This window comes from Falco peregrinus, chromosome 5 (genome assembly GCF_023634155.1).
Source record: "Falco peregrinus isolate bFalPer1 chromosome 5, bFalPer1.pri, whole genome shotgun sequence".
NCBI lineage: Eukaryota > Metazoa > Chordata > Aves > Falconiformes > Falconidae > Falco > Falco peregrinus.
Genome location: NC_073725.1, coordinates 22,774,554 through 23,029,094, shown reverse-complemented (window position 1 = coordinate 23,029,094; position 254,541 = coordinate 22,774,554). Strand labels below are relative to the sequence as shown.

At 41.7% G+C, this 254,541-nt stretch overlaps 1 protein-coding gene across 1 annotated transcript; it reads left to right on the top strand.

Annotated features, from left to right (window-relative positions):
• Positions 1-14,500: 14,500 nt before the first annotated feature.
• On the top strand, positions 14,501-244,934 carry ITGA9 (integrin subunit alpha 9). The gene is made up of 28 exons (XM_055804642.1): positions 14,501-14,886; positions 23,122-23,249; positions 24,533-24,639; positions 31,147-31,270; positions 39,196-39,263; positions 41,567-41,696; positions 43,249-43,334; positions 45,925-45,993; positions 49,229-49,366; positions 51,527-51,632; positions 53,079-53,173; positions 56,157-56,247; positions 56,798-56,843; positions 59,828-59,982; positions 66,879-67,039; positions 132,055-132,210; positions 145,209-145,285; positions 160,764-160,914; positions 185,299-185,385; positions 186,801-186,880; positions 190,158-190,247; positions 192,937-193,045; positions 195,756-195,863; positions 212,883-213,008; positions 213,600-213,719; positions 215,399-215,500; positions 224,172-224,291; positions 240,053-244,934. Exons 1-28 carry the CDS (start codon positions 14,714-14,716, stop codon positions 240,149-240,151), a joined length of 3,102 nt encoding a protein of 1,033 aa, XP_055660617.1. The 5' UTR covers positions 14,501-14,713; the 3' UTR covers positions 240,152-244,934.
• Positions 244,935-254,541: the final 9,607 nt, after the last annotated feature.

Below are 254,541 nucleotides of genomic sequence, written 5' to 3'. Positions count from 1 at the left end.
TACTTTGTCAAGCGTGACCTAAGTGCAGCAGAGCAAACTGGAATAATCTGTGTAATACTCATACAACATTGGATGGAGTAAGTATTTTTTTTTCCCTTAAGTGACCTAAAAAAGAATGCAAGGGGGGTTATAGAGTTAACTTTGATTCTTTATTTTAAGCTAAAATCAGATAACCACTCCCCAAATTCACTTTTTGAAAAAAATATTTTTTTTCTCTTCCATATATAACTCATAGGCAATCGCATAACTATTCCTTAACATAATGGGAAAGTGTGTTAAGTGCAAGAGTTTTGTCAGACTGAAATTTTAACTGCTGCTAGATTTTTTTTTAAAGAGAATATATAAATAAGACATTGTTTTAGAGTTTAAATAAAGGAAATTAGTTAGGGTGAGAGCAGGAAAATGAAAGCTTCACTTTGACTAGTGATTTTTGTTGTTGGAGTGTCATAGAATAATGCAAGTAGTGCCAGTGTGACTATAAACTAATACACTCCAGGCCACAAATATTTCTGATTATAAAATAGCCTTGTTTAGACACATGTAGCTAAAAGCCAAAGGCTGTGTCAACGTTTTGGCTGCCTTTTTAGCAAAGGTTGGAGGATCCCAAGCTTGTTCAGATCAGATTGTTACATTCTTTTGCAGCAGCATCTTTTATTTGGACTGTCTTATGTTGAACTTTCCCCTAGTCTGAGATGCAGTGTACATCGTATTTATCATTTTATGGACTCATACACACATGCATAGAAAAAAAGTGTGGATATAAAGATAAGACTTCAGATGTTTATCAAGCGTCCTCTAGTGTCCTAAGGATTAAACATTGTGAATTTAAATGAAAAATACCTGTATTATTTCAGTGTCTATGCTGATGTTTATTGGCAACATACTATGTCAAACATTTTATGAAACGTTATCTGTAAATCCATCCAACTTCCAGTTCTGCCATTTATGGTCCCTCTTTCTGTAAGCTATACTAAAATGTGTTTTCTCTCCTACATAGTATGTGGCATCTGGTTCTCTCCTCTAAAATAAGGATTCCAGATTCTCCGAAAAGTAGGGTGAATACTGAGATGATTGATTTCATTTTCTAAGTCTTGCATACAATCTTATTGTCCATCCATGTGTGCTACGGAAAATATTTATTTTTCCTCTATGGAGTTTGTTAAATAGAGAAATTTGGTTTTCATTTGCACATCAGGATGATCAAAAACTGGCAGCCTCTCCTCAGTGCGTGGAATATCCAGACGCAGCTATATAAGAATCCTCATGGCTGTTCCTAGACACTGGTCTTCAAAAGCATTGCTAGCGTGGAATTTTCAAACTCTTATTTGGTTGTGTATATTTATAATGTTGCAAACTAGAGATGCTAGAACAGAAGTAGGCATGAAGTTGCATGTTATTGCACATTGTGTCTATGATCTAGGAGATGCCACCTTTAATACTTTCTTCTCTCACAGGCTCCCGGTTACACCAGTTCTAGTCTTCCTTTGTTAACACTGAGTTCATTTCTCGGATGTGTTACAGTGATCTCGAAGGCATGTTGACTCCAAGTAACATGTCTCTAGAGATTTTTTTCAGTTGTAGAACCGTGACAGCTATTATGTCATGCAGTTGCCGCTTAATACCAGGTGACATTTCAGAGGAGCGGTGATTAAGCCCGCGGTAACACCGTGTTACCTGACGGCCCTGCGTGCACATCACGGTGCAGCAGCGGGCAGTGATGGAGGTACAGGTGCGGTGCAGACATCTGCTCTAACACTTGACTTGCCTCTCTTGGTTGCAGCTTCCAGAACAGCCCAGGTCCCGTCATCACCTGGGGGCCCTTGGGCAAAAGGACGAGGTGGTGGGTTTCTAATGAGGCGCCTTGCTGTGAGCAGATCCGCTTTGGTTTGGCAGGTACAGAGACCAAGGCCCGCGCGGCCCTGGGGGCTGAGCAGGACCAGGGTGTGGGGGGCACCCTGGGGGCTGATGTCAGAGCAGGTTGGCACACCTGCGGCACAGACATCTCTGCCTGCTGAGCTGTACCAGCCTCTCTTTGTGGCTGGAAGGCTTGAATTTCCAGCATTTCTGTAACCGTTTAACTTCACCGAAAGGAAAAGGGATGAATAGCAGAGTGTATGCTGTAATCTTTGCCACTGTTTATATTTTGGAAACTTCAGTGGTCCAAGAAAGTATTTAGCCTTCTTGTTTAGATCTGTGATTCCTACTTGTTATAGTGCTGATGTCTGCAAGAAAAATAGCTGTTGAATTTAGCTGCATTAAGCATCGTCCAGCTTTATTGGAGCAGGGGAAGCACTTAGACAGTTTCTAACTTGGTTGAGGCGGTAGTATATCTTTTGCAAATTAATCAAAATGATCAAACAAACAGCACGTACGAATTTAGAACAGGCTTCTCTCTGTGCAGCCAACATGACATGAGCTCTGTGGTTCCTGAACTGTAAGTTCCTGGTTCTGCCGAGTCCTGCCAGTCTTTCTCACTCAAGCCACAAGCTCTGGAGAAACAGCTGAAATGGGAAACTAAGAATGAGTATCTAAATGAGGAAAGAAGTAGGTACAGAGTAGTTATTTGAGATTTAAGGTTCATCATGGCAGATCAGATGAGAAGTATTAAATATATTTCTGGCTTTGTGCTGAAGTTGTGAGTTTACCACGTTGGCTGTGTCTCTGACCAACGCTGTGGCTGCTCTCGCAGCTGATCACCCATTGTGGGAGGGGGTAGAAGCCATCGGTTGTGAGCAGGCACAAGCTGCCCAGAAGCAGACCTCCCCACTGGCCATGAGATTGTGTGCTCCAAGACGTGAGAATTGCTGGAATGGAATATCCTGTGTTAATGTAACTGGATATTCTGGTTCACTTATGCATCTATATATATCTTTATGGATCCTACCAAATTATCGTCCTTGCTGATGCAGCAAATTTTTCTGGAAATGAACTGCAGGATTGAAAATGACAGGCTTTCCTTTATCCCTTAACAAAACGGGTGGTGCTTCCCTAGGCCTAGAAGTGAAAAAGCCCACTGGAGATGGTTTAAAAGCTTGAAATAGATAAATTGCAAACAATACAAAACCAAGACATAGCCAATGCAACAATTCTTACTGGTGTATGTTGTTGTGATGGCTGTCTAGGGCTTATAATATACAGAGTAGTGTGCCTTAAAAATAATGGAGGTTATTTCCCTTCCTCATAGCCTAGGCTAGGAGCAGAGCTATATGGTTCTTTTAGAATTTTAATAAGTGGCTAAAAAAAAAAAAAAAAAAAAGAAGAAAAAAAAAAGAGAGAGAAAAAAGAGAGAGGAGGAAAGAGGTGAAAGACTAGAGTCTTCCTTGTCTTTCTTTACAGTATTGAGAATAGTAATAGGCTGAGCTATCTTCAGAGAGCTAATGTTTTGCTTTTCACACTGAATTCCAGCTTTGACTTCCCTGAAAAGTGTTTACACATGGAAAGAGACTGTCCTCACCTTGAAGCCCTGCAGCCATGGCCAGTTATCTGCTCATTATTTAAAGCACAGCATGCTTCAGCCCCCAGATTCCAGTGCTGTTACTCACTGAATTCAAACCTGATCCAGCCACAAATTCAGTACAGGAGATGTCTGGCTTGGTTAAGTGTGGGGTTTTTCCCCCTCAGCTTCGGGTAGCACGTTCAGGAGGTGATGATTCTCAGGGTGTTACACAGTTTCAGGTGAAGCAGAGTGTCTCAGTATTTTACGCAGGTTCTGCCGTGGTGGGACCTCACTTCTAGAATGGACCAGGGAGAAGTTGCTATAAACACAGGGCGAGCAGGAGAGATCCCGGTTGCCTGTACTTTTCCTCAGGATGAGGATATCCCCATGCTACCTAAAAATACTGTGGAAGTTGTGCTGGTCTTACAGAACTCTCCTTGTTCAGCCAGTGCGTAAACACAAAACTGCTGTGCCAGTCCTGGGAATGGGGCCGTGCCTTTCTCTGTGGGCCTGTCTGACTGACAGCTGTAGGGGGTTTTAATGTTTTGGTTTGGGTTTTTTTTACTGTTACTTGCTTAACACAGTAATAGAAGAAGAGGGGAGAATGCACTCTTGGCAAGGCCAGCATGAAGAAGGCCTTACAAGGAGGCGCGTGGTTGCTGTGTAGCATTGCTGCACACGGCCGTGTGTAGGACCAGCTGTGTTCAGGCTTTCAAGCACGGGCAGATAATCCTGCCTTAAGTTACTCGTGGTGGTGCGAAACCACCTTTTAAAAAAACAAGTTTAGTGATTAGAGACAGCCTTTTTGCTTGGAGAGCTGGACTGAGCCTCGCGCCTCCTGGATGGGGGGCACGTGGATACCTCGATAAGCTGGCAGGGCGAGCCAGAAGTTCTGGCGGAGCCAGCAGCATCCTCTGGGCAGGAGCACTGCGTGGCACAGCGCTGCTGGGTGGCAGCAGTGTCACCTTGTACAGGTGGTCTGCTCAGCCCCTCTTCTATATGCTGCGATATTTTTTTAATTTTTTTTTTTTGGTATGTGCAATCGTTTCTGAAGTGTTTCAGTTTATTTGTCTTTGCTGTCCCTTGCCAGGGCTTGTGCATCAGGGTCTCTGTGGAAATAAGTTTTTAAAGAGGCAGAAGGTGGGGGTGACTTTCAGGGACAGCATGGGTCCTCTGCTTGTTTTATATAGGGTGGGAAGACTGAGCATAAGCGGCCAATGCATGAAGTCACTAGCTTATTTTTAGGTTCAGAATAACAGTGTGTATTTCTGGGAGGGATGCTGATTATAGGGAAGACGGAATTAATGTTTACTTTAGATAAACTCTTAATATTGACTCAAAATAGAAGTCAATTTATGTATTGTTATAGACATCCTTCAGCGGGATCCTGATGGTTTTCAAAAAGCCCTTTGTGGCTGCAGTAATGGCATACTATAGTTAGGGAATCAAATAAACACAGTGGACAAAAGGAGGTAAAAATAACTTCAGTTCATGCCCTTTTGACAAGGTGACAATTAAACTTGGCTTAATATCTCATGTCACTGCTGCTGTCAACTAATTGTGAGCATAGTTTGTTTAATGTATCGCACTGGGATGCCTGGACTAATTTATCATGTGTCAGGGAAGGCAAGGTAATTAAACATCTCACCTGATTTCATGCATGCTGTGACCGGTCCAACCAGCGTGGTCCCAGTTTTGTTGGTGATGTTGCTGAGGACAGGGGCATGGCTTGTTTTCACCTGGGACATGCAGCTCTGTAAGCACTCCCGAGGAGGGTAGGGAAGCATCACCTACTCTTTCATTTCTTTCCAAAGGTTCTGCTCTTCTCTGAAATCGGAGATGAGTTTGAGCTTGGACTATTCATTTCTTACAGAGGAGCCTCTACCAAAACCCCAGTCTCACAGCTTGGGCACTACAGTCACCGTCTCCATTCTGGAAGATATCCCAAGCCTTTTCTAGCATTGCTAGTGCCACCTGGTCAGTCCCCATCACCTGAGCGAGAGGGCTAAGAGTGTGCAACTTGGTTTTAATAGGGTGATGCTAGAAGTGACTCAGTAGAAATCAGCAGGTGAACCACGAAACTGTGTCACATCAACCTCCAAATCTGTAGTATTTTCTTGCTGGTCTGTGGGATGACAGGCTTGTTACTGCCAAATTCCTCCCAGAACCTCTCTTATACCAGGGCCAGTTGCTGAGGTGTGTGAATTATGTCGCTCATAAACAAGAGAGCCTGCTGTGTTATCACAACTGCTGTGTTTCTCTCTTCATGTTATTCGTAGCGAATACCACTCTGGGAATTGCAAATTCCTTGCCTTAATTCTGCTGATTTTAGTTGAATTACACCTGCAAAAAATTTTGTCCCCAGGGTGTGGGGGGTTTGAGGGGTTTGGAATGTTTTTTGATTTTTTTGTTGTTTGGGTTTTTTTAAAGTCGCTGGCATCAACACAGCATCTGTCTTGCTATCTGGATGCTCAAATTCAGTGTTTTTCACATTATTAAGCTGGATAACTCTGCTGCTTCTGGCATATCTCATGCCGATAACAAGTCCTATGTGGTCCCACAGTTTACTTTTCAGAACTACCGTGTATGTGCAGCACACCCCAAATAAAACCATAGTATAGTAGACAATTCAGAAATAACTGGGTCACAGAAGGGTCCTGTGTACCCCAGATTATTTTGTTAAGGGCTCAAGCTTGGAGTGCCCGTGCAAAAAGTGCCTTTTCTGTGTGGGGAGGACAGGTTTGGATCTCTCAAAGATGATAAATAGGTTATTGTTCACCTGAACTTTTCACACAAGGAGTGTATGATAGTTAACATGTGGAATAATAAACATTGAGTGGCTGGCTAATGGAAAGCAGATGTGCCAGGAATGCCAAGCAAAACGTTTGAAAGCTGCGGTATAAACTGGACCTTTTGACAGTGGCCAAAGCTTGCATGACCACCCCAATCTCAGACTAATAGATTTAGAAATGGAGGCTAACAAGGAAATTCGACACACCACTTTGATGTATAAATCAGTGAGATTTAGTATCCTGTAGGAAAATGGTGGATCACAGGATCCACCATGTGGCCAGTATTTTGTGACTTTCTCGTATCTAGCACAGATTTTTCCACTTGTGAATTTGGTTTTGGTGCAGTGAAATGAGATAAATGAGACAAAATCAACTTGCATTTGCCTTAAAAACTTCTAAACAGTCCAGATCCATTAAAGCTTCTGGTAGCCCTTCCCTGGGTTTTTGTGGTTTGGTCCAGGCTGTTGCAAAGGACCTCTATCCCTGGAGGTTCACTAAAAAGTGAAAACCAAATGGAGGAGAAAATGAACTGTCTCTCTATAATTATATACCTAATGTCTTTGTCTTGAGCTGTAATTTTATAGAAAAATAAGACACACAAATTTAATGGCACGTAAGTTGGTGTCATCTTTAAGTCTGGTTACTTCCACTTAGATTTAAAACGATTTCTGAAAATAGGGTAGGTCCTGGGTTATAATATTTGTGTTTGTTTTGCAGGTCTCATCATCAGCTAGTCCTTTGAGCATGGCCACAGTGCAGCTAGTAGGAAGGCTTAGCTCTCTGTGAAGCAGCAGTCTGTAAGCTGCTGTGATAGCGTTGCTGGAATACGAGCTGCAGCGTGTGCGGCGTGGCTTTTCCCGCCCTGGGGAACCGTAGACTCCAGCTGTGCTCAGCACTTGGAATGTGCAGGTTGAAATCAGTGGGATTTTTGCATGGGAGGTGATGCTTGCAGAATTCTGCTTACAGTTGATCCTTTTCACTGCGATGTTGCAGCACGTTGGTTCTCCTTATGAGACTGCCCCGTTGTCCTGAGGGTCCTCTAGGAGAAAGGGAAAGAGCTGTCGGTGTTTTGCAGCTCAGCTACAGACTGGGGATAGGGCTAAACTACTTAAAAAAACTGTGATAAGGATCCATTGTGTCTCTGTGTCAGATACCCAAATTCCTATCAGCCTTCGGCTGATATGGAAACTGCAGGTTTTGTGGCAGATCTAATCCCCTCCTGATGCTGGACAAAGAACAGTAATCAGTAGGGGGATTTCATTTATCATTTCTTTGATGTATTTCTCCAGGTAGCCCCAGAAGCCTCAGGGCTAGCAGTAAAGAGGTAGTCTTCTGGGAAAAAGAGCTTTTATGTGAAAAGTCACAATTTCAGCATTCACCTCCTTTCCTTATAATCACTGTGAGGTTACGATGAAGATTATGGAGAAAAGCTGAAGGCTGGGGCAAAGCCTTTTGAGAGCTAGCGACACATTTTGCTCCGGCTTGCACGATACATTCAACAGTCTCATCTGGTCTGGGTTTAAAACCCAGCCATGGGTGAGAGCTGGCTAGTTAGCCAAGAAACATCGTTAGACAAGACTGAGACAATGCCAGCAAGTGAGCGCAAGTAACAGCCTATCGACCTCCTCGAGTATGGGGATAACCACGAGTTACAGTTTAGGGCTATCACATTTTTGGTTGCATTTCAGTGGTTGTTTAGGAGGTACTGACAAAGGCTTGCCCTGGTGTAGTGCAGTTAGTATTTCTGGAGTTTCTCTGTAGTCACAGATGAGAGAGGGGTTTTGTCTTTTGACTGTTTCTGAAAGCCCAGCTCCAGATGCTCTGCATTGTCCACTGGTGGAGCTTCCCTTTCCCTTAACCATATCTCTTGTACCTTGATAACCTGTCCCCTTCCTCAAAGTGATCCTGATGGACATCTCTCAGTGGACATGAAGGAAACAGAATTTCTTCATCGTTTTGCTTAAAAGAGGCCTTGTGGGGCTGGTGCAGCTATGTTAGGGGTAACTGCCTGACTCACCTATGTGCTTTTGGAATATAGTGCCACAGGGCTTGGTTTTGGATCTACGCATTTTTATCCACTGGTCTTCCTTATAACATATATACATCAAAAGAAAAAGCACATAGAGGATTTGACTGCAGTATATTGCCAAATAAAGGTGTACCTCCTCTTGTTATGATCGTATTTTTGACCCATGGATCCCTGGGCTGTGGTAACGAGGTTCGATCAACTCAGAGTAAGTAAACATATGATCTCACCTTTGCCAGTGTGGAATAAAACTGGACAGTGACAGGCCTGGTAGTGAGACCAACGCGTGAGCCAAGAGCATTTCCAAAGAAGCCTCTGTGTGTTCGGTTTGCAACACGTGTGTGTACATTTTAAATATCTGGTATATGAGTATGTACAGCAAGGTTGTAATTCTAACCACATGCAAGCAAACATATGACAGCTGTCAGAAAGTATGAAAGACGCAAAACGTGGCAACTGCGTGCGGTTAGCAGTGTATCCGAAAGATAGCCTGAGTCCTGGCTCACCCTAAACACGTGCTTGGCTTCAGGTCTGCTGTTCAGGTCCTCTTAGGTCAATAAAGCACAAGCATGCACTCAGATTTAAGCGTGTACTTTATGAAGCACATAGCATAGCTGAATAGAGACTTCTTAGCAGGGGTCTTCTCCATGTCTATGAAAATGCAGAAATCTGGACGTACTAAAGAAAGGAAGAAAAAAAACCCAAACCCTTTATCAAATCAGAAAAACTTACCTGATGGATTTGTTTTCCTTTTTCCTTGGCTCAGATAAATTCCTTCAGTTACTGGTATACAGTGTATAATAAATGTTTTATAAATACATTTTACATTAAGTGATGCAATTTCATTTGGGCAAAAATTGACCATAAATCAGGCTGAAATATATCCCAACATTGAAAGCCAGGGCAAGTGTTTAAGTGCCATGTTAATGCATAGTTTTTAAGGGGGTAGCTCAGTGGTGAGGCTGGATCATGAAATAAACTGGATTGCTGCTGAAACAGTACGGTTTAAGAAAAGAAATCCCTTAAAGACAAAAAAAGGGACAATTGATTTTTGCATGTGAGGCTCTGAAAATTCTAGCCTTCCACTCTATTCTTTAGCTATCGTTATGAGAAGGTGATTTTTTATTAAATCATCAGTTTTTGTTTCACCTAGGTGTTGCATTGGCTCCATCTTCCATCCAGATAAAACTTTCTGGATTCTCAGTCTGTTTGGAAAACTTGCGGAGCGTTATGAGAAAGGTAAGAGACAGTGGCTGAAGAGGTGACAGCAGCAAATAACAGGACCAGCAAGAGAAAAAAAATTCTTTCTTCTCCATTTACTCCAGCTGGAGGACCAGCTACAGCCAAATGGAAGAACAGACTGGTAGGAATTAAATGCGTATGTTATGTGAGGAGATCAGCATAGGCACCTCGTTCAGTTTTCCAGTGGGAACTCAACCTGGACATGTTACCTAGTAAAAGTAATTCATCTTGCGTTTGATGCAAAAATTGAGGGTGACATCTCCTTAATGTAATGGGAGTAACGTAGGATGGTACAGTTTGTGCCATGACAATCACAGTCTAGATTTGCCAGGAAGTCTGGGTGCTGCGAGTGATTTGATGCCTGACAGGCTGAAATGGTACAAGCTGAAATGCAGGCGGCTCCTTTCAGTGTGACTGTAGTCGTTTTGGAAAGACAGATCTCTGTCCCTGCCAATCCATTTCCTACCTCATTCTCTGGTAGGCAAGTGAATGCAGGGAGCCCCTTCTTTATCCAAAATACGTGCCATTAATCATTTATATATATCTATATATATAAAATACTTTGGTCTTTTGTAGTTACTCCTTTTATGTACTTTTTACAAAGCAACAACCTTCTTTCTGACAGCTTCAGCAGTGATGAGGGCTTGCAAAGAAAGGAGGAAAGACAAGTCTTTTCTATTCACCTTACAGTGCACTGAAAGGTGGCAGTGCTTTTCTCTCCCCCTCATGGGGGAGGCAACCACAATCATCTTTTGCATGAAGCCACAGCGGGAGAGGAATTGAAGAGGATGCTCTTTACCTGGTAGGCAAGAAGAGCTACAAAAATATGTCTGGAAAACATCTCATCCGCTGAAGGACTAAAGAATTTCGATCTCCTGAGCTCCTTACAGCTGGGTCTGGAGGTGGATTAAACCACACAGCGTCTGTGGGAACTGACTAAAAAGAAATTGCAGCATTATCATCAAGACCTGATTTACAAACGCAGTCACAGATCTCCTTGTACAGAGAATGCACGTGGAAAATCAGCGAGTTTCACAGCTGCAATGGGAAAACCTTAACACAAATTCACTTAAAACCTCTTTGCTAAGCACGTAATGACATAAACTTGTGGATAACGATGGGGAGAGGCAGCAGCCTTTCTGCTAATGAGCTTATGGGATGACTTCCATCATTAGTACGTCCCTGCTGATGGATGCTGGGGTGGGAGAAGGGGATGTAGCCTCTCCTCAGCTGTGGCTGAGAGCGAGCGAGCAGGAGGGAGCTGGGAGCAGATTAGAGAAATCCACACCTGACCAGCTAGGATTCAAAAAAGATGGGCAAATAACCTTACAGCAACTGTACTTGTAAGTTGTGGGGGCATGTGGGAAGTCAGTGAAGGTGCAGAGTTACTTCTGGATATAGCTGGCTTAAAACAGACAGTAAAACCTCAACCACAATAATACCACGGGAATGCCACAGCACCACTCCGATACAAGTGCAAGGAAAGGCAAATGATTAGCATACCAAAAAGCAGTGTATTAACATTCAGTAATGTGTTGGTAAAAATAAAGAGAATGGTACTGAGTTCAATAGGTGCAGCACTGGAGAAAAATTTTATGTGTGTGTGGGTGTGTATATACTTATATATATGTGTATAAAACAAATAAAAAATCATGTGCAAAGCAGCATTTGGTGAGGAGAAGCCTCCAGGAGGGAAACTGCCTGTTAACACTCAGTCTGGATGAACCCAGTCTGTGCACAGCTGAGTCCGTACGCAGCGTGGGCAGGGGGGCATTTGTTTTACAGATCACAGAATGGTCGGGGCTGGAGGGGACCTCTGGAGACCACCTAGTCCAACCGCTTGCTCAAGCAGGGTCACATACAGCAGGCTGCACAGAGTCACGTCCAGGCGGGTTTTGGATGTCTCCAGAGAAGGAGACCCCACGGCCTCTCTGGGCAGCCTGTGCCAGGGCTCGGTCACCCTCAGAGCAAAGGAGTTCTTCCTCACATTGAGAAGGAATTCTTGCATTTCAGTTTGTGCCCGTTGCCCCTTGTCTTGTTGATGGGCACCACTGAACAGAGCCCGGCCTCATCCTCTTGACCTTAATGTAGTTGTAGACATTGATGAGATCCCCTCTTTCCACAGTCAGAACATTACTGTGTTGTTTGGGTTTTTTTGTTTTGTTTTGTTTTTTTTTTTTTTTTTTCCTGAGTGCTACAATTCAAGTTATTAATTAAAAAATGTTGTCAAGGGTGCTGTTTCACTGACGGTCCTTAATCTACAGATAACTTTTCTAGTTTAAAAACTAATCTGGAGACTGAGCCCTTCCAAAACTAAAGCAGGTTAAAGTCCACTTGAATGCTTAATTGATATAGGTGGGTATAAGCTACAAATTAGCCCTATGGTGCAGGTATGGAGCCTCCTTAGATGATGCAAACGTCAAGGTTCAAGCAGCAAGAGCAGGGATATAGAAACACAGATACAGCTCTTCGTAGTTTGAATGGTTCCTTCACAGAGGATTGGCATACCATTTAATGTATGTTTCTCAGCCCTGATTTTTGCCATCATATTCACTTAGCAGTACGTTATTACTATGCTTGTCATTGCAGTTGGATGCTTCCCATCGCTTCTGGAAATGGCACACCATGATTTTATGAGCTAAACCTATGCCATCAAGACAGGCAGTTTCTGTTTCTGCTCAGACTGACAAAATTCCCATCGGATTAAATGTTGTGAGATTACTTCAGTATTTGGATGCACAGTAAAAGAAAGAAATGGATGGAAGTGCGGTGTTCCTGGCCTTTCTCTGGATAGTCTTCCTTGCCAAGAATGGAGAGCTGAATTTTTTTATGGACTGACACAGTTCCTTATGTATCACTTCTAGTTGAAATAAGTCCTCCCGAGAGCGCCCTACGATGTGAGAGACAAGTGTTTCATTCACCTCATCCAGCCGCTTTGCTTCCCTCCTCCCTCTGGAGATAGATGAACCCGTCGCTCTCTCCAGCATGTCAGCCCACGTTTCCTTTAGCTTTGTCAGAGAGGTGTCTGAGCATCATTTGGTGCCTGGGTAATTAATTGAAAAGCCCCGTCACTTTCTGGTTTCAAAAGGCAGAGAATTTGGCTTGGTAGTGCTAATGGGATTGCATGTCATTTGTGGAATTTGCTTAATCATGGCGTATTGACTTTCTGCCTGAATCAGATTACTTTTATCCATGTTGATTGCACAGTTATAAAACCCCCGTGAAAATCTTTTCATTAAATGTTATAAATCTCCCTGTTAATATGATGTAAATGCCCTGTTGTTTTCACTTGGTGCTGTAATGAGAAAATCAGTCCTTTCAGTTTGATCATACACTAAAAGAGATACATATAAGGGATTTCTCCTCATTATTTGGTATTGATTTATACTGTGCCACTTAGATCTGAGACTGGAAAGTGGTCACTTCTGCATAACCCTGGACATACATGAAGAGAAGACTTGCACCACCCCAACCTTTTTACAAGACACTTTGAACAAGAGCTTTAAATAATTATACCAGTAGGCTTTATGCAGCTAGTATAAAATACCTTGATGACTGGAAGCCTCTCTTCCTCCCTTGATCTGTTTTCACCACAGAATTAGGTCGTTACTACTTCTGCGTTAAACTTGTCCCTGGAATATTCCTACACTAACGTCCACTTTCTGGCATCACGGTCAATGTCAAAAATGGCAGTTTCTAAACAGCAATGTGTCCATATGGCCCCAGGGTGCTTGCTCTGGGGGTGATGCTCAAGGATGTGCTTATAACAGTCTTTTGCTCGATGAGGATGCTCCCCTGCAGGAACAGGCTACGCTTTTGAAAGAGCCCCGTGGCTATCGTGAAACAGCTTGCCACAAAATTCCCTCCTCCCCAAATGTGCATCCTGGTGCCAACCCTTTGCAGAATACGACCAAGCTTTCACCGAGGGCCTTCCTGCACTGAAAGGCGATGCAACCTGCAGCAGCGTCTTCCTACGCCAGCTTCCAAACAGCCCCACCATCCCTCACTCTTCCCTGGGGTAACAAACTCCCCACCAACCATCACGTACCAACCGGTATGTGAGAAGTACCGGTCCTGGGGGCCTGTCCCCACAGGGGCCCGCCAGGAGCAGCAGTTCCCATAGTACCGGAGTTCTCGTGGCTCCCAGCGAGGGGAGAGCGTGGGATGAAGCAGCCCAAGCCAGGGCTAACAACAACGAATGCTCAACCCCCATTACCCCCGAAGGAGCATTTCTTCTCCAGGATCCTGGTGTTGACCCCTAAGAGGGATCTAAACACCATTTCTCATGAATCCTGAGTGCTAAAATTTATTGCTTTTTACTGAGCAACAGCGGGACAGGCTCTGGGGGCCCAAGGGGTTTGCAGCACATACCCACCGCCCGCTTCTCCTGCAGGGTGACATGGCACCCATGCCTCAGCCACCCGGCGGGGCTGTCGTCTTGCCTTTGCTCTGGCTCACCTTGCACCATGTCTTTGGGGTTGCTCTCAGATACTCTCATTATTAAAATGTTACGGAAATTATTTTCAGCTTGTACTCAGCGGCGAAGGTTGCCGCTTCTTTCCCAGTCCCGAAGGACTTCGGCCGGCAAGGCCAGGTCTCATTTCCCGCCCCCCCCCGAGCGCTTTCGCTCCCGCGGCCCCGGCAGCAGCGGCCGCACCGACCCCTCCACCGCCGCCCCCCGCCCCTCAGCGCCGTGCACGGGTCCCGCGGCCCCCTCCGCCCGCGGCCGCCCTCGCCCAGCAGTGCTGGTGCGCCGGGACGCGGGAGGCACAGGCGGGACCGGGAGGGGAGGTGGCAACACCGGGAGGAGGCCGGAGCTGGCGGGGGGCGCCGCGGGAGAGCAGGATGCGGGGGGGCGGCAGCGGGAGGGGCCGGGGAGGGGCGCGCCGTGGCCCCCGGCAGGGCCGCCTCTACCGGCGGGCGGCGGGCGCGGACCAAGGCCGCCAGGGGGCGCCGGCGCGGCGGGGCGGAGCGGGGCGGGCGGACGGGGCGCGCAGTCCCCGCGCGTCGCGGCGCGGGGCGCAGCGGAGCCGCGGCGGGGCCGGGCCGGGCCGGGCCGAGCCGAGCGGAGCCGAGCGGCGGGGCGGGCACAAAAGCGCCGCGCCCGGTCTCGCCGCCTGGGAGTCGGCGCCGGGGGCAGCGCGGGCGCGGCGGGCCGGGGCTCAGCGCTCAGCACTCAGCGGCGCCGGGACGGGCGGCTGCCCCGGGGCTCGCGGGATGCCGGTGGCCGCGGCGCGGCGCGGAGCGCGGGGGCTGTGGGCGCTGCTGTGGGTGGTGGCCCTGGCGCGTTGCTACAACGTGGACGTGGGTCGCCCGGTGGTGTTCCAGGGCCCGAACGGCTCCTTCTTCGGGTACTCGGTGCTGCAGCACTACCACGACAGTACGCGGTGGTGAGTAGCGCGGACCCTGCGCGCCCGGGCGCAGCGGCGCTGGCGCTGCCCGGGCATCCCCCGCCGCGCCTCCCCTCCCGCGGCGGGACCCGAGCTCCCTCGGTGGGGCGGGCAGCGAGGCCACCACGGCGCTTCCCCGCGCCGCTCCCCCGCGCCGCCCCCGCCCCGTCGTGCGGCCGCAGCCCGGTGCAACCCGGGGTCTCCAGCGCTGGGGCGGGGGTGCCGTCCCCGGGCTGGCAGCCGGCGCTCGGCAGCGTGAGCTCGCTGTGCCCGGGCGCCGGCGGTCCCGCGGCCGGTGGCTCGGCGCTTCCTCGCGGGGAGTGCCTGGCAGCTCATCCCCCGGTACGAGCGCACGGGGTGTGCGAGCTGACGGGCCGCGCCGTGCTGACGGGGAGCGGCCGGTCCCGCAGCAGCGGCCGGTCCGGGCAGGGGCAGCGCCCCGCGGGCTGCAGGGACCCTGCCTGCGGCGGCGGCCGCCCCCTCTGTGCCCGCGCTTGGCGGGAGCGGCCGCGGGGGAAATGGCTGTGTAACTAAAAAAAAAAATTAAAATAATAAAAGAAGAAATAAAAACAACGATAGGAAGTTTGTCTACATCTCAAAAAATTATGCAAACTGGCAAGCTGCTTGTTTTTCCCGTTGAGTGAAAAGAGCCTTGGAGCGTAGTTAGGCTCTCTCTTGTCTGGGTCAGAGGCTCTTTGTTAGGTTTAAACCGGATTTCTCTTAATTGGACCTAGTTGATGTCATCTGGTGCACTTCTAATGCAAGTAGGAGCCGCTGCTGCCAATAAACGTCCACAAAGCTTGTCTTTATCTCTTACACTTAGATATGACCCGATTAATCAGCTATTGATGTTGGAACTGTGGTGCACTGTGATATAAATAAATGTATTCGTGCTGGCGTCCAGTTCTTTAAAAATGACTTTCTTTCACACCCTTTAGTTTGCAAGTAGTTGTATGCTCTGCCTTTCTCCATAGCGGCTTTCATGGAGCATTCACTTCTAAGGACTTATCAGAAGACCTCATAGAGGAAAAGCGCTGCGGGAGAAGAAAAGCTCTCAGTTTAAAGCGGTGCTTATCTTGGGGCAGGAACCAGCAAAGGTTGCGAAGGCTGGATGTGACTTGTATGCAGCACAAACTGCTGGGCATTCACAGTGGTGTGACTGAAATGCTGATCTCGTGGGGTGTGGTGGAGTGAAAATGATACAATTTGTTGCTCCTTGCATAGGTGTCTGTCACTGGTCGGTACCAAGAATTCTCTTCAGATAGCACCTGTTGGCATGTTCTTTTTTGAAGGGGAGGTGGGCTTGGGAGGAGAGTCCCAGAGATACCCCACTTTGTTTGGAAACGATGCTGGACTAGCAGCGCTGGGCATCGGTCTGACAGCAGGTGTCTGCAAGAAGTCTCGTGATCAAAAGTAAAAACTCCAGTTATGCAAACTCCGGTTTTCTGAAAATGGAGCTTCTTCATGGAGCCTCAGCTACGGCACCCGGGGTGTGTGTGTGTCGAGAAATGTCTAAGATCACAAAGTGCTTTTAAAAAAGTAAATTGCTAGCCCTAACACCCAGAAGGGTTAACAGCAGCTTAATACAGTAAGCATCAGCACTGGCAAAAATGATGAGGGTGGGGATTTTTCCCACTGATGGGAAAGCTCCTCTTTTCAGCTGTGGAACTGGGGAGTTTGTTCTCATGGGTGCTTCAGAATACCGTGCCAGGAGAGGCTGGGATAACAAGTTTGGGGAATACATTTTTTACACTCTCCTTGATTCTAGTTTGCTATGTGCAGTTGTGCTTTTAATGTGTGCACATATCCTGAAGGTCAAGGGACAGTGATGAATATCTCTGGTCTTAAAAGGACATGCAGCTGCCTTCCAGTTTTCTGAAGATGCTCACCCCTGTACTAGATGGGTGTATTTTGAGTGCAGGCACGGGTGTTTTTGCATACTCCAACATAATATCCGTTTTATAGCGTCAATTTTAAGCTTTTAACTTCTGGAAAGCTTAAAAGATCTGGCCAAGCTTCCTTGGCATTCAGACCATCGAAGGGCTGAACCCTTGTCAGTGCCTTTAGCTATGCCCACTTCAGCTGGGCATAAATGCTTCCAGTATTATGTAGTACTACTTTAAAGCTATATTTATACTGTACAGAATCTTACACATCCCTTTGGAGCATAAAGTCTCGATGATTTCAAGTCTAAACTGATTACCAGTTGCAGGTTATTGAAATGCAAGGTATGATCCCAGTTTATTGGATGAGTGCAGAGGCAAATGCTTGGTAGAACTCCTTCCATTTTTCAGTTTTTGTCAGGTTTTTGTGTGTGAAGCTGTTGCATGCAAAGCTATAGAGCTATTTCTCTAACTGACTTGTAGAGTGACTGTGTGACTTTTTTTTTTTTTTTCTTTTCCCTTTCAGATGTGTTTTTCTGGGGAAAGGCTGAAGTCTGTTATATGGAATATGTAGCAAAAATGTTTTCTGTTCATCCCATTGTAGCATACAGCTCCTCTTAACAGTCATAGGGTTATTGTCTGGGTTTGTGTGTCAGTTTTCTTCTTAGATTTGTAGCTTTTATGTACCCAAAGAAGAGTTATGATTTCAGTTTTCTCATGTCTGGTTGGACTATGCGCTGCAGTAGGCAGTAGTTAACTTTAGGCAGTGATACTATGGACAATCATGGCTTGCCTGGTGAGCTGTGCACTATGTGAGCCTGAAAAAATGTGATTTATCACATCTGAGGCTGATAGGGTTCTGGTCTATCTAAAATTATTTAATGTGTTAATATGCTCTCAAGCATTTAAGTATCTTGTGATAGTTCAGGGCTTCTTGCTCTTGATTGAGGGCATGATACGTGGCTAATGTACCTCTGATCATGAGAGCTTCTTAAATGAAGTGTTATTGTCAGTAGCCTGTCCATGTGCTGGTGTGTGAATACATATTTGTTTGTATATATATATATATGTAGTCACTGATTTATATTAAAATGGTATCTGTAATGGCTAGGTCTTCAGTGTTTCAGCTGTTGGATTTCTAACCCGGCAAAGGCTTCTATCTACCATAGACCTGCAGGTTTTCAGTAACTGATTCAGGGTTTGGTGATTCTTGAGGATTTATATGAGCCAAATGTTCTGGCAGGAGGAAAGAAAGGGGAGGGTATTTGGTTTGAAATATTGCATCAGATTAATGTGAATAGTCAGGAGGCTACACGGTCCTTGACACAGAATAGTGGAATATGGGTGTTCAGCCTCCGCTGTGGCTGTAATATAGTGGCTTTATATATATAACCGTCACATAGTGGAGTAAGTTGGTGCCTCTGACCTTTCTGAAACAGTTAATTGCAACGATGCTTCTGTTTAGGAGTTGATTTTGCACATTTTTTTGGTCTCAAGAAAAGTTTGGCATCACAGATGTGCTGAGGTTATTGTATTTCTGACAATGTCTCCTTTTCCTTCCTTAAGCGGGTTTTATGGCTGTAAATCTCGAAAGATTTACTCAGTTCCTCATCATTGCCATTTTCAGCCGAGTAAGGAACCAGGTGGCTGCTTGCATTTGGAGCACAGACGAGCTGAAGTGCTTCTGTTCTCTGGATATAACTTTGAAGCCTGGAGTAAAGAGTCAAAAAAACAAGAAACAGCCCCAGACAGTTTAAAAAGAAACAAATGTCATTTTTTGCCCCAATTCAAAAATGTTAATAATATGACATTGCTGATGGCTCTCTTTTAAAATAAGATGTTACTTTATCTCTCTCCTTTCCCCTCCCTATGCCCCCTTCTTGCTGACACCCCCAAATCCCTCAGCAAGTCCAGGGTGACAACTTTATTCTTTCTGGCAACATGATCTGGCACGAAAAAGTAATGGAGGCAGTTTAGTTGCATGGTGTCCTGCTGTGAGTTTTGCAATGAGGAATGAGTCTGGTTTCTGTGCTGTGCTTTGTTCCTCTGGCCCTGCTCTTCACCGGGGTGCACTGCTGCTGGTGTAACGAAGGCTGTTCTGCATCTCTGGCTTGATGGATAGGTGTTGTTAGTGCGTGGTGTACTTGTGTGCAGCCAGAGGGAAGGTGCGGGAACAGACCAACTCTGTGGAGGCTGGGTGTTGTGTTAATGGTATTGTGTTGCATAAACAATGTAGTGATGCTCTGGGTGCTGCCACGATGTTTTGGGGAACCAGGGCTTGCTGTGGTTGATCACAAGTCATCCATCCCACTGCCCAAATAATAACCCTCCTGCTTCTTGCTCTGCACATAATGGGTGAACCACTCGGGTTTTTCTTTTGAGGGCTTAGCAAGTGACAGAGACCTTTCTGAAGGGAAGAAACTCAGCTGTGCTATGCTGGTGGTGCACCCTCCTCTGGTGCTGCTTTTGAAATCGGCTGTGGCATGCGAGGGTATTTAAAAGACTTTTTTTCTCTGCCACTTAACATTGCAGCGAGGTGAGGTACCTACACTCCCCAGTCCTTGAGCTGTGATTGCCTAATCACTGCTGGCATGCTGTAGGCTGATACTTAATGTACTTGGCATCTCTCCATGCCATTGGTCAGTTCGACACTTTTGTTCACTGTTCCTTCTGCTAAATGCAGCACTTAATTTCCAAATCTGTATGTCCCGAGGGTCAATCATCAGCAAAGTGATAGTTACTGTTCTGCAGGAAGTAATTTTAAGGAGGTGTGGATTTCCCTGTGGCCAAGAAAGCTTCTTGTCATCCATTAATATTGGCTGATGCCGCTCCTGCAGTGTGACGGTTTCTGGCCATGCAGCTGTGTAGTTGGCTCCATACAGATGAGGGCATTTGTCCTTCATCGTGCGAGTATGAATGCAAGAAGAGAAGGTTCAACAGCCTCTCTGCCTACTGCTCCTCATGTGGACTTAGACCCCAATACTTCGCTCACAGAGCTAGTGGGATATGGCCAATTCTTACAGATTTCTGTGCACATCAAGCAAAAGCAACCCTAAAGTGGCCCCAAACCCTGCTCCTACTACCTTCAGTTCCCTTCCGTAGAAAGTAATCTGTTTCTCTTGATGGGGTTTCCCCTTCAAGGCGTCTTCATGCAGTTACTCACAAATATCGTCGGGGCTTCCGGCAGAGTATCGTGGTTGTGGTGAGAACCTGCACTTATCAATAACCCCTTAGGAAGGCCCAGATTGTAAGCCTTTTGCCAAAAGGCTGGAGAACTGCTGTTGCTTACTTGCTGACAACCCAAGTGGTCCTATAGCAGCACTGGCAATCTGTCCCACAAAATTAGGCTGTTTTAAATGAGAGCTGGTTATACTAGTTGCAATATGTTGGAAGGTTGCCCAATCATAGCAAGAGGACAGGGTTGTACTTCTGCTGGCTGTTTATGTATCTTCTGTGTTTATGCCAGGCAAGACTCCATCCACAGCACTGAAACGTAAGAAGACTGTATTAGACTCTAAGGCTTTGTTTTGAAATGTATTTCTGTTTTGATACAGTACCAGAGAAAGACACCTTCTCTGGTTGCAGCTTGTTTCGTAGAAATTGCAAGAGGGTGTTTGAATATGTAGGGGAGATACAAAACAGGCAGTTTTTTTGCTTGATGAGTCCCAAAATATTTGGATGTAAACGAGCCTTCTATCCAGGTCTGTTGCAAAGCCTCATGACAGTTAAATAGGTGAGTTTCTTTCACAGTTAAGCTGTTATATGCAGAAAGAAATGAAAGAGTAAAGGACTCTTTTCTTGGCAAAGGAAATATTCCAGTCTCAAACCTTTGAATAAAACCAGAGTAAGTGGTATGTGGCAAATACCAGCTTGACCAACTGAAAAGCATGTAAAACGACAGAAAACTTCCCACTTCCCTGAAGGTAACTGTTTTGGGGGCCTGGTGAGCATAGGTCATGCCAGACGGAGCAGGAGATCTGCAAAATTTTTATCTGCTGGGGTCTAACTGCAAGAGTGAAAGAATAATACAAGATCCTGAGATGATATAGGGCGTGATGAAGGTGAAATACCAAATTAGAATGTATGGGCATTCAGGACAATCCAAAATAGATTTGGTTTTGGCACGTGTCACCAGTTGCCTTTACTGGCTGCTTCCTTCTGCTCAGTACACATGAAGAAACGGCAACAGACGTTTTCTTTTTGAAAGGTATTTTTGCACAAGACAGCAATATTATCTCTGCCAGTAGCCTACTCAAATCATTAATAATAATTTCTTCCCATTCAGCTTTTTAAAGAGAGCTGAAGAGTGTGTGTGATTTAGGCTCCTTCATCTCCATCTTGCATTCTACAGCTCAAGGTATATTGTGCGCTAATTGCTGAATCATACTTAACTTTTTTTAGGTTAGAGCAAAGCTGCTTTTAAGCTGGAGGTCGATGTGGCTTACGTTATCTTATTGTTGTAACAGGTCATGGAAACAGTTTCTTGCCATTTGCAACTTGAACCCGTAACTCTTTAAGCTAGTAATATCCCCCCTTATTTATTTTTGTTAGACCCTGTGAATGTTGATAAGTGAATGACATGCATTCATCGCCTGTGTAATTGAAATGATTGGCATTTGATTTTCTGCCCGCTGCTTGCCTAGTGGGATTTCCACTTGGAGCTATTATTTCAGACTCCTTTGCTCTCGCTCCCCGATGTGTGCAGGCTTTGTAGGTTTTAGCAACTTAAGTATTTTGGACATTAATTCCTCTCACTTGTGAAAACATGATGTGCGTTGTAGAGTGCAGCCCCATCAAACTTCTCCAAATGATACAGCTTAGCTCATGAAACTTTGGAGAAAATGGTCACTTAATGTAGGGGTTCCCCTTCTTTTTGTAAATATATTTCCAAGTGCCACAGGACAGTTTTGTTGCATCCCACATCCAGGGAAGTGTCTAGGGAGTGGAAATGTGCTGCTGTGTGTATAGACCTGACTCTGATGCAGGAGCAGCTCTTCCAGGTGGCTCATGGACATGTGTATGCCTTGTGCCTCTGCTCATTTGCGTTTGCTGAGATGGTGATGATGGGTGGTGGTTGGGGATGGAACTTTAAATGAGAGGATGAAGGACAAGTTGTTTAAAACAGGGAAAGCTTCCGTTTTAGAGCTGCTGCCGAGCTGTCCATCTGTGCCATGGGTGGGCTGTGCATGCAGACTAACTTGAGCAGTGTCTCCTTGGTCGGCTGCTGCACCCGGCTGGATCTGCACACCTGACTGCTGGAGGCTTAGCCTTTCGGAGGTGTTTGCCCTTAGTTCCAGCCCTGGGCTTAACTTCAGTGAGGATTTTGTTGCATGCAGCAGCTCTGCCCTGCCTCAGCAGTGCAAGGGCTTCAGCAGAACTGAAACTCAACTACCTGGTGCTCCCCACCATCCTCCCTGGGAGCTGCCTTGCTCCTGCTTAACCTTCCTCCTCATCCTTATGTGCCCAGATCCGGGCTCACAGTGAGGTGAGAAAGATTGTCCCTTTAATGAGGAGGCGGTAGAAGGGCTCCCTTAATACTTACGTTTCCACTGTAATTCTCCTAAGGGATGCTTTTGGAGGGCATATGAGCAGCTGCCAGCTTGCCAAACAGTTAACTGGATCATAACATAAGTGACTGAAAAGTGCTCGTCATCTTTCAAGAGTACCTTAAGGAACCCTATAGTCAGAGCTGTGCATTGGTGCTTCCCAGAGACCATAGCTCTTCTGTGGGATAAGTAGTCTAGGTAAAGTCTTTGCGGCCTTAGTGATAAATACTGGTTGATAGCAACCTGTTGTGGAAGAAATTTGCTCCTGTGCTGTTGGCTGGGGTTTTTTTACTGTTGTCTGTTGTTGTTTTTTTAAAGCTGTAATTACGCAAAGTGTTCTGAGAATGGGGTGCCCCAGCTCTCTAAACAAGCTTATTAATCTTTGGCTGGTTGGCAAGCACACTGATTTCATCCTCTCGTGGGTATGTGTATTAACTCTGGTGGGGTTTTGGACTGATAGGGATCTAGCTAAAACTGAGGAAAAATGGATGCAGCTGCTGTTGTCCATCCTAATACTTTCCTTAAGTGCTTTCGGGGGGTGAGGTGCGGGGATTGCTTTAAATGTGTTACAATCCTAATGGAAATTTAACTTGTTAAAGTATTTGTGGCTTCGTTGGGGAAAAATGCCTTTATTGTGTGTGGTGGTTTCAGTTGGTGTAAAACTATGACATTGGTTCAAGGTTGCTGAAAAAAAGTCCTTTTGCCAAGGAAGCTCTGGCAATGTGAACCTTGCTGCTGTTTGTTTTATTATTATTTTTTCTTTTCTCCTGAAATTAATCATTTGTTACTTTGCTTTTGGTTTCCAGGGTCTTGGTTGGTGCTCCCAAGGCAGAATCTAAATACAGCACCTCTGTTCAGTCCCCAGGAGCGGTGTTTAAATGTCGAGTCCACACCAACCCTGACAGAAGATGCACAGAGCTGGATATGGGGCGAGGTGGGTAGTTACGATGTTTTGGAGGGAGAAGGGGGGGGAACCAAAAAGACCCAACCCAAATGGCTAGCAATCCTCCTGCCAGCTTCAACAAGGCCCCAAGACGTTGAGAGGGATTTGTCAGCCTTTCCTGATGGATTTCGAGCACCGGTAGCAAAGGTGTCATATTCTCTTCAGCATTACAAAATGTCACCTCACCTGGTGCGGGTGTCCTCCCAGTTCACTCTGCCCACACTGCTCACTCTGTCCAGTGACTAACCAGGCAAAGGTGGATTTTTCCCTGCTTGCCCTAACCTGCTGTCTTTTCTCCGCCTGCTTCAGTATGACTTTGCAGCATGTTGGAGGCTGTGTGAGTGGTTGGGAGTGCTGCTGCCTATCCCAGGCAGTGCTGAAGTAAGGGGGTGTGGGATGATCCCGCACAGTGGGGTGGTGGGCCTGTGATGGGTGGCGTTACTGGCAACGAGGTGATCTGTGGGCTCCCTCATAAGGCAGCAAATCATTCCTTGGGTTTGCTGTTTGTGCTAAAGGAAATAAGTTTCTCGGTGAGAGCTGTGCTTGTACGCTCTTGCACGTGGTCAGGACTGACTTTGGTTTCTCTGACGTACTGTCTGAGACAGGGGAAGATGGAGTCCTAAAGTAAAACTGTGATCTAAAACCTTGCGCTGGATTCTGATGGAGAAAATGGAAGCCTTTCAATATTTTGCTTTTCTTGATGAAGCGTGTGTTACTGCTTTCTTAGCCTATAGGAAAGGCATGTTAGTGTTCATCTTTTCATGACTGAGTCAAGCAGAATTTATTTCTATGAAGCTTACATGTTTTAAAACAATGTTTTGGCCAAGTTTGATTTTTCCTGCTATTGTAATGTAAACTGCCTCTCATTAATTTGTGAATACTGCCCGACAGGACTAAAGATTTAGACCTCAATTTTTTTTTAAGTGCCCAAGATCCCACTTTCCAGAGGGCTTTGATTGCATTCTGCAGGCAATCCCACATCTCTCCCATTGACTTCAGTTAGGCTGTTGATTCAAGTAGAGCTATGGACATGCTGTAACAGCTGCTGGTTGTTTGGGACAGGGTCTGTCCTCTGCTGTGTATCTGTTTGGTGCCTGGTAAGACTGAGAGCATCGCCCCAATTAATGCATACAAGAACTAATCAGGATGAAAGGGAAGAGAAAAGCACTGTCAGGCAGATGTTTGACGGGCAATCACTTTTCTTGTAGGGGTTCTTTGGTGGGTACTTAAAACTCATACCTCCTTGCTTTGCTGCCTTTTCCCTCTTTCTGTAGGCAATTCTCGGGGCACACTCTGTGGAAAGACCTGCAGAGAAGACAGAGATGATGAATGGATGGGTGTGAGCCTGGCTAGACAGCCAAAAGCTGGTGGAAGTGTGCTGGTAAGCCCACTCTTTTCTTTGATCTCACTAAAACTGTTGCTGCTGTCTGACTCTCATGCTAAACACGTCACGATTAATGTGTTCAGCAGTGACTGACGGAGTCCAGCTTTACAGGCAGCAGATTCTGTAGTCCCTTGCTTCAAGTGGAAGGAAAAGTGAGCCCCAGCCAGAAAGTTTTATTTGTAGCGGGAGGACTTCAAAGCTGTCACACCTGACTTGTGTCACCCAAGGGCTTTCTCCTAAATCTGACGGATTAAATCTTTGAACCAAATAAATGGAACTTTGTCTGGGAGGTACCTGCTAGTTTGCTCTTATTGTCGTTTGCCTGTGTTTTTGTAGGGAGTATGTACACATCCATTTTCCCTGAGTGTATGTGTTGCGTGTCAGAACTTAGAATGAAAAATGTAAGATGAGTCTTTGTGGCAATATTTTTTCTTTATGTATATGAATTTTCCATTAATGAGGCAGAAGAGTTGCGAGTAGAGATGACTTTGTTGTGTGTGGGTGGCCCTGTTGTCTTGCCATGCACATAGACAGGTCAAGGAGAGCAGATGTGATCCTTAGGATGTGGAATTTATCTTTGCAAAACAAAATTTCCTGTGTTGGAAAAAAAATAATTATCAAGAGAGCTGGGCAAAAACCTCTCTAAAATACATGGGTATATTATGATCAATAGTTGTCTGTGTTTACATCCACAGTTGGGTCAGATGGTCTACTCCAGTGAGCCTGTCTGCAGGAATGTTAATTGAAACACACACACAAAAAAATTGCAACACAAGTTGTGCGTAGTATATGTGGCAGGCAAATTTCAAGCTCATGTCGGGGTAACCCTGACAACAATCTAATTCTGAACACTACTGTTTAGGAGTTGGAAACTCGCAGTACAGCCCCATCTTTCCAATGAGAGAGGGGATTGCCCTGGTACGTGGCATCAAACTGTCACAAAGCTGCTACTGATGTAGATCTCGTACAATGGTTACTGTGCCCATGGCCTCTGTAAGGCAAGTGGACTAAGCTGTTTCACTCAAAGGTGTTTTTTTTGACATATGCTTAGAGTCCAAACACTTATCGCCCCAAGTCATAGCACACCAGTTTCCCCATGGGGGAGCAGGATGTTTTGATACCTTTCTGCAGTAGTACTGTGGTATTTTACCTGATCGTCTTTTTCGGTGTACAGCTTACCAGGGCTATAGGGGCTAGCCGATACTTTGCTTTTCTTGGGTGTTTAAAATGTGTTCAGCACTAGAGGAGGAGAGGAAAAAGTGGGGCATAAATAAAATACACTGTAAACATGTACAGCAGAGCACAAAATTACAGCATTCGTGCCAGTGTAACCAATTCACATTTTCAAGGGATGTCTTGATCTGTCTGTGTGTTCAAAGTCCTGTGTGACAGTGAGGAGCAGCTTGAACAGATCAGGGTAACACTGAGATACAGTATCCTCTCCATTTTCCAGTCATCAGGCTGAACTAGACCAGTTCTCGTACCATTTTCAGAAGCTAGCACATGCGCCTTTTTTAGGCAATGGCGAAACATTTTGGTAGAAGTGGTATCTAAAGAATAATGATTTTGTGTATTTTGGTTCGAAGGAGAATGGGTAGCACTTGATGCTTGGGTGTCGTCTCCATAGGCAGAGGCAGCAAAGGAAGGGAAAGCTGGTGGGATAAAAAGCAGGGCAACTACCAAGACTGGGGTTCACTGGCTGAGGGGAGGCTACAAGGGTGTAGCAGGCTGTGAGGGCTTAGATTGGGACTGAGGGGATAGAAAAATATCAGACATAAAGCAAGTTAAAAGCAAAATGCAGCTAAAATAAAATGCATAGCTGGCAGTGTGCTTATTCTGATGCAGTTTAGGCTGGTAAAATGTCTCCACGCTGATTTAAGGCAGTCCTAAAGCAGCCCTCTGACAAGATTGTGCTGTCCTCTCCAAGTAAATCATGTTGGGATGCTAAGGATGTTTAAATATCTAATTCTCATTTATATTTATCCCCTAAGCACTCAGTCTGAAACTACTAATTATACATCTGTGCACATCTGTGTGTAGACAGAGCCTTTCCATCCTTCATGGATGGAGAATACCTGGCTGTTTCAGGGCATTGTTACTTTCTGGTTTAAGATAAGTTTTTGATGAAAAAGATTAATGACTTTCCCATAAACAGATGGTTTTTAATACACATGTTCTTCTAATTTTAAAGATTGGGATTTCTTTAAAATGTGGCTCTTCTTGGAAGCCCCTGTGAGAAACTGGTGTTCTGAGAAGACCTCTGAATGTGTGTTTGTGGCCCTATCTGCCAATTGTTAGTGTTTTAACAAAAGTACTAGCTAACTCTCGAGCGATTCCCTATAGTTAGGAGTGTGTGCAGACTTTATTGTCAGGCATTACAGCTCTGCTGCATTTCTTGCAGGGATTCCTTTAAGTCAGAGTGGTATCTTTGTGGTCAATAGCCCTGGATGAACTTTTTTTGTTGCTTTTGCATAAATACAAGTAGTTGCTTTTTAAACGCATGTGAAATATTTATGCTCTTGACATCCTGTATTAGAGGAATTAGTCTCATAGCTTAACTGTGGATTGTGCAAAGAAGTTGTTGCTTTTGCTTTTGAAACTGCTTAGTGGCTTAAATTTCTGTCTTATCAGCCTTCCTCAACTGCCCGATAAGAGTACCGGCTTCAGTGGAAAGGGGTGGTAGGGAAGGTGAGGAGTGTGCGGGGGGCTTTAGCTGGTGTTTGGTACCAAATGGATTGTGTTTGAGTCCATATTGTGCCAGGATGTTACTGAAGCACAGTTTTACATTTGTGTGACAGACTAAATAGAAAAGCATCAAACAATGAGGATTTAAACAAATGAAGTAGTAAGATTAGCTAAAAAAAGCTCTGGGTTTGCAGAGCTGGCTTCCTGTCCTTGGGTGTGCTATCAGTCAATCTTTGCATAAATCTCTGTGCTGCAATAATACAGCTGAGATTGCCAGCTCTTTCCAAACTGAAATGGCAAAAGTCCTCCTTCTACTTTTGCTGGGAGAGGAACTGGGTGCAGAACATTATGATTTGGAGATAAGCCACATGCTTCAGTTTTGCTCTTCCTAAATACCTGCCACGCCTGCTGTTACTCTGTTTATAATCAAGTGCTGCTATTTTTCATTTTAAGTAGTTGACTTACTGGCACATTTAGTGATTGTGTGTATGTCGGTAAAACACCCCATCGCTGCAGCAAAGCCAAAGTCCTCCTAGGGAAGAGCAAACCAGAAGTGGTCTGACAGCGGCAGGTTCATAGAGTCCCTCGTTTGGACTCTGATTTTAAGAGTCAGCAGAGGGCTCTGTGAGGACCGTGCATTCAGGTGAGTCACTCGGCCTCTGAAGTGAAGCCTGAGTGTTTTTGTGTTGCTTTTCCTATGGTGCAGAGCTCATGGCTGGCATTCAATACCGAAGAGAGCAAAGTGGTTGCAGTTCTGAAATGGCCTATTCATTATATTACAGTAATGCAGTGTCTGCCATCAATAAGAGAGCTCCATGTGCTTTGCTTAGAAGCATTTTATTTTGCTGCAAGAGTTTACATCCTTTCTTCCCTGTTCTGTGGCAGAGCCAGAGTCTGTGTCCCAGCAGCAGCTGCTGAGCACCAAATTGTACTGATGGTGTACACAGGGTATGCATGTATACACTATGGTCTGCATGTAAAGAAAGGCGTATAAGCTGTCAATTGTTTGCAGTCACTTTAAGGGGAAAAAAAAAAAACCCAAACCAACCAAAGAAAAACCCTCTCCACAGCATCTAAGTTCGGGTGACTCATCTCTGTTCCCCAGACCTGCTCAGACGTGTGCCATTGGAGAAGGAAGGTTGTAGCCACTTTTGGTAGCACATCACCTTGCCTCAGCAACACTGAATAATGCAGGGACCACATACTGTAATCCAGCTCAGCATTTTTGGGAAGGCAGGAGAACAAAAAGCAGCTGTGGACAAGCTTTGTCATGGCAGGGAGACAAATGTGCTGGTTGCCTGGCTGCAGAAAAGTGTTTTGGAGAGGAAGAGGAGCTGCTGAACTCTGGTCCATTGGGAAAATGTCAAAATCCACAGCTGTGGTATGGGGGAGTCTGGGGAAGCCCCTGCTGAGATTACAGAGGTGGAGCTCATCTCTTGGAGCTGCAGTTATGAGCTGTCTGCAGACTCAGGCAGTCAGTGGTGAACTGCAGTGTGCCTGAACACATGGCATGCTGAGGTATAGAAAAGTGATCATTAAAAAAAACCCCAAAACCAAACCTTAACAGCTTAGGTAAGTATGCCCAGAAGTGTTAAACTGAGCCCACAGCCTGCAGCTGATTTTGAACATACTTCTTATGCGGCAGCTCCTTCTTTTTTTTTTTTTTTTTTTTTTTTCTCCTTAGTGTTCTGTCTTTCTTGACCTCCTGTGCCTCACTCCTGAGCAAAGCCTCCTGCTTGTGATGAAATGCTGCTGCTTTCCCCGACTCTGTCATTTGTGCTCCTCTGGGAGAGATTAGCAGGTTAATTTATGTGAGTCCCTTGCAGTTTCTGAGATATAAAATGTCGAGGAATTTACAGTATCACAATCCTTTATTTATCTTTACATAATTTTAAAAAATACTCTTGGTCTGTTTCCGTTTGAGTCTATATCCGGAGTTGGGGTTGACTTGATTGTCACTTTAATGGTATGTGTCTTTATGATACTGTCTTTAAAAGGGCTGTGCATGTGTATATTTATGCTCGCAGCACAGATCCATCAGGAGAGAAACTATTTTCCTGGTTACTCTGAAAATGAGTGTTTCATGTGCTGTTTTTTTGGGGTTTTTTTGCTGTTGAATTTTAGATAGGTGATGCATGGGGATTAAAATCCTCACCGGGCTTCCTTAAAGCCCGTAAGGGAGTCCGCAAAGCTGCTCTTGCAGGACTCCTCACATGCATTTGGCTGTTGAGCAGAGTGCCATCAGAAGCATCCTTCATGTCATGGGTGGCAGCCTGTGACACACAGTGTGGTGCAGAGCTTTCCACAGCCCCCGGAGCCCCCATTATCCCTTTGCAATAGCTATCTTCAGGATACGTGCTTCTCCTTTGAGTACTGGAAGTTAGGAAAGCAATAAATACAGAACTCCAAATGCAGCGCTGCGAACAGCAGAGCAGGCTTGTGCACAACTGGTTTTGTTCTGTTTCAGTTAAATAATAAAAATTCAGTGTTATTACCCTTTTATGTCTCTCTGGGGTTAAGTATGTGGGAAGGGGCCTGTGTTGATTGCTGGATTGAATTTTGAGCTTCCCAGTGGTTGATACGCTTCCCAGGTCCTTTACTGGGCAGGTTACATGACTGTGCCTGTCTTACGGGTATATTTTTTAATGATGTTGAGATGCTCCCACGGGCAGCTCTGAGATGCTGCGGCAGAAAAGTAGGGTAGCACAAAGGGAAGGAAGACAGAAGGTGTCTTGTCTGAGGAGGATTAGGTCGAATGTGGGTATTGTGACGGGGGCTGACACAAAGTTTCCAGGAGAAGCTGGAAGTACGTGGAGAAGATTTGTAGCATAGAGGCCGCTCTGTTCACACGGGACCAAGCCTGAAATGATATGAATTGACACATCTACACTGACTTCAGTGACTTAGACCAGCTGGAGCTACGGCCCGGCATGTGCTCAAGTTCAAAGCCTTTGCTGTTTCACATTTCATTTCTTTTTATTCCAATTAACCCCTGAGCATCAGGCAATTTGTGGCTTGTCTAGCAGCAATGCAGTGTTAATTTTTGTAGCAAGTGGGTTCTGAGGACTTGTATGTGGGACTGTGTATGGCGGTTGTAGGGAGCAAGTGTCCTGGTAACACTGGTTTGCCTCTGGTTTTGCAGAGTGATCTTATTCTTCACTACAAAGAGAAAGGTACCCTGATCTCTGCAGATCATCTGCACTTTGACTGATGTTGCCACTGTTGTGACAAAACCTCTGGCATTTGCACTTAAATTTGTTACCAGTAAATGAGGCCTAGCTCTTCTGTCACCAGAAACAAGGCTGCCCTTCCCAGAAAGACAAGCCTTTGACTCGCACGGGCATTTTCTGGCGGGATGATCTTCTAATACGGTCTTAGTAACCATCTGAGTCTAAGCATCCATTCCGATCTTCTTACGTGTATTCTTAATGTCTTTTTTCCTTGTTTCCCCCCCTTTTCTGGCTTGGCTGAGTTCTGTTAGTGTATCTTTAGTTAGAAAAGCTTCATGGGCCATAAGGATTCATACACAGTGAGAGATCTTGAAATCTCTAGCATGGGCTCTGTCCTGCTCTGAGACCTGTTGCTTTCCTAGTCATGCACATGTGAAAGCTGAGATCTGAGCTGCCAGGTCAGGCAGCATCCTGAGTTGCAGAAGATAACAGTGAGAAGACACTTTATCTAGAAAGAGTGGGACATGAGGATGTTGTGGGGTTGTGGGGGGAAGGTGATGCTGAGAGGTCCTGGTCATGCATGCTGTGCCTTGGTCAGAGGCTGTCCCGTGTCTCTGGATCAATAATGTACGTGATCTGATCTGTTTAGGCATGTGCACATCGCTGGAAAAACATCTACTATGAGACAGAGTACATCCTGCCCCACGGCTTCTGCAACATCATTCCCCCCAACCTGCAGCCCAACGGGAGGAAGCTCTTGCCCTGTTATGAAGGTAAGGAGTGTGGGGGCTGGGAGTGGGGCTTACCTGCCTTGCTGTGCTATCATTTTACAGCTGTTGTGTTTTCCCTTTATTTCCAAAACCATCCACAGCAACCATCACTGCTGGTTTTGTTTTGTTTTGTTTGTTTGTTGTTTTTTTTTTTTAACATACAGCTGCCTTGCAGCCCAGCTGGTGTGGTGGCTGGCTTTGAGATGAAGTTGGGAGAGTAGCACAATGACTGGATGAGTCCTGTGACTCGCTGTGCGTGGTCACACTTCTAATTTTAACGTCAGCATTTTAATTTTTTAGCGCTTTGGTGCATATGAGACTCTTGTGTCGTGTTTCCTTTCCTAAAGACTTCAGAGGACAGTGTCTGCTCAGCCAACAGCAATTAAGTAAACCAGAGGCATGAGTGTGGTGTTAGGAAGAAGATAGGATGTCTCCTAAGATTTCTTGGCCTTCAGAGAAAGGTTTCGGGGGAAAGCACCTTCTTGGTTTTTCTTGCCTGTCCTGGGCATCTTCTCTCCCCTCTTGCCTGTAGGAGCTTGAAGAAGCGTGGGAGTTCAGAAGTCAAGATGCAGCAGAGTTTGTTGTAGGCAAGAACTCTGATTTTATTTATTAATTCCCCCGCCCCGGTCCAAAGATGGCAGCAGCCAGCACTATGCCAGTTGGTGACATTACTAAGTGGGAGAGGGATAAGGCAGTGGATGTCCAAGCAAGTTTCCCTGATGCTGGCAAGCAGCCGCATCCCATCTTGGCAGCCTGTAAAGCCAGCTCTGTGACAGAACTTTGTCTGCTCCATGCCCGCTCTTTCTCCTGAGGTGGCTTCTCCCCTCCCTCTGGACTTTGCTCTGGGACCTGCCACTGCAAACTCATACATCTTGAGATGGCCCAAACTCATGCACTGAGCATTTCCCAGCCTTGAAATTGGTCATTATTTGAAATGTGAGGGGGATTGAGTCAATTGACCCAGCCACGCCAGCTGCTCTGCAGCAGAATACAAGTAAACTATGTAAGCCTTCCTGTTGTGAGCACCGTCCTATTGTATTTGCCCATTATTATTTTTTTTTCTTTTGCATTTGTCAGCAAAGCCAGGATAAGACCTCACACTGAGGTAGTGTACGGCAAATCATCCAGTATTAACTTTATGGTCAATTAGCATGCGTGGGGAAGCTGCTGGGGCTCCCTGTGTCACTGCTCCTGTGCCACCTTAAAAGCAGCTTGCTTGAAGTTGTGGCAAGGAGGTGGTTTCTGGAAGAGATGAGCCACTTGTGTTTTTCTGTGCGTCATGTCTTCAGAGTAAAACTGCTGCTAATCTGACAGGATATTTGCCAGGAATTGCTAGAAAATAGAAATGTGTGGGCCTAGTACACGCAGAGCAGCCAGTGGAAAGTTGGCAGGGTGGTGCAGTACGATGTTGGCTTAATTTCACTCCATGCTAGAGTGAAAATTGGAGGTTTGGGACTGATTTTCTCCCCTCCCCCCCCCCCCCCCCCCCCCCCCCCCCAACATGAAATAACAAACTATCATGAGGAGTGGCTGCATTTGTGTACTCCTGGATCTTTTAGGTTTCGATAAAAGAAGCTCAAAGAGATAGATGTGGTACTTCATGCAGAGGGGTTTGGTGTTTGAGGTGTGCTGTGAAATAAGATTGCAGTCATCCTTGTAACTAGTTTCCTTCACTTTCTGGAATCAGCAGAAGAAATTCTCCTCCGCTGACCCTGGGGACAGCCCAAAGGGGAGAAGCGTCTGGTAGGGGTAATAAACACGATGTGTAATGCAGCTGAAGTGCTGTTACGCAGAAAGCCTCTGCGGCCATCGCCGGGCAGCTGCCAGAGCCATGGCTGCAAACCCTGCACTGGGGAGCACGCCTTCAGCTGCCGAGGTCCTGGTGTCTCAGCCTTACCTGGGACTTGCCATGCATGAATGGGTGCAGGCGGTTACATGCTCGTTTCCAGAAGCCCCCTCGTTAACACAGCTAAGTTGACAAGCCCCATGAGAGGCTCATGTGGCCGCATGGTCCCCAAGCAGAGCTGACCTTCACCAAACTGGCAAAAGGTGCAGCCCAGCTGAGTGCACATCAGTCCCCAACCATTTCTGTGTGTGTGTGCGTCTTGAGACAGATTATTCGCTTGTGTAACAAAAGTCTTGTGCCAGAAGCGGAGAGGAGTCTGACCTTGGAACAGACATACTTAATGCATACGGTATGTTTTCTGTCCGCATAAAGCAGGATTAATAATTAAAGACAAAGGAGGAAATGGAAATTTCCTGACTGGATGGTAGTGGTGCAACAACATAGTAGTCTCAATCCATCTTATTCTTGTCCGGCTTCCCTGAAAGGGCTGACAGAAGTCTGGAAGCGATTGAGAGCTAATGAGAACAGCAGCAAGCCTAACAGTTAAATGCAATCTCTCTGAGTAGGAGCTAATCTGGTATAGATGAACTGGATGTCCTTTGTGGTATAGCTGGTGTATGGAGCCACAGCCTTCCAGGCAGTGCTTTCACTTGGTTATTTTTCTTGTAGTTTTAATGGCCTTCTAAAAAAAGGGGAGCTGTCTCTTCATTCCCCCCATGCATTCAGTTTGCAAAGCAGAAGGGTGGCGGTGTCTACTGTGAGAAGCAGCCCAGCTGATAGGGAGAGCTGGGATGATTTCCTACTCCTCTGCTGCGGTAGGAATTGTTGGTGGAGGTGGGGAAGACTGATGGACCCTTTGGTTAGTAAATAAGGGGAACAGCACATGCTCACGTGCCTTGCCTCCAAAGGGATAAACAAACTTTCCTACAGGGTCCAGACCACATCTGTTTTTTTGCAAGCCATCAAAACATCCCTGCTTTGTGGTGCAAACCCAATACCACAATGCTAGGTCAGAAGATTACTACTGTTTCTTCCTAGAGTAGTAAAGCACTGTAAGATGGGAAGGAAGAGGCTTCCAGTGCAAATTATAGTTTACCGTAACTAGTCACTTTGCTTCCATCTGTGAAGATGGTAGATACAGGATTTTATTGCACTCTGGTGCTTATGCTATGTTGTGGCATTGATACTTGCTTAGAGACTTTTAGAGACACTTGCTCAGAGGGGAAGTTGAGGAACATTAGCTTTTAGAATCATCACACATCACAGCTTATCCATTTTGTTTGTATATAGTTTTATCCAGTTACTTCTTCCTCAGCCTTACCTCTCTTATAACCTGGAGATCATCATGGCTACAAACTGCTACCATCCTCTCTTTTTTTTTTTTTTTTTCTTTACGTATATATTCATGGCACATCTTCAGTGTCAGAGAGGCGAGGCAGTCACCTCTTCCAGACTCAGCCACATCTTACTGCTTTGCTGTCAGCTGTTGCTGCAGCAGTTAGTTTAGTGGCTTGCAGCCTGTGTAATCAGGGGTGCACAGCAGTCTGCGGGCAGATGAGAAAGTACAATAAAGAAGTGTAAAAACAAAGGCTCTGTTCATGACAGCAGTTATTGCCTGGAGCTACATGGAAACTACCAAACCCACTCTATGCAATATCTAAACTTAATGCAAATGTTGCTATTCAGGTGTGCAAAAGCTGTGAGCTGACACAGTGACTACACAGTTTCCTGCTGGCTGATTGTTTCACTGCATTGATGGATGGCTGGCACTGTTGTACGAGTGACAGGTGTCACTGCTGTGCACCGAAGTGGAGGGGAGGTAGAAGCAATCTTGGTTTTCATGCCTCTTTGGCTCACCTGGTGCTTGGGAGAAGCAGATCAGCTCTAGGGAAGAGGCAGAAGCCTGTAGTGCTGGGACATGACTGTCCCAGATGGGGGGCTGTGATCATGGTTGCATGGGTGGAAAGGAGCCCTGCTTGGCATGGGGGGGGGGGGAATGTACTGCTTCAGATGGAAGTTAGGTGGGCTGATGGGGAGGGATGGTTCTGTGCTGAAAGGGTTATGCTGGAAATCCAGGAGCCTAGTGTCTTGTCTGGACTGGGCTGTTGGCTCCCTGGAGAACTGTATCTGTCTGGGTGCCCCCACACCGTGGTGCTGACCTCTCCTCTGTGTCAGTGGAGCTTTAAATGCTTGAATAGCCTTCATGTCTGGGACGTTTGGGTCTCTGTGCTTCTGTTTCCTCTTGCAAAATGTCACTAAAGCTGTTTTCCCTTTCAGAGGTGTTAGGGAAAGAGGTTAATCTCTGTGTGATGTTCTCAGAGCTCATAATGATAGCGTGGAGGCTTGATACCTGTAGGGAGGAAGGATGGTCATTGTTTTGCATCAATACTGCATGCTATACCTCATTACTGTAATGAATCCATTTATTCTTCTTCTGTAAGCTGTATTCTTTTTCCTGAGAAGTATTGTCAGGTATTTATTCAAGTCAAAATGTTTTGATGTCTTTTCTTAAGTTCACAGAAGCACCGCGTATATCCAAACTCTGCATTTACTTGAAATGCTGCGATCCATCTATCCACTGTTTAAAACCAAAGCATAACTAGTTATTTAAGTGAAATGTAGGGCCATTAGTTTGACAGATAGTACTGGCAATGTAAGTGACTTTAAAAACACTGAACTTCACATAAAGCCATGAACAATGTTTTTGGAAGTATGAGCTTCAGTGAGCGTACCGACTCAGTTTACTGTGCAACTATTATCGTGCAAATCTTTGCCATTCCTTATGCATTGCAGTTAATAGTAATTCTGTTCATTTAAAGAATGATTTGGTTTTTTTGTTGTTTGGCAATGAAAACAATGATGTGTTTCTGTTCTTTTTCTAATACATTTATTGCTGTGTTGTGTCCTCTGATATTGGGACTTTTGTTTCAAGTTACTCTGAGATCTGAATTTGGTCTCTCTTTTCTTTTTCTTTTTTTTAATTTATTTTTAAAGTAGGCAAATTTAATATTGTAATGAAACAATGCTGTGAATTCAATAAGCTTTTTGACTTGATTGGAGAAACAGTTTAATTTTTGTGCACATATTGCTTTATCAGAAGAAAATCCTGTTTATCTTAAGTAACATAGCAATTTTGCACATTATTTAAACACAACCACGTGAAGCTACGGATTCAATAACTGCCTTGTTCCATTGCTGAAGCTGCCACCATTCCTTCTGCCCTTCTACGGTTTTGCATGCCCTTGTTTTTAGTTTGCAGCTGAATTCAGGGGCCAGCTGGTGCGAGGGGGACTGCTCGTGGTCATGGGCACTGTGGGAGGGGGTCTCTCTGGCGGCTGGGGTTACTATGTCTATGGCAAAGCACTGATGGCTGGGGAAGCCGCCATTATGTTTGAGGCTCTTGTGTGTTGCCTGTTTATAAAAGAAGAAAAGGAGACATTTGAAAATCCAAAATCAGAAACAAACTTGATTTGCCATCCATCCCGCACTGAGGCATTCCCTGCCGTTATGGCGTCATTGGCCTGACCTAAATCCTTCAGTGTGTGAGTTAAATGTCCTATGGCAGTTTCCCTCTTTCATTTTAAAGCCAATTGAGCTGGTTTTGTTTTGAAGGAGGCACTTAAAGAAACAGTGAGCCAAATGTAATGCAATTTTATAGGGAAGTATGACATTTTATATCCATCAGATTGTCGATGGGGTCCACTTGCCGTGGTTGATTAAGGGCCTTACACAAAGCGCCGTCAAGGCTTGCTCTCAAAACAAAAATATTCTTAAGAAATCCTCTGCCTTGTACCCCGGGTGATGGGTGGGCTTATTTGGCTTTTAAGAGGCCATGTCATCACCTGGGTGGTGAGTAAGACCTAGCCAGGGCCACAGCCTCTGGTGCCCAAGGGGATGGTGGGCGCTGTGGTCTTGTGGTGGCTGGGGGCCTGGAGGCCATGGCAGCTATGGCTCTGTGGCAGGCTGGGCACAGCTCTTGTTTGCCCTCCATAAAAATAAATAAATAAATGTGCGGTGAAGTGGGATTTCAGAAGGCAGTCTCTAAAGCCTTGAGCTCGGCATTACCAAAGCCTCCTGCCAAGCACAGCAGGTGAGGCAGAATGGTGCTTCCAGACCTCTGGGGCCACAATGGCTAGTGTTTGTTTTGAGTTACAGTAGGTCTAGTGCAGTGCAAAACCGGGAAAAGGCAAAGTCTGTTCGCAGTTCAGTACATTGTGTAAAGGGAAAACCTTGGCTGGGAGTGAAAGCCTCTGAATGGGATGGATGTGGAACTTGCGTTTTGTCCTGTACAAAGATGGGAACCCAGCCATAGCGATGGCAGGGCCTTTAGGCCGTGCACGGCATTATTTGTCAGGAAATGCCAGAAGGAGAAACCTCATCTCCTCAGCCCTCTGAATAAAAAAATGTTCATATCAATAAACAGATATTTTTTTTCCCCAGGCGAGAAGCGCCTATTTCTATGTATGTAGAAAACTAGTGATTCGGAGTCCTAGCACTTTCTGAATAGATATGAGCAAATACAGTCTTCATTTCTCAGTGGAATTGTTGTCATGCATTCCCACTAGGAATGTAGGACATTTGTGTGTGTGAGACCAAGTGTGCTTCTGGCCCTCCTGGTCTGCTGGGACACACATCTGTTTTGATAGGACCCTGCCTCAGCCAAGGGTGTTAGGTATTTTGCCTGTAATTTGTGGATCAAGTTACTGTTATGCAGGATCTCCAATTAAACCTCTCCCTGTGCAACTGGTGTGACTTCAGCACATTCCTTAAAATCTGAGCATCTTTATGATGCTGGGAAGAGGCTATATATAATATATAAAGGGGGAATGAGTGTGTGTATGTGTGTGTATGTATGTGTGTGGATATATATACACAGACAATATTTTGAAAAAATTATGAGAGAAGGCAGCAGTTTATAATTAATTCCTCTTAATCTTCAATAAGATAAAATGCAACTGAAAAGGAACTTGCTTGGTTCCAAAGAGGCAATTGCTTATTGATTTCATTAAAATTTTTATCATTTAGCAATGAGATAATGGTGCTTATGGAAAAAAAAAATTCAAATCACAATTATCAGGCTATATGGTGAATGTTTTTGGAGCCTGAATGACTCTAATATGCAGGAAGTGGCAATATGCTGAAGCTGGGCACTCATTAGTATGGTAAATATTTGAAAATAATGCTCTAGAAAAAACCTGCAAAGGTTCTGATCCAGCTTTTAAGTTTCAAATGCTATTGAACTGAAAACATTTGGATTAAAGCATGGTGGAAAGTTATTTTCTTAGTCCCCTGCCCTCAACTTAATGTATTTCTAAAAATATTTTTTCTTCTTTTGCAAAAAGATAAAGTAAAAAAAGTAAAAATTCCTCAGGTTTGATAGAGGAAACAATTGCTACATAAAATACAGAAACAAAAACTGTAGTGATGCTGGTTGGGTCCCCTGTGGACTGGGAGCTCTGAGCAGGTGGCCATTAAAAGCAGCAGACTTGAGCATCGCTTAAATGAGACACTTGTCTGATCACTCAGAAATGCAGCGGCCTCTCCTCACTCACTACCTCCCTCCTGGGGCTGGTGTCCTGAAGCATCTATTTACCAGCAGTGTTTATGGGGGCTTGGGTGACTGTCATTGTAGGGGAAAAAATCACTTCATTTCTCTGAGGTAGCGATGGGCCTGAGAATTAAACCTTTTAGTGCAAGGTCAGTGGCATGTAGGCATGTGCCTCTCCTTTTTCTCCTCCCTTTCCAGCTGTGCTCATCTGGCTGCCAGAGGTGGAAGCCTGTTCTTACGCACCTTTACTGGGGTGATGCTGCTGCTGTTACCATGTAACTGTGATGCTGCTTGTTTAGTGTCTCCCTAGGCAGCACACTGGCTGTCCCCCCACTTTCAGGTCCCTTACTTTACCCCACAGTGTGGGTGAGGGTGCCATGGTGCACAGTGGTGCCAGGCATTGTTAAAACTCAGGAGCCCTGCATGCTGGTATCTCTGCAGGCTCTGTGTGTAGTGGTGCAGAGGGCTCAGGGGGGAGAGTGTATGCTGTGCCAGGGATGACCATGGTTTGTTTTCTTCCATTCTCCCATCCAGAGTACAAGAAGAAGTATGGGGAGGAGCACGGCTCATGCCAGGCAGGGATTGCGGGCTTCTTCACCGAGGTGAGTAGGGGCGCACACACAGAGAACTGATGGGGATGTTGAGTGGCTCTTCTGCTACATGCCCCAGGAGTGGAGCCCCGAGCACAGCTTGGAGAGTGGGCTGGGTGCTGGAGATGGTCCCTTCCTGCCAGCAGACACCCTCCGGCCTTGTCTGGCCTCCAGGGAACCTGCATTTTTCACACCTGTTCAGTAGTTCATATGTAAGTGTATGTGCCTCTCAAGGTCTGTGGACAAGAATAAATGAATTGACTCTGGGAAGCATCCTCAAGGAATGTTTTTATTGTGTACATCCCAAAAATTTTGCATAAAGGTATTTCTGTGTCTAACATTAACTTGTTAAGTGATGATATAAGACAGTCCTCCCTGAACAGTTTTGTTTATGTATGTGTAATGTGGGTATATGTATATATGTGACTATGTATATGCACATATATGTACGTAAGCTAAACACTTTTTTTTTTCAGTTCTTTATTGCAAAAAGATGGAGAAAAAGTAGTGTGGTAAAAATATGTGCTCCAGAGCTGTTTTGAATATTGGGCCATATTCTTTCCTGGACAGAAGTCTATCAGCCATGTTTTATTTATGTCAAAGATGAATTTGTTCCCTTATGTATGTAATGTTTTTTGTAACGTTTTAGGGTTGGGGTTTTTCTGTTTTTTTTTTTTTTTGTTTGTTTGTTTTGTTTTGGTTTTTTAAGGAAAAATAAAAGCTATTTCAGCATCAGGCTCCTTATTACTGTCATGTCAAGTATATACTCACTTTTCTAATTCTGCAGAATTTATTGTCCAGGCTGATATAAGCAGAATAAAGGTGTCCTCTCTGAAATGGCAGAAGGTGATTTCTGAGTAAACTGGGATGGCAGGCAACGTTGCCACAGTGGCACCGTCTGATAACTGGATGTTCAGCCAGCAGCAGCTGTTTCCTGGCTCGTCTGCTCTCTCCAGCCTGTTTGTGTTCCCATGCTTTAAATCCTTCTTTGCTACCCTAGTTCAAAAGATATCTTTGAACTTTCATTGCTTTAGCCTGATGGCAGCTCACTGAGCAGGAAACGTAGATAAATGACTTTTTGGGTCAAACAGGCAAGCCCCTACCGTATATTCAGCACGGCTGATGGTAGTTGTTCCTGCCGGTAAATGATCCTTTGACCTCAAGGGCATGGCCCCTCCCAAGGAAAAAAATCTGTTGCCAAGTATGTCCTGCTCTTTGGTTGGGTTTGCAGTCCTGTCCCCATAGTCTTACTAGGAAAATCCCTTGTTTAACATCTGCCCCTGACTGGAACTAGTCACCCGAAGGGATCTCAGACATAGGAACATTTTCCCACAAGGATGGAGTCCACCCATGGCTTTGCATTGGACAGAAATGTGAGGCAAAGCAGCTGTCCTTGTGTCTCCTTCAGGGATGAAGAATTTACCTTAATGCTTAATGCTTCCCAGGCTTAATTTGGTCCCTTGCTGGCAGTATTTAAAACTACATCCAGGAGTAAGGTTTTTCTGCAAGGATGCTAGATATTCTGGGGCAATGTTTTCTCAGTCTCTCTTGCGTGCAAATGTACCTTGGATTTTGATTAAAAAACATTATCCATGAGCATCTGCCTTTGGGTGCTGGATCAAACTTTGCCTGATTTCTAGTCTTTTTAAATCCTGCATCATGCTGGATGTCTGTAATGAACTATAGCCAGGTTGTCTCTTGCAGAGTGTATCTGATGACAGAGAAGGCAAAATGTTCCAACCACAGCATAACACACGTGCTGATTGTTGAGTGTATGGCAGCTCTTTAGCTTCATAGGCGTAAAATCAAAGTCCTTTGTGCTGTATCCTTCATGATTAGTTGGTATAGCATGTCAGCCAGCATAGTGACATGGTCTGTAGCTGAGTGGTGGGTCTGGGTGGGCTGGGGCATTTCTGTCACTTGGTTGAAGGTCTTCTGTCTTCTGGAGGATGGTTGGGAAAGGCAGCAGGTGGAGAGAGATTTTTGGGAAGACTCTGTTAGTGGGGATATGTTTGATGGTTAGTAAGGCTGAGGAAAGTCTTCTACTGAAGTGGTAGAACAGCTGATTAGAAGTGGGCCATGAACGGGCAGACCATATATCTCTAGGATGTGTGCAGTGACCTCTGTGCTTGGAAAGGATACTTTCTACATGCACGCAGAATGGAGATCGCTACAGATGGAATTATAATTGGTGTTCTAAGTTAGTATTCTGTCCCTTCTCCATTACTGTGTAATGCATGAATTTTTGTGCAGTTTTGATTTTTTTTTTTCTTCCTTATTTTTCCCACCACACCCTTCTGTTTTTCCTGTTGTAGGAGTTGGTCATCATGGGAGCACCGGGATCTTATTATTGGACAGGAACTGTCAAAGTACTGAATCTCACTGACAACACATATTTCAAGCTGAATGATGATGCTGTGATAGCCAGGCGGTACACGTACCTCGGTAAGCAGTTCTCTGGTGCTCACTGTGAGAATGGATCAGTGCAACAACGTATTCAAGGCTTTGATGCTATAAAGGTGATACTGATTTTTTGGGGTCATGTATTTTTATGAAAAACATAAAAGGAAGAATGTCTGAATTAAAGAGTTACTTACTTGGAAAAAATATAAGCAAATAATATTCCATTTTTGTTTGCTTGTTTTTTAAAAAAACTTTGCTGTGATTTTTTTGATTAATATAGAAAATGCAGTTCAACTGAAAAGCAGGTTGGATGGTAGTGGGCCTCCTACATTCCTGCCTTTGCCCTGTGACAAAAAAGTTATTTGTCATTGTTTAGACTGCATGTCTGATTAGATCTGTCTTTAAAATGTGTACAACAAATAATTACAGAATGCATATTGCAGATACAAATTTACTTCACCAAAACCAGCACCATATAATTGAGTCATTGGCAACAGAAGGAGCTTGTGAAAGGATTTGCTGTAGGTTTGAGTACGTCTTCAGTTTGGTTTTACTTGCTCTAAAACCAGCTAACGTCCCTAAAATACTTAATTTAAAGGCTTCCACCTAATCCCCAGTGCCTGACTGCTGAGACCTAGGAGGCATTTCAGTCAGTAGTTTGATATTGTTTGACTAAAGACTCACACTGACCTCTCATTTTCTCCTTAACCTTTAGTCTTTAAAAAAATACCACTTAGAAGATACGGCTTGGTGATAGCTAAAGAAGTGTATATATACATATTTGAGGACATAAATAGGATTTGCCACTGATAGACCTGAATTATAGTGTTTACCCTGTAGACAGGAGCCTCATAATTTACAGCAGAAGAGCAAGGCAAGTACAAGACAGCCTTAGAAGGAAAGTACTCATCTTTAGTCATTATATATCATTTTAATATATCAAATAAGACTGAATCTTTGATCTCCTTCTTTCAAATACACTCTTTCTTTCTTTGATCTATCCTCCCATATTTCTTCTTGCCTAAATAAAAATCTTTTTAGGCCATTAACTTCTCTGACCTCTTTGCCTACTGTCCTCCACTCTCCCTGTTGACCGAAAAGGCATGTAATTTTCCAAGCCATCCTCAGCAGTGATTTTAGCCAAAGGAGGACACTTGGGTCTGGTCGATGTGGGACTGTTGCTCTTTGATGTGAACCTTTCTCTGTGGTGATGCGGTTTCTTTGGTCTCTGCGTGTGTGCTTGTTCCTGTTTTACTGCTTCCCTTTCTGGACTCATGGTTACCAAACTACTCCTTGTACCTGCTTTGTGTGTTCCATGCCCAGCTCCACACACACCTTTCTTCTTCAGCTTTTCGAAGAGTACTGGAGGGCGTACTGTCACTTCCCATTGCTGTGAACTTTTGAGCAGAATATTGGTGCATCCCAAGCAGAATGGTTGTTGAACGCTGCCAATATGCAGCCCAGGAGGAGCAGTGAAACCCAATGAGCGTGATCCAGCTGGCTGACCTGTTTCTCAGGCTCTTTCCTTTCATGATTATTTATTTATTTATTTATTTTTATTCTCCTCACCTACCCCACCCCATCTCCCGCTCAGGATATGCGGTGACAGCAGGTCATTTCTCTCAGCCGACTACCACGGATGTTGTTGGAGGAGCTCCCCAGGATGGAGGCATCGGAAAGGTGCGGCTTTTGTGAAACAATAATGTGGTCAGATGCAACGGGGCAAAAAAAGTAATACTGATGCGGTTGCCACATATCTTGGGAAGCCAAGAGATTTTTGCCTACAAGGTAGTTTTGGAGTACTGAGCAGGGGAGAGGTGAGGTAGTTTGATGAAGTAATCAAATTTTCTTGACCTGTCCCTCCTGGTGCCTCACATCCCTCACCCCCCTCTTTCCTCTCTCTCCCACTCAATCCTTACAATAGTTATTTTAGCAAGACATAGGCAACATTTCTCTCACACTGCTTTTGTTTAGCATTTGTAACATATAATTATCACTTCAACCTTGCCTGGAAATGAAAAAATCTTGGAAAAGAGAGTTTGGCTTCTGCTTGTTTTCTTCATACATTTGACTATTTCGGTATTTACTTCAGGGTAGCATCTCTAATAGCATGAAAAGCCATTTACTAGGTGATTGATGTCCCTCTTAAAACTTAATAATACTTTGATGTTTAGTGGATTAGAATCTGTGTTGCTACCAGCTGTACTTAGAAATCTTGGTGATAGGCTCTTGAAAAGGAGAAAAAGAAAAAAAAAAAAAGTTTTCCTGTAGGTATACATATATTTGATGTCCCAAGATGTAAGAAAGTGAGTGGCTAGTTGGAAATGGCTGGTGAGTTAGGTGTGCCTGGTGTTCCTGTACCAAGTACCCGGCTGCTATCTGGGGAACCCCGTTGAGGGTGAGCACTGTGACCCTTATACACTTCTGAACCAAAGGTGGAGAAGTGGGAACTGGAAGAAGGAGGGAAGGCTTGTAATGGATCTGCTTTTGTCCCTCTTTTTTTCAAAATCCAGTCCTCTGGGGACCTGCTACCACTGTGTGCTTGAGCAGAGTTGTCCTGCAGCCGCCTTCCATCTTCCATGCTCCATAGGGACATGAATTGTAGCTGAGTCATACCAAGAAGGAGTGAGAGGTCTCCACTACCAGGAACACTATCCCTTGGCTTAGGAAGATTATTTTTGGTGGTAACCATGTCCCAGGGGATAGCAGTGCAAGTGGGAAAAATGGAATAAAAGTAGAGGATGAACGTGGCACATACACCTGATCTGGCATGACTAGGACACATGGAGTAGCAATGCAGTTGCTACTGAGAGGATATGTGCGTGGAAAAGATGTAGTCTCCTTTACCCAGGTGCTCTGTTAGGGCTGCTCTAATGCACCTTCCTTCCAGCCTGTTTTCTGTGTGGAACACATTTAATTTCTGTAAAAGGAGAGGGGAAAACCAGCTGCTAACATGAGTTCCATGAGAAAGCAGCTGGCCCTGCAGTTTAAAGACTGGTGCTCTAGTTACAAAAGCTCGTATTACTCTCCCTTGGCATGGGTTGTGGGTAGCAGAAACCCATGGCAAAGAGGCAGTAAGAGGTGTTGAGTACAGGACATTATGCTGAGCAGTCCTGTTGTGCTTTCCACACTCTCTAATAAGCTAATACTTTCCACTTCCCTGATAGAGAGTGATCAGCATTGTCACACCCTTTTACTGAAGGTAAAGCCAAGATTCTTAATGAAACTGAGTAATTTCTCCAAAGTCACCAAAAGTGTCATTAGTTAAGACTGATTTTGGAGCTGTGACACCTGGTTCTCGCTGCTAAACATGTCACTGCAAAACCTAGGCAGCCCTTTATACCTGGGGCAAGTGTCCACAGTGAATCTGTGCTGTGTTTTCAGCTGAAAACAGCTTTGAACTCTGTCTTACCACCTAGTAATAGCTCGCCCCATATTCAACGATATCAAGTGCTTGGCTCTGCCACCTGGCCTTGGAAGTAACGGATCCTCTGTCCTGTAAACTGCGTGAGCGCTTGCTAGGAGGGAGCCTGTCAGATGCTGGAAGATTGTAAAGGCTGACTGAGCCAGCCTTTCTGTTGAAGGGAGTCGCTTTCTACAAGCCGTGAATTTTAGATCTCAAATTGTGGTACAAGATCTGTTACTGAACTCATGTCAATACTTTTATCCCCAAGAGTTCCAGGTTAAACAGTTTCTGCTGTGCAAATGAGCAACGAGTGGACTGTTTGAATAGTTTTCTGATTTACAGATTGTTTCAGACAGAAACAGTGCAAGTGCCTTGGGTGGTCCAACTGGGATTTCTGCTCTGACCTTTGCTAAAGCATCGTGAAATTTGTAGTGCAGTACGTGCAGGCACGTGTCCTTGAGAAGGGAAGGCTGGATAAGGGAAGGGGAGCAGGGTTATGCCTTTTCAGCTTTTTCCCCTGCTCATTTCCAGGCAGTCTCCAGATGTCACTTGTTTGAGGATTGGAAAGTTGCTTTACTAGTTGCTTTTAAATACCCACATGTGCACATACACACATGCGCACTAAAAAAGTAGATGACAAGTTACTGTTCAAGCATTTCTTATGATAAGAGGCCTGTGATTCATCAGGGGAATGCGTAACTCTGTTTTGTCTTTTAAAAGAAGGCTGAGCAGTAAAGTGGTCATGAAATTGGATCTTGACACACCATGATCATGATATAGATATTATTTGGAAAGCACCAATGCCATGCCATTATGCGCTTTGTAATTAGTATTTGTTAACTTTTTTCTTTTTTCACATTTCAGGTTTATATTTTCAGAACAGACAGACGATCAGGCTCTCTAATAAAGATTTTTCAGGCTTCAGGAAAAAAGGTGAGCTTTTACATATGTGTGTTTTCTTTTAAGTAGAGAAGGTAGAAATAATGGCAGGGTCATCTCAGAGCATCATTTACATTCCACTGCTTCATGAGTTGTCAAGCAAATTCTGTTTCTTCTTATCCTCCCAGAAAAGCTAAACCTGTTGTGCAGACCAGCTGTACACCCTTTCTCCTGTAGCAGTCATGACTGCAATGTCTGCTCAATGCCCATGTGACTGAAATTAAAGCTCTTGTTGAAAATTGTTCTAGTCGTTTTCTTTAGCCTTACGCAACTGTAGCAGTGTGTTCTGAGCTGTGGGACTTGGGGTGCCAGGTGAGCCTAGATGCAGAGATTTCCTCTTAGTAGATGTTACTGGGAGATGTGGGTAGCCTGGAGCTTAGTTTAATACACAAAGCCCCAGTCTGTTTTTCTGTGTCCTGCTGTGACAGCGGGATATATTAGTTATGCTGTTTTCTGAAGGAACAGCTTAATTGCCTCAAGAGATGATGATTTCCCCTTTCCCACCATGAATCAGTTCTGCATTTTGCTGTTAGGACTGTTGTCTCAGAGATGAACTACTTTCCTCCCCCCACCCCCTCAATGAAATTTAGTGAATGCTAGTGAGATCCAGCTTCCCCCTGTGTGGTGCTGTGTTTGAATGGTGAACAGCTTGTATTCTTCGCTGTGGGCTTGCTGGAGGTGTGTTACAGGGGCAATGAAGTGGACAGTATGTCTAACTATAGGTTAATAGCAAAACAGCGTCTTTGGGAATAATACAGTGAAGAAATGATACCCCTTACCTGGGGTTGCCTGTCTTCTCCTGGAAGGAGAGGAAATACAGAAGAAAAAGGTTACTGGGGGCTTCTGGCTCTAAGAAAACCTGTCATCCTCAGAAGGATCTAAAGTGTTTGGCTGTATTATCAAGTTCAGAGTGTTAGCATATTTTGTTATTTTTCCCCAACAAAACACAGTTGCAATCTTTAAAAATGTGCCTGAAGCAGGGAAAAACTGCAAGGACGTATACCTACAAGGATGCTGTGGCTTGTATTTTAGGGTCTCTCTAAAATTTGTCTTTCTCTGCTCTAGCAGAATTGCAGACAGCTTGAAAGGAAAATACCTCCCAGTTCATCCAGGGCATCTCCTGTGTTTGATTGCTTCCTGTTCATTTCTTTCCCTGTTGAGTTTTAAGTGTCCCTAAGGATGTGCTCCTGGAGAACTATTCCTCAACCTAATAAACAGAGCTATCAGGAAGTTTCCCGGTCTCAGCCAAAAACTTTCCTTTTTCAATTTAATTGTGTTAGTCTTATATGTAACTTAACTAATCAAGTATTTACATCCTTCAAGTAGTTCTAGGCTGTCCTTTCCTCCTTCTGCGTGAGCATCTCTCCTACAAATTCTCTAGAATCCTAATGAGAATTTTATTCTAAAGTGAAGGCTGTCCTAAATCATGCTTTCTTTTGGGATTGAAATACAACCAGACATGCTCAGCAATAAGCGCTGCCTGGAAATGATCTCTCACAAAATGCTGTGTCTTTCCCAGTGGTGTGAAAGTTCATTGCTCTGACATTCTTGTTAGACAGATGTTAAAAGCAGGCCAGTTTCTTCCTTCCCTTTTTTTATTGCTGGAGGGTGAACTAGGAAATCAAATGCAGACAAGAGAACAGAAAATGCAGTGCCTTGGTACAAATGTTAAGTGCACAAACTTCAGGTTCTCACAGCACCGTGAACTCACCCATGCTTCAGACATACCATGTTGCAGTTAAGTAAATAACAATCTTTCCCTGAAAACTGCCTGAATACATAGTGAAATGCTTCTCATAACTTTCGCTCCTTACCCATGAGAAATTTGTTTTAAAGCCTTAGTGGATTAAAAAAACCCAAAAAACAACAACAAATAAAAAATCCACAAGGGAACTGAAGCTACAAAATAACTGGAATCAAATGATGTTTGAGGTCTGACCTTAAACCCACACAAACACAAAAATCTGAATTACAAACTGAAACTCTATCCTTAAGTCACCCCAGTATATATATTTAGCAGCTTTTAAATCTTAAGGACTGAACAGAACAGAGTTGCTGCTGCCCATCTCCTAGCATGCCCAGTAGCTCTGGCTCGTGCATCTAAACTTACCAGGCCTGGAAGGCGGTGGGTCAGAGATCCACAATGAGGAATGTAAAAGCATGCAAGAAATGTGATTCATTCTTTTTAACCTAAATAATTATTTCGGTAACCTCAATTTTTCCTGCTACGTAAACAGCTTTCAGTTTCAAATAAGAAGCGGTATCTTTCCAATTTTCCTGTGGAAGCTGCTTTTAATTTTGAGACTATGGTTTGTACTTACTCTCAAAGTGTATGCCTTGTAGTACCTTAGCAGAAGTGAATGAAATAAGGGTGGAATAACACTCTTGCTTTTGGTTTCCTCTTTGTGTTTGAATGTGTTTTCAAATTCGTAATGTGAATGCTGGCTGGGAAATTGTTAGCATTTACTGTTAACCCATATAAAAAAATATGTAATGAAATTTATTTCTTAAATTTAAGCAATTAACTTTTATCAAGTAATAACAACTGGAGATTGAAAGTGGCTTAAGTTTTTTTGTGTGTCAACTGGAAAGCTTTTATTGGAAGTCTTTTTGTGTCACCTTACCTGCCTGTACATGAGAGGAAAGGCTATGATCAAACCCCATAACTGGTACCGCTATTTGAAGGTGACGGATACAAACAGATACAAACAGAGCAGGGGAAGATAGTCCACAATAGAGGTAATTTTAGATGCCTCTTTTCATGGGTACCCTACCCCTCGCCTATTTTTCTTTTTTCTTTTCTTTATTTGTTTAAGGTATTCCCAGAAGATCTGTGGTACCCAACTTCAAGTCTCTTTAGGAAGTCTGGCACTGGGCATGAATAATCACTAGCCAGGTCTTAGTTTGGGAAACTTATTTCACATATTCCTGGTTTTAAGCTTTTGACAAGTGAAAGCTAGTCTAAGCAATCTCTTTAAGTGTCTCACTTAAGCATGGCCCAGGATATAAGTTTTATTCTGTTGGTAAAACAACCAAGCTGATGCAGTGTTACAGTGAAGTGTTTAATTCCTGCCAGATTATCCCCTAAGCTTTCTCTGTAGGACTACTTGTGAATGATAAAGCAGCAAGTCATCAATTTAAAAAAAAAAAAAAAAAAGAAAGCCTAAATGATTTCCTCCTGTGTGTGGGCAGATACTGAATGCTTTGTTGTGACTCGGCTTGGTTACAGATGGGCTCTTACTTTGGCTCCTCCTTATGTGCAGTTGATCTGAACTCTGACGGGTTGTCAGACCTGCTGGTCGGAGCACCTATGTTTTCTGAGATCAGAGATGAGGGTCAAGTCACAGTCTATATCAACAGAGGAAACGTGAGTATGTACAGGAGATGACTTGGTAAGGGATGAGGGTGTGGGTCTGGGCAGGGTAACGCTAATGTCTTTCCAGCACTGCCTGGTGAAACTTGATGTCTCAAATAGTTGGGCTCTGGAGGTCTCTGGCAGAGGATGAAGTCACGGAAAACTCATCTGGTATCGTGGTTTCCCATATGCCAGCCCACATTTATCACAGAGCTGTGAATCTTTCGAGGAGGTCTGGGCAAGTTTCTGGTTTTGTGTTGAAACTTGGTGGTATTTGTGGCTTTACATGAATTTGATGCCAAACCCAAGTAAGACTCAGCAGCTTTGACTGAGTTTCCTTTGTGTTTTGGGTGGTCATTAGGACCTACAAATTAGAACACAAATGTCTGGGGATTTAGGAGACCTTGTGGAGAAAAATCAGAGATTGAATTCGTGTTATATTTACATTATCCCCCACAGATCGACTTCAGGGGAAGTTCCTATCAGCTGGAACTGTTGAATTTCACATGACCCAACAACAGTGTTGGAGAAGTCTGAACTTACTTGCATGGGCAAAACAAGATCATTCTCATGTTGTATTTATAGGAAAACAATGGGGTCTTACATCTTATTAAATATTTAATAATTGTTCATGTCCCAAACCTGCTGTCTCAAAGAAGTTGTTATGGACTAAAATGAAACTTGTTGGTTTCATCAGTATCTTGTGAACTTTGATGTATGGAGTTTGTTTATGCTGGACTTAACATTCACCACAAGTCTGACAGGCAGCATTTGGGAGACTTCAGAATTGCTTTTCGTGTAATTTTATTTTCTGTTATCACTTCTCCTTTAAAGGAGCTTTACTGTTTCAGTTTGATCCGCAGGCTCTCCCAGTTCTTATACTGAAGTGTTGCTGCTGGGCCCTCAGGCCAAGCAAATAGCCCACATTTCCTGCTCACAGTGAGAGTGTGTATAAGTTATTTATCTTTTTTAATAAAACAGCCAAGAAGCTAGCAGGAGTTTCTTATGCTCCTGCAGCAAGAATTACTTACAGCAGCAATGGTTTGCAGGACTGTGGGTTTCATTTTGGGACTTGGACATTTCAAACTGTTTCATACTGCAAGCACCATTGCTTAAGAAGTCATTGCAGCCGATCAGAGCAAACTGCATTGTAATACAAGCATGCATAGTCATACTAGATTTAATACACTTATATTTTGCCCTTCCCTGTGAGGACTGCAAAGAAAGGAGTTGCACATACAGGCCTGCCTGTCTCCTCTCTGTTGTGTTTCAATTTCATTATGTGGGATTTTCTTAAAGTCAGCAACTCCCTGCAGCCAAGAAAAAGATTTTATTACATGTTCCAGAGGGCAGTTTACTCTCATTCACAAAGGAAGCAAAACCAAACCAAAACAACCCTTGAGGTGGGTACAAAGTTGGATTGCATAACTAAATGTTGTTTTCTTGTGGAAATGTTCCTTTCCCCTTGAGGGAAGACTGCAAGAAACTAAAGCTTATGTATCTGACCAGAAACTGGGTGGTCAAGAAATACCAGATCCATATAAGGCTTCTCATGGCATAGGAGTACAAAGCTACTTTATTCTGAACTTTCCTCTGAATGTTTATTTCATTGAATCTCTTTTCTTATTCTTAATTTCAGAAGGCTTTGGGGGGACTTTGCTTTAATCCCTCTGTCCAATACTTAAAGAGTTTTCAAATCCAATTGCCCAAATGTTCTTTGCTTAGGGGAGAATTCTCCTCAACTCATTGGAGTTTAGCTGAATAAGCCTGGACTGAGGATTTCACTCCTCAGATGTAATCTGCCAGCAGAACAAACTCTGGGCTGTTACGTTTTAGGCATCTGGAAACCTTCATGAGCTCACCAAGCCCTATGACTGCTTTTAGTTACATCATTGGGTTATCATTTAGTTAAATTAGCATTTTAGTTGTATCACTCGTGTGCTTCTTCACCCCCCTGCCCCACCTCCCTTAAAACAAAAAGACAGAAGGTTAAACATCCGAATAAATACTATTTCTAGCACCCAGGTGATCCATGTGTAGTGAGGGTGAGAGCTAGGCTGCAGCTCTGCCCCAGCTGCTTCCCACAGTGCATGGGCACGTCCCGTGGGAAAGCTCACCTCATCCAGGGCTTGCACCGTTTCCCTGACACTGTTTTTATTTCCTGCTTGCTAGGGAGTGCTGGAAGAGCAGCTTGTCCTGGACGGTGACAGCGCCTACAACGCACACTTTGGGGAGAGCATGGCTGCCCTTGGTGACATTGATGATGATGGCTTCCCAGGTTGGTGTGCTTTCTTCCTGGGATGTTTCTTTGGAAATGCCAGCAGGACTGGCAGCACTGCCAGTCTGCTTGCATGGCTGGGTGCTATGTGGCATCTATTGCTCCTCCAAACCCTGGACTTGCACAAAGGTTATATGTGCTTGTGTAGGATTTGTCTGCAAAAGTCTTTTGTAACTGATTGTCCTTGACGTGGGTTTAGTTCATGTCCTTGCAGCTTGCACCCCAATCTCATTAACACTGCATTGCTTTCCTTGCCTGTTGCATTTTCTTCTTCCCTGTATGGTTTATAAAAGGCTTTAGATACCCACAACCTAAACAAAACTTATGTCTGACTTCTTTCTTCTTTCCCATTTCCTTATGTCTTCAAGCCTTTCCAGTTTTGTTGACCTAATCACGTTTCTTAGCATGATGTGTAATTTAGAAGTAGCTTCTCAGTCTTGATAGCATGTACTCTATTAATAATTTCTCTCTTTGCTTTATTCTGTCTCTGCTCCTTTTGAAGGCTACTTGGTGTGAGGCCCGATGCTGTGATAGCAATAGGTGAGAGCAAAGTGTTGACGCTGGCACCTTTCTGCCCTGATTTCTGGCAGTGCAGATTAAGGACTTCCAAACAAAGGATGACTTACTCTGTGTGCCTGAATTGATTTTTTCCAGCCCACTCAGGGCATGGTAGCCCATTAAGCCTAATCCAAATGTTGCAGATTGCCCTCACAGATGGTAGGCATGCTCTTGCTCTGCACCTGGACATGCATTTTTGTGTTCTTGCTGCTTCTTGTGGGTCGACTGTGATGGAGAGAGAGCAGAGTGTGTTGAATCAGTCCGTGGCTATGAAGCCATTGGGAAGAGTTTAATGTTAGCAGCTGTGTAGTCACTAGATCCGACGAAGAGAGGAGAATGGGAGGTGGGAGCACTCTTTCTGCAGGAGTTTGCAGTTAAATGGGATCAAATGTAATTTGAAAGTGCACCCTCAGCAGCCTTTTTTTCTTCCTGCCTATCCATTTGATATACCCAGCCTCATTCTGGAGCCTTGGATTTTCAAGCAAACTTAATATAATACTACAATAAATGTTTTGCCAATGCTGTCTTGGTTCACAAAGCTGGTGTTGCCCTGGGTTGGAGATTTTGATATGAAAGGATTCTAAAATAACTTTTTGATCATGGTTGCTAGTTAATAAACACATTTTCATAACAAGCACATTTCTAATTAGGCACAGCAGAGCCACATGCATGTGCAAATTCGTATACATTTGTGGTTTTTTTTTAAGTTTATCTTAACATGAGTTCTTCCTTAAATCAAACAGTTCCTCCTAGCCAGGTTCACGTGAGCTGCTGATCATCTTTGTCATGGGGAGTTATTTTCCTATGGATAGCTGGCTTCTAAAATTGGGAGAAATTTGGATTAATGGAATGAATTATGAAATGTTTATAATCTGTACTGTTCTACAGATGTTGCCATTGGAGCACCTAAGGAGGATAACTACATAGGAGCAGTGTACATCTACCATGGGGATGCCAATGGTATTGTACCTCAGTACTCTATGGTATGTGACGTTGTTGTTTATGATACCTATCTGAAGTCGCTTTCCCAGGGCCTGCAGAAATAAACCATACTTAGGGGTCCCTTTATGGGTAGCTTTGTCATAGCTCTACATTCTTTTCTCAGTCCTGTGTGAAGGTGGCTTCTCCTGATGTTTTTCAATATCTATGCTTGTAGGGTAAAGTTATGTTAGTCAGAAGATATTTTTCGCTATCTTTTGTTATAGCTATCAGCTGTAGCTTCCTTCTTGAAGCAAATAAAGTCTTAGGGTTTGACTGTCAGTTTCTAGAAATAATACTGCCGCAGAGAAGAAGTTAAAACATGGAGACGTTGAGCATACAAATTATGGAGAGCCCAGTGGGGAGTTAGGAGGCTGCATTTTCTTCCTGCAGAAGCAGGCTTAGTGAGAAGGAAGAGGTAGTCAGTTTTCTTTTGTGCCCTGCAGAAGCCTCTTTACCCATCTTGTTGGCCTCCTCCTTGCGATGTGACAATGTATCACAAGGCCGTTCTTGGGTGCCATTCCCCTAACCGTTACTGTGAAGTGAAGTCTCAGCTGGGATATGCTATAGCATCTTGTGCAGAGATGACACAGTGCAATTTAGCTGCTGTAGCCAGGCGGTAGAGAAGATTAATTTTGTGCTCATGCTGCCCAACATGTGTCCCCTGGTTTCTGTCTAGCATGTTTCTTTTTTTCAGGGAGCCTGAATATTCCCTCCTTCCGTGTGTTTGAAGTTCTGGTTGTTTTGTTTTGTTTCTGGGTGGGATCCTTCATGGTAAATCATTTTAAGCAGAATTAAAGAGTTTAGTGGTTATATTGGAGACTCTTCTAACAGTCCATAGAAGTTTAGTCCTTCTTCCTTTGACCGTGTATATGCCATGTGCTGCTTTTTAGAAAAAAAAAAAGATGTTGAATGACTTTCTGGATATTTCTGAAATGCATTACTGTGTGGCATGTGGAGGTTTCTGCCCATTTCTTGCTGTTCTTCTCTGGCTGTTGGAAAACCTGGAGATTTCCAATTCTTGCTGAAAAGGGTCAGATTTTTATCTTTTTTTCGTCATTCATGGGAAAATTTTACAGTTTTGAATGAGGCTAGATCAGCAGGTGGGAAGTGAAACGTCCGGCTTGCAATCTCTCCCTCCCCACTGGACCAAGGCCAGCAGACATAGTGTTTGCCTCTCTGCTTGGTCAGTGGGACAAAGCCCAGCTTGAGAAGGTGGCAGAGTACTGTGGTCATTGACTCTTGATACCATTCCTTTTATTGTCCCCTGACCTGAGGCAGCTGAGGGGGCACCACTTACGGGCAGTGTCTCGGTGCCATTTCCCAGTGTGTGCTGCAGGGCACCAGGCACACCACCAGTTCATCTCCCATGTGCAATCAAAAAAGCTGTGTAACAATCCAGCTCTTTACCTGCCTGCCCTGGAGTTGAACCCAGAGGTGAAAGACGTTTTGTATCTTATTACTATACTCCTGAGCCATCTTAATGCCTTGGATTTCCTTTTTTAAATAAGCTGAGAGGTGAAGGGGGACTGCAGGGTATATGTTTTCACCCTTTTCACTTTGTGTCCCCTCCTTCATCATTTAAATTGCTGATCAATGTTGTTCCCTCACGTCCCTTCAGCAGCTTTAGTGGTGGCTTTGAGCAGGAGCAGCTTAATTGGCCTTGTGGCCTGCTGTTTTCATTCACGGCACTTAAAAGCAGAGCAGCATTATACCTCTGCCTTCTAGGCCATAATAGCCTGCAGATGTCCACTGGGATGTCTGCAGGTGGGATTTACCACCCTGACTGGGACCCCCCAAAAATGTGAATGTATCGAGTGTAATGTGGGGAGGAAGTTACTTCCAGTTGTCTTAATCTTATCTGCCCACAAGTAGGAAAAGGACATCTGTACACGGTGAAGCACTGGCTTCCCTTTTAACTGGTTGTCAGGACTGCAGGATATCTTTCTTCCCCTCAACTTGCCTTTTTTTTCCCCATGAATTTCCTGTCTGACCTTTTGTCCAATATTATGTCCTTTTATGGGAGGGCCAGGAAAAGCTGGTTGCATGTCACAAGCTGTGGAGCACCACCAACAGCCTCAAAATTACTTCATGGGATAGGTTTCCTCTGTCTGTAACTTCTGCAGTCAGATGTCGGTTTGAGTTCAGGTCTTCCACTGGTGGCCCAGCATAATGAATGAGAGCTGGGATACATCTGATTGCCTTCTTAGAAAATGAGATTTTGATATATTAATTTGCTTCAGACAAAGGTGTTTGCAATTCAAAACGTTTAGATAATGTTTTTGTTTTAGTAATTAAGAAAAAAAAAAGAAGCTATGTTAGAAGTTAATTAATCTTTGAGTTGGGGAGGCAGAAATGAGATGCAGCTTCCAAACTGACACAAAATACTGCATAATAGCTGATGGAAACCAGAATTTCCAAGTGGGATGAAAATTAATCATTTTGATTTTGAGTATGCTGGCAAACTCTGTGCAAAGGAATGGCTGTGCAGGATTTTCTGTTTCAATTAATCATTAATTTTGTGAAGATGCCATTAAAACTTTTATTTACAGAAATAAAGGTAATGCAGAGAAAAAAAAAAAAGTGAGAAAATCTCTAGGGTGCAGTTAAATTTCCTCCCCGCCCCTCCCGCAAGAAATCTGTTTGATGTGTTCTTTATTTTGCTTGGGTCTGCATGAGGGTTGTAATGCAGGTGTGTTTTTTACTCCCAGTCAACACTGGCCTCCTCCTAGCCCAGAGCAGAAGGGCTTCCTGCAGTCAACAGCCTTCCTGCTCAGGGCTGCGTGGGTGCAGTGTGAGCCTGCAGATGTGCGGCACTTCCAGCCCATGGAAAAGAGCCCCGGTGACCATGAAAATAGGGCTTGAAGGTTTTGGAGGGTTTGTGGTTTTGGGTTGTGGTTGGGTTTTTTTGTTTGTTTGGGGTTTTTTACTTTATTGAAGGATGCTTTGTGTTACTGACTGATTTCTCTCCTGTGTTTTCTGCTGCAGAAGCTGTCTGGGCAAACAATAAACCCGATGCTGCGCATGTTTGGCCAGTCCATATCAGGGGGAGTTGATATGGATAGCAATGGTTATCCAGGTATGTCTGCTGCTCTGGCAGTGAGAGTACTAGGGAAATGCGACCACAAGATAGAAAAGAGCAGAGGTGATCATTTTCAGGTTGCTGGTTCCTACCATTGTGGGAAGCCAATGAAGCTGAGCATTTTCTTCCCTTTTCCCTTTGTTATTTGAAGCTCTTGGTAAGAATTTGAGCTGATTGCTTAATTCAGGTGTTTGGGGAGTCATGATGAAGGACCAAGATATTAAAGTAGAAAATTTCAGTATCTGGCCAAGGTTGTAAGTTTCTTGGAAGCTACTCAGTCATGATGACAATGTTTTAAAAAATAATGTAGACAATAATATAATAGTAATAATCAAAATCAAACAGTGAAGTAGAAGTGAAGTAAAATCACAGATCTAATTCTCCAGTTATAATACTTATGACATAATTATATTTGAAGGGACCAACTGGCTGATTTAAGTCAGAAAAATGCTTTTTTTAGATATATGCTCAGTAATTTAGCAACTGTTTTGAGCCAACTGCATTCTGTGCCTCCTTTGTAACTGCCTCGATATTATAAAAATTTCAGATATGACTGTTGGAGCCTTCTTGTCAGACAATGTGGTACTTCTGAGGTGAGATGAACATCTTTTTCATCTGCTGTTGTCTTCTCTTTGTCTGTTTTCTGTTTATATCTTTTGTGGTCTGAGTCCTCCACCACTCCAGTTTTCTCCCTAAGTTACTGTGGTCAGAAGCAGCAAGCTGGATTACTTTTTAAGTAGAACCTTAGACACGGATGATGTCAAGTAATGTACAACCTAATTTAAACAGCATAGCAAGGGATGGCAATACATAGGACTCCCAAGACTATGAAGAAAACGAAGGGTTAGAGCCAGAAGGAGATGTGTTGCATCTCAGTGCCTCTTTAGAAAGGTTGCTCTGAATTTATAAGCAGGCTTTTTTATTGTTCATACATTTACATAAAGTAAATAAAATATGATTTAAGGGAATGCAGTTGAGTAAAAAGCCAGCTGTATATGATGCCAGGAGTAATTTTGCAAGTTATAATGGGATGCAGAATGAAATGGGAATCTTCAGGGAAATGAAATACAGGGACATTTTCAATGCACACAGGATTTGGGGTGCTGTTTCGGGTATATGAGTTAAGCGCAATTGCTTGTTTCATCTGATGGAGAGAGGTGTGACAGTTTGGTTCACCAGATTATGCAAGTGGAGAGTTAGAGTAGGAGCAGGCTTGAGATACGCAGACCTGGGGAAGAGAACAGGAAGTTTGTATTATGCCAGTAGCGCTGTTGTTACACTTGTTAATATTTAATGGAAAAATCCTGTCAATACCTAGATGTCACTAGGGACTCCTTTATCTCATTGGAAGACACAGGGGTGTGGTGAGACGGGCAAGACAAATGCTGGAGCTGCAGAATGGATGTGCCAGCCTGCTTTCTGTTCAAGGCAGGAAAAACTTGGCTCTGTTTCCATTTGAAACTGTGAAACAAAACAAAAACAAAAAGGAGGGAGTGGAAGAAGTGCTCTTGATGATCAGTGTGGCAGGTGGTCAAGTCTTCTGAAGAGTTTTCTCTTCCTTCATCGTGCACAGCCAGTTGCTGCTTCTGTGAAAAGGTGTGCCATGCCCCAGATGGGATCTTGCAACCCTGTATCTCTGAAACTACTAGAAAGAAAACTGTGCATTTTTCTCTGGCATTACTGTTACTTGGGGGGTGGGGGTGGAATCTGAAAGGCTTGCTGTGATGTTTAAAACAACATGCATCACAACAGCATGGTGACCTCTGTCCACGTGTTCAGTCATGCTTGTGCATTTCAGAGGAAATTAACACATTACCAACTGACTTTGTGGGCAGCCTGATTAATTGCTGCTACTGGCGATTTACAGTGTGTCCTTCTTGCTGTTTAGACTCAGATTAGGATAAAGAAATAAGTTTTGGGGTTTTTTCCTCACCCTTACCCTTCCAGAAGCCTTTGTGAAGTCCTTTAGCCAAAACCAACACATGTTTTGCCAAGTGACATTAAAGGCTTTGGTGGAAGCCGCGGTGACTTGGGGTGGATCGTTGTTGTATTGCTCGTGTGTGTGTATGGCCATTTGACAGATGCATTGGGTGTTTTTTTTCCCAGTGAATAACCAAGTGAGCTAATGTTAAGGAAAAATCACACAGTGCAACATGGCTGGAGAAGTATTGTTTTTTTAGATCAGTTATAGCATTTACTCTTTTACGTCTCCCCAAGCATTTGGAAAGAGGTTTTTTTGAAGGTGTGAAATGATCCAAGGAAGCTCACTCTCTTTCCTCCTTTTCTTCTCCCCCTTCCCCCGCCTCTATATATATTTCTAGAGTTAGTATTTATCTTCGTCCTCCATCTGAAAATGTGAACTTGCACTGTTATTTCAGCTTGTGGTAAAATAGTCTAAGCAGCTGTCTTACAGATTGATGTGAATCTTGTTCCACTCAATATGAATTAGGTGTAACCATAGCCCCCACTCTCTTCTCCCCCCTCTCCCCTGCCTCCGAATAAAGTGGCTTGTGGAGTGAGAGTCCTGAAGTGGTTTACTTGCATGGTCTGGCTTTGCATGGCTGCCGGGACTACGTTAGAAGTGAATCTGCTGGTTGCTGCACATTTTTTTTTAATACTGGAGTTGGTTTTGGAAGAACATGTTCATGTTGAACATGTGCAGAATTGAAACCACGAAGAATAACACTCGGTGAATTTTTGAGATGAAGTCTTGTGCTGGGGATGGCTCAGGAGAGCCTGGGTTTCTGGGCTGGTTTTCTGCACCAAGCTGGTGGGGCTTCCATGTTGTATGACGGAGGAGACCCACCTGGGCTCTGATGGCTCTTGGCTTGCTCTGTGATTCTGGCCAAGATGGTCTTCAGCTGGGAATAATTGTAGCAATGACCTGGTGGTGGAATTGCAAGGGTAGAAAGCTTTTGTTCACAGTGCACCAGGTGAACAGAGTTCAGCAGCAGGAAAACAGTATTCAATCCTTACCACTTGCCAGGAGGGAATCAGCCAAATGTTCCCTCCTCCAGAAAACATGAATTTGGTGGGTTTTGTCGCCCTTGTACTGCCAGAAAAATTGTATATGGATCCATCTCCTACCCGTGTGCTCCCTCATTGACTTTCAGGCCACCAATTTGACTGTAGACCATTCTCTGAAAACCTAAGGTCTCCACTTGTCTCCACTTACCTGTTCCTGGTCATCTAGACTGCTTAGCAAGCAGTCTCACTTGCATGAGCATGTTGTCCTTGGTTGCCATTGTGCTACTTTTGTAATCCTCTTCAGTCATCAGGAAGGCTTTATGCAACTTTTGCTGGAGAGTATTATCACTATTATCATCTGTTAAGTTTCCCCAGATGCCTGCCTGCAGTCTGTATCTGAGCACTGAACTTCAAGCTGACATTTTGGTTTTTATTCAGACACTAGTAGTACTTGCCAGCTAGGTCAAGTGCTAATTTATCTTACATTTGAAATGCACTCTCTTATTTTTCATGTCTGCTTGAAATCATGTGGTTTACGGAATTTATTTTCCTTTGGTTGAGAACTTCCCTCTGAATGATCACTCAATTCCACTTCTCTGTTGATCTCCAGATCCAGGCCTGTCATTACCATGGACATCTCCATTTTCCTGCCTGTATCCATCAATATCACAGCTCCTCAGTGCCATGATGGCTTGCAGCCAGTGAACTGCCTCAATGTCACAGCATGCTTTCGCTTCAGTGGCAAGCGTGTTCCTGGAGAAATAGGTAAGGTGTCTGCACCATCCCTGGGCATGCTAGCAGGTTGACCTGGAGTTGAGGGCTCCCTTTGGAGTCAGTTACAGAGCTTTTATGTAAAATAAGTTGTTTTGAGGTGAGCTGGGCTATACAATTCCAGAAAGTTGGAGGCTCCCTGAGAAATTTCTTAGGCATGCTTTTACCTTCTGGTGAAGCTGATTTAACACTAGGGCAGTTTCTTCCTCAGGGAAAGGAGGGAAATGTGTCCTTGGGCTTACTGTGAGGATAGAGAACACAGAAGCAATTGGTGTGTTATAAGTTCAATATTCCCTGTTTACCTCTTGATAATGCATTTTTGTATTCATACCCTCTCTCAATGTTATCAGAAAGCAGCTGTGATTTGCTCCAGATTAACAGGTTTTGAAACTCTACAAGGAGCTCTTGAAACAGAGCTCTATAAATCTGAATACCTACCAGACACGAGCGAATCCTTTTCTGTACATCAGTTTACTTGTCTGGAAAATTATTATAAACAGCCCAGTATTTTACTGATGTCAAAATATCTTCCAGGTTAGTCTCTGTAAAACACATGGAGTTTCTTGGATGAATGGAATTGTGTAAAGGCTTGCACAATTACACACCTTAGGTCTTGGCTGCGTTGAAATAACACTGAAGTCTTTTACATCCCAGTGTTTAGAAGTCTTAGGGTATTGCCTGAAGCGGTGTGGGATAGATACAGTGTTTCTAAATATTGTAAAGTCTGGGTTTATTTAATTCAGCCACGGTATTTTACTTTCACCATGCTTTAGGAATGGCAGAGGACTTGTAGTGTGCTGCTTAAGGAAGATACCTCAGTCTAACTGTGCTGCATTTTTTCAGTGGATCTGATGAGGAGCTCAGGGAAGCAGTGCCTCTTCCTGCTTTGTGCCCCAGCCTTTCTGAGCCGCTAATTGAAAGAGTAAGAGTTGCATCTCTGCATCCCCTTAGGCAGAGCCTGCTGCAGTATTTGGATTTTAAATGAGTCTGAGAAGGTGGCAGCTTCTTGTTACTTCTCCTGCCATTCACATGGAGTGAGAACTACAAACTGTTTATTGAAGTTGCTCTCTGCAGTTTGTCACTTTGTCACCTGAACAGCTCAAAAGAGTGGAGTTACTAAATTTAAGGTTCCTCTGGATTTTAACATATTGGTGCAATTGAGACTTCAGTTGCTTTTTGCACTTTTTCCTTGCCTGTAAATGATGACTCTCAGCAGACAAATACGTGCTTTGATAGAGTAGTTTTTGTACTGCCTGGTACTCTGTCCATTAAGAAAACACTTATCTCTGAGTGCTCCAGGGGTGTTAATTCCTTTCTGAAAATTACCTAATAGATTTTCTGAATAACTAGGTTTTCTTATGTTCCTGGGAGTACTGCTTAAAATGCGTCCTTTGCTTTAATTTCATGTCTCTGGAGCTGTGGCTAAGAGGTGAGCTGCCTTTTTTTCCCCCAGTCTAAATATGTGTTCCCCTTGTTTGCAAAAGACCTATCTTCCTGTTCATCATATCTTGTAAGAGCCAATTGAATTCCCCTGTGTTGTGATACAAACTGTACTCCCAATGATTTATTGTGGTGAAAGCACATGTGCATCTTCTTTGGCAAGTAACATCTATGTCATTACAAGGAATTTTTTGACTATTAAGTGAATGATTATAAAACTTCCAACCATTGTCCTTTTATACAATGCTTCTAGCAAAATGATTTGTCTTGAAAAAACTGCAGCCAGAACTATCTGACTGTATAAAACTCCTTGGGGATATGATTTGGATAAAATACCTCAAATAAGCTTTCAGTTTGTAGTCTAACAATCAGGTCAGGCCATTTTAATTATGTTGCAGTTGAAGAGTGTCAATTAACAAAGGGTGGAACAATTCATGGAAATACTGCAGTGGTTCCTCTCCTGTGTGGTTAAATGTGCGGAGAAAAAAAAAAAAAAGAATATCCCTGTAAATGCATAATTGTCCAGTTCGGATTCTGAAAGGCCGTAACACCTCTGAAAGGAGATATTAAAATGCTGTGTCAAAGGTTTGTGGCTAAAAGTGCTGGGGATCATCTCATCTCTGGATGTCTGGGGGCAATCTGCTAAGTCAGGTAGGGAGAACACAGTGCTCACTGGAAACACTGCTCCCCTAAGGCTTGTCAGTATGGGCACTCAAGGCTGCTGCTTACTGGTGAAAAGCTGGGTGTTGCTCTTGCTTTTGGGCAGCTGAAGTTGGTCACCTACTACATAATGTTTAGAAAGCCAAGCGGAACGTACAGGCAGCATTCTTCTGTGCAAATGTTTATCTTCAATGCTTATTTGAATGTGTGGTTATTTTGTTAACTGGCATGTGAAGGGAAGTTGTCTTAATCTAGCACTGCTGCACACTTCCATATAAGCATATATACCTCCCCTACTGTCCTTTTCTTTTCTTTTCCTTCCGCTCCCCGCCCCCCCCCCCCCCCCCCCCCAATTCTTCTAGTGGTAGTTGCAATACTGCTGGTCATGTAACAGCTATTTGAGGATCTGTGTTCATAGATACTGTTTGATACTGCCAAAGACAGTGTAATTCCCATCCCTTTTGTGGATACTCTTTGCAGACTATGGTCTTCAGAAGTATGAATTTATTGCTGAAGGGTTTTCATCTGAACAAAGAGCCATGCCCAAGTGAAGCATGCACTCTGCACTGTGTGCCAGGCATTGTCTGACCCTTCACTCTGCCTCAGCGCTTGCTGGAAAGCTGAGCATCTAGTCATAAACCCACCAACAGAGACAGCCTCTGGTACGTCTTGGATGTGTGAGAAATATGGTATTTTAAGTTTTCACCCTTTCATCTCAGAATCTTACTCAAGCTGTTCCTCCCTCACTTGAGGGGCCATTGCTTTGTCTCCTCTGAGGTCTCTGTATCTGCAGGGAGGGCAGGGATGAGGGAAAGGCCTTTCCTAACCTGGATGAGCAAGCTTCAGCCTGTTCAGACCATGCACTCCTGGGTGACTAGGACAAGAAAACAGAGGCTGCTGGCATCTCTGCATCAGGCGCTGCTTCTGCATTCATCCCTGCAGGAGAATGGAAGTAAACTTGCACTCACTGTCTGGATAATTTCCCCTACAATAATAATAACAATAATAATGGTGCCAGGATGAGAAATAGGTGAATTTTAGTGGCTATGAAATGAAGGGGTTGGGGCATTTGGCTAGAGTTAGATGCACTAGATACTGCTTCAGAGTTTCTCCTGTGCTCTTCACTTGAGATGTGCATCACTTGTGTGTTGATCTGTGTCTAGGGTAGTCCTCATGTCCCAAATACTGTTGCCTGGAAGACTGGTGTGAGATTTAGTGTGGGATGGCAGGTTGTTTGATATTTTCACTGTGGTTGAATATGTTTCTAGGACTGGAGAAACATGTTGGATCCAAAACTTGACCAAAGTGGACACTCCTCTTCTTATGTGTAGGCTGCTGTAGTCTGGTGCAGGAGTATTATTTCTGTCTGTCTCTAGTGTTTCTAGTCTGCTTGGATGCAGGCCTGTGTCAGGGCTGCTGCCCTCTGAACGGCTCAGAAGCAGGGATGCTGTAGGGAGCTGTTGTTCAGTGTATAGAACAGCAAGGATGGTTCCCTACTTAGTAGGGACGACACTATAAGGGAGTATTTGAAGCAAGGGGAAAAGCAAAGCTTTTTGGAAGAGGGTGGGGAGAATGTCCTATGTTTTCATTTGCTAGGGCAATTTTTTTTAATACTTTAATTACCTAATGATTTTCTCAGCAAGCAAAGTTCGTGAATCATTTTCTCATCATTACTGGTAGAGACCACAAAGAAACACATTCCTCTTCCAATGGCTTTTTCTTATTATTCAGTAAGTTCTTCATCTTCTCCTTGTGGTGCCTCCCCTCCCGCCTGCGAATCAGCACTGTAGCTAGTAGTTTAACTAGCACTTATGGATGTACTTATTCCTGCTGGGCATTTTGCCGTCTGCTTTTTGTGTGCTGTAGCATCATCTGAGTGGGTGATGAAGAGATGTGCCGGGTGGCTCAGGGTGTGTAACCCTTCCATTAGCACAGCCAGCTGTGATTCCTGTTTTAGCTCACTGAAATCGCTGCCCTGTTTCAATCCCTCCTCACTTCTGTCTACTTCAGGGCTGCCTTTAGTAGGGGCATGACTTGCGTCATGTGTATGTGTGTGACACTTAGGGTGAAAATCCATTCTAAAATGCCTGCTGCCATTTACTTGGTGCATCTGTTACTGCTGGAGTAACTTGCTTGGTCTGCTGGCTGATGGTCCTTTTTACAGGTATGACCAAAAATTTCTCAGAGATCGCTGTTATGGAAGCTTTTAGGCATTTAACTTTAGTGATGGAAGAGGAATAATTAGAAGAATCAAGCTATTCATCTGAGCTCATCAAATCCATGCCAGAGTTTTGTTTTGACCACGTGAAATTGGGTGGTCAGATCCCCAGAAACATTTCTAACCAGAGATGCTTAAAGCTGCTAGACAAATATTTGAAGGCATTACCTGGAAGAGTTAATTTGCTAGCGAAAACTTGCTTCTCAGTCTCCTACTGGAGTGCACAGGAGGAACTGACACCAGCAGTAGTGCTAAGTTTGGACAGTTATCTCCCCACCCTGGTTGCTTTTTGGAAGCAATGAAGCTGGGGAGGGGAAAAAAAACCCCAACACCTCCTTACTCATGATATTTCAGTTTTTCCACTGATGTGACATCATTGGATATAACATAGAAACAAGTTGTCAAAATAAAGGGGAGGCAGGGGGAGGATGGGAACTATGCTGCTTGATTGAAAACATCCACTGCTGTTTCGGAGAAATGGTAGCTGGGATCGCTTTTCTTGGAGGCCTAGGCCTCGGGTTGGGATGTGTCTCTGCGCCTGCAGCGAGGAATTGTTCAGTGTCAGTCCTATGTTGTGCTTCCTTCAGAGAGCCTCCGAACCTGGCCAGGCAACCCTGCAAGCTTTCCAAAGCTCTCCAGACCTGCCTTCCTTTGGTGCTCCTCCTTTGAAGAGGGCTGTGTCTCCCCACGGGACTCTTTGCCTCTGCCTACGCAGGGCCTGGTTTTGCTAACGGGTTTGCTTGTCTTTATTCTTGGGACACGGGTGCAGATCTTGGCATGCGTGTGTGCATGTGAGGTCTTGAAAGCAGAAGGGAAACAATTGGGGATGGGTGTGGGGTGTGCACACTTTAAAAAACTAAAAAAAAGTTAAGAAAGAGACTGCTGGGATTTTAAACAGGCTGAACCCTGTGTTTCCTGTTTAGGCGGTGCTCTTCAGTGGGACTGAGCACACACTACTTCAGTGAGAGTTTTTGGTGCTGAGCTTGTCAGAGTTTGAAACACTTTCAAGGCGTTATTCTTTTAAGCAAATTATTCTGCCAAAAGCAAGGGAAAAAAAGAGTTCAGGTGGAGCCCTGTGGTGGTAGTGAGGCTGATTCCTCAGCTGTGGCTTTTGTTACTACCTAGGGTATGTCTCTGGTTGCTTTGTGTGAACTTGTGAGTAAGCTTTTCGTCAGAATATGACGCACAGCAAATGGAAGTGAGGTCAGTTTAAATTACGTGAATTATGAATGTTCACCAAGATTTTTGCACCAAGTTTTATGATACCGTTAAATAAATGCTTCAACGTAGTGAAATTTTAGTGGAGAAATGATTGAAGGTGATAGCATTGACAGCACTGTTAATTTAGAGAGATTAGGATTTTCATCGATTTAAAACAGTCCACCACCACAAAACCAAATAAAAACACAACAAAATCCAGCAAAGATCCCTTGCTGAAATTTGGTATTGGAGACCCTGATTGAGGAATATGTTACATTTACATTGATTGTTTATAAAATTCTGGCTTCAAAAAGTTTGCTTTTATGGGGAGTATATTATCTGGCATCAGTGTTTAGAGCCTGTAAATAAAAGCCAAAGCAATAATTTGGCAAGCACCTTACAATATGTAAGGAATCAACACAGGAGCTGGTGCTGACTGGTATTTATCAACTAATTAAGCCATTTATATTGAGCCAGTCTCATGGTATTCCCTTTATTGCCCTGATAACAGCTGAAATCAATGCAGGCTGTGGTCTGTGATGGGTGAAAGGACCTCAATGCCAGCATTTTCCCTCTCTGTAGAATGCAGCAGAACAAGCATTGATGCTTCTATTGTAGTTTCATTGCTCCTGTTGTATTTACCAAAAGGAAAGTTGTAGTCAGCTTGGATTACTCAGTTGCTGTACGACTATTTCAGGTAACAAATAAGTTTTCTTTTGGGCACAAGATACATGCAGTCACAAACCAACCGATTGTATTAAGCTTCTTATCCTGTAGAACAGCAGGAAACAGGATTTACAGAGATACAGCTTGTTAGTTTGTGGGAATGTCTTCTATGAACTGCTAGGGGTGTGTAACATCGAAGAGGGGGATACCGAGTACAAGGCAGCTACCTCTAGTTAAGATCTAAATGCTAAGATGACTGCAAATCAACAGAAGTAATCATCAGGAAGTGTCACATCCTGGCTGACATTTGCATGGTTTGTGCTTTTCTAGAAGGAAAACGAAGCTTGAGGCTGCAGCTGCTGCTTGTGTTGTGGTTTTGCTTTTTCTGTTAGCAATGTAGTTTAAGCATCTTTTGTTTCTTAAGTGTGTGTGTCTAGCTGTATTTTTATGCATCATTTCCTATGGGAAAGGATGGGCTGGGGAATGGTTGGGGAAAGTAGCAACACAAAACCTGGGAGTTCGTTAGTAATTGGATTTGGGTTTGTACAGCCACAGGAAACTTAAGTGATTGATTGAGGGCTTGCAAGGGTTGACCTTTCTTCAAGCACATATGCCCTGGGGGCAACAGGATCCATTGATACGTGGTTAGAAAATAACTATTGTTCGCTGACATCCTTTGTTTTCTTCTTCTTCCTTTTTAAAACAGGTTTGAATTATAACTTGACAGCTGATGTGGCAAAGAAGGAAAAGAGCCAGCAACCCAGAGTTTATTTTGTGACTTCTGGAGAGACAGTGGGGCAGATTACAGAGAAGTTACAACTGTCATACATGCAGGAAAAGTGTGAACATTACCTAGCATATGTCAAGGTCAGTTCATTCCTGTCCTTCCTTATGTTGGCCTCTCTGCATTTCCACTCTTTTATCTATTTATTTATTCAACCAATTATAGTGGTGCTGCTTGACTTCGGACATTCTTTGTTTCCTTGACAGTTAGATGAAGTTTTTTGGGTGGAAGCTCAGAACTTTTTGCTTGATGTAATTTGCCTGTCTGAGGACCACTGGGTCTTCAAGACCTGGTGCCAGGAATATATATTTTATTTACTTTTGATCAGGTGCATTTGCAGGGGAGTTCGTTCTTCTTCTGGCTTGGTTTGTTGCTACACTTATTATATTCAAAATAAGGAGGCAAATTTTTGTTTTGGCAGGAACAGTAGGTTTAATGCTTAATTTTGTGTAAGGTCTGACTGCACGAGGGGCTGGAGATGCAATCTGCATGGGAGTGACAGGATAGCATGGAGTCTGTCCTGAAGCAGCTGGGCTCTTGGGTTTGAGGAGCACCCTGGGTTACATCTGGGCTTGAAAACAGCAGTGGCATAGCTTAATTTCACATGTGTCTATGGGATAGAGAGAATGCTTTCCAGACATGCTGGCGCATGGAAAGGGTCTGTTCTTCCTGTGACAAACTCTTTGTCCAGGGTCTGCTAGGACTGTAGTATCTTTGCTTGGCAGCAGTTGTTGAGGAAATTTCACCCAGGTACCATTGTGCTTGCAAAGTAAGCACAACAGTTTCCTTTTCAGCTAAGATATGTACAGAATAGATTTAAAAATTATTTAAACCACCTGTCTTACAAGCACTAATCTGTATCCCCAGACTAGTGGGAAGTATGGCTGTGTGGTGAGTTGATTATTGTCCTTACTGAAGGACATAGTCTCATAGATGAATGTGGCTGGAATTCAACGGCTATCACTTGGCACTGTCTTGTTTTGAGAATCCAGCAGGTCCAGACATCCCAAAATGTATAAACTTTTCCAGGAAGCTTCTTTGTACCTAAAAACTGTGAGAGCAGGAGATACAATTAATCCTTTGTCTTTATCAATGTTTTGTGCATGGCTGTTGAGAGAAAATAAAATAAATACAGGGACCACCAAGGAGGAAATACTGTCCTGTTAGGTTGTGTGGATCTCTGGGAAGCCACTAAGTATCTTTCATTGTTTTTTGTTTCTAGAACAACCTTTGCTTTCTGCTGTGGAAAAGCTCATTAAACAAAATGTAGACCCATGAGATTACCATTATTTAGAAAATATGGCTGTGAGTTTACTAATTCTGGTCTTTCTCAAGTGAGCACACTGGTTAGGCTTTAATGTATTGAGTTTGGATGAAAAGGAGCCATATGCATTTCTATCTTAACCTAATAATAATTTCTTTCCCACTAGCCATGTTATAGGTTTTGGGTACTACACAGAATTCATTAAAGAACTACATATGCCCAGGAAACTACTTAATTTATTGTAGCATTTCTAGCTGATGTTGGGAGTGTGAAGGTAGTAACTATAATTTCCTGGGAAATTTTATTTTTGTAAGCAAGAGAAATTTTTGTTTAAAAACACCAACAGCTTAAAGCAAACCAGCTGCTTAACAAACAAAGCTTCTGGCTTTCTATATGATACAAGCAGCTATTTTTCACAGTTGGAACAATAGCAGGAAGTGTCATTTGTTTGCGTAAGGGAGATCGCAAAGTAGTGAAGAAAGATAATCCCTGTGCTTTTGTGAGAAAGGTGATACGATCCATGAGTCTACCTAACATTAGAAACATCAAAGAGACCTCTGCAGATTCTGGAGGAGTGGAAATGGGGTCATGATCTTTCACTGCTATCCTCAGGTAACAGCTAGTAAAACAAAAACAAAACCCCTGAAAAACAAAAAACCTCCCCAACCTCCAACAGGAAATCTCCTTGATCACATAGTTTTGTGTTGCAATGGGTGATAAAAGATGTGGCCTTAAAATATATTAAGTATTTCACTTAAGCGTTCCTTTTATTTACTGTATGCCTGTTTCGTTCACCACCATGGCAAATTGTTTGCATTGCATCCTAATCTATTCACTTTATTATTGTTCGTTTGAAACCCTGGTGACAAATAGGTTTATACGGTAACATGTGGATGTCAGTTCTGGACTGCCTGTGGTCAAGGATAGAGAAGCTGTTTGGACTTGTGCATGACCTCGTGCTAGCCTGACAAACCCTACTGGGTAAACAAGGTGTCCAGTCCACATGGCACCCAGCAGAGCTCCGTAGGTGACAGTAGTTAAATGAAAGCCTGTGCCAGGCCTTGCTTGGGTGATGTTGTCTTACCAACATGTAGTTCTGGCATGCTGGGAGGCATAAACCTGAAGGACTGAGAAAAGTTGTGAAAAAACTAGACCTATACAACCTTGCTGTAATTTCTTTTGACACATTTGATCTCAAGAGACCCCAGTGAAATGGAGACCTAAAAGAGTTGCAGTCTGCAAATAAACTGACAGGGACACTCATTACATTGTTTTGTGTTGATAAGTGTCAGTGTTTTGAGCATGACTCCTTACCTATTTGTGATTCCCTCTCAGGACAGGAGCTACTGTTCTTACTGCTGCTACTAAATTTGAGTATCAATGCCTGGCTTTCCTTATAACTGCGACTGAGATAAGTGGATTCCAGGAGGTTTGTAGGATATGTGTAGCTCAGAACTTGATCTTGTACAAGGCAGGCTACCAAATTACAGCTCGAGTTGCTAAAATTATGGTTGTTCATGAGGAAAACATGTTTTTCTGGTTGAGAACAGGGAATGAAATGGAAATGCTTGGGGACTTCAGAGTGCTTTCAGTTTGGTTTTGTAGCGAGCATGGGGAGGTAAAGGAGAGATGCAGTTTCCTGCCTTTACCCCCCCCCCCCCCCCCCCTTCATTGGCACCTGTTTGATGATTTCTCGTTAAGAAACTTTAATTCTTTAGTATACATAGACAGTAATTCCAATAAGTGCCTCAGGTGTCATCTACAAAAGCTCCATCTGTTTTAAATTAAACAACCTTTGGAGGTTTGACTGGTATGTTCAGTAGAAAATGGACAGCTGGTGCAAGTGGCTGTTAATCGAGAAGCTGGGGAGCGTGGCTGGTTTTCTCCTGTCAGCACATAGCTGATCCCTGCGGTCTCTCAGGAGGTGCTTTGCTGCTGGACAGTTCCTCCTCTGCTGTCTGGGGATGATGGTGCTGCCGCTACAGATCTTCTCTCCTTCAACAGTGATAAAACTATGAGCAGCAGATAAAACATGTTATATGGTAGCTTTCTTCAGTTTTGCTGGAGGAAAATGAGGTGGAGGTTTAGATGACTAGCATTTTTTGTTGGATGTTTGGGTTTTTTCTGAAGGGATTCGTTTTTTGGTAGAGGGAATGGCAAACATAAACGCCAGTAAATGGAATGTGGTACTAAAAGAAGAAGCAGAGGTTGCAGAAGTGGGTAGAAGCAGAAAAGATAAAGAAAATAAAGGGTTTGGAGGCTTTACAAGTGTCTCCTTACTCTTAATAACTCGGCCTGCAGCTGAAATAGAGTTTTCTCTTGGGAACTGCACGCGTTTGATGGTGCTCAGAATTGAGATGTGTGTTTTATTACGTGGTGCGATCAGGGCCTGGACTCTGAGGAAACATTGTTTCCCTTTTCCAATAACTGCCCTGGTTATTTCCTGCTTACGTGGGCTTCCCTAATATTTAGTATAGATTTATCTGTGGATAGAATGAGACAATTTGATGCAGATGGCAAAGCACATCGTGCCTGTAGATTTATGTGGGGCCAAATCTCATCTTCCTTGATATATCACAAAGATGTAATGGTGATGATGGTGAACGCCCTTCATAAGATTCCTGCATTTGTTGAAGAAGTATGGTCTGGTTTCTTACCCCACCGTGGGCCAGCCAGCTGGGCTGCCTGTTGCTACCAGTCACCGCTGTCTATGTGCGGAGTGTAATAGCTTCAAACATCATCAGCAGTCCTGGCACACGATTAAACCAGACACAGCATTTATATTTTCCAGAGATCTTTATCGTGATGACTGTCTGGTTGTTTTAAGCAGTCTCATGTTGCTCATTGTATTAACTCTTAATGGATCCGGCTGTAGTTCAAGGAGATAACAGGGCTGAGAAGCAACAGAGGAGCAGTGATACCAAGGGCTTTTCATAATGGCGTGTAGGTGAGGAGCTCGTACTGTGTTTGTACAGGCAGGTTTGGAATAAAATGTTGCCTTTTCAACAGAAATTGCACAGCTGTGTTTTGTTTGCTACTGAATTCTGTAGCCAAAAATTCACATTTTTATAAGTATGTTTCTGGCTTTTGTCTGCCATGCATCACTGTTACCTCAGGTCTCTAAAGATACCTTGGGCTGCTGATCTCTTACAACTTCATCTCTAGTCCTTGCCAGTTTTAGTCACTGTCTGTGGCTGTGATTGTTTCTCCTTCTGTAGCTGTTTGATCTCATCACAGGGGGACACATATATTAAAGTATTTTAATTCATAGTAATCTGGCTTTTTTCTAGAATCTGGGTAGCAAAGCATTCAGTCTCACAGTCAGGTGTGATATAGAGATGGTATCACCTTCACCATTTGCAAGAAATCACTTTATTCTGAAAGTTGTTTGCCTGTGAATTAGCATCTCTGTGTGGCTGGTGGTGTTACAGGATAAGAGACATACATACATATGAGACACATAGCCAGGGACACTTGAGCTTATTTTGAAGGTTGGTAGGTTTTTTGGTTGTTTTGTGTTTTGGTTTTTGGGGTTTTGTTTGTTTTGATATTTTTTTTAATGGAATTGGCTTCTCCCATACTGTCAATGCTGATCTTTTTAGAGAGCTGGGGGGGCGGGTTTAGCAGAGCTTGATCACTTACATCTAGCGAGGCCTTTCCTGGGGCACTGATGCTGTGAGGGGATGAGTCATGTGTTGGATGTGGATGGTAACCACTGCTTTGTGGAGAAAGAAGTGAAAACCAGACCCTTGGCAAGTGCAGCTCCCCTCAGCAGTGACCCAACTGTCTTGCACACCTCTCCCTTTAAGAGAAGAAGAGAGGAGCAGGTCAGGGGATGACACTTGAAGCTGACGACTGCTTTCACAGCAGCAACAAGTATGAAAACTTAGTCATGATTATTTAGGATTTCACAGAGTCTGGACCACTAGGCAGGTGAAGGGAGCACTGACCTGTTCCAGCCTGCAGCAGGAAGTTTATCGTCGCTGCAAGACAAAAGCTGCTGTGTAGTTTTGCCAGGAATGATGACTGCAGTGACATTCAGTGCTAAGACCAAGAGCAGAGTTGATATCATTGGGTTTGTTACTTTTTGTTGGTTTATGTAACTTTCTTTTTGCCCTTTTGCCAAGCTGACTGGAGAAACTGTTAGGCTGAGTCAGATGCAGTCACAGCATATGTTCAGCTTTAAAGGGCTGTGGAATAGGTGGGAAGATCATGAAGCACAGGCATTTATTTACTGAGGCATGTTTTCCAGAACAATTCTGTTCCAAGACTGCAAAGTGTGCTCTCATAATCTATTAGCACAGCCTGCATCCCCTCCAGCAGAGCGAAATAAATATAGTATTTTCTGTTGCCTTACTTTGCAAAGTAATCAACCCTCTCCGTTCGGATACATTCTGGCCAGCACTGTGTAGACCTGATGTCTCACCTTGAAAAATAAACCAGGGAGAAGAGAAGCTGCACTTTTTCCCTGAGTAGCTCATATGGGCAAGGGAAGAACCATTGTTACCTGCATAAGTCTGGGTTCCTTTTCATTGCCTCTAAAATACAGGGATGTAGACATGCCAGAAAGAGTATTAGGAGTTGGTGGGAAGACTGACATCTTTGAGCTAGGCATTAACTGTATTAAGATTTAAATACTGTTAATGACCGTGGAGTTGTCTTTGGCTTTTCCAAAGGTTTTTGCAAGGTTCACTGAAACCAAGTAAGATTGTCTTTCAAGGGTGAGCTTATACTCAAGTTCAAAATTGTGCTGCGCTCAAAATTGTTCTGTGCAATGTGGCCAAAAGGAAGCTGCCAAATATGCCTGGCACTAGTATCCTTTCAGAGGGGACCCATGCTGCAAGTAGTTAAGTGCTGTAAAATCTCTTAGGGCTGGCAGCACAGATACATGGGAAAGCGAATCGTTGCAGATACTGTGTTGGGGCTTTTTGTTGGGCAGTGTAGTTAGTAGGGCTGTTTGATAGCCCAAAGGGTCTTGTGTTCTGAGGCCAGCGGGAGGTTTTCAGTTGTGAGATGAAGGCAGAGGTTTTGCCCAGATGCCCTCCTCTGCCCATCTTCCCAGGTTTTTAATGAAATCACTTTTTTTTTTTTTCTCCTCACACTGGTAGGTGACATAACTGGGTGGCAAATATCTCCTCCTTTCTGGTTGGAGAGTATCTTTGAGTGTTTTCTGCTCTGTATGAAGCTTGTCCATTATAAAAAACCAAACAAACAGCCAACACCCATCCCCTTTCAAGTTTAGTGAGGTAACTAATTTTACTTTAGTTCACTGTTGCTCATTGACTTTTGCCAGCATGTATGAAAAAGACCAAGTATGTTGTTTATGCCCCAGACAGAAACTTAGTTGCTGTGGTGGAGCTGCTCTCAGACAAAGTGCCTGGTTAATCACATTCATGAATCCAAGTAGAGATTTTATGGTCCCCAAATGAAATAAATATAATCTTGAATGAGGGTCAGTCAGCAGACTTACAGCACAGGATCTGCTAAAATTCTGCTTTGCCTGCCTTGTATTTCTTTTTACTTGTGTTTTTTAAACTGTAGTGTTCCATGTTAAACCCTAATGGGATGCAAATCTTTAATCTTGAGCAAGCCCTTTGATAACTTGACCCTTTGATATATTCTGTAATGGGAAAGAAATATGATTTATTTTTCAAGGACAGTCTCAAAAATACATTTTTCTTAAGTTTTAACAGAGTTGAGAATTATTTCTATTACATGTACAAATCTAAATGAAGTTTGACGCTTCACTGCTGCTCTTAGACATACAGTAGCAGGCATATGCCTGGCTTTACTGTCTGCCACTGATGTGTTTCTGTGTGATACTGTAGTTCCTCAAAAAGATTCATTTGCAGATTAAACCTTCTGGAGACTCAGGAGGGGCAGATTTAGGTCTGGATGGAGCATGGCTCTTTTAGGGAGGAGGATACCAGAGCCTACAGTTTGGAGAGGCCATCCATGGGGCTGTTGTTTGAGAGGAGTCATCACGTTTGCCAGTGATGGCACTTTTAGGAAGTGAATGACCAAACAGAGATAAAAGAGGTGCTGCACTCTGTGCTAGGAAAAGTAATTTCAAAAGGCAGGTAATAGTGGACAGGAATATTTTTGCTTTCTCTGGCACTCCTGGTTAACCAAAGAGCTTTTTTTCTCAGGTGGAAAGAAACAGCGAAGAAGGCAACACTACCATTTTAGGCACTTTCTAAGCTTGTTTTTTTGTACAGTCACATAAACTAAACACATGATGGCAAATTGTCCTGTAGAAGTTTATTAGTACTTCTTTGGGACAATTTTACACCTAGGGGGAATACGCTTAATGCTAGAGTATTGCTGCAGAAAATTACAATAGGGAACAGCTTGTTTGTCTTAGTGGTTTTCCTGTTTATAACACGTGGAGGAATATCAGTCTGTGCGGTAATCTCGGTCACACACATGTACACAATCAGCTTATCCTGTCCAAACTGGGAAGTGCCTAAAATTATCACCCTTTCATTTTTCTATCCTTAGGAAGGAATGAGCAGGGCACTTCATTCAGGAATCATTGGAGGCAACTTCCAACAGAAAACTCCTCTCTAGGCTAAAAAGAAAACAATTAATTTTGCTGGCTGTGGCTTCTGGGTATGTTCCAAACTAGAACCTCCTCATAGTCAGAACAGACTCAAGTCTCCTGGAAGACTCTTAACAGATGCTGTATTTGGTTTGGGTGGCAACACATAATGCTAATCCAGTGCCTTAATTCATACCAAAAGTGCCTGACAATATGTTTGAAGAAATGTGGGAGTAATAGGTTGCAGGCATAGAACTCCTTTGGCAGAAAATGCTTTTTCTCCTTTTCTCCCCTACTGCATAACTTCAGTTGTGGAATTGAATTAATCTTGAACTCCTGAGGTCCAGAAACAATTGAGGAAAGGTGCATACCCTGTGCCATTACCTTCACCCCCATATGCCCACCTTTATTTCTGTACAATGGGGTAGTTACAGATGGTATGGTTGTGCTGGTGATCAAAAGTTACATCCCTGCTCATAGGCTTCCACTTTGTTGCATAACTTTAATTATTGATTCTCCATGTAGAGCTCCGTGACCTCTCCTGGAGTCCCAGTTATTTTAGGGAATGTTTAATATTCTGTCCCTGGAACCTGCATGTTGTTCTGTGCTAGCTGTGCTCCTCTGGAGGTTTGAAATAGGTAGTTATCCAGACGTTCAAATTGTTTTCCACTTGCCCACCATGTCTTTGACCTGATGGCATATGCTTAAACTTGTTTCCTTATTTTATATACCAGATGTTCTCATGGATTGGATGCATTAGGCAAACTAGCTTGTGCTGCTTTGCTTTGGTGTGTCATGATTTTACAATGGCCTTTTCTTCCATCAAATGTTTGTGGTCACAGTGCTGGCTTTCAGGGGTCATTTTTGCTTTGAAAATAGGATCAGTTTTGAAAATAAGCATACCTCTGAAAGCTATCCTCAAAGCAGTGAAGCGGTCACATTTTAGAAATACGTGCAATCTAGTTTTGAAGGGTTTGTTTCTTATGTTGGCATCCTTTGGTTGGCTTGTGATGTAATGTGCCATTTGTTTTCATGTAGTGTTAAAATTTGTATTGTTGCATGTGAATTACACAACTTTAAAAGAAAAATTTTCAGAAGGGGATACTGTAAAGGCTGCATAGAACATAATTAATTGATTGATTCCCAAGCAAAAAGTAACTGTGACTGCACCAGAGAGGTTTCTCTGATCAAGCTCCACCAAGAAGGTAATGTAGCAACTTGAGTGTTTCACAGAAAATTTCACCAGAGGATCTTCTAGTCTGCCTTTATTGTCAAGTTATTGACCACTTTCCCCGCCAAAGTTGCACCTACTGGTGTTCATGATTTCTCATACGTATCACAAGCAGTTTCTTGTAAATAAAGTCCTTGAAATAATTTGTGAATGTTTATCTTCTCCGTGAAAACCTGAAAAATATTTAATAATGAACAGCTTTTGCATGCTTTTTATGCAAGTTGGTTTATTTTATTGTCATTTCATTGTCATCTTATTGTTCTAGCTATTTTTAATCTCCATTTATGCATAGGTTTTAAAGCACTGAATTACTCTGTGATGTGTGAATGTGCCTGATAGCATAAGGGTAGGACTGGGAGATAGCCTGACTTTAATAACAAATAATAATGAAAAGGAAGAGAATCATGCAATAGTTTACATTGCCTTTTTTTGTCCTGTGAGAAGACCCAGGTCTGGTGTTAAAATTCTAGACTGAAATGTGAAGAGTTAGCTGTAAATCTAAGGGAATTTAATGTGAGAGTAAAGTAAATTTACTACTTCCTCCTTTTGGCACACACACTGCATCACTTAAGACTTCCTTAGAAGACAAAATAAGTTAAAAATACAACTGGTTAAACTTGTCATGACTTAGTAATTTTCATCCTATTAGCAGACACACAGCTTCTCATTTGGCAAGACTGACTAAAGGGAACTAGCATTAATGTAACTTTGGTGAGAAGAGTGTAAAAATAGAAACAACTAAGACTGTAAGTTAAAAAGAGGGTGTATGTCTTACATAAATTCATACCTTTTTTCACATATTTTTTACTTGCTAGGATATGGAAAGCACCAAGTGAAATGTACTGTTAGCCATGAAAAAGTAGTTTTGGTGATGTCCAAGTGTATAGGGACAGGTCTGATGGAAAGGCTTTTAAAATCCCTTCGTTGTAAGAGACTAAGCTCTATCACTCTGCATGCAAATTTGTCTGGCATGCTCCTATTCTGGGAGCTAGAAAGGATATGAAAACTGAAAAGCCAGAAATTTCATTGTGCTCCAAGGAGTGAAAAAAAACAAAACAAAGGTGTTGAAATACACGTAAAGTTTTTACCCTCTTGCATCTCCACTTTTCCCAGGAGACAGGCAGTGGATGATGGATGCTTTGAGAACTGACTGGAAAGCTGAGGTTATCTGTAAGATAGGCTGGATGTTTTTGGGAAGTGTTGAGGTTTTCAGTCCTTAAATAATAGTTAAAAAATACAACATGGCAAGCGTTCCTGCAAGTGCAGAAACAGCAACAGTTTTGAAGCAGCACAATGAGTAAACTTTTTTTTTTTTTCCTTTGGTCGTCAGGCTCTGCTCTGTCCTTCAGGTACAAAGTATTTGAGACCAGAGTGAAAAATCATAAAACGGAACAGTTTTTGTTGGTGTTTTCTCGTAAGGATTTTCTTTTTTTCAGAGAGAACAGGTGGCCTCATGCAACTGTTATAGCTATAAACTGCTCCTTTAAAATCATTGAGCAGATCACTGAGTGGTTCTGAATCACTCTTCTGGTAATGTGCCACACAAGGGCTACCATTGCTTCATGCCCTCATAAAATATAAAAGCCTGACAAATTCACATGGTAACCAACCCGATTTTGTATGAAAAATATTACCCCTGTGAAACCGAGTGAGTCCAGTTCCTATTTGTGGTGCATGACCCTCCAGCCCAGAAGCAGCTTGCCCCGGGAAGGCTGCTGGTCTGCCCCCATTCAGTGAGCTCTGCAGTTCATGGTGAAGGGAAGGCTTGAGCCCTCCAGCTGTAACTGGCAACCCATGAGCTCCCTGTGAGTTGGATATGTCAGTGGGGCCCTCACACGTGAGCATTCAACCCATACCCTGCTCAGTTGCAGGAAGGGAGCTGGAGGAAGCAGTTTCCATTTCCTTGTGTTGCCCATGCAATCAGTTCCATGAAAGCTGCCCCGTCCACTCTTGAATTGCAGTGGCAAAAATCATGAGCTGGCTTTGAGAGTCTGAGCCCTGGAGCACAGCCAGGTTTGGGAAGCCGGTCCAGAGTTGGTGTCAAGACAACACAAGCACTGCAACACTGGCAATAGAAGTAAATGTCAAAAACTACCCCAGGCTTGTAAGGGGTGGGGATCTCTCCTGGAGACCAGAGCAGACCGTACTGTCATTAAGACAGCATTTGCAAAGCCTTTCCTGAACTCAGTAAATATTTCTAGTGTGAGGGAATGAGTGAGTATTTAAGCTGATTGGGACGGTGCTTCCATGTCTGGTATTTCCATTCCTACTAAATGCACTGGGGCAGGTTGTGCTGCCTGTATCTCTGTTTGACCAATGCATACGTAGTCAACCGTGGCAAAATGCATCCCTGAAATACTGCGTGAAACTGTGTGGTGACACCGTAGCCATAAATATTATCCAAAGCACTGTTTTTTATTTGTCCCTTCCAAGAACCGAGACAAATGCCAGGATTTATTTTTAAACTTTAGATAAGCGACTTAAATATTTGTGATGGCTCATTTTTCTTTCCTTACTGTTTTTGGGGACAGTCTTAATTTTGCCTTACATTGTTTCTGTTGGTCTTTTTTGATGTTGGTTCTCTCCACTTCTGTAAGAAAATGACCTCACGTCCTGTGTTGATTGAAGGAAGGCTGGTGGGTTCAACACAAGGTTGCTTGCTTCAGGGAATGAGCAGAACGTATTTTCAGGGCTTCTGCCATGTCCCTCTCCTACCCACCAAGACAGCTATTTAAAAATGTAGTGTTTCTGACTGAACAATCTGTATGTAGCTTACCTTTGGTGTTAACACTGTCTTTTTCACCTTGAAAGGAATACTGAGTGCAGCTCTGGAGAGCTGCATGGTAGGCACACAGCTTAACGCCTAATACTTGTGTATTATTGCTATTAATCTGTTACTCTTGTAAGCATTTATCTGATGTCCGTTCTTAATTCTTTAATACAGTGGTTCTTACATCATCAGCCTTGAAAATGTTGCCAAGGCAATAAAGGTAAAATGCTGCTTAGTAAGGTTCTGTAGATCTCTTCCTACTGCTTTTCTGCCTACCAGTACCGTTTGGGAGCCACTGCTCCCGCCTGTGCCAGAGGCACAGAAACAGCCGTGATTCATCATTGACTTCATCCCACAAAGTCAATGGGATTAGTAAATTACAGCAACATATCTGCCTTCTGTGATGATGCCTCCTAAGACCTATATGTCTCTTTAGTGACTGCTTGCATTGATGTAGGATTTTGGACTGCATGCTGTAGGGATCAGGGACAACCTGTAGAGGAATTATAGAGGACTGTACGAAAAGTTAATTTGTAAAAAGTTTGTGAAATGTTAAAACGAAAAAGAAAAAAAAAAAGAGGGAATTATAGAGGACTGTATGAAAAGTTTATTTGTAAAAAGGATGTGATGGTTGGTAAAAACATGAAGTATGAAATGTTAAAAAGGAAAAAAAAAAGGGGGAATTGTAGAGGAATTATAGAAGACTGTATGAAAAAATGTATTTGTAAAAAGGTTGTAATGATTGTTAAAAACATAAGGTATGAAATGTTAAGAAAAAAAGGGGGAATTGTAAAAGAAGGAAGCTGGGTTAATTATCATTGATAATATACAGCTGGGGGCTGGCTTCAGTGGCGGTGGGTTGGCTGATGTAGATAAGGTGCAGCTGTGGCTGGTTCTGTTAAGAGGCTGGGCAGCCAAGGAAGAGGGGGTAGCTGAGGAAGAAGCAGGAGAGGAGAGAGTGGGCTCTGCATGAGACAAAGAGAAGGCAGCAGAGGGATTGTATGAAGAGTATGCTGGTATGAGATGGTAAAAGACCTTGTTGCAGCTTGATAGTTTGGAGAGTGCTGCAACAACAACCTTGGTACAGACCTTTTTATAAGCAGCAGCAGTGTTCATGGCTATAAACAAGCAGGGAGACTGTCACTGTGATGGATGGGGAACTTGTAAGGTTTGGATGTTTGAGGGGTTGTTTCCTTAAAATAGACATCCCCAAAATAATCCAAGAAAGTATATATAAGCTGTCTAAATCTTTTGAGAAAGCAAAGTTTAGGGCGGAGGTCCCGTGAGAAAAAGTTTTCCTCTCTTACACTTCCCACTTCTGGCTAGTCTGTAGATGCTTTGTAGGGCTGTTTCTGGGAACATATGTACTCTCATCCTTCTAGTTCCAGTCGGAACCAGAAAGAAAAGTGGAAAAATAATTATCTCATTAAGAAAAAATAAATCCAAAGCTTGAAAAGGCTCATGTAAAGCTTTGTTATGTTTTATTTTTGATATAGCTGTAGTCCTCACCTTCTGAACAGTGCAGTATTCTGCTTGTGGCTGAGAAGCAGAAAATAAAAGAAGTAGATATGAAGAAGTTAAAAACATCAGCGATGTATATATTTAGAGATGTGTATCTCATATACTTCTAATGTCAATATGCAAGGAGTATTTAAATGAGTTTAGGATATGATGATGTGTTTCTAGTTGTCATACTTCTCTCATCTTCCTCTTCAGCCTGGATGTTTTTCTCCCCAAATCCTCTGTGTGTAGTTTTGGAGAACTTAGAGATCTGTGTTACACATGATGCAGAGGGAAATCTAATCAGTCGGGTAAATGCTTATGCTTTGCAATGTATTTTGCAAAGGACTTGTTACAAAATATAATAGATTGATACCTGGGAATCCTCTTCACAACAAAATGGGTGTTGTTTACCATGGTGGGTTTCTTACTACTGAATTTCTTCTCATTCTGCTGAATGCATTCCTCCAGTGCTAGCCTGGATGAAAGGTGTAGGCCATGAGATGAGCATTGTGTAGCAGTTTTCCTTTGCCAACATCTCAGCGTTATCCAAAAAGAGCTTGATTTATGATCCTTGGAAAGCATGGCATGTAGGTTAGTGTAGACTGCCAAGAAGCGTACTGCCAAACTTAGACTCCACCTAGGAGCTCATTGCTCTATGTTGGACCTACAGCTGACTCTAGGCTTTGGCAGCGGAATTTAGTGTAGCTCTATTGCAAACTGCTGCTTCTGTTTTAAAATCTTCTTGTCAGCTCACAACTGTCAAAACTGTGCATCTGTAACTACAGGTTGCAGAGTTTCAGGTGAGTGTGCAAATTTGCTTAATGGGAATGTAATTGGTAATAACATAGTTAAGGAGAGGTATGATCAGGTTTTGCTAATTTGTATACTACTTGCAATTTTGAAGAGAACTTACAGCTTTATTCTCACCATTTGATCTGCACTCCACACTCAGGAAATTTTGAGGTGTTCCAAGAAGTTATTTTTGTGGATGCATGCTACTGAATTTGGGTCTGAAAGGCAGGACTACATCAAGCTGTGGGCTGCAAATTATCTTACATGTACAGTAAACACGTTTTGACCCACTAGATTGCTCCACTTGATAGATGGATGAAACTAACTAAAAATATGCAAGGTTATTTCATTCCCTTAGGAAAGGCGTTTGGTTCATAAGGTGTCTATGCAAAAAATCTTTATTTTTACTTTACCACTAACTTATTAATATTGTGAATAATATTGCTACTTTTTAATATGCATTTTCAGCTTATCCTTCATTTTATACAGGCCATACGTTTCTGAGTAATAAGCTGGAATAAACTCCACTCATTTGCATAACTAAGCCTTCTGCTGTTCCCCTTTTGCCTTGGAGCAGTCTTGTTCATATGGAGAGGAGTGATGCTGATTTTTATGTTAATTATATTTACAGAAACCACCCCTAATCAAAATTTGAAAAAGAAAGTTTGTTTAGAAGGAAGTTTAAAAGACATCTTCTCTAGGAAAAGAAAACCAGTAAGGGTATATTATAGTAGTGTCCAAAAATTCCTAACAAGACATGAACTTTTACTGTGCTAGTCATGAACAAAAAACATGTTTAGGAACAGTCCTTTACCGTTTGGATGTGATAGTCTGTCAGGACTGTTCTTACCCTCTTTGCTTGAGAATCACCACTGGGTAATCCAAGGAAGGAGAAGGCACTGAAGGGAATAACAGATGGCTGCAACTCTTGCATACAACATGCTATATTCCATACTTATCTTGGATAGACCTCTTTTGAGCCTGGGTTTTACAAATGTAATTTGAACATGTAAAGGGATAAATATCCTTGATTTTTACCAGCCAGTGGTTGGGGAACTGGCATTAAGCCATTCCCCCTAGAAGTTTTTACCACCACATGCAACAAGAGTGTACCAGGCCCTTTCCTATGAAGGCAGTGGTGAGCAAGAAGGTGAGCCTGGCATTGGGAGTCAGCACTACCCTTCAGTGGGAGGGCAGCTGTAGAGTTCACCGCACAACCTGTTGTAGCTAGATAATATGTTTGGATGAATTTTGTTTAATCGGTTAAGTCTATACCTATTGCTGATTGAAACTTTGTTACTTTCTGTATGTTCTTATTTGTGACTTTAAAAAAAGTACATTGATGTTTTAATGCTGCATTTGAAAATGGATCTTTTCAGTTGAGAGTCTTCAGGTTTTGGTGAAGCACTGAAAACAGGTGCAATTTTCCTTTTCTGTGTACAATAAAGTGGTTTTTTTCCCCATGTAATCTCTTTCCCATACAGTGCAAAGGGACTAAGCTATGATGCTGAGCATATTTCATTCCAGATCAGTCATTAAAGTTTCTTACCTCATAGCACGTTAGGCCCCCTAGAAGAAATAAGTGATTCTACTTGCAGGAGAAGGTAGTGTGACTTAAAATATTTTTGTGGAGTCTGTCTGGAACAAGATGCGTGAGTGGTCACCTGAGAGAAAAAGTGACAGCAGTGCTGGCACAAAGGAGGCTGACATGCATAACTGGGTGATACTCATCTCATCACATGTTCTGTGTCCATAGCTATTCACCTTTGGTTGCCCTTACAATTAATGGTAAGGAATAAGCATTTTTAGGGCATGATTCTCTTGGCCTGCTCCACATGTGTGTTTTAGGGCAAGACAAGTCATACTCCCTTGACTAGTTCTCCACTGGCTTGTAAGAAAGCCAAGGGCAACTTGTTGGAGGTAAACATCTGTATTCCAGATGTCAACATTTAGCCAAATGAATCCCACTCAATTCAGTCTAGTGTTGTCTGACATTATTTGCAAGTTAAGAAGGGAAAATGCCCAGTTGGTAACAATGCACTGATCTGTTTCCAATGTTCTATTTATTATTAAGTGAATCAGATTGAATTTTAGCCAAAGGACTGGAACAGAGAAGTGGTACAGTCAAAAAACCCACTTTCTACCCTTCCCACCCCACAGTCAAATAACAAGAAAAAAATCAGGCTTTGCAGCTATAAATCTGAACTCAACGTGGACATACAAGGTCTAGTTGACTGAAAAGAAATTAAAGCATAGTGTAACTGCTGTCCTGTGTTCCTGTCTCTTCTGTCTGGTGGCTGTGGTCTAAAAGAGATAGGAGTCTTTTATACATCCAAATCCTACTAATTTGCTTTGGCTTCACTGAAATGCAGTGTGATGGCTATCCATAATCAGCAAATTTGTATTCCTGTGTTACACCTTGCTGCTGTAATGGCAACCAGTGTTTGTGGGAACTCTTCACAGCCTTTCTATTGGTAGTTGTAGTAGTAGTTGGATCAGAGCCCCAGTGAACAACCCAACAGCTGTGAAAGATGTTAGTTACATGATTTTAAATAGTTTATATTACGCTCACTGAAGAGCTTAGTGGTAGCATTGTTATGGTCTACTACTTTATGTTTGAAATGCCTGTAAAGTTACCTTGTGTTTGAAACCAGCCGTATTTTACACCTCATCTTTTGAAAATTGAGTGGGCATAAGGGTAAAATCAGCTTTGCTGGATGTGAGATGTACATGAATGCAATAGTACAGTGCTCTTACAGTTTTTGTCATCACTTAGGAGTTTGGAGAACAGATTGTGGAGCATAGAAGGCAGATGGTGTGGCATGGCAGTGTTAATCCAAGGGGCTAGCTGAGGCTTGTGTTTGGACTCTGCCAGGATAAGGTGCCATCAGCTTTTTCTTCTTAGCAGTGTCCACAGCTGTATTAAATAGTTTTGCAAATAAACCTTTAGGAGTGCAGGCACAATAAATTTGGGCATTACTTCTGCTCTAAGCATTCAGAGATGCTTCCAGCTTGGTGTGGAAAGGAATAAATATCTTTTATTTTTCTGTGAAAATATTATTCCCTCTTGGATAGGAATAAAATCTTTTGTGTTGGTGGTTTGTTTTTTTTTTTTCCCCTCTGGTTGGTTGGTTGGGTTTTTTTTGGGGGGAAAGGGTGGTGATGTATTGTGAGGCTTAACCAAGAGGTGAAAACATGCACAAGGTGTTTTGGATTTTTATAACGGATACATAATGTGGCATTGAGAGCTAATTGAATAGATTTATTCTTTTGTCTCTGTTGCTGTGTGATTAGACATTTCTCTAGAAAGTTGCATGACACTTTCTTGGCCCCCCAAGAAATAAGGTATTGATGAAACGTCTGTTCTCATGTTCCAGTTGAGTTGAGATTTTATGTCAAGATTTTGCTGACTCACTTGCTTTATAGGATTTACTACTAAGAGCTTTTTCAGATCTCCCTCCGGTCATGGGAAAATAGAAAAAACAGTTAAAATGTGAATGAGCATTACTGAGTAAAGCCATAAGGAAGTTCTTCTCTCCCCTCGTTTTGTTGTCGTTGGTTTTTTTTGGGTTTTTTTGTTTGTTTTTTTTTAGTTTTGGTTGGATCTAAAATGCTTTAGGTTGTTTTTACTGCCTGATAATTAACTAGATTCATGACAAAATAGATGGTAAAAAAATTATTTAATCCATCCCTGAACAGTTCACAACGTAGTTTTAGATGTGCTGTTAGAAAGAGATAGGAACAAGGTGAGCAGCAGCATCCCTCTGGCAGACTGAACTCTTAACTAGTTTCAAAGAGAGGTTCCTGGAGTGGGAGAAACAGTGATATGACCTTTATTTACTGTGGTAGGAAGTTACTGTCTGTACAGAAGCATGCAGTAGGGGCTTGGAGGGTGCCTAGCTGACCTGCTGTGTAGATGAAAATAAATAAATTAAATTATGTTCATGAAAAATATTAGTTCCTTGTGGAAACTTTAGCAGTCATCCCCTTTATTGTTTTTCTTCATGGAAATCTACAGTTTTCCATGGAAAGTAAACATCTTTGCAAAAAATCCACAGGTTTTCCCTGGAAAGCTTTTACTTATCCTCTTGTTGAATCATTGTCAACTCCTTTGTTGAGCTGAAATAAGTAACTATTGAAACTGTACGTAAGACCAAAGTAATATTGGTAGTACATGTGAAGCTAAAAGATCATGGGGCTTGTCTTGTAAAAGCTGCTGTATTGAGGTGTACAGTGTACTGAAGTCAATGGAGAGAGCTGTGCTAATCTGAAATGGCTTTTGCTGAGTACTGTGACAAAGTGGTGGTGTTTGGTGGTGAGGATGAAGGTGTTGGGGATAGTAATGAGAAATTATTGCCTTTCTATAGCAAAAAAAACCCAAACCCAAAACCTTTTGCTGAGAAATTGCATTTTTGCTTCAGCAGATGTACTTCAGCCTCTTTCTCCAGTTTTGTTGCCCTGTAAACGAAGGACGGGGTTGGCTTTGCTATGGGAATAGGCAGGGAGAGGACAGAAGAATGCTCGAGGGGAGACCTGGAGAGAAGGAGTTCTTGGTGTCAGTGGGCAAGCAAAACAATAAATAAGCTGCAGTAGTGACTTCTGGTGTAGGCAAGTATGTTCCTACAACTATGGCTACCATCCCATGTGGCCTGGTCCAAACTAGAGCGCTGCAACAGCCTGGATTTTAGATTATTGACAGTATAAGCAGGGACCAATCTACTGCCTTAGTGGTTACCAATGTGCCAGTGATGAGCACCATCTCTGAGGACCCAGGCACTTGCAGCACTGCACTGGTGCTGCCCTGTCAAGCTCCTTTCCCCCTTCCCAAGAGAGAGCATCCCCTGCCTGTGGGGCCCCTGGTAGAGGGTTCATGCAGTGGCCATGAATCACAGACCTGGCACTTCCATCATTGGTAGCAGATGTGAAAATGACTCCTGGGAAGGTTCACTTGACTTTGGCTGACTTCAATCTGTCCTGTTTGCTCAACTTCCTAAATGCCTGGTAAGGAAGTTGTTAAAACATGCACTCTGTGTCTTTCCTTCCCAATAGTGTTCGTCTTAAAAGCCTTAGAAATGCAGAGAGAAAGAGACAGTTTCTCTTGTTCTGTGCCAGCTTCTTTCAAGGTTAGGCTGCCATGATAAAAATAAATACCTTTCTGCTGGTCAAACACTGCTTTCAGTGGAAAATGATGGCACTTTAAATTTTTATTTCTATAACCCTTTGGCTTCTATAATGAAACTTAAAACTTCCTTCATGTCTTTGGCTGCTGCTTTTGCTGAATTAGTATCATGTTTCCTGCCTTAAATGAACAGCGAGAAAAACTTCAAAGGAAACAAGCAGACAGGCGAGAAACGTGTCAGCAGTCAAGAAAAGTCAAGCAGTTTTCCTGCTTAGCTAAAGGACTCTTTAGTCTGCAGGGCCTCCGCTGCAGGGATTAGGTAGCAGGGACTGAGGATGAAGTGGAGCTGGTAAGGGAACGTGTCCATTTTTCCCAGTAGCAGTTTGTGTTTAAACAAAGTGTACTCTCTGTTTATATGGCCATGACCACACATGTGACAGATCTAATTTGCCACCTTGTGAATGGAAAAGTTAATCTCAGTAAGGTGGTTTGTTTTTCAGTTAGTCTACAAAAAAGTAACGTTAAGGAGAGGCTGAGCTGCCTTCACAGTATGCTGGATTAAAAAGTCTAAATTTGTGTCTAGCACAAAAACTTTCAGAGTTTATTTTCACTGTTTCTTTTCTATACTAAACACTGCTTCTTTCAACATAAGAGCAATTCCTTCTTCTTTCTTAGCCCTGGCAATCTTTTTAGCTTTTCCTTTTAGAGATCACTTTGCTTCATCTTCACTCATCAGTGTGATTAAGTTTTAGGATCTTGATCCTTGGTTGCATTGCAAAGAGGAGGTTCATTTCTTAAGGGACCCTCACTGCTGCTGCTTGGCATGCTATTCCTGTAACACACTTCAGAAGGGAGAGTTAGTTCAGGTTGTTGTGATTATTTCCTGTAAACCTGGAAAAACTACTTCTAGTTACTGGTGGGATGAACTTCAGTTCAGCACCTCGATGTTAGTAACCCCCAAACTTTCTGAATTACATGTAGTTACTCAACTTCACCTTAAAACAACTGATTTTGCATCATCCAGGATGTCTCCATTCCTACTGATGAATTTATCTTCACTGCATCCTTGCTGACATCAATGAGGACTTGTAGCCTCTGTCTGCAGGTGGAGGAAACTGAGACTCGAGGTCTTTTTGCTCTCCCTGCTGGCTGTGTGGCCAGCTAGTGTGACATGTCAGGCAGGGATGTGCTAGCTGAGAGGAGCAAACATAATGCCAGGCTTGATCAGGTACTAGCAGCTTCTGACAAAGCAGGGAGCTCGCTGGCATCTCCTGGTTCCTGCCTGAAGGGCCTTCTCACTTGCTGCCTGTGGGAATGCATCTCTGTTCCTAATCCTAATGGTTGCCCAGAAAACCTGCCAGAATTAACACTTCTAGGTATTTCCATAGAGGCCAGGAAATGCCAGACCTGTGTACAGAGAAGTGGGGAGAAGCATTTCAGCAAGTTAGAGATGCTTGTGTGGGAGTTGGGTCCTAATCATCACAACAAGTTCCCCTCCTGCCGCTGGGCTTTGGCCTTATTCCAGGGTTTCAGCTCACATCTTGGAGATGTTGGGTTTTTTTCCCCTTTGATAGACTTAGGAGTGCATCTCAGAATAAGATGGAATAAAATAGTTCATGGGCCATGGCATGTTGCCATGTAAATGAATGGTGGGTTTTAATAGTTTTCTTAGAAAATAAAAAGAAAATAGTGGATACTTTTTAAAAACAACAAAAACAAAACCCCCAAACTAAATAAAGCCTTATAGTGTAAGCAAGTGCCTGATGTGATGTTTCTTGCTGGTAAAATTTTGTAGCCCTCATCTGATCTGTAAACCAGGCATGGCAAATGCTGCTGCTGCAGAAAGCTGCCTTGGGGCTATTGAGTAGGACTCGTAGGGGAGAAGGAATGTTACTGAAGATGCTGCTCATGCCTATGCTCTCCAAGATCTGTTTCAGGGATGCCCCCCTTTTCCTGGGCTGGGTGGCACAGGGTGTCCCTCACCACATGGTTCATTCCTGGTGACCCTAGGGTGGTTTGGCCACCCTTGTTCACTGCAGTGAGGTGCTGTGTGGTTGCTGGTTCAGCAACTGTCCTGCAAGAGCCGTGCTTCTGCTCACCCAAATCCATCTGGCCTGCACATCACTGAGTGTGTCCCAGGAGGTTGCCAAGGGGCTCGTGCAGCTGTGGTTCTTCCACCTTCTCCCTCCTCCTCTCCTTCCAGTCTGAGGGCATTCCACTGGTACGGGGTCTGGGGTTTGCAATGCTGCTGTGCAGTCTTGTAGGAAGGGGCAGTGGGGGGTGAGCTGCCAGCAGCAGGTTCAGTGGGGCAGGTTCCCACTGGCAGTCAAGACCCACATGTGTGAAAACTGGTGACAAGAAAGCACACGCATCAATTTTTTAGGCCAGTACTCACAGGATGGGAAGCTAGGGGACGGTGATAGTCAAAAAAAATGCTGACAGTCCCCCGGAACCATAGAATAATCCAAGCGTTCTAGCATAGGATTAAAATGTAATGAAGAATTTGGTAATTTAAACAAATTACCTGAAGGCACTGGAGTGCTGTTGCTGCAATACGAGCTCTCCGCTGCTTTTGCATATGACCTTGCTGAAGGGAGCACAACTGTACATGCAAGTAAGGTGAGGAAACCTCCTTCTGGGGCTTCTAACCAATGTTTTTGTGTGAAGATTTATAGCTGTGTAATACACATTCCTCCGGATTAGCATGATGATATTTTAGGTATCAGGGCTGCATCAGTAAGTGTGTGAAGAAAACCTTGACAGGGCTGAAAGCTGAGATAAACTCTCACGTTTGCAGCCATAGCACTGGCAGTCACACAGCTTTGTGTTCAGTGGTACCCATGGCACGAGGCAGCTTATAAAAGGCAAAATTGTCCCTGAAGGCTTCTGATGGTATTTCCCTGACCCCCAAGGGAAAGAAAACAGCAGTTAATAAAGCAATGTAGTGGGTTGCATTGGCTGTAGCCAGCTGATTCTACCTACCAGTATCACCCAGGATATGAAAAGGACATTGTAGGGAATCTGGCCTCTATAAGACTCAAAAAAGACCACATATGATTGTATTTTGACTCTTAGGAGGTAGGATAGAAGCTTTCGGTTTGGGGTTCCCTGCATGTGTTAGGTGACGCTTTCCTTGCCATAGGCTTTGTCTTCCTCTACTTTCTATTGCAGGTCTGTTTCTGTGCTGTTTTCTCACAGCCCTTCTTTTTGTTCCCTTTTTTCTCCACAAGAGCCAGAACAGATCTGGTCTTTGATGTTTTTATGGCACTGCTGCTTTCCCACAGTGTGTGGCTGCTGTGTCTGCTCTGACACCAGTCCTCCTAGGCAGCAGCTTAGAAAATGTCTTGTTTTAATGACTGAATGAACTCGCACTCTGTCCTATGATTTTTGACATTCATTAACCATTTTATGCCACCATGTGTAATATTGCAGAACAATAGTTTTATGTCCCATTATCTAGGAGCACAGTCCTGATAGTGTTATCTAACAAAGACTTCCATGTAATCAGAAGCACTTCCCTTTATGTCGAAGCTTTGCTTTACATGGCTTTCTTGAAATCACAGACTGCTATCGTGCAATAATATATATAAAGCTATGTGAAGTCATCTGTCACTCGTAGAATTAGCTAGCAGGTCAGCTCAGGAAACTTTACAAATCACTTCAGTGTGTTTCTTAAAGAGATGAGCACAGTAATGTGCTCTGCTATTTTCAGTTGCTACCCTCATTTACTTACCTTTTTTTTTCTTCAGTTGAATTTCATGCTTTTGGCAGAGGGGCTTCTTTTCTTGTTTGTGTTAGGACAGCATCATTCTCTTCTACTGTAAATGAGATTCTGTATCCTGTGGTGTCCAGTTTCTGCACTTCCCAGAAAAAAATATAAAGATTCCTCTTTTTTTCTGGACATATTTGAAATATGAAACGTTTACTTTTTTAAAAATCTATTTTGTTCTACAAGAATTCCTAAGAGCCTAGGGTACTGAAATAAAAAGAAATAATGAGAAATGCAAGATCAGAAAGTAGATAATCTCCTTTTGTTCCACTGCTCCTCATTTGTTGTGTTTCAGATACAGTAATTATAGTGTGCCCTATTGCCATATAACACTAGCAGAGATAATTTTTAGTCAGTGTTCCAGACAAAAGTGAAAACTGCCTCAAAATTCTCTATTTGTGTAGTACCTGGTGAAGAAAAATGCCACTCAAAAAAAAAAAAAAGTTATCCATTGCATGTGCGTAGGCAGAGCTACAATTTTACTTAATGATCTAATCCTGGCAATGTGTTGTCTGTCTGTACGTCTGTCTCCTGAACCACCAGTGGCAGAGAATGCAGTTGCATTCTCAGTTCTTCGTTTTCATCAGATTGCTTCATCAGGGTCAAAAGTATTTCAGGAATTTAATCACACAGCATGTTTTCCAGAGGATCCCATGGGCGTACGGCATGTGGAGTTATATGCCATTGTACTCCAACACAGTGTAAACAGGATTACTTGAGACCCTGGCCAAGCACCTCTTCAGCCAGTCTTTCACTAACATAACATTTTCAATAAATATTTCCTTGTTTTTGAAGTCAGTGCAGGTCATTCCTTTTACGAGGCAGGTATCTGAGTTTAGTTTCAAGCTGCAGACACTGGTTCTTGTTGTTATGCTTAATGTTGGCTTTAGACTTACAGGTGTCAATTTGGGGGTGCATTCTAGTCATACTGAAAAAAGAGAGGGTTTTCTGCATCAGAAGATAAAGGGACACACAAGGATGCTCTAGCTGCATAGCAGTAGCACAACTATAGCTTCAGCTTCTTGTCATTTAGAAATAGATGATGGATGAAGAATCTGTTCTAAAGAAAACATGTTAATTGTTCTAGTTGCTTAAGAAAGATTTCAGTCGTGCTGCCATGTATGTGGGTTGAAAGGAAGGTTTGACTTGGATGAATTTCTGAAAGAGGAAGATGCACAGGAAATGTGAATGCTGAGATGTGTGGGAGGAGCAGTGAAGCAGTGAGCTGTCTGCTTAAAAGCTGAGAGGGCTGCTCTGTCAGGTCACGGCAGTGTTGGTGTAAACTGTTCGTGGGAGATGACACAAGTGCAGGCAGTGACATGGGGATCAGCCTGCATCATTTCACAGAGCAGACCTGCTTCCAGATGTCAGCAATGTGATGTGATCCTTCCCCCCAAGGATTTTTGTGGGAACCTGAACTTTACTTTAGGTAGGGGTCAAGTTCCAAGAAAATTTCAGGGAAGTAGCCAGGCTGTTGCTTCCCCTTAGGACTTAGGCTACAACAGCAGAGTCAAAATGAGCGTAAATGGGGAATTCTGCACGACAATCAATGGACAAGGTTGTGTTTCTGCTAGGGACTTATTTCACAGTTGGTTTCTGCAGGTGGTTTTTGGTGTGATCGGGTCAAACTTAAGTGAGTCTGTCTATGCTGTGCTGTAATGTTTTTATGTGCTAGGGATACCATGAATGAATAGTTTCAGTATTTTCATATCTATAACTTAGTGGTTGTCTACATGTGCAGGTAATATGTTGAAGACTCCAGAGCGCTTCCTTTTCTAGAAATGACTTTGGGTCTTTAATTCTCTTTCTGTGTTCTAAAAAAGCCCTTTAATTTTCCTGGGGTGTTGAGTGGGCTCTCTGAGGAGCTTACCCATCCGTTGCCTTATTTTTGAGGCATGGAATTTTCAAAAGGCTTCAAAGATGTCAATTGCGTGCATGGTGTTTGCTCAGTGTTAGTATAGATTTGATCAGAAACAGTACAGATGATGTGTCTGAAGTAATTTCTGAAAATGGTGCTGTGCTCTTTCACTGAAAATGCCTATTCATCAAGGAAATTAATTTTGTCTTTTCAGGAAGGAGAGCTCTGGGAAATGTGGAACTCCTGGGTTGGTTGGTTGGTTGCTGAATAAGAAATAGACTGAAAAGAAAAGCTCTCCAGAACATACTAAACTCCTGGTCATATCTCAAAGTGTGGAAGAAAAAAAGACTTTCTGGATGAAATACCCAAACTTAAATTCATTGCTTCATCTAACCCAAAGAAGCTGCACTTGCTTCTCATAAATCTTTTATTGTGTTGGGCTACAATGGATATTTACTGTAGATTTGCAAGTCTTGAGTCAGTACATTCATACCCAGGAGCCATGTTGTATGGATTTATTTTTACTAGGGTTTCCAGTGCTTTTCTTGAGTGATGTGATCCACAGCCCTAGAAATTAATCCTTCTGTGGCAGAGATCGTGAAGCTAAGGATTATTGTGAAGGTTGTAAGCTCTGTCATATATAAAAATACCAAGTAGTACAGAAAACCTTGCAAGAATTACATGAAATTAGGTCTGAACTAAAACTTCCCCTAGTGTGGATGTTTGAGGCAGGACTGCTTTCCCTCTGTCCAGAGCCAGACTGGTAATGCACTCTTCACTGGTGAAGCTTTGGCCTGCTCTTCAGCTAGAAGACTGTATTAGCCAGTTTCTAGAAGAAAAATGGGGAGCCAGTGACTGATTCACTAACACACCACAGAATTAACTGGTTCATGTTAGATAAAAGCATCTGTGCTTTTCATATCTAACAGAATCTCAACACTTAATTCAAGTGTCTTTTTTCAGGTTACAGCCTTGCATGCCGCAGGAGATGGGTCTGCTTGAAATGTTTGCAGTGCTACCCACCTTCTTCTCTTGAATGGTACCCAACAACATACATTATTTCTCTAAAGTGGCTGTTACCCTAGCTTTATCAAAATTAGATTTCATGTGCTCCAGCTACCTTTTCCCATTCTCGATATGTTTCTAAATTTCTCCATGGTCTTTTCTATTTTGGCTAAACAATAATTTGCCATCACTTGCCACTTCATTGCTTGCTTATTTTTCCCAGTCATTTAAAATTGCATTAAACAGTGGTCCTCACTCTTTGAATGCCAGACCACACTCTCAACCTCTTGCTATGCCTCTTCTGTTAAAGGTTTAACATGATAAAATTCTGGCATGAATCATCCAGGGAAGGAAAATGTTCATGGAACAGACAATGCCTGGAGTGTGGACCTGAAGTTCGTAGAAATTGAATCACATCACTAGGAATTTGCCCTCATTAACCTGTGCCCGCCCGCCCCCCCCCCCCCCCCCCCCCAAAAAAAAAAAAACCAAACCCCAACCTTAAAAAAAACCAACCTAAAAGCAAGCTAAAAAGGCAAGAGGTGCAGGTAAAGCCTTAAGTTTTAAGCTTGATTTTTTTTTTAATTTTTTTTACACAAAGAAGTTACTTTATTAAAAGGAAATGGTGAAATAATCACCTTTTTCTCCTCTCAGACATGTTTCATGCTTTATAAATGACTTTGGAAGCACTGAAATGTCATCACTGAACACCTAAAGGTAGGAAGTGTCTGTTCATCTCCATGCTTTGGGTGAATTCAGTCTGGTCTGGTTCTTTTTCTTGTGTTCATGGGTCCCACCATGGGCCCCCCATGAGACAGGCAGTAATGTTCCAAGTTTCCCCTGTTTGACAAACGCAATGCTAAACATGCCTGGGTAGTTACTATCTCTAGCAAAGAAATCCTGGCGTTTGGTCTCCAAGGCATGCCTGCCTACCATTTGAACTGAAGGGATCATTTTATTAGCTGCTACCATCAGCAGTCACCATCTCCTTTGTGAACCAGCCAGCCACTAGCCAGTGTATGACAAGCACTCCTGACCACCCAGTTTGTTGTTTAAATAATCCAGAGAGTTTTTTTAAAAAAGGCAACCCAGGCTCTTGCACCACCACCGCCACCACCAAACTTGGCATGTCCTAGAGAGCTTTGTTTGGAGCTGTTCTTGTTTCCCTAAGAGGGAATAATGTTGTATGTTTGAAGTCCTGGGCTGGGAGTTCAGTAATCTGAGTTGAATTCTCATCTGTAAAGCAGTGATCTGGTGTGAAGCTGGAAAGGCACTTACAATTTTTCTTTCAATTACTGATCTTTGCATTGCCCTCCTCTCTTGCCCTTGAGTCGTCATGCCTGTTTGCTCCACAGGCTTTTTGCACTTTGAGGACAGTCTGTAACTCGCTTGCAGTTCCTATGGTAACCATTTGTTTTATGCATTTGTGTATTACTGGAACATTAATTCTCTGAATCCTGCTCAGAATTCAGTGTGGTTCTCCTAAACAAATTAATTTGTGGTTTGTTTTTTTTCTTTTTCCTTTCCACTCTTGTTTTTCTTACTTTTTTTTTTTTCTTTCCTCCCCCACTCCCTTTGGGTGTTTTGGCAAAGCCAAATCTCAGTGTCATACACTGTGGTACAGAGAGCTTTGGTGAAAATGTGCAGATTGGTTGCTCACGACCGCCAGTGGTGTTGTAAGAGATGGAGCACTCCAGGGTCAGGGGCCAAGGCAATAGATCACAGAGATGCTTTTAAGTTGGAGGCATTGATTGTTTGCTTTAAAATTCTTCTCATCTTCCACGCATTTTGTGTGTGTGCACGTATCTGCCAGCTGGGCTACATCAGTCTCATTCTGTAAATATCTTTTTCATAGTGCTTTCAATTGTGTTCTCTATTTGGGACCTTCTGTTAGGCTGCTCCACTCTATTTTAGTGCTTTGTACAGCCACAGCTTAAACCTTGTATGCCTATTAGAAATATCTGTTAATGTTTCTCAACAAAAGCAGAATAAGCTGTTATTTGGCCTGTTGATAGCAAAGAATTGCACTAAGGGGCTTAAGCTATAACACCTCAAGCTGTGACCTTGCTAGATCTCCTAAGTAAAAGACAGCCTAGCAAGCTGGGAAATGGCATAGGAAGACTTGAAGACTGAAAAGCTGTAGCAAAGTGTGTCTGGGGCTTTGGGTTTTGGCCTGCCTTCCTCTGACTTAGCAATGAGCCAGTTGCCCAGTATGATAGTGCTCTGCTTTTATTTCACATAGACCAAAAAAATTTTAGGCTTAGTTTATCCTTCCTACTTAAGACTGTTGTAAAGCAAGGGCCTCATTGTTGCAGTCTGGCTGTGTTGCTAAATGAGGTAGGCAGATTCCTCCACGAGGCAGGTGACTTTGTGTCTTGGTGACCAGAGAGAGTGTAAAAGAACAAACACCTAAGCGTCTAGTCATGAGTCTCAACTGACGCTGTTGACCTTAGAGTATTCCAAGCCTACTTTTCAGGAGATATCAGCAGCACAGGAGTTGATGGAGCCAATATTTCATTTGCTCCTCTTTGCTTCCAGCATCTGGTACTAGCTTAGCCCCAGAGAAGAACCAGGGGAGATAAAGATGTTTTGGTTATAAGATGGACCTGGGAGCAGTGTATTTCACAGCTTTTTCTCTGAATCCCTCTCAGAAACCTGGAGAATGTGTTTTGAGAAACTCAGATCTCCTAACTCAGTATGGCAGAAGGCCTCTGGTTGAGATTGAGTTCCTTGTGGATGCCAAAAACTTACCTGGGTTCAAAAAGTGATCACTTGAATCCATGGCATAATACTTAAAAGATAAATGCAGAAATACTTCCCTGGGCTCAGGGATCCTTTACATAGTGCTGGAGGCTGAGACAGTGTGTCGGGGGTGGTGGTGTATCATTGTGTGCTTGGCCTTCGCTTATTCTTGTCTGATGGGATTTGCAATTGGCCATGGCTGGGAATAGGCACAGACTGAGACAGGCCTCTGGTCTTACCCAGTACTGTTACCCCATATTCCTATCCTTGTGAATATTTTAAGTTAATTATAGTTGAAATACCAGGGTCACAGAGATCTTTAAACAGGGTTTTAATGCATTTAACATGTCTGCTGGTTCTTCGGTTGGCCGACAGCCATTTTTCAGTAAGCAGCTGCATAAGTAGTGTCTTCATCCAAGGCTGCACTCAGTGTTTTACAGTGACAGGTAGAAAGATACAGAAAACCTGTGCCTGTAGGCACATTACAGGCAGGATAACCTGCAGATGTGCAGCAGGGGCTGAGCTGGGAGGAGGGACAGAGATGAAGTCTGTACTATAACCTGAGGAAGGAACAAAAGAGCTTTTTACAGCCAAAGGAGTAATTGTCAAAGGGATGTGAGACACGGAGGTCCATGAGTTGAAGTCAGAGGGCTGTTTGAAAGGGCATTTCCTCTTACTGTAGTTGACCCTCCCAGTTTTCTATAAATGTCTCATTTAATAAAAAGATGATGGTGGCAAACCATTCTGCAGTGTTCCTTTGCAGGTGTGTATTAGTTCCCAGGGACCATGAGGGAGGAGGGAAAGGTTCTAAACTGACCGTATTGTTGAACAATCCTAGTTTTTATCACTGCTTTTAAGAAATCAGGTTTTTGCACCGCTTCCTGTTCCCATATCAGCTGGAACTGCTTTTACTAACCAAGTAGGAAGCAAATATTTAATTAGGTTGTGAGTGATGTGAAAGCGAAGCTGGTTTGAAAGCCCTTCTCCCTCTTCTACCTCTTGTTTAATATTTTCTTTTTTCTCCAAGTTACCGTTGCAGAGGCTGAGGATGAATAGCTTGGCAATTGCCAAAAGAATGAGAAAATATGTAAGCTATTCTCTGGTTTTATATTTAGTTTTAAAAATAGTGGCTGTGTTTGTGCCTGGTCAACGGGTTCCTTGACAAGGCAAACACATTCTTTTCTATTGCTGGATCTAAAAGAAATCCTGTGACTTAACAAAAGGGGAAAGAAAGGCTCCCAAAGAGAGGTTGAAGCAGCTTTGGAAGCCTTTTGTGGTGTAGTATTTGGCATCTTAAAAATAAGGGGAAAACCTGAACTCCAGGGGAAATGACTGAGCTGGGGAAGATTGTGTGATTTCAGATATTATTAAACCCTGGCAGATGCATTGTGTGATGGGCCAGGCAGCTGAGAAGTGCTGTAGAAGATCTGATTTTTATATGGGATAGCAAAGAGCAGCTAAAGCTGATGGATATGTTCATCTAATTCTCAGAAGGCAAAAAACAGTGACAACTGGCAATGCTCAAACATCTGAGTGTGTTTGGTCCCTTCTTGGATTGCACCAAAATTATTAATGTTCTCCTTTCCTGGTATACACAGAAACTCTGATGACTGTATCTGAGGGATTCAGACTGCTTAGGTTGTTTCCATCTGTGGAATCCCAAGAGCTTCTGTGCAGGCTCCTTGGCCCATGTACCTCACAATCTATTAATCTGAAATTTTATAGTTCTACCTTGGAATAAGTTAAGGAGGCATTTCCCCTCGACTCAGGGACAAGTGTGCCTGACAGCAGGTGAAGAACATTAGTTTCATTCTCCATGGTCACTTTGAAGAGCAGGGGTGAATGAGCAAAGAGGAATGGTGAATCTTCCACAGATTATTTCAAGAGGTACAGTGCCAGAGGGGAGGAAGACCATGAGATCTTAGTAGTTTTGTACCGTGGTGTTGTCACTGTTGTATCCTTTCATGCCTCAGAAATTGCACTTTCCAAAACAGATGTGTCCTACCCAATGATGGTATCTGCTGTTCCTAAATGCTACATAGGATTTGAGTCCTAAGGGACTGTGAACTGATTTCTTCATAGCCATATATAAAGTATAGGGTCTGAAACAAGGGGTTGCTTCAAAAAGAAGCAGCTAGCATTTAGCAGGCTTGGAAGAGCCATGGCTGGGAGCAGAAAGGATGCCAGAGCAACATGAATAGGCAGAGATGGAGACTGGCTAGGTTTTGGACAGCCCATTAGGGCCGATTCAGGAGCTGAGAGGAAGCACCCTATGGCTTTAATGAAGACTTTCGTTTTCTGATTCATTTGCGAAGTAGTACTTATATGTCATTTCCTTATCTGGTGAATGCCGGTTAATTAGAGGCTATGTGAATGCTAAATGAGTTTTGGCTCAGCCTGACACTGGAAAAGGGGGAGGTAAAGGAGAAAGAAAACTGAAAAAGAGAACAAAGGTTGAACAGAAGTGTTCTTGACAAAACTGTCCATGGAAAATAACCAAAAAAATGAAACAACTCGGACATTTACAAGTCAAATATTTCATTATGGTAAAAGCAATGGATGTTTCTTTTCCTTGTTAGAAATGGTTTTTACAGAAGGGAAGTAGTAGAAACAAAGAATTAAACTTCAAAAGCATTTACAAACCTATTGAGAATAGAGGTAGGTGGTGGGCTGGTGGTCACAGCTGCTAACCAAGACAGTGAGTAGGATATTCATTCTGGGTATGAAACGAATGTTAGCCTCTCTCTGCCTGAGGAGAAGCAGCAGCCTAGGTGAGAAACAGAAAGATCTGTAGAAGATGAGGCCCTGAAATGAGGATTTCCAGATAGCAAAGCTGTGGCAGAAAAATGTCGGTCAATTCTTTCCATTTAAGCTCCTTTACAAAATGCTTAGAAGGCTTCTTATGTGATTCTTTCATTATGGTAGACAAATGAGGTGAGTTGTCTCCAGCCAAAATGGCAGTGGAAGAGGCTGTGTGACAAACTAATGCAGTAAATAATTGTCTTTGCATTTCCAGGACCAGCTGGTTTTCACTCAAAAGTTCTGAGCGAACTTGAATAAGAAATAACAAACTATCAACTGCAGTTCTTAAGTTGCCACTTAATATGCTTTTTGGTATCAGAACAATGGCAAATGTGATACAAATTTAACAGACTTCATGGAGACTAAATACTGTTCATGTTCCCTATGTACCAGCGAAACTGACAAAAAGTTTAAAAAGAGTAGAATTATTACATCTGTAACTGGTATGATGGAATGAGGAAAAATCAATGTGATTTTCATAGGAGGTTATCCATTTCTCACAAATCTGTTTGCATTCAGTAGAAAGGATCAGTGAAGATACCATCCTGAATATTGTGTAAATTAATTTCTGAAAAGGTAGCCTAGTAGAAATGAAGCCCTCAAGAAGAAAGGACCTGTTGTGGATTAGGAGCTGATTGAAGAGTGGGAGTAAATAGTCTGGTTTTGTAGTCAAAAGTATTATCAGGGTGTCATGGAGAACTGTTTGGCCTGTTCTTCATAAGTGATATAGAAAAGGGATGAATGGTGAGATGATAAACTCTGCTGATGATACAGTAGTATTCAGTGTAAAAAAAAAAAGAATAAAAATTGCCAATGATATGGTAGTATTCAGGGTAGAAGAAAACTAAAGGGTGTTATTCCAGATTTGCAGAAAGGTTTTGCGCTGAATGGGCTTTAAAATGGCTGATTAAATTTCCAGTAACGTACATGGCATAAGCCAGCTCTAAATACACACAATTATAGGGTTTAAACTAGTTATTACAATTCAATATAGAAATGTTGAAATCATGGATAGGTCTTTGAAAACATCATCTCGAGTGGCATCCAAAAAGTCCATTCTTGATCAGAATTTATTAGGAGAGAAGCAGAGTGCCAAACTGAAAATTCGTTTATGTTCAGGATATCTCTGTGGTGCATGCATATGCTGGGGGCTGTCACCTTGCTCCTCTTTCAGAAAAGGGTATGATAAAGCTAGAAAGAAGTGTGGAGGAATAAAGATAGTTAGAGTGAGATGACTTCAGAAGGTGATTCAGCAAAATCAAGGAAGAAAAGTCATGAAGGGTTAATAGCAAAATTTTCAGGTAAAAAATAGTGTCTGAACTTGGGAATATCTAGCAGGAGTAGTTGTATTCCGTCTTCTCTCAGCTCTTGTAGTCTGCCCCTCAGTGTTGTTTGTATACGCCATACCTGCTGGTTCATTTGATCCCGTACAGCTAGTCTGGGCTCTTAGCTGAAGCTACATTTTCTCGCTGCCCGTGGGAGGACCCTCACCACAAGGCTGGCTCTGTGCTGTTTTGATCTGGGCTTCACAGTCCAGTGATGCTATTCTACTTCCTATCAAGTGCTGTAATATTTGGGGAGAAAAGTAAGCATATGACCAAAACTTGATGGTTAAATGATTAACTTGGTGGTGTGCCCTGAATCAGGCTGAGAGTGGGTATAAACTTTTCTTGCTCAAATTGCTCTTGTCCTGCATCAGAAATAGGGGTTCTTCGTGGGAGAGAAGGATGGGGAGCCAGTTTGAGATTTCTCTTAGCAGTTTTGGCTGGAGAAAAAAAAAAGCATTCCTCTTGGATTTGTATCAAGATGGTGAGAACCTTTTTCACCCTTTTTACACTAGGGTCCGTGTGCAACTTGGTGCATGCTGGCTTGAGGAAGAGAGCTTGTAGTCAGTCTGACCCCCTCACAGGCAGTTTGGAGGGTCTGTGCTTTTCATTCAAGCAAAGCACTGTCACAGGAAAGGTTTTGAAGTCGTGCCTTGGGATGGACTGATCCCTGGGAGGCTACAGAGCACTGCAGTGTTGATTGCTTTGTAAACCTGGTGGGGAGGAAGAAAAAATCCATGCCAGTACTTGTGGGTGTCCCCTCTAATTTCTGTAGAGGGTAATTAGCTACCACTCTTGATCACAGGAAAGAGTTCCTACTTTGTAACTAAGACTCCATTGCTTCTCAGAGGTTTTCATACTTGTTTATTCATCTAGTCTTCTCTTGTGAAGCCTGTCACACCCCAAACCAAACCAACACCACCAACAAAAGCCTGGTAACATACTTGTAAAGATTGATACAAAATGAACCAGTAAACTGAACTGGCATAAAGCCATGTTTTGTTTACCAAAAAAACCCCAGTGTGCATGTGAAAAGGAAAAGTGGGTCTGTGAGTGAAGACTCAAGCTCTATTCCAACAGTCTGTTGACACTGCAGGGATGAAATATGGTTGTTTATATTATTCAGCAGGGGATTTCAGAGTAGATTCTTTGCTTTTATCTGCAGGGGGTAGGAAGTGCTCAGGCCCTCGCTTGAGGTAGTTATAAATATTAACTTTTAAAACCAGTGTTGAAACTCTACAGAAACCTATAGAGACAGACAGCAGAACTCATTGATACAGATGTTTTTGGGAACTGGCAGAGCTGTCTACAGAAGAAAGGAAAAAGATGAAGCCTGAAGACATCGTTACTTATCTGTAGTGTCAATTGCAAAGCAAATGAGACTCCCAGGGTGCTGCTTTGCTCTCATTCTTTAATTCAGGTCTGTCATGTTAGGTTGACTCCTACATCTGATCATGGCAGGAAAAAATAACCTTAACATTGAATTAAACTCTGATATGTGGGTTTTCACTGCTGTCAATATAGCTACTTTCATATTTGCTAATCTCTAGAGGCATTGAAGTCAGGAAAATACTATTGGAGAGTGGGAACGCAGCACGCTGAGGGCTGGGTTGCAAATAGACTGTGTATTTCACTTCTGTATCAGGATGTACTGCAGGATTCAATGTCAGGGTAAAGAGAACCAGATATTTGCATCATTATGAGATAACGTAATAACTATGTTTGACTGAAAGGAACAAAGTTTTAATGGCTGAACAAATCCTCTGGCGGCGCAGCTTTTTCCATTCCAAACACTTCCCCCCCCCCCCCCCCCCTCAAACTGTGAGGAAATTTTGTGACGCTGCTTGTAAAAAGTAACACCGGTAAGCTGACATTATTTAGGGGACAGAAGGTCATGCCAGCTGCTCTTCAGAGAGTGCAACAGATGTTCCTTCCTAAAAAGGACATGCTGTACTCTTTCTCCAGTGTTCTGGTGTCTCCAAAATACTGTATATCAAGTGCAGCAGCTTTTGCGCAGAAGTCTTGGCATTAGGTATTTATAGTTACTCCTACACATGATGATTCAGCCCCTCTTTTACACAAAAGAACACAGTTGGTTAAAGCCTACCAAAAATTGTCAAGTGGGAAAAAAATGGATCATGCCCCTGGGGTTTTACTGCTGTATGTTTTGATTCGGTAATGAAGTCCTGTGGTGGTTTTGGTGCTTTGGTGGTTCTCAGCAGAAGCAAACAAAAGGAGGAGGAAGATACACTCCTTTAATGACTTGGCTACTAGAAATGCCCAAACCTGATGTAAAGACTTGCTGGGCTGATTTTAGGCTGCTACTGGTTAACCTCCACTGCTTCTATGAATTGTCGTAAGCCCGCTGGGGAAAGAAAGATGCTGCAAATGTAGACAATAAAACATGCTCCATTTAACTTCAGTTTTGCATTTAAACTGACATTATAGGTGGCTAGTTCCCTTCCTACCATCCCGGGATTCCACCTGCTGTGTTACATGATGCATTTTTACCCATTTACTTTGATGAATGAAGTATCAACATGTGTTTTAGCTGAAGGTTGATTAGTTTGGTGCTCAGTACCTATTTGGCCAGCCACCAAACAGGGTGATGCTGGGGAATTGCAAGGCTACTGAGCAAAAAGAGCAGTCACTTCCATGTTGCTGCCCTACACTTTCTCTGACCTTTGGGAACTTGCTGTTCACAGTCCAAAGCAAGTAACATCCAGCTGCTAATACTTTGATTTACTGGAAGTTGGAGATAATAGGGATGTAGTCTTCCTTGTGCCAAGAATTTTAAAATGTCAAATTTTTGCTTAACAGACCAAGTGTCAATACGAGAGGATGATGGAACGGGATTCTGGACACATTATGAAATGAAACAAGTCGGGTTTCATCTGCTAATTATTGAGTTAATATGCTTTCTTTCTTTTCTCTCCCTCTTTTTATTTTTTAATTTAAACAGTACTACAAGGGCTACACAGTCCTATCACAGCATTCGGTCACTTAACTTGTATGCTTGTACAACTCCTTTCCTGAGACTAAAGTCAGATGCCAGTGCTCTGGAGGATGCAGATGCAACATGAAGTCCCTTTCTCACCTGAGGTTCAGTTCAAGCACAGATTTTGTAACTCAAAGGCACTGTGAATTAGCAAATTAAAGAACTGCAGCAAGAATTAAGCATTACAAAACTGAATAGTCCATAGTCCCCAGTCATGTCAACGAGAGTCAACTACATGCAGTCATTTCTGTATTTGACTATAGAAAGTTCACAGAGTGTACTGGAGCTCATTGATTTTCATGAGACTTTAGGTTACACTGAGACAAATCTTAACTGCTACTTCTGCTACTGTGCTTTTCACCATTTAACTACTTATTTAGATGAAATAAACTGGAGAAGTCGGTGGGAGATGGACGACTTACAGAATGGCAAATATTTAATACAATTAAAATAATTATTTCATGGTTTTTTGGCAGAAAAAGAGGATGTTTGTAGCTATGGTATTTCCTAAACCTCGCTGTCGTCACCAGAATCTACTCAGAAATTAGTCTCAAAGGCAACAATATCAGAGATGAGTTCCTTAGGAAACCTGTAATCTTTCCGATGTGTGTCGTCTTAATCTGAAATGTTTTCTGTTTTTTTGTATTAAAAAACCCCAACCCACAACACGTCCTGTAGATACACTGTTTCTGCTCATGTTACCAACAGTGCTGATCATCTGGTGAAAGTCCCGTGTTTCTTTCTTAGGATCTAATGTCCCATTGTAACTCTAATTTTGAAATGGTTTCCCTTATTTAGTAACCATTCTGTTTTTCTTGCTGCTTTTAATCTCTGTGGGTTTTCCTGCATTCTATAACAGCACTCAAATCTCGTGCCAATGTTGCATCATTCACTGTGCAGCTGAGTCTGAAAGTAGCATCATCAGACTTTTTCAGTTTCTTTTTTAATGGGAGCTGTAGTGGTTCTGAAAACTCTGTCTGGGAAATCTTGCAAGATGAAATCCTCTAGTACAGCTCGAGCTCTGGAAGTGCAAGGTCTCCTTCAGTGCTCCGCTGCTCTGTCTCATCATTGCACACCCTGTCTGCAGCTACTTCGGTAACTACATTTAAGATTTGCACCTTGAACCCTGACAGCTGTAAATCAGGAATATGTCCTAATTAACCTCTTCCCCTCCTCCACAGGGTTGCTGTGAAGTGACAACACATTGCACAGGGAAAAAAAAACAAACCCAAAAAACAACCCTCATATCTTATTTCCCACCTCCTGAAACAGCCTGCACCTGGGTTTCAGTAAGTCAGCTGCACTGGTGGCCGTGCCATTGGTACACAGGGGCTTGGCTTCAGCCCAAGAGCAAGACAGTTTTTCTACTGGTCAGATGTCGCCTGTGAAGCGTGCAAGTGCTCAATTCATAGCAGCGTTATGTGGTGTTCACCCGAACGCCGTGTTTCTATTGGTGCACTTTGCTCTGGCCTAGTGGTTTTTTTTTTTTTGTGATATGAATCAAATGATGTGTGATTACCCTGGAGACTATTTAGTGTTTCTGTGAGCCTCATGGGAAACAATAGCCTCATGCTTTGTTTTTAGCTCAGGTGTTTTCCTCTTGTTAACAAACAGGATGGCCGTGGGAATTTAGGCTGAAAAATGTTTTGCTTTGCATTTTTACGTATTTTTCATCAGGGTGCCTAGTAGACATAGAATCATAGAATCATTTAGGTTTGGAAAGACCATCAAGTCCAACCATTAACCCAGGACGGCCGAGTCCACCACTAAGTCATGCCTGTAAACAGCACATCTGCGTGTTATTTAAACACTTCCAGAGATGGTGATTCCACTACCAGGGCAGCTTGTTCCAATGCTTGTCCACCCTTTCAGTGAAGAAAATTTTCCTAATACCTAATAAAAGTCTCCCCTGGCACAGCCTGAGGCCATTTCCTCTTGTCCTGTTACCGACCCTCACCTGCCTATGGCCTCCTTTCAGGTAGTTGTAGAGGGCAATAACGTTCCCCCTGAGGCTTTTTTTTTTTTTTTTTTTAGCCTCCCCCCCCCCCCCCAAACAACCACAGTTCCCTCAGCCACCTGTCAAACTACAGCCTGTAGTTTCCTGGATCCTCCTTTCTGCCCTTCTTGGTAGATTGGTGTCACATCTGCTAACCTCCAGTCTTCTGGGACCTCCCCAGTTAGCCAGGACTGTTGATAAATGATTGAGAGTGGCTTGGTGAGCACTTCTGCCAGCTCCCTCAGTACCTTCAGGTGGATCCCATCTGGCCCCACAGACTTGTGCGTGACCAAGTGGAGTGTCAGGTTACTAACAGTTTCCTCCTGGACTATAGGGACTTCATTCTGCTCCTTGTCCCTGTCTTCCAGCTCAGAGGACTGAGTACCCTGAGGGTAACTGGTCTTGCTATTAAAGACTGAGGCAAAGAAGGAATTGAGTACCTCAGCCTTTTCCTTATCCTCTGTGGCAATGTTCCTCTCAGCATCCAATAAAGAACGCAGATAGTTGTTGGTCCTCCTTTTGTTTCTAAGGTATTTGTAAAAATACTTTTTGTTATCATTTATGGCAGTGGCCAGCCTGAGTTTTAGCTGGGCTTTCACATTTCTATTAATTAATCAGTCTCAGGAAAGTTCCTGAAAGATAGGTGAATAGTATTATCTCTGTTTTACAGGTGGAGAGGTGAGTTAGTGAGACAAAATAATTTACTCAAAACCACTAAGGAAGGAAGGAAGCGTCAAGATCCTAGGATTAAAACTGTAGCTTTGGTTCAGTTTTGGGTAAGGTTCAACAGGAGCAATAGGACCAGGTCAGACAGTAAACAGGGGGACCTTGTCCATGTCGTGCCCTGTGCAAGCTGCACCCAAGCACTGAGGTCCCCAGTGGTCAGTTCATCAGAGATAATTTGTGTTGGAATTAGTTATATTTATGTAATTGAAATTTTGTTAGTTGGATGTAGTGGAATTTCTTTGTTGCAGGAGCTCTCTGTTCAGCAATTATTTGAGCTGTTTAGATGTGGCCAAGAGGCTACATAAACCTCCAGAATTGTGCAGATCTTTTGAGGGAAGTAATTTCTGACCTCTTTTTTCAGTTTTCCTATTCTTTACTAGACTGCTGAAGAAATCAGAGTCTAAGTTTGAAAGCAAAACCAGGCAAGAAGAGAACACGGTGACATATTTCGCTCAGACTTGAAAGCTTCCTCTGCATGCATTTCTCCTTGATGTAGTTGCCTCCAGTCAGTAAATTTTGGTAGGTTTTGGTAAAGAAAGGTATTTCTTCTTCATGCATGATACCTTTGATATTTTGAAACTTGGTTCTGTTCCAGTTTGGAATGAAAATGGCAAGTGTTGCTGGAGAAGGATGGGGACTACAACGGTGTATCATCCTCTTGGCATCTGCTGTCTTGCAACTCAAAGTTCCCAGCCTTAAGGTGGTTTGCATACCTGGAAATCAGCATATAAATGTTTATGGATTCAAGCACAGGACTTAGTTTTTATGGCCAGTGCTATTGAACTAAGCATCACTGGGAAGTTCTCTGCTGGCTGCTGTGGTTCAGTCACCTGTGGCACCATGTTGTAGCATAGTTCCTGGCATAGTTTTGGACCAAACTACCCTTTTCCAGTGATTCCTGGGCAGACTTTGGGAGCTGGCATGTGCCACATATGGCTTCAAGTGCTTTGCGTGTGTGAGGCTCGGAGGGAAGAGAGTTGCCAGATGTGTTTGCTTGTCATCTTATCAGAGTCCTCCCAGGGGCCTGCTCAGGCTCTGGAGTTAGAGCAGGGTTGAATTTGACCTATTAAGGATTTTTAAAGGGTTTAAAAGCTCTTCTTCTGTTACTGATTTTTCTTAAAAATAGCTCCTTCAGTGATCTAGGCTCATTCGGAAGTCATTTTTATTTTTTTTTTTTAAACTAGGCATCAAATGAAGAACAAGTCATTACGTTATCTCTGTTGGTGACTTAGCCCCAGAGGAGCTGTCATGTCAGCTTGTGGGGCATTTCACACTGGGGAAAGCATTAGCAGGCACTCTGCCATCTTATTTTCTCTGTCAAACTCCCCCAAAACCATACTATGATTCCCCAGTGGCAGCTCAAGACAGCTACAGGAGCCTTGGGGCACTGATTCTGTTATTGTGCCCTTGCTGTTAAAAGGAAAGAGGAGAAGGGAAAGCAGAAACAGGGTGTGTTTCCTGCAGCAAAACCCTGATGCTTTAATGGCGCTGTAGCTTGCCCCACCTGGTCCTGGAGCACCTGCAGCCATGGTGTGTGCTGGCCTCGGGTGCAGAGAATTTAGAGAGATGTTTATCAGTGGAGGGATTTGCTTTGCATTTGACAGGCTGGTGAAGGCAAGTAGTGTGGCTGGGGTGGTTTGCAAGGGCACCCACTGGGATTCATGTGGGAATCTGAAGGCCCATGGCATCCCATGCTGATTTTCTTTCTGTCCCCTATTCCTCCAGTGAAGGAAAACTCTCTACCCCTCTCAGGGGAGCTCATTTTCCATGTCCAGCTGCATTTGGGTTCTTTATTTATAATACTGAAGGTGAGGCTGGTCATTAAAGCAGCAGCATTTCCCAAGGTGTGTTTTTCCATTCAGAGGAGGCTCTCTGGAGCTACTCCAGATCACATGTGAAAGCCTTTTTTCCATTTTAGTGAACCTGTTTTTCCACAAGCAGTTCCATGCAGCCCTTGTCCCCGTGTGGAGCTGCGCCCAGAAAGGAGGCACTGCGTTGTTCCCAACACAGCCCTGGTGACAGCGAGGTCCCCTTCACATGCTGATGTGGCATGTGAAACCCCTCTTCTGCAGTGTCTTAAAGCCACCTCCGTCCCACGGGGCTGCACTTGGAGTTAATTTAAACCTCCAGGTGGTTTAATAATCCTCAGGGGACATATAGGTAGTGGCTAGTCCCCAGAGACCTGGCAGAAATTAGGGATTAATAAAGTACAGATACCACTCTTTATCCTTGACCGGGAAATGAGTCCCTGGAACGTTTTGGGTCTGTGCATTTTGAGGCTTTCAGAGTGGAAGAAGGCGATGACCCTTTGATAATTTTTGAGGGGAAGTACAGCAGCAGAAAGTGCTGATTCAAGCATGTTCCCTGCCTTGTAGTGTGTCCTCCTTTGATTTGGATGGGTTTAATGAGAGAATATATGGGGGTTTGGTCAATAAATTGAGATTTCTGCATCCCTTCTAGAAGCTGGCTGTGGCGAGACTATACCCAGGAATGTTCTTGGAGAATTTAAAAAAATAAATTGGAGGAATGTAAACATATAAATCCTTTCGTCAGCTTTGCAGGTGGTTCTTTTCCACTCAGAAACATCCAGAGGTCCCTCAAATTGCAAAACTGCAGCTACATAGTTGTCAGTAACTTGGTTTAAAGCTCCTTTACCTACTGCTACAGAGTTATACTCTTGGGATGATGATCTTTTCCAAATCCTACTGATTATTCCTGTTTATTTTATTCTGAATGTTCTTTGCTTTTTCTGCACATCTAAGGAACTCTTTTCTTACTTTAAAAATATGTCTTTGCATGTTCACATTTTTTATTTTAAGTTGCCTATACCTTTGAATTGTAAATAAACTACCTTTCTTTTTAAGGCAGTTTAAGCAAACAGACAGATCAAGAAGCTTAAATTTCATTTTGTATTATTACTATGTAGTTCTTCTGAAAGGCATTACTTGGAATAGTTTGAAAGACCCAGTTGCCTTTATAAAGCAGGGACCACTTCTTATGAATGCCATGCCAAGGAGGGGAATGTTGCTCTCGAGGGTTTCATATTATCAGGTTGAAGGGAACGTGACAGGTTGTAGTTTGTACTTTGTCATGGGGCACTTTCTGTAACACAGTGAGATGTATATATGAGCAACATCTGACCTGGCCTTGTTAAACCCTCAGTACTAAAGCAGTCTTTCTGTGCCAACACTAGAGGAATCCAGAAACTTTCCCAAACCCAAGCCCTTTGTGTGTCCTGTCTTTCTGATGACTTTGAGAGCAGTCTTTATGTTACTTAGATCGATCAGCATGGGGTGGTTGAGCGACTTTTTGGTGGGTAACATTGTGCTTTAAACACAAGCTTTGGTGGCAAGCAGGGTGGCTTACAAAAAATGAAACTGGTGTCCCATCATGGTCAGCTTGGCACAAACAAAAAAGGAAGTGTTTTTTTTCTTACTCTGCTGTGTAAGATTATTGCAAGGCAGTTGTCGCTTTTGGGACAAGAATAGTCAAATGTGTGAGACAGACATGTGTATAGCTTAAAAAAGCAGGAACTTTCTGGTAATAATGGGGTAATTCTGTTTAAATGGATTTGCATGAGGAAGAGATATAAAGAAACTCTAATACTATACTACTTTTTGTGAAGAGAGCTTTTTTCCTACCGACTTAGTTTGGGTAAAAATGGGCTTGGTTTGATATAAGAAAAAGCTGCTTTAATAGAAATGTACATTTTCTCATCTTTTGGACCTCTAGAAGGAGGAATTTTACAGTCTAGTAAAGCTATGTAAACTCAGCGATTGCAAGTGATCAGTCAGTTGTTCTGCCAATAAGCACTAATGCTTTTCCATGTGAAATTCTTCTGTGCATTTCTGTAACTCCTTAAATACACTTTAAAAATGCTTATCCATTATAACGTTTATATTTGGATTAGAATTTTTTCTCTGTTTATCAGAAATGGAAGCTGAGTCAAGTCATATGCGGTGAATGGTGTTTGCAAGTGAGAAGAAAATTGTAATGTAGGAAAGTTGAGATATTATGCCTAAAAGGTACAGGGAGTAAGGAGTGACTGAGGTTTCCAGGAAAGAGCAAGTTATATGCAGACATTGACGTGGCCTTGAGAAAAGACACTATGTAGAAGTGGAAAACATAGGCTTTTTATAAAGTTACATAAATAACCAGAAGTTTAAAGATCAGAAAAAAGATCAGTTTTTGAAGCTGTGGACATTTCATGCTACAACATTAGAAAGCGTATTTTTTGTCTGTCTGTTTGCTTATGTGGGAAGATACAGTCTAGAACAAAAGGGTGGTTTTTTGGCTCTCCAACAGTGGTTGGTGAGGTTGTTTTTATCACCTTATGGTGAAAGTATTTTTCTGTTTGGCATAGTGATTTCCATGGGAAACGGTTGTGAATTGTTCCCTCATTTTTATTTCCACTTTTTTCCCCTCAAATTCAGAATTAATTATTTCTAGAGTTGGGGTTTTTTGTGGTTTTTTTTTTTAATTTTATAAGTCCTTTCAAACTTTTCTGTAAGCAATCACAAAGAGTTTTGAAAATTTATTTTTGTCATCAAAAGAACTCATAACTTTTCCCCCCAGTTTAGCAGAAAATTTTCTGAACCTTGAATATAACTGCTTTTATTGTTCTATCAGAAGAGAAAGAGAAGCAGTCTCTGGATTCCTGCTGATCTGTAATTACGGCCATAATCTCTGGTAGCCTTTTATTTCAAAAAAATCGGTTTAAAAATGGAAAAGAGAAGATATGGAAGCAAGCAACACAGACTTTATGTTTAAGTAGCTGGCTGATAATGAAGAGGTCAACCAGTTTTCTGCAGTAATATTTTGAAGTTCAAGTGACCGAAAATAGCACTGTTTATTTGTAAATGTGAACAAAATGATAACCTGTACTTTGCAACTTTTTCAAAATGGATGCTTGGACACGGTATGAAGTGATATATGGATTTATTTTTTTACAAAGGTTTATTTGTTGGCTAATCCAGCAATTTATGTCAAATAAAGGAAAAATAAAACAAATTCCCTTTTTATAGAATTTTTAGTTTAGAAAAAAACCCAAACACACACAATCACAAACCCTCTAACCAGCTGCAGAAGATACATGAAGAGCAACTAAGGTGGCACTTTTAAAAAATGTGGTTAAGTAAGTATGATCACATTAATATTTCTGTATGACTGCCATTTTGACAGCTGGGAATACTCAGAGCTCATAAACTGAGTCAGTGCTATTCAAATTTAAAACACTACCTGATCTTGCAACAGTGCTGAATTTTGGGCAAATAGTTGATCTTACTTGTTTTAGCTGCAAGCAGAAGCATGAGGCCCTTACCTGAATTGTCTGCTTCAGCTGAGCATATCCCATACCCTCTGATCCCTCTCAGCATATAGTATGGAAGCTGAAACAGGTCCTTTTGGAAACTGGGAAGTTATAGACACGGATAAAATGTTTAAAGCAGAGATTTATGGATTGCTAGTGTATCCCCTCACCCTAAGGAGGACTGGAACCACATCAAGTTATTCTCAGGAATTTTCTTTGGGCTGTATTTATTGTGCTGAAGATCAACAATGAACTCTTAGAAAAAAGAAGGAAAAAAAAAAGCAGATCAATGTAAAGCCAATAGCCAAAGAGAGCAAAATTTCGTTTCATTTCCAAAGATTTGACTTTTAACTTGATTGCTGGGTTTTTCTAGAACATGGTGGAGGTCTGGGAGGTCAGGTTGGTTGTGTACACCCTTCAGCCTGCATTTTTCAGTGAGGGCGTCCCCTTGCAGCTGTGGTTGGCCTGACTGACTTGGATGGAATTCTCGTGCCTGCTTCTTCTCTGTTCCATTAGCTTGCAACATTCTTCTGATGTATGTAAATTAATAGCTACTCTGTGGCCATAAGAATATAAGCCGTTATGGAGCCTATTGCAGTATTGGGAGTTGTTGTGTGTTTAGTTGTTTTTTTGTTGTTGTTGTTTTGTTGTTTTTTTTTAAGATCATTGATTTTTTAACTAGGAAGAAGAAAGATTAAATTTAGGTAATGTTCCAGATGATTTACAAATATTCTCTAATTGCATTATGTTGCAAAAATAGAGAAGCTTGGATCCCAGCAGAGATCATTAATATGGCTTTCATGTGTCTTCATGACCCCACCCTTCACTACTTTGATTAAACAGCAGGAAAGGAAAGAAAACCTCCCTCATAGCTTCCCAAAACAATTGCAGTACTTCTGTTCCTTTTGCTTTAGTTTGGCTTGCAAAAATTACAGCCTTGGCTTCATAGAAACTGCTATAATTACAGCTGCAAAAGGATTTCAATTATAGCACCCTTTTTTCACACTATCATACCTTTTTGGTAGACTGCTTTTTGGGGAATGACATATTCCGTGTGGCGTGGCTGTGAGAAAAGAAACGGGACTTTCTCTACTTGCCCTTGGGTTCGGGCAAAGTTGGAAAAATACACACTTGAACCATTTTGGTTTTTCATCTTTTTAATGTCTACACAGACAGCTTGCTGGCTAAAGCTAAGAGCCAAGTACCCAGCGCTACGTCAGTGGGTCTGACTGAGAAGTAGAGACAGTGTACAATGATGCACATGAGCCTTTATTTGGCCTCTGGTACATTTTTTTAAGGGGTCCTTTTGTCTGATTTTCTTTGTTGGGTTTTTTGTGTGTGGTTTTCGGGTTTTGTGTTGTGGTTTTTTTTTTTTATTTGGTTGGTTTGTTGGTTTGGGGGGGGGGGGGAGGCGCGGGGTGTAGCTTTGTAGCTCTCATTGAGCAACTAAGATTGTGAAGTGCCAGTAGATGGTTATTGAGGAGACTGAGGTCTTTAAACTGACTCAGTAAGACTGGGAATTGACAGTGAGATTAGTGAAAAGTAGCACACATTCTGCTTGGACTAAAAGGTGAATCTGGAGATACAAACCTGTCGTCCTCCAGAGTGGCTTGACGATGTCGTGACTCCCAGTGCATGCAGTGTTGCTCACAGCACACAGACAATGTGAAGATGCTGGTTTCGTGCATGCATTACCTGGTGAACATACTTCTTCCAATTGTTTACAACTTTGGAAGCCTAACAAAATGTTAATCTGAGGGGTTTTTTTGCCTGAGTTACTTCAGGCACTGCCAGGGAAGGATAGTGGGGCAGATACACTTTGTAACTACAACAAAAGCAGAACAAGGCAATTATCAAGAGTTGTTCTTAGAAGCAGAATCCCATTTGTGTATTTGCTTTTTCCTCATGTGTGCTTTCCCATGAAGTGGAGGTGAGTTGCAAGATTCAGGAAACCTATGGCTAGACAAAAAAAAATGGAGTCATTATTCATGCAACTGGAATTAGCTGGGATAATCTGTGTTTCATTTGCAGGTCAAGTACCTGGACTGTAGCTCTGTTTCTGCCCTTGCACCATCACATGCTGTGCCCTCTGTTCTGCAGGGCTGTGAGCTAGATCGTCAAAATGAACTGCCTCTGAAAAGACTTTTTAAGGAGAAGGCAGCTGAGCCCAATCTAAAGCCTGGCTGTGCGAAGAGCCATGCCAGCACAGCCAGGAGAGTGGCCCTGCAGATATAAGGCGTAGCCTGATGTTACAGCCAGATGTTATATAGCATGGAAGTACAGCTGCTGTGATTGGGGGTGTATGAATGGTCTGGACAGTGCTCAGTCAGTCTGCAGCAGGGTTCCACATGGGGGGCTCTGGGGCTGCTTTTTAAGTTTGTTGAGAAAAATGCTTTTGCTTTTTATGCTGGGTTTTTCACACACACTGCCTCCACTCATCCTCTCTCCAAAAGTATTTCCTTCTTCTATTGGGCTTTGTATTTGTTTGTTATCTGGCTAGCCAGATATTTGTATTGTGATATTAAAAAGAGGTGGTTTTAGGAAAGCAAGAGTATACTTTGTACTTAGTTCAGTTCAGAGACTGGTGATCTATTTTTGATTGGTTTATGTCCTGCTTCTGGTGGGGGTGGTGGGATGGAGAAGGCTGAATAGGTGAATTTTCCAGCAAGAAGACGGCTAGAAAGTAAGGAGAGTTAAAAACAGCACCAGGAGTTTTTAGGAATAACTTCCAAAGGGGGAATGCATAGCATCTCCCTTTTTTGGTTTAAAGGATACACAGTGTATATCTGAGAGCTTCGTATATAAACGACTTCTGACAGCGTTGTTGTAAATGGCTGTGGAGATGTTCTTCAGCCTGACTAAAGGCCAAGGGCTTTCAGTAAGTAAGAAGCGCCCCAGAAGGTTTATAAAGCAAAAATGTCATTTGTCTGCCTTTCCCACGGCTGTCTCTGTGCCTCTTTCCTTTCCATGGCACAGCTTGTCAAGGCCTCCTGACACCCACTTTCCTTGGGTGAGCTTTGCAAGATCTAAGCTGATGAACAAAGAGTGGGTTGAGGAACTATGGGATGGATTGGCCCAGCCCTCACGCTGCTCTTAAAAGCATACATGTGTTCTTACCCCCAAAAAAGTATATGAGGTACAATTTTGCCACCTTGAAATCATTGGGTATTGTGGCAGCATTTTGAGTGGTAGTGATGATGTAAAGATGAGTCTCCAGTAAGGTCTAGGTTGTACCCAATCCTGAGCAGTGTGGTCTGAGGGCCTGGGAATGGGCTCACTGCAGGCAGTGACGGGGAAGCACTGGAAGGCCAGAAGTCTACTCTAAGCAGGCTGAAAGAGCCTGGTGGCAAGCAGTGCCATGGAGAGGAGCTTGGGAATGGTTTATTGCTCTATGTTACTGCTGTATTCAGAGAAGTGGGACTTTGCATATACTCTTCAAGTGAAAACAGAAGCTTCTGACTGCATCTTCAGTCTCTGCTCCTAACAGACATGGAACAGATAGTTTATTTTTGGTGTATTAGTTAGAAGTCTGTCCAGTCTTCAATGTCACCTACTAAGGTATTCTCTTTCCATCCCATCCTTTTCAAATGGTCTGTATTTTTTGATTGTCATGCATTTGGGGGTCTGTTTGTTAATGTACTGTTTACTCTCAGTAGGGATTGCTCAATCATTTCCTAAGTAATACCTTACATTCAAACCATGTATTATGTCTGTTTTGAGAGAAAGGTGATTTTAAGTGTTCGTGGGATTTGTGTGTGTGTGTGTGTGTAAGAAGCAAGCCTAAAGGGGCTAAGCTTGAAGTTTGAACATGATTGATAATTGAGTAGAGGTCTTCCAGAAACTTTCAAGTGTCATGTTTTTGTAATAAATGCTTAGTATGTTACAGTACAGTGTAAAAGACAGTGAAGAGATGCAGAATATGTTACCGTTCTACCAAATGGAAACAAAAATTGGCCTGTTTTGAACTGCTGCACTTTTTATAGCTTGTTCTGTTCGCTCAAGACTTGGTGGGAGCCCATGATACTACCCAGGATTTTTCAGTGTGGGGAAATGATCAGACCAAGGGCGGATTTTCAAAACTATGGGTGCAAACTGCATCTGCACTCTCATAAGAATAAAATAATAGCTATATGCACGGTCAGTTGGGAGGGTAATCGTTTGATTTGTGTCAAGCTGCACGCTCATTTACCCAGAGGTCCAAAGAGAATGCAAATGGGCAGGTACCATTTAGGTAGTGATTTTCAGAGAAAACTGTTTTTGACTAGTGATTTAGCTGTGTTTGACTGTGACAGTACTGCTTTGAAGGTTGTGATCAGAGACATCCATATGAGAACCCTTGGTTGCTGGAGTCATTATTTGAGGTGTTTAGTAAATTTCTATCCATCAAATTGGAAAGTATAAAAATGTTTTCTTAGACCAAGTGCTTTAAAAATAACTATTAAAGGTGAAAGGGAGTGAAGGATGTGTGAGTTTTTCGTTGTGGCATGTCACAAATGTGTTTCAGGAATGCCCAGCTGCAGTGGGACAGTGGTGTTCACCTGCACTTCACCTTTGGGGCAGCGGTTTCATCAGGTGTGCAGGTTTTCACTACTTTCTTTGCCTTTTTTTCCAGTAGAAATCATTTCTGGACTTACTGCATTGAGTAACCCAGATTTTGTGTGAAAAGGACAGTTTTCCCGTCTGGGTTTCCAGGGAAGGAGATTAACGAACCTTTATAACTGTTATTTTGAATCCGAAGGTAGTCATGGCCTCTCCTGGGTAGCCAATTTTCATTTTAAATTCCATTTACGCTAGCCAAGAAAGTAAACTGGCAAACCTTCAGTCTTTATATAATTTCATCTTTGCAAAACATTATGTGGTTTTTGTAGTATACAAAGAATACCACACTTATCTAAATTACTATTTCCTAAAGTATTAAGGTTTAACAACATTGTGTATCTGTCTTGCCCAAGGATTTGAACCTTTTAGTAAAATGTTTCATCCATCTACAACAAGCTGGGGAATTGCTGGCAGCGAACTCTTGTTACTTTAAGATCCTCAGGAGGATTTGTAATATATTTTTATGTTGTTTTGGGTTTTTTGTTTATTTTTTTAAATGCCCTTTCCAAGGAAAAGATGTGGTTCTTAATTTGGTCAGCTCTAAAGGTAGACCTTAGAGATTATATGTGCTGCAGACCAGCAGTTAAAGGAGTGGAAAAGTCAATTGAGGCTATTTCTACATAACGGAAAGGGTTTTCCTCTTGGACGCCTTGGAAAAAATTGCTGGAGGTGGATACCTACTACCATAATATGAGCTTTATTTTTCCCTTTTTGTTTCTTCTTTAAATGTCATATGCTGAGAGAAGCCTCTTCTTTACTGATGATCAGTGGTAAAAACGGGTTTCTCTGGAAAGAGAATTCCACCCACTTTAAACAAAAAGAAAACCTAAAAATCATTCCATATTTTTAACAAAAAAGAGCTAAGTAAGCCTTTTCTTTTCATCCTGTCACTTGTGATGTCTCATTTTATTCTTTCTTGCCTGACTGAGGCCTTTTTAAAAGGAATCAGATCACTTGTGGGCGGCCATAAATCACTTCTGACATCTAGGTTTAAACACCTACTGTGTTGCACGGAGCTTTTTACAGGGCATTTTTCCATTCTTAGTAGAAAGTTTTGTGCCTGTTGAGCTGTACTATACCAGTAAGTCTAGGGTATAAAATTGCCTTCATGATGTTATTTGTGGGTGTTTTAGTGATTTCAGATTACAGAAATTTCAAGCTCTCACACTTGAAATCAATTTGGATAGTGAGGAAGCTGAGAGTAGTTGTTTGGACACATACATTTTTCCTTACAGAGAAAAGGAAGAGGTGCAGTGCGTTTTTAGGGAGTTTTTTTAACTCATGTCCCTTCCTGTGTTGTTCTTTAAGATGAAAAAACATTTCTGACCTACTGCCTGGCTACTCCATGGAATCCATAAGTGGGGCAATCGGTGTTTGCGATACTGCAGCTGTACCTTGTCCCCTCAGAATTTATGTGGGCGTCTTTTCCTCTGTGATTATAGCCTCTTCAGAATAAGATTGTGATGCATTAATGAAATGAATCCTAGCAATAATATTAGCCCATCATTTGATGATGGTAATAAAACTGTTCATGCACAAAGGCAGAAGTATGCCTTTTGTAAAGGAGAAGGAGAATGCACTCATATTTCAGCAAGTTTATGCTGTGCTTTTAATGCATTTGTAAATATGGACAATGTCAAATACTGTTTACCAGAAATAAACACATTAAAGTAGTCTGGAAACTTAAGAGTCCCAAAGACCGGGTGAGGAACTCTCTGACTCCATATTGTTAATTTTTCCTAATACTTGCAATACAAGGGAATTTCCAGCAAGCATTAGGTGTTTTGAAGTGTCAATATACCAAAGAAGGATAGGAAAGCTGATAGGGCTGTAGATTGACACAATTGTACAAGCAGTATAATGAAAATGCAAGTATGTCATGATGGCTCAAGAAATTAAAGGAACAAAAAATACAGTTTGATTAAATAAATAAATAAAAACAACAAAGTCATCCCCCCCTCCCCCCCAAGTAACAAAATAATGAGGTTGCTCAGTTAAGGTGTTTGTAAAGATGTAATAGAGGTTTAGGGGATTGCAATTTTACTTTGCATTTTAGGTACTATGATAAAAAAAAAAAAGAAAGAAAAAAGGATTGTACAAAATCTGTATATATAAAAGTTAATACTTGTAGAGGAAAAGAAGGTCACCAGGAACAGTCAACATGGGTTCACCAAGGGGAAGTCATGCCTGACCAACCTGATAGCCTTCTGTGATGGAATGACTGGCTGGGTAGATGAGGGGAGAGCAGTGGATGTTGTCTACCCTGACCTCAGCAAGGCTTTTGACGCTGTCTCACCTCACGCCCTCATATGTGGACTCAGGAGGTGTGGACGAGCTGAGCGGACAGCGAGGTGGGCTGAGAACTGGCTGATGGCAGAGCTCAGAGGGCTGTGACCCGCGGCGCAGAGCCCAGCTGGAGGCCTGCGGCTCGCGGTGCTCCCCAGGGCTCGGTGCCGGCTCGGTCCTGGTCAGCTCATCCACCGGTGACCTGGATGCAGGGACAGAGGCACCTCAGCAGGTTTGCCGGTGGTACAGACCGGGAGCAGCGGCTGCTGCCCCAGGGGCTGCGCTGCCGCTCAGCGAGGCCTGGGCAGGCCGGAGAGCTGGGCAGAGGGACCTCATGGAGCCCAACAGAGGCCCGTGCCGGGTCCTGCGCCAGGGAGGAACAAGCCCCGCACCAGCACGGGCTGGGGCTGACCCGCTGGGGGGCAGCTCTGCGGGGAAGGGCCCGGGGGGGCCGGGGGGCGGCAAGTTGCCCGTGGGCCAGCAGTGTGCCCTGTGGCCAGGAAGGCGGGTGGGACCCTGGGGTGCCTCAGGAGGAGCGTGGCCAGCAGGGCGAGGGAGGGGATCCTGCCCCTCTGCTCGGCCCTGGTGAGGCACGTCTGGGGTGCTGGGCCCAGTGCTGGGCTCCCCGGTTTGAGAGAGACGGGGAACTGCTGGGGAGGGCCCAGCGGAGGCTACGAAGAGATGAGGGGCTGGAGCATCTCCCCTGTGAGGAAGGGCTGAGGGAGCTGGGGCTGTTCAGCCCGGGGAAGGGAAGGCTGGGAGCGGATCTTATCGGTGTCTGCAAATGTCCTAAGGGCGGGTGCCAGGGGGCCGGGGCCGGGCTCTGTTCGGTGGTGCCAGCCACAGGGCAAGGGGCAACGGGCACAAACTGCAGCACAGGCAGTTCCGTCTGAACGTGAGGGAAACCCTCTGTGCCTTGAGGGTGACCGAGCCCTGGCACAGGCTGCCCAGAGAGGCCGTGGGGTCTCCTTCTCTGGAGACATCCAAAACCCGCCTGGACGTGACTCTGCAACCTGCTCTGGGAGAACCTGCCTTAGCAGGGGTTGGACTAGATGGTCTCCAGAGGCCCCTTCTATCCCCAACCATTCTGTGACAGCATAGCAATCTAAAAGGGAGTTGTCAGTGTAGTGTTATTAAGTGGGGTTACTTCTAGCAACATTCTTCAGGGCTCAATAGAAAGGTTAAAATTGATATATAGTCATTAAACATCTGAAAATAAGTACAAAATTATTTCTGCATTTTGCAGATAACACAAAAATACTGGGTTAAAAGGAGAGGACAGGGATTTTTTTTTTTTTTTATAAAGTGCTTTGGATTAGCTACAAAGTTGAGCCACTCAGGCAAAGTTTATTTTAGGCTAGCTAAGTGTGAGGTCATACATCCAGGAACGAAGAATGTGAGTTCCACCTACAAAAGGGAAAGGGGCTTGTCTCCTGGAAAGTGGGGTCCTTGAGAAGGATTTCAGGGTCATAGCATACTGACAATTTCATGTGACTTCCCAGCAGGACGGTTGGCAAAAATGAGTAATGAGTTTTTTGGGTATACAAACAGAGAGAATGGTACCTTGGAGCGATTCTTCTTTATAGATCACTTCTTTGGCCAGGGCTAGAGCTGTGTGTTCACTGATGAGATACTTTCTGTTTAGATGATGTTGTAAACAACTATAAAACCTGTTCGTGTCCAAGGGAAAGCCTTAGAAATCTGAACTAGTCACAGTGTTTGTTTGAGTGAAGGCTGAGGCACCTAAGAAAGTGTTTGTAGTCTAGCAGAGAAAGGTGTGACAAAAACCTGTGACTGAGAGGTGATGCCACTTTCACTTAAAGAAGCCAGACCCAGGACTTTTTAAGTTCAAGAGGAATTACTATAGGACCTAACTATATGCATGTCTGGAAAATATGCTGTAACTAAACAAATGATTTCATATAGTGGAAGGTTAACAAATGAAATGTAATGTCTGGGATATACAAGTAGGCAGACTAAATGATACAGCCTATTACTGCCTCTTAGGTTCATTTATTTTTACAAAAAGCAGAATTTCAAGGACCATCATTAGTATCTCAGTGTTTGTTTCTAAGAGTTTCCTGTTGATAAAATAGGGACAAATTATAACAAAGCAATATCAGTTTCTCTGTACTGGATTTTTGAAGCATTACCAAAGCAGAGAGATAGGACAAAAATCCCACAGCCAGTGGGATTAAAAAAGAGCAGGATGTAGTTTATGTCTGGGATTGAAGACGCAATTTCTGAACAAGAAATACAGAAATTAAGGTAAAGGTAAAAATATTATAACTTGTCAGTGCCAGTGGGTATGTATTTAATACGTTCACAGCATAGTTCTGTGAATATAACATGCTGCTGGTAAATGTCCAAGTGTAGGCAAAGCCATGCAATATGAGTTAGTGCTTGAGCTGGCAGTGCTGGGAGTTGATACACGCTTCTGGCCTGTGACTGTTTTGTGAAGGAGCATCTCCGTGTCTTGAATCTGACTGCTGAAGCTTCCTACACAACTATTTTCCTTCTGTTTTCTGTAGCTATCATAAGCATTTAGAGGTGGCTGGTGGTGATTTAGTATGCCCTGCTTGTAGGGTCAGAGCTTTGCCATCCTGCCCTGTGGCTTTGGTTTCCCTTTATTCTCCATGTCCCCTTTGCTTTGTCTTTCCCAAGCTCCGAGTGCTATGCTTCTAATGCACTTGCAGCTCTCTCCAAGTACTCTCTGGCCTCCACAGTTGTTCCTTGCACTGCCTGATGTTTTTCCTCCGACATGCTTACTGTTCTCTGATCTGTTCTTACTTCAGCATTGCATTGTAGCCAAATTGGAAATGAACAGAGCCTGGAAAATATGCTCCAAAAGTTCATGCAGCAAGAAAACTTAAGGCTTCACCCCTTAAAATGAAACAACCTCAGCTTTGACCTAGTTTCATAGCTAGGGCGAGCATATATATTGCTGTTGGTGCTGTGCACTGTAACAAAGCTGCTTCCAAGCTTGGTGCTGCCGAGCATGCAGCCTTTGAAAGCTGAGTTAACCAAAGGCAGTGCTGCCATGCTATGTATTCCCAAACTGGAGGGCAGTGAAGAGCTCTCGTTCCCTTTGGAGCTGGAAACAAGGGTCAAAGGGATACATACCTCTTTGGCTGCTGCTGATGAAAGTTTATGCTTGAGACCTGGGTAGATACCTTTCTCCACAGTATTTGCTCTTGTTTTTTAATGGGTTGCTGTTTGTGGAGGAGGTAATTTTGTATCATAACCCTTTAGAAAAAGTGTACATTGTGCTCGGGGTACCATGCAAATGATAGAGGGAAAGTAGTGGTTATTTCTGGGACATCCAAGGAGAGTAGCCAAGCAAAAAGAGGGATTGTGGAACAGATGAATTTCATGATAATGTTAGTGCTAAGTGTGTTGTCATGTATTGTTGAGATTAATTTGAAGTTCCTTTCTACAGTGAAAAAGTAGAATTAGCAGGTGAAGCCACTGAGCCTCCAGCAGTTTGAATGTTGTTGAAATATAGCACAAGCTATTTCTGCTCCTTGGGTGCTGGTGGCTATTACCTGCAGACACTCTCAGGCATACTGTGAGCTGTTTGCAGATGAAGTGGTTGGGAAGTCAGACACAATTGCTTTTTGGAATCTAAAGTAGTTTTGCTGCCTGACAGAGACATTTCACCCTCTCTCCATTCTGGTATTTGTGTAGACTTGCATCTTGGCCTAATGTGCTGTACACAAAATGAAATAAAAAATAATAAAAAAAAATCAGCTCTGGAGGTGAGTCTGGCTGGCTTTGCCTCTGTTAGGTAAGAGAAGGATGCTTCTGTTCAGAAGAATAATCTAGACACATCAAGATTATTTTACAGCTCTACTATACAAGATAATATCTAGTGCAGACAAACTTGTCTTTTTATGATTTTTTTATTATATCTTCCCAAAAACAGAATTTAAAATAAAGCCAATCCCAAGTACCACCCCCGCCCTTATTACTCCCACTGGCTATAATCTCTTTCAGACCTCTCCCCAAAGATTTGTGTGTATTTAGCTAGCAAAGTCTGCAGTTGAGTAAGGGCTAACTCTGCCCTTTCCCAGCTTTGCTGGCATCTCTTGTCTTGCCCCAAGTCACAGCATATTTCGGTTATCCAGTTAGAGTCACTGCATATCATCTAGAGCAGTTTTCTGCATAGGCCATAAATTTCTGTTGCCACCAGTGTTACATGTTGCGGAAGTGAAAGACAGGACTTTGAGGAAGTGCTGCTGTTAGGATAGTCATTCTTGTCCAGGTGGACACTGTATAAAACAATCAAATGTAGGCTGTAGATGTGTAAAGTAGCAATACCTGCACTTAATTGCATTTGGTTAAAACCTTATTACGGTAAATGCAGTATTGCCATTGTAAAGGGCCAGTTTTTCCATTCTCCGTGAAAGCACCTCCAGCTTCAGAGTAGAGCTCTCTGCTTTGATCTGGGGAACTGTATGGCTTGCACTTATTTGTGGAAACATTTGCCTTGTTTGTTTTTAAAGCCAGCGGAACTTGAAGGGAAAGTTTTGTTTTTTCTTGGTTCCCCTGAGAAACACTCGTTCATCCTGCTCCCGTCCATGGGTTTAAACAATCGTCCTTTGTTGTCATACAATATCCTCTAGCCCAGCCATCTCTGAGAGCCGGGTAGCTGTATCCGCTGATGTGGTTGCTGAGTGGGAGCCTCTACCTCTACCATGGAGTGAAACCAGGGGGAAAGCCTTATCCTTGCTGAAATGAATGATGAGCTTTCCATTCAGTAATTTCAGAGGTGAATGGGCTAAAATGACCGTGATGTTCCTGAAATATGTTCTGATTCCTTTCTCATATTCCTTTTGGTTTTGTGTTGAGTATGAGCAGAAACTGGGAGCCTGAAGGGAAGAGGGTGTTAGCAAAATGGTGTTTGAATGATTAAAGGAGAATGGAAAAGGAGGAGAAAAGTGGTGGGCAGGGAGAAGGCATGGAGGCAGGGTGTTACTGAGGTGGTCTTGAGCCTGCTGATATTAGGTACATACAGGATGGGAGAGCTAGAGGCTAATGAAATGTCCTTGGAGTCATCCATAATGCTTGTGCTATGTAATAGATAAGTTTCCTTTGACTCTTTTCCTCAACATTATATGGTTAGTAATATTAATTCCTGTTAATTAGGTTGTTACAGAGTAACGAATGGGGATTTGTCATCCTTATAAAGATTTCATTGTTTCCAAAACAATATGGTTCCCTCACCTGCTTCAGTTACCACAGCTCATGTGTGTGCAGAAGCCATAGCACAGGCGAGTGAAGAGGTCGAACTGTGGGTCCTGCTTTCAGAAGGTTTCTGGCAGATACCTAGCATGTGCAACTTGAATTGATATTAAACATACAAGTGGACATCACAGAGGAGCTCTGTTCACATTTTTAAATTCATGTGGCAAAGTAGACAATGATAACATTTCGTTTAGCCGTATTGATTTGACGTCCTGCTCTCAAGACCGTTAGAACCTACCTCCTCCATTTAATAGTGGAAGAATAGACTTGTGTCACGTTATTGCAGCACTCATCCCAGGCCCCTATTGTGGATCTATTCATTCTCCTGTGACTGAATGAAGGATTTATATTTTTGTGCATAGCGGATTTTTTTTTTTTTAAGTAAACTTGTTCTAATCTCAATAATATGTCAATAAGAGTAAATGAACACCATTCTCTTGCACACAGCCTTTCTCTCTGAAGCAGGCAGGCTATGTGTTGCTTTCTTTGCAGGACTTCCAAGCACCGTTTCTATCAGCTCTATTCAACTGAATTAAAATACTGTCAGTAAAAATGTCAATGATAACCTTCTTTCATCTCATTCTATTCTCTTCTACTGAGGAAGATTCTGCTTACTTTCAATCCTGACACAGTGCTACTATATTTTTCCTTTAGCTGTTCTTTGTAGGATACTGGGCTTAAGTAGAACTTTCTCTGTTCCATACATGTGTTTCTTATAAAGTTGTATCAATGGAATGCTTTTTGTCACAATGGCATTGAAAGGATCATAACTGCATATTGTCAGGCCTTTAATTCTAGTCACCTAAAAAGAAGAATCCATCAAAATATTTTCTCCACTGCTATTGTGATGCTTCATAGCTGTCCAGGCTTTCTGTCTTCTGCCCTGACTCTTCTAGCAGATATTCAGTCACACTGACCATTTGAGATACCAGGGTTAAAAACTGAGGGGACATTTGGACATCTGCCAGTTAGTACAGACCAATGCTGTTCTCAAACAAATCCACTGCAAGTCTAGGGAATGCAGCAGGATAATCTCATTCAGGCCATAGATGTTTGACCTACTGATAATAAGGTGACCTGCTAGATGTGAGATAGACATACTTTATAACAGTGTGAGATAAAACGTGCTCTAGGAGCCCGATCCCAGAAGGGGTGTGGATCCTGTCTCAATTCACATAAACCTGTTAGATGCTCTTGAGAAGTGACAGGCATCTCCAAGTGGGAGCTGGCATTTAATCAGCTGCTTTGTGGGCTGGTCAGTGGGAAACACTGAGGAGAGGAACAGGTCCTGTATCTTAGCCCTCCCTATAGCTCCTGTGTCCTCTACAGAGATTTTGGGAGAAGCCTTTTGATTACTTCACTGTTGCCTTTTGGGATGCACTTGGAAAGGTGCTCCTGCTGTTTGGTTATTTTTTTGGTGGTTTTATTCAGAAGGAGGAAGAAATTCTATCTGGACAGCAAGGGAATGAGGGAAGGATGGCTGCTGTCTCTTATAGAGCAGCTCAGGGGTTTACTCTGTGTAGAAGCAGGCTGAGCTCAGGCACAGTGCCATGGAGAATCCCACAACCAGGAGCTGTCAGCTGCAGGACAGCACTGTGCTTCCAGTCTGAGCTGCGACACCCAGCAAAAGGAGTATAGGACCAGCAAGAAGGGTTTCTGACCACCTCATTGGGCTGTGGTTTTGGGAAGGGGATGGGGTGGTTGGTCCTTAACCTCAGTCCCTGGTTCTGAGGGCAGCTTGTGTGAGATTTTGCACTGGAAGTTTGTTGGATGACACATACATGCAGCTGGTTTTATCTTTTGCTAGATGTATACACGAAGAAAGTGAGAGATGAGCAAGCAAATACAGTGTATGAGTGCTAAAGTTAACTGTGATGTTTTGACCAAACACTGCTCCCCCAGGTCCATGGACATGTTGAACTTTTAGCAGACTTGTTATCATATATGATGATCCAGCAGCCAAAGGTCTTAAACACATCCTCTAAGAGCTTCATACACAGAAACCCCTGTGTTCAGCTTCTGCATCAGAGTGGGAGGGAAATGCTGTATAAAGGGAAACAGGTAGTTGAATTAACTCATATTCTGGGCCCAGTGCATTTTAAGACACTATTGAAGGAAATGTCTTTAAAGCTTGGTTTAGATAAAATCTTGTATCAGCAGAATACAAAATGTGGTAAATCCAGTGGAAAAGACAAGTATATGATAGGGTTACATATGTGCAGGAAGAGTCTGGATTTAATTATTGTCTCTATCTGCATATAATTCCCTGCTGAAATAGATCATATTTGCAGAAAGAGAGTAAAATAAGTAAATGTTTGAATTGTTACCCTATTCTTCCTTCTTTTGGGTTCTCTTTGTTCACCAAAGTTCAGGTCTTCATTTCACAAATGCCTATCGGCTGCTGAACTTCCTAATTATCTGTATTTCTGTAGTGTCAGTATTGCAGGTATCCAGTCATATGTTTCAGAGATTGGCTGCATCTGGCCTGGTACCAGGAAAAAGTTGGGCATCTGAGCCCAGCGGAGCTATTTTCTTCATAGCAGAGTGACACTATTTCAGATAGTTGAGGAATTTCCCTTATTTTTCATCTAAAAAAACCCAACAAAAGACTGAAAATTAACTATAAAAGAGAGAAAGGGAATGCGTGACAAAAACATAACTGAAACATTTGGTCCAATAAAAGACCTGAAATTCAAATGTATAGATAATCTGTGAAACTATATTGTCATAATGCATGTTAGTACAGAGCTGGAAAGTCAAGGTCTGAGCTCACTAATACATAATTGTTGCATTTGGGTGGCGTGTAGTGACTCTTCTTGCTGATTATCATGAAAGGATTACCAGTAATATATTGCTAAGCCTTTTGTAACCTTTGACGTGGAATATTTACGCTATTGATTGCAATCTCTCCCTTGCCGACATGAGTAATACCTTTATCATTCCCCAGCTGATAGCAGGAAGCCAGGTGCACGGGGGGGGGGGGGGGGGGGGGGGGGGGGGGGGGGGCGGTGTGTTGTGGTGAGCACTTATTTAAACTCAGAGTGCAACTGTACCCAGCTGGGGTTTGGACTCACAGCTCTTCCCCTCGCTGTCTCACGGTGTCCTCTCAATACATGCAGGCTCCTGGGTGCCTGGTGTTTTATTTAATACCAGATTCCCTCAAGATTTGTGGGTTTTTTTTTTTCTCTCCCACAACATTTTTCCAGTTATCAGTGTTTGTGAAGAGGGGTTGCTGACCTGATGGAAACAGTTGTGTGCTGGAGTACACATTTAAGAATCCTGTTCTTTCAAATGCCACTCTAAATAACACTGGAGGGTATGACACCCTGCAAATCCTTTGCTCTTTTTTCCCTCCCTTCTCTAAACTTTGGGATTCTTCAGAAGCCTTCTAATGTTTGAAGTTTAGCAACAAAGGCTATTTGCCTACTTGTTGAATTGTAGCTGTCACAAGATCTTAAAAGAAAACAGAAGCATGTATTATTGAAACATCAGGCCTCTGATTGCCTTCATATGCTATTAATTTGACAAAAATTTCACCAGTAATATGAAAATGAGCTTTTACCAACCAAGTAAGCGTCTAGTTTTGCCTTTTCTCTGGAAAAGAGTTTTCAGTTGGGTTTCTTCCCCCTTAACTACAGTAACATCTTTAACAAAATATAAAATTATATATATATTTTATATATATATATATGTAGATAGATAGATAGATAGATAAAACCCCAAACACCAAACCCAGCTTGTGTGTGGAATAGAAACTAGATCTTTTCTAGACAATTTTGGCATAAGCATGTTTTGTCTGCCTTTGTAGTGGGGAGATACCAATGCTCAAGTTGCGCCAATCTGAAATAAATTGTTACAAGTCGTAGAATATCTTCATCAAAGTAAATGCAGGACAGGGGAAAGCTCTCATGACAGAAATCGTTTTTTCTTTTGCACAGGATTAGTAGAAGGTTGAAAGTATTAACTTGCACTGGGAATTGGCTCCAAGGGATCTAAACTTGCACTCAGTAAGTGTGGCAAGGAAGTTAAAGTTAAGTCACTCCTTACTCATTTTCAGGTACAAGAATAACATGTATGCATTTGCCTGAAATGAATGGAAATCTGTCTTTCAGTTTAAAGCCAATTTGTCTAATTGATGTTGTCATTGAATTGCATGGCACTTAAGCCTTGTGTCCTGAATGACTCGTGGTTTAGAGAGGGAGGCTGAGATAATAGGAGAAGGTAATTAATTTTAAAGTCAAGCACTGTCATCATATTGATTCATAAAACCACAATGTATGTTTATTAAGACGTACAGCTGATATTCCATTTGATAAATTGTGGAAGTAGTGGCTTTTGGCTCTGAAGGCTGGTGGACACTTGAGTCATTTTTGATATCCCTCAACAGGGAACTGTTTATCTCTTGCACCTGAGTTGAGGACTTATGTGATAGCGACCTGTGAGCTGATTAAAGTGTTATGCTGGATTAGCATTAGCATGCTGGCTTTTATTTGTTTTACAGCATTAATATGTTACCTATTAAATCTGGATTGTCAATTTATTTTGTGTGTTTTAAGGCTGTAAAAATTCCTATAGTCTATTATTAGTGCTTGTTTAAACTTGAAATAAATATGTTTAGACTAAAAGTTTCAAAGTGTTTGAAAAGCCAGGTTCTTGAATTTGTTCTTAGTCATCAAACTAAACAGAGCTTGGTTCTCAGAAGTACTGAAAAGCTGTGCTGAATTCAGTAAAAGCTCTGGAATCTATGCATGGGTTGATGTCCTCAGGATCAAGTTAGAGGGAGAAGGAAGAAGGCCCAACAGATCAGAGAAAGAGGAGAGAAACTCCAGAAGGACATGAACAAGGACGAAAGCAAGGGGCAACCGTAGAAGTCACACCAACAGTTATGTGTATTTCAACATCACTTGGTGCTGTTGAAAATGACTTCATATTCATTGCTTTAAAGGATCACATTTCATCCTTTATTTCTGCAGGACTCTTGCTGTAGATTGTGGGGATTATTTACATCTCAATTTATTTCTCAGCCCATTGGCCGTAATTAAAAATGGAATTTGGCACTCTCCGGAGCCCCTGCTGGAGACTTTCACCTTGCAGAAGAAAGGGAATTAGATGTGATGATTTATTGGGCTTATGTACAGTCCCCTGACTGTACTGTGGCACTGAGCTGAAAGAAAGCTGAAATGATATCCAGCCCTCTCTGGCAACCACTCACACCATGAGCAGAGTAAATCCTATCCCTTGACTAAAACCCTGTCTTGTTCCATCCAAATTTGCCTGAGTTTTTGATGTGTGTGGGCTCTTGGTAGCACAAAGTTAAGGTTGGAGAAGAGTGGCTGCCCGCCAAGGCAGTGTGTCTTTAGGATGTTGGAATCTGTGCCTGTGTTTGTATTGTCACAATATGCCTTGGGCTGAGCCTGTGAAAAGTGCAGAAAATGATTTCTTACAGTCATCGCACTCCATCATCAAGAGGGAATTGGAAATGATGTTCAAAATCACAGCTCTGACGTTTGATTGCTGCTCCGTGATTACTTTTCAGATTTTTAGGACTTTTTGGTACTAAAGCCAAACAGAAATGCAGTCATAAATCTGACAGAGGCTCTGCCTGCTTGCTTTCTTCTCCCCTGCTAAGCCAGAAAACAAAAAGGAAGAAATATGTGGCCATGCACAGCTTCTACGACAGCACTTAAAAAAATGTATATTGCTTTGAGGTGATTGTTCTGGGAGAGGAGATGGCAAGCCTGCTCTTTTTTAGGGTGAGCTTTCAGGACCACGGTGTCTTTTGAAACAACTCCAAGCATCTTATTGCTTTCTTAGGTCTGAAGTGTGCACTTTTTTGGACTCAGAGTTCTTTGTCTTTGCTAGATACTAGTGAGGGATCATCCTGTAATACCTTTGATAAAACCCCTGCTTGTTCATACCAAAGGACCTTTTTCTTCAGCTCAGAGTGATGTCATGCAATGTGCCTCACAGGGCAAGATAAAATATTCTGATGAAAGGATACAGCTGGCTAGGGCTGTTTCCACTGCAGAAAGGTATACTGGCAGAGGGGTATTTTACTGGGACTGAAGTGTATTGGTTTCTGCAGAAGCCTTATTGCAAAAGTTTCATATGTCTAGAATGAAATCTGGTCTGAGAAAGAGAGAAGGGAAAATTCCCACCACCCTAAAGAAATTGTTTGTAAGAACCAGAAAATTACATGGGATAGCTGACAGCTTGCGGGAAACCCAGCTTCAGGTCCCTGGTGTAATTCAGACACAGTGAAAACTTACAGCAGTTTAGTGACAACCAGTCTGTACAGACTGGATATTTATTGCTATTACTCACTAAACCCTTGTTACACAGTTATTTCTGTTGATAATATGAACTCCTTGGATATTACACTTGTTTTAATGTCCTCCAGACATTTTTTCCATTAATGAAGCTGTGCTGTCCATGTGCTATGATTTGCCAAGGATGTTTTCATGATGCAGAAGTGTCTTTAACTTCCGACACTTCCTCAGCATAGCAGCATCATGGTGAAAAATGGTGAATACACGTAAAAGCTGCTTGTGGAAATTATTTCCCATGGCAAATTCATTAGGGCAATGTAACTGATGTGAAAATCAACACATACAGTTTCCTTGAAAGATTTTTCAGTCTGTCTCAAACCTGATTATAATTGCATCTTTTGACTTACTTTTAGAAGTCAGTAATACTTAAAGCAACCTGTGGGTTGTGTCATCTGTATATCATTCAGCCTCTGAAAACTGTACATTTGGGTAGACTGAAAGAGAAAGAAACTGGCTGTATTTGTCAACCTAAAATAGTACTTCTTCAGATTGTGTTTGGGCAATTATTCATCATTCTTTTTATGTGCTCACATCCCAGACAGTCTGTGGTGTACCTGTGAGGCAGAACTGTCTTATCTCTGCCTTACTGAGGACAGATCCCACAGATTGTTGCCTTTGTGTTTGTAGGATTGTGAGCAGAAGGGACTGAACATGTGGCAAAATTAATAACTGGGTAGCATTCATACTTTCATCCTTAATTAAAGACAAGTGGGTATGTGAAATATATTTCCCCAGGGCTGTGGTGAGGGAATATCCACACATGTAATTAATCTAGCTGCTGGAACTCACAATTTCACCACTAAAATGAAGCAGAAAGAGACACCAGCAAACAGTATGGGCTCACTCCGACATTCATTGAAGTCAATGGGAAACTTGTCTTTTGACTTCAAAGGGCATTGAACTGAATCCTGCAAGATCATATTAAAATGCTTAGAAGTCATTAAGCATTTATTCTTGCCATACTGCAGTAATAGAGCTAGAAAAACTATAGGTGGATTTTAATTTAACCCACACCCTACATTTTTAATTGTTCCATGTTTACACAGTTGGTTGCATACAGTTGGATTAGGTGGTGATTTGCCCGATGAGTTATTGTGTTTGACTGTTGCTGCATGGCATGCTTTCTTAGTCTTGTTTCTCTGTGTATGTAGTCTAGTATGCTGATACAATCCTCGCTTAAGTTAATACACGTGATTTTCTATGACAGCAAAGCTAGCAGCTTCTATGAGTTGTAGTATTGTTATTCAGTAATCTCAGTATGGTACAACTCCTAGCTGATGGTGGGACTGTGGAAGGGGCTAAAAAGTGCCAGTGTCTCTTCTGCCAAGGGGATTAGCAGTGCCCCAGAGCATGCATAGCCCTTTTTATGGGATAGGGGAGAGGTCATAGGGCTGCCATCATCACCACCACTATGTCTGCTGTGGATCAGTGTCCCTTACCAAGACAGCACAAACCACTCCAAGCAATGCACGGTCTAAACTTCAGGTGCTCTGGGCTGCTCCTGGGCATGGGGGGGCTAGCAGGCTTTGGTAACAGGGGAGGGAATTCTGGGGCTGGCTGGAGGCTTCAAGGTGCAGGAGGGTAAATGTCATTCAACCTGGTCTCTGCTTTTATTCGTCTGGCTAACCAGTGATTTGGGAATTTGGTTAGTCACTAATCTTCAGTCTACTTCAGAGGTCTGTGGCCAGTCAACGTATTAGGGAGAGCAAATGGTTGCCTTGAAACAGATCAGACAAGGTGGTCAGAAAGCCAGCTTGTGCCCAGGTTTTCCACATCTGAAAGATGCAATTTAAATTGCATTGCATCTCAATTACTTGTTGTGGTTGGCAGGCTGTGTTCAGAGAAGCCCACTGACTGATGCAAGGTGAAGTTGAGAGTTGGCCCATCTGAAGATTTGTGGTGCTTGCTTATGGTATTTATTTATTGCTTCCATTTCATCTGTGCTGAATTCATGCCAAGTTTTTAAGTAGCTAAAATTTAAGAGGATTGTTTGCCTATGAAAAAGTAGAAAATTTGCCACTTCTGTTTTCTGGTAAATTGGATTTTGGAAGTCAGGACTCAACAGCGTATGATGAGCATTTTGTCCTCACACAGTAAACTGGATTTAGATGTTGCATATTGTGACAAATGGTAGGAGTTTTGTGGCTTAGGCTCAACAAAAGGCAATCCTTTCGTGCCATCAGATGAATAATGTGGCACTATTTAATACATCTGCTATGATGCCTAGAATACAGCAAATAAACTGAAAAACTTTCTTCCTTTACTTACTGGAAATGTTACTGTGCTGAGGGTCAGGGGAGCTCTGAGTTTTGGTTTCAGAACCGTGCTGGAAGATGGCTTTGCTTGGTTTATAGCCACATTGGTATCTTTACCCGTCCATTCAGTTCATTGATATTGCAAAACAATGAGGCAAGATGGATTATTTTTTTTCTTTTTAATAAGTGAAGCACACTGGAGGTGATGTCAATTGAAGTCTAGGATTTAGAAACCCCAGAGATGAAGATGATTTACTTTTTGCTTCCACATTGTGCAGGACTAATGGAAACACTTCCTATATTTTTTTTTGTTTTTTTTAAAAAATGTCTTGGTTTCATTGAAAAATACTTGATTTATGGGTGTTCTAAATATGCTATTACTTTTGTGGAACCAAGAGTAGGTCCTAAAAGAATAACTATTTTTTTTTTACTTTTTTTTATTCTTCTGCCTTGTTTTGGTATAATGTGCTTATTCCTGTTTGGCATGGAGAAGAATAAAGGAAGTAGAGAAGCCGCCTTCTTGTCTGCAGTGTTGATTATAAAAATCTGCTTTAGTTGTATGTATAATTGTTGTATGTATAATTCTGCTTGCCTTTATGCATAGGTGCAATGTCTGTTTGCTTTCTTTTACAGAAAAGAGTCAAAGATGTCATATCTCCAATTGTATTTGAAGCTGCGTACAGCCTTGGGGCACATGTGATAGAAAGAAGAAAAGAGGACAAGGAACTACCTGCTCTTAAGCCCATTCTCCGCTGGAAGAAAGGACAAAAGATAGCACAAAGGAATCAGGTCAGATTTGGACTATGTTATTTCCCTAGAAGGCCTGTGGCTGAACCGATAGTGGAAGTGGATGTAAAAGAGGCTTGCCAAGCTCCGGGTCGTTTGCACCCAGACGCCTTTTTGCACAATCCCTGCTGTTGCTGATGTAAATGCTTCTCCGTGATGTAGTAAAGACTTGTGCTGACAAGGTTGGGCAGCGCAGGCTGAGGTTGCTTTCATGTTTCAGGGTGGGTGTTTGTGCTGGGAAGAAGGAGACTGAATAAGGGAAGGGGTGAGAAGGGTCCTGCTCTGGCTGGTTCTTCCCTTTCTGTAGGAGGTTCTTGTGAAAAGCTTGGCCCTGGCCCTCTTTCCAGGTTGAGACTTCATTAGTGCCAGAAGGACAGGGCTGGCTCCAGGAGGGGACATAGGAATTTGCCCCTCTGTGTGAGAGCAGAATGGTGGACAGAATAAAGAAAAATTTGCCTGGCCTAGCTGCCCTGGAGGGCTCCTCACATCCAGTCATGTGGCAAGGGAAACCTGCTCCTGCTGTTAGGGGCAGGACATGCCATGCTAAAATAGGGTGGGTTTGTTTCAGAGAAAGTAAAGTGTAGGTGCAGCAGTGCACTTATGAGGATCCTACTTTGTTCCACTGCAGTGCAGAAAAGCCTTTTTTCTTAATTTTGCTGAGAGCAAGAGAGTTCCCTTAATGTTTGAAATACTTCTCGTTTAGAGAGTAGAGACCCTCCTGCCCCCTTCTTCCATATTGTTCTCTAAGGAATTGAAATGTATTGGATTATTCTGCCTTTCTTGTTTGTCTGTCTTGACCTCACTAGTATCTTTAGAAAATGCTGGTCAATTTTGGCACGTTTTGACAGGAGTGATCAAGGCAGTGCTCATGAAGGCATTAAACACCTTCAGGGTTCATGAAGCAGGAAGTCATGTTGAAGAAAGAGACCCTGTTAGTGACCTTTTGAAAGACTCCAGTTTGAGCGCAGTCCTTGTTAGGTGCAGGACACTCTGCCCAGGAAGGAGCCTGCAGGACAATTCAACCTCTCGCTGGGCTAGCACTGGCACATCCAACCATGAATCTCCAGGCTCCCCAAGGAAATCAAACTTCTTCTGTAGCTTGTAAAACTTCTTGTGTGTCAGAATTATAGGATAATTTAGCCTGGAAGGGACCTTTGTAGTTCCAGTTCCTTGCTCAAAGCAGAGCCGGCTTAAAAGTTAGATCAAGTTGCTCACAGTTACATCCAGTCAAGTTTATTTTCCAAAGCATACTTACAGAGTTACGAGCTGGCATTGCTTGTGAATAGGAAACTTTTTTTAAAAAAACAACTCTGAAATCCAGTCTGTCTGGATTTTGAGGCTTTTAGCAGTGAATTGTTAGATCTGGTTTTTAACCCTGGGAAGTTCACGTCTATTAAGATATGCTTGCATCATCATCTCACATTACTTTCTGGTGCTGCTCATAAGGATATGTTATGTTGTGTTGAAATTACAGGTTCCTGAATATTACTATAAAAAAAAAAAAAAAAAAGTAGTAACGAAAATGCTTAAAGAGATTTGCTTTGTCATATACCCAAGTGTTCTGAACTGTATTTGGCTGTAATCCTTGTGCTTAGAGACACATTCAAGCATGCTTTATTTTTATAAATGTATGAATGAAAGATGAATCTAAGAATGACATTTTTATGAAGAGGGATTGTGTGGCTGTTATGTATCTGAATGCTGTATTATTGCAGTGATATGATGGGAATTCATGGAGAATTCCTATCGTTTCATTGTGGAGCAGTGTGCTGAAAACCTAAGTGTTACATGGACGAAACTGCTTGGATGCTTTACCACTGGGTTTAAACTCAAAAGGTCACATCTTGCCCTGCAGGCATAGTCTCAGATCAATATTAAAATACCTAAATGCTGAGATTATAGAGCTGAAACAAAAATACTTTGGGAATTTCCCCGACTTGTTTTCTTGTGTAATTTGGATGATAGGGAGTCAGTTTAACAATCCCTTTCCATTTGCTTTCCAGATGTTGTTCGCTTAGCTTTGTCAGAAAAGGATTTTGACATGGGGTGTGCCAGCAAGTGTGCTTTCAGCTGAGGAAGTGGGAAGAGCTTCAGAGTTAGTGTGACAGTCATGGTGACAAAGCCCTGACAGCGTAGCCTCGAGGTGTGGTGGCGGAGTCCTCAAAGACTGATTTCATGGGAAAATCAGGGCACAGTGTTCTCTTTCAGGCTTCTGGTTATGTCAGAAGTAGAAATTGTTTTAAAAGGCCAAGAGGAATAGTAGGAACCAAAGTTGATATAATGAAGGATTAACAGTTTCAAATGATCTAATGGTTATGGAGGGACCTTACAATTTTGGAAGTCCAACTAAAGACAGGTTCAGTAGGCTTTGTTTTCAGAAGACACAGCACAGGTGAGGGCAGGTGGATAAGCTTAGTGTTAGCTCTGAAGTCTTTAAATACAGCTAGCTGTGTGTAGTTTTCAAAAGCCCTAGATCCTATTGATCCAGTAAGAAAAGGCCTTTTGAAATCAGAAATGTTGCATCGGTTGTTTCAAGGCACCATTAAGATACTGTTAAGAGATTGACACTTTTCTTAAAAGCCCAGGTGGCTGGTTTTTGTGAATGAATGCAGGAGAAGCAGCTGGAAGTAGTGAATAGCTGAAGAAATGGGAGGGAACCATGACTGGGCAGGAAAGTGGGAGACTTCTATCTCTCAAAATCCAACTGCAGGTCTACTAGACTTACTTGAAAAGCCAGTCATCTCGCAAATGTGGGCTTTATAGTCACCTCGGTATGATTTTTATTTAAGCTAAAGTGATGTTAAAGCTGAAGTGATCAATTTCACTGGGATTTCAGTTTGTTTTTCATGAACCAGATGTTCCCTGCATACACGCATGACTTCCCAACAAGAGTGTACAGCCCTATGGCTCACAAACAAGGAGGTAGGAAAGCCACTGAGAGGCTTCTTGACCTGAAAATTGAAGATTGTATTGAGCATATGAAGTTCTTCATGGTGCTTTGCTCTAATCATTAAGGAAGCTTGGAAATAATGTTCATGGATACCCACCACCAGAAGTGACATCCCTCTAATGACATAATTGCAGAAAAGGATTTTGTTGGATATTCGTCCTTTAAATCAGTATTATGTTCCATGTGAGCAGTCAGATCTTGTACTAATAATTTAAACCAAAACAGAGCTATAGTAGTAAAGCAGCACATGGATATGGGACACGATTGAAAATGCTTTTATTTATTGGTCACCTTTATTTTAACAGTATGCAGCTTTTACTGTAAGTCAGTTCAAAATACCTGTATTTAAGAATAAAACAAAAGAAAACCAAACATTGACTGTTCAGTGAAGGAGCCTGCTTCTATTCCTAAATGAAGTGTGCTTGAAACAATCCAATATGATAAATAATTTGAATGCCTGATTGATTTGAAGAAGAGGACATTAACTGACATTTCCAAAAGAAAAAGCATGCAGTTTTGAGAATTCATGTGTTCATGTGTTGTCCATTTTTTGTAAGCAAAGATCCTCTGATACTTCAAAATGAAGTAATAATGTAATTAAACTGGCCTGAGGGACTATTTAGCCCAGGATACAGTAACAGTTGATTTCTCAGGGACTTAATTATTTTCTTGGTTCTTGTATATGCTTACCAGAAACAATGGTTGCTATAGCTTGTTGTGGGTTTTTTTTTGTTTGTGGGGTTTTTTTTTGTCTGTAGCAAAAGCAAATACTTAAGGGTTGTGTGTACGTGTCTATTGATAGATGTCTCTGCCACTTGTACTATTGTTGGGTGGAGACTGATTGTGCCGAGAAGGTTACAGTTTCCAAGTTGTAAGTGGCTAACGGGCTCAGTTTTATTCAAACAGAAAATCTCTGATGGGTCAATACTGGGGCAGGGTGGTGCAAGGAAAGATTCTGCTTTTTGAGTGTGTATTATGGACTTTAAAACTTACCACCCTAAGGATGACTTTCCATTAGCTTCTTTGTGTCCTCCCAAATCCAGTTGCTACTTCTATCCACTGGAAAAAACTAGTAAGTCTTCTTACTTCAGGGAAATTAATGTGTATTTAGAACTTGGTTTGGCTTAGTACGTTGTAAGTGATTTGTACTATAACATTTATTTTTGTATACCCATTGTATAAATACTTGTCAACCAAGAAGGAGAAAGATCTGCCAAATACAGTGGGGATTTGTTCCTAGTAGTGTCCAGTAATGTATCTTAGAGTTCAAAATGTGGTATGCTAGATTTCTGCCTGTTCTAAATACTGTAATAAAATCACCTGCTGTTATGTGGATGGAGACACCATTTTTAATAGGAAAATATTCTCAGTAGATTTAATTGCGTCAGTGTCTTCAGGACTTCGTGAATGGGCTGCCACAAAACTGCTTGTAAGTTATAAGAAGAGACAGAAAATGTTTAGGACGTTCTGTTCCCAGCTGTGCCATTGACTTGCAGTGAGAATTTGGGTACAGTGCTGTACTTCTGGGTGACTGAGGCTGCAAGTCTCTAAGATAACCTTCACCTTTTTAAAGCAGAGGACTTTTTTTTTTGGAAATACTTGTGTTTGAAAAGCTGGTTAAGTATTTGCACATAAATTAGGTTAGTTAGCAGGTATGAGAAAGTATAGGAGGATTTTTATGGAGCTGAATTATGAATACCTTTGCTGATTTTTGGTTTGCTACACAAATAATAGCATGCTCTATTTTAAAGCACACACACTGCTGATCTCATACTGAAGACAAGGCAATGACAGATCTGGACAGGCTGAAATGTAGTGTCCATACAGACAGCGTGGTCCAGGTTTGTCAGTCATGTCTTCTCCAGAGCAGAGATCCCAGTGTGCTTGCTTGAGTCAGGTCATGTCCCTGCCAGTAAATTGAGCTGTGCCTGGGGCACTTATAGGCATTGGAGTGACATTTTTATGCTGACATTTATAAGCTGATGGAATGGCTCTTGGCACAGTTTTAGCCTGTGCCAACTACTGCAAAGCATTCCCATGCATGGGTCAGGAGTTAGGATGCTCCTGTCTTGGAGGCCAGGACAGTTTACTGGTACAGCTGAAGCCTCAGTACTTTAGCATGCCTTCAGTAGCTGGATAGGTGGAAAGTTTGAAAATTAGTTTACTTAAACCAAGGCACATGGGAAGTCTTGGGGAGACTGCAGGAGTCGGCTTAATTACCATGTTCTAGATGAAATGTCTTGCCACTAAACTCTTTCCTCCTTGGGCAGGGCAGACTCCCAAACTTTTCTGTATTTATTCTTGCAGAGATCCACTGTGTGCCACTCTTCCTGCTTAACCACCATTGTTTTCCCTTTGGTAGGAGTGGGATTGCTGACAGTGATTTCCACTCCTCCCTTTGGTGGTGTCTGTCTTTTGTTTGATCAGTCAGTGCTGAACTGGCAGTGACTGGCTGCTGTTCATTCCAGGAAATCTGGAAAGGACCCACCCTGAGCATGTACATTTGTCTCCTTTTTTCCTTATTCCCCCCCCCCCCCCCCTTTTTTTTTTTTCTTTAATGGCAATAAAGAGGAAAAATTTACAAGTCTGGAAGAGATTTAGAACTGAACAAGAACAGCAGGTGTCCAGACGTATTGTACCTCTGAAATGTTTATATTTAGCAAACTTACTGAAGTAAGAATGAGTGGAAATCAGTGCCTCTGGTATGCATGCTTCTATATGCTCATTCTTAAGCAATGACAGGCTTGACCAGTAATTTTCCAACTTGTTCATATTCCTGTTTAACAGAGAGGAAAAACAACATAACTGAGAATGTGTAAGACATGGTTTAGTCCCCAAGTTTAGATCTCATGAGCTTCCTAAGAAACAATAGCCAATATCATATACTAACATACACATGAATACACATACATAGATAGACCTACATGTCTCTGCATATGTGCTAGCGCAGGGTCAGACTACAGTGTAATCCTTTCTTAGGTGGTAGGACGTGAATTAATTTAATTTATGGGTGGTTCAAATAAATAGGTAGAGAAAGGAGAGATGATCAGATAAACATCTGCAAGCTGAACTCTAACTTAAAGTCCTACTGGGTAGTTTCTGTGGTTCAGCATACCAGCTTGCAATTTCCAAACTACTCTGTGGATGGAGAATTGTAATTGTAAGAAAGAGGGAGTTCCTGCTTACATGTGGAGCTATAAAAGAAAATTGTCATGTTCTTAAAAAGCCAGAGAGACAGGTGACAGACTTCAGGAAGCCAGGCTCCATTAGCTCTCTTCATATATTTTCAGCAGTTATGTGAACGATCAGTAAAGCTTAATTGGAATAGCTAATATCTTGAAAGGAGATAATATGACAATATTAGTTCATTCAGTTCAGAGTACCTCAGAGCCAGAAAAATCCTTGTCAGTTCAGAGCAGCATCCATAAATACAAAACCACTGAAGTGCAGGTGGATTATAGAAAAGGACTTTCACATATCCTTGTGGGTCTAAATGAACTAAAGGTAGACATAAATTGCATACCTGATGATTTGAAGACTTCTTTTTTTGCATTTTCAGCTGACAAAACAGCTGCCACATTTGCTTTTCATTTGTTGTTGTTATGCTTTTATACTTTTAATTACGCAGTTGTGTGATGAGTAACAAAGGTTTTGACTCCTGTTTTAAAATGTCTAAGTATGAAAGCATCCTGAGTGAAAAAGATACATCTCACACAGTTCCACTTTTAATAGTAGAAATAAGGAGGTTTAGAGTAGAAAATGTTCTCAGATATCATTAAAGAACCCTCCTGAGATGACGTAATTGAGTTATTCTGTAGTCATACCACGTAAATGGAAGACCATTTAAGACAAGACAGGAAAATATATTGAGAAAAGTGTTGCAGAAATCCATCCTATAATGGTATGTGGAGATGGGACAATTAACCCAATAGATCTTTCCCGTCTATTGTTCCATGAATTTATAAGGTCTGAAGTCTTGTAAAATGAGAACACTATTTGGATGATTTAAACTGTTAATGATTTAAAAAAGAAAAAATTGCCTCAGCTTGAAAAATGAGTGAGTCAGACTAGAAATCTAATAAAGCTCTGAAAAGCTGGGGGTGTATTTCTATTGCCACCAATTGTAATTCTTCATCCCAAAGGAATATGAGGACAAAAGATGGCATTGTTAAATCCACTCACTGCTGTGAGAAGTAACTCATACATATGTTTAATAATTTATGCTTGCCTTCATAGCTAACAGGTTTCATGCCTGATCTTTTCTGAACAGCTGATTTCATTTGGGAGTTCCTGTTGCTCTTACATGAGCGTCCTCTCTCCTTTTTAGCTTGGTGCTCCAGCCCAGCTTTTAACATTTAATGGAAAGCAGGATGCAGCTGGAATAGAGGAGAAATGATTGCATTTGGCCTTAGATGGCTTGACAAGTGGCAACATGCTAGTCATGAGCCATGGGCCCAGAGCCTTCTGCTCAAGAGAGTGGATGAATTCCCCTGTAGCCTTCCCCAGCTGGAAAAGTCTGACTTAAATGCTTGCACCCTTACTAGTGTAGTAAAGTATTATTTGCCAGTTTCTGTTTTCTTAACACTAATGCACTACAAGTGAGCATCTGTTTTCTTTGCATGAAGATATGGTCTCATGAAGTCTGCACTGAGTTGAGGGAGCTTACTTGCTAACCTTGGTCCTCCACACCACGCAGTACCAGCATGGCTCTTTGGTTTCGTAGTAGGATTCTGTTGAATGCTTATTGCTCCCCTGTTATTCCTGCCTTCATCATGTGTTTGCTCCACTACTCGCTAGGGGTATTGTGGAAATCATGTGTTTGCATTTGAGCCAGCACATCTGATGAAATCCTGTGAAGAGTTTTCCACAATATTGATTAATTTTCTAGTGGGAATTTAAATCATTCTGTGCCTGGCTCAGCAGGAGATACGAACGGACCATTTCCATGGGTAGTATAGTGAAGCATAGGATATCTGGGGAGAGTCAGTTACTGTTTCTGTGCTCAGTAGATCTGTAGGTAATAGCTTTATTTTGCAGGCAACTTGAAAAATTTCAAGACAAAATAAATGCAGTTCTAACATTAGGCTCCTATCTATATTTAGGCATATTAAAATCTGAGTTACTGATTTGAAAAGCTATAAAACAGGAAATATTTCCTAGAAAAGGCAGCGAGACTTGCTTACAGCTCAGTACTTTTGAAAATCAGATTGCATATCCTGGTCCCTAAATAAGGACCCAGAACCCGGATTTCCAACAGATAACATGGTAGTAGCCATATAGCATCAAGATCTAAAAAATAAAGAATTATTAGATTAACAAGCCCCATTATCCTGCATCCTTCAAATAGAATTGCTGTTGTGTTACTGTCATGATCTAATTGCTAAGTCATCCCTGCACATACCATAGGGTATGGTGACAATTTACTGGAAATCGGTGGAGAGGCTGGAATACTGTATTCTTAACCCAGATTATTTTGCCTAGCCTGCGTTATCCTACTGAAGTACATGGCACAGTTTATGAAGTTAAAGGAATTTATCCTAAGTTACCAAAGGCCAGCTCTGCCACCTTTTAAGAGGTGTTATGTGAACCTTTTGGAGAGTGATGTGTGAGGAAGTAAAGGCCTGATCTGGAGTGAATCACTATTCTCTTACCCAGACCATAAAATGACATGTTTTTAAGGGTTCTTTTGAAAAGCCCATTTCTGCCGCATCTCTTCAAGCATTGTCCTTCAGCTGTCATTTTCCCTTTTCTGTGAAAGGATAGGCACTGCTCTTACTGGAGCTCAGTACTAGCAACCTCTCAAAACTCTTGATTGTGCATTTTGGCTACAACCTGAAATTTCCATGTGCTTCCTTGATTTTAGAAGGCTGAATGTCTTAATACTTTTTTTCTTCTTCTTTGTTTATTGGATGATTTTCAGTATTTTCTGTGGGCAGGAGTGCCATAAACACAGGGGTTTTTTTTGTTTTCTGTTTCCTGTTCTCTTCCCTACTCCCAGAAACATAGGTGTGTTTAATTTTAGATAGCCATTGGAAGAAAGTGAAGCAATTTACTGAGCTGGGTTTGAAATCCCAGATCACCTTCCTCTGAGAAGACAGCTCTGACCATTAGGCTGAAGCCAGGCTCCTTCTTGCTTGTTTTACCTCCTAGAAGCACTTCTTAGCAGTCCACCTTCAGCAGGAAGGAAAAGGACAATATTTTCACACCTAATACCCAGCAGCTTTGTGCTTAGGATGCAGTACGTAGGGATTCATCCTCCTCCTACTTCCTGGGGAAGAGGACTGTATGTTTACCCCTGGGCTTTACCACAAAATGTGAAATTTAATCCACTGTCTCTCTTCAAGAGGCAGAGTGGACACAATGGTACTTGCTTTGAGGCCCTGATCCGAGTGTCTGCCTAGACACAGCCCCTTCTTATCAGCAGGCTCTAGGTCTTTCCTTATAGTACATTTAATTGTGTACAGATGTGTATATTCACTCTTTATAATGAGTATATCTTAATGTAGGCTTTATGACCTACCCTCTGAAGAACATGGGCAACATCTGTCTCTGTTAACCTTTCAGGATGTATCTGCCACATTCCTTGACCTCCCAAGAAGCATCATCTTTTCTACTTAGAAAAGCTGCCATGCAGAGTTTGAGAAAACTGTGCTTGTCCAGGAAGTTTGACCACCTGGTAGGAACTGCTGTGGAACAATTCCCCATAGCTGCTGGGTTCTGTGCAGCAGGGGAGAGCGCAGAGAGGAATTCATGGAAACACTGGATTTGCTCTGTGCCTTGCTGTAGATCTGATGATAGCAGGAAGTCTGACAGAGTCGCTTTGCATATAATTTAGGTTAGCTTTGTTACTAGAGCACACTTTTACTGTAAAAATGCATTGGGATTATCCTGTCCCTGCTACCGAGCACACAAACACCTATTTCTCTCCTGGAAATGCTGGACGGAAGTGTGGTGGCTTTGAGATAAGAGCTGCTGCTGTCTTTCTCATCCAGGACAATTTTTGCCCCTTCCCTCCCTCCCCCTGAAATTTTTCTTGTATGTATTTCTTACATAAAGAAGCTTCCTGGCCATCTCTGATACACATATTCAAAGCTGTGAGGTACTTGGTATAATATAAGTGGAATCCAGTAAGAGTCCATTGGACTTTAGTAAAAATGCTGTTCAGAATTGCTCCTTTTCACTTTGGATAACAGTAATGGCAAAAATTATGAGATGTTTCCACAGTGCAATGAATTTGTTTTGTCCTGTTTCCCTTTTTCCAGTTCTGGATAATACATACAACCCACTGGTTACCTTGTTCAACACTTTTAATATGTAAAGAGCTCTATAGATCTCTATAACAGGTATTGTAAAGCTGAAGCCACTTTTAAGATTGCTTAGAGTTAAAATTAGTGATTATGTTGTAGTAGGGCCTGTGCACATCTCAGGAACGGACTCTTGCTCTAACAACAGGCAGTATTGAGTTAGGTAGTTATCAACTATTTGGGTAGGCCCAAAGAAACTACAGCCCAAGTAGACCAAGTAAGGACACAGTAACAGAGTATGTTATGATGTTATGAACATAACAAATGTTGTGATGACTTAAAGCATGTTTACTCCTTAAAGTTTTAGGAGGGATTTGAACAGGCAAGAATTAGTCAACTGGAAAGGCAGAAGCAGCAACAGTCTGGGGATGGGGGACGCTCAAGATAGTAAATGGACGAAGTAGACTGTGAGAAGCTACAGGGTTGAGGCTGTAGCAGGCAGAAAGGGGGATGGAGCAGAGTCATGGAAACATGTATCCAGACTGGGGAAATAGTGGAAAATAGCTAAATAATCCATAGATGTCATTAGCCTGTGATGGAAGCGGGCTGCTGAACCAGCTGCAGCTGCATTGATGAGTCCTAGCATCTGGCTGAACTGGGAATCCTTTCTCCCCCCAAACCTGAACTGGTTTAAGATCCTCCACAGAAGCAAACGGTTCACTCCTACACAGTTATGGATCTGGGGACTCATTATCCTTATTTCTGTCTCCCGTCCCAGTACTGTGTAGGAACTTGTGTTTCTGTGACATAATGAAATACTCCCAGTATGTTTCAAAATAGCCTGCTGTCTAGTGCATGATATGTTGGAAGAGATACGTGCCCAGTAGTTTTAGAAAATGAGGTATTTGTTCATTCTTTGTGAAGAACCGCGACTATAGATTTAGTAATAAAATTCCAGGAATATTAGGTAGGTAGTTAAATGTACTTACAGTACTTTATTCTTTGAAACATGCAGGTCATATCTTTGATCACTCTGTTTGCTTTGCCAAGATTTCTGCGGTGGAAATAGGGAAACTTTCAGGCAACAATATTTTTATAGTTTATTTTTCTTTCTCTTCTGAAGGTCAAACAGTCTTTCCTATATATAGCTACTATGGTGGTTGAGGATAAGTTCTGAGGACATTTGATACTATACCTCAGAAATGTGCTGTGTGTTGAGACTGATACCTTGTGCCTGTTCCTGTCTCAGGGCTATTCTTGTTCTTTGGTGTGGTAATCTTAAGGAAGAAGGGTAAGTTTAGCCCTTGTGTTTAAATCCTCAAAAATTTCCACTTTTGAGATTCTGAGAAAGCAAAAATTGGGAAAGTGAAAGGGCAAAGTAAATAGCCCCAAATGAACTGATCATCTCCAATCTTTTTTCTTTTTGCAACTCAGTACCATTTACAGCATAGTTTGATATCTGCTAGTCCAACACCAATGGACTTCATAAAGGTCCAGTCCTTTTTGGAGAGCACCGAGCTGCTTCCTTAGCCAGTAATCTTTCTGGAGAGACAAGGACTAGAAATCTCGATGCCCTCTGGGCTTAAGGTTCAAAGTCTTTCTCCAGTCCTGGTACAGTTGGGCAAAGCTCTTAAAAAAAAATGTATTAATTCTGTATATTCTTTTACTGATTCCCCCCCACCCCCAAGTCTCTCCAATGCTCTCTGACAGTTATGTGTGTCCTGCATGGATTTGCTTTGTCTTAGCATTTATGATCAAAATATATTTGCTTTGGTAATAACAGTAAGGAAGCCAAGTGTGTAGAAAGGAACCTTCGTATTAAAGGAAGAGAACAGTGGATTGTCAGGTTTCCTAGCTGAACAGTGTTGGCAACCCTATAATTTGGTAAGTTGAAGAGCATTACAACTCAGAAAGAATGAATCCTTCAGCCTGAAAAGTCTATGTTCAGAAAGGTATTGATCTCTGTTCTTAAGAGCAGGAGAAAGTAACTATCATCTTGATGATATTTGGGTTTCTTGGATGCCAGGAACGTGTTCCTGTCCCCTTCTTTCACTCACTGGTAGCTGCCTTGTTTAGCCATGACAAACTACTGCAGAGATTATCATAGGCTCATAAACTTCTTATGTATTCCCCTTCTTTTTGTTGCTTAAATAGCACGCCCGAGTCTAGTGGCATGTCGTTCTTTCTCACAGTTCTTATCTTTATCAATCTGTTAAATTTCCTAAGTGATAGTCTTTACCAGAGTTCAGAAGATTGACAGTGCTTCCATTATTTGAGGGCATCGCTGGAACATAACAGTCTGTAATTTTCTGTTGCTTGCAGGATGGCAGAAATGTTTCCTACCATACATAAAATCTAAAAAAAACCCCCAAATTCCTTATCTTTAATATAGGCTAGTGAAGACGTTTGGTGCATAATTTCCTTACTTGCACGTCTTAGGACTGAAAATAGTTTCATAAATAGTTTATTTTCTGTTTCATTTTCATGCATATGCATTGGGAAGAGAAATAAGAGTGCCAGAAATATTGTGCGTGCAGTAATCCTTGTCAGATGAGAAGTGGGAATGGATTGAAGAGAACCTCTGAGAGAGTCTGATTTTGGTGAAACTTCTTGTTCACTTAGAAGAGAATAAAAATGGTTCTGATAAAGATGAAATTTGCCTGCCTTGGAATTTCTTTAACACTGACACCATATAGTCCTGTATCACAGATTTTGGTAGGGTTTTATTTCATCCAAGCATATTCTTTCTTTGAATTTTGATCTTACTCTTTTCATGCTGTAACAGTTCTTTTCTCTGTTTTTCGCAGACTGTTTTTGAGAGGAACTGTCAATCTGATGACTGTGCTGCTGATTTGAAACTTCAGGGTAAATTATTGCTGTCTAGGTGAGTAGGTGAACTTTGTTGTTGTTCTTTCTTTCATGCTAGTATGTCATTCATTTTATGTAAAATGGCACTGAAAAATCAACATATAAACACAGACGTTTTATATCCAGACTAGAAGGATGATGACAGTGATACCTTCTTTAGTGCAGAAAAGTCTTGACATGTACACAGAATCTGAACTCTTGTGGTGGTGGGTTCTGTGCACATACCGGGTAAGACACCTTCCCAATCACAACAGACAAAACTGGAGGGTAAAAAAACCAGCACAGCAGAGAGGGACAGGGAAAGTAAAGATGCACACCCTAATCAAGTACTAATGTGGACCATGGGATTTTTCAAAGGTGATAAAATACTGTTTGTGGCATGGTAGGAAGTAAAACTGCCTGCAGAAAAGCTATTTTGTTAAGAAAAAATGTCACATGGAAGATTTAAGAAAACCCTCAGAACATGGCAAACTATCTTTTTCAGTTTCTGAACTTGTACTTTTCTAACTCTCCTGAAATACTGCTCTCCTTTGTCAGAATCTTCTTGTTAGCAGCTTGGGGAGGGGTGTCTGATTTCACTTTCTTCTGGGATAATAAACCTCATCAAACAGACCAGAGGTGAAGTTTGTGTTCTGTCCGTTGTGACTGGTGATCCTAGGAAAACGCCTATTGTTTTGCCAGGATGTAGTTATTCAATTTTGGGATAAATCAGGCTAAAGGTGAATTTTACACATCACTTCTGTTTCCTTTTTTTCCAGCATTTTTAGCACATTTTTAGAGATGGAAGTGCTGATGCGAGTTATTTAATTGTGTGCCAGAGGCTCTGCTGTTTGATGGCGACACTTTCTGTGAAATGCTTTGCTTTCAGGTCAGGAAGGAGAGGGGAAAAGACTTCCCTGCTTTGGGGGTGGGGGGAAGGAAGAAGTTGTAGTCGGGAGATACACACACATTTTATGTATGTCTACAGCATGCTGTAACCGAACTTGGAGGCAAAACTGAACCAGAGTCAAGTCTGAGAAGTTATGGACTTCTCCAGACACGACTAAAGTCCACAGGAATGTTTTGAGGGATTGGCTGGGAGCAGGGTTGGGTCTCAGGTTGCAGAGTCCGAGTTTTGACTGCAGTTAGTCTGGATTTTTGACCTTGCACTTGATCTTTGTGGTGAGCAAAATCTGTTGAAAGCTGGCAACATGTCTGTGTGGACTAGGGAAGCTAGTGAGAGATTGTGTCCAGCAATTGAGGAATAATCAATAAAAAGCAAGGGACAAGTCCTAAAACCTTGTCAGTAAGTATATAGTAATCATAGCAGTAAGAGCTGTATTTGTGATTGGAGCGTTATACTGTTTATTTTTACAGCTCTTATTTATGTTATCTTGGCAGTTTAAAAGCCACAAAGTGAAAAAAGCTTTGGATATTCAAATACAGTTTCTACCTTTGTATAACAAGGTGTTGAACAAATGCTTTTGAATTTTCTTTATCCAGTGACACCCTGAAGTCCTGTTTGAAATAGACAGGATGTCATCAAATCCATGAGTCTGCACAGAATGGGTTTTCTTTAGCTAAAGGGCTGTGTAAGCTTCAGTTATTAAGAAATGTAACACAACAGATATCTCTAAAGAAAACAGATTTTTTTAATTATTGTTACTGTTATAGTTGTGTGTAGCAGTACAAAAAAATGCTAGGGATTCTGATTTTAGAAAAGTGCCAGTCTTGAAGAATATGGTAATTTTTCCATCCCAGTGTGTTTTGCTAAAGAATCCTATCAGCATTTTTCCATGTTATTGCTATTTATGCTAAGTCTGTGTACAAAGCAGGTTTTTTTTTTTGTAGGAAGAACAAAAAAGGTAACTTGTTTATTAGTATCTGCACTAAACAATTGACTTCATTGTTAGCAAGGTTATGGCAATGCCTTTGTCTAAATAATTATGTCTGACTAAATTTGGTGGACTTACTGGAAAGAATGCAATTAATGACACACTGGTACATTGGCTTGAAATAAACAGGATGTTTATGGGAAAGCAGCAGTAAGTGCTGTCTGTTGCATCTGCTTCAGCTCTTTGAAGATGCCACTGGACATGTGGATAGGGTGACCTGGTTAAGATGATCTATTGGGGCTTGCAAAACTGCATTTTAAAATAACTTTTATTATTTCTCACCAAAAGTTTACAAAGTAAGTAACTTGCACAGGTCTATTACCACCTAATTAAAAGGTAGTCAACAGAGAGAAGGTGTAAATAGTTTGTTTTCCTGGTGGAGAAGACTCCACAAGTGCTTGTGCTGGGGCCAGTGGTATTCAGCATATTTCATAAATGATCAGGGAAATAATCTGCCAGAAAGGTGATAAAGTTTGCTAATCATACGAAACTATTCAGAGAAACTAAAAGAACAAACAAGGAAGTATGTTTTCATGAAGCATGTGATTAATCTGTGGATTTTACTGTTGGAGATGTTTAAATGCTGAGTTTACATGGTAGAGAAGTGGCAAATAAGAATGCTGGAAGCTGTGGAAATATATCAGCAAATTAACACTCTGTGCTTGCCTTGTTCTTCATAGGCCACTTGCTGTTAGACATAGTTGGATACAGGGCCTCTGCTAGATGGACTGACTTGGTCCGGCTGTCTTATAGACTTTTCATGAATCTGTAGCATGTTAGAACCAAAAGCTGTGCAGAGAGCTGTATATTGTAAGGTATCGTTTTGTCCATTGCTATATAATATGCTCTCAAATGTGTGCTGGTTAAAGCATATATGTGCATAGGAAGTTAGCTCAGATTACATTATCATCAAGAGAATTGCTTGTTGAGGTCATGCTTACGAGCTCAGGAGCTGCACAGCTACTCTGATACAGAGTTCGCCTGGGATGTGTTTGAATCACTAGAATTATTACCTAGTTAAAAGATTGCACCCAGCTTTGAAGAGGCCAAGCTGGCATACCAAATTACTAATAGGAAAACCAGCCCATGCTGGCAAGAACTAACCAGCTCTGCTCTGAGTTTGCTATTCTTGGGATCCACCTCCTCCTCTGAAAAGTTCTTCATCTGCCCTCAAATTGGGAGCACTTGCATGTTGATAAGAAATAGCCTGGGACGCTAACAGTCTAAGTAATGACCTAATGCGTGGCTGTTTATCCAAAGTGCTCAAGCCAAGCAAATCTGCATGTGTATGTTAAAAACTTCACTGCTGTTCTGTCCAGACATGATGGGGTTTGCCTCATTATCTCCTGTTGTCGAGGTGGTGCTGCATGTGGTTATGGCGCTGCTGGGCAAGCTGAAACTTTCCACTGTGAAGTTGGAGGAGATGGCAGGGTAGAGCTACTTGAAAGTGGGTGATGATAAAAAACATTATAGCCTTCTAACTATATCTGGAAGCTTTTGCCAAGATTTGGGAGGGTGAAGGTGGGATGTGGTGGTGATTCCTGTATTCTGGTTTTTTTGAATACTTCTATTATAGTGAAAGGTGTTCTTGAAGGCTTGGGCTGAAGACCAGGGTAACATGCTGTACTGGAGTGAGGAAGAGTTAGAATGTATTTATATTTGTTTTCAGTTAGCAGATGAATCCCTTTAAGGCTCGTCCACCTTTGTTAGCATCGGTTTGCATGTAAAGCCATCCCAACTTCCTGAAGGGGTTGTGGGATGAAGGAGACAAGCTCTTTCTGCTTGTGGCAGATGGTAGGAGGGGCAAGAGTCATGCACCAGAGACTAGGAAAAACCTTCTTGTGCAGGCAATTTGTGCTGGGTGGCAATGAGGTGTGCAGAGATGGTGTGCTCTGTCATCCTGAGTTTCAGGACTTTGCTAGATAAGGTCCCTACTGACCTCATCTGTTGCTGGCAATAGTCCGGTGTTGAGGAGGATGAGGATGGATTGTATGGCCTCTAGAAATCTCTTCCAACCAACTTTTTTGCTGTTTTCTGCCTTGTCTTGACATAAATTCTCTCTGTAACCTGAGCAAAGTGGTCTTAATAAAAACCAGCTCTCTGTCAACACAAAACCACCTGCCTAGGATGGTTATGGGCATCTTCCAGTGCTGCAGCTGGAAACCTGCCGGTGGGACTCCTTGCCTCTTGCAGATACCACTTCTGCCAGCGAGAACATGCAGCATCATGAGAGGGGACAGTAATATCAAAGGCTGGACCTGGAAGAGCAAACTGTGGGGCTTTAACTTCCTACAGCAGACAATACGAGATGTAGTGCATGTAGAAACAGCTACAGTGGTGTGTGCTAGCATTGCTACAAATGGTCCTTTTAGTGATTGGCTGTACTTACTTGTTTGAATATGAATGATGTTAGCCTAAAACTACAGATGGCAACTTAAGAGTAAGGAAAAAGGACCATGGAGTCTGCTGTGGACTTGGTGAAGGCAGTGTTGGGAGAAACTGAAGGAGCAGGAAAGAGTCTTTTCATCTTTCCATTTATGACTCTTCAAATCCATTTTTCTTAAAGAATAAACATGAGGTTTTGGCAGCACAGAGCAGAGATACTACTCATTGCCTCCCCTTCAAAGAGTTTCCAGTGTTAAATCTTGCAGCTGTCATAGGAGATAGCAAAATCTGTCCCTGTTCATGCAGTAATGCCCTGTGTTGGGGGTGGAGAGGGAGCAGGGCGATTTCTGAAGGATGAGACCTAGAAGTATCTTAGTGTAAAGAAATTATTTATTGCATACAGGTAACTTTAATGGCACAAACTGAAAGAGAAATAGGAATAGAATATTTTGCAATAAACATTTTTATGGCCATAGCTTTGGGACAGCAATAGGAAACCAGTTTTCCTTTCCAGCAATCCAGTACTGAAAATCAAAATGCAATTAAAGAGTGTTCTGTTAGCTATTATTTTCAAATATTGTTTAATATTAAAAATGTAAATATATTTATTACGCGCCATGCTTGACTTCAGTACCTCACTCTGTTTTCTCAGCACAGCAAATGTCTTTTCCATCAGGCTTCTGTAGCAAATAGCACATTTTTATTGAGCCTCTCTGCAGCTACTTGTTTAGAAGCTGAACTGCATCTGTTTCCTCAAGATGTGCTGGGAGAAACTGAAGTAGGTGTTCTGTAAAAGATGAGACCTCCCTAGCCTTTAAAATCTACTAATCCATTCCTCTGGTATTTTATATGAGAGAAAAGCACTCTGGCCTTTTAAGAAGAACCAGTAACTGCCGAGGGAGCAGGGTTGACAGGAATACACATCATGTCTGACATACCAAGGCAGTTTTCAGGTCCTGAGCTGACGACTGTCTGCTGACTGGCACTCTGCAAAGGCAACAGCAGTTATCAAGCCATGTTAAGGCTGTGATGGGAACCAAGTGAAAACCCTGGATTAGACGTTTGAGTAACAGTGGTGGTGTTTGAAAAAACAGACTTTCTTCCAGCTATAATAAACAAGCCAGCTAAAAAGACTAGAGGAGAATGGGTGGTGGCTTCGCTGTGAGATGCAGCTAGGAAGGAAATCCTGTATGGCTGTGTAAATATACTGACAGCCCATGTGTCACGAGGAATAGAGCAGCTTTACCAAAAACAAACAGTACAAGAAGAAAGATGATGTTGCTGCATGTCATGTAGCTGCTGTATTCCAGCACGAGCTGTGTGCATGGTATTTAGATCAGGTTGTAAGCACAGACTATGAGCCCCCTTGGATAGAAAATGCTGTAATAAATATTGCTATTCCTGAGAAAGGTTCCAGGAGGAAGTCTGTCTTCCATATATTTATGTGACATGAGATTACCCTTCATCTGTCATTAGAAACAGAATTACTCACCCATTGGAGTGCTTCTGAGTGTATGTTTGGCTGTTTAGAATAAGCAGCTTGCTTTTTATTTTTTGGTTTAGAGCATCCACCATTCATTAGACTCAAATTTATGTTGTTCCCCTACAGACTGGCTGGGGTTCCCCTATATACTGCTGAAAATTGTTTATTTTGGACATGTGAAATTGGAAGCAAAAGTTGTAGAAAGTGAAAGAGGTGACAGGTGCATTTTGCAGAATTTTTCAAGTTTTTTTCAAATTGTGAGGGGGTTTTGTGCTGGAGACAATGCTTTCAAAAGTTCTTTTGTGAAACAAGATTTTTGAGAAATGCCCTTTTCCAGCTGAAAGGTCAAGTTTGTGACTTGGGATGTTTCTGGTTCTGTTGCTCCCTCTGGAAGTAGCCAGAGAATGCACAAAACCCCAGTCTGTCAGAATTTCATTGAATTTGAAATGTTTCCCTTTCAATGAAATGGTAATTTATGAAGAAAAAGTATTTTCCAGTATTTTCTGGTCAGCTCTTCAGAAGGTGGTTGCTTTTTTGTCCTCCAGTTCCTTCTGTGACTTACTGAAGGATTGACGTGTTTTTGTATTTGATAGGCAGGTAAATGATTTGATGTGTTGTTTTGGTATGTAATCTCAAAGTACTGAACCCAGACCTCACTGAAAAGACTGGGGAGTGTGTGCACCACCTCCCTGTGCCTGCCCCCTGCCCCAGCCCTTGAGCTTACAACTGAAGTTCATAGGCATACAATTTGTATTAGTGGTGAATGAATAATTTCACAGAGGTGACTAGCTGTACAGCTGCAAAACTGGTGTTTTTGCAAATACTGTGTATAGATGCAAGGATGGATATGCTCATGGACCTATTAAAGGTGGTCCTAAAGGACCTATTCAGTGGAAGGACTCCCTCTGGTTCACTGGGCACATCATCACACTTTAGGCACCTGGATTTGAAAAATGAACCTCAGCAGTTTCGTGTTGACTTGTCAAATTATTACAGAACCTGAGCTGAAGGAATCCAGAAATCATAGATAAAAACATGTGTTATGACAGCTTTGTCCAATATGCTTTTCACTAGCACAAGATGTAATGGCACAGAACATAGGTTAGTGCAATAACAGTGCAGAAAGTTAGTGCCATCTGAAGAAAGAAGCAATAACATAACATTTTGATCAGGAAAGTTCAAAACTTTTTGAGTGTATCTCATTAATATGGTAGTATTTTATATTAAAAAAATTAATAAAGGTTTTCACTGATCATAGGCTTTTGCAAACCTATGGAGAAAAGCTGCAAGCCTGTGGTTTAATGTGGGAAGCAAAGCTGTTTCATAAACTTGACCAGGCTCACGCCTCAGTGCTTATCTTCCTTTGATCACATAACAGGGATTTGTTTCCAGAGCGGCCTCATGTTTCATGGCATGCCCATTGAGGTTTTATGCCCCTGAAGTCCATCTTAAAAAAACAGTCATGATGAGGAAAAACAATATCCTTCCATTTGGAGCTTAATTACACGCTCTGATAATATCAGTTTTTCCCTTCCTCTTCATTCATAGCAGATGAAGAATTTATCTTCACTTATTTTATCTTTCATTGAACAGACGCTTCTTTCAAAACTATTTTTGACATTCTGTTTACCCTAGACATGCTATCCTAAATAGCTGAGCTGCTCAGATGGAGCTAATTTTCAGCTTTACCAAAAACAATCAAAGAAAAATGAGCAAATGCTATGGTTTAGCATTTCTAGTGCTAGGAAAGTGGTCTTGAGCTTTCAGTCAAGACTTTGTGTGTATAAAGCTGTGTACACCAACATGGATATTCCCAGCCCCCAAGACACCAATACGGAGCCATGACTGAACTGACTGCCGTCATGTGCTGCCCACTAGTTACTTGGTCATACCCCAGTGCTGTCCTAACTCATGATCTTTTACACTACCAAAGGAGTTATTTCCAGGGAGAAAAGAATGACAAAATATTGGGGAAAATGGATATGAGTGATTGCTTTTTTTTCCTCAAAAACCAAGTTTCACACTGTGATTTAAGTGATTTCATAAATCATTATGTAGTTTAATGTTATTTCAAAGTAACGTGCTGTACTGTAAAGAGTGCAATGGAAAAAATGCTTATACCATTTCATGTATATTAGTACATCTGTAATTCTGTTTAGAATTTAAGTTTTTTGGTGAATCCAAGAAGCAGAATTCTGATTTCTAATTTATATTTACTTTTATTTATCTTTTACCTATAGACAATTGTTATTAATGTATTGGATACTGTGTTTATTGAATAATGTGTTTACTAGGCACATGGAAAACTTTGTTGTAGCTCATGCAGGATTGGATTTGCTGTTTCCTGAAAGGATTGCCCAGCACAGCCCACAATTAATCAGGATGTAGTACAAGTTGCAGTGGGAGCATTGTCTCAGGAATGAGTGAATGTTTTCCCTTGTTGAGGGTGAATGGGGATAAAGGAATGGCAGCTTGGTTTCCATCTGGTTAGTTGCGCACATAGCTTCATAAATCCCTCCCAAAATAAATAAGTCCAGTTTGATAGCAGTGGGCAGTCCTGTTCCTTTTCAATGTACAGTGATTAAACCCATATGGATGATGATAGAGTCATCAAGTGATGAGTGGTAACAAACCTCAGTAGTCCACATCTCATACAAGAATACAGATTCCCAATCTCTATTTTCTAGTAACAGGACACTGATGATCAGTCAGGGATGCTGTACAAGCCAGTCTTACAAGACTTTTTTAATACTGGGGGGGTTTTTTTGTAAGAATCACTTTACAGTATCTGCTGGAGTAGGATTTTACGATTTGTTGTTTGTTCGTTTTTGTTGGGGTTTTTTTGTTTGGTTTTTTTTTTTAACTAGACCCTAAAGAGATGTTATTTCATATAATTTGAATTCATTGCCGAACTAATGTATAACCTGGCCCTTCTTGTGAACATCTCAACATCAGTATTTTATGGACTTAAGATAGTTCAAGTTGCCATGTTGTTTTTTGCTCTAGCAACCAAAGGATAAAGCTAATAAAACAAAAGCTTTACCTTGGGCAGCACTGTCATATAAGCTGCTTCCAGAGGTGGAAGTTTTTGGTACTGTACAGACCACAATGAGAAGCAGATGCACAGTTATGTATTTTCAGAACAATTCTTGGCTGATGCATACGTGCATGTGTACATACATTCATATACACATACTCTTTTGTGATGCAGCTACGTTAACTTTTTCTGTAGTATGTCCTTTTGCTCCTGCAAAACAAATTTCCTAAAGTAAGAAACCTGCACTGTTTCTAACATTTCATCTCTGATTAACTGCCTTTTTATTGACCTCTGAAAGTGATTACTGGATAGGGCACTGGTCTTTTTCTCCCTCATTGATGCTCAGCTGAGTATGCTTTTTAAATTACATATTGCACCCCAGCATCCCAGGAATGGGCAATTGATAGTTATCTTTATTAATTTAGTAATTTAGTTATCTTTATTAATATTAATTAATGTAGGAGATCTGTTTCTGAAGGCACAATTTCTATGGTAAATACATGGTTTACATGATAACTTAGTTAATTATCTAATTCCTAGAATTCATCCTCAAATTTCAGGGCCAGATCTGTGGTCAACAATCACCTGTTTAAATAAAGCTCTTCAAGTATTTTAACAAACAGGGAAAACATTTATCTTTTGCATTTCTTTCTGCCACTAGTAACTAGTTTTTGTTTGTGTTTGAACCTTAGGATGCTATCTTACATACATACGCAAGGATAACTTTGTCCTGGGGGCACAGTACCACTGATTTCAAGTATGTTGCTTGTGGTGATAAAAGATGTTGGTTTGTATGTGTGTCTGCAAGGGTGAAAGATTAGATTAGAGCTTCTGTAGATGTTGTGCCTCATCTTGGTTTTGTGTGACAGTTTCATAAACCAGGGTAACTCCATTCAAAGCAAAAGCTGTTCCCTGGAGTAAACGCTGTGTGAAAACAGAGACGGCTCTTTCCCCATTGATTCTTCGGTTCTGTTTATAAAGGATTGTGAACATCTGGGTACAATAGGAATTAGTGATATTAATAAAAGGCACCAGATTTCTTTAGGTTGATAAGATAAGGGATACTTTTTATGTGAATGTTGTGCCCGGCTCTGTCCTTTTTACTTAAAATTTTGAAGACAGAGATAGCTGGGAGTTTTATCTGTTGTGTTGTTACGGGGGATTTCTGTGGAGAAACTATATTTGGGGGAAAGGGGACGATTTCCAGAGTAGTTCTGAATAGATGGTAACTAGCTGTAACTAGAAATCGGTCTGTTCTTTCAATACCATAAAAAAAGAACAAAAAGTGTTTCCTAGTGTGCTCCCCACCACCAATTATTTACTACTCAAATGCATTAATTTTTAAAATTGAAGCTTAGGAAAGGTAGAAAAAGTAATGCTCGGTGCCGTATTCCTGAATTACAATATATATGGGTATTGAAGTGCTAGAGATGGCAGCTGTGCTCCAGAAGGGTGCCAACACAAGCAGTTCCACCTCCTCGGCCCTGGGCTCACCACAGTAAGCGCTTCTTTTGTATGGGATATTTGGTCCCTTCCTATGGGGAAACGTTGGCACATTGTTACTTAGTCTTCACAGGGAGGAATATTGGCATGATATTACTTCCAAACTGTTCTCTGCTGACACAGAACCTCAGCTGGCCATGCTGCAAATTCTCTATGTTTTTCCCATCTCCTCATGTTATCTGGTACTCAGAGCACACTAGAAAGTTTCTGCTTGAGAAATAGAAATAGGAAATCTCATTAATGAAATGATCTGATGGGCTCAGGGCTAGTTTACCGTGGCTGGCTTAGTGCATCTCACATAGACTGCGGTCATCAACTTCATGAGGTCTCTTAGCACCTTTGCTAATGTAGGTTTCAGTGCGAGAGGGGGGAGGCAGCAGCTTAGCTAATGCAGAGTAAGCCATGACATCTTGAGTATTCTCCTGAGTCCTTAGTCTAGATTGGCTGTGAACTTTGCAGAGAGAATTCACCTTGGATGCACATGCGATGGCAAAGCAGTGTAACCAAGCAGGGTAAAATCCAATAGCTTTTCTCCCTGTGGAGTTATCTAAAATTTTTACTCTGTTTGGATTTGTTTATGGGGCTGCTACCTCTCAGTTTTGCACGGAGACATCAAATGAATTCCCGGAAGATAGCTGAGGTTTCAGCTTTTCGTTGGCCCTTAAGGTTTAAGTATTTGCAGAACTCCTCCTAAGATTCAACTGACCCTAAAGCCTGTGATCAAAACCCAACAGAAGAAAGGTGTTCAGGGTTGATGTAAAGAGTCTGTGGAGACAAAATTAATATTCAGGCATCATAATAACTGGAAAGACCAACTGCAGTGCTGGTTGGTGAAGGTAGAAATCTGTTTGGATCTGTCACAGGACCAGTGTTGTTGACTCCTCACACATTTTACTAGTTTAAAAGCAAAAGGTGGGACTCTTTGTTTAATCTGATGGAAATGGAGGGCAGATGGGACTTCAGGTTTTTTAAGCATTTTTACCACTTGCAATCTAACTGACCCCAGCTGTAACTTCCACCGTCCATCAAGCAAGAGTGGTGATTCATCCATGTAGGTGCTGATTTGCTGTAAGGAAAGAAAGGCTCCTAATATAAAAGGGAAAGTCAGTGACCCAGACTAACAGGGTAAATGTGACCTCGTCACATTCCTTGCCCTATGTGTGATCTGTGCAGGCTGAGAGGAAGTGCTAAATGCTTTTTCAGTTTTTTTTAAAAATTCTCTCTAGTGCAGGAAATAGAGAAACATGTCCCTGCGTACCTTTTGGAATGCAGATTATGTCTCCCCTGACCCACGTTAATAAAAACACCAGTATCTTGGGGGGGTGGGGGGGGGGTGGGAAATGAAAATTGCAGATCTTTTCACTTTGCCTTTCCCAGCTCGTCTTTCTTCCCTCACTGACCTGCACTGCACTGACCTGCAATGATGTGGTGCAGGCATTAACAAAGAACGTTAAAGCATGCAAAAAAGATGATACTTGTTTTATCCTGGAATTTAGTTTCCTTTTCTTAATCACTTAAGAGGAAAATGTTCAATCTTTCTACTTAAATTTGATGTGTAGTACCATGGCCAGTGAACTCAAAACGATGGCAGAAATTTGGAGCCTGATTTTCAGAATTGCTTGTTACCTGCAAGTCTGGGTTACGTGCATGAAAGCTGCAGGTATTTAGCACTTCTGAATGTCAAACTTCTTTCCCTTTCCATGCAAACTTTGACAGCTTGACATCCTTCATATGCCTGAACATACGTGTATATAAATGTGATTGCCCATATTTAACGTATGTATACATCTACAGCCTATCCAGAACTTTTCTTCAGTTCATTGTTTGTGTGTAGAGCTGGATGTAATGAGATAGTGGTGTTCTGTCCAATTAAGTTGTTATATCTTCATATTTTTCCTTTCTTTCTTTTTTGAGCCTGTTTTTATTTTTAACCTCCCTTCTGTGATGTGAGCAAGGTTGCAAGGGCCATGGTGAGGATGCTGGTGGCTTTATAGTTCTCATCCAACAAAATATAAACTGAAAACCATTGCTTGATTACGTTTCTTAAATTGTTTGACATATCTTGTTGAGTTGAAAGAGTGGCTTTAGTTTGTTTTCTTGTTTCTGGTGGTTGACAACCATTCTTTAGTTGACATATTTTGACTTGGCAGCTAGGCTACTTAATGCGCAGCAGGTGCTGGAGAAGGATGGCACCAGGCTGGCAGCAGAGCTCCTCCAGCACCACAGCGGGCTGTCCACACCCCATGACGTTATTCTTTTAAGCAGCAAACAGGGCCTGGGAGCTCCCCTGTGAACAGGGGGATTCCTAATCCTCCTTTTACTACAAGTGAACCTGATTCATTCCAGATGTACACAGATTTAATGACTCTGAAAGCTGCTCTCTTAAAATGGGACTTAGAGGACCATCTCATATAGCCTTTCAGAGGAAGAACTGAACTCATCTTCTACCCTAAAATCAGTGAGGTTTTCCAGAGTTTATTAGTGTGTGAATTTTGTGTAGGAGCAATTACAGCGTGCCCTTAGAAAATGGATTTTCTTTCTCTGCTGAGGATGTTGTTATAACCATCATATTGGTATGATGCACTTTTAACAGAGGAGTTATACCTTTAGAAAGGAGTAACACAACCAGATGGTGTTGGTTTTGACATTATTTTTTGTGGGTTTAGCTTTAAATAGGATTTCATTCCGAGTATTTTTTATTATTCAGTGGAGAGTATTCTCAGTTGTCTTTCTGTTAAATTTCAAAGTGCTGATACCACCAGTTCAGAGAGGATTCTATAGTGTGCATTGCATTTAGTATCAACTCTGCATAAGATAAACAACTTGTAATACTTATTTGCTTACTGAAGTGATACTTCCAGATTTTGCTAAAGGTTTTGATAAATGCTGATTCAAGCTCTGAAGTAATTGCAAGAAGTGAGATTATAAAATTCATGAGAAATAATTCACAGTAATAAATGGTTGTTTTATTTCTATGTTTCCAAATATGCACTTCTGATTATTAGAAAATCCCAGCAGATTGTTTAGCATCTTCATAATTTTCCTGCTTTTTAACAGTAAATGTTGAAGTTGAGGCCAAAAGGTGAATGCTTCTGAGTACTCTCATATAGTTGTGCCATTAATTTGGTATATGAGGAGCAACAACTTAAATTATTTGGACCTCTCAAACTAGTTTTGCAGTCGATCATGCACTGTATATGCTTTTGCAAATGTTTATTTGCACTGATAGTTGCCTATAAGAATAAACTATAATGTTTAAAAAGCAAAGTGTACAATTATTGGTAGAATTGCTTGGTGTCTGCAGTTGATTGTAAGCGTGAGAAAGCAGGCACGTTTCCTGGAGACTTACATCTGTCTCATAGGAAGCTGTCATTGAAATGTAAGCCATAATTTTGGGCTTAATAAATGAAGATAATCATAAATGAAGTACAGGAAACAAATATGCTATACTGTCTGCATTACATGGAAAAGTTACACTCACAATCCACAGGCAACAGCTCTAAAGCCTGAATCTAGACCATCTTCCTCCAGGCTTCTCACTCACCAGAGCCCCTGGCTGCTTTGGTATGTACCTCCAGGAACCCACGCCTAGAAACTTCTTGGCAAACACAGGGAGCCAGAGCCCAGCAAGCTCTGCCTTTGGAGGTCTCTTATGGCTGTGCTTGGCAGAAGATGCTGAAGGGTTTATAAGCACCGCATTCTCAGAAACACCAATTTTATGCAGATGCTCTGGCTGCAGTACCATGAACAAGGCTGGCAGAGGAGGGCTGGCAGCAATGGAGGGGCAGGCTGCTTTTAAACACAGCTCACATCCTGCACCCCAGCCGTTTTCAGAGAGCTGCTGATATGCAGAGTAGCAGCATGTGCCAATGGGTATCCCCAGCACAACCGTTCCTTCATAGAAACTGAGTGAATGAAAGGTGGTTTGGTCAGCTACTGATTTCTCCATGCCGTTGCATGCTCCTACATGCACATGTGTTGTGCAGCAGCGTCTGGCAGGGTGGGTGGTGTTGAGGGTATGTTTCCTCAGAGGTGGTTCCTCCTTACTTTCAGGCTGGCTGTCCCCTAGAGGAAATAATTGAGAGCCTCTCCCTGCTGTGTGCTGGAAGTCTCTGCTCTTTTCTAACCAGCTACTCAGTGTTTTCTCTGTGACAGTCTCTGTTTTTCTGGCATGTATGAATGGTCTTGGATTCCAGTTATGATAACTATAGCCAATTTGATATTTGGGCTATTTTTGCATATTTTTATACTTAGACCTGGTGTATTTCATATTATCTTTTACTTTAGTTTTAGTTCCTAGACCTGCAGATATGTGCACTGGTATTGTATTTTCTTGTGATTTATCTTTAGCCTTGATTCCTAATTGTTAGCTTATCTTCTGGAGAGCCCAGTGTGATTAAATATCAAATAATAAATGTGTGTGTATGAATGTATATTTATATTTGCCTCTGTGTGTGCAAGTCTGTTTACTTATAATCTGTTAAATAAACAGACAAAAAATCTGTGTATTTATTATCTGTGATGCCATATTACAGTAGTGTATTGATTCATGATATATGGCTGTTACTGTAATTCAGCCAATCTCTTAGTATTCCACTTGTAGAAGATGACTCCGTCGTGTTAGGACCAGCATAAACACCTGAAGAAAGATTAGTCACATTCGGTGGACATTTGTTGTAATTTCCATACATTTTTCCTCTTATACCAGTTTCTTGATTTTATTTGACCCTCTTTTCAGTTTCTTCTATCCATAGCATAACTGTCAGAAGATTTTTTTTTTTAAGTTACTAGAATGTTCAAAATAAGTTTAAATTATTGAGAGACAAACTGAAATGCCTCGTGTATTTGAATGTGGGCATAATATCTTGCACTTGCTGCATTTCCCCAGTCCAATTACTTTGCAGACTTCTACATTCTCTTCTTCTTTTATTCTCACGAGAACTGTAGTAACAATAAGTCACGTGAAGTTTTTCCACATGAGGATCATAGGGTTTCCTTACAGTGACAAAAGGCAGTGTCAGAACCAGGACTCAGGAGCAGCTCGTTCCCAGTATGGCCCACCCACACCATGCATTGGCCATATAACACATTCCTGAATTACCAATTGCCAAGCTCTTGAGCAGTTGAGTTCTAACACATCCGTAGGAGGAGAGGAGGCCTAGAGTGTAAAAGTTGCCCAGAGTTAAACCAGTGTAATTGTTTCTGCTTACAGTGTTGATGACAAAACTGCCTACCTGGCCCTGGGAGCAGTGAGGAACATCTCACTCAACATTTCCATCTCGAATGTTGGGGATGATGCCTATGACACCAATGTTTTCTTCAATTTTTCTGGGGAGCTCTTCTTCATCAAAATGTGGCAAAAGGTAAGAAAGACCAATCTTGCTGTGAGCAAGTCTCTTAACTTTCAGCCAATTTAATGGCAAGATTTAGGGACAGAGGGTGGCCTGGTCCACACTGTGGAGACATTTGGAAGTTATTTCTGCTTCTGCTGGGCTTGAATTTCTTCCAGGCTCTTTACTGAGTTTTTTTCTTTTGTGGGTTTGATCTGTGTAAATTACAGTCTTTGTGTTTCTGTAGAAGACACAACACTGTTATTTGGGGTACAGTAATGAAAAAGAAAGACTGTTTGGTTGAGGTGTTAAGAGGTAGAGGGAGGCTGATTTGGAAATCGGTAGGGTACCAAATGGCACTGAAATACAAAAGATGCCTCTAGTTTGAGTGGTGCCACACTGTACGCAGCAGTCCTGGTCACCTCCTGGCCTGGGCTCCTAGGTTTTCTCCTTGTTGAAACCAAGATACAGGGCTGTTCTTTGCTCACATCCTGGTGCAAGTTTGGGTTGTGGCCATGGCACATCGTTAAATCCAAGAGCCTGGAAGTGCTTTTAATTTCACTCACATGGAGTCAGCTGAATATTTTGAATTTTAGTCTCTTTACATTTAGATTGAATACTCTGATGTTTTCATTAGTATGAGTTAATTCAGAGATAAAGTTGTTGAAATACAAACACTGAATTGAGCTTTTTGCAAACTGATGGCTGCAAAAGCTGTTTGAGTGTGAATAATATGAAAATAATTGTGCAAAATGGGAACTGTGCAATTATAACAACATTTGGTCTGTCTGTTCCTGCTTTTCACAGTCGGTTGTCTCTCTGCTGGAGCTTTGGAAGCCATAAGAGTGATATTAAAAACAGTAGTACAAGTGTTGTGAAGTATGGGATTGACTCGGTCCATTGAACCAGTGACATTTGGCCATTATTTGTCATGGTTTATGACAGATTTCAGTTATAATAAACCTCTTAAATTAAGTCATTACATAATAAACCAAAATACGGTAATTTCTTATACATGTTAATTCTTTTAGTGTTCAGTTTTGGCTATTATGTTTAATACGGTTGCAAGCCTCAGAAAGTTGACTGTATTATAAGCTTCATTTTCAGACGTTATGTGCTGCAAGTGTGCAGTTTATCAAGAGGAAAAAAGCAGGGGATAAAAGAGACATGCCTTATGTCAATGTGCAACTTCTCCTTCATGGAAGTTTTATGTGAAGACTTTCAGGGTCTGGCCCAGCTCCCATTGAAGTCAGTGGGAGGGTTTCCATTCCTTTGCACTGGAAAAGAAACAAAGCTTGATGCATGTTCTTCTAAAAGGTTGTAGTGGGTTTTACACATATGGATTAATTGGATCACCAGTTGCCTTTGTTGTTGTTGTTGGCCAACACTGTGAGGGAACAAGCTGAAGGTGATGTGCAGTGATTCTGTTTCCCTTGGTATTTTACCTTGAGTCTGGGTCTACAGCAGACTTGAAACATCTGTGCTGAATGCCGCCTAGAAGGAGCAGTTTCTGGAAGCAGATGACATTGTTGTAAGGTTATCTCACTACTGAAGGTGTCTTCTGCTAATAGAAGTTAGCTTTTCTTTTTTTAAAAAGTACAGCACACAGCAAGGAAGCATGTAGGCTTCCTTCTTCCTCACGTCTTGCAAACAGGACCAGGGTATAGTCTGCTATTATTCCGGCTGTTCCACTCTTTTTGTGATTAACTCGATAGGATTTGGTTTTTTTCTGATAATTATTTTATTAACTTTTGAAAACCGAGTCACAGGGTTGTGCTGGGCTATTTTACTTCCTTTTAGTTAGCTTTTGCTTTAGGACAAACCAATATATTGTTGGCTACACCATTTGTCCAGTTGGGAAACTGGATTGTGACCTCATAGCCTCAATTAGTGTTACCCTAAGCTCTTTGAACAATTTTTATTTTATTTTTTTTTGTAAAGTCTCACAGCCTCCATGTTTCATAACCTACTCCCGTCCCTTGACATCCATGCATAATATGTACTGTGCACGTACTTTAAATGGATTTTGTTCCTGGTTGAACATTGCCCAAGCAAAAATCCAGAATGTAAAGCCAGGATTGAAAATGACGACTCCTAAGATTTCCCTTCGTGGAGCAATTTTGGAATCAGAAGAGCTTCTTGTTGTGGGAAACTTTCAGCAACTGCCTTTTAATGAATAATGCTAACATGGAAGAGAACAGTCTCTTCCATGTGGTTGCTTGATCCTTTTGCTGTAAGGTGACTCCGAGAACAATGATCATGTGTTGAGCTTTTGTAACCTGTCTCTGGAGTCCTTTCAAGACACCGTGAGTCCCCTCTGTGTTTTTCCTGTGTCCCCACTGGGGACATTTCTAGCAGATTCAGTGTGGTTTTGTTTCTTTCTACAGAGTGGTTACAACGAGACCTGACAGTGCAAAAGTTTAATGCTGGGGTTTTTTTCAATAGCTAGCGAGACAAAATGCCACATCTTGTGTTCGAAAAGAAAGGGGTGGCCTAGCTCAGTAATGAAGATGATGATAGCATTCCCTGAAGGGTATGAGTGGAGATAGCCCCTCTTTCTGCAGACTTGAAATTTCATGAGGTGTGGTGGATAGAGACATTACTAAGAAAACAGTCAGCCATTGGGATAATGCCACCAGGGAAGTGGTGGATTCTCCAACACTGGACACTTTCAAGATTCAGCTGGAGAGAGTGCTCTGGGCCATCTTGTATAGACTGTGCTTTTGCCAAGAAAGGTTGGACCAGATGATCCTTGAGGTCCTTTCCAGCCTGGTATTCTGTGATTCTGTGATATCTGGCAAGGCTTTGCTGCATCTCTGCGAGGTGAAAAAGCATTTGCCAACTGATGTTTGGGAGACTCCACCTATTCCACTGTCTGATTTTCCTGTTGTGCTGCAGCCAGTCCTCCCTGTCTCCATGGACAAAGCCAACATTTTCTTTCCATAGCTTCTGACAGACAGTCCCTCTCTCAAGAGGCACAGTATGTGACACAGGCTGACTTCTCATTCCTGCCTGCACTCCCTCTAGTGCTTTTAACTCTTTCACCACTGCTGCCCCTTGAAGGGGCTGTCTTTACCAAGGTGGTGCTGTCCTGCACTCAAAGCATCCCTCCACCCCTTTTAAATACAGGGGGACTTCTATGGGGAAATGGGTGTAAAATACTAATTCTGTTAACTGAGGAAATTCCTGAAGATGTAGGATACAGCTGTAGGTTTTGTCCCCATTAGCTTAGTGTGCACATTCTTTTCCTTTGTGTTTACATTTACTGCCTTACAGGTAGGCCAGTTATTGTACCTCTTATTGGGCATGACAACGCTTTTGTTGTGAACCCTGTTTTTCAACTCCTAAATTTGGTGGGGTTAAACTCTTTGAGATGAGATTTTAGAAGGCAGTTACAACTTCCATTGCTTATTTTAGAAGAACATTCAGCTGAAATGACAAAGCCCTTTCAGGGCTGGGCTGAGCCTGGGGTGTGGTTTTGAGAGCTAGGTGAAGATCAGACATTGATGTAACTCCTGTGCCAAGTTTCAAACCCACTCTGTGAAAGCCGGTTGTTTTATGGGTGTATGGAAGTACTGCACTGAAGTGAATTTCAAAATGTATCCACTAAGAAGAATGCTTTCTATACTTTTGAAGTATAGAAAGATTTAATTATGTTCTCTTTAAAAAAGAAAAATGAGAGAGGGAGAAAAACACTTCACCTGTCCACTTAGATTTTTTTTTTTTCTTTATCACGTTGACAAAGAAATCTTAGTCCCCTCTTCTGTGTACAGTAGATCTTTTTTAAATTTTTTTTAATCCTAAAGTTTATTGTCCTGTAATTTTGCAGCTTTGGGAAAGCATCCTATTTCAGAGTCTGAAAAATCCACTTAACAGAGGTGATACCACTTTAGTATAGAGGAATGCAGAGTGCTGCTATGTGCTGAGTCTGGAAAAAGAATAAGAAGCTATTGCTACTAATTTCTACACCATTTCACATCTATTGGAATTGCCTCCTGGCTTGTGATTTTTTGCTGAAAATGCATGTCAGCAATAGGCACTTTGCTAAACGTTCGTTAGCTGCTGCTCAGCGCAGAGGGGTACTTGCAGTGCAATTGCAGAAAAAGCACTGTAAGCTTGCTTGTAGTGTCAGTTAACGTGGTGTAGGGCAAAGCCATATCTTTTTTTAAATCAGCTTAGCTATGGCATGAGATTTTTTTGGCAATAGTATAAAAATAGCATATATGATAAAATAATAGTAAACCCAACAGCAATAACCCAATATGTATAGCATTAACCTCTCGCTGCTCTGCGAGGGCTGGCAGGAATGTTATCAGCTATAACCCCATTTCAGAGCTGGGTACGGAAAGAGTAGGTCAGGAAATCCCATTGCTGACCGTCATTTCCAGCCATGGATTGCTCCTAAATTTCAGACAAGCTCCCAGCATCCAAAGCCAGCTGTGTGTAACATTCCTACTGCTTCTCACAGCAGCTTTTGCAAGCAACAGCTGAGTGAAGTTAGTGGGGCCGGGCCAGGACAGGGTGAACAGTGAGGTTATGCTTTCCTCAGGCGCACTAATTTCCCATGATTTCTTCATAAGTATGTACCTGAAACTCTGGTGTTGAGTATGAATATTGCTGATAACCGGAGTCACACTGCTTACAGGCTCTGGGGTTTTTCTGCTGACAAGTAATGCGGTACCATCTCTTTCTGGCTTAGCAGGCAGGTCATGCAATTTGGATATCAACTCTTTCTTCTTTGCTCCCAGAGTGCTGGCTGGCGTCTCTTGACTAGGATTGCCCAGAAGAGCCGCAGACGCAGGCAGAGATTAATTTTTTCCAAGCTGGAAATTCTCTTACACCAGTTTCCCATACTGCTCATACTTTCTAAGAGTGTTAAGGCTGGCAGAGGCAAGATTCTGACAGGGCACAAAAGCCAAAGACACGTGCCCTCTTTTGGATCCAGCTGTACCACTGGAATAAAATCTAGGTCCTGTGAATTCATTATGCCTCTTTTTTCCAGCAGTTACTGCCCCTTCGGATCCCCTGGCAGACAAGCTAATGTGATCAGTCTCAATTCACATCCAGCTGGTTAGCAGAAACCTTTTAAATTAGTGGTTTCATTTAATCCAGCTGATTTTGTGTGGAGTGACTTGGACTGATGCCTGTAAACCATTCTGCCGGAGGGTCAGAGGGAAGCGATGCCAAGTAGCATGGAAGCTGTGACCCCTTGCACTGATAGAAGGTGCATCTGGGAGATTGCCCAAGCCATACATCACTTACGTGAGGGGATCTGAATCCTTTTGCCAGGAGAGTTTTTATAGCGAGGTCTGGGGAATAGGAGTAGCATGGCAGTAACCATTCCACGTGCTGTCTCTCTGTTTTTGCAAATCTAATGCTAAACTTTTGCTCCAGAGTGTACCAAAATGTTTTGCGTCTCTGGAGGAATATTGTCCAGTTTCTTATTTAGGAAGAAACCATACCTGCAGTTCAAGCTATCTGACTTAGTCATTTAATTTTTTACTTTCTGTGAATTCTCAACGCAAGCTTCAACTTTTATGCTTCCCCTAGGGATAAGTAAGGAGCAGCACCTTTTTCAGGCCAGGGGCTGTTAGAGCCATCTAATATCCTTCTGCTCATAGCAGGTAGAAATTGAAGGCTTTTGATGCAGACTTTCCACTTGGGATTCATGTATCACACCCACATTCAGGGAATGGGCATTGGAGACTGGGTTTAGTTGTGTAATTAGTACTGATTGGCGTGTTGTAAATTTTTGTCCTATACTGTGATTTATCACGTACATCTGAAAGAAGTCTTTGTTGTTTTTCCCAACAAATTAACTTGATGAATAGAATGAAAAATCCCTAAAGTCTTTTGGCAAAATCCCAATTAGAATAAATTATTCAGAAGCTGTGATTTTGCAGGTCTTTAGATCTTGTTCTGCTCAGTGTTGGAAGAGCCTACGTGAGTTTGATTGTTAGATCCCATTTTCAGGAGCAGCTTAACACTTTGAAATCTCACTGAAGGTGGATAGTGGCTAAGGCTGCAAAAGCTCAAATGACTCCAGCTTTGCAGAACCGAACGCAACTAACTCCAACTACCTTTAAAAATCCAAGTCTTTGGAATTTTAAGCTACTTTCAGGGCAACAATGAGTTGCAGTAGGGATTCTTCCCCCCAAGCATTTCCGTAGAAAGCAGTGAAACCTCAGATTCAAGAAGACAGGACTTTCGTTGATATGCCTGTTTCATTGGGGTGAGGTTAGTTAAAATGTATTTTGCAGTACAAAAATGTGCTATAACCTTTTGTGAGGGTTTGGGAAGGGGGAAGTTGGTTGGTTGTTTTTAAACAGTTTGCTGTCAGTGAGCTATTATCCAACATCCCTGTTTTTAAGGACTTGATGGTCCTGGGATAACATATGTGACCAGATATATTGGGAAGTTTTATGCTAATCAGCTGGGGCTGTACTCTTGAGTTGCGTGATGTGGAAAGTGTTTGTCCTGGAAACAGCTTGCCATGACTCTTAATTTGACTGTTTGCACGTTATCTGCATAACTGTTTTGAGGAATAGCCTGGGATGCTTTGTGTGGCTCAGATGATTGAGAGAGGTTTTGTCTGACTGCCTAGCCCACCTCTTCCCTTGGGGCTGTAGGGGAATGGTTTTCTAAAGAACAGCTGTGTGGATGAATACAGTAATGCAAGGTGTACTTTTTGTAGAGGCTATAAGGCAGCCTGTGCTATAGCAAAGCCTGTGTACCGTGAATCCTGACCTTCTGGCTGGCGTACCACCCAAGGTGAGGTTTCACCAGCGTTGGCCACCAGCAGAAGTCCTGGTTTCCATCCTGGTGAGGGTGGGCAAAAGAGGGCTGAAGCACTGAAATTACAAAACTTCCTCGAGGGGGTGGGGAAGGGCTCCCTGGGTTGCAGGCGGTAGCTGCCTGCCCCTTTTCAGTCCCTGTATCCCATAGCTCACTGGCCGAGTTGCTTCTCCCTGCATCCTCAGGAGGTGCACAGAGCCAGGAGCTACTGCCACAGGTGCATCAGCGCCGGCCATGGGAGAGGGCTTTGGAAAAGGGATTCAACTGCCTCGGTTGCTGAGATCCAGCCACACCAATCTAAACTATTATCTTGATGAACTGCATTGCCAGGGCAAAGGGGAAAACCATTCACAGAGGGTAAAGCCCAGTATACAGCAAGCTCAATACACGTGATCTGGAATGTGTTTATTTAAAGGCTATGCTGTCCCTATGGAAAGATCACCAGTGACTTTCCTGTGTTCTAGTGTCTCTCTTTATTATATTTTGTTCTTAAACTCAGTGGAGGGAGACTTGCCAGTGTTTGAGGTAAGAAATCTGTGGGGCAGGGTTTGTCTCTGAGTTCTTAGCATGAGGCTTGAAATTATCCAAACTTGGGCATCCTTTGAAGAAAGACAAGTAATAATTGATTTGTATGGCTTTCAATGGCTTTCCTTACAGCAAGAAATGAGGATTTGTTTTTGTTGTAGCTTGATTCTTAAAGTTTATCAAGTTTCTGGTATGAAAGGTCAGTTCTGTTCTTGCTGGAGTTTCTTTTGGTCATTTCTAAGACAGGTGGCTCGAGATGGTGCCAGAAGATAAATGATACCCTGAGTAGAAAATCCAATACAATTGTAAACGAATATATATGTATGTTTACACTATATATAAACAAATAATGTATTTGTATGTATAACATACATGTATACATATATATATATATATATATTTACGTTGCTTAGTCCTGTGGGATGTTGAAGCCACTATGCTGTGTGGCTGGACGTGGTAGCAAATACTCTCTCACCTAGTTCAGCTTTCTTCTGTGGTGCTGATAAGATTTATTAAAGAGGATTTTGGTTTTATGTATAGATCCTATCAAGCACAAGGCATGATCCTGCAGTCATACTTCAGGCGTAGCCTCTCTGAAGTCAAGAGCAGTTTTGTCTGTAGAAAGACTTAAAAAAACCCAGCTGCACAGTCAAAAAGATGAGTAAGGGTGTGAAGAGTTCTTGGCTGAAAATCCAAGGAGGGGCCAGCGCTGCTTAAGAAATCACAAGCTTTCCTTTCCTTGGTTTGACACGGGCCCTGGGATTTTCTGACTTTCTTGCAAACTCCCTGGGTTCTTACGGTGTGAAAGGAAAGTCCCAGCCTTATTTTTCCTTTCTGTCACCTCTCCCTGTTTCTTGCTCATTTTTGCTTTTTCCCTTCTTTCAAAAACATGGTGGAAAAGCTCTCGGGAGAGCCTTGATTTCTTCTAGGGATTTAGGTGAGGCAAGCTCCCTTTTCCCAGAGCAGCTGGCAGTCAGCCATGTAACCATGGGTTCAGCTGGCATCAGCCTGCGTTCCTGTTAGCAGAAGCAGGCACGTTAACCTGTCCCTCCAAAGGAGGACTTTGAGCCCCAAATCTATGGGTTGTTTGGGTTTTTTTTTATTAGGAGAGGGAGCTTCCTGTGGTGTTTCATCAAAACCAGAGGTGTTGAGCAAGACAGGGAGGGAGAGGTGAGAAGCATTTCAGCTGGTTCTGTTGCAGGCTCCAGGAGCAAGCGGGGGACCCCACCTCCAGGCTGCTCAGCGGACCCCCCGCCCAGGCAGGCTGCAGGGGACCCGAGCCAGGCACGTTCCCAGCCGGCAGCTTTTGCAGCCTGCCTTTGGGAGGACGCCAGAAAACCTGTGCTTGACTTTTGGCTGTAACCATCTGCAGAAGAGTAACGCAGTGATTTCCACTTAACAAGGGAAAAAGGAGGAGTGCACTAAAAAGTTGCTCTGTAAAGCAGAGTGGCACCTCTTAAAGTAAAGCCTCACAAGTGAACTGCTAAGCTTTTGTTTTACAAAAGGAAAATCTATACATTAAACCCCCCCTGTTTCAATATCCCGGTGCAGTCGGTGATGGATTATACCTTTGCATTTCAGCAATGTCCCTGGGTTATGTAGTTTTATTGTGTCATCGGGTTTTTCTTTACAAGTCCAGGTACGCCTTATATTTCAGTTTCTGACAGAGAAAGACCAAAACCCCCAAACCTGTATGTGCTTGCAAAAGGCATCTTCTGGGGTTTCAGTTTTGGCTTTGGTTCTTGGGGATTGTAGGCTGAGCTAAGGCTTATTAATTCCAGGAAAATAGCCCATGCCAAACTAATTATTGTTATTACCTTAATATTATTCTTCACACTTGAAAATTACCACCCATGAAGAAGGAGGAGAGGAGGGTAAGGCTTGATTTCATTGATTGTTATTTCCTCATCCAGCTTGGTTTTAAATATATATTTTTTTAATTTTTTGTGAGGTTTTCCATTTGATTTTTCATGGAACCGTGTAGTTGATGACATCTGAATTTATTTCCTGAACTTGTTATTAATTTAAACATTTCATTATAACACTAAGAGTGAATAGCTGTGGTAGTGAATATGTGTGTATTCATCTGTAATTGATGCCTTATGCACCAGTATATGTGGACATATATTATCCATGCTTTCAGAAACAGCACTAGGAAAAGAATGTTGGTTCATTTCTTTGATTTCTGCTGCTTTTTTTCTCCTGCTTTTAATTTTAAAAGAAACATGTTTTGAAGATATGTTTTTATTATTACAGAATAATGACATGTATAAACCGTGGGTTATCTGTACTATTTTTTTAAAAAATTGTTAATGTTGCCACACAAACATGATTTAGCAGTGTGAGATGCATGTGTGTGTGAGCACGTATATACATACATCTACATGTGAAGTGAGATGAAGGAAAGCTTACCCCAGAGCCCTTTCTCCTCCCAGTGGCTTCCCTGGTTTTTCCTTCTCTGATTTTTTTCCTGGATTATTAGAGAGCATGGACTCATACAGACAAGAATGCACTGCTGTTATAAAGCTTATTGTAATATTCCTATGCACCGATCATGAGGGAATAATAAAGTTAAAATGGTATGTGTTCATCAACAATTTTTTTTAAATAAAGGTGTAATCAATGCAGTGCACTGCTGACAGATTACAACAGCGTATGTAATTTGGATACGCATGTAATGATATAAAGAATATAGGAGCATGCCAGTGTATAATTCTGGACATACTTATTTTGATTCTCAAGATTTGAGTTTTCTTTTCTGGATAATTTCATTCTGTCTGGACAGGCATTAATCCAACAAAGTTTATGCAGTTTTATAGAGAAAAACTTTTATTTTAGGAATAGCACTGCTGAACTTAGCTTAACATGTGTCAGGGATATTTTGTGTAATTATATTTATGGTTCTTTTTAAATATATCACTGTGGAGTCAGAAACCTGATTTTCTCTTTGTCTTTGTTTTCCTCAGGGGGTTACTATGGTTTTGTATGTGGAACTTGAAGGACGTGGCAAATACACAGAAGCTGCTTTAGGCTTTGTAGTATAAGGGTGTATGTACTAGCCAGTGTAGTGTTTTCAAAAGGTGTGTTTTCACATTGATACAAGCAAAGGGTTTTTTTCTTGGTTGACAAACTGATAGGGCATTACTAAGTAGGCACCACTTTGTAATGCTTTGGTACGTATGGATCGTGGATTTTTTCCACTTTACACCTAAGTCGCAATTTTTCATTAACTCTTTGGCCTAACTTGAAAAATATCGTGGCAATGCATGATTCATAAGACTGGCAGTTTTGCACCAGGTTGCCTTTTGCAGGTTTCTTTTTTAAGATGAGACTTGTAATCAGGGGATGCAGATGCAGCAAATCTACGTCATGTCCAACTGCTTTTAAGCATCCCTTTTGCAAGGGGTGGTCTGTGTTGAATTTCCTATCACAGCTGGCTTGTAGTCCAGCAGTTATCTATGCATGGGCATCTGGCTGCTTGGCAGAATTGTTGGACCCATCCAGTAAAGGGGCCAATTCTGAAAGAAGGTGCAAGTACATGGGGAAGATGGAGTTCGGATTAAGTTTAGTCCAAGTTTCCAATTTTGTGTTTGGCTGCGTTATTATCTCAGGGACTGTTCCTGATGCTGTGGCACTTGCAGCCAGCACTGGGACCCCCCTGGAGAGAAGCATCCAGACTAGTGCTCCAAACAGAGAGTAGGTTGCTGATTCCACTTCCATTTGCCTTGTGGGTGGTGGGAGTTCAGCTGGCCAGCTTGCTTCCTCGTTACTTTGTTCCTGTTTACTTGTCGTGTTGTTGGGTGCAAAAGGCTGTTGCCTGCATCATGCCAGGAAATGACCCTGTGTACCTTTAGAAGGGAGAGCTCTAAATCTCTTGCAGTAAGTGAAAAACAGTATTTCAAGTGACGGTAACAAAAGATTTGTTTTCCAAGGTAGCTACCTAAGACAGTAGCTGGGGAAGGAATCTAAATCACCTGAGTGCACTTGGGAGGGGCAATGAATTTTTTCTGCTATCCTGTTGTCTACGGTAGGAAGCAAATGAAAGGTGTGCTTCACACCACTTCTGGTCTGTGCAGCCCATGGTACTGGTCCTGAAAAATAAGAATATGAAATGATTGGTGTGATTAAAATTCACATTAGAAGCAATGGTTGCCATCCTTTCCAATATTGAGCTGGAAAACTAATGCAAAGGTAAATGGCATGTATAAAACTACTGCAAAAAAAAACCCCACAAATGTAAGCATAACCTGCACGTGCTTGGCTCCTCAACTGTGATATCTACTGATGGTAATAACCTCTGGAGTACAAAATAACTGCTGTAAAGTGGCTGTGTTTGGGTCATTTACCTTGTGTGTGCACGTTACTGATTTTGGCTCCAGGAAATAGTTTCTTTTGCTTGGCTGCAAGTACACAGTTACCTTTATATTTTGCTTTGTGTCTTGCTAATGAATAGGGCAATGTATGTGTGCGTGGATGTGTGAGTACGTGTATGGAAGAAAGCAGTGGAATTTGTTCAAAAAATGGTACAATATGCATAGACCAAAAATAGAAATACTTCTGATAACACTCAGTCAACTCAGGGATTCTTTATGTCCCTAATCCTTCTCCAGCTAAGGCAGAACAGCCTATTCTTTTTTTTCATCAAAAATAAACTTTTGGTAGAATTGATGGAATAGTCAGAACTTCTGAAAGTTGAATGATTGGTGTTTCCAATTCAGCTCTTTGATGCAAGAGCAAAAAAAAGTCTTAGATTTTTTTAATTTTTTTTTTTTTATGCAGCAGCCATCAATCTATCCATGTTTATTTGTAGGGCAAGGAGTATAGCAATAGCAACATTTATTTTGAAAATATTTTCAAGGTCAGGTGTCTGTGAAGGTACCTGACAGTGTGATATCTTACCAGCTCTGATACAATTGTGATGTATCTGAACTGCCTGTGGAGGAGAAAATAAAAATAATTAGGTTATGGTCATGAGTGGAGCTAGTGGGTTAATCCTAGTTTGTAACCAGTATACTTTTGTCTGTCTGCCTCAGCTGGAAAATAGTGTGAGCAGTAGACCTCAAATGAAGTTTGATGTTATCTTTTTTCCTTTCTTTCTTTCTTTCTTTCTTTCTCTTTTCCCCAGTGACTATACATAGTTTTGAAATGCTGCATGCAAAGAAAAGCAAGAGCAAAGGGGCCTGTTTATTGTTTTAGCCAGAGAGTTCCAAGCAAGGAATTCTTTCTCTATTCCAAGCAATAATTACATTTTTCCACTATAGAAGTACTTATGTGAAAGGCACTTGTTTCTTAATAGAAGTTATGAGCCTGATTCTTTAGTGAGGATTACAAGAACAGGTGAAAACTGGATCACTGGAATGGCTTTTGTTTGGTTTTATTAGACATGATTTCATACAGACTTAGAAAGGTAGTAATTTCTTGGTAATGATGGACATGAATTATATTAAACTGTTCAGTAAGTAAGTTGAGCTTGCAAAACTGTTTTGTATTCCAAGCTGGATGCTTTGCTAGTTTGCATTTTTAATGTTTTTTTTTAATTGTGGAATGACAGTAACCACCCCATCCTACAAGCAGGCAGACCTTTTGCATTTCTTGGCCCTCTGAAGAGGGGAAATGACACTGTGAACAAGAAAGGCCACTTTCAAGAGACAGCTGATCATAATACAGGCTTAAATGAAGTTGTCATGTTAGAAGTAACTTGTCATTCCTTAGCATCCTTTAAAGGAATGAAGGACGAGAGAGAAGGTCCATTTGCAATAGGGAGAAACTAGAAAGGGATCCAAGTGCAAGCAGGGCTCCCTGCCACCACCTGCTGAAGATGGATTTTGCTTAAATACTGTGAGGGACAGAGGAATTAATCTTGCATCCTTCCCACAAAAATACCCGTCCTTTTTTGGTAGAAAATGAATGAACTGACTTTGGGAGCAGTACTGATGTTCCTCCATCTCCTAGATCGTTCTTCCATGGAAGCAGGTAAATCCTACCCCAAAGCCACCCCCAGCCTGAGACAAGTGCTTAAAAGCAAGGAGGAGAGTTGGCAGAAAGTAGTTGGGGGAAGCTCTCAAGCCCTTGAGTGCTCCTCCAAAGCCTCAGATAGCAAAACATCCAGAAAATGGTTTGACAAGAAGCTTCCTTGGGAAGTTTCCAGTGCCTGCAGTCAAGGTAGCTGCTGGCCTCTTTTTTGCAGCCTTTCAGCTCAGGTGGTTCCTGCCCGATGGAATTTAGGAATCATTGGAGGCTCATGGGGATGGGAGGGAAAAGGTAGCTTGAGCTTTCTGGTCCGGGGAAAACATTTGGTTTGAGTTGTGTTTGGGAGTTAGGGAGGCCTTCAGGAGCCTGAGGTTATCCTGACAGGATCAGCAGCCCCCTGCTCTGAGAAAAGAGGCGCGAGTGCCAAGCCTGAGCTAACGTGTCTTCCCTGGAGCATGGAGGTAGCTGCAGGGGCCAGAGCCCCAGCGTGAGTTCCCAGACTGATGGTGTCAGCAATGATGTCACTCCTCAGATTCTAATTGCTGCTGAAGGGGGCGGGGTGGCCTCAGAAATGCAAATTTGTCACTAAGAGCTGGATTCCAAAAAATACATAGTTGATCTGCTGAGAACTCTTTTCCTCTGTGACTGCTTTTGAACCACTGTCTGTGGAAAGGATATAAAAGAAAGAATAAGGCTCTCATGTCTATTCCAAACTTTTGTGAGACATAGTAAAGACATCACAGTGAAAGTCTGGCTGGCTCCAGCTGGCTGTTACTTGTCTGGACAACTCCGCTGGAGCCAGTGGTCATCCACCACTGTAAAATAAGCTACCACCCTGTACCTGGGGGGCACTCCATTAGTTTATCCTACATAACGAGCTCTATGCGACTTAGTCATGTTGGGCCACTGTGCCCAAATTTAAAGCAGATTCCTTATGTTATTAACAACACCCAGGTCACATCCAAGGTTGCTCCAGTGGATGAGTGTTGTTGTGTGGGCAGGTGGAAGTCTGATTTTTAAGCTGCTCCTGTTCTGGTGGCATAGTATGTGTAGCTGTGCATTAACATGTATGGAAAAGGGTCGTACAGTCAGGCCTGACCAAACAGCGTAGCTGAAACATGGCCAGCCTTGCGATGAACAAGGGACAACTGACCTGACAGCTCTGTGGGGATGGTGGATCCTGGGGATGTTCCCTGGATTATTTCCTATATCTTGAAGAAATTAAGTGCAGCAGTTCTCAGCAATCAGGGAAAAGAAAGATTTAGCTTGTGTAGTACAGTGAAAGCTGATGTAAGTCTAATCAGTCTGTTAAAAATCAGAGTGTGACAGCAAAAGAGGTGAAACTTCTCAGAGTGGCACCAAATCCCCCTTTCTCCTTATAGCTTCACCACCTGCCTTGCAGGTCTCTTAAAAGATGGGAGAAGCAAAAACGTGGATCAGTTTTGTTGACTGGTTGTGAAACTTGGGGTTTAATCACTTATGTGAGCTGAGTGGACAATTTCTGCTGTTTCTTCAGCTTCTGAGACGGTGTGCTTTAAAAACCTGCTGCACTAGCTTTTCACCAGTTAAGTTAAACGTTTTTGAGAGAGAGAGAGAAAATAAGCATGTTGGGAATATCCAGTAAATAGAAAAGTTTTTGTCTTTTTCTCTCTTTTTACTCAGAGATTTGCTGTTTCGGCTGGGATTGGTGAGCTCATGATCTATAAATAGGTTCCATCCAGGGAGGGGAGGGAAGAGGCGGGAGGCTCTAATTAATTATATAGAAGTAGTTTTTTTTTCACAAAATAAGCAGCAAATCCAAGATGTTTGAAGCCAGGCTTGCTGGGCTTGGGGGTGGGGTGTGCCTACAGCATTTACTAGTGAGATCATGGAATAGGACAGGAAATCTCTCCCTAATGCCAAAGAAAACTTTTTTTTTTCCCTAGTTCTTTTTATGAAACAACTGTTGAGGTTTCCCAACCCCTTTTCAAGCTTATTGTCTGATTATGAGTTAAAGGATCAATTCAGTATCAGAATACAGGTCCAGATGCTACGGTCCTCCAGATCTTTGTATGCACATTTGGCTGTGTGCATGTCAGTGTGCTCGGGTCTGCGGTTTTGCTTGCTCATGTAAGTGCTGGGATGACAAGGGTCTTTGCTGGTGAAACAGCAATTTGTGGAGCTGCAGAATTTATGGTGTGCAACATTCACATTTGCTGATTTGGTTTGTTAGGCAGTATCTGTGCATTGAAAAGTAAAGGAAAACTTTTGGTCCCTGTGACACCTTTAAAATTAGACCTTTGCAACACGCGTACAAAATCTTTTTATTCTATTGTATAATTTGATTAGGCATCCAATATTTTTAATTATTGCATTCAAGGATAGATGCCAATTTAATTACAATGTCTAGCTAAGCAAGTCTGTATTGAATCTGTATCTCCCTCTTTGTAATGTTTCTCCTAGCAGGTTATGATTAACAGTAATTTTCACACTATAGTTGCTATTGCTGCTGTTTTATCATTGACTTGTCCTTCATCTTATTCACACTGTTGCATTCACCTGTGTTTGGAAATTATTTCCAACAGAAGAAACCTGTGAAGCTCAGGTGGCAGACCTGTTTTGTTAAAAGAGTAGAGCCATCTTAACTACTTTGTCATGAATATCTTTTTCCTCCTTATGTGTGATTCTGTCACACACTTTGGCAAGTGAAGTGCATGCAGAAGAGTTTCTGAACACAAGATGTTTGCTTGAAGTTGCCAAGTAAACTACGTTAAAAAAAAATATGGAATAAAACTCTTGAGATTTTCACTCTGAGAGCAGAAATTTTCCTGGACCTTTGATGGCCACCTGTGCTGGATCACTGCCATTCATCTTCAAAGCTACTGTCAGTAGTAGGATTATTTTTATTCCCTGTACCCTTCCCTCTTGCAGCTCCCAAGAGGCCCCATGGCCTTCCCAGGTGGCCCGGTGCCACTACTTCGTGCCACCACCACCACCACCTGGGGAGCTGGCCTCAGGGAAGCAGTGCATCCTGCCACCATGTGCAGTGTTCCCTGTCCCTTTCTCTGTCCAGCCTCTGGCGTGTGTCATGCTGGGAGCTGGGTGTTGATGACTGGTATTTGAATACTATGTGCATTTTTGACTCCTGAAACAGATGAGCAAAAAAAAGAAACCCAAACCTCAAAACTGCTGACTCAGTTTGTGGGACACTGAGATTTCCAAATGTGAGTGAATTGCTGATGCCTTCGGCGCTGGCTGTGGGCTGAAGGAACTGGGGAAGGTCCGTGCCTGGCAGGGGCCAGCCCAGAAACACAGAAGAGGTATTGACTGTCTGTTCAGCTAACAGAGTACTGCTGGCAAAGAGGCAAAGCAGGCATCAGACTGCTAGTTAAACAAAAAACCCCAGGGGCTCAAAGGGCTCCCAAGGATGATAATCGGAGCAACTTTTAAGAGGTATCTGAGGTAGATCAGACCCACCATTTTGGTCATTTCAGATTATTTTTACTTGTATTATCGTACAGTGTCAGGAAGAGTTCCCAGTCAGTAATACCACTGATCCTCTTTGTGTTCTTGCAGTTCTAAAATACCCAGTGAAGCCCCATTTTGGAGGAAGGTGTGGTATCTGTGGAATTTTGAGTTAGAAAAACCGAGATGTTGTATGCATAAGAAGGGGCCTCCAAGATTAAATTACTCTGAGCTGCACTTGCTCTCAGTCATAGGGAAACTCAGCCTGAGCCAATCTTTTTATTTGAAAAAAATCCTCGAGCTTTCACGAGCTCAGGCATCCCTAATTGCTCTGTACATGTGGGTAACTATGACCCACATTCTTTGGTGACCTCAGTTGCTGTGGAAAGAAAGTGCATCAGTATGCTCAGGGGATGGTTAGTAAATGAATTGAGAAATCTTCATATCCTTGAAGCCTCGGTGAAGGCATTAAGAGGATTGTGAGGCAGGGAGCAGTAAGGTTAGGAGCAAAATAAAAAGTTATGCTCTCAAAAAACTTAGGGAAACCCACAAGCTGTTGATAGCACAAGTGAAGGGCTTAGAACAAGATTATGAAAAGTGAGTTGAAGAAGCCACCTAAAACATCATCAGAGAGGTGAGCCTTTATTTTAGATTCCTGACATTGGAGGTGTTTGTGCTACCTGGCTTAGCTAGCTAAGCAAACTTTGCTAGCTAACCTTTGCATAGGAAGCAGATTACCAGCTGTGAACAAACTTATGTTCAGTGATAGCTCCCAAAAGTAACATGCTCTTAAAATGCAGGTCAGGTCTATATAACTGTCCTGTTGGGTGGAACAAAACATCCAGATGTTCATCTAAACTGTCATTTGGGAAAGTGTCCCTCTTCACCAAAAGTACAAACTGAAATTACTGAGGTATAAGTATGTTCTTTAAGTCGGGGTCCACGATGAGAATTAAAACCAGTACAAAGTTAGCCAAACTGTATTATTCCCAGCGCCTGCTGTAAACTGCTGCCTTTGGCACAGGTCAGAGAACTCACATTTCCAAGTAACTATTGGGAGAGTTAGTTGTAAAGTCTATATACTGGAGAGCATACGACAGGTAAATGCAGAGTATCTAACTTTTGAGACTTAACATAGCGTGGACAGTGTAAGTAGCCCTCCTTTGTGGTATTTTTTAGTATATTTGTTTTAGGACTTCTTGGATGAGGGTAGTGTTCATGGTTCCCTGTGGAGTCAAGTGTAATGGTTCACAGACAGGCATTCTAGAACAAGAAAACCAGTGACAACATGAAAAGCAATAATGAGAGCGTGTGCTCTGGCAGTAAGAGCAGGGTTCCTCAGTATTCACTCTTGTCATTCTTCTTTTGTACCCCTTGGAAAACATGCAGCAGTATAAAAACAAACAAAAAAAACAACAACAAAAAAAAACAACCAAAAAAACCCCAAACTAACAAGTTAAATTCTCAACATCTTCAAAACAGGAGTGTTCTGCCAACATATTATCAAGGCTTCCAGGAAATTTTCTCTGCTGTTCCAGAGTATATGTGCTAGTAGCCAGGACTTGCAGGGGAGATTTTTTCCCATCTAGACAACATCAAAAAAGCTTTAATTTGCGTATAGTTAAGCAAAGAGAAATATAAACTGCTGGTAATTTATTTTCTAATAAGTGTGTATGTGGGGGGTGTTCTCCTTAAAAAATAATACACAGTTTATCTTAACAATTCTGCAATGAAGATATTTTCAGTGCCTTTCATTAGTGGTTTTAATCCATTTAAAAATAACAGCTAGTCAGAAGAGTATTTAAAATGGTGAAATCAACTCTGGCACAGATAACCGTCAGTATTCAGGGTAGTACTGAACTTACCCTAAGTTCAGAAGTTAATATAACTTTCTGTTGGCTATCTGTATGATTTTATTTAAAAAATCAGAGCCATATCTAGCACATCCTTTTGCAAGTTTAGTATTGCTCTGTTGCACCCCCTTGTTGACAATTCAGATGTAGTATCTGCTAGTGGCTTGTGTGCTTAGAAAAGCAGAGAGCTGGCAGACCATAGATGAGTGTTAGCATAGCTGAATCCTCACTTTCTGTGAGGACACTGGTGAGTGCAAAGTAACACAGGTGACCTATACTTCTATATTTGCTTTTGCTGATAGTCATCATTTGGTAGAAGAGTTGTCAGGTAGATAAAAGCCTGATACTGGGGATTGTTGAAGAGGAGTTAATGGGCTGGGGGGGAATCCTTAAGGAGATGCTTGAGGTAAGGAGCTTGCAGCCAGTCATAGGTGGGGATAAGGGGTGGAAACAAGTTGAGGAAATGTGCTGATGAGTCTGGGTTGGGGCCAACATCAGCCCAGAGGAGTTGTTCTACCTTTGGGGAAGGAAGGAATGACCCTAAGGGTGGGAAAAATAAAACCAGAGTATGATTATATGAACTGCCAGATCAAGCTCAGGAAGGTTGAAGGGTTTGGCTGGACACAATTGAGGCAGAGAAGGGTCAGAGCATGTCAGCTGATCAATAAGTCATCACATACAAGCTATGTGAGACTCCCTCGGGGAAAAAAAAAACCCAACCATATGCAATCTGACTTGAAAATTATTTAAAAAATATATTTTGATATCAAAATTTTGATATAAAAAAAAAGTCAAGGTGAAGCTAAGGAATTTTCAGTATTCTTCTTTGGGCTGTGCCATTTTCACTTGTGATGGCCATTTTTGGTCATCTGCATTCAGGAAGAGGGAGCTCCATTAGGAGCAACCTGTTGCTTTGGTATGTCAACATGAAGACTCTTCCCAGAGGCAGTCTCTGACCTGTGACTGTGTTTTATCCAGAGCCAGACAACCATTCTTCCACCAACAGTTCTCTCTTACTGTTTTCTTAAGGCATTCTCTTTTCCTTCTTCTTAAGTCTTAGATTTGGCAGCTAACCAAGTTGAAAAGAACTCTTCAAGGTCAAAGTAAACAGTATTTAAGAAATCTTCTAAAAATGTTTGTTTCGGGAGGGGTGGGGGCAAATGGCAGCCATCTTTGAGAAGAGTTTGGTTCTAATAAGGGGCGTTTTGTAGCACCATACCTAAAGTAACCTGGTCTTGCGCTCCAGCTGGCACTGGTCCCACCTTTGTACCATGAAAGCATCACTATTAAGTGAGCATACTATCAAGGGAAGACAGATTTTTTAAATGCCAAAATACATGCAGCGAAAGACTTATTTGGTATGACCTGTTCTAGTGCTGACAAGCTATTTTCTTCCTGATAACCTACCTTATGTGGCCAAAAAAAAATGCAGTTCTCTTGCAGTTGAGTCATGATCTCTTTGACAGGAAAAGAGCCAGAATCTGGAGTAGTTCAATGTTTTATATTCCCAGATAACCAGCTAGGTGAAGCCAGCAAAAAGATACTGTGAGTTATTCCAGGGTAATGATCCTATAATCCAGCATCCCATCAATGTGGTTAAAATGCTTTACTCATGTTGAAACACTTCTGGACCAAGCTGAATGCATTGTTTAAAGCATTCAGCTTCATCTAGCTTGTTTACCTGCCTTTAAAAAAAAATTACTGTTAGCACCTGACTTTCTTCTGGTTGTATCAGAGATGTTTGGGGCAGTAAGGACTTGACTGCGTGTAGTGTGGGGCTCAGAGACAAGAATATAAGGAGATACGGCTCCTAGACACATCCCTTGTTGTTGTTCTGTGGTCAGATATACTTAGAGCTCCCATTTTCAGCAACTGCCCGCTTCTGCTGAGGCAAGTATTGGCCAAAGATGCTCATGGAGGAGACACCTGGTGTCCCACAGTGCAGACTGCACCAGGTGAGTGTCTGAAACAGCAGAGAGATGGGAAGAACTGGGAAAGAACATGAGCATTGCTGAAATTTCTCCTCTCTCAGGTTTTAAATGTAGCGAATATCAATGTTCCAGCTTGCTGCTTCTAGGCATTATATTAATATGATTGTTACCAGCTTCCTGCACTACTTATTTAAAACCACACATAATATTTACACTTCAAAACACTTATGTCCAGAAGTAAGGCCATTGTGTTACATCTCTGCTTATACCCCTGATCACATACCCCAAGGAGTATGTTTGACAGCATTACGCTACAGAATTTAGGTTGAGTTGTTGTATGCCCTGTATTAATGGAGTTAGAACTTGACCGTTTCATTGCTCATGTTGTAATTATCAGGAACTTTCTTTCTGTGATAAAGGACTTTGAGAAACACTGTGAACCAGCTTGAGCTGAATGTTTCTCATACCCAGGTCTGGATTTGTTATGTAGTAATTATATAGCTATTTGGCTAATTAGCTGGCTATTTATCTGATTGACTGTCCTAAGAATATAAAATGCTGTGAAAAGTTTCAGAAAGAAAACAATTTTTTTCCAGATAGAGCTTCTGTCTCGTTGGAAGAGAAACGTCCAACTCCTTTGACTATGTTTTCTGAGCAAACTAGAAGCTGCTATGAAAACGCATGCAATAAGCTGAAATCTCAGCTGGGTTGTATTGTCATAGAGAGAAGCATTGCACACTAAAAGTGTTACCTAACATCAGCAAGAACTGGCATCCAAAATTTCTGTAAGCCCTGAGTTGCTCTGCTTAAGATAAGACAGCACCAACCCTTCAGCCTGCTGGAATAGTGTGAAAATTGAATTTATTTAGTGCTTACAGAAACGTGAAGAAACAATTTACTCTCTCTCTCCAAAACAGTGCACTGCAAATAAAGCCTGAAGCCAGACAGTGAGCACTGACAGAAAACCAAAATGTTTACTCATTAGCTGAGCTTCTCCATCCTAATCACATAGCAAGGCAAGAAGTCCATGAGAAAAGTTTTCTTTTAGAAATGTGCAAGGGCTGAACCACTGTGGTGCAGGCAAACTTATTTCTGCTGTTTCTTAGCATTGAACAATTTGACTTTGCAGCATTAATGGAACCATAGAATACCTCAAGTTGAGAGGGACCCACAGGGATCATTGAACCCAACTCCCTGCTCCTCACCAGACTACCTAAAACTAAATTGCATTAGTAAGAGCTTTGACCAGATGTTCCTTGAACTCTGATAGGTTTTGTGCCATGACCACTTCCCTGGGGAACCTGTTCCAGTGACCAGCCTCCTCTCAGTGAAGAACCTTTTCCTAATGTCCAATCTGAACTTCAGTAATGTTGTATTAATACTAATTAAACTGACTGATATGCTAATGAAACCAGAAGGTCATTCAAGTCAATTTTACTGCATCAGTTGAACTGTTGCAAGCAACAGCAGCAAAACCAGCCAATGCAATGTTATCTGACATTTCCTTAATGGACCATTATAAAACCACTGGCAACTGCCTGCCTGCTGCCAGGGCTGCAAAGGCAGGCAGCCACCAGCATGCCAAATGAAGCAGCACTGCACTTCTTCCATTATCAAGATGATAATTCTTTCTGTTATCCTCTTTTTTGACATCTCTGAAGGGATATGGCCTTGAGGAGAGGAGGCAGCCGCTTGGGTCTGTCTGGTCACTGTCACCACCAGACAGCTATGTAAATAGAAACCTCTCTTCAATGAACAGAGGCTGGGAGTTGATGAAAGAGAGTTCATAGGTTGCCACAGTTAGACAGCAAGGGACATTCGAACAACACAGAACCAAGAATGTTCCCAGAGGAAATAGCTGTGAAATTTTTCATTTGGTTACACAGCTGCTCAGAGTTGGTGTTCACTTGATCACTTGTGTAAAACTGGAGAACCTCCCAGGCTGCCGAGAGGCAAAGGCAAGTGAAGGGGATGCTTCACCCATGAAGCTCTTGCTCTGCTGTTTTGAGTTAAATGGAGGAGAAAATCTAACACAGCGTATGAGAATGTTAGCTTTGTATGACTGAAGGTAGATATTTGATTTTCTGGGCAGTGCTATCTTTTGTGTTTGTGAAAACAGAAGCCTACTGAAGATTGCAAGGAAATAAATCCATAAAGAAGTTGAATGGGGAGGTTGCTGCTCTGGTGTTTGAGTAGTACTGGAGTACAGGCATCTCCAAGCATGCATTGATTTTCTCCTTATGTTGTTTTTGTATGAAACTAGGGAAATACTGTCTGAGTCAGACAGGAAAGGTAGCATTAGGTCTGTGACTTTGTATAAATGCGTGCCCTGATTTGAACTATGATTTCAAAGATAAAGGAGATCTTGTCTTTCAGATATCCAGGAAGCAGTTAAAAGATCAAGAATCTGGATGCTGTCAGACTCATCATTAGGATAATAGTAATGTCTGTAGAACACTAATGTTGTGCTTGGGTCAGAACATGAAAGGCAGAGAGGCATTCCCTGGAGATGATGGACTCATAGCCTGAGCCCATGGTTCAGGAAGCTACTTCCACATATGCTTGTTCCAGCTAAGAATGGTACTCATGTAAATTTTAAGTGCATATTTAAAGCAGAACTCATATCTGAAGTGATTTGGGAAATGTGCATAAGGAGACAGGGTCTGGGCTTCAAAAACTGATGCAGGTACTGAAAATAGGTCAAATAAATCATATGTGCTGTAGTTAAGAGATCCTCAGCTACGTGTTTAGAATAGAGTTAGTTTCTAGATTCAGTTGTCTAAGTTTAGGCATTCATTTTGTTGCTGCATACTATCATTACCATGGCTCCAGTGATGATCTAGTCAATATTGGAGCCTAGAGAGACATCAAGCCCAGTCTAAACTAAACATCTGCATTTTGTCTGCTGAACCATTTTCTACATCCGTGGACTACAATGGGAGCAGTGACACATAGATCTCATAGCAATCACTTGCTGTGTAGGTACCTAAAAATGCATATCAGATTCCAGAGCTGAATCCCACTCCTAAAGCTTAGTGAGATGAACTTGTCCACAGTGACAGAGCATAAAACTGTCCCTCGTAATCTGGAGGTGAGCATATGCTAACCTGGAGCCAGACACTTACTTTATAGAGCAATGAAACACTCTGCATTCATCAGAAGTACTTTTTGCTGTTGTAGTGGAGTCACCAGTCACTCAGGATAGGGTTGCTCCAACTTTTTTTATTTGTATTATTTGACAGTGTTCATAGTCTGTCAGTGTTTAACATGGGGAGAGGCTCATCCCTCTACTTTATCTGTGCCACCGATGTATCATTAAATAAAGGGTATCCATACCAACGTGGTTCATCCTATGGAGCAGAGAAAGAGGGTCAGGGCAGTGAATGACACCAGGACCAAATTAATGTTTTCTGCAGCATCTGTGTGTGGCACGGTTTGGTCACTGTCACCCCACACAGTTCTCTCTCTCAACACAACTCGGACCATCAGTTGTTCCCTCTGTTTATTAAAAGACAGCTTTCAAATGTGGAACCTGTATTCTGGACCATTTGAAAGCTGTCTTTTAGTAAACAGAGGGAACAACTGATGGTCTGAGTTATCAAAGAACTTGGGCTGATCCCCTGATTATGTGTTTAGTCATGTGGTATTTCTCCATGGTCTGTCTCTTGGAGCAATTTTCTGATTGTTGTGAGCTTCTCCAGGCTGACCTGACTGAGGCAGAGTAAGGAAGTGCAGCCCTGTGCTTTTCCTTATTCAATGAGTATTAGTTTTCTGGGAATAACAGTGCTATGGTGGGAAACATTTAGTCTTCTACTACACTTCATCACAATGGTATTTTTTAGTAATCCTCTTTTTCTCCCCAAATCTATCATCTTGTGTTCTTCTTGATTTTCTTACAGGAGGAGCTGGGCATTGCCTGTGAGTTGCTGGAGTCTGACTTCCTCAAGTGCAGCGTGGGATTTCCTTTCATGAGATCAAAATCTAGGGTAACGTTGTGATATTTGCATTTGCAGATTGATGGTTCGTTTACCTCCTTGTCTCCAAGGAGTGGCTGGAAAGGCAACTGCTCTGGTAAATGTCTGTGACTGACACATTCTGTAGCTTTCTAACCCAGATATCCAAGCCTTTCATGGTTACCAGAATATGCCCACCAGATAGAGCCAATGACGGCACTGTGCGCTGCAATGCAGCGCTCTTGAAAAAGATGCAAGAGTTGCAGCTATGAAAAACTTACATTATTTCCTTTGCAGAAACTTAGACAAGGACACTCTGTCTTATTTGTGTTGTCTTATTCTGTTTTTATTTTTGTCTTCTTTCACATTAAAGTGCAACTGAATTTGTATGAATTACAATGAAAAAGTCTTACTGACTTTTGCGTATTATGGTCTCCTGGTAGCTTTTAAAGAGGATTTTGTTCAATAATAGATGATGATGATGAACTCTCTCATAATCTTTAGAAATCTGGCTGGGTTCTTTCTGTCAGTAAGCTGAGTTGTACAAATGACCAGCCCAGAAAGATGAGAAGATGAGGAATAACTTCAGGATGAACTGAACAAAAAGAGTCTGAAATTTTTCAGAAAACTTCAGTTTCAAAAACTAATCCTTTCCATTTGAACTGACATGTCCTTTGACCCAACATGAAAATTTTTGTGTTACGTGTTTTAATGAGTGCAACATGCTCACTTGAAACATTTAAAAAGATTTTAAATGGGATGGAAAAAAATAAACACAGTAGCAAAATATCTATAATGTAAGAATTTCAGTGTTTTGCTTCAGAATGACATAGTTGGGTTATCCTCAGGGTTGTTTTTTTTCAGCAAGTCATTGAAATTAGCATGAATTTGGAAGCTATTTCACTTGGCCAAAACCTGTTTTGGAGTTAGGCAGAAAAGTTGTTGCATGGAGAAGCTAATGTAGAGCTACGGTGGTCATCAAAGTAGGTTCTCTTTTCAAGATTAGCCCTTGATTTTATCCGTTATGGTGGGTTGTCTGAATACTGCTTTAGCTTGTGTGGGTTGCTCCAAGTCTCCATGCAGGCCTATGGCGTGATCTTTGTTCCCCCAAAGAATCTCTTCACCAGCAAGTAACACACAGATGGGTGCTGTGGTAGTTTCAGGTAGTGATCCCCTTCCCCTGGCAGATGATCTCAAGAAATATTTTTGAATGGCAATTCTAATAAAGGCCTTTTCACAATGAAGGAAAAATCAAATTCTCTAGTATTTGAACAGAGACACAATTGCTAAGATTTAAAAGCTACTCTACAGTAGAAGAAGGTCTCTTACACATTTCAAAATACAGTACTTTTATACGGCTAGGCCAGTAAAATATATATGGAACTTCAGAATATATACGTTTTGAAACAGCATACAGTGTCTTTTAATACCACTTTTTCTTTGCGCAGTATGACTTCAGCGTGATCTTTGACACAAGCCACTTGTCTGGGCAGGAAGAAACACTTACCTTCCTTGTCACTGCCCAAAGGTAAGGGAGCCTTTATGCACCTTGATGACATGGACATTCCTTGTCACACGCACTGTGCATTGCATATGCTTGACAGTTGCGTGATATTAGTTGTAAATGTGTATGTGTAGTAAATAAGGTTAAATTACTGGGGCTAAATGCATGTCTTTTGGTAATACAGAGGAACCATGTGGCACAGCTTCCTGAAAAATTAGGTGGGATTATACTTCGGCTTTCTTTGGCAGGCAGTTGCAATTCTGAAGGAGTATTTTGTGTTCTTTCAGTTGGAAGGCCCTTGTGTTTCTGTGCCCATCCCTTTGGTATCAAGCTCAATTCAGCTGTGGCTGATGAGCGGCACCAGGCAGACCCATTTGTTCCAGCATTTGAATGAAATAAGTATGCTTGGACGCAAACCAGAAAAGTCAAATGCTTTCATCAGATGGTCAGGGATCTCACCAACAGTTTCCAAAGTTGCATGTCTGTTTTTTCCCCCCTCTGGGTCTTTAGCAAGCTATGACAGACTGCGTGAAACAGCTGGATAGGGTACTTCCCAAGGGCACTTGGAGCAGGCGTTGAAACAGGGTGATGCCAAGTATGTGTGCACAGGGATTTTATCTTGGGCAGAATAGAAGGTGTGACACCTAGTCTGTGCCTCCTAAGGTGATGTGCCACAAAGAAGCAGGTTCCATGTGTAGTTCAGTCACAGGCACTGTTAAGGTGTGTATGAGAACTGATGGTGGCACAGCTACATCAACCTGGGCTCTGAACTGCTGCTCTGATGTGTGACTTGTTCCTGCTTGTGCTTACTGTGTAAGTGGGCCAACTTCATACCCTCCGATGTCAAAATCAGGATCTCCAGCCTGGACTCTCCTCCTCGATTTGATGACACCTCACCAACCGGCTGGAGATGAGAGACGAGATGTAGCAGTTGCTGAGTGATTGCTCTCACAGGGTGTAGTCCTCCCCTGCAGTAACAGCTGTAGGCAGGAACAAGATCCTGCAGCACGTGGGGCTGGTATGAAACACTGAAAGTGAGACCTCGCATCAGAAAGGCAAGACCATGTCTTGCATGTTAGAGAAATTTTATTCTTCATAAAGAGAAGATCAACATGTGTTCAGATGACCCCATGATACTTCTGGGACAGGGAGATGCATCAGTATTTAAGTGAATGCCAGCTGTTGCAAAGATGGGTCATCCCTGCTTTAAATTTGCCCAGCCAGTGTTTCCCAGATTGTACCGCTCATTTCCCCGCCTTGGATAGTACAGGGCTTTCCTCTGTAACCTCGCTCCTCAGATTTCTGTGCCCTACCAGTGAGAAAGGTTAGTCAGTGCCTTTAGATGGAGCAAAGAAATAAATAGTACTTTGTACACATAGTGCAAATGCTCAGTGGGGTTAAAAGAAAGTTTCTCATTTCAGAAGGATGGCTGGGAGGATAGTTGAGTTTTGAAGGATTCAGCTGAACCTCCAAAGACAACAGTGCAGGTCCCAGTGCTGACTGCCCTCATTTTTGCTGTGACTTTGGGGAGGTTGCTCAATTCCTTTGCTGTCCAAGTGGTGTAATAAAATCTTTCTACCACAAGAGTTGCAGGGAGCCCTGGGGTAAAGTCAGTGATAAGGAAATGGAGAGGAAGTGTCTGTGCTGTGGCCAGACTGCAATGAGTGGGGACATTGTTTCTTTCCACACAAAGCTGGAGCTAGTCTGGCAGAAATGGCTGGACACAGAGAAGCTATGTCATGCTGTCATGGGAAAGTAAGTATTGCCCTTCAAGTGGCCACTTAAGCGTATCCCTTGAAGCTACAAATTTGGCAGTAGCATCTGTAACGAGAGAATAGTTCAGTAGTGGGAGAGATCAATTGGAGAAAGAACTAAACATTACATTCCATTTACTCTTTCTGTTTAAAAAAAACCAAACCAAAATTCAAACCCATCTTCTGTGCTTCCTGGCGTGAACTTTTTTTCTAGAGATATATTCTCCTTTCCTCACAGTACCTTTGCTCCATTTGAAACAGATAAGCACATACCTATGAACTCTGTATGGAATTCTACTTTCTTATTCTGCTTGCCATCATGGTATCTCAGTATTTGTGTTGGATGAGAAGTGTCTCTATTTTGGACTCTTCTTTGAGCATGCTCAGAGGAAAAGCTTTTACTAAGTGTTTTTTTCCTGGGACTGAAAGTTTGTGGGTCTTTTCCATCTGGGCCATAGTTTTATTAGCAGACATGGCCAATGTGTCGGTTGCAGAAAGCTGAGCTGTATCTATGCATGTATGTAGCCGGCAGGCTCTGTTTTTGTAATCTGAGCAACTCAGCATCTGCATGGTATCACCTGGGATGTTACTGCCTGCTGTTGCATCAGCGATACTGTCCTCAAATAAATAGGATAGTATCTTTTGTTTTGCCAGTTTGATTTGTGAATAAATCCAATGAACTGCAAGGCAAAAGAGATTCCAGAGTCACTGCTGAAGAAATCGGAAATAGATGTAACATATCTTTCAAGATTGTTCTTCTGAACTGTCGCCCACCAAGTAGACTCACCATCAAAATTAGAATAATTACAAGTTTGCGTGTTGGACGTGCATTTCAGGAACCTTTCCCAGACTTCATACATTAAGTGTTCACACTGAAATAAACTGACTCAAATGGGAGATGATTGCTCAGTTTTCTCTTTCCTCCATCTGTTTTCGACCAGTTGTGGCAACTGCCTTTGAAAATGTAAAATAGAAGTGCTTTTTTTCTGGAAACTAAGTACAGAAAGGGGGAATGAAACCGCTGAGTGGTTACAGCCAGTTCAGTACGAGGGTTTTGCCAAAAAAGCTGCTTGTAGTGGCACCGAATTGGTGCTGTGGTACAACGCAGATACATAAAAAGCACAATTTCATTTACTGAGTCAAGACCCTCTGTGGGGTTTGTGTACCCCTCCCAAAGTGATGTATAGTCAGGCTGGGAGAAAATGAACCCTTGCATTGGAGTCTAAATGTCCTTGTTTCTCTCCACTATGTATGATGGTTGCTTTAGTTGTGCACTGCCATTTGAATTCACACCTTGCTCCAAGATAGGTGTTTTGGTGTGTGCCTGATCTTGTTGCAGCCACAAAACTCCTGCTTTCTGTGTGTGCCCTCTCCAAAGTGGGTGAACAAATGTAACTCTTAATCTTTTAAGAGGCTTCTTAAGGAGAGCTGACATCACTGAATAGAGAGGCTCAAAGTACAAGGCAGGAGATGATAACTGTAAAACTGTGTGATATATTGCAAAGGCTGTCAATTTATGGCATGTTTCTTTTTCCTTTCTGGCACAGTGGAAACCTAGAACGGACTGAATTTTTGCATGATAATACTCTAACCCTGTCGGTGCCCTTGATGCATGAAGTGGACTCATCTATCAGTGGGTAAGTACTAGTCACCAAATGAAAACAACAAAAATAATAATAATCCTAACAATAACAGCTGAGTCTTTTCCAGCGAAAAACTGAATTCTTCTCTCTGTTTACATGTAGCCAGACTGTTGTTTTTTCCCTGCTTCCCAGACTCTGGAAATACAACCTCATTTGTAATCTGGGAGTTTTATTTGTTGTGCCTTTCATTCCAACACACTGCCTCTTTCTCATTCCTTCCTAGCTCACACTAATTAGTTACCATCACATCTGTAGATATGATGGACCTTAAAATAAAATAAAAAGAGAACAAGTAAATCACATCTTGTTCCTTAGGGCATGTCTTTAAGGATATGGTTGAGAATTACCAGGCCAAAGTTAGGGTCAAATGTTCTGGGATTCTAAGGAGCCTGGTGGAGTCTAACTGTTTGCCTTTCTGTTTAATTTCACAATCAGAATTCACTTCTGCTTCTGTTAATTTTCCCACTCCCTCTGCTCCCCAGCCTGTGAGGCCTCTGAATACCAACTGAGGAACATCACTCACCCTTTTACTGAAATACTTGTATAACACATAGCTGATGTCCTCTCCCTGGGGCTGCATGTGTACAAGTTCCTGCCTTTGTACTCAGGGGTCTTCCCTTCCACTTCTGTATTACAATCTTAATTCTAGAATTAAAGATTTGTGGACAGTCCCAACAGACAGACTGTCCTTTAGCATAGGCAGTGCTCAAATTTAAACTGGGGGACCCGGCGCTCGAAGTGAATTAGCATCCATGTAGAGTAAGGAAGTTGACATTCATTCCTGAACTGGGGAAGCAAAAACTCATCAGCAGTGTCCCCAAGAGGTCAGTGTCTGTTTTAGCTGCCGTTTATGGCAACCATCAGGGAATACATACTGTCTAAATGACCAGTGCAGGTTGGCATCAGCAGAAGTCAAAGATTCCCTTGACCAGCATGCTACATGTGTAGGAGCAAAGTTACCTGCACTGACATGTGATTTGTGTGTAAAGCTGGGTAAACTCAGATTCATGGTCTAGTCTGGGTTTTATCACATAAAGCTGCTTTCCTCTCTTGTTGCATAGAAATAAAACCCCTTAATTACTGCCACAATAGTCGGAGTGGGTGGAAGATACACTTGAGCCTGCTCAGAGGAGTGAAGAGTGCTGTCAGACCTCACTAGATGACTAGCAAGGAGAAAAATCTCCTCTATATTGAGAGTGCAGTCTCAGGAGCATGTTCTGGAAATATTGAATGCTTTCATTGTTGCAGATTGCATAGAAATTTAACTCTATATCCCTTGCTTCTTGACGCTTTGATACAGATGGATTTTTGTATAGCTTCACAGATGAAAGCATTTGTATCTCTATATTTAGATTTCTGTTTGTCACCTACAGAATACTGCGTGCCAAAGAAATGATAAAAATTGGTCTCTCTTCTTTCTCTTTGGAATGTACCTTTTTAAAATACAAGGTATCTGAATTTATAAGCCCCACCCAACTGGCTACGTGGATTATTTCTTTCTCATAGACAAAGTTTAGTTAATTCAAGTTCACAGAAATGTCCAGCTACCAAGGAAAAGTTGGGCTTGTTGGAGGGCACAACATTCCCAGGCATGGCAATATTAATAATACTGGGTTTTGGACAGTGTTTTTTTAAAGCTTATTTTTATTAGCTATCCTGCATTTGAGTCTATGAGAGCAAACTTCATCCCTGGTCATAAATAGCCCGGAAGGGCTTGTACCATGTTTGGGAGGAGACTTCTGGCACAACGCCGTAAATGAGAGAAAAAAATCTGCCTCTCCCTGTTTCCCCTAGCAATCCCTGGGATAGGAGGCAGGCCGGGAAAAAGGCAATGTACCTAAACAGGCTCAATATCCTGCCTCAAAAAACTCTGCCCCAAAAGGACAGCTTTGGAAGGAAGCAGAGGTTTAGGCAATCCCTCACCAAGGTCTCTCTGAAATTACACCAGGACCCTTTCCAGCCAGTGGAGCAGCCTGAGATTAGAAGAAGGCGCAAAGGCTGCTTAAACCATTCCTAGTCCTCTCCTGCAGGATTTCCAAGTACTGTGTGGTGCTTCCAAGTCTTTTCCAATAAAACCCTACTGCGTTTTCTTTTGTGATAAGATGATAAGGGTAGCTGAGGAGACTTGGCCTGTGCCACTGTAGTTGAAAGTAAGTTATATCCCCCTCTACTCTTCCCTTAAACGATCTGTTAAGCATAAAGGTGGTGAAGCTCAGATAATTAATGAAGTGTTTATTCATGCAATGCGATGTAAATGGTAGATAAGATTGAAATGTTGCTTTAGTGACTATGTAACTGGAAGTATTCCTGTTAGTAACTGTTTCTTCAGATTAACTTGGTAGTGCAATGATTTCGTGTGTTAAGAGAAGCTATAGGGCTTGCACAAATCATCCATGGCAGGGGATCCTGGAGAAGAGGTTTTGTGACAGGAAAAGAGAAAAAGAGATAAATAGTCAAAAGAATTCTGCTTCAGTGATGGGATTTTAACCCAGGTCAGTTGAGATGTTGCTTATGTAGTCCAGTGTGGTCAAAAGGAAATCAAACCACAAATGATAGATCAATGTAAAATACTCGCAAAGAATTTGACATGACCAGAAAGCAAGGGGTTCAGTTCAGCTTGCCACAAATACAGTTAATTTTGTTGACAAACACTGCTTACTAAACCTATGTCTTGATCTTTCAGAGAAGTCTTCCCTACTTCATTTTTCTATGGTGATTCTGTGGAAGCATCCAACTTTGTTCAGTTGGAAAACCATGAATGCCTTTTCCAGTCTCTCAACTTCACACTGCAGGTAAAACGGATCCTTATTTTGACTGCTTTCCTGCTTGATAGAGCATTCTGGTTTTGTATATCTTTTTTTTCTGAATCACAGTATGCTGGGCAATGCATTCTTGATTGGATGCCATATTTACAGCGTGCAGGAATGGTGCATTTCCTTATCTGAATGTATTATAATTAGAATTGCAAATAGGGCCTCTCACTTCCATAGGAATGAAGCTGCTACCGTTTGTTTCTCCTTTACCTTTCATTACGTGCTGAGTAAAGAGCTCTAGTTACTGAAGTGCCACATCTTGGATGCAGTTGCAGGTTCAAAAAGGAGGAGTAATTCTTTTTAGTGGAATGGTCATTGAGCGGAGGAGTGGGCAGCCTTTATCCATGAGAACAAACGTATACCTGTGCAAGCGATTCAGACCTGCTAAATGCACCCGGCATGAAAATATACTATTACTGATACGGTACAGTACAGGGAGGAGACTATGACTCTAAGACAGGTGTGAGAGGGTTTCAATAAATTGCTCATAGCATCTCAGCATTATTCAAGTATTAGCTATAGATTACACTTCACATGGCAGTTAGGTGGGTTCCTGATGTGGCAAAATACATGAATGATTTATTATAACAAACTCTTGTGATACAGCCAAAACGAACTCATTTTGCTGCTGTAACTATTACAAGCACTTCAAATCCTTTTTGACCGCTAGATGGAACTAGGGAATGATAAATCATGCAGAGGTGGGGGACTCATTTATTGTAAAAAAAAATAGTCTTTCACCTTTTTTCCCCTTTCTGTTCTCCTAGGCATGAATGCCACTTAGCTCGTAATGAGTAACACATGTCTGCCCCCGTGGACAGACTGTGGTCCAGAGCAATTAAGCCCCCACTGTCATGCAGTGCCCTTAGCTATTTACTGAAAAGGAGTGAAAGCAGGATTTCAGGACATTAAAGCTTTTGTAAACCAGGCTATTAATTCTTGTGATTCTGATTTCATTCTTGAGGGTTTATAGGTCTTACCTCCTCCCTCCCCTCCCATAGCCAGTTATTGGTTAAAAACAGATAAAGAACAGATGTACTGATGCTTTAACTAGATGAATATTTTTCAACTAAAAAAAAAAATGATGAGAGGTAAGGAGGTAAGGGAGAGAGAATCTGTATGTCGGCAGAGCCACCATTTGTCCTGCACCATCCTCTTGTGTCTTATGCACACACTTAAAGACACAATATTAATATTTTTTTCATATAGAAGTAGAAAATTATACTCTAACAAGTCACAGACCTGCTCTCCAGTAACGTGGTAAACCTCATAACTGTGTGTGTCAGTGGGGAAGGGTAGAGTTTCATAATGGGCAGAGCATGGTTTGTATCACTGTTTGCTTAATTGTTTTTAACGATTTGCCTGCCATTTATTAAACTTCTCCAGATGGAGAAAAGTAATAGTTTCTTAACCAAGAAAAAGAGATGACTGACAAAAATAAGGGGCTTTGTAGTGGTTTTTATAAGTGAACATCTATACCATGTCCAGTGTGAATAAGGAAATATATCTATGCTTCTTTTTTTGGGTATCAAGATGTGCAATGAACATGTCTTTTCTGCATTAACTCTTTTATCTGACCTCAGATAATCAAGTTTTTTTAAAATGTCTAACATGAAACGTTATGTTTTTATTTCATGCAGCATTTATCATGCTCCATTGTAGCGGGATTTCTCCCCCTGCCTGGAGCCTCAGCGTTTTTGTAAGGATTTGGCATTGTGAACCGATTCTCTTTATCATTCAGGCATTTCTTCAAATATAAGCAGTGTTTGAAGAATGAAAACCTGTTGGTTTTAATATTTGTACTTTACACAATTAACAACTAATTGCTACATCTTTTAACAGTAGTGTCTTAGTGTGGATAAATACTCTAAGGGGCTTGGTGGTTTTACTGTATGCATTTACATTTGTGTTGTTAGAAACAACCAGGAACTTTCCTAATAAAAAAATTTAGATAGACATGAAAATGTATTTTCATTGAATTTTTTCCATGGATTGTTTCTTTTCAACAAAAACCCACAAATTTTGGAATTTTCACAGGATATGTTTCAGTGATGGACTGGAAAGTCTTTGAGTTTTTGTTGAAAATTTGTGGGGGGGTTGATAGAAAGCCACTGTTTTCCACTAAGGGTTTTGTTTAATTGGAAACACCAGAACTTGAATGGAAGATGTTCACATGCATTTCCAAGCAACTCACTCAGCAAACCTACAGTCCGACAGTCACAATCATCATTACTTTGGCTTCTGCTTCATAAGGAAAACATATAAAGAATATAATGCAGTGGTTACCAGATGGAAATCAGAATGTTAACTGAGAGCGATATTTCTAACAGTCTTCTGGATGGTATTATCAAAATACTCTGCGTACTAGTAGTGTCTCTGTGTATAAGGTAGAAATTTCATGCTGCTTGTATTGCTGACTGGTATTTATCCTGCAAAACTGCTTCTCACTTGATATATGAGCTGTGCCTAAAGACTGTTAGATAAGCTAAACCTTTGACTTCATCCTGATACTTACGAAAGAAGTCTCAGTCTGAATGCATAGAAAGACTTGCACAGTATTTTATATTTTTTCAAGTCTACCTGTACTTCCAGCTCTGGTTCTACGGTAGTTTCCCATTTATGAGTAAACATAGGTGTCATTTTAATTTTATTTATTTATTATACATTTATATACTTTATTGTCTTATAGGTTTACAATGCTGGACCAAGCACTCTCCCTGGAGCTTTTCTTGACATCTCCTTTCCAAACCGCCTCTCTGCCACTGGAGCTGAAATATTTCACGTTCAGCAGATGATGGTGAGTACTTTGTGATGTGTTCTGAGCCTAGAGAGGCAATGAGAACTATCAGTGACTGAAATAAAAAAGGTCCAGCAGAACTAGATGAATCAGTTGCTTTTTTAGACAATAAAAGGTTCTTTGTATCTGTGGCCAGATAACCATAAGTAGCTGAGCCCCTCCAGCTGTTGACTGCTTTCTCTCACCTAGGACAACCAGCTGCTTGTGTGTTCCTGGTTTCTTACAATGCAGCATAAAACTAGGTCAGGCTAATCCTGAAGGAAATGTGGAGAACACTTCCCTGAGTCACACCTCCAAAGAGGATTGAGTCTTAATCAGCCCTCCCTGATTAAACGGTGTATGTAGTATCAGCAGGATGTGTTACCAAGCTGACTCATGTTCCCTGTCTTTTCCTGTGGTTATTGTGGTTTAATACCAGCAAGCAACTAAGTACCATGCAGCTGCTTCCTCACACCCCCCACAGTGTCATGGGCAGGAGAATCAGAAAAAAATATAAAACCCATGGGTTGAGATAGGAACAGTTTAATAATTGAAATAAAGTAAAATATAATAACAATAATTGTAATGAAAAGGGAAATAAGAAAAAAAAAACAAAACAAGAGAAATAAAACTCAAGGAGGAAACTCCCAAAAAACCACCAAAAAATGAACTAATGCACAATACTTTTGTTATTAAACAATTTTGTTTAAAAAAAAATTGCTTGCCACTCACTGACTGATGCCCAGCCAGTCCCTGAGCAGAGATTTCCACCCCCAAGTTTATATACTGACCATGATGTCATATAGTACAAAATATCCCTTTGGCCAGTTTTGGTTAGCTTTCCTGGCTCTCCCCCCTCCTGGCTTCTTGTGTTCCCCAGCCTCCTTGCTGGCAGGGCATGGAAAGCTGGAGAGTTCTTGACTTAGTATGAACAGTACTTAGCAATAACCTAAACCATCAGTGTGTTATCAACGTTATTTTCCTACTAAATCCAAAACACAGCACTGTACCAGCTACTAGGAAGAAAATTAACTCTTTCCCAGCTGAAACCAGGACAGATGCTATCTGCAAAAACATTAGCTGTGTCTGAATACATTATCAAAATCTATTTTTTCTGTGGTCCATGTTATAATTTGCTCTTTTTGAGTGTTCTTTTAACAAATGTAAGTAACAGAGAAAGTTATGCTTTCAACAGTGTTTTTCAAAAGATGATTTTGTCAACTACAAAGAAAATCAAAATAAATTGTGGTGAAGGAGACACATTCTAGATTTCATTTCTAATATTTATTTATTTCAAAGCTTTTGTTAAAACAATAAAATATCATCATTTATACTGAGGTGGCCAAGAGAGGGAAACCTCACTACTGAGGTGAATTTATTGCTGAAATTCAGAGTAATCTTTGTGAGATGGAACCAGCTCTTTGGACTTCTTGAGAAGAAGTATTATACTTTCGTTATTGTTAGCTACTTTTCTAGCCTTTTGGATTAATAATATTACCATCCTCCATGTGCCGGTGACTGTGTCACTGAATCTGTGTAAATATAGATCCAATAAGACTTTTCTAAGCAGGTTTCCAAGATTTGTGCTGTTGAAAGGTATGAGATGAAGATATATATATAGAGATATAGATAGATAGATATATACACAAAAATGGCTTACAGATGGGCACTAAAGACAGAATCACTGACAAACAGATTTTTGGGTTACTGTATGAGACACCAGTATTGTATAGACTGAGTCAGTTCTCCAGCTAAACTGAATTAATTCTCCAGCCTATTTCTCATTTTCCATGGCATTGCATTTTCATGTTTTTTTTAGTCCAGCCTTATGTATGAAATATCACCTTCCCTTTGACACACTGTCTGTCAAGGGATCGTGACTGGTTTCCTTGTCCCTTCCCTGGTCTCTGTGTGCTGTGGGACAGGGTGCGTGTTTGTGTTTGGGCAGCAGCAGAAAGGTGGGAGTCTCCTTAACGGATTTTGTCTGCCCAAATATCAGTGTCTCATCTAGTCAGTTATCCTATATGTTCCTGTGTAGCTGAGAGAGGAATAGAAAACTCAGCCCATCTAACTTCAGCTGTGATAAACTCCTTCTAGGCATTGCTTGTTTCTCTGTGTTGGCTCTTCCAGAACTCTGGACAAATTGTCTTAGACAAGACACCTGTTCTACATGCTTGAATTATCTGGGGTATATGCTACCCACCTGAGTAGGCAAGGGCTAATTTCCAGACATAGTTTGTCATCATTTCTATAAAGACTAAGTTACGCTGGCAAGGATGGGATGGACTGTATGGTTTTGAATAGCTGTTAGAAAAACAAGGCAAAAACCTTAAATCTTGCGCTTAACTTGGTTTTGATTGCTGTTGTACCTCAGATGGCTTGCTTAAAGGAGGCCCAGCTGGGTGGTGTGGTCTTGGGCACTGTGATAATAAATATTTGCAGGGTTTGTATCCTCTTTTGCTAGGAACAGGTTGCATTTGCCCCCACGTTATTTCATGTCTGGCTTCTACTTTGCAGTTTGTCTTTGTAGAAATTTCAAACTGCTGTTGTGAGACCTATTCGCATGGCAGGCAGAGGAGTGCTAGTAGACAAGTATGGTTTTATGAGATGTCTACATGATACACTGGCATACCCTGGGTCATTTCGAGCACTGGTTTTGGGTATGTAGTCAGAAGGAGTCTAATACATGACTTTTTGAGCACCTTTGACATGTTAATAAATGTTATCCAAGCAAATCCTGTTTGGGATAGTGGTTATCCCTGCTTTACAGATAAATAATTGAAACACCAAATGGTTTGCCTGAGGTCACACAGGAAATTTCTGTCAGAGCCAGGCACTGAACCCATGTCTCCCTAGTCTTGCTGTTGTAACAGGAAAAGCATCCTACTCTCTTTCCTCCTGCTTCTCTCCCACTGAGTTTTTATTGACTGAAAAGGGAACTAAAATCATGGAGCTCTTCATCTTTTCACATACCAAATATACTTAAAGAAACAAACAAAACAAAACAAACCAAACAAAAAAAAAAAGCAAGCAGCAGATCGGAATGAACTTTGGAAAACAAGTTATAACAGCTGTTTTTCAAGAGCATTTTTGTAAGAATAGTCATTAAATATTTCAAGCTTTTGCTTAGTTTTAACTTCCCAGAATCTAAACTGCAGTAAAGCTGGTAGTATCCTTTCAGACAGTGCAGGTGTTTCTGTAATTGTACCTTTACACTGATAATCTAACCATTCTAGGTGTCAGTGTTGCTGGACCTTTCAGAATAACTGACATTAATACAGGGGATTAGGAATTGTCATTTATCTGTGACTGAAACTGTTGATACAGCAATTGGTATTTGATTACATCATGGGTTGGGGTTTTTTTAAAGTTAATAATTATTTTGCCACTTCTCTGGTATACAGTACAGCTGTGAAATTTACGGGTGAAAATGCATAGTGAAACCAGTAGAGTTTGTGTCTTAAATACACATACATCACACAAGATAGTGCCAGGAACTAATTCCTTCATATTGTGTTGACTGATCTAGTCTTTCAGGCACAAAAAATAATAAAAGGAAGAGAGTCACATATGGCCCACTGGAATGGCCTTTATCTCTGGGAGGTGTTAATAGGAATTATTATCTTGCTGCTCTTAGAGGAAATGACAGTCCTCATGCTTCCTCTGTTCTTGTTGCTCTAAGCTTTTGGCTTTATTGCAGAAAATGCTTTAAGATTTTCTTCCCGGGAATTTCAAGTCAGAGATGTTTTTGGCATTTGGAGTTCTGCCTTAGAGATGTTCAGACACTCTTCAAAGGGTCTTGGGAGTCTCTGCAGCACTTCCCCCAACAAACACCTTATATATAAAGGAAACAAGTCACCAGTGAAAGCCAGAAATAGAAAACTAGAAAAAAAAATAATCAAGTTAACTTCCTCCCCATCAGAAATTTCAAACTAAAAGGAAATGCTAGAAGTTTTACAAGTCATTTTAACTAGGGAATTTCACTAGTGACATTTGATTTTACATAGTAGATACTGAAATTCTGCAGTAGTAAATGGTATTTTGGAAGCAGATAAGAACAAATTAGCACTCGTTTCTTTTTATGTATTTTTGTATTGCTTTCTTGCAGAGGTTTCAAGCCAGGTTAAAAACATAGTAAATGAAAGAACTCAGCTTGTTGGTAAAAGTGTTATGATGGGAACAGTATAGGTGATGGCACAGAAGAGCTTCACCCAAACAGAGTGCAGTGGAGTTAGTGTTAAGAGAGAGATGTATATTCTCCACACTTCAAGCCATTGATTATCTGTTCTTCCACAAAGGGAAACAGTGCTCATTATGCTTGTGTGTGTTTTGGTTTTGAGCTGAAAGATTAGTAATTTCCTTTGGGTATCCAGCTAATTTGGAGGGCAAGGGAAGTGCTACTTGACTTGCCAGCCAAGGAGCTGCTTTCCAGGGCATCCAAAAAGATTGTCACAATGGGAGTTCCTACCAAATTAGCCAGGGTATTTCCTGAAGCTGTTGATAAATTAGCAATATGTCTGGGATTACTCTGATGCTGGATTTATGGAACTGGATCAGATTGTTGCCTGCCTATTTATTTAGTTTCCAGCAAAGGTAAACACGATTGTGATGAACGAGGGACGAACAGTTGGAAATAGGGTTTGTCTGTTTGAACTGGAAGCCAACTGCAGTGCAAGCAGATGATTGTCACCCCTCCTCTGGAGGGCCCAAACTCTGCAGGGATGCCAGGTTGTTTAGACTCCACTCAGACAGTTGTCCCCAGCATCAAAGACACACGGTGTTAACCCAGAGCAAGTACCATGTGCACTTGTGGGGTTTTGGAAGGAGCTATTGCTGCTTCTATTGCATGCATCATGCAGGCCAGCAAGTGCTGATTTATTATTTTTTTCAAGAGCCTGTTTAGGTGAATCAATACTGAGGATATAAAGAATTGTGTTGTTATTGCTGAGATGATAATCTTGTTGTAAAGTGAGATGCATGTGTTACAAGACAGTCTCTTCAAAGAGTTTCCAGTCTAGGCAATGAAATAAAAGGGAATTCAGAGAAAGGAGGGAGAAGGAAAGAAACAGTGTCCTCAATTTTCTGATGAGAAACTCCCTCCGTGCATGTAGCTTTTGATATCTTAAGTGTAGTAATTAGTGTTTTAGTAATTACTACTAATAGAATATTTTAAAATTACTATGTTTTCTTACTCTAGTAATTAATGGGGAGAGAGAGAGAGAGGCATCGAAACAACTCTGGAGAAGCACTTGCCAGTCTCCATTGACAATACAAAAGCCTTCTAGTCTCCCTGAGTTTCCCTAGGTGTCTAAGCTTAGCCTTTAAGAATTGTCTCCACAGACTGAAAAATGGGTTAAACCTGAGTCTTGTGAAGCCTGCTGCCGTTAAGGATGAGCGTGCCACTTAGCTCAAGCCCCTATTTTCTGGTCCAGCGTTCCCATCACTTTTTGGTTAGGGAGCAAAATAACAAGTGCTTTTGTTGGAAGGACAAACAGAAGTCCTCCAGTTGTTCTACTTGGCATTTTCACTCCATACTTCTGTCTGAGAAGGTGAGACCTGGATTGTGCCTTTATGAAAGCTGGGTATCAGTTAGATTTAAAAAATAATAATAAAGAACAGCTGAACTGGAAATGAATTAACAGCATGGAGGAGTAGAAAATAATTCCTTTTCGAAGTTGCCTTTTAACTTAATGGCTGCCTGAGCATGGGACTGTAGAGAAGTTTGTCATGTTCAATAAGGAAAGCTGTTGAAATGAACATTATTCTTTCCCTGTGAATGTTGAAGCAGAAAAAGTAAAATGGAGTCAGTCCCAGAGCCACAAGTCTTTCCTGGCTGATGACAGGTTACATTTTTAAGGCCAGTTTTGTGTAGCGCTCATGTCATTTTTCTTTCTGGCATTTGCACAGTAATGTGTGCAAGGAGCAGGAAGACATTAAGGGGAAGAGTTAAAGCTTGCTGTCTTGTTCTGTGAAAGGTCTCAGGCTGCTTGAGGTTTTTCTTCACTTGTATAACGAAAAAGAAATCTTTGCAATTTGAAAACCTCAAGTGGAATTTCTGCTTATTATCTGTAGGTTATTATCTTGCAGCATAAGAATAAGATGCTTCAGCTACTGCACTGCCGATGTTTAAAACCATAAGCAAAGGAGGGCTGTCAAAGCACTTTAAAGTGCTGGTAGTGCATGAGTGCTCCTTGAAGCATATGTTCAGATTTTCAGGCTCACTGTTGCACACTCCATGTACAGAAGCAAACCTGTATATCATTATGTAGAAACCCCCTTGTTTGTTGGCAGCCAGTTTAAAATTGTTTAGTTTCTGTCTTTTGAAGTTTCAGGTCTTGGCTGTAAAAACATATATACGCAGTCCCAGCATGTGAAGGTATAAATATTTGCTGCTAGTACTTCATGTAGCATTTTTTTTTCCAGCAGCAATGTAAGCTGCTGCTGGTTGCCACTGTTGATACGAGGATTGTATAGGAACATTTTGGATTTACAGCAAGATTTATTTTAGCCCTTTGTATTAGTCATCCCCCCTGTAGTCTCTTCATTTCAGTGTTTGTTATACACATGCTGACATACACATATTTTGGCACCATATTTAAAGGCATAGCTAGATTGCAGGAGGAAATTATTAATTCCAGGGAATGTATTATATAGAAACTTGCTGACCTTCCTGCCTCTTTCACTTTGATTACTTCTTTAAATGGCTATTCCAAAACATTTTGCTTAGGCAGTTGGAGGTGTCTCCCCCACCTCCTGTTTAGAGCACCTCTGCGATAGCAACTAAATCTGGTTTTGCCTGGGAGTCCTGTCACTTGAACTGGTGCATCTGCCTGCTCCTGGGATGGCTGTGAGGGGAGGCAGAAGCATACCCCTTGGTCCAGCATGGCATCACATGGGAAGCAGGACCCCGGAGCAGCTCAGAAAGAGCTCTCATAAACATCTTCCTAATGTCAGCATGATAAACTGAAGCTCTTTCAGTGAAGAGGAACTTAGCTCTCGTTTAGTTTTCATTGTTATACAGGAAAGGGTGCCTGACCATAAAATTAAGTTCTTTCCTGAGCTGGGACCTTAAAATAAATATAAAGTGGAGAAAAAAAAAATCATGGCATTTTTGCTTTACAGGAGCCATCTGAATCACTATACAAAAGCTGTGCCTTGTTCAGAGTTCACTGCAGTTAGAGCATTTCAAAATAATCTTTTCATGCGTTGCTGGATAGTCCCTTGAGGATACAGCAAAATGGCTTAACATGGCAGAAAGTTTTCTGTGACTTCCTAGTTTGGATTTTTAGCTGAAAACTGGGTTTGAATACATTTTCTATTTGTTTTCACCAAATCTTCTAGCAAGGAGAGTGCTGTAGTATTTGCATAAGCTGTGATTTATTTTTTTTTAAAATCCTAGAGTATGTTTGTGGAAAATATATTTTGAATGTAGAAAAAAAAAATATATTTCAAGAAAGGCTAGTACTAAGAAAATCAAGGCCATCAAAACATGGAAAAAATGCACTGTGATCTAAGTATTAAATCAGACCATGGCAACATTTGCTGTGTTCACTGGTCACAATTAGCTTCTAAACTCAAGAAGTGAACTCTGTCAGATTACTTAGTTATTGAAATTTTCCAGCACTCTCGCTCCCCATGACCTTCTCTCATGACCTGTCGATATGATGTGCTAGTCTGATAAATGGTTTGGATCAACTAAAAGTGTTGCTACTTTGTGAACTGCCTATAGGTCCTATTTTCTTGGCTGTGTGCAATTTCAAATTTGAAAAAGGTGGCTGATCTGCCTTTTTATAAAAGTTAGTTTCAGATAAAGAAAGAAGTCTTATGAAGTGAGTTGAGTATATACAGTAGCTCTTATCAAATTAATGAGGGAAGCAGGTAGATACCACGGTAATCAGGAGTTTTACTGAGGTATGGAAAAAAATATATGGTAGACTTTTTGTAGCTTCCCAGCCAGAGAAGGAAGCCTCTCCTGGTGAAGGAACTACTGAATGAGGAAAGAAGAGAGCCTACAAACTATTATTATTATTTTATATATATATATATAAAATTTTGAAGGAATGTAAGAATTGCATCCTTTCACCATTTTCCCATTGGTGAAGGTGTTCCTGCCAAAAAACAATGAAGGAGGAAATTCAAGAAAGAGCTGATCGATTAATTCTTTTAGCTTACATGATGATGTAAGGTTATTCCGATTCATAAACTAGCCTTTCTCTTCTGTAATAAAATACAAGATTTGTGGTTTAAATGTAAATTTGGAAACCAAGAAAGGAAGGGTATTTGTGTGTAGAAACTCTAGTTCCCATTTGATGGGAGAAGGATTTTACGCGCTGTTCATGTATCAGAGTGGAAATCAGCATCTTTTGTCATATTTCTTTCCATACTTTGAAAGTACAGCATTCCAGTCTTTTGCAGGGTACCAGGTAGTATCAAAAGTCTCAGTAAATCAGAACTTTGAGGATGTCCTGGAAACAAAGGACATCTACCTAACTTAAAATACAACACTACCACACCACCCCCCAAGAGGGTTGTTTTAATGAAGATGACTCATTTAATCTTCAAGTGTCTACAATAGATCAGCAAAATTGTCCTCTTGAAGGTCCTACCTTCTCTCCACTGCCTCTAAAGAGAGCTTAGATCTTCAAGCTGAGTTTAGGTACCTTTTTGATACAGGCAAGTATCTGCTTTAGCAAAATATCCCACCTGAACTGTTTGAGCCCTACAGGAAATGTATTTATCTGCAATCTTCAGAACTTTTCATCCTAACTTCAATGCAACCCATGAGGAAGGTCAAACAATTAAGTAAAGAAAAACTATGGGCTTATTTGTGGTTTATGCACCATAGGAAAGGCTGTAGAAAGGGATGTGCTGGAGACAGGTGGAACCTAGCTGAAGGAGCACGGAACCCCAAGTGCTCTCAGGGGCTTTTTAAATAGAGGCATACCTTAAGATCTATTTGCTCCCTCATACATTGTTAGGTATTTCAACAACTCATCATAGTGGCAATGTAGCTGTCAATCTCTTGGATTTCAGCTGTTAAAGGCTTATGTATAAGGAGCACGTGACTGTTACAGGTAAACTGGTTTCCATGTAAGATGGTGTTCATTCATTCGGAGGTCTGAACCTTCTGTGGACCTTGCAGTTAAATCAGATGAGTGGTCAGTCTTTCTTCTCACTGTGTACATATGGCAGTGCCCTCTGCCTAAAAAAGAAGCCGCTGTCTTGTAAGGCAGGAACTTTAAATCAGACATCTTAGGTTTTTTTGCTAAACTGGGTAGGCAGCACTAGTTCTTGAGAGTGGTACTTCTGGGGATTGCTGCTAAGTATGTGCAAAGTGGTTGCAGGGCCAAGACCAGGCAAATGCTGCAGGATTATGCTAATCAAACACACTTAACAGGTTATTTAATTGAGCTGTAGGGTTAAGTGCACCAGAAAAACATCTACAGGCGTTACAATCAGGTTAGCACAGATTTATGCCAAACACACATCTGGTATTCTTTTCGCTGGAAGAGCAAAAGCCAGAGCTACAGTGGAGTACTCTATGCTGATTTAATGCTTTAGCATCTCTACTTTGCTGTTTAAATCTTGCCTCTCCTCATGCTGTTTAAGTTTACCTATTGGATGTGTAGAGTACTAATTTTCCTTAGTGGCATTGCTATTTTTAGTCAAAGTCTTTCAAGAGTTGTGTAAAATGGGTTAATTTAAAAGTTTCTTTTCTGTTGTTTCAGTGGCTTTTAAATTTATTGCCAGAATCAACAAAACTGCTCTGATTCAAACATGTTTCATTATCTGTGAATATTAAACGTTTTTGGCATATGGAGCAAGTACTCAGATAACATATTTACATAACTTATTTGTCTACTGTTGAAAGTCTGACCTTGTCTGGAATTTCTTGTCAGTACCTTTTCTTTTTTTTTTTTCTCAGCGTGACATGTTAGGTTAACCATGCCTACCAATTCATCTCTGTTCGCCTACTAAAGGGTGAATCAGTATCTTTATTCAGGGCACACATATACATTTTTTCCTTAATATTAGGATGAATGTGCTGTGGTTAGTAACAAAGAAACAAAAGTGCATCTGTTATTTATTATCCAGTTTGCAAACTTGAACCACTGATTAGGCATTTGTACATAAAGAAAACAGTAAAAAAAAAAAAAAAGAAAAAAGAAAAAAACCAACACAAAATAAAACAAAAAAAAAAACTAGTAAGAAAAAAGAAATATGTAAAAACTATCTGGCAGCAATTTTGAGAAGACTATGGCCAAACTGTTGTTTGGAGCCAGCATACCCCAGGGCTGATGAGAAAGGCATCCATTTCAGAGCTGAACAATGTTAGCAATTTTCTGAAATGACTGACCTGTGTTCAGACCTTGAGCATGTTTCCTGCAGCTAAAATTACTATTTCAAATATTTTGTGTCTCATGACACTTTCCCTGAGCTTGCCCCCACACTTTGTCCATGATCGGACATGGGTTTGGTTCCATACTTACAGCTGGTTTCCACCTTCAGCTTGCTTTGTGTCAGCTTAATTCTGCTGGCTTCCAGTCTCTCACTATATAATAGCTAGTGATGATTTAGTTCAAGAGGGGAATCAGGCTTACTGGAAGACCCTGGAGACACTTAAGTTTTAACACCATGATGAATTCTTTTGCATTAATGGGAGCTATTGTTGTCTGTAAGGAGTAAGCTGAAGATACACATTTACTTGCCTGTTTATCTTGTAAAATGCTTATCATTAAGCATGGGATTAGCCTTTGGTTTCTTATATGCAGCATGCAGCAGGGAGATTGTACCTAAGGCTTAACTGGAAGCAACAGATAGTTTCCTTTTATTTTTCAGTTTCATTCCTCCAAGAGATTCCTATCACATGCACATACTTAACCCTATGCCAACTGCTAATTTCTTCTTCCCTGTGCTTGGTCCTCAGCTGACCTTCCCAGCTCCCTGTCTGGAAATTCTATTAAACTTCCCTCTCAGGCTGACATCTTTTGGAGGATACAGGGCTCCGAAAAAATGGAGGGGCTCACCTTTGATGCCTGTTGAATGAGTTGAGGTTAAGTCTAGAAGAGGCCGCTGTCTTTCAGTCTACCTGTGAAGTTTATCCTACAGGCAGTGTGTCCTGAACCCTTAAAATGTTTGCTAACAAATGCCAACATGCCTTTCTTAAAGGCCCCAAAGGCTTGCTAGCAATTGCCATGTTCTGACAGTAGCTACGGATGAGCAGAAATGAGTACCCTAAAGGTGGGTGACAGAGCTGCTAGTAGAAGGGGGATATGCTGAGGCAGTGAGGTGTATTATTCCTGCTACAAACTCCAACCCCCCTAAACCCATGGCTCACCTGAATTAGAAATGTTCAAAGTGTTTCATTGACAACCCTGGGAAGTCAGAGAGGATGAACCCTGTGGTCGTAGTAAATGCAGCATGCTATTCCCATACAGCCCAATTAAACATACTGCAGCTTTTTTTAGGATGTAATGTTTATGGAGCGTACGTGATACGTTTTACATGCAAGTGTTTCATTCAGAAATGTCCTCCTGCCACTTTTTCTAAAGGGTGGTGTAATCGGTATGATTAAAAATTGTTGCTATTTTATGGGTTTGCCCCTGCTCTGTAAGACTTTTCAAATATTCAGAGTCCACTAAAGTTGTCCTGTGGGAATTTCTTCCTTGTTGCAGACACAGCATTTTTAAAGTATGAAGTAACGCACTTGCTTTCTCCAGTGGTTACGTCTTGTCTCTGAGAAGCTTAGTGGTTTGTGCTGACAACAAAAAGTTGGCACAGTAACCCATTATATAGGCTGTCCTGTTTAAACATTGTCTCTCAAGTGTGTTTATGGGCCCTTTAAGGGAACAACAACTGCCAGTAAATTAACAAAGCTAGAGACTAACTTGTCTCTGAACGTGTGGCCATTTATGGGGAGAGTAGGCAGCATAAGGGATATTCCCCTTTTCTGTATGATGATGGATTTAGTAGTGTTATTAGCCTTTGCAAGAGTTATGGTGCCCTTTAGAAGCCTGTTATGCAAGGTGCCATTTACAGTCTGTGTAGTACAAGTGTTCTGGCTTATATGCAATGTGCGTAAACACAGAGAGATATCTATGCACACATTGAACACAATATAAAAATACATATATACACACACACACACTCTCTCATGAGTGAGTAGTGATTTTTCAGTCCCTTAGATGTTGGATGTCCAGCTAAACCTCTCTAAAAGGTGGTGATTTTTGAAGCGTCACGTGTCCACCTTCTGAAGGCAGGCCTGTTGGGTGTCTCAGTGAGGAACGCAGCCATCACATCTCTGTATTGGAAATTGTAGATGGCTATTTTGGCATCCAGTGACGTTCAAGAGTGCAGGTGAGATCTGAATGCAGGCTGTGCTGGCTTGAATAACTCTGATATTCCACAGTGGGAATATTAGCGTGATTTTTTTATTATTATTATTTACCTTTCTTAGCCTTGGAGCTGAGCAGTTCAATAAAAGTTCCTGTGAACTTCAGATTAAAAACTAGGAAAAAACTAACGCACTTGAAGCATTGATGTTAGGTGTTGTGCAGTCTATGACAAGGTGTTCCTAGAGAACAGGAACATCCCTACATGTGGACAGCCTGGTAAAAAGAAACTATTGTCAGTAAAAACTTGCATAGGAAAATCTTACTTTTGTTCATGTTGGTTTGCCTCATGTGGAAGTTGAAGACATTGTTCGAGATGGTCAAAACATGCTTCATTCTAGTTAGAACAGTGACAAATCATAATAAATAGTCCAAGTTATAAATTTTTGTGGAGATTTTTTTTAAAAAATATTTGGGTTTCCATCAGAATAATCACCCATTACGAATTTTTTAATTTAGAATTGAAAATCTGAAAATGTAATTTTTTTTGCAAAAATACAATTATTTTTTTTTAATTTAAGTTTTTCCAGGAGTTGAAGTGTGGGATCAGTAGTTGCTGATGTTCAGTTCTGTGTCACAAATGCTATTACTCTGGAAAAAAAAATTATATATGTAGCAGCCAATGCTATATGTGAGAGTGTAGACTATTGTATGTAGAGAAGAAGAAAAAGTAGAAAATAATTTAAGGCATTTGGAATGATTGTTATGCCATTTTTTCTTCAGTGTAAATCTGCTCAATGAAATCTGCTAGGTCAGGTTCAAAAAAAAAAATCGCTTCCAGTTATGGAGGAATTCTGTATAGTCAAGACTGACTGTAACTTTTTTGTTCAAGAAGGGTTTGCTTATGTAGACATATAACAGTTCTAATATCTAAGAAACCATATGAATTCCAGGAGTCCTGTTCATAGGAGTTAATGCAATATCCACACTCACGGGTGAAAAAAATGAAAACTTGTTTTTAGCAAGTGTGCATAATGTCTATTTTGTGCAGGTTTGGAGTCATCACCCTTTGCAGAAGTTCTGCTGGGCTGAAGACCAGGGTGTGCCTTACAGTGCTTCTTTACTAACATCTTAGTTCAGTCCAGAAAGTGAACTCTGAAAGCAAAATCCCCAGCCCTCCTTACGCAGGGAGTTGTGGTTCACATCGCAGAGTGCACCAACTGGATTCCTTTGGGGGCAAAAGAAACACAAAAGAGCACTCAAAGAGTGCACTTAACACTCACTTGTGGCTGCAGCATAGGCAGGCCACAGCACCAGACTCAGAGCGACATAGGAAAGTATGTGATATGGACATCAGGTGCTGAGGATGCTACGGTTCACCTTTTTGTCTGACCAACTTTATGTGCTACTGTAGACTTTGTCTACATCTGTCTGGGTACAGGTTTTAGGTACGCTTCCAGTACAGGAGGCTTAATTGTATTGCCAGTGCACCACACTGCAAATGATTGTATACAGGACTTTAAAACAGGTAGGTACCTTCTGGAAAACAGAATGAAACAAACTTCAGCAGAGACAGCTCTGACACAGCTCCTTGAAAGTCCCTCCTTGGGAGGCTACAGGGCTGCTCCTGCTTGGTACCTTGCTCAGGACAGAATTTTTATTTCTCAAGCTGCAGTCTTAATGTCTTAAAGGATTTAAGAGAGCTTCCCTTCCGTTCCTGTTCCCCCTGCCCCAGTTTTGTTGTTGATTGTTTGTGTTGGGATTTGGATGTTGATTTTCCTCTGTGGTTTCTGTATAGTCCTTGTACTGAGTACAAAGGCAACACACATCTCTTTCCACACCCTCTGCACTGCTCCGAAAACCTCCTCCTGCTATTTCTGTGAGATGTTAGATCCCAGGTCCTGGGAAGATTACTTTGAGGGTTGTTCCTTTCTGTTTATTGGCTGCTGAGATGACATGGAAATTTCAAAAAAGCACTAGTATGTCACGTACCCTGAAACTGCAAGACTTTGTCAAAGAGCCGTTCAAAAGATGTGTGCAGTTCTTGCATCTATAAATCGTAAACATTTGCTCATGTAAAGCCCTTAAACTTTGCCAGAAATGTTCTTCTCTATGTACCAGATTATGGCGTTGGTCACAAGGAATAAAACAGGTGGCTGGGGTAGCGCTGTGTTTGAAAGGAGAGGCTCACACATGAGGCCAAATCCTGATTTGTATTTCAGAGATGCGGTTCAGTCTCAGCATAATGCAGGCAGGAGCTCTGTGCTGAGATGTTATTTAGCTGGTTGATTTCCTAGAGCTGAAGTTTTAATTGAAAACAAAGTTTAATGAAAAATTACCGCAGTTATATCTGACTGGTTGAGTGAACCATTAAACTTGTAAAAATTGAGGAAAGTAAGAGATGATGTGAAATGTAACTGTCTGACAGTCACCCTAACAAAACCAGCCAACCAACCAAAAATAATTAAAAAAAAAAAAAACCAACAACAAAACACAGCTATGACCAGTCCTTTGGAAAGGCTGAATTTCCTTCTGCCTCAGCATGATCCACCCATGTGTCAAAGTTTTTAGTTACTTTTTTCCTAGTTCTGTGGCTCTGCTGTTTCAAAGAGTGCTAAAGGGAGCAGAGTGCTTCCCAGGTGCCTGGCGTTCTTTCCTGCCTACTGGCTGTCTGCATACGCTGACCGACCACAGATACACGGATGAGTATGACCTAATTTCTGCCTGGTTGAATTCCCCAAATTCTGCAGACCAAGCAGTAGTGTCTGCCGCCTTCTAGGAAGTGGCATCTGCCTTTGGCTACCAAAACAGGCTACAGGTGACCTGCTGGTCTGTTCCAGAGCAGCTCAGGTGGCAAGAGGTGCTTGGTTCTTGCATGTGTCCCTCCTAAGATGGGTTGAGGCATTGAATTTAGTAATTGCCTCGTGTAGGATTGCTACATACTTGGCAGAGAGAAAAAGGTATTCCCAAGTTCAGACTTAGTCCTCTGAAGGTGCCTGCCTTTGTTTCAGCTAAAATGTTTTAAAAAGGATGAGATGTAGCCAAGCTTCAGTTTAAGAAAAGATAATCATTTAGAGAAAAAAGGGCCAGGTTTATGTTGCTTCATGCCAGATAATTTATTTTAGTCTTGTGAGGCATTTCTTCTTTGGTTTGTTCTTACTCTGTGTTTGTACAGGATGTAAAGCAGAACTATTTGAAGAGTACACCAAAAGCTGGGATAGTGCAGAAGCTCATACTGTCCTTTCTGTATCTCTTGCATGAATCTAATGACATCTGTCCAGGTCTCTCTAATAATTCAAACTTTCAGAGAGAAAAAGGAAATAGTGAATAGGTCTTGACTCTTTGCTGTTCTTGATTTAACATAAACCTTCTGGTTGATCTGGATCTAATTCCTATGTGAATGAAAGGAAAATAAATGTCAGCAGGCTTTGTGAATCTCTTACCCATGATAAATAACGAAAACTCATTCCAGGTGATCTGGACAAATGGAGAACATCATAGTCTTAGTTTTTAGTTGATCCCAAGGAGACTGTAAACTGCAGGTAGCTACCTGTGCCTGTATCTGTTGGGAACGTAAGTACAGGTTATGTAAAGATAGGTTATGAATACGTACTTCAAAGAACAGATATGAAGGACTTGTAGACCAGTGAAGCAGAAAAGGTGTATCTTACCAAGAGACATAGATATCACTTGTCTGGAAAATAGCATTTAAGATCTCGATAGACTTCTGGGGTTTGTTTGCTTTTTGGCAATACTTTGGTTAACTCAGCTATAAACTGGTTAATGCAGAATCAGACTCAGAGTGTGCACTGATTTCATATTTGTAGCAATTTTTTTTCTCCCTCTTTCAAGGTTTTGTGATTTGAATAAGGTACAAGTTTTCATCTTCTCAGTGTAGAGGTGGTGGGGAGGTCAACAGCAGGATGTGTAAGAATGTCACTTGGTGGTTTGTGGGAAAATCTCTCCCACTCTTACAATGATTAAGGGTAGCAGCGGGAGGAATTTGCTGATACTTTGTTGTCATAGTTTGTATTAAATTCCAATAGATATTTTTTTCAGTGAATATTCATAAGCCGTAAAAAGAGAGAAGGGTTTTCTAGTGCAAGGTTTCTTGACTGAAGATAATTTTATCAAAGCTTGGTAAGTTTCACTTGCTTCAAGCATCTGCTTTTCTGGACAAGTGAATAAGCTAATGATACAAAAAGTTTATTTTTGTACTATTTATGTTGAAGGCAAAGGAGCAGATTTAGTGTCCAGACTGGTGCATTTACACAAAGATTTTGTTTCTCATTAGTTCCGATGTAAGCTGTGAAACAGGCAGACTGGCCAAAGCACCAAATAATACAGTTATAATAAAGGTAAAGAACGGGGTAACACTGTTGACTTAAAATGCCATGTGATCTTGCTGAGATTTTCCTCCCCTCTCTTATCTTCAGGCTCCTACATGTGAGCTAGGTTAGATACATTTGTATCCTACCTAGTCAAGAGGCACAAGCATATCCAGAGCATGACTGGTCTGGCTTGCTTCAGATACTTTGTTTAGGATTATTTGACTCCCAAAATGCTTATTTGTCTCTTTTTACTACTAATTGGGAGTCCAGACATCCAACTCGGATGTAGGTGTGTTTTCATGGACAGGCTGACCCCACCTTCTTGTGTCATTAATTGAATTCAGAATAATAATTGTGATTTGTAATTGTGCTTGCAGGTTGGTCAGGACAAAGGAAGCTGTTCCTTTCACAGAAACCCCAGCCCATGCGTTGTTCCTCAAGAGAATGAAAATATTTTCCACACAATATTTGCTTTTTTCACAAAGTCTGGCAGAAAAGTATTGGTAAGAAAGTCCACTTAGGGCAAACTTGAACATACAGTGGGGCTTACAAAAGATTTTGCGTGGCTTAGCATGAAGAACTCAAGCAGATGCTCATTATAGAGCTACTGTTTGGTGCCTGTGTACCAATACCGATGATGTGCTGTGGGGATATCTAGCAACTTAAACAATCTGACTTTTAAATGGAAATAGGAGGTTTCAGGATGTGCAGTGGGGAGGGAGTTACCTGACACGGCAGCACACACTCGGTGACCAGAGCCCTCGCTCCCATGTTTTGCCAAAGGCACGTGAGGCAGCAGGGCCCCACACCATGCTCAGCACCTGACCTGTGCACAGGGCTGATGTGCAGCAGTGGCCCCGCTCCCCTGGCCCCAGGCACTTTCCAGGCAAGAGGGCTGAATCTTACCTGGCTTGCTTTCACGCAGGTCTCTGCCTAGCTGTCTTCAGGTCTTGAAAGTTGCTGCTATTTCAATGCAGGAGTGCTGTATTTTAGAAGTTTGCTATGTAACTTAGCTGGTGTGCTTGCTAATTGCACACAATTTGTCACTGAATTTTTTCTTCCTTTGCCTAACAGCTTTTTCTTATTTCCTGTAGGACTGTGAAAGACCAGGCAGGTCCTGCTTAATTATACGCTGCAACTTAAGCTCGCTAGCCAAAGCAGAGTCTTGCGATATAAGTGTCTACACGCTGCTGAACACTGAGATACTGAAGAAGGTACTTGCTGCGTGTGTAGTTTGTCTTAGATACCAATTTCAGCATGCTTATGGGTGCCAATGGACTCAAAACTTGCATTCCTTCCTCTCTTTACTAATGTGTTAAAAAAACACCATGGTGTAAAAAAAACCCAGATCTATTTATCAACAGTGTGTATGGAGGTGTTAATCCTAGTTCTTACCCATTAGCCATTAAGACAGAAATAAACTGAGAAATTTATACATTGAGAAACATGAATGAGGCCCCTAATTGTATGCATGGTGTTAAGGCTAGAGACTTCTGAAAGTTGAAATGATTTCTCAAAGTTCTTATTCTGAAAAATGAAAAGTAGAGTAAGTGCATGTAAACTGTGACAAACTATCATTCCCTACGTGTAAACAGAGACGTGGCAGTTTTTTATAATTTTTAACTTCAAATAATTATTATTCAAAGAAGATACGTAGTGACCATATTAATGCTGACCTTGACATTTGTGACAAGAAACAAATGGTTGCAAGTTAATTCCTGTCTTCTCTGAAGCCACTGAATGAGACAGCAAATCTTTTACATTTCTAGTGATTGACTGTGTCTTGCCCCATTTTCATTTACTTACAAAAATGCTGACGCTGTAATTGTGGCAAGATGCTGTAAGATTGTTAAGGAAAAAGCTGATAACACAAACCTACCTTTGATGATAGCTGCTAGATTAAAAGCATCGGAGAGAGCACCGTTATTAGAAAGCAGTTACTAAAGCAATTGATAGCCCTGAGTTATTCCAGCTGAAACCAACCAGTCTGCTAATGTTTGTTACAGGAAATATAGGCAAGGCCAGAGGCTTCAGGTATTTGTTACATGCTTATAGAAATGCTGAAGCATGTAAGCAAGTAGCTGAGCGCACACGAAATGTGCTTCTCAGAAATTCAGCCCTGTCACGGCATGGGTTCATCCTGTCTGCTGGGTCCTTTCCGAGATGAGCATTAGCAACACTCCTTTAAAAGATGTGCAGTGCTTCCGTGTCTCTGGGTCAGTATCACCACCGCATGCCATTTGCTACCTACCACCCATCCTCCCCAAGGTGAACAGCATACAAATGGCAAATCTATGAGTTGAAATGGCAGCTTATTGGAATGTGCCTGTTAAAATTCACTGTGTAAAATATAGGGAAAGTATGTATTAATAAGGGGAAGTGTACACTGAATATTTAAGCTATTTGCAGTGCACAGGTTCAAATAATTAAGAGGTTTTCACCTTGGGATATAGTTGAGTTTATCCCAGGTTTCAGGTATCCTTTTTCTATTCACCTGAAAACCAACCAGGAACTTTTCTTTGATGGTTTATACTGAGCCTGTCTGTGTTGATTGGCAACATTCTGTCTTTTGCTTTTGCAGTAAACGTGGGAAATGTTAACAGTCCAAATACAAATGATGTGTTTAAAGTCCAGTGTACCTAATTTTGTTTTAATCCAAAATAACGTGCTCAGTTTTGTCTGTCTGTTACGAGTATGAGTTATACTTTTCCAGACAGGGTTTTTAAAACCAGGATATTGCTTCAATGTCAACCCAGCCTCCACTAAGCATTGTCTAGATGTGTTTAATGTTTATTACAGTGGCAAATGTTTGATGTTTTTGTTTGAAGGGGGTGGTGGTGTCCCGTCCCCCCCCCAGCCCTGAAATTACATTCTTTCTCTTTTTACTTCTCAGGACAGTTCATCAGTCATCCAGTTTGTCACAAGGGCGAGGGTGCAGGTGGACCCTGACCTCAGAGTTGTGGAGGTGCCCAACGGGAGCCCAGAAGAAAAACCAGTAAGTAAATAAGTCTGAAGAGAAAGGTTTCCTGATCCCAGTGGGCTGGAAATCATGGAGTGGTCTATGCAAACTGGAATTTGTGGCTGGCCTTGGGCTGGGCTAGCCCATAAAAGTGCCCAGGCTTTGTCTGCCTAGACTAGCAGTGCTGTGCATTGTGCTTCTGTGGTTTTGCTCTCTGTGATAACCATGCCATGACAGTGAATGATGTTATGTGGAGCAGGAAGATCTGTGTTGTACTAGCCAAAAGTGTAATACTTTGAGATATTCATGCCAAAATTAGGTTTAGCTTCCTTTTCTAGGGTTAACATCTGCTTTAATCAGATTTTCCTTGAAAACCTAGCAAAGACTTGAAACCCCAGCAAAGTCTTTTCAGATGTGCCAGTGTGAAATATTTGGAAGTATTGATGATATTTTTGGAGTTGTGAAAATGGGACAGAAGGTCTAAACTTTCAGAGATCCACTTAGCTGTTCCATTGTGCTGAGCTGGTGGAATTCATGTACGACCTGATACTGCATTTTGTGTTGATCTGTGTGAGTCTGTGTCGTGATTTAACCCTGGCTGGTAAATAAGTACCACGCAGCTGCTCGCTGACTCCCCCCTCACCCAGAGGGATGGGGGGAGAGTTGGAAAGGGAAGTAAAACTCAAGGGTTGAGATAAGAAAAATTCAATAATTGAAACAGAATAAAAATGAAAGAACAATGATAACAAAGGTGACAATAACACTTCTAATCAAAAGGGGATAGGAAAAAATAAAATTCAGAGGGAACGGAAGAAGGGAACACGTGGTGCACAGTGCAACTGCTCACCACCCACCGACCGATGCCCAGCCAGTCCCCCAGAAATGATCTGCCCACCCCATCCACCCCCCCAGGTGTCTATACCAGGCATGATGTCCCATGGTATGGAATACCCTTTTGATTAGTTTGGGTCAGCTGACCTGGCTGTGTCCCCTCCCAATTCCTCGTGCCCCTCCAGCCTTTTTGCTAGCAAGGCCTGAGAAACTGGAAAGTCTCACAACAGAGCCAAAACACAGCACTGCACTAGCTCCCAAGAAAATAACTAACTCCATCCCAGCTGAAACCAGGACAGGCTGGATTGAAAATTGAAGGGGAAATATTAAAGTTCAAGGTGTGGGTTTGACTGTAAGCAAAACTGTACAGGGTCATGTTTACAATCTACTGGAGAAAGAGGAGGTAATGGTTTGGTGTCCTACTACCAAGTTGCCTAATATTTATGCATAAAAATTGATCAGGATGCCACACCCAAATTCAGCTTTCTTTTTGCCATTTGAAGTTTCATTTCTTATTTCTCTCACATGAGGATCAGAGGTAATCTGGACTACTTTCAATTTCTCCTTTTGCTGTGTATTTTTGGAACATGATGTAGATCTCTCTCAGTTATCCTTTTTATCCCCAGTGATTGTCATTACCCACAGCCTATGCAACCATTCCCTCATTGGTTCCATTTCAGTGAGTGCAATTGAGGTTTGAGCGTGAGAGTATTGAGTTCAACACAGTTTTGGGAAACACTGATGGACCAAATTAAAGCACTCATCTCAGACATACTGAATTTAAAACCCTACAGACAAAGGAAGAATTGATCCTGCATCTACTTCCTACCTTCAGTCTGAAAGTAGAGATGCCACTACAGTGACCGTCTTCACCATCATGTCTGCAACCCTAGGCTTAACTTTCTATTTTATTAGACGTGTCAGAAAAAGGAATTCTTTTATATGACAGGACCTCATTTTTTCCCTTCTGTTATTTTTTTCTTTGTCAGGTTTCTGGACCATTCTAAGAGCATTAAAAAATAGACTTGGCAGCTGAAATGCAAAACATAGCTAACCTTCCCTGGGAATGTGCCTTAGAAGTGACCTGCAGCCCTGATTGCTAATATATTGCTTGATCTCTCTTTAGCTCTGCAGCTTACATAGAGCAAATTTTGCAATTTTATGGCAGAATTTCATTAATGGTTAGAGTAACACCTGACTGGTATGCCGATGCTCCAACTGAAATGGCAGAAGCCAGGATCATTCTGACAAATAGTTTGATCTGTAAAGGGTTTTAGAATGTCTCAGAATGATAGGCACAATGGAAAATGCATGGGATTACTATTATTTAACATTCACAATTTAGAAATGCTTTTATCTAGGAATGCAAGGTCTGCTGTATTTCATTGTTATCTAATGCTTGAAAGAAAAAAGACAACAACAAAAAAAAAACCAAACCCAAACCATTGTCCTTTTCCCGTTCCCGGAAAGCCTTTTGTCAAGCCTTGATTTGCAATGATTATGAAGTGCACTGTGTATGCTGGGAAGCTATATTAATCTTCAAACAAGAGCTTGCTCCTAGTTCCTGGGAAGCCCTAGCTGTAAAGGAGCATGCTTGATATGTTGTAGCCATGTAGTATCAATTTGTGATTTCAAGTCTTTTCTAATGTGAGTGCCACTTGCTTCTCCTTTATGCTGTTTCCATATGTCCGTTGGCTTCACCATTGCTGCGTGTTTTGCATAGGGTCATGTTCAGGGAAAAATTTAAGACATGTGGTTTGGCTCAAGGCATTCATTTTTCCCCCTTTCCCTTTTCTTGTGGAATGCAAAAGGGAATAGTTATTTATTGCAAGCCACAGCTATTCAGCTGGAAGTAGAGACAAGAGAAATAAAATGTCTTTGTCCATACTCCTTCCTTCTTTTTTAAAGCTCATCCTGTGTTCATTTTATTGACCAGGGACTGCTGTACCATATCTATTTGGACAGCAGCTCCTTCTGAACACTTGTGCATGGACTTCCTTAGAATCTGTTTATGAAAGTGTTCCCTAACAATGGAAAACATTTATTTTCTTAGCCACTTTGTCATGGTAAATGTGAAAAGTTTTGCTTTCTACAGCCACATGTAGACTTATTAGCACTTATTAGACTTTAATGCTTCTTTAGAACTGGGTACCCTTACTTCACTGGGCACTTTTACAATGTAGTGTACAATATCGGAGTGTAAACTATCTGTGAAGGAGACAAGAAGAAAAGGAAGACTAATCATTTGTGATGCTAGTGTAAGTGCCACCGGTGGTGGCAGGACCAGCTTTGTCAGAAACACTAGTAGACTGTTTGTGAGGGAGATGCAAAAGCTTGTGTAAATATCGGTAATCTGGATAGCAGACTGTCTTTGAAAGGAAGCTATTTAAAAAAAAAGATCCATTTATGCAATTTTCAGAAATAATTTCTCTGGATTTGGATATGGTTTTATGTGATTTGGAATGATATATTTTCTGTCTCCAGTTACAACAGGCTGTTTGAATTCTTATGTTGAACAAATCACTTGAAGGTGAGCAGAGTTTGGATTTGGCTCTGTGGTGACAGTTGTATTAACATGAGTATATATTGGCTGAAACCAATGGTGTGGTATTTTCAGGAGACATACTTTCTTTTCTTAAGCATGTGGGTTTACATGAAGGTTTGGCTTCCTCCTCCTCTGCATGTGAGGCAAAACCAAGAAAAAGCTCCATGAGACCACGGTGGTCAAATACCAGATCCAAGAATTCACATCCTCTGCTCGATGCTTGTGTGCAGGAGTAGGAGTGCTCTTATGGCGCAGAAGGAGTTCCCTCAGTGAGTGCCATTGTGGAAGGAGGAATAGGCTGGGTTTCGCTATGCCAAAACCAGCCAAATGTGTCCAAGTGTCCCTGTCTTGAGAGTGAGGGAATGCAAAACTGAATAGATGAAAAGGGAACCCCAGATAAAATGCACACAGCTCCTGCAACCAAGTGTCCTGTAAAGCTGAAGGCTGCTGTACAGCTGTCTGGTGCTGTCAGCTCAGCACAGGTATGTTCTATCGACCCTTTGAACCTTTCTCTCCTTTGCGTGGAGTTCATTGTTCTTTCATTTTCAGCCCAGTTGTAATTCAACAGGGGCAGGCAGTTGCCTTACATGGATTTTTATTTTTTTTATCCATCCCCCACCCCTACCCCAGATTTAGATGTGTTTGTGTCTGAGATGAGAAACAAATATATTTCAGGAAAATAACAACAAAAAAGAACAACTTAAAATAATGACGTTTATGGCTCTGAAGACCTACAGAATGTTTCTGAGAGGTCTCTATATGCATATATATATGCAGAGATGTTTAAATGCATGTTCATGTGCCTAAGCTTGGTAACTTCTGCCTGCAGTGCAGAGGGCTCCTGACTTTGTCCTGTTCTCCCTTGTCTGCACTGGAAGGAGCAGCCTGTGGTACTAGACAGTGCTCATGATGTCCCAGCCTTTTTTAATGCATACCTCTTCCGCTCAGCCAGCAACCCACACCCACACCCGGCTCTTGCGTTTTAGAAACAATCAGCATTTTAAGGCACCTGTTCCTTCCAGCTTACCTCTGGGATTGGTGCAACATCCTAGCCTGGCTGGAGCCAGGTATGTGCTTCCTCCAACAGCTTTGCAGCCTCCCTGCCCATGGCTTATTTGCTGCCCTTATTGTTTTCACCATGTTTTGGTTTTCATTTTGTTATTTTGCCTTTCCATCTGTTACTGTAACAATCCCTTTATAGATTTTTCTGGTCTTTACAGTGCAGTCTCACAGGTAGAAACACACGCTTGGGTAAAGGAACAGAGCGATACACGACAGCAATAAAATACAGTTAATTTCCCAGGGATAGAGACAAGCAGGTAGCAAGGATTCCTCAGGTGTGTATTTTTCAAGAACTTCCAAGGTTGTTCTTAGTGTATGTAAATAAATAAATATATTAAAATGGATGCATATACATATATGTACAGATGTATGGGAGAATGGTGTTGCTACTGCAAGTCCCCCAAGTATAACAGCACTTGAATGGACAAGTCAGCCAGCAGTGCAGTGTGGCTTGAAACACCAGAAATATTCTGGGTGCCAGCATTTTTTTGATAAGCCAGCACCTTCCATTGTGCTGTGGTTCATGATGCAAGTGCATAAAATGCATTTAGTGCACATAAGCAAAAAGAAATTAAAATTTTGCAGTTAGGTATTTCTAACCAGATTTTGCTGAAGTATGTTTCTTGTCTTTCTGAGTCCCAGTGCAGCAACATGTGCTTATTCTGCAAAGGACTTCAGCACAGTATGAACTTTAAGTATTTGCAAAATTCCTACTCTGTTAACTTCTTGCCTGTACATTTTACTGAAATAGGGTGTTTTAAAAGTGTTAAAAAAGTACAGAATTCTGATTCTTTTCAATTTGTTCACTAAGACTATCAGAATATAGCAAATGTTTGGCACAGGCAGAAGATGAACTGGTAAATTCCCTTGTCCATGTGGGTTCAACGTTTCAGAAGTCAGTGGTAGGCTGCAGACCTCTGTGATTTCACAGAAGGGCAGTTACACTGTGTAAAACCTGACTGATGTGTGAGCTACCTACAGGTAAATGGCAAGCTACACTGCCTCCTGGGCTTCCTGGCTTTCAGATCCACAAGTACAGTGTGAAATGAAAAAGATAAATATGAAACTAAACCCCCTCATACATCGTCAAGACAACTGTGTTTTTCACTGCCTTTCCCTGGCGTTTTGTCAGAGTCTGAAAACAAGCCTGTAATCCGCTCCATATTTTATGACCGTTGCCCGTGCTTTCTCTGAGCTAGACTGCTGCTGCTCCAGCCGCCCTCTCGGGGATGCTTTCCCACCCCCCCTTATCAGTCACTGTTATCACTCCTGTCTTCTCCTTCGGTCAGGGCTGTGGGAAGTGTGCTGGGCTGGGGACTGCCTTGTGCTCCCCAGCGTGTTGGCTGCCCTACAGGGGCTGTGCTGCTGGGGTGGATGGGATGAGGAGCTCATGGTTCGCTTGAGGTTGGCTTTTAGGGGCTGCGCGATGGCCAGTGGGTCAAGCGGCAGGCAGCGCATGGCACGCTTCTCTTCAGTAACATCACCCTCTGGCTCCAACCTCCCCCTGGGGATGCCTTGCTTTCCTGGCCTTCCGCCACTTACTGTACTGGCTTCTTGCTGATCCTCTTGATATGCAATGTATGCTGACTCTGCTCAGTCTGGTTTGATTGGGGTTTGGCTTGGGGTTTTTGTTGTTGGTTACTTCTTCACCAAAACTCATTGCAGTGGTGGCGTATTGATGCAGGCAGATTTTGAGGGCTTGAGAGGGATAAGGACATTAACATGCACAACATCCCTGCTCCTCTCAAAACCAGAAAGCTGTGAACAGGGTTTTTTTATCCTTGTATGTTGAATCCAGACTGCTAGAAGAAACTGCATGGATAAGAAGCTGCCGTTGCTCTCTACCCTTATAGCTTGAGCTGTGACTGCAAAAGCTACAGCCAAGCTATTCCAGCCAGTGTGCTTCAAACCTGAAATGTGGGGCTCTTGCTGTAGAGATGATGTATGATTCAATCTCTGCAGCTATTCCTGGCTTTGCCTTTTTGGCAGCATGAAGGACATACAGGTCTATTGTACTGGAGGTTGTGTTACGTTAACATTTACTCTCTGAGTAATGGATAGAAAGCACCACCTCATTTTGCATCCAGGGATTACTTGAAAGGTCTCTTCACTGAAGTTGGTAATACTTAAAATGTCAGGAGGGTTTTTTTTCTTTTAAAGTCAGAAAGGAAAATAACATTAGTACCTTATCATCTAAGAAATAGTCATCTGACTTGTGTCCGCAAGATGGATGCTAACCATAGCCTCCGTGAGAAATGGTCTGCCACATCAGATCGTCTTTCCAAGCTGGCTCAGAAATAAGAGGGAGGCACAAGATTTGTGTTTGATCTCTCCTTCTGGTTTTTCCCTTACACTCATCTTGGCTATGAGGGAAACTCTGCTGCTTAGGAAACTCTCTGTTCAGCAAGATGTCTTTAAAAGTCTGACAAAGGCTTTGTGCTAATATCTGAAACACTAAAACTATTCTTTTTCTCAGGTGAAAAACTCGTCTGTGTTTGAGAGGTATTTTGAGCATTGTGACACTAGTTATGGGAATATATTTGGATGATGCTGTCTGTGTATGGCTTTGTTCCTGTCCATTTGTTGTTTTCATGTCTTTTTGTCATCAAATACTTGATAATAGCTTATCGATAAAAACCGGTGTGTGTAAATCAGCTGTGTTCAATTTCCTCCTCCATAAAAGCTGTGGTCTTAATCAGCCTGTGAAACTGAGATGAAGGATCTTTGAATACTTCTTTGTGGGAACACTGTGACAGAATATAGCCTTACTCACCTGCTTTCTCTCATCTGTGCCTGTAATTTTTGTGGGTGTTCGCTGAGGTTGCATATGCTTACAGAAAAAGACATTAGTGTGATCCTGGGAGGCTGTCCTCTCCCATTTCCCACTTGAAACAGGGCTGTTGCCCACACTGGCTCAGGATCCCCACGGCTTTGTCTGAGTGAAGCTTGGAACCCTGCAGGGATGGAGAACCCAGAGCCTCTTTGGCCCCTGTTCCAGTGCTGCCATCACCTCCCTATTGCAGCCTTTTCCTGAACGTGCACCTTCAATGTCCACAGGGTTGTGTGGGGCCGTGTTCCCTTTGCTGTCTCATAAATAATGCAGTCTGAGCAGTGTCACCAGTGACTGGAGGTATTTCATGGGCCTTCCACGGGCTTCTTAAGATTAATATCTTGAGGTTCCATAATTGTATCTGACTCTAACTGCCGGATTTTCTCTCACTTTTAACTACCAATTTTTGTTTTGTTTTGTTTAAAAGATTGATTTAACAATTTGTATCTGTGAAAGGGTTTTGATATTTTTAAGCAAAGATGAAGAAAGCGGTTTGTGAAGGAGGGAGGAAAACCCACTACTTTGCTTTCCAAAAGAAAGCCAGACAAAGCAAACATATTACCTTTAAAAAAATCTGTGCTGCCTCTCTGCATTTGCTGGATATTAAATTGCAAAATTTAAGATAGAAATAGCCCTCACTGAGGAGAACTGGTTTTGAGTTTTCCACTGAGGAACTGGTTTTGATTGAAACAAGAGACTGGAAGTTCACATAGCATATATAAGCAGTATAATTTGCTCCCATTTTCTTCTTAAGGCAGACTGTTAAGGAAAGCTCTTTGTAGGATGTATTTCCCTGCCATATACGCCATACAAAAAGGGAGAAGAGAACAGCAGGAGACTGCTTTCTGCATTCCCAGAAGAACCCATGCCTGCACGCACCCTTCCCTCTTTCACACAATGTGTCTGGTGAATCACAGCAGGGACAATTTTGTATTCAATAGAGTTGTATGTGTGTTGTCTTATTTTTTGCGGAGAAAAGTTAACAGGCTCAGTGTACATGAGTGGTTAATGTGAAGCATTGGGCTGTTTGGCAAGGCTGGGAATGTGATAAGTAAGACAAACTATGTGAGATGTCATGGCCATTCCTGCCAATCCAAGGGATGGAGTTTTTCATGCAAACCTTTGTGCACCTTTGGTGGCCCAGCAGCAGAACAAGTTCATTGTCTGGGGTGGGGGGGGCGGGGTGGCAGTGTTAAGAGTTTTTTTGGAGTGGAAGCTGATATCCTTTGGATCCAAGGCATGCCTACTCAAAAGTCCACTTGAAAGCTTTAAATCCCTTGCAAAAAATAAATGGAAAGCATGAAATTCACATTCCGTATTTGTTTGGCAGACAAAACATGATCAGTGAGGCCACCATGCAATGTGTTTAATAAGATGAGTACATGAGAAAACAATACAATTTCCAATCATAAAAAGATCTTTTTCTAATTGCTTTGTAGGTGGTCTTTGAGGCTTTGCACAATCTGGAGCCTCGTGGGTATGTTGTCGGATGGATCATTGCCATCAGTTTGCTGGTGGGAATTCTCATCTTCCTGTTGCTGGCTGTGCTCTTATGGAAGGTAAGGTAACACATGCAATGTAAACACCAAGGCTAGTCCCAGGAAAAAAAGCATAAATTCACCCTTGCATTTAACATCCATTTGCTTTAGGAACTAAATAATTGTCCGCTCCATTACAGGAGCCATTGGCCAGCAAAAATATTTTCATATCCAGGGTTTTGTGAGAGACAGGGAGACACTCGTGCTGTAGAGAAGTGGAAAAGTGGATATTTTATTTTTTTTTTTGTAGGACCTCTATTAAAAGTTGAAGTCTCTGATACCATTTCAGGACAAGTGAGGATGCCTCTTAGAAACCTGCTGTTATCTCGCACTTAGATATTTGGTATATCTCTATGGTTTTCTGATGTCTGAGGCTCACTGATTTCAACAGGGATTCCTGAAAATCAGGTCACTTTTTTTGACCAGCTAAAAGATTGGGTGCCTGCCTAGCAAAATCCAGTTGGTAGCTACTGTTTTCAAAAGGTAAATGCCTAGGGGAGAGGAGTATCCAGCAATAAATCTTCAGATCCTTCAAACAAAGAGTTCCAGATGAGTGAAATGCATTACCAGAGCAAGAAGCATCAGGGACCTGTTAAAAGCCAGCCTTCACACCATCTCTGATAAGATACAGTTCTTGTACCCAGGCACTGTTACACGGTAAAACTGGGCTGATGCTGACACTTAGCAGCAGCCATCTGGTGTGGTAAATATGAAGGGTAAGGAGCTTCAAGTGTTTTCATTCCTCAGTTCCCTGTTACCAATCCATAAATTTAAAAGGCCACGGTCAAGGTCAGGGACTGTCTTTGAGAGAAGTAAATCTCAAATGTACATGTGGGAACAAGTCCAACCTTATTTTGCTTCCCGTGGCGGAGGTCCAGCAGGCTGATTCGCACTGTTTAGCAGCATGTGCGCTGCGGGCTCTGCTCACCGGCTGTGCCGGGACTGGAGGTCGCCGTCCCGATGTGCTGTGAAAGGACATTGCGCTGCAGGTCGTGAGGCTGTGAAATGGATTTGCAAACCTGGGCAAAAAACGGGCCCGTGCAGTTGTTATTCTAAGTTATACAGATGTGTGTATAGCTGTGTTACAGAGTATACACTTACTTCGTATATTATATAAGTTTTGTATGGGTTATAGATGTAAAGTATTTTTTAGTTAGTTTTGAAGATTTTTAAGCATATACTGGCTCGCTCAAAATTGACTGTGCTTCCCATTTGGAAAACAATGTTTGACCACAGTCTAGAATATCTTGTAACTTCTGTTTTTCTGGCATGCGGGAAATGCTTTTGTTTTCTGTGGCAGAAAGAGTGAAGGGAAAAAAAAAAAGTCTGTGCAGTTGAGATGGCAGAATAACCATAAGAATGGAAAAATGTGAATTGGATGTGAATTGGAAGAGGGCCAGGTTTTATGTCGCAATGGCACACAGTTTTGAAAAAGGAGTTACTGCCACTGATACCTATATGACTGATTTCATATGCTTCATTTCCTGAAGGTAAAAAGGCACTAGATTAACTGTTTGAAAATGTGCAGGCTAAGAGGAATAGCACCTTTCACTGAGAGTTTCTATGAGAATCAGACAGAAGTTCAGTTCTTGGTCTCCACTAGAATTAATACAGTCCTTTGCTTCCTGGCTTTATCTTGAGACTTGAGCTCTTTAAAACTTTATAGGGATCATCCTAGTACCCATGAAGCAAGTGCCGTTTCATTGCATGAAATCACTGAGGGAAATTCTGAGTGACAGCAACAAATAATTACAACTAACACCAGGCTTACATAACCCTTTCTGCATGCCATGTTAAAGAGGCAAAGGAAGGAGAGGTGCTTTTTCCAGAGTCCTGTGGCAGAGATGGCGATAAAAGGCAGGCTTTGTCAGCTGCACTCCAGGGCTTTATCTGTGGAGTTGCATGATTACTAAAGGAACCAGTAAATTCAGGTTTTGTTTTAAAGAAAACTGATTAAAAGTGTGTAGCTGCTAGTATCAGCCAGTATTTTTATTTAAGTCTTAGTCTGGAACATAAATATACATAAGTAATACTTTGCACTCAGTAGTTGCTATATTTATTAATGTTACTGGCAATCTTAAAGTTGCCTGAGATAAAACTGACATGGGAAAGTTGCAGTCCTGCAGAGGAATCTTAATTGTCTGATTATAAATATTTGTTAGACAAAATTGGCCAAATATATCCTACAGTCATTCCTAAAGTCTGTGTGTGAAGCAGTAAAAATACCAACTTACATTAGAAGTGGTTTAGTCTTTAAGTGTGGAATGAGAGAACAGATTTGAATTAGATGGAGTTTTGGGCATCTAGTGAGAACTAGAAATGACCCACATTTTAGGACTAGAGTATGAACTAAATTGTATTTTTATTAAGAAATTAATTAGAGCTGAACCTAGAGTGGTCCTGGAAGGCAGCTGTTTACACAAAGCAGAGCAGGAGCTGGAGCAAACCCATGGTAAGGGGACTGAGCAGTGGCAGCAGCGCAGGGCTTGCTGGCAGCGGCTGTGACAGCCTGCCGTGGAAGGTATGCTCTTCCTGTGTGCACGGCTGCACTGTGAGTGGTGCAACACAACGGGCAAATCCTCAAACACGCTGGTATTCTGCGAACGGAGTAAGCAGCTCCTTGAAGTTGCAGGAAGATGTTAGAACACGTGTAAATATTTCACATTACACACTGGTAGAATGAACGGCGTTAGCAGGAGTGAGATCTCGGGGACATTCCAGCCCAAAATCCTAATTTGAATCTAAATTTCCACGCTTTAGAGGGTCCATGTCAATGGAAGTGATGTTAAATGCCTGGAATAAAAGCTTATTTATTCACATGCAAGACCACAGCCACATTTATACACACATAATGAGCTTTTTAGCGTAAACTTGATCAGTTTTCAACTGGCTTTGCTTCTCTGTTTATTTTAGTATTTCATGTAGACACCGTGTTTCCTCTGGTTTAAGTGTGTGTGGATTCAGAGGGGGTGAGCAGCTTTTCCCCGACTTCCACGAGATGCCATGTGTAAGGCAGGCTGGCAAGAGTTGGCCCCATTTTTGCCTATTTTGTTGGATAGCCCAGTTTTATCCTGACACTTGTGGCTATTCGTATCTTGTTCATCCACTCCAGAAGCCTTTGTGCAGGCATCGATGGAGACATGCTCCCAGTTTTTCCGGTTGCTCTGCAGCACAGCTTGCTCTCCCCACTCACGTCTTGTCTGTGGTCTCCCATGTGCAAGAGGAGCAGGGGGGGCTCTCATGCTGTTGCCCATAGCAATACATCTTGTTTTTTACTGTGGAGATTGGCCTGCAACTCTTTGGTGGCCTCCAGATGCTTGTGGAGAGTGGAGCAGGGGAGGAGGTCTCTTTGCTTCAGGCCAACTACCCATGTGCTAGCCGAGCCCGTGGTTTCACAAGCACTGGCAAAAGTTCAGAAGGGAAAGGCAGTCGTGGCTGGGTTATTTTGGGGAGTGCTCTCCCACACACGCTTCCCTCAGATGTCAGGACTGCAGCCGTGTGTGGGGACAAGGTCCCCTTCGGTCATTGCGGATTTATGCAGGCGTAAACCCAGGGGGGAACTGGCATACTCCGTGCAAATGAAAAACTGAGGCGTGATATATCATAACACAATAAATATTCTATTAATAAGAATAGTGCTTTACAAGGCGGTGGATTGAAGTTTCTGCGTTTGAACTGGCTTGAGTTGTGGGGTGAATTAGATTAATGCATTTTAGATAAAGTGCACAGAAAGAAAAAAGAATAATTATTTGTACCCAGAGGATATCTAAGAGGGGATGTGTAAGCGAGTACCGGACTGGACATTTGGGCAGCTGATTGATCTGTGGAGCCAGTTGTGGAAGTGATTTGCAAAACAAAGGTTTTTATATTCATTGCAGTAACATTATTTTGTTTCTTTGTGGCACGTTTAACACAGGAGCTGGACTTTTATCTGAGCCTGTCTCTGGTATCCAAGCTCCAACTTGTCTAAAATGAGGTTTCTAGCACTGTTTTATAGCTTTTGTATTCCTGGGGTAAATAGTTGATCTCTGGCTTTCCCTTATGTAATAAGACACTTCTGCTCCAAAGTCTGGATCTTTGACGGGATTGCAGAGAGAAGGACCAGCAGAATAGCACCCACGTATGTTGGTTTTTGATTAGCCAGAGGGTTCCTGCTCTTCAGTATGTGCTAGACAGAATGTTTTTGCCCTTTCTCTTAAAATGAGCATTTGAAGACTCTTTTTAGTTTTTAGGAGAAATACTGTGAAGACACTTCTGTCTACTCAGCTGAGTTAGTGCAGGCTTTGAACTGGTTATTTCTAACAGGGAGCATTAATCCTACCAAGTGCTGGACTAGCAAAGTCCTCATTTAAGCAGAGATGGTATGTGTGGCTGTAACTGCTTGCTAGCGCTGCTTTAGGGGACAAACTTTGAAATATAAAGCTTTCCTTATGAAATATGAAGCTCTTAAAAAAAAAAAAAAACAAACAAACAAACAAAAAAAACTACCAAAAAACTGAACAAACCCAAGCAGGTTTTTCAAAGGTATGTTTGGGTTTCTTGCTTAGAGAAGCCTTATGACTTTTTTCTGTGAGTGCACAGATGTCTTTTAAAGAACACCTTGTATTCCTACATGGAGTAGTTGCCATTGCCTCACATATTGTTTCAGCATTCAGAAAATATCTGAAGCTAACAAAGGCTAAAGCTAACTTGAATTTCACCTATGTAGCAAAACCCGCTGTTTTCCCCTTTTTGAAAGGTGACACTTTCCCTTACTTAGGGCCTCAAACATTAAGTCTCTTTACATACAGCTCACCATTTTCCAGCAGAGGGGAAAAAAAAAAAGGAAGAAGAAAAAAAAAAGAGAAAAAAAAAATCCCAGCCAAAAACCTCTGCACTTATTCTTTGCCGGCGGTTGCTCTGTATGCTGTGTTACAAGCCTTAAAACATTTTCTCTCCCTTTTATCTACGTACAGCTCAGGTGGCAGAGGCTACCTACCATCTCCTGGTCAGTCCTTGCACCAACTCTCTTTGCAGGTGGCCAGGTTTTGGAGTAGTAGCTCTGCAATGAAATAAAAGTATTTAGGGGTTTGTTTATTTGTTTGGTAGTGGGTTTTGGTTGGTTGGTGGTTTTTTTTTCCCAGAGTTGAATAGGCACATTCACTTATGGTAAGGAACCTCTTCGGATTTGAGCATAGGAGAAGTGTTTGCTACACCTCCCGCTCTCTTCTTCCTCTCCCTCCTCTCCATATACCTATCTATATCTATATATCTGTAATCTATTTATGTTTGTAATCTTTCCAGGAAGAACACTTTTCAATTTAAAAAGTCTTTATTACATTATTATAATTATTGCCATTATCACAACTGTATAGCTTCAAATGTTGGTTTTAGAGGTAGGGACAGAGAAATCTGTTAAAACTGACTGACATTTCATATCCCTAATGAAAGTTGTTGTGCTTATTCAGAGTTCGCATGCTTCTTCCTTTCTGTACATATAATTCCAAGAATAAACCATTATTTACTATGGTGATGCTTTAAAATTCAGACTATAATTGAAGTTCAGATAAACAAGGTGATTAGCTCAACTTGCTGTGAGAGAGCACTTACTAGTGACGAGTGATGGGAAGGATGGATTTCACAGCTCACAAAGGTCTTCGCTGTAGAGATGTAGATAGATGCACCAGGTGCCTTAGAACTTGAGAGGTCTATACTACTTTGTTTTTTTCTTTTTTTTTTTCTTCTCTACTATCTCTCCTCAGTTTAAAACCATGTCAATACTAATTTCTCACACTTTCTTCCAAGTTCCTGCCCAACTTTGTTCTCTTAATTGATTTTTCAGCTTGTTTCACTTACTAAAGTGTGATCCCTACCTGTAGTAACTACACAGGTCATACCTGTCCTGTCTGTCCATCAAAACTGCAAAAACTGGGACTTCATTTGTATTCTCCAAAATTCTTCTTTCTGTAGCCCTCAAATCATGGCTTTCTGTAGAGTTTTTTCTGATAAACTTTTCATCTTATTGCTTTTGTTACCCACTTATCTAATTGCTTCAAGTAAGTTGTTACTTGCTATCTCGTATGTAGGCTTCTAGGGGTACTGGTTTTTTGACACAAATTCTAGGTTCAGTAGGCCTAGAATTAGACTTTTTCAAAATTATCCTGTTATAATAAAGATACAGTCAGTTGATAATTAACTTCTGTGACTCAAAACCAAACCCATATTATTTCCCAGACATGGATAGGTCTTCATTACATAAAGCAGCTGAGAAACCTTGAGGAAGGAATGGGGCAGTGGAGGTGGTTGGTTGTCTGTATAAATTTCATGTTTCACCATTAAATGTTTCACCAGGCAGAAGTTAGGTGGATCATTTGAAGCCTGCTTATTTTCTTAAAGAACAGTCAAAACTGTGTTTTATTGTATTTCCTTCTCCTGTAGCAAAGTGTGCATCACAAAATGTTTGTAGACTCTTGGCTTCCTGAGGGCAAAAAGGTGTCTATTCCTGCAACAGTGACTCAAATGTTGGGTTTTCCGTAGTAGATTATTTGGGTGATTTGCTGTGCTTTTTGAATTCTGGCTGAATGTTACAGGAAGGCTGCGTTTGGGCATCTTTTATTTGTTCCTACACAAGTAAACGGTTAATGCTGCTGTTGTAGCCAAAACACTGCCTTCCCCAGTGAGTCTGCTGGCTGCCATGTAATATTTGTTCACCACCCTCAAGAGCAAGGTTGGCAACGTCTCGGTGGTGGTGTGTGTCCAGTACTTGTGAAATGCCTCTGTTATCTTTCTGGATAAAATGAGCTATGTAAACATACAACGGCAGTGTTGTGGCTGAGTGTTCTCTCTGGTCTCAGTGTCCTCTAAATGAGAGCTGTGCAATGCCAGGGTACTTTGAGACCATCACAGCCATTGCAGCTATGTTGCTGTCATCCTGGCAAAGTGTGACCAAACTGAATCCACTGGCAAGATAAGGTAGTGATGTGATTCAGAACGTCTTTCTGAAAAGTAGAAATATAGCCACCATTTTCAGGAGCCCAAACCAGAAAAAGAATACGTGTGTAGACTGCAAAATTGCAAATAAGTACCTAAGGTTCCAAGGTTCCTTACTGCCGGAACGCAACATGTGTATTTACTGGAAGTTGTTAGCATCCCTCAGACCCAAATGCCAGTAACAGTGAAAATGTGACTTGCATAGTCTGAATTCTCTCTTTAGGCTTGGTGTCACAGTGGGAAATGCTGTATTATGACTTACACCATCCATAGCCATTTCCTCCTGGTTAGGCTAAACGCATGAAAGTAACTTGTTCTGATAATTATGGACATAGTAGAACTTTCATTAAAATATTTCTGGCAGGCCAAACGTTTCAAAATATGATTTTAAAGCTACTTTTTATTGCATCCAGAAATAGTCTTTAATGTTTAGTCTCTGGTTTTTAAACAAAGCCAGAAATATTTCAGTAGTTTTTCTTTTTTTTTGTTTGGAGAGGAAATGGAAAATGTGGATGGAGATATGTCTTAAATTAATTGCACTTACAGAAAGTATACATCTAATTACTGCCCTATTCTCTGCTGAGATTTAAGAAATCAGTATATAATAATTTGTTCAGACATATATGCACTAGACTTTATGTTCTTTCTCATTTTTGAGACTGATAATCAGAGATAAACTTTGGATGATGGTTGTGTTCATTCTATGACTTCTTTTTAAAATAAACTACTTGGTAAAATTTTGCAATAGGAAAAAATCCTTAAACTATTTAGAAATGTTTATAAGTTTTAATGTTGGCTAATTCGCTCTTTGATTACACTTATAAGCATATTGGTAACATCTGTCATGCAAGTGACTGTACAGTGTTACCATCCTGCAAGAAGTTCATGCTTTCATTAAACTCAAGCTACCAGAACTCAGCACTGAAAGATCTTTAGAAGTCCAGTCACTGGAGTTCTCCTTATTTCTAAAGTACTCTAAGTACTAAGTCCTTAACAAAATATATTATGTATGCACAAATGAACCAAATGCTAGGTGAATGAGTCGTGTCTGAGGCAGGCTATATCTTACCTACGTGGTAAAGATATTCCAAGGGTAGACACCAGAACTACTAGCTTTATTCACCACATTAGCAAGTAGGTCCATTGAAGCCAACTAAACAACTCCTGGGAGAAAACTTGCAGAGAAGTGGTTAGAGGGACAAATTATTGATGACTGGGCTTCCTGTTTAGAGTGGGGTGACGCTTGAGCATCAGTGACAACAGAAAAGCATGTTACATTAAAAAAGCCAAACTACTAAATGCGATTGTATGTACTGGTGTCTGTCTCTGTGTGCAGACACACATCTAAATGCATCTTTTCCATGTATGCTGCTAGTGAGAATTGTGTATCTGCCTTGAGGTACCTAGCCTTAGTGACTGGCTTTTGAAAATTTGGCCTTCGAGACAGACATAAAGCATTTGGTTAAATTAATAGTTTGTTTAATGACTGCTTGAGCTAAGTTTAAGAAATGATTGACTGTTCTTAGCAAAAAAGAGCACTTTTCTTATTATTTCAACATTACAAAGTAACTGCCTAAAACTGTGTGTTTAAAAACTGCTTGTTTTACTACTTCAGCATGTAAAATAAATTTCTTCCTAAAATCTATGCAGGACTACAGTTTTTCCCCCTAGGTGTCAACAGTAATATCTTAAGTCAGTTAGCCAAGCTATATGAAAGTAACTTGAAAATCCAGTACAATTTTGTGTACATTGCTATTTCTTTTCTGCCATAGCAATGTCTTTCTGTTGTAATACATTGGGAACAGATACAGATGCTAGGTACCAAATTCTTCCATAGTAGCTTAGCAAAATGTTTGTAGAGGAAACCGCCTCTTTGTGCAAGCTGCTGGACTTCTTTGCCTAGTTCCCCATATAGTAAGTACGTATCGCATTGTGTATATGTACAAAGTATGTATTGTGTGTGTGTATACACACACACACACCCCCACCAGCCACTTGTGGAATGGTGATGTTTGAAGCACATGTATTTATTTTCTTGTACGTGTTTCATGTACATGAAACGTGTACAGGTACATGTTCCACTGAGGAAATGAGGACCTACATGACAGGAAAGTTAAGGGATTTGCATCTCAAAGTCAATGAATGACAATAATCAAAGCCAGACCCCTGGAGTACTCATGAACTTACCTTAGCTACACTATCATCCTTCTTCCTATATTACATATACAGTTTCTGCTATAACTAAAGGCAGGACCTGTGGCTGCTTTCCAAACATTCCTTTTCCTCACAGGGGGGTCTAGGCAGTGGCAGTTTGCCAGTCTCCTTTTGAAAAGCTGATACACATTATCTGTTTGTGACCCCTCTGTACTGTGGCCAGGGTTCCTTGATTGGGAGGAAGGAAATAGTGCATCCTCTTGGAGCTCGTGACTTGCCAGAATTATCCAGGGCCATGCAAACCCAAGTGAAAAGTACTTTTTCCTGCCTTCTTGGTGGTAGTAAAGTGAGATGCACTTAACCAGTGATCAGTCTCTGCATGGGTAAACACTCCATGCTTCCAATCCCAGCAGCGCTGCTTTGCAGAGATTGGGGGTGTTGCTGCTTTTCCAACAGGTGACATCTTGCTTGGGGTGAGGTTCCTGGATTATCTTTGAACCATGATAAGCTGCCTATTTTTCTAGCTGTGGTACTGTTTATGAGAAGAGAGAAGTGCCCAAGGGGCACGGACAGAAGAGTAAGCTAATTCTTTCTGAAGGGCCACAAGGTGAATAGCTTGGGACCTCTGCCTAGATTAAAGAGGTGCAGCAGTCAAAGATTGATGATATAAGCCTAGACTGTTCATCAGGTATGGCTGGATAGTGCTTGCAGTATATGAAAAAACTGTATAATAGAGAAAAGACATCTTGTCATTAAGGCAGTAAGCCCAAAATATCTTGTCAAAACCTAGTTCAATGGGAGATTTCTTCAGTGATTCTTAAATTTTTGTTTCTTTGTTACACCTGTGTCAGTGCTTACTTCACTCTCTTTCCTTCTTACTTGTTGGTTTGTGCTATGGTCAATATCCTCTATTAGAAGGCATTTGTCAGCAGAATCATATTGATAAAAATCAATAATTTATGTGTGCAGCTTAGTACCTCCATATACACTAGAGAATTAAAAAATTGTACAAAGTGGCAAAAATCTGATGTAGTTTTGGATTCTGTTTGAACATTACATTTCACAAACCTCTATTCCTAGCTCAGTTAGAGTCTCAGAACACTACTGTAAATCAAGGTATAATTTCTTTGTATAGCAGTGTATAACTATTCTTATCAATTTTTTTTTTTCTTAATGGATTACGTTAATGGGAAAAAGACTTTTAAAAAAATACAAACCATAACCGTTCTTCTATGGCCCATGTCTCAAACTATTTCTCTTTCTATTTTGATTGGGAGAATAAACCTCATTGGGCATGATAAAGATGCTTTAGACATTTACCCAACAGTGAATATAAGAAAGGCAGTGATATTGCTTGCCCTCTGATCAGATTTGGGTTTCTTCCCAATTACGGATTAAATTTTATTTTGTAATATCATCATTCTTCAAACATACTTAAAACTGGCACCCTAGAGAGATAGTCACAGGATGGTACTACAGGAAATGTTGGCTAAATGTATATTTTTCTAAACGTCAAAAATATAAAATGTCCAGTAATTCAGTGATCAATCTTCAGATGTGCAGAAGATAGCAGCAGAAAAAAAGACAATTTATTGTGATGTTAATTCAACACTTTGAAATCACTTTGATGGAAGCTTACAGTTTCTGTGAGTGCTTGAAGAATGCAATTTTATGCAACTTTGTTAGATGTGACTTTTCTGTGATTTTTAAGGGATTTAAACCTGACATTGACAGCTAGAAGGAGTTGTGTGTGCTAGTGAAAGAGGCTTTAGATACTCAAGATGAAATAGAGGACTTGACAGTGCTGTCGCATGGCAAGAAATAACTTCACAATAACAGGTGTAAATTCCCAGCCTACGAGTAACACGGATTTTTTTTGTTGCTTTATTGTTCAGTTTTGCCAGGAGCATGCTTTCTGCTCAGCATATACTGTAGATGGCAGTAAGGTTATGCTAGAAAAGGGTACATGGGCTGGAATAACTAAACTAAAGGATGTGTGTAAAACCTATGGATGGTTTCAGGTTTTGAATCTAAGCCACCTATTTACAGCAGCTTATACTTACTTGAAGAACCTCCAGAAAGGATGGGTTGCTCTTTGTAACTTCCGATAATGACCAGGTCAGCTTTGTCGTTCCTTTTTGTTTGGTTCTGCCTGAATTTGTTTGGATTTGTTTAAAAGCAAGCAGACATCTTTGCTGCTTATCATGGCAGATGTGAAACACTTCTGTGGATTCACAGACAATTCAAATGCTCTCTCCTTTCCCTGGCATGGGGTAGGAACACATTGTGAGTGACACTGATAGCTCCAGAATTTTGGGACTATCCCTATATCCCCAAAGTCTTCCATGGCCCTCTTTCTCCTTTGTGTTTGCACACAGAAGAAACAAAGTAGGACATGGTGCCCTTGGCACAGCAATTCCCCTCTGGTGAAGTCTGCCAGGGTTAAGAGTAAAGCACGGTGCATGCTGAGCAGTGTCCCGCTCCCAAGACCTTTCTTTCAGCCACACTGACCCAAAAGGCCCGTAACTTGAGGGCCTTCTCAGTGTTCTCAAATAATTTTCACCCAACTCTGAAATGTTGGCTGTCGTTCGCTTTTTTTCATTTCCTGCATTGTCGTTGGTGGCTGATGCCTCTTCTTCCATTGTAACCCTTCAGCTTCCCACAGTACCCTTTCCTTGCCTCCTACGTGTTCTGCTATTGCTCTTCCTCTCATGAGTGCCTTCCCCAGTCGGATGTTTACCCATCAAAATATTGTCATCAGCCTGTTCCTTGGATGTGGTGGTGCGAACTCACAGACTGTGTGATGGGATCACAGCTCTGGACTTGGGCATTCCTTTGCCGTTTCCATACATCAGTATGTGTACATGCACACACATGCATATGTCTGTATATATGGAAAGCAAAGTCTGGGAATGTTGAGCAATGTTAGAGACTCATTGCCCAAGAAACATGACTTGGAGACTATTTCCCCCCTGTAAACAGCCATTCCATAAGTGACATTACAGCAATGCTCCTGTTAAAGCTGAGGACCTCTCCTCCCTGCATGAAATCCAGGACTGAGTCCCCGCACTGCTGTCCTCGCTGGGTTTTATGAGTCCTCTTAAGGGCTTTGCATTAGCCACAGAAGAAGGATCCTCTGGTGTCACTTCTGCCCCAGTGACAAAAGAGCCAGTGTATACTTGGTCCCATGTTGCATCAGTTCTCCTGTTTTAGTCCAAGTGTCCTCCTCCTCGTTACCCCTGGATCTCCTCACTGTCTTTTAAATTCCCTTGTTCTCTCCAGCTTGCCACAGGCACTGATCTGCCCTCACCATATGGGTTAATATTGCTATCATTTTTTATGAAATCACTTTATTGTAAGGAGATGAACATGTGGGTTGTGTGTTCTCTGGTGAGACAATGACTATGTTGTGATTTCTTCACAGCCATTACAAAGAAAACCCCTTTCTGGTGATGATAGGGACCCTACTGTGTTAAGTGGAAATATACAGCGTTAACACTAAGGAACAGTATCCCATAACAAAGCACATCCTTGCCTTCCAGGGATGGGAAATACATCTAATCCCTGATAACTATTTAAAAGAAAAGGGTAAAAAATAAAAAATCCTTTAAGGTCCAGTTTCTCTTTTTGCTTGCACTTAATTTAAGTCCTCTACATAATTTTAGATTATCCACATCATTTACAGCAAGTAAACTTATATAGATTTGTAGTGGAGTCACCTCTAGATGTAGGGTTTCGTGCTTCATTAATATTTATTATAGTCTTCAGCTCACTTTTTTGCCCTACTGGAAAGTTATACAAAAACATTCTGTATCCAGAAACAAAACACTAAAATACCAATACTATCATAACCAACTTTTAAAGATAATTCCTAAAGCAGATGTTCACAAACAGACAATTTTTATTAAAATAACAGTGGGAAGGAGTTTGCTTTTGTTTGTTTGGCCCTCAAGGAAATTAAAAAGCCTTTCTATAATTTTGATTATAACTTCAAGAGAGGATTTTATTGTATCAAGGATGTGGTTGCATGAAGAATGGAAACCTTAAGGGTTTAAAACCTGTTTTTAAAAGCTACAAATTGAACTTCTCTTGTTAATCTTAGGAAACAAAGTCCTGTGGCAGTTTTCTTTTCTAATGTGCAGAGCATGTAGGTCTGTTATAAAAACTGCTAATACAAAAATGGCACCCACTTCTTCAACACATCTGCTCCCTGAGCATATATAAGGAGTATCTGTAGATTCCTGTGACTAAAAGAAGTACCTATGATTAATCCTACTGGGGCAGAACAACGAAGGAGTAGGTTCTTATGCTTTTTTTTTTTTTTTTTTCCATTATCAATAAAATAATTCACCTTCATTTTAGACTATGAAAATTTAGGGGAACGTGCTATTTGCTCTAAGTTTCTATTGAACCAAAGAATGTTGGCATCAATGGTGAAATTTCACTGGGATTTTATGATGGTGCTGTCTTGAGGACATCTCAAAATACATCCTTTGCACTGGTACAGCTTGTAGGTACAAGTACAAAAATTACTAGTAGCAATATTTTTCTGCTAAAGAAAGAACTTGATCTGACTTCTGGAGCACATTTGAAAAACAGGGAACCAGGGAAATTCTTTAATTTTCTTTTTCTGAATCCTTGCATACAGTGTTCTGAAAGATGCTGGGAGGTGAAGGAGACGTGGCCCTCCAAAATTCAACAGTGTCCCTTTTGTGAGGTGGTTTTTCAGAACAGAACCACCATTATCCATGCATTTGCATGTCTTGAGCAGCAGATAAAGCTTTGCTTATGATAGATGGGAAAGAGACAATGTCTGTAGTCTGTACACAAGACTATGAACATTTGTTCCTGGAGAATTGGGCTTTTACAGTCTAATTCCGGTTATTAGTGGGGACCTCCAGAAGGTCATGGGACCTCTGTAAAATTGAGATCATAGGCATTTATGTGTATTTCTACGTATTGTGTATTTTTAAAGTGGTTGTAGGTGTGTGTGTAATGTACATCTATGCACTCAGCAGGGTGCACCTGTCTCTAGATTAACAGCATGCCCCAGGGCTGTGGTCCACGGTTACCCAAACAAGGGGCTTGTTAGGCCACACTGCAGAGCTTCTTTGTCCATTGCACGGAAGCCAAGCGGCAGAGGCGTGGGGTGGTGAGAGGACGGTGTGTGTCTGGTCGTATGTTGCTGTGCCTTCAGGGTGTATCTGGGGGCACTGGCATGGACCTGGGCTTTAGGAAGCTCTGCTGGAGAAGCACCCTCAGCACTTTGAACAAGCTGTCTTTCAGACCTCTCTGAATTAAAATGTACTTGAAGAAAATTAAAGTTGCTAAAGAACTGAAACTGAAAAGCCCAACTTAACAGAAACTTAGCAGTGACAAAACTGCACAAAATATTCATACATATAGCCAATTTGGGAATAAAGAATGGCAATAACTGGTTGATAAAGGAAGACTAAAGCATCATGTTTTACACAGCAGGAGTAAGAAAACAGGTTTAGAGTGGTAGGAGTTACATAAATGTTTAATTATGATGAACAAAATATTGATTCAATGTTCTCAATAGTGCACTGCTAAGCTTGAGGAGTTATTCTTGCATGCTTACCAAAGTCTGTTATTAAAATCATTTTTGTTTATTTGAAAGACTTAAAAAGCCAAGGATACGAGAAGTTTTTATCCAAACTGAAATGAAAACTACTTGCATTTCTTTAACTAAGTACAAAGGTTTATGAAACAAGGAGATATGCAAAAGTGATTATCTGCCCTGCAGCATCTTGAAAGCTTGTGGAGGAGTTATTGTTGATGCTCCACATTTTGTAGGATCAGGCTCGTATTTTGCCTTCCGAGCTGTAGATTACGCAACTGGTAACACCGAAATGAGGGAAGCTGTTTAGCAAAAAGAAGAGCCTGTAGCTATCGGTTTCCTCCAAAGCATCTAAAGATAAATGATCCTTAGATAGAGAATTTGAGACCTGAACTTAGAGTGGTTACTGGCAGGAGAAGAGGTACCTGTGGTTGCACACAGCAGTGGGCTGATACTTCTGGAGACAGGTACGCCAAATGGCAGCAGAGCTCTTCAGAACGGTGGTGGGGAACCTGTGATAGACAATAGACCATGCTGGCTTTTCTGGAAGAGTTTCTTACAAGAAAGGCTGATAGTTGGAATTTGGGTGCTGGGAGGTGGGTGCACTGTATTCCTCTGATCTGTTGTTTTGTGCCATTGTGGACACTGAGAGTACAGTTCATAAAGCTCTGGCAGCATTTACTCAGGACCCAGGTGCTAGCCTGGCTTTAGGTTCAGATCCAGATTATGCGTTAGTCTGTATGTGAAACCAATAAACCTGTATTCACCTCTTCTGGTCTGTGTTTATTAGAAATACTTCATATAATATTTTTTTTAAAAATGTGTTTCATATAAGAGGGCTCTTCCCTCAGAGTAGTTCATCAATAAGGAGCAGAGTACCTGTGAGGATTTGGGACCCAGTTTGATCTCATTCATATTGATGTAAACAAGGAGCTGTGATTCCAGATTACCACTAGGAGAAATTAGATATGAACACCTGTGCTTTTTTTTTTTTTTTCCTGCACACCATTTTCTGACAAAGTAAGCTTCAATTTAACAATACTGTTACTTACCGCTGTCATCTCTTCTTGATTTGCAGATGGGCTTCTTCCGCCGGAGGTACAAAGAGATTATTGAAGCCGAAAAGAGCAGAAAGGAGAATGAAGATAGTTGGGACTGGGTCCAGAAAAATCAGTGAACTGCCCACGAAAACTAAAGCCCAGTCATGTGACACGCGCTTGCTAGCCTGTAGGTCCTGCTCTCGTATCTTCCATATGTGGAAGAAGGAATCTTCTCCAGATTTTTCGGAGACCCCACTGACGCTGTGTCTTTATCACTCCAACAAGCTAGGGAACATATCCTGAGGCAACCACTGCAGCCATGTCAGGTGACTGGAGCGATTTACACTTCATTTAAGAGCTGAACTTTGAACTTTGGTAACCAAGCTGCAGTGCAGAGCAATATTTATGAATCCAACTATGTGGTATACCCTCAGGGGAAGACTGTTACCTAAAAATATTTTTTATAAATATAAGCTTTTTATATTGATTATGTCTTTATATTTGTATCAATGTTTTATAGTTTCTATTGAATAGCTATATAGTTCACTCAAGCACTGATATCTGGCTAAATCCTTGGAAATACATATATGTATATATAAAAATCCTATTGTACTTTTAAACTTCAACACAAGAGAGAAAAAGAGAGATTTGCAGATAAAAATAGCTGAAATCCTCATACACTTAATTTGCAAGGCTTGGTAATGCTGTATATAGACCGTTTAATGGCAATAAGCCAAAGTCTTTTCTCTATCTCTCTTTTTGAGTTGAATTCGGTGTTTGGTTTATAAACTATAGAACCTAAAGTATGACACAGATGTGATGTTCTGTATCTGAGTTTATCCTTTACTGGCCTGAATGGGAGAGGATGAAAATGCTTCCTCGGTGGCACGTAGCAAGACTTGTAGCTTGCTTTGGCTCACTGAAGAAAGAGCATCACAGAATGTTTTCCTTTGGGAAGTTTCTCTTGCAGTCCCTAGTACTTGATAATGGTCTAGGACTGTGCAGTTGAGATACCAGAGGGATGTAATTGGGCCAACCACTATGGCATTGATAAATTCCTTGGAATTAAAAAACAATAATGAAATGACGCTACTGTTAATGATTGTGATCTGTTGCTATCAAAGCAAATGATAAATTGCTACAAGCTACAAGTGTTATGACTGCCTTGTGAGTTTTACACAGGAGTCTTGAGTTTGTTTATATGGTGATTTTAAAGAGAGATAAGTAGATGCAAGGGTTAAAATGTTGGAATCTTTCGGTCTTGAGATTCCCTATCTGTATGTTCCAAGTACTGAATGTCATCCTTCCTCAAGCATTAAGAAGGAAGTTTAGTCAAGGTGCAGATGTTACTGGATCTCAGATTGCCACTTTGTTCACTGGTAATTCCTTAGTAGAACATTTGCTGCATTAGAAGAAACTTAGTTGTAATTAATTCAATCACATTTTTTCAAAAAGCCCTTGTATTTCTGAATAGGAATAGTAGAACTCTGTAAGACTTGGGTTTAGATTCTACTTGTACTTTGCACCTTGTGTAAATAAGAAGCAAATGTCTGGTTGGCATAAAATCCACGTAAGGGAAAGAAGGGTTGAGCTCTGTGGTAGCAAGTGGAGGAGAAACAGGAATGAATGGTTGCAGGATGTCTCCTTCCATGAGGGTAAGGTAAAAGAACTGCTGGAAGTTTGGAAACTTGAATGCAGAGAACATACAAGAAATATGCTTGAGAACAGGTCTTATTCTTACTCCTCCTTGCCAAATTCATTACAGCTTCACATTTAAAAAAAAAAAAAAAAAACACATCCGTATTCCTGTTTGCTGTTTTCCCCCCACTGGCATTAAGTGCCTGCTATTACTATAGTATTGATCAATATTTATTAACTTAACTATCTGCACCCATTAGGCAGAAGATGGTTTTTAAATGAATGAATGAAGTGTATTGATTCAACGTTTGACAAGAAAAGCTATTACTCTATTCAGTTATCTTCCTTAAAACAATCATGGGTGATTTGACAGGTTTTGTAATGACAAATGAATATTTAAGCCAGAATCTGAAAAAAAAAAACCTGCTGAGGCAAAATCCTGTTATAACCACGTGTAATGGACTGCAGATTTCTCATCAGAATGCAAAACCAAAAGGCTGATGGCCTTTGACTGTTGTATTAGAGGCTATTGATTTCCTCACAGAATGATATTTCTGACATCACTTAGCTTTGCTAGTATTTAAACCTAATGTATCTATTTTTTTGGTTTTGAAAAAGCCGTAAGACTGACAGAAGTTGGACATGAGATTGATTCACAACTCTGAATTGAATAAGAAATTACTTAAAATACTTGCTGAAAAAAAAAAAAGTCCATTTATTTAGAAGGAATTTTCAGTATCTGCTCTCTTTAAAACTACTACCATCCCCAAATTATCAAAAAGTAAATTTGCTGAAAAAATAGTTCAGGGGACAAGTGAAACTAGTTGTGAATTTAACTGAATTTGAAAGTTTCTATCCAAAAATAGAGAAATTTCACTTTGAAAAGTTTTAATGCCTCATTTCCACTTTCTAAACAGAAATTTACTTTCACATCTGCCAAAATGCAATATTTTAAAATTCAAGATCATTTACTCCTTTGGAACATCTTTTTAAAGTATATGAAGAAAAGACTTTAAAAAGGTAAAATGCCCATTTAGCATTTTATATTGTGGTGGACAATTTTTAATTTTTTTTTACTCAAAGCAAGGAATGTTTTTCTTACTTGGTTATAGTAAAAAACAAATAAATGTAAATCCCACTTGATATTGCCCACACTGGAATTTTTTGCTCTCTGACTTGAATTGTCTACTCTTGATCCAGCACAAGTTGTCACACAGTGAAAATGTAGTTGTTGGCCAGATTAGTGACATATTCTTGAAATAATCCATAAATTCTTAGTAGCGTCGCTGTTAGGTACTCAGTAGTTCTGTTGTCACAGATGCTTTTGTTTTTACGTGTATACTCTTCATTATTTTTTTTTTTTTTTTTGGTGTCAAATTCCATTGTCGCTCTTGCTTGGTTCCAGTTAGGATAGTCAGATTTGACAATGAAACATACCAGTGCTTAGTATTAAAGTCCTGTAGATGCACTGTTCCACTCTTTAAAAAGTAACCGAACAAACCTAACAAAAACACCCCACTAACATCAGTTGGTTGCAATTAGTTTCTAACGCAAAAATCTTATGAAAACTTAATATACTCCAAGAATGTGTAGGAAATAGCTGGGCTATAGATCTGCTGGTTGATTTTTGTTGGGTTTTTTTTTTTTTTTAATTAAGAAATCATAATAAATGTAATGGTATCAAAAACTAGAGACATGGTTACTTTGGAAATTGCTTCCAGGGCTCTGGAAGTTCCCATCTGTCAGCTGCTTGTGAGTTTTGTTGTGCTGTACTGCTTGTGCAGGCAGAGCTGGGGCAAGTCGTTGTACTGGTTCTCTCTGGTTAATCCATTTCAGGACAAAGCCATCAATTGCCTTGGACAAATTTGATTGAAAGGTTTGCTGAATTGGCATCGCGTTCTTTTTGCAGCGGTCTGACTTTGCACTGGCTCTGAGCTATGCAGATGGAAGCTTGGAAGTGGGGCTGTAACATTTTCAAATGCGTCATCTGGCACCTGAGAGATCTTTTGTTTGACCCCTGAAGCTCGCAGGGTGGCTTCTTACAGATAGTACCCTTGAAGTTGCTTTTAGGGTAGGAAGGAAACAATCTCAGTAAAATATGATCAGGAAGAAAGGGGAAAAAATATTAGAGGAAAATTCATTTAACACATAGCCCATGCTGTTGCAGCCCTACTTAATTTCCATCTTGATATCAAGATCACAGTCACTGCGGAGTTTTGTGGCCCACAGCACAGGGATTAATTTCAATACCTGAGAGCTGAAAACGTTTGCCACCTTTCACAGTGTGTTTTGTGACCATTCCATTTGAAAACCAAGCGTCTACTTGGAGGTGAATTTCCATCAGTTCACCCCTGCAGGAGCAGGGGTGGTGTACTCTGAGACTGTGCCAATGGTATACTCTGGTACTTGGCCATCGTAGCTAATGAAAATACTAGCTATGTTTTTCTGAAGAAACCTAGTTTTTAATTTGCTCAATTACAAGGAGGAAGTCAGCAAACTGTAGAAAACACTGGAGCAGTCTCTGCATCGAAATCGCCTCGCAAATCACTTGGATTATCTGAGAGAGAATTTTTTCTTGATGTGAACCCCAGGCCTGTAAACCACTTAAGCGATCCTTTCATCTCAAAGTGGCAAAGGCTTTTGCAATGCCAAGCATACCAGCGAGGACAGCTGATATGACACATGAGTGGGAAGGATCGTACGTACGAGTCAGTGATGCGCAGGTAGCTCGGCTTGCTGAAAGCAACAGTGGCGCAAAGATTGTCTTGGGCAATATTTAGCATCGACTTTCTCGAATGTCATCTTTTTATGGGCACTTTTTGGAGTCTTGCACAAGTTTCAAGCATCCAAGCATAGTATCCGTGTGGCGTGGGAATATATAATATTGCTTTCAGTAAAGGAATAAAGGAGTTATGGAACTAATTTCTACCTTTGTCCAAGTTCATCCGCTTGCTAGGGTTTCTTGGAAAGTAGGTTTTCGTTCATTTAGTGTACATTGATTAAACTGGCATGAAGACTATAAATGCTTTTGGAGCATGGTTTGCATATGCAGTAGGGCACCTGCAACATCGTCACTCCTTTTTCTTAGAATGTCACTCCTATGTATTGTAAAATTGTGTGTTTCTTTTTGTGAACTTGTGGTTGGAAGAATGTGTTCACTCATTGATGTCACCTGTATTTAGAAGCTTGTGTTCACCTGTATTCTAATTCACTTGCACTGTTTTGGAAATGTCAGGTTTACAAAAATACAACTTTTTGGAATAAAAAGTGGCTGCAAAATTATCCTAATAATATCATTTTGTCACTTAATTTCCTTGTCCAGCTGAAGTATTTTTCCATTAATTGGGTGAGACATATTCTCGGTATGTTTGAATTAAATGGTATGTGCATGTGTTTATCTGTGTGTGGATAATGGACATCTTTTGTCATAATTCTGTGACTTGTATAAAATCAAGCTATTTGGAGAGTAAGAGTAAAAGTAGCTTGACTACAATATTGTAAAACCATGGAAATAAAATAATAGCCGTTGGAATTATTTATATTTCAACAGTATTGCTCTATCAACATCAAATAAACCCCCAATGGTGGTGATAACTGCCTTATGATAAGTGTCAACCTGTGTAACTTAAGTTCTGTTTCAATTTATATGAATTTGACTGGAAGTCAAGTTATTCAGCTTCGTGTATTTTTTCTGCAAGGCTTTATATTCCATGGGTAGCTAAATAATACATTTGAAAGATTTTTATTTTTTTTTACTCCATACATCCCCATGCTTACTTTGTCAAAGGGAGTAGAAGCTGGATGGAAGCAGTAAAGAAAGCTGATTGACACGTGTGGCTGTGGTGTACCTCTTTCTATTTAATACCCGTTAGAGGTCACATCAAAGTTTTCTCCTCATTTTGAGGATGGGTAAAACCTCTGTGGTAAAATACGAACTGACCTGAACCTTGCTTCTAAAATGAAATCTAAGAACTGGACGTGAAATTTCAGGCTCTCCCTTTCCTCATCTTCGGCTCTGTTCCCTGCTTGTTGTGGAGACACTCTGTGTAAGTCTTTAAATGTTCTCCAGCCATACAGAAACTGTGCTTTCTCCACATTAGGCTGTTGGCTAAGTATCTCAGAAAGGCTGGGCAGAGTCAGGACCTAACCTGTGCCTCAGAGCACATCTGTACCGGTGGAAGACCACGGCTCTACGTACCCCAAAGCCAGAGGCGGTAGGAGAGCTGTGAGTAGATGTGGGTCCTGGCATAGCTGGCACCCTCCGAGGTATAAATAAATGTTCTTGGTCAAGAAAGCATTCTTCAGCGGAAAGAAAACCTTGGCAAAAGCTGGAGGAGGAGGATGCTGCCGAGAGGAGTGCAATGTACTGTTTGCTTTTGGAGATGAGTGGAAGCTTTCGTGGAGCAGCAGGTAAAATAATAATCAGAAAGTGTTAGATCTACTAATAATACCTTTCTTTTATGGTGAGAGTGTGTGTGGGGGAGCAGGCGGAGGGGACGAGGACAGCTGAGCTAACAGTGCCCTCTGTGGGGCTCACTCGCCTGTCTTCTGGTCCTGAGCAAAGAACAGCAGCCTGTAGGTTGCAGGATTTTGTGTGCTGCCCTCCCCCTAAGCGGCATTTAGAACCTCTGAGGACTTCCATGACAAAGTGGCTTTGTTTTAGAAAACAAAACCTTTTGCAGATTTCTTCCAGTTTCAAAACCAGGTCAAATTTGAGAAAAGGGACATGTTCTTTTACTACAGAAAAAACCATGCTGCTGGCTCAGCCTGGACACCTTGGCTCGCTACGCTGGCCGTTGGGCTGCTCCCAGGACTGGGCATAACGGCAGCTCCTCTGCTAGATCTTTTCCGTTTAGTAGTAAAATACCCCATGAGAAAGAGAGACGTGACTTTTCCCACACCTCTGGGGTCTAGCAGGGTGGATACTGACCTGATTAGTCCCAGGTAAGTTGTTTTGATGTGTTTAAAGTTCTGAGTGTCCGTAACACGCCAAGTAGTTGAGTCCCAGAACGACTAAAGACAGGGTCGTGGGAGTCATTAAAGGTGCAAAGTAGATCTTCTGGGCCTCTGCCCCAGTTGGCTTGCTACCAGAATTAAAATACAACAAAAGCAGCTATTTTATGAAGACTAAGATGCACAAATAGATTTAAAGTTGTATGACTGCTCACTCCTGCACATCCCAGGTTTTAACATTTTAAATGGCTGCAAACGGAGATTTTATTTGCAAGTGGTTTTGACAGAAATAAAGCGTGATAGTGGAGAAATTAATCATCTTAACAAAAGAGCAATGGAAATCCATTTTTCATGTCGCAGCCATGCTATAATTTCATGTGACTGTTGGAAAGGATTAATTCATGGATTTCCAGTTCGTTTCTTCTTTGCTTTTGATGTAGTTAGTGTTGTTTTCATGCCTGGACTTCTAGATGTGCAATGTTTTGGTAAGTTAACCAGCAGTTCAAGAGCTGTAAAGAATCAGAAATTAATGAAGTAGTAACCCTGAGCAGAGATTTCCCTGCTGCAGACATGTATTCAGATATGATGTATTGACTTTCATGAAATTATTCTAGATTTATGCTAACACAAGTGAGAAGGGACTCAAACAGGCTCCCTTGAAGCTGAAGGACACACATCATGAGATGAGCTTTGCACTAATCTGCATAAGTGGCAATGTACAGTAATTTCTGTCATTTAAACAGTATTCCTCTGGGTTTGCTATCTGAGAGCTGTGTAATTCAATCCTAATGATGCTGCTCCGTGTTATATTCAGAAAGAGAAAAGTAATAGTAAAAAAGTGATCACTTTATCCAGCAGAGAGACCACTTCATAGTAAGGATATATTCTGTCCTACATCAGCCTCTCAGTGGAGATGGGGCACATGAGAACTGGACGTGATCTGCCCCCTTACCTTTGTCTAACCTGGATAATCAGGCCGACGGCTAAAATTCCTGTTATGTATTTTGCTGTGTTGATTTTAGGAGAATGGCACAGAATAAGAAGCTGGCAATAAGGTGATTACCCAGTAAGAGATCAGAATACCTGCTCAGTATTTAATCAATGAAGTCTATGTGTAGGGTTGGGTAGAAGATGGTAGAAATGGGGTAAAATACTTTTCTCCATTTTAATTTTCAAGGTGGGAGGTGAGAGACTGTATCTAACGGTGTAAGAAAATACACGTTTTGTGTAAGATTGCCAAATGCTAACATCAAGGTAGCGTGTTGCCCTGTTTCTTAGATCAAGACTGTGTCCATGACATGGCTTCATCAAAGGAGAGACCCATGCTTCACCTTGACCAGGTGGCACGTGTCACCCTGCAATAACCTTGTCTTGTACTCCACTGCCTGCTCAGCTGTGCTTGTCCCACTCTCATTCTCATCTTACAGACATTACCGACTTTTTCACCTGGTCTCTTCTTAAGTTTTTCCTTTGCTTCATAGGTGTTATTACTCTTTTCCCTCTATTTGTCTGAATAAAAAGGCTAACTTAAATGTAAGCGTGTTTTCCCAACTTGCACTTAGTTTGAAATATATCACTTTTGTTTCAGATCCAAAGAAAGATTTGTCCTGAAAACTTGGCAGTTTTCCCAACGACATCAGTAGTTCTGGGGCCTGTGGGCGGCCGTGTCAGGTACTGTGGTCCTTTCCTCAGCTGCTTTTTCATCTAACCCATTAGCCAGGTTGAAGCGTACCTTGTCAAAACGCTAATGAATGTGAAATCTGAAACAGACAGACAGACAGATAGATGTGTGATAGATAGATATACGTGCATATGACTGAAACTTATTTTGGAAGTGGACAAATCATATAAAAAGACCAAATCTGCCAAAGCCTCAGCCCTTCAGAATAACGTAAACATTTTGTTTGGAAATTCTGAAATGCAGTTAGGAGCATGGGATTGGAAAGTCCTCAAGTCCAGTCTCCTATTTTCATTGGCAACTACTCCTTGTGTTTCCTTTCATGAACTAACTGAACAAAGTCCAGTTGAACCAGTTAAATTCCTTTTCCTTATTATTCTTGCTAAAAGACTATTCTAGCACCTCGTTTTGATGGTGCTGTTAATAGTGATTTTAATCCAAATTTGTTCTCTTGCCAGCAAGGTCTTTTAATTTAGATGGTTCCCTTCCTTCCTTCCTGTTCTGAATTGATCTTTCCTGAATACCGGTGACCAGAAGATGACACTTTCTTCCAGATGAGGTACCAAGTTCCTTGTTCAATGCCTTGTACATCACCTGTACGTAAGACTGGCTCTCCTGGCTCCATGAAGGTTACCAGCTCTCTATGAGATGTCTTGAGTGATGAAGGACATTGAAAACTCTAGCACAAACAACCTTTCTCAAGAGCTTTTAATCTACCCTTTTGTGGAGTCTGGAACCCAAATATTGTACGTGCCCCATGGAGAAGGCTGTTATGAGATGAAGAGAACCATCCCATGGCTGCGTCTGGAGCTGTAGACATTTGGAGTATGATGCCTTCCTGCTAGGTGAGCTGAAATGGAATCAGAGAAATTCTCCATGGGAGGCTTTGGTTGTATTTTAACAGAAATTAACTGAAATGGATATATAAATGCATAAAGTGGTTTGACTTTGGTGTTTTTTTTAATCAGAAAATTCCCAACTAGTGTTGACCTCATGCTAGATGACCAAAACACCCATTGGTCTTACATATGCTTGGAGTCTTTCCCAAGATATCATGCACTTAAAGCACCATTAATCATTGTCTGATTACTTTCATCAACGAGGTATGGGTGGAAAAAAAGTGCTCTGAGCTGGTGAGGTTGTCAATTATAGCTGACAATTAAGGGGCCAGGTGCATGTTTTATTTAACAAGATAAGTATCTCCCTAGATGATGCGTATGTGAAAGTTTGTAACCACACAGGTATTTGGTACTTGATGTGCCAAAGTCACCTCATTTATGATGGCCCTTTTTTTTTTTTTTTTTTCTGTGCAGCAGGGTTTTTGTTGGCATATGAGCACATCGCTTGTTGAATGATCATTGTCCTCTTTCTCTCTCTGAGTGCAGGCTAATTTACCTTAGTATGCACTGGAAATGTCATTTTAATTTATTTATTTGGTTATTTTTCTGACTAGAATACCTGTCGCATACTTCTGAGTCTTGATATACCCTGCAGAGAACATAGTCTTGCAACAGGGTGATGAATTCTTAGCAGTGTTTTAAAAATAATGACTTTTTTTGGCAACAGGTAACAAAAGCTGACATATACTGTGAAAGGGGCACTGTTAGTTATCAAACATTTCTGTTTGGAATAATCTTTTCTTCAATAAAATGAGAAATAAAATGGTCACAGTGTAAATGGGTCCTAAAGCTCACATATTTTCGAAGGAAAGAATGATGGTAGGTTAAGTGCCATGAAAGAATCTGGAGTTACCCCTTTCTGGTGTGATTTTTTTCACTAGGTAACTCTGGATGTCCTTATTCCTTGGCAGTGTAGCATTGAGCTTGGGCTAAGGCTTTGGAGACTGCTTAAGTAATATTTACTAACTCAGTTGGACTAGATGATCACTGTAAGTTCCTTCCACCTGAACCGTTCTGTTCTAGTTCAATCACTTTTCGATTAACTAAGACCTTTATGGTTGTGATTTAAATGCAGCTTTGCATTTATATATTTATTAAATGTGTAGCTGTACAATTTTTAGAGATATTTCCGTAATGCCTAGTGTGGAGAATTCTAGAAGGATTAAACTGCTTTTATAATGGGACAGAATCCTACCGTTCTCATGAAGCAGTGGTGCATGCACCTTTATACTGGCAGAGTGGGTCTGCCCTCAGGGATTAGGGTGTGTGTATTTAAATTGAGACATTTCTGGGATACGGAGAATACACAGGAAAATAGTCAGAGACCTACTGACATGTAGAAGAAAAATCCACTAATGGTTATTAAAAGGAAATAGATCACCTCTGGCTCAGGAAATCCTAGAGATTCCTGCGCTGGGAGCCCGACGAGTGTGCTTGGGAAATGTCAGTCCCCACTTGACCTGCTCTTTTTTCTGCGTCCACCCCCAGCCAGCATTGGAGACAGGATGCTGGACAAGATGGACCTTAGATCTGGTGCAGATCAGGCATTTATACATTCTTATGGCTTTGAAGTGGCCTCCATCAGCAAGGGGAATTCTTCAGATGAGCTATGGCACCAGAGAACTCCTCTGGTTTCCTAAGGGAACTCTCTTTGTTTTGTTTCAGTGGTTGCAATAACAACAACAAAAATATCCTGTTTCCATATAAATAGGAAAAAACATCCCCACTCCCGTGTAAGTCAGCTGTCCTCTGTCTTAGAGTAATAGAACATAGTAAAAGAATAAGGAAGGCTGAGGAGACCACTTTGGTGGTTTTTTAATCTTGACCTTTGTGTCTTGCAGTTGGAGAGTGAATTATTTCAACAGCTCCTTCACCTTCCCAAAAGACTACTTCTGAAGGAAATTAATATTTCAGACTAAACCTACAAGAGGCTCCCAATATCAAATATCCCAAGTATCTTGTATCTAATGCTCTAAACCTCCAAGTTCCCTATGTGATTGAGACACCTCGAACCTCACCAGTGATACCTAAATAGGCTGTTTCCATCATTTAAAGTTTTCACTCCTTCTGGTATAGCTCTTTATAATACTTTTTACTATCTAGCATTCTCCCATCATATGTCCAATAGTAAATACCTTCTCCCTGCCACCCGGAACATATGTTACTGCAGCAAAACATTTCAGATTGTTCCCAGAGGAAAACTGTCATTCAAATGCCAATCAACAGCATTAATAATGACAATGAATTGACTTCTACTTTGCTTAGCTCACCCTAAAAGCCAAATTGCTGCTAAAGGCTAGACAGGAACATGACTGAAAGTTAAAGGTGTTCACCTAAAGAATATTGAAGGGCTGTAATTTGAACTGTGACTTGAGTCTCTGAAGAGCAGGTGATGCTTCTTCCACGTCTTTGTGTTGCAGCGTAACGTGAAGTGCTAATAAATGTTTATGCTTGTTTCTCTGCTCTTTTTTTTTTTTTTTTTTTTTTTTTTTCCAGCAGAGATGTAGCGCCTTGAGAGGTGGCAGGATGAAAGCTCAGAAGGACAGAGTCCTCTCCCTTGGGAGCAGGTAGGGCCTCGAAGCACCACCAGCGTTGTGATGAGCATTACCATAGCAAGCATTTGAATACTGAAATTACAAGAGATGCTGTGTGGGAATATGAAGCTGGATCCTAATTTTACTTGTGAGTAAAATTTCAGTGGAACTGTCGGTGGTAATGCGGGCATGCACATGCTGTTCAGCAGAATCAGTCGTAGTCCTTGACAGAGCCTGTGACAGCAGATATGGCTCAGAGAAGTTCTAACTAAAGTCATAATCAGTTTAGTGCTGGCAATTTTTTACCAGGGACTAGGCAGACATCAAAAACTCATTTCATGTAGACCACTAACACATGTCAAATTAAATTAACTACTGGGTAATGTTAAATATGTACTTTTAAAGCTGAATAACAGCAGGCTCTGCTACCTGTCCCCTGAGCCATTGTTTGTACATTTATGTCACACTAGTGCCCAGTCGCTCCAAGCTCCAGATCCTGTTGCACGAAACAAAAGAAAGGCTCCATAGTTCTGTGGTGTCCGAAGACCCTACAGGATTTTGATCTTTATCCTGTTGATTGATCCCGATGACATACAAATCTGCCAGACATTGAAAACTCCACGGTCAACACAAGGAGTGTGAAAGGAGAATGAAACACAAAATTTTGGTTTTTAGAAAAAGTGGTGCTGGCCCTACAATTTAAAAGCAAGGTGTTCTAGTATGATGTAGTATTCTCTTTGTCACTTCTGGACACACGTTGAAAGACAGCTGCAATTTTAGAGTAGCATAAATTTTGATATCACTCAAGTGTTCATTGTATTTTATATTTACTGGTCTGACCTCAATTACTAAAAATTTGACTACCTAACTTTGACAACCAATGAGTCTATGCCCTGCTCAAACAGTGGTATGCTACAATAGTCTTAAAGCTGTAGGCTGAGTTAAGAAAATATAGGTCATATCCTCTAATTTGAATACTCTCCTCATTTGTCCTGAATTTGAATCACTGATGTATTCAAAGCCACCTTGGATAATTAGGAGCATCTCCTTAAATTGCTTGAGTCTCATGATGCCTACAACAATACCACAACAGCATCCTGCTGTGTTACTTACTGTAACACCCTGTGTCTTTCTGCTGCATCCTATCCTGCTTTCCTGAATCCAGTCATTTTATAGAAACTGCAAGAAGTGATGGGGCAGGGATCTTTTTTTCGCTATTTGGCATGTCCTCAGTTCAGTCTGTGACTTCAAACATTATATTATGGATACAACAAACCTCAGACTACTTGAAACCTGGATAGGCCTTGAGTCCAAGATGGGGGGGGGACGACCCCAACATTTGGTTGCTAAAAAACCATCTTGTTCAGTTTAGGTGTTTTCATTTCTTTATGGCAAGCACTTCCAGCACAGCCCCAGTGGAGGTAATTGGAACAGCCAAGTGAATGTAAATCTGAGGAGGATTAAGCCGACTGTCTATAAAGCTCATGTAGCTCTCGAGCAATCCAGCAGTGATCAATTCATTATCATTACAAGCAGCCTGCCAAAGAAAACCTACAGGCTATTGAAGGCAAGATGACTGTAAAATTAGAGATCAGACTAACTCTAATGTTCACTAATGGACATGAACATTAGCCTTGCAGCTTCAGCCAACAGCGTTCAAGGAGACCCTGGTGACATTTTTTGACAAAGTCCTTTAGGGATTGAAGATTTTCTTTTTTTTAAATTTAACATATTTATTTTTTATTGGGAGTTAAAGTGGTTGAGGAAAGAAAGAAGTTGGAAAGGATGCTGGAAGTGGAAAGGAATGAAGATTGCCCACTGGCTTGTCTTAAATATTCCTTTCCTAGGTTTTTGCAATATTCAGCCATGGAATCTCTGAGTGAACATTTTCTCCCCACAAAATCTTACTTTATTTATTTTGCAGCCCAGTGCTAGCACTGTCAAGCACTACATGCCAAATGAAACATTGGAGGCAAAACTGACACCATATAAACTCAAAAAAAGCCAAGTCTCTGTGTACAGAGAGCTACTCACTGTTAGTGAGCAGATCTTGAACAGTAAGTAGAAAAAACAAATAATTTCTGCTGTCATGACTGCTTTATTGTTAAAAAGCTGTGATGACCTCTTAACAGAAATTATGATTTTTACGGTCTGTAGGAGGCAAGTAGCCTCTGCACAGCAGGTATAAGACCAAGTGACTTGAAAAGATATCTTGGTGTGTAAGCAGCAGTCCAATTTCCCTGTTACGTTTAGCATTGCATCAAGAAACTCACTCCCCTTCGATTAATTTTTTTGTTGCCAAAATGATGCTGAAACAAAGATTTGTTGCGCTCCTTTTTTTCAGCTCTGCTGTGTCCATTATTCTGACTAAACTACTTTTACGCCATTAGCTGTCCACAGCTCCCCCCAGGATTAGTTCTGCCCGTTTTAGTTCTTTCATACACCACTTTATCATGTTAACTTATAGCGGGCCCCATTATATAAAGTAGCACGGCCACAGCACTAGAGGTTACATGCAAAAGCCTGGGCAGGACTTCTGCACTGGCAGCTGCTGAGATTTTGGGTTGGTTGCATGTTTGAGGAATTTATTGTCTTTGTGTGGACTTCAAAAAGTGCATTAAGAGAAACCCAGGGTTGTTGAAAAGCTGTCTTTTTACTGAGTTTTCTAAAGGCACTAAACAGAGATTTCTGTAATTCGTGCCAGACGCCTGTGCTGTCACACACTACCACAGAATATTTTGCATCTTCCCCGCAGCAGCTCCGTGCAAGTGCTGCCGGTGGCAAAGGGGGACCCACTGCTCCCTGGTCTGGAGCTTGCCCCCGGC

Bases quoted from the DNA above. Each gene is read 5' to 3' on its own strand.
- ITGA9 (XM_055804642.1), top strand. From the start codon at position 14,714: ATGCCGGTGGCCGCGGCGCGGCGCGGAGCGCGGGGGCTGTGGGCGCTG. The intron at 59,983-66,878 runs GTAAGGTGTCTG...TTTTTAAAACAG, and splicing joins GCGTGTTCCTGGAGAAATAG to GTTTGAATTATAACTTGACA. The intron at 160,915-185,298 runs GTAAGAAAGACC...ATTTTCTTACAG, and splicing joins TCATCAAAATGTGGCAAAAG to GAGGAGCTGGGCATTGCCTG.